Source organism: Myotis myotis, unplaced genomic scaffold, assembly GCF_014108235.1.
Source record: "Myotis myotis isolate mMyoMyo1 unplaced genomic scaffold, mMyoMyo1.p scaffold_m19_p_2, whole genome shotgun sequence".
Taxonomy (NCBI): domain Eukaryota; kingdom Metazoa; phylum Chordata; class Mammalia; order Chiroptera; family Vespertilionidae; genus Myotis; species Myotis myotis.
The window spans coordinates 8,689,037-8,970,713 of NW_023416324.1; the positions used below are offsets into that span (position 1 = coordinate 8,689,037).

At 54.5% G+C, this 281,677-nt stretch overlaps 2 protein-coding genes and 2 long non-coding RNA genes across 22 annotated transcripts; 3 read left to right on the forward strand and 1 right to left on the reverse strand.

The window, feature by feature from the left end:
- The first annotated feature begins 27,452 nt into the window (after positions 1 to 27,452).
- On the forward strand, positions 27,453 to 175,791 carry ARHGEF10L (Rho guanine nucleotide exchange factor 10 like). Of its 19 annotated transcripts, none has more exons than XM_036353074.1 (29): positions 27,453 to 27,982; positions 78,981 to 79,060; positions 83,713 to 83,898; positions 84,601 to 84,640; positions 98,921 to 99,012; positions 100,626 to 100,709; positions 105,589 to 105,761; positions 110,690 to 110,806; positions 113,630 to 113,738; positions 116,171 to 116,277; positions 117,693 to 117,770; positions 118,678 to 118,857; positions 119,821 to 119,937; positions 121,698 to 121,790; positions 122,581 to 122,754; positions 126,759 to 126,904; positions 129,024 to 129,038; positions 129,275 to 129,456; positions 132,144 to 132,259; positions 132,785 to 132,912; positions 133,604 to 133,704; positions 139,848 to 139,969; positions 142,331 to 142,417; positions 144,073 to 144,305; positions 144,892 to 145,046; positions 150,493 to 150,641; positions 165,335 to 165,509; positions 172,352 to 172,474; positions 173,756 to 175,791. In XM_036353074.1, exons 2-29 carry the CDS (start codon positions 79,024 to 79,026, stop codon positions 174,301 to 174,303), a joined length of 3,867 nt encoding a protein of 1,288 aa, XP_036208967.1. In that variant the 5' UTR covers positions 27,453 to 27,982; positions 78,981 to 79,023; the 3' UTR covers positions 174,304 to 175,791. The 19 variants fall into 19 exon arrangements, with proteins under 19 accessions (XP_036208967.1, XP_036208976.1, XP_036208973.1 ...); XM_036353080.1 differs by having other exon boundaries at positions 27,454 to 27,982; positions 105,592 to 105,761; XM_036353081.1 differs by having other exon boundaries at positions 27,454 to 27,982; positions 84,607 to 84,640.
- Positions 73,048 to 83,581, reverse strand: LOC118677732. The gene is made up of 2 exons (XR_004974486.1): positions 83,448 to 83,581; positions 73,048 to 74,357 (listed from the first exon to the last, which is right to left on the reverse strand). It is a non-coding gene; the product is annotated as an uncharacterized LOC118677732 (long non-coding RNA).
- Positions 175,792 to 179,349: 3,558 nt separating the features above from the next.
- Positions 179,350 to 185,865, forward strand: LOC118677669. Its single transcript, XR_004974466.1, has 3 exons — positions 179,350 to 182,928; positions 183,164 to 183,498; positions 184,591 to 185,865. It is a non-coding gene; the product is annotated as an uncharacterized LOC118677669 (long non-coding RNA).
- Positions 185,866 to 262,694: 76,829 nt separating this feature from the next.
- ACTL8 (actin like 8) lies at positions 262,695 to 267,024 on the forward strand. Its single transcript, XM_036351787.1, has 2 exons — positions 262,695 to 264,467; positions 265,923 to 267,024. The coding sequence occupies exons 1-2, from the start codon at positions 264,120 to 264,122 to the stop codon at positions 266,664 to 266,666; spliced, it is 1,092 nt and encodes a 363-aa protein (XP_036207680.1). The 5' UTR covers positions 262,695 to 264,119; the 3' UTR covers positions 266,667 to 267,024.
- The last annotated feature ends 14,653 nt before the right edge of the window (positions 267,025 to 281,677 follow it).

Consider the following 281,677-nt stretch of genomic DNA (forward strand, 5'->3'; position numbering starts at 1 on the left):
CTGGCCGCAGAGGAGGCTGGGCCGTGCGGATGGGAACCTGACTGCTGCCTGTCCTGTCCACTGGGCATGTGTGGAATCTAGTCCTTTCTGTGAGCATTAGGTTGCTCTGGAAAGTACCATTTTCTACCCGGAATCCAGTCCCCTCCTGTGAGGAATGAGAACAGTAAGACTCAGAGAAGGTGTCAGTGGAGGAGGACCACGTGCTGACTCCCCACCACGCTGCCAGGAGCCACTCTGACAACTTAGCCACTCGTTGCTTTCATCTTCTGGGTAGTTTCCATCATAATTATTACGCACACAATGTTCAAAAGAGTGCGTTCACTACCAAATTTTATTGAATTGCCCGAGTCTTGGGCGGGTTCCCCTTCCTTGCCTTGGGGGACGGAAGGAATGTGCCCGGACACAGCCTTCCGCACACCATCATTACTAACGCCCCGTTTCCAAACAGGGTGCAAGGGACCTCTGGGCAACCAGTCTGACAGGGAGAGGGTTCCCGCTGACTCACAGGCAAGCAGGAAGCATGGGTGGCTTCCAGAACCCATGCGGGCCCGTCCGAGGAGACTAACAGGAGCAGACGGGAGTGAGAGACAGTATGGGAGGGAGATGGAGAGCACAAACTCCGGAACTGGCCCGCCTGGGTTCAAGTCCCCGCTCTGTCCCTTGCTGTGTGGTCTTGGACAAGTTACACAGCTTCTCTGAGCCTCACTTCCCACCTCTGTGAGTAGCAATGACAATAGAACCTACCATGGCGCCTCACTCTGTGGCCTAAGTGAGCTAATCTTAGAAGGGCGCCTGGTATGCAGTACGTGCTATTGGGCGGCTATCATCCTAGCCCAGCCATGGGCAAACTACGGCCCACGGGCCAGATCCGGCCCGTTTGAAATGAATAAAACTAAAAAAAAAAAAAAAAAGACCGTACCCTTTTATGTAATGATGTTTACTTTGAATTTATATTAGTTCACACAAACACTCCATCCATGCTTTTGTTCCGGCCCTCCGGTCCAGTTTAAGAACCTATTGTGGCCCTCGAGTCAAAAAGTTTGCCCACCCCTGTCCTAGACCTTAGACCAGTGATGGCGAACCTTTTGAGCTCAGCGTGTCAGCATTTTGAAAACCCTAACTTAACTCTGGTGCCGTGTCACATATAGAAATTTTTTGATATTTGCAACCATAGTAAAACAAAGATTTACATTTTTGATATTTATTTTATATATTTAAATGCCATTTAACAAAGCAAAATCAACCAAAAAAATGAGTTCGCGTGTCACCTCTGACACGCGTGTCATAGGTTCACCATCACTGCCTTAGACAGTGGTTCTCAACCTTCTGGCCCTTTAAATACAGTTCCTCATGTTGTGACCCAACCATAAAATTATTTTCGTTGCTACTTCAGAACTGTAATGTTGCTACTGTTATGAATCATAATGTAAATATCTGATATGCAGGATGGTCTTAGGCGACCCCTGTGAAAGGGCCGTTTGACCGCCAAAGGGGTCGCGACCCACAGGTTGAGAACAGCTGCCTTAGGAGGACAGCCCATGGATCCATAGACCCGGCCAGAACCACAGCTCCGGCCGGACTCGCACCATGACCTTGGCCCAATTACTGCACTTCTCTGGACCTCATTTGTCTTGTGTGTAAAATCAGGGCATGATGGGGCGCACCTTACAGTGTTACCAGAAGGGGGCCTGGCCCTGGCAGGCTGGCCTAGAGCCAGCTAGCAGTGTGTGGGTTCGTGACTTCGTGCAGGAAAAATTTCACAATGTGAACCCACGTGACAAAGAGGGAACATTTATTAGAGCTGGAGACAGTGAAACAAGAAAAGGCTTAGCATAGAAGAAGCAACAGGAGAGCTGAGGCTGGGCTGCCCTAGCTCTCCGGGAAGTCAGAGAAAAGGGGGCCTTGGGAGCAGGTTCCGGGGTTAGACGGGATGAGCTGCTGCTGCCCACTGCTCCCCTGGTTGCAAGCCTCATGGGGTCCTTTAGGGTTTAGGACAGGGGTGGGCAAACTTTTTGACTCGAGGGCCACAATGGGTTCTTAAACTGGACCGGAGGGCCGGAACAAAAGCATGGATGGAGTGTTTGTGTGAACTAATATAAATTCAAAGTAAACATCATTACATAAAAGGGTACGGTCTTTTTTTTTTTTTTTTTTAGTTTTATTCATTTCCAACCGGCCTGCGGGCCGTAGTTTGCCCACGGCTGGTTTAGGAGGTGCACACCTGTGGGGGGAGGAGAGAGGGAAGAAGGGGAAGGGGATTGGCGGGCTGCTCCTCAGAGGGAGGCCTGAGCTGGGTCCTTGTCTTGAGGTTTTTCTCTCTTTCTTACAGGCGGGATCTCAGGGGAGGTCTCAGGGGAGGGTCTCAGCAGAACATTGATCAGTTTTCTGGGTGTGCTCCTCCAGGGTCGTGGTCTCCCCTGATTGGTCAGTGCTTCCTCGCAGCTGGTCCTGGTGTCAGCCACCTGGTTTTGCTGCTTTTCTGGGCCTGGAGCTGAAATACAACGGAGGCCTAGACATGACTTCTAAGGCTGTGACCGCCTGCATCTGCTGTAAATGGCTCTGTCAGCGTGTCCAGCTATGTGTTTCACTTTCCCCACTTGTCCTGGCTTACTGGCCTGGCTCAGTAGAAGTTTTATGAGGGGTCATGAACTTGAACCCAGAGCCTCAGGGGGTGCAGACGGAGCCCCTGAGAAAGAAGAACTTGCATTAGCTAAGACTCTCGCCCTTATATATTGTTGGAATCTTGTTGGGAGTGCTCAGGACAGAGAGAGCCAGTGAATGTCTCCGACAACATGGATGGGGAGGGGGTGACAGGTGAAAAGACCCAGGGTGAGGAGCCAGGATTAATCTCATGGTCTGAGTCTCAGGATGACCCTGGGCAGGGTCCCTCCCGCTTCCGGGGCCTCAGCTGCACCAAAGGTACAAAGAGGGGCGGAATCTCATCAGGGTCCTCTCGTGAGAGATTTCCTTGGAGGTGCTGGGCCTCAGCTCCCCTCCCCTTCCCCCCCTGCCTCACTTCAATCAAAGCACATAAAAATAATAATAGCAACATCTGCTGGGCGCTGACCACGGGCCAGGTACTTGACATCCATGCGGGTCTACCAGTACTTTGTTCCTTTTTCCTAAACTGTATTCCATGGTAAGGATGTGCCATCGCTTCTTCGACCATTCACCCAGTTCAAGGACATTTTGGTCCTTTCCAGTGCGTGGCCAGTGCAAATAAGGCCGCGGCGGACATTTGTGCACAGGGTTTTGTGCGGACATGTTTTTGTTTCTCTTGGATAAACGCCCAGGTGTGTAATTGCTGCGTCATAAGATAAGTGTATATTTAGTTTCTTAAGAGAAACTGTTTTCCCGCGTGGCGGTCCCACTCGTCATCCCCGCCAGCAGGGTGGGCGGTCGGTTTCTCCGCCTCCTCACCGGCATCTGCTGTGTCCCTGTCCTTGCTCTTAGCTGTTCTAATAGGGACGCAGTGAGTCTCCGAAGGGTCTTGATCTGCGTTTCCCCAGTGGTGTTGGATGTCTTTTCATGTGCTTATTTGCCATCTGTAATGCCTCCAACTCCTCATCAGTCAAGTCTCTTCATGTCTTTGGCCTGTTTTCTAATTGGATTTTTTTTTTTTACTGTTAAGTTGTGAGAGTTCTTTATACAGTTTCGATAGGAGTCCTTTGTAAGATCTGTGTGGTTTACAAATATTTTCTCCCAATCTGTAGCTTGTCTTTTCATCCCCTTAATGGACATTTCATAGAGCAAAATTTTCTAATTTTGATGAAGTCCAATTTATCCTTTTATGGATTCTGGTTTGGCCTCCTAGGACCTAGCCTGAGGTTCCAAAGACATTCTATCATTTTCTTCCAAAAGATTTAGAGTTTTACTTTTTTAAAAACATTTTTTTTTTTTTTAATTTTCGAGAAAGGGAGGAAGGGCTAGAAAGAGAGAGAGAGAGAAACATCGATTTGTAGTTCCATTTATTTATGCCTTCCTTGGTTGCCTCTTGTATATGCCCTGACCAGGGATCAAACCCACAGCCTTGGTGTAGGGGACGATGCTCTAACCAACTGAGGTTTCTTTTTTCAGTCTGAGACCCATTCCGAGTTAATTTTTATATTAACTTGGAATGGGTGTGAGGTTTAGGTCAAGGTTGTTTTCTGGCCTGTGGGTATCCAGTGGCCCCAGCGCCCTGTGTGAAAAGACTGTCCTACCTCTGTCGGGCATGGACTTACAATGCCGCTGGCAGGGACACGGCCCTGCAGGGAGGCAGCAACTTGGAAGAGGGGGTGGCATCAAGGGGGAGCACCGGCTAGGACTTGGAAGGGTGCTTTACGACGCCACATGTGAGTAGTGCCTTCACGTCCGGCTGGTGTGGCTCAGTGCTTGATCGTCGGCCCATGCACTGAGAGGTCACCAGTTTGATTCCTAGTTGGGGCACATGCCTGGGTGGCCGGCTCAATCCCTGGTGGTGGGCGTGCAGGAGACAGCCAATTGCTGTTTCTCTTTCTCTCTCTCCCTCTCCCTTTCTCTCTCTCTAAAAAATCAATTAAAAAAACACACATATTTAAATATTGCCTTCACCCTGGCTCTTGGATGCTGGGAGAGAATTTTAGTCTCTCAGACACCACCCCCGCCCCCTGCCCCATTCATGGGAAAGAAATTGCAGAGGTGTGGGGAACAGCCGCCGCACCCCCAAACACATGTAGATGTACCAGGGTTAGTCTCATGTCGGTAACCGCGCAGAGTCCCATTGGGGATGTCTCTCTCCATTCCCTGCCACCCCTGTCAGCGGCAATGAGGCCTGATGGCCGCTTGTCAAAATCTCTTGTTTTAGACCAGAAAAGGCAGCTACAAAGAACACTTGGGGAAGGTCTCTGCTCACATCATCATGATGCTTTAAACTTCGCCAAGCACCCGTGTCTACTCTCTTGGGCCTCACGGTTGCCTGGTGAGGGCATGGGTCACAGGCAACTAGTATACCCATTTTACAGTAGGGGAAACTGAGGCTCAGAAGGTCAAGTGGCTTGCCTTTTCACGTTTCTGCATCCTTCCGCTGGGCGAAAGCGCCCAAGAGGATAAAGCGGAGTTTTGATACCGGTCCTAGCACTTCTCTCTTTGGAACCAAAAGACAACGAGGAGGTTGTGATCAACGGCCCAAGAATCTCAGAAGAAAGAGAGGCACCGAGAGAGACCAAATTCAGCTGTCCCCGGACCCCTGCCAGGCAAGGAGGGAACGGTTAGCATCCCTCCTCCCCGCGAGGAGACGGACAGAGGTAGGATTCTGTGATGGTTCATTTGAAGTGTCAACTTGACTGGGCTAAGCAAAGGCTGCCTGGATGGATATCCGGGAAAACATTATTTCTGAGTGTATTTGTGAACATGTTTCAGGGAGGAGATTGGCATTTGAATGGATAGACCGAGGAGAGAGATCTGCCTTCACCCATGTGCGTGGGCAACATCCAAACCCTTGAGGCCCGAATAGAACAAAAGGGTGGAGGGAGGGTGACCGGCTCTCGCTGCCGGAGCTGCGACGTCATCTCCTCCCGCCCATGCTCAGCGGTTGTCGGCACTCCTGGTTCTCAGGCCTTGGGTTTGGACAGGAACGGTACCATCCTCCTTCCTGGGCCCTCATCTTGCAGACGGCAGCTCAGGGACTTCTCAGCCTCCCTCACCGTGAGAGCCAGTCCCGCACAATGCGTCTCTTGCTCTATAGCTCAGATGCCCTCTGGGTTCTGTTCTTTCTGGTTACCCTGGCTCATACACTCTGCACTCTATTTTCTGTCTCTGGACTTGGGGCTCTAAGGACCTCGCCTAAGTGTATGTGACGATGTTTCTGGAAAGTCTTTTTTAACTATGAGAACAATACAGAGGCCCACTTAAGGAAAAGTAGAAAGATAAAGAAAGGGGAACGAGAAAGAAAGACGTCCCGTGAGTGACCCCTCACTCTGTAGAACATTTTCCCATCGACAGCCCCACTTTCTGGGAGATATCAAGGTGAACTGTGCGTTTCACGGCAAGAGGCTCCAGCGAGCTGAAGCTGATGAAAATCGTGAACTTGGGGCCCTGGCTGGGTGGCTCAGTTGGTTGGAACATCGTCCGGATACGCCAAGGTTGCCCGTTCTATCTCTGGTTAGCGCACATACAAGAAGCAACCAATGAATGCCCAAGTGGGTGGGATAGCAAATTGATGTTTCTCTCTTTCAAATGAATCAATAAAACATTTAAAAAATACTTTTCGCCGTAGTCGGTTTGGCTCAGTGGATAGAGCGTCGGCCTGTGGACTGAGGGGTCCCGGGTTCGATTCCGGTCAAGGGCATGTGCGTTGGCTGCGGGCACATCCCCGGTGGGAGGTGTGCAGGAGGCGGCTGATCGATGTTTCTCTCTCATCGATGTTTCTGGCTCTCTGTCCCTCTCCCTTCCTCTCTGTAAAAAATCAATAAAATATATATTTAAAAAAAAATACTTTTCAAAAACCACGAGCTTGGGGTGGCCAGGACCCAGACTCTTACTGGACCTAACTGAGCAGACGGACAATGACAACCACGTCCAGGCCTCTCCAGAACGCTGCTTCCCCAGGCTCCGTCCTCACCACGCAACCTGTCCTCGCCCACGGCAAGGTCTTCCTTCATGTTTTAAAACCTAAACGCAACCAGTGCCCCTCTGGCTGTTTTTGTCTTGGTGTGTGACCTTTATGTGCAGATTGGGGAGCAGTTACTAAACCTCCCGTCCCCCTGGCTGCTGGGTCTGAGCCCTTGGAAAACAATTGAGATCCTGCCCAAGGCGGATTGAATGCTAGACACAGGCCTTTGCGGCCAGAAGGAAAGTTAGCAAACAAAGTGTGCTGTTTTGAGACATCATCATAACTAGAGCTGCCATTTCTTGTGCTTTTTCTAGGGAAGGTTGGGCACTTAAGACACATTATTGTATTCCTTCCTGGGATTTGGCATTGTTTCCGACAGAGGGAAGGCCAGAGAATAGCTTCAGCTCACACAGTTGGCCTGTGTAATGATTTATTATTATTATTGAAAGGGGGCAGCAATAGAATTTGGGGAGCCAGCTCATATTATAAGAATATTAATCACACTCTGTTCACTGTGACTGTTTTATTCTGGTTAAAGAAGGCTCTTCTTCCCTGGCTGGAGCTGACCTGGAAGTGCAGCCTTCTTCCCCATTTGGAGCTGCCCGTTATCATGGAAAGATGACCAACTTCAGAAACCAGAATCGCCAGCCCTTTGAAGGTCCCCAGCCCTTCTGCACACCTGCAGGCCTTTGCAGACCTCCAGCCTGCTCACCTGTTCACTGCCCACCTGGCACTCCCTTTGGCTACCTGCCCTGTAACCCCAACCCTCGCCTATCACTCAGCCCTTTGAAGACCCCTAGTCCTTTTGCATGTCTGTAAACTGCCCTTTGCCTAATTTTCCTTTGTGCTTTTGCCATATAAGCAGCTGGCTTATGGGGGATGCAGAGCAGATTTCTGTGGACAAGCTGCTGCTCTCCCATGCTGCCGGCTGTACTGGAATAAACGCTCATATACGATTCAACCCTGTCTCTGCTTATTTGGCTCGAGTAGTGACAGGCAGCACTGTCCCATTGTTTGGTAACATTATTATTACTACTACTAGTACTACTACTACTACTACTACTACTAGAAGCCTGGTGCACGAAATTCATGCACAGGTAGAGTCCCTAGGCCTGCTGGCGATCAGGGCTGATCAGGGCCTTCCGGCTGCCAGCCGGGGCCTCCCTTTTGGCTGCTGGCCAGGGCCTCCTTTCCCTGGCTGCTGTCTGGTGGCCGGGGCCTTCCTTCATTCTGTGCTGCCCCCTGGTGGTCATCACATGTCATAGCAAGTGATTGGTCTCCCAGTCGAACTCTCGTGGGGACAATTTGCATATTAGGCATATATATATTTATTTATTTTTATTTATTTATTAATTATTATTATTGCAGCTAGTATGTATAGAGTACTCACTAGGTGCTGGCAAAACTTTGCTTACTGAATATACGTAATTTTATAGAATTCCCATGATAATCCTATGAGGTGGGTGCTATTTTCATCATCCGGCCCGTCTTACAGCTGATGGGAATGAGAAACAGACAGTGGCTCTCTCTGAGCAGCGCAGCTGGTCCGTGGGGAGCGAGGCTTGCCCCAGGCCCTCCTCAGCACACGGGGTCACCTTTGGCTCACCCTGCCCCCAACCCGCTTCCTGGTTCCAAAGCCCTCCTCTTCGCAGCCACCCCGTACATGGACAAAACGAACAACTTCTCTATGTGCAGACTTGGGGTTTGAAATGATCCCCTCTGATCCCGGGCAGGGGTGTGGACCGGGCACTTTAGGATTCATCCTCTATGCCCGCAGACCATCCACTCTCCTGTTTGAAGGGCACAGGCCTGAAGGTTCTACCAGGGCCTGGCCTTTCCCCTGCCCAGGGCTGAGCTGTTCCCCGTGGCAAAGTCTGAGACATTGCGTATTCTCACTCCTTCACGGGGATTTGCATGTTTGGGGACAATCTGCTCAGCTTGGGAGGGGAAACCACACCCACAGGTGAATCTGAAGTCTGCTCTCTCCTGAAGAGAAGTTCCAGGTCTTTTTGGAAACAGCTTTTCCGACCTCCCAGGTCCCTCGGGCTAACAACCCCTTTGTTCTCCAGTCCCGATCTTAAAGGGCTCTTCCTCCCTCTTCCTCTTGGTTGGTTCAGACTCTTTTCACTGAGCTGTAATTTGCATGAAGGGAAACACCCGTTTCCACGTGCAGTTCACTTACCTGCACTTTGTCGTGTGCAACGGTGCCGGCCACACCCTCAGGCTGCTGAGCAGCCCCTTCCTTCCCTCACACTGCCTGGGCAAGGGCAACCCACCAGATGCCAGCTCAGAGCCCGGCCCAGGGCTGGGCGGCGGCCGTCCAGGGCCCAGAGCCAGGGACACCCAGCCTTAGCCTTCACAGAGCGGCTCCACTAAGGGCCGAGCAGGAGAGGGAACAGGTGATTGCCCTGGGTGGGGACCAGGTAATGAGAGGCTGGTGTGAGGTGCAGAAAAAGCCAGCAGAAGGCCTTCCCAGCTGTGGGGAGGCAGGTACTAGAGAGCTGGTGCAGCTGATTCAGAGAGTGCGTGTGCGTGCCTGCGTGCCCTGCCCTGGGACACCTGGGATTTACCGCCGAGGAGCAGCGTGAGGGGTAAAGAGTTCTCTTCATGGGGAGGGGGGCGGGGGGAACCCTGCCAGGCAGGGGAGGCTCCTTTGATGTATTTGTGACATTTGTTTTGCCCAAGGCCCAGATCAGGGAGACGGACCTCGCACATGATCACAAATGGGATAGGGGTGGCCCCATTTATAGATTTAATTTTGGGGGGCAGCTGGGAAGTGGAGATGGGGGGGAATGGAAGGGCAACATTGACAGGAAAGCACTGTGCAGAGGTAGCTGACGAGTGTTAATCTGACCTGGCTTTCCGGTAGACGCGGCCCTAGCGTTCCATTCTATCGAAGACCCTCCTCTGGGAGGGGCTCCTTTCACAAGTGTTTCATGACTGAATCAGACATTGTCCCTGGGCACTGGGGTACCGCAAGGACCAATCAGGACAAAGATCCTGCCCTCCCGGGGCTTCCATTCTCCCGAGGGGGCAGAGGGGAGACAGACTTAAGCAGGATAAAGACGGGAATTGATTCAGCTGGGGAAGGGGAGAGAATGCCACCTTGGCAGGTTTCCATGAGCACACGGCATGGGCTTGGGAGACCTCGCTGGGAAGGAGACATCTGGCTAGGGAGCCAGCTAGGAGACAGGAGGACACCTGGGGGCCAGGGGGGAACACTGAACCGAGGGAGAAGCAGGTGCAAAGGCCCCGAGGCAGGCTCATGCCTTGTGTCAGGGAGGGGAAACTTCCCCTTTTCCAACTCTTAGTTCGTCTGGCTGAAAAATCCAAATAACATAGGTCATATTAACAGGGAAAAATCAAGTTGTAACGCCTGCTCCTGGGGAGTTCACAGAAGCATGAAAATTCCAAAGACAGCAAGGTACAATGAGGGGCATAGGTCATTCAGGACTAAGGAGGGGGAAGCAAGGATTCACAGGGCGGGAGGAGTTATTGTTTAGCAAACAAATGGGCCATCATGAAACAATGGAACAAAGAGAGAACTGGGGTCAAACCTTGCCAGGTTCCTCCTTGTCCATCACACTTTGCCTTGTTCATATTTGAATGTAGTCGGCTCTGATGCTAGCTGCTTTCCTGGAGCAAATTCTCAGGTATAACCAAAGGGGAAGCTCAAAGGTCCTCCCGGAGCCTTCTGGACCCTGATAGTTTTCAGCAGGAAGGAATCTGTATTCTAGGCCAGGGTGGCACATCTTGGGGGCATTTGTCCTGACTGACACGAGGGTGTTGAGAGTCCACAGGCAAGGAGGCCAGTGTGGGGGGAGCAGAGGGAGGAGCGGGGTGAGGGGGGCAGGGTAGGTCACAGGCTGGACTAGGGCATTTTGGCCTGTTTTTTGTTTGTTTGCTCATTTAACATATCCCAGTGGGGATGGTGGGCAGGCAGTCGGTTCTCAGAGTCTGGAGTCAGGGAGAGGTCTGGCCGGAGACATACATAAGTCAGTCATCTGCTTTGGTGTAAACACACTATTCAAAACCTTGAAACTTCATAGGCTCTTAAAGGACCAGGATTTTGGTAATAGTGCCGGGAAGGCCCTCACAGCTTCACATTTCAGAATGAGGTCCAGAGAGGGGTGGGCACTGGCCCAAGGTCACACAGCCAGCTGATGGCAAAGTTAGGAATAAGATCTTGATATCAGACCACCCTGGACATCTGATGGGTTCCTCATCCCCAGCCCCACCCCTCCCACCCCCTCCCCGACCTGGGATGTCTGCTCACCCTGGCCTGCCTTCAGCAGGAATCCTGGTGGGTCGGGTGGATTAGCCAGAATCCTGCCTTATCCCTCTTATACTTTTACAACCACTGATCCTTGGCTATAAATTCCCCCTTTTTCCTGTCATATTCAGGGTTGAGCCCGAGGTCTCTCCCACTGCCACGCCCCACTGCAGCGGTCCTTACATGTATGGAACCGTCCCCCGAACGGCCTTCTTGTTCTTTAACCAGCGCTGTCCATCATTGTCTTTCACAGCTGAAGCCACATGGCAGGAGGGTGTCTGCGACCACAAGCATGAAGCAGGAGTGACCTCCCCCCGGTGGGACCTGGGACCTGGTGCTGTGCCGTGTCGGCAGCAGGGACACGTGAGTGACCCCGAGCATAGGTGGGCGGTGATGGGGGATGGCGCCACCCTCATGCCTGTGGATGCAAAGGGGCCACACGCTAACCTGACCAGCTCAGGCAAGGCCTGCGTGGCGGCCTTTCAAACTCAGAGAACTAAAGGAACCAGAGAGGATGGTGTGAAGTGACAACTTTTAAATTAAGAAGCGCTGTATGGTGGCTGGTCATACCGAGGCCGCATCTTCCCTGACAAAGGCCAGTCTGTACCTTAACGGGGCCTATTGTCCTTTTGCACCTGCGATAACATATCTTTGGAAGGTCCAAGCGATGTTCCTTTTCCCGGGCTCTTCAGAGCACAGGCAGCGAGCGCTCTGCGGAGACCACAGTCCCCTCATGGCTATTGAGTTCATTGTTGACAATCAAATCCTGCACCCACCTCCCTAATCTGTCACCAGTGGAGTTCATGGAACCCACTTACGTCTCCTCCTTTGATGGTCATGTATGAAACAAGGTGTAGCCCTGGCCGGTTTGGCTCAGTGGATAGAGCATCAGCCTGCGGACTGAAAGGTCCCGGGTTCGATTCCGGTCAAGGGCACATGCCCAGGTTGTGGCCTCAATTGCCAGTGGGGGGGGGGGGGGGGGGGCAGGAGGCAGCTAATCAATGATTCTCATCATTGATGCTTCTATCTCTCTCTCCCTCTCCCTTTCTCTCTGGTTAAGAAAATAATAAAAAAATTTAAAAAGTAAAAAACAAACAAACAAACAAAAAAACAATATGTAGCCCTAACCAGTTTGGCTCAGCGGATAGAGCGTCGGCCTACAGCGGTCAAGGGCACGTACCTTGGTTGCGGGCACATCTCCGGTAGGGGGTGTGCAGGAGGCAGCTGATTGATGTTTCTCTCACATCGATGTTTCTAACCCTCTATCCCTCTCCCTTCCTCTCTGTAAAAAAATCAATAAAATATATTAAAAAACAAACAAACAAACAAAAAACAAGGTGTCAAACCACCATTCTCTGGAGCCTTATCTCAGTACTTTGAGATTCTGCTTCCTGGCCATTGTCCACAGTTTGGCTCAAATAAACTCACAGAAATTCTTTACAGGTTTGAATGCTTCTTACGTTAAGTGCCTTGGAGATGACTCCTCTGTGGCCGGTGCTGAGGAGGATGTGCCGGTGGCTTCCCATCTGAAGGCCGGGCCTGGGAGAGAGGGCAGGGACTTTTGCCTTTCCTTGCGGATAAGGTTCCTTCCTTCCCCTCAGGACCGTTCTCTTTGCCAAAGAACTTTCCGCTCCACCCTGCTATCTTCCCTGGATCCGCAAACAGCCCTTAGCCACCGGCTTGTGCCGATGCAGGGTTTTCAGGCACCTCCGGGGCCAGGTGTGCCCGCCGTGGCTGCCCTGCGCCTGGAGGAAGGAGGCTCAGAGCATCCTGGCCTCCACCCACTAGATGCCAGCAGCAGCCCTCCCCCAGGCAGGGCAACCAAAATGCTCTGCAGACACAGCCAGATGTTCCCTGGGAGCAAAATTGCCCGACCCCTGCCCCCCTCCCCGAAGCTGAAAACCACTGAGTTGCTGGGAAGATTGTTTTCAGCTGTGGCAGCAGGAAAGGGGGGCGGGAGGGGGGCCCCTACAGGGCCAAGTGACCAGAACCAGATGCACGGCTTTGATCATTACACTGCAGCTCACTTTACCGCCACGTGTTTCGTATCTGGAGGGGCCCCGGAGACTGCTCTCTTCACCGTTATAAACTGCGGGGAGGTGGTGGGGGGAGGGCTCTGGGAACCCCCTGCTCCCTCCGTACAGTGAGAGGTGACGACGTGCAAGCGATGGCTTCGCTAATGGACTCTCCCATCCTGCGAAGGCAAGGGGAAGGAGGGCCAGTTTGGGATTTGGTCCTGGCCCAGCTCTCGATGGCTGTGTGACATCAGGCTCATCCCTGAACCTCTCTGGGTGGCGGTGGCGAGGATCCAAGACCCCGGGGCTGGGAGGTGCCCAGAGAGCATGTGGCCCGCCATGGGCCTGCCCCCTAAAAGCAAGTTCTCCATTTTCACTCCGAATGGGGATGCTGGGCAGGATGGCAGCACACGCCTCCTGACGGCCTCTGATGTGGAGCTCTGGAGAAACAAAACCAAGTTGAAGACCATCCACCAGGGGAGGGTCCCCCAGGGGTGGGTCCACCGGGGGTGGGTGTGCGGGCACCTTACCATCTGCTCATTCTGCTGTGCAAGCAGCGCCGGGAGCCAGGACGGGCCTGTGTCTAGAAGGACGACTTGGGGATGGGGGGGGGGGGTGTAGAAGGAAGCCCAGGGGATCACTTAGTGACTTCCTGTTTCCTGCTGGACGGGCTCCAGGGTTCTTAGAAAGTTCGATGTTCTCTTAAAGGTGTCTGGGGGGGGAGGGGACACACACACACACACACACACACACACACACACACGATGGCATTCAAACAAGGAGTCTGGACTGCTAAATCCCATGTACTTGTATTTTTCGTGCCAGCAAACCCCCCACCCTGCCCGCTGCAAACCCCAATAAGTCTCTATAATAAGGCCGGCATGGGGCGGGGGTGGGGGCATCGCACAGGTGTGCGGCTGGTGCAAGGACCCTAGAAGGAGTGGAAGAAGCTTTGAACAGTACTAAAGAGAGCATCGCAAACTAGAGCTCTCTGAACGTGACGAATATTGATTGATGAGAAAAGTGAGCCTGACCTGCCAAACGATTAGCTGTCCAGGGCCGATCTATTTGAGCCCCTTTCTTCTTCGGGTTCTGATTGCTGGTCCAATGTTTTGTTTGTTCTGGAAAGTCCTGGATTTGAAGATCTCAATGAGCCAGATCCTTCCCTTCCCATTTCCATTTCCTATCCCTTCCCTTCTCTTCCCTTCCCTTTCATCCCATCCCATCCCATCCCATCCCATCCCATCCCATCCCATCCCATCCCTTCCCTTTCTTCCCTTCCCTTCCCTTCCCTTCCCTTCCCTTCCCTTCCCTTCCCTTCCCTTTCTTCCCTTCCCTTCCCTTCCCTTCCCACCCCATCCCATCCCATCCCATGGTACTGATCTGCAAATCCCTCCCTCTAGTTAAGTGAAGCCGTAAATGAAGCTGCCCTCACCCAGTCAGTCTCTATGCAGATGAACCTTTAAATCAATTTCACTCGCAGGACACAACTTACATTAAAAAAATGTTTTTTATTTTTATTATTTTAAAATATATGTTATTTGTTGTTTTTTTTTTAAAATTGATTTTTAGAGAGAAAAAGGGAGAGGGGTAGAGAGATAGAAACACTGATGGGGATCGAGCGTGCAACCTGGACATATGCCCTGACCAGGAATGGGAATTGAACTGGCGACCTCTTGGTTCCTGGGTCAACACTCAACCACTGAGCCACGCCGGCTGAGCACGACTTACATTTCAATGTAAGAATTACCTGTGTTACTCTCAGTTTTCCACAATTTACAGTGTGAGTTAGTTTCAAGACAGTGAAAAGTGAAGCAGGCCAGCTAGTCAGAACTCCCGCCACTTCCCAAAGCCTCTCACAACTTCCCCTGCACCCCCCTTGCCTCTGCCTCCCCCTCCCCTCATGCAGCTCCAGCCACAGGCCTCCCTGCTGCCCCCTTGAGCGGTTAACCTGTCCTCAGAGCCTTGCCCTGCTGTCCCTGTGCCTGGAAAGCGCTGTCCCCAGGTATCCCGGCTCTTCAGAGCCCCGGTCTTGCTCAGGCCTCTGCTCAGAGGTGACCTGCAGGGAGCCCAGACAAAACAGCCCCTGCACGGGGAGGGCCAGGCGGAATCACATTATCTGTAGGACTGGAAGTGGGCTTCAGATATTTGTGGCACCCTGATATTTTAAGGACAAGGGAACCAGGGGTAAGAGAGGGAAGAGCCAGGGTCCAGGCAGAGGGGTGCAGGGTGAGGCCTGTGTTCCCAGAACCTGCTGCTGGGCTCAGTTCTCCTTACGTGACCCGTGACCCGGGGGCCAAGGCGCCTCACCTCCCGAATCTCAGTTCCTCATCTGGAGAAGGGAGGAGCTGCCTGCACTTGAGAGGATGTAGGCGAACTTCTGAGCATGTCTGCATGTTACCGGGAACCCACAAAACCGTGAAATAAGCCACGTGGCGTCTCAGTACTCGGACCACCAGCTCCCCGGAGCTCACCTGGGTTTTGAAGGGAATTAGAGGTGCGGCCGGGAACTGATGTTTTAAAGTCTGAATCCGAGAGCAGGACCCTCAGGACTTGCTTAGAACAGCGGTGCTCAGATTTCAGCCTCACCTGGGGTGGGGCTTGTTCGATAATCTGCATTTCTGACACGTTCCCATGTGACAAGATGCCACTCACTCTCCGGGCCCTCAACCCAGCAGGCGTTCTCCTTCACCTTCGCTGAGTCTACTGGAAGCTGTGGCTGCAGTTCCTACCTGATCAGTCCAGCTCCCTGTCCTTCCTCCACCCTCCTCCACCTGACCCGGGATTTCCTCTTCTGTCCGCATGCGCCTGAGCACAGGCGGTTCTTCTCACCCTGCCGGCCCCCACGAGCGCCTTCTCACTCTTTAAGGCCCAGCTCAGACAACATTCTTGGCTTTTCTTATCACAGGCAGGTGGCTCATGCCAATTGCCCTGGCCAACTCAATCTAAATTGTTTTAACCGCAGTGAATTTAACTCCTGAATCAGAATACCCACTGATCACTGCAGATCACTGTTGTGCCCAGATTTCAAGGTTCCCAGGACCCCCAGGGAGCCCGTCAGCCCGATGCAAAAGCAAAGAGTCCTTCATTTCGAACTAGTTCGGCTCCCCGACCACACTCACCGATGCAACGGTAGCCCAGTGGCGGAGAGAGTGAGGCCTGATGGGATTGTGGGTTTTATAGTAAGGGCAGGGGAGGGGACTGTGGGCCCCGCCAATTGGCCAGGCGCAAGTCAGGTCTTGTTACACAGGATGTGGTCATCTCTCTGGCGCCCACGTCCCTTGATTGTCATTGGTTAGTTTAAAGAAATCCTGGGCGTGGCCAGCAGGGGCCTGGGCTTCCGGGAAGAAGGCACTCTCCTGAGCACATGGCGGCCGCCCCAAAACTGGAGGACCCAGGGCAAGATGGAGGGCGCAGTCCTAGCCCCCCCCCAGGGCGAGCTGAGCCCAGGCTCCAGGGGCCAGTCCGGTTGCTGGGGGTCCAGCAGATCGACCAGTTCCAGCCCAGACAGGAAGTCCACGTCCTCCATCTCGTTCCCGGGAGCGCCTGCGATCGCCTCCTCCTCCATCTCCTTGGGCGAGGGCACGCGCCCCGCCCTGCCGCCGCTGCTGCCGCGTGGGTCCAGTCCGGGGTCGGCGGGCGGGTGGCAGCCTGCTCCGGGCTCCCGCCGTGGGCTGGGGAGTCGGTGCCCGAGGCCGCCAGCAGCGTGATCAGGCCCCGCGACGACTCGCCCTTTCAATCACCTCCTCCAGGAAGCCTTCCTGGACTCCCTAGGCTTGATCAGGAGTTTCTTCTGAGCCTTGCGCTTACCTGGCTCATAAATGGATCATTTCCTGTGAAGGGACTGTGCACATCAAGGCATCTCAGCATCCTGTCCTTTTGGTGTTATTTTTACTGTAGCCAGCAGAGGGCGCCTCAGCACCACAATTCTGCCCAACTGGGTTCTTTCGGAACTTCCTGTTCTCAGGAGGCCTGGGGCAAAGGTGAGGCTTCCCTCGTTCTTTCAGCACCAGGTCACCTGTGGTTAAGGGCGCAGCATTTGGGCCCAGGCGTTCCTAACTGGCCGATCTTGGCTTTGTGACTCGCCCATCGGACTCTCCATGTCTTCTTCTGTAAATTGGCTATAATGACGCCTCTTGGGAGTTTGTGTTTACTAAAATGTTCAAGTGAAGCGCTCAGCCAGCCAGGCTTGGGAGGAACACGTCCACCGCTGGCTGGGCGACCGGGGACTGGAGATTTCACCTCCCCGTGCCTCAGTTTCCTCATCTGTAAAGGGGCGATAACGTCACCTCCCCACCAGCTGTTGTGAAAATCGAGTTAATAAATATAAAGCACCAAGCACTGTGCGGGCGCATGGGCTGTGCTGTGTTGTCACTTCCCTTTATTGTTATAACTAAGGATGATGACACTGAGCCGGCTTCGATGTCCACCTGGCTGACCACGGGCCCAGAGTCAGGGCTGCTCCACCCTGCGTTCCTGGGCTCCCCCTGCTCCCCCAGAGCTATTGCTGCTGGTGGGGGTAGGGTCTGTCTCCTGACTTTTCTTGGTAAGGGCTGGTTGAGACCTTGGGCCTGAGCTGGGATGCCCGATGGCATCTGCAAACTTGGCTTCCTGGAACCCGGCTGCAGCTCAGGTCAGGAGTGGGAGTCCAGGGTGCTCCCAGAATGCCCCGGGCTCCCCCACAGAAGCTGAGACTGCCCTGGGCCCCAGAGGAGGCCCTGCTCTCTGAGGGGGAGGAGAGGCAGCAGGCAGCACCGGGGCTGGTGGCCATGTCAACATTAGAGCCAAACCCAGGGTCAGGGGTCAGGGGGTAGAGCTTGGACCACCAGTTTCTTCATCTCCATAATGGGGACACAAAGACCTGTCTCCCCTTCCCTCTCAGGGCAGGCTGGTAGAGCACCTCCACCCAGTGGAGTTAGATATGGGAAAAGCCCACAGTTGGGAGGCTGATGAGCTGGCTTTGAACCCCGAGTCTGCTTTCTCCCAGCTGTGTGACACTGGGCAAGAGACTGAACCTCTCTGAGCCTCAGTGTCCTCAGGGCGACACTGGGAGGACTGAACATGTCACACACATGTTGTGTGTTGTTGCTGCCTTACTGTTGTTATTAATGCTAGAAACCAAGTGGGCTTCATCTTCAGTGCAGTCATGCAAGATTATATTCCCCGGCCAGTTCCCTGACATCAGCGGTGGGCTTGACCTTGAGCTTCCTGTCGCTTGACGTTCCTGCCCCGGTTTCTGGGTGGAGAGGTGGAGCTGCTGTCCTCGGGAGGGGGGGTGCTGCTCCTCGGAACACCCACCAGGCGCTAGCCTTTACCTATGTGATTTCATTGATGCCTCAGAGCAACGGGGAGAGGTCGTCATCCCAATTTACCGGTAAGAAAACGGAGGCTCCAGGAGGTGGAGTGACTTGTTCAAGACCCACAGCTGCAAGATCGGGTGGCTGGGAGGCTGCCTCTGGGGTGGAGGAAGGGGCGTGAGAACCTGCACAGGCCCACCCTTGAAACCTCTGCAGAGCTGACAGTCGTGCTCAGTGTACACGCCAGGGGGCGCCACGCACAAGGCAGACCCCTCCTGCAGATCCCCGTCCAGGGCTGTCCCTCTGAGCGGCCGACTCCTGATTTCAGTGAGGACAGCACTGTAGCTGGTAATGACCGATTATGCCCATCACTGGCCTCCTGGGAACTGGGCCCCTCCAAGCCATCGGCTTCGGTGCCCCCTCCAACCTGCTTGCTTGTGCCTTGAGTGTGCCCCAGCTGTCTGTGCTGTCACTTGAACTCCCACGATGGCCCTGAGCTTGGCGGAAGACAGACACAACAGGAATCGAATAAATGCGTGGGCGGCCAGGCCAGGCCAGCGGATGTGAATAAGTTGTGCCTCTGAACTGCTCAGGGGGGTACCAGCCTTAGAATACTGTTTAAGGGCCTGAGCTGGAGAGGGAAGAGGCTCACACTCAATACCAAACGCGGGCAGCACTGGGGACGCGCGCTGTAGCTGGAGACCGGATGCCATAATGGTGAGCGATGGGCCTGTGTTCAAGTCCTGGCCCAACCACTGTGTCAGTGACAGAAATGGCCACCACACTTTGTTTCTCCCATGGTGGAGTCTGTTTTTTTTATAGCGTTTGATATAAAGCTGTTTTAAAAACAGTTTTTATTGATTTTAGAGAGAGGAAAAGGAGAGGGAGAGAGAGATAGAAACATCAATGATGAGAGAGAATCATCGATCAGCTGCCTCCTGAATGCCTCCTACTGGGGATCAAGCCCACAACCTAGGCATGTGCCCTGACTGGGAATCGAACTGTGACCTCCTGGTTCATGGGTTGACGCTCAACTCTTGAGCCACATGGGCTGGGCTGTGGGGTCTTTTTCCATTCCTTGCTTTGACCCCTGGAATGTGGTGCAAGTGAGGATTTGTGACCTCTAAGCCAGGATCCCACGTACACAGTCTCTCACTTGGACCATTGTAACTGTCATGTGACATGAGTTTGTGCTCAAGGGCCGGGGGCTGAGAGACCATGTGGAGGAAAGGGTCCCAAGCGAGGCCATCCCAGACCAGCTGGCTGAGGAGTAAGCCAAGCCCCAGCCAGAAGGACAGGTGACCATGGACTATGCTAGATGCTCATTGTTTTAAGCCGTTAAGTTTGGGGTTGCTGAATATGCAGAAATCATTTACCAATACAGCCACTTACACGATCACGGTCAAACTCTGTACCCTCTTTGACCCTCCATTTCTTGATCTGTGAGGTGGACATGACGACAGTCTGCGTCCCAGAGGAGTGACCCAAGGAGTAACTGAAACGCACATAAAGTACTTAGCACGGTGCCTGACGCGGAGAGGACCAGCGGGAACAGGCCCTATGGTCCCCGTCCTCATCCTGGAGGACGTGCTCCTGGTGGCCAGCAGGGGGCGCCCAACACCCCTTTGGGTCCACAGGTTAGGAGTGGGCAAGGGAGGGTGACACTCATGGCTTCTCTGGACATAAACATTCTATTCTAAGTTCTTCACATGAACATTCTTTTCTGAGTTCTTCAGAGGGTTATCTACAAGAGATATAGATATAGATATAAATGATAGAGAAATAGATATAGGTATAGGTGTAGATATAGATATAGGTATAGATATAGATATATAGAGGTATAGATATAGGTATAGATAGAGATATAGGTATAGATAGAGATAGAGACATAGGTGTAGATATAGATATAGATACAGATATAGATATAGGTATAGATATAGATATAGATACAGATATAGGTATAGGTATAGATATAGATATATAGAGGTATAGATATAGGTATAGATAGAGATATAGCTATAGATAGAGGTATAGATAGAGGTATAGATAGAGATATATAGATAGATATAGATATAGATATAGATATCGACGTATATCTCCAGGCATTGATGCAGAACTGAAAGATTCAGAAGTTTAAACTCAGACTTGTTAGAGTAAAGGAAATCTATTCCTCATGCTGCGTCCCGTTTGGTCTGAGCCAGTGTTGTCAGCTTGACCCTCAGACTCCACGGCCAGTCAGCTCAGCTGTACTGACTTCTTGTTTTCTGATAATCAGTCTGTGGAGGGGAACTTGGTGGCACCGTGGCCGGGGTGGAGCAAGCTGCCAGCAGAGGTCAGTCAGGTTCCCTTTCCCGCGGGGCGCTACCCGGCAAGGTCACGCTTCCCCATCTCTGGCACCGGACCCGCGTTCCCCCTCCCCCTTGTAAAACAATATAACCGGAGCCGCTTCAAAAGAGTCGGAGCTGCCAGCCCAGAGGAACTGCCATGCCCGTGTTACTCCTCAGACCTCAGGAGTGTTAGGACCGGGCACAGCAACACTTGCACTGAGCCTACAGCAGCATTGTGTCCAAACAGGTGCTTGTTATGAGCACAGGACTGGAAACTAAAGACCCTTTAGAACAGTGGTTCCCAACCTTGGCTGCACATTAGAGTCACCTGGGAATCTTTTTAAAATCCTGATTTCTGGGCCTCATCCTCCGGAAATTGTTTCTTTGTGACTAATGTTGGGGTCCCACCCCATAACAAAGAAACAATTTCCGGAGGATGAGGCCCAGAAATCAGGATTTTAAAAAGATTCCCAGGTGACTCTAATGTGCAGCCAAGGTTGAGAACCACTGCTTTAGACAGTGGTTCTCAACCTTCCTAATGCCGTGACCTTTTAATACAGTTCCTCATGTTGTGGTGACCCCCAATTTCATTGTTACAAATTGAACATAATTAAAGCATAGTGATTAATCACAAAAACAATATATAATTATATATGTGTTTTCCGATGGTCTTAGGGGACCCCTGTGAAAGGGTCGTTCGACCCCCAAAGGGGTCTCGACCCACAGGTTGAGAACCCTGCTTTAGAAGTAGCACCATCCCTATGGTTGCTTATCTGCACCCTTAGAATATTTTTCCCTCCCGTTTATGTCATTATTTGCCTTCTCTTTCTCATAAATCCTCCTGCCTTCACCTCCTAATCAGAACACGCTTTGTTCTTCTCTTCCCCTGGATAGCTATTGTTTTGGATCTCATGTAAATGTGTAGTTGCCACTCACTTTGGCCTTTTATTCTTAGGTTAACACCCTCAACTCAGGACAGTTGGTGTAACCAGGGCAGCTGAAATCCTGAACTCCGAGGGGAAAGTTTAATCTCTCCTATGCAATTTTCACGAATGGACTTGTCCTGGGAAAGATTTTAGTGGGTCTGTTTAAACGACAGATGAGAATTATTTGCCAGGAGCCTGGCCATCATTAATGTAAATGGGGTTTTCCTGGAACTCACTTTTGCTTTCTTAAATTTAACATTTGCTCACTCAATGTTAATTAAACCCCTACTATGTGCTGGGCACTGGGTTAAGCACTGAGGATGCTGCTGACGCAGGTGGGTAGGCTCCTGCCTTCCTGGAGTGTATTACACAGTTGAGGGCACAGATAAAATCCAAGCAAGCACTCAGATATTGCATAATTACAAATTGCGTAAATGCTTTGGAGGAAACAAATACATTTGCTTATTGGCTCAGCTGGTTGGGCATCATCCTGTGCACCGAAAGGTCGCCGGTTTGATTCCTGGTCAGGGCATCTCAGGTTGTGAGCTCAATCTCCAGTAGAGGGCGTGCAGGAGGCAGCTGATCTATGTGGTATATTGCTCTCACATTGATGTTTCTCTCCCTCTCCCCTCCCCCTCTCCCTCTCCTTCTCTTTCTCTCAAAACATTAATAAAAATATATACTAGTATATTTTTTAAAAAGCTTAAATGATACAAAGGTAAGTTTCAGCCTAGCCCATGGAATCTGAAGGTTTTTCTAGGATACTGTAATAAAAAATGATAATAACCACCCCCGGTCTCCTTAGATATTAATATGGATGCTAAGGCTATGTATGCAAATAAATGCCTTATATAAGCAAGCTCATTCACTCCTTACAGCAGCTCTCCGCTCTCAGAGTTGAGTGCCATTATCCCCATTTTACAGATGCTCACATAGGGGTCTAGGGGACAAGTGACTTGACCGAGGTCACATGGCTTGCTAATGACGCTGGATTCAAACTCTGGTTTGTTTGATCCGTCCCTGCTGTGATTACAGATCCTGTCCGTGCAGCACTGGCTGGGCTCACACTACACCACTTGTCTGGGTTTTGCTGTTAAGCTTCCTGGCTGAGAGAAAGCAAAAGAAGAGGAGTGGCTGGTGGGCGATGCCCCCACACCCGGGATTCAGGCTTCCCACCTGGGCTGGGAGAGGGGATGGGAGTGCTGTGAGGCTGAGGCTGGCCGTTGCTATTGTCAAGGTCTAGCCCAGAAGCTTGTCTCAAAGCAACGGGACCAAACGGTCTCTATCTCCAAGATGCACCGGCAGGCCCATCTGGGGAAGGACCGCTGGCCCCAACCTGGGGTGCAAATGCTGGGTGACGATGATGGGTTGGGGGGAGGAGCCCCAGCTCTGCAGCCACATCAACCAGCACTGTTCATACTCTCAACGCTGTAGGCAGGTGGCGTAGGAGTTTGGGAGCCAATCAGAGGCCCCCAAGCTCAGAATCTGGCCTCCTTGCTTCCAGTACCATTTGCCATGGGCTGCCCCAGTCCTGTCCTCCCTGTGGACAAGCGCCTGGGCCCTGGAATGGAAAGGACTGTGGGTGAGAAAGGGGCCACATACTACACCTGACAAGCTCAGGGGAGGGCTGCATGGAGGCCCCACACACTCAGAGACCTAAAGTAACCACAAAGGATGGTCGGAAATGATAGCTTCCTAACTACAGAGGGTCGTGGCGGGTCGTCAAGTCTAGTCCGGTGTCTTCCTTGACAAAGGTCAGTCTTTGCCTTAACTGAGTCTGCCTATGGTCTTCTTGCATCTAGGATAACAGACCTTTGAAATGTCAGAGGAATCCCCTTTCCCAGACCCCTCAGGCACAACCCCTGAACCAGGGCAGGAGACCACAGACCCCCTCATTGCTATCTTGTTGCCCAAATACCATCTCCATGTGTGGTAAATGTTAATTATTAACTATCCTGCACCCGCCAAGGTAAAAGAAGCCTGTATCTCTCCATTTTACTCTTCATCCAATCCCAGGGATTTCCGCCCCCCTTTGCTTTCTCCCACCTCCCTTATCTACCACTGTTGCAGAAGACGGAAGAAATCCCACGCACGCTTTCTAGAGAAAGGGAGGGACCCCGTTTATTAACACTAGTGACTAGTGGACTCCAGGGATAATTTCCAAATCAGAGTGAGTAACACACAGAGGGCTTCACTTTTTATAACCTTCTGGGGTCTTTGTCTTGCAGATATGGTTCCGCCCCCTTTTGTGGGCTTATAGGTAGGCCCCCAGGTGTTGGGGGTCCCCAGGCCATATCTGATTATCTGTCCTGGGGCCAGCGATAATGACCTTCGCCCTCCCCCTCCCAGGGCAGTGCATTGTTCACAGTTTTTATGGCCTGACATGCCTTGCAAGACGAGTTTCCTCCTCACCACTAGTGAATTTCATGTCACCCTCCTTCCGGGCCCTTTGATTATTATGCATAAAATAAACTGTAAAACTGCCCTTCTCAGAGCTTGAGATTTTGCTTCCGGCAATTGTCATCTGTTTGACTCAACTAAAGTCGTAAAAACTTTTTTGTATAGGATTGACTGTTTCTTACTTCGACAAGACCTAGATTCAAATGACAGTTCTCCCACTTTCTTGCTGTGTGAGTTTCCTCAAGTTACCTAAGTTTTCTGGGTCTCGGTTTCCTCATCTTTCAAATGGGCGTATTAAGATGTGCCTCTCTGTTTGGGAGATTCAGTGAAATCATTTACATAAAGTATGTCATCCAGTTCCTGGATGATCCTATAATCTTGGTTGATAAACAGAAAGTCAAATCTTTCCCTTCCAGGAACTTGGGCTGTCAGCAGCTTCTCCCCATTCAATGAGGAGTCCGCACAACAGGGCGTGACCCACTTAGATTCCTTCCCCGATTTGCGATTTGCTTCCAACCGAATAAGTGCTTTTCTGTGTAAGAGACTATTCTTTCTTCGAGGTAGTGACCCGTCGGGAGGCTCCTCCAGGAACATGGCTCTGGAAATATCTGCAGAGCCAGGGGCACAGCCTCGAATGAGCTCAGTGGAAACATTCTTGAGCATTGACCTATGAATCAGGAGGTCACAGGTTCAATTCCCGGTCAGGGCACATGCCCAGGTTGTGGGCTCGATTCCCAGGGGTGGTATGCAGGAGGCAGCCAGTCAATGAATCTCTCTCATCAGTGATGTTTCTCTCTCTCTCTTTCCTTCTCCCTTCCTCTCTGATATCCATAAAAATACCTCTAGGTTTCCCACCAGGAGGGCTACGGGTCTGAGTGAGGCAGTTTTATTAAAATAAATGTGCAGGGTGGTGCTATCACGGATCAGAATGAGGAATGGGGGGTTCTGGGGCACCGGGCCTTTCTGGGGGCTGACCTTGGGCAGAGGGGCATGCCCTCCCTTCCACAAAGGATAGTCCCAGATATCTCCTTGAGATCCTTTTATTGCAAGTAGAGAGTCCCGGGGACATAGTCTGGGGATCCGGGGTGCCTCAGACACCCACGGAGCTGCCTGGCCTCGTGAGGATCTGATGCCAGGAGCTGGCAAGGACTGGGAAACCCGGTCTCAATTCCCACAGTCTCTCTTTTAAATCGTGGTAAAATATACGTAACATAAAATCTATTATTGAAACCATCTCTAGGTGCACGGTCCAGGGGCATTAAGTACATTCCCTGCGTGTGCAGCCATCACCACTATCCATTTTCAGAATCTTTCTATCATTCCAAACAGACACTCTGCCCTGTGAAACAGTAACTCCCCCTCCAGCTCCGCGCGAGGCCCCGGTGACAACCATTCTACTCTCTGCCTCTAGAATTTGCCTCCAGGTACCTCACAGAGATGGATCCCATGGGGCTCTTGTGACGGGCTGATTGTACTTAGCGTAATGTTTTCAAAGTTCGTCCGTGCTGTAGGGTGTGTGACTGGTGGTGTTGGTGGCGAAATTGGACCTGGGTTCTTGAGTTCGGCAAAGAAAGAATTCAGAGCCAAGAACTTAAATCAGTGGTTCTCAACCCTTTAAATACAGTTCCTCATGTTGTGACCCAACCATAACATTATTTTCATTGCTACTTCATAACTGAAATGTTGCTACTGTGATGAATCGTCATGTAAATATCTGATATGCAGGATGGTCTTAGGCGACCCCTGTGAAAGGGTCGTTCGACCGCCAAAGGGGTCGCGACCCACAGGTTGAGAACCGCTGGCTTAAATGGTAAGAGAACGTTGCTTTGGAAAGTCGCAGAGGCAGCAGAAGTGAGCCGGTTGGGCTGCGTGGACTCAGAAAACGAGTTACAGAAGCAAAAGGAGGGCTGTGGCGCCCAGGAGAGGGAAAGGCCGGGGCCATGTGCGTTGGGGGCAGTGGGGCGGGGAGGGCAGGGCCCACGTGCTCCCAAGAGTGCCCAACAGTGGGGGGGAAAGACATGGCGGTGGGTTTATTCACTTTTTCCTGGACTCTTGGCTCCTCCTCAATACTCAGCCCCTCCCCTGCCTCCTGGCCTTGAGGGCAGGGAGAGAAGGGGCAAGAGAAGGCCCCCAGCGAGAGGAGAGGAAGGGCCGGAGGCCTCCATACCCTTCGGGAAGACAGGGTCTGGCCCCGGTTTCCCAGGGAAAAGACCTCGGCTGCCTCTGGCCCCTCCTGCGGCCCCACCATGACCCTGGTGCTGCTGCTCTGGGAGTGGAGGCCCAGGCCTCAGGGGCCCTTTGGGGTGGGGCCCTGGGGGTGAGGGCAGCCTCCCCCCTGGCCAGGAGGTCAAGGGCCTGGGAGGCGGGAGTGGAAGCGGCTCTCCTTTCAAGGCTCCCGAACCGGAACCAGGAAGTGTCCCTCCCAATTGGGCCGGGCCCTCTTAAAGGGAGAGCTCGCCCCGCTGTCACTCCTGCAGGTGGAGGGGCTGCTTCTCCTCCACCTGTTCCCACCTTCCAGGGGGGCCAGGACCCAGCCGGGAGCCTCCCGGACGGGGATGGGCTGCAGGTGCGTGTTGACTGCCCCGGGCTGCGGAGCTGTCAGCCCCACCGGGGCTTGCTAAGCCCTTGGTCCCTCGTGGAGCCAGAGGCTTGGGTTTCCATCAGCCCTTAATTCAAAATATCCACCGCCACAGACTCTCAGCGTGACCGCGGGTAAGTTCCTTCTCTCTCGGAGCCTCAGTTTCCCTCGCTGCAAAAAGGGGGAGACCTGGTGGTGAGGCTTGTGTGAGGTGCTGCATGGAGAGGTGTTTAGTGGCTAAGAGATTGCGAGAAACAGAGGCCGAGACTGGCATCATCACTGCCGTCCTCGGCGTCACGTGTCATCGCCAGGGACCAGCCCCCTTTCTCTGGAAGGCCAGGCAGCAAGCACTTTTGGCTTTTGCGGACCCTACAGCCTCTGTCATCACTCTGTTCTGCCCTTGTCTCTGCAAAGCAAGTGGATGTGGTTGTGTTTTCATAAAACTTTATTTACAAAAACAGGCGATGGGTTGGATGTGGCCCGAGGTTCGTAGCATGCCAACCCCTGATCCAGGACCTTGGCCTGATGGTCGGTTTCCTGTAGCAGAAAGCGAGCAGGACCCAGGCCAGGCCAGGCGTCGTAGGAGATGCAGGCATCCGTGTGTGGGTGTTGGAGGGCAGGGGCTCTACCACGGAGACCCCCATCCTGGGCCCTCAGGGGCGCACGGTCAGGGCAGAGTAAGTGTTTGAGGTTAAATGACTTGATCCTGATGTCCAGATACTTGTGCTCTTAGTTTTTAAAAACAAGTTCAGTTCTTGTTGTTGTTTTTAATGTTTTATTGATTTTTAGAGAGAGAGAAAAACATCAATGTGAGAGAGAAACATCAATCAGGTGCCTCCTGCACACGCCCTCCTGGGGATCGAGCCTGCAGCCCAGCACGTGCCCTGACCCAGAAAAGAACTGGCAACGTTTCGGCACACGGGACAACATCAAACCAGCTGACCACAGCTGCCTGAGCGAGATGCCTGTGCTCTTAATCAGCGCAGATGTTTGGCTAACATCTGGGGGCCACCGACACTGACACTAGGAAGGCACACAGGCCTGTCCCGAGTGCGCCATCTGCTTTCCTGAACAGGAGAGTCAGGGCCACGACTAGTGTCTATCGGGAGGAGCTGGGACTCCAGGCCCTTTTCCCACAGCCTCGTGCACTTCTCACCAGAGCTTGTCAGATTGGGTCTACTCCAGTGGAACAAGAGGGGAACAGGCTTGGAGAGGCGAGGCCATGCAGCTGGAAGGGGCAGGGATTCAAACCCGGAACTTTCCACTGTCAAAGGGTGTGCTTTTCCACCTTCTCCTGGTCCCGGTCCATGGCTGAACTTCCAACGCTCCCCTGTGCCCAGGCCCGGTGCCCCTTCCTGGGCCAGCGGGCAGCTGTCAGGGCTCAGCCTTTCTGCCTGCACCCCCCTTGCAGGTCCCCATCTTTATTCACACTAGCTCAGCTGGTCTAGCAGGTGAGTGACTCACCCACCTGTACACACAGCGCCACAGGGAGAGCTGGTGTGCGTCGCCTTCCTGCCTTGCCAGCTGCTGAGACAGCTGGGACCTTCCCTGCCAGTGGGGACCCCGCGGCTGGAATCGGACCACACAGAATCCAGGTCAGGTTTTGGGTTTTTAGACATCTCTGTTTCTCTCTGAGCTGGAGGAGGAGCCTTTGGCACTCACTGGGCATGGGGGTGGGTCTCTCCGTTGTTGACACCCTGGCCCAGGGACACCCTTCCCCTTCCCAGGCGGCGACGGGGCTGCCGCCTGGGGCTTCGGGGCGCCTTGTGCTGGGGTTTGTTGGAGGGAACTCTGCTGGGAGCCTCAGTAGATGTGACCCTGACCCTTGTGGCCACCTGTGGGGCAGGTCAAAGCAAAGTGGGGGTGAAGGATGCAGAGGGAGCCTCTCAGGGGTGTGTGTGGTGAGAGCTTCCCCCCACCCCCTTCTTAGGGTCACAGAGTTTGATGATTGCACTTGATATGGCCTCAAGAACACCTAGTTCAATGGCATCATTGTGCAGCTGGGAAAAGTGAGGCTTGGCATATGGGGGGTAACTCAAGGTCACACTGTGAATGGGTGACAGAGCGGGGCGGTGGGGGCGGGGAGCAAGAGGGGGCTGTGGCCTCCCCTCCCAGAGCTCCTGCCTCCTTCGTGCCTGCTCCTCTGTTCCTGCCCCCACCACCCTGGTAGCCCTCTTCCCATGTTGGGAAGGAGGAATGCAATGCCCACGATTCCACTGGCGCGACTTTATGGCCTCACACTCGGAAGCCTTTTAAAGGCACCAGGCAGTCCTGGCCCTGTGACTCTCCCACGTGGCTGTTCAGTGGAGGCTTGAGTGTCTGTGATGATGGCGAGCTCACGGCTGTTGGAGGCAGTGTTTCTTGTTTGTGCGGCCGATGTTTGGTGAATAGTATGCTTGCTGGATGCTTGCTTTGTGCCAGGCACTTTGCTAACAGAGCACTCATTTAATTCTCCCGGCACCCTGTGAGGTATTATTATGGTCACTAGAGGCCCAGTGCACAAAATTCGTGCACTGGAGGGGTGGGGGTCCCTCAGCCTGGCCTGCACCCTCTCCAATCCAGGACATCCCTCTCGCAATCCGGGACTGCTGGCTCCTAAACGCTTGCCTGCCTGCCTGCCTGATCACCCCTATTACCTCTGCCGGCCTGGTTGCCCCTAACCACCTCTGCCTGCCTGCCTGATTGCCCCTAACCACCTAGCCTCAGCCCGCACCCGGGACACAGGCTCCCCTCCTCTGGCTGGCCACAGGCACCTGGGACTGGGACGGGGGGCGGGGCAGCTTTGCCCGGCCCAGCTTTGTCAGGAAGGACGTCCAGAAGACATCTGGTCTAATTAGCATGTTACCCTTTTATTAGTATAGATTCTTGTTTCTAGCTGAGGAAACAGGCACAGAGAGGGTAAGCAACTTACTCAAGAATTCACAGCTCGAAAAGGAGAGCTGAGATTTGACACCAGACAAGTCTGGTTCTGGACTCTGACCACATCCTTAGCCCCCTCCTGTGACTGCTGCCAGGAGACAAGATTTACCAGGGCAGGGGTCCGGCTGGGCGTGGTGAGGCCGAGGTTGTAAAGGAGAACATTTATATATATATATATATATATATATATATATATATATATATATATATATATATATATATATTTTTTTTTTTTAAATATATTTTATTGATTTTTTACAGAGAGGAAGGGAGAGAGATAGAGAGTTAGAAACATCGATGAGAGAGAAACATCGATCAGCTGCCTCCTGCACATCCCCCACTGGGGAAGTGCCTGCAACCCAGGTACATGCCCTTGACCGGAATCGAACCTGGGACCTTTCAGTCCGCAGGCCGACGCTCTATCCGCTGAGCCAAACCGGCTTTGGCAACACTTATATTTCTATTTCTATTTTTATTTTTTTAAAAATATATTTTTGTTGATTTCAGGGAGGAAGGGAGAGGGAGAGAGAGATAGAAACATCAATGATGAGGGCGAATCATTGATTGTCTGTCTGCCTCCTGCATGCCCCACACTGGGGATCAAGCCCACCACCCGGGCATGTGCCCTGACTGGGATTTGAACCGTGATCTCCAGTTCATAGGGCGATGCTCAATCCCTGAGCCAGCCGGCCGGGTGTAAGGGAGACGTTTAGATGACTGTGTGTAACCTCTGGCCGGCCTCCCAGGGTGCTGGGGGCACAGATGTCACCTTTGAAGCGTTTCTCCTCTCACCTGCTCCAGCTCCGTGGCCGACCACGGCCTGCCTGACTTGCCCCCGGTGGCAGGTGCAGGACAAAGGGTCAATGACGTGCAGGGTGATCTGCGGTGAGGGACAGGAGGGGGCTTAACAGCAAGTAGCCCAGAAGGACAACCCCAGACACTGGCTTCAGGAGTTTCCAGGGACTCCAACCCGGCAAAGGAGGCAGGAGGTGTGGGTGGGCGCGGCCTAGGGAGCAGGAGGGGCTGGCCCTGAGCTCTTCTCCCATCATCACCTCCTGGAGCTGCCTCTGCGTCGCTACACCTCGCACCTGGCCTTGCCGGGCTGTGAAGGGGCCCTTGGCGGTAACAAGGGCAGTGCCTCAGCTCAAGGTGCTTCACTGTTTACAGAGCGTGTCTGTGGTCCTGATGGGCCTCACCCCGGCTGGGGAGCCGGCAGGGCAGGAGTTGTGATTCCATAGTAATGATCCTCGTAATTAAGGGAAGGAGGCTCAGAGAGGTGAGGTGACCTGCTTGAGGTCACACAGCTCAGAGATGGCAGGGAGTCAGGAGTCAGGCCCTCCCTCCCGGTTCCTAGGAGTGTGCCCCACACTCTGGGCCCTTTTTTTGGTGGCTTTTCCTCCGGGGGGTCCTGGCACCTCTGGGACGAAGTGTCTGAGGTGAGGGTGCCTTCCCAGCTTTCGGCCTCCCAATCAGCAGGGTCTCCTGAGGCACAGCTGGGGACCACCACCCATCTTCTGCCCCCAAGGGCTGAGGTCCTCTGAGAGTGTGCCCGCAGTCCTCCTGGCTGGGTCTCCTCAGAGAGTGAGACTTTGGGGTCTTCACAGGGGTGACCCCATTCCCATCCCTGCCCCCTAGAAGGTGGGAAGAGTCCCTGGTGTCTCCTTCGGGGGCCCGATTGTGTCCTGTCCTCTCCCTCTCCTGGTAATAATGACATGACAATGTCGCCTGGTAGCGCTGCTGCCATAACTCCATTGCTGTTTATTGGGCACTCGCTCCCTGAAGCTCCGAGCCAGGCATCCTGCGTGCCATCGCCCCTCTCGTCCTCCTGACAACCCCACTTCACAGGTGAGGAGGCTGAGGCTCAGAGAGGTGAGATCACGTGTCCAGGGTCACACAGCTGGTCAGTGGCACTGAAATAACCAGTCAGAAAGTTGAAAGCTGCCCAGCCGGCGTGACTCAGTGGTTGAGCAGTGATCTATGAGCCAGGAGGTCACGGTTCGATTCCTGGTCAGGGCACATGCCCGGGCTGTGGGCTCGGTCCCCAGTGTGGGGCATGCAGGAGGCAGCCGATCCATGATTCTCTTTCATCATTGATGTTTCTATCTCTCTCTCCCTCTCTCTTCCTCTCTGAAATCAATAAAAAATATATTAAAAAGAAAAAAAAAGAAAGTTGAAAGCTCACATCACCCAAAGTCACCATCCTAACCCAGATGCTGAGCTCATGGTGCAGCCAAGGCCAGGACCCAGCGTGGTGGGCTCTGGGTTTTAGGCCCTTCCCATTCAGTGCCTCGGGCTGGGCTGGGCTGGGCATCTGGTTGCTTCTAAGAGATGTGGATAGGCCACTCAGCCTGGGGACACGGGCTGTTCTCCCGAGGGCTGTGAATCACCGTCATGGCTGGAAGTTAGTATGAAGAGAGTTAACTCCCCAGGCAGCGTCTCCGGCCCCTCTGTGCCTGGGACGGCCTCGACAGTTAATCCCCACAGCCCTGGGGAGCTGGGAGCACAGGCTGGCTCTGGAGCAGGGGGCTGAGACCCAGAGAGGCGAGGTCCCAGGACCGGTAGGCGGGGAAGCAGGGACTTGAACCCGGTCTGTGTGTTCCCAGAAGTGAGTACCCTCCCACCGAGACCAGACAGGTCCCGGGGATGGGGGTCTCTCAGGGACCCAGGCTCGGAGCAGTGAGTGGGTCTGGGGACACCCACTCTTCGGATTCAAGGGCAGACTCATGGGAGCAAGTTCCCAGCAGCTCAGCAGGTCGGTGGAAGGCAGGGGGGGCACTGCCACCAAGTGAGCCCCTAGCTCCCCACTCAGGCCTCTTCCCACGTGGCCCTCCCCCACCCTTCCTTGTCTGGAGGACAGAGGCAGTCCTTGTTCTAAGGGGCCAGGAACTGGGGGTTCTCCTGGCCACAGGGGCCCAGCCCCTGCTCCTGCTCCAGTCAACCCACTCGGCGGACGCAGGGAGGCAACGGGTGACCCTTCTCCCTGGCTCTCCTGCTGAGCAGAGGCATAATGACATCTGATAACTGTTCATTGGATCTGATAGAAGGGGCTCTGGTGTCCTGGCTTGTCTGAGACAGGCTGGGGTGGAGGAGGAGACCCCGGGCTTCGAGCCAGGAGGCTGCCTCGATCTCATTCCATCCCTCACCCTGTGTGGCCCTGAGCAAATCCTTTGCCTTCCCCAGGCCTCAGTTTCCCCCTCTGTGAGAGGAGAAGGGGTGGCTTGGGTCATGGCTAAGGGCCTGTCCAGCTCTGAAAGTCTCTGAATTGCCCTCTGGGCTCGCCGCCACCTCCCCCGCCTTCCCGCTAAGCTGAGGAATGTGTGGGAGGCTGCGTTTGCTTCTGCTACATGGGAACTGGCGAAGGCTGGATTGGTCTCCATAAAAACTGCTCCGATTCTGCCTGGCCAATTTTGGGATAAACTCGGGATGCCCATGTTTGCCCAACTGCGGGGGAGAGCCGTCCTGGGGACTTTTCACCTCGCTGTCCGTGGAGAAAGCATGGCCTTTGGGGTCAGACTAGGGGTCAAACCCCAGCTCTGTCCCTTCTGACCATGTGAACTTGGGGGAATTAACTTGGTCTTGGTTATGTAACTGGAAAGGAAGATATTAATACCAAGCTCACTAAGGTGTGATGAAGGCTATGCATTAACCCTGCAGAGCACCTGGCCTGGCACATAGTAAGTGCTCAGAAAAAGGGCCGGTGCCATCCCAATCTCTCGCTTCTGGCAAATACTAGTAGGTAAGGCCTTTGGCTGTCAGGACGCCTCACCCACCGTCCAGGACCTCAATGCCATGTCCCTGCAGAGGAGCGGAGGTCTCCAGGTGGTAGGAATGATTCTGGGCTTTATAGTCTCTCCTCTTCCCCTTTAACACGGCGAAGCTGCCCCCATGTTGCAATGCCCGCTCTCCTGGGACCGCTGGGTTTCTTTGCCGCTGTGTCTTGCGGAAGCCCAGGGCTCTGCAGGGGTGAGTGGGGAGGAGGACAGCCTGCTTCACACTGATCTGACCTCAGATCTAGCTGGCGGGCTCAAGCTGATGATCAGAAATCACGAGGTATGGGACTTTGAGGATCAGCGTGAGATTTTTTATTTTTTTAGTTAAAAATTTGTTTTAATTTATTGATTGCGTTTAGAGAAAGGAAGGGAGAGGAGAAAGAGAGGGAGAAACATTGATTTGTTGTTCCACTTACTTATGCCTTTGCTGTTGATTCTTGCATGTGCCTTGATTGGGGATGGAACCTGTAACCTTGGCACACTGGGACGATGCTCTAACCCACTGAGCTATCTGGTCAGGGTCAAGCAGGAGATCTTTTAAATTAACTAGAGAACAAGCCACCTGAAGCTCAAGGCTCCTGGTGGCTGCTCCAGAATTCGCAGATGGTGCCCAGGGGATGGACTGGGCCTGGTCCCCAGGGCCTGGCACAGCTCTGTTCTTAGGCCCAGTCCTGGCAGCACAGGGCGGGGAATTTACTTGGGCATATTTTGTGGCTGCCCCCTAGTTCAGAGATGTGGTTGGGATGGAGCAGATGAAACTCACGGCAGAGGGGTGGCTTCTGGAAGGGGGAATGCTTGATGGGACTCCATGCTGCTTACTTTCAGCTGTCTCAAAGCCATCTCCCCCAGGGCGCTTCTTTTCCCCTCCCCTAGTAGTCAGCACACTCTCCTCTGCTTTCCCTGGAATCTTGGCCAGGGGATTTCCCAATTAGCAGAGAAACTGCTCCCAGCTTCCTCCTGCTTCACTGAGGGGGTGGGAGGTTGGGAGTACAGAAGGTATGTATTGTTTTCTAGTTCTTTTCCTCTTATTTTTCTATTGTATTTATCCATCCATCATCCATCCATCCATCCATTATCTATCCATCATTATCCATTATCCATCCATCATCCATCCATCCATCCATCCATCCATCCATCCATCATTATCCATTATCCATCCATCATCCATCCATTCATCCATCATCCATCCATCCATCATTATCCATTATCCATCCATCATCCATCCATCATCCATCCATTATCCATCCATCCATCCATCATTATCCATTATCCATCCATCATCCATCCATCCATCCATCCATCCATCCATCCATCATTATCCATTATCCATCCATCATCCATCCATCATCCATCCATCATCCATCCATCATTATCCATTATCCATCCATCATCCATCCATCCATCCATCCATCCATCCATCATTATCCATTATCCATCCATCATCCATCCATTCATCCATCATCCATCCATCCATCATTATCCATTATCCATCCATCATCCATCCATCATCCATCCATCCATCCATCATTATCCATTATCCATCCATCATCCATCCATCCATCCATCCATCCATCCATCCATCCATCATTATCCATTATCCATCCACCATCCATCCATTCATCCATCATCCATCCATCCATCCATTATCCATCCATCCACCCATGCATCCATCCATCCTTCCATCCATTCATTTGTGTGTCCATCCATCTGTCCAACCATCCATTCATCCAAAGGCTATAAGCTGCCTTTGTGGGGGCTGGTGTAGGCCACCTGGAAAGCTCCCAGAATCTGAGGGGAGTCAGGATACCAAGGGAGGCAGAGGTGGGGAACAGCCCCTGTGCTGGGGGAATGGAGTGTCTGCTGAACCCCACAGTGTGAAGGCTTGGGGAGACACAGTGAGGAATGTGTTGTTTACTTGCTGTGTGGCCTTAGGTAGGCTACTTACCTCTCTCTGCAAAAGGGGATCTTGAAAGCAGCCATTCTGTAGATTCTTGCAAGAAGACATGCATTCATGCATGACAAGCACGGGCCAGCGTGCTGTAAAGGCTCAGTGAAGGGGGGCTGTCATCAACGGCGGCTCAGTGAAGGGGGGCTGTCATCAACGGTGGCTCAGTGAAGGGGGGCTGTCATCAACGGTGGCTCAGTGAAGGGGGGCTGTCATCAACGGTGGCTCAGTGAAGGGGGGCTGTCATCAACGGCGGCCTTCAGAGGAGGAAGGGGTGAACCGGCTTTGGGAGTGTGAATGTGAGATGCGGTGAAGGACTGTGATTTCACCCGAGGGAAGGGGCTGGGGTCCTTTACACCCGTGCCTGATGCGCTCTCCCTTCAGAAGGGGCCCTCCCCACTCTCCCTCTGCTGGCACCTTGGGTAGGTCAACAGGACCATCTGGCGAAGGCGCTGAGGTCTCAGAAGATGCTTAGTTCCAGGAGAAAACCCAAGAAAATCACTGGGCTTTACCTCCTGAATTCCGCAGCAGGACTGAGTGTTCATAACCCGAGGCCACGTGGTATGGGGGAAGGAGCTGGGACTCGGGGTTTCAACCCCGCCTCCTCCACTCTCCTGCTGTGTGACCCTGGGCCAGCACCTAACCTCTCTGGGTCTGCTTCTTTATTCATAAACCAGGACAAAGGCCGCTTCCTTGCGGGGTGGCCTGTAGGCCGAGCACACTGTGGAACTCTGTAATCTGGAGTGATTTTGCAGGCTCCATGGAGGGTGAGGGAGTGGATGTTAATGAACGCTGGGGCTGGTCCAGAAACCCAGTCTATAAAGCTCCTGCCTGCAGCTTCTGGTGCATTGCTAATGGGAGTTTATGTGAAGGACAGGCGGGATAAGGGCCCATTGTTCCGAGTGGGGGACGGGCTTTATGGCTCTTAGAAAGCGTCTTTCATCTGAGAGATCAGGGAGCTTATGGAACCTTCCAACCCTGGGCGGTGAAACGGGAGGGGATGCTGAAGGTTTCTGGGGCTGGTGCCAGGCTGCAGGCATAGGCCAGGCCCTCCTGCTACAGCCACCGCAGTCCCAGGCTGGCAGCTCAGCACCTCCCATCCCCAGACCCGGGGCCTTCCCTCCTTGAGGCCTTCTGTTCAACCCCAGTCCCCAGCCTGGTCTGCTTGGCAAGGCTGGAGGCTTAGCCTGGCCCCCCAGGAGCCTTCCCCGCTCCCCACCGTCAGCAGCCAGTGCCACACTCTCTTCATCCTGATGGCAGCTTCCAGAACAAGTCTGCTGTCAGCTGACCAGCAGCTCTCATGCCCGGAGCTTCTCCTAGCAGCCCGAGCCTGGATACGGGCAGTAACCTGATGCCAGGAAGTGAAGACCTTGCCTCCTTGTCCTTTCTGGCTCCTTGGCCAGGCCCCAAGCAGAGAAACCCAGCCTCCCTCGGTTCACAGAGAGCTGCAAGCCTCTCTGCCTGCGTGTCCCATGGAGGCTGCAGACCCCCAAAGAGGAGGCCGCAGACCCCGAGGAGGAGGCTGGGTTCCTCCTGTGGATTGGGCTGGCGTACGGGGCTTGTGGGGTCTGTGTTTGCAGCTGCCTTTGGGGCCCCAGGCTGTGAAACCTCCCCTTTACAAACCCTTCGTATTTTCCATTTGGGGAGATACAGGAAGGCTGGAGCAGGATGTTCGGGGTTGCCTTAATTGGTCCCAGAATCCCTCCTCACCCTGCACAGAGCAGTAGCCACGGGCAGCGGGCACTACCTGAATATTAATGACCCGCTCCTCTCCTCACAGGAATAAAATCCACGCAGGTGAGTACAGGTAAAGGGTGGGGGCTCTCATAAGGACACAACAGGACACGCGGATGGACACTCAAGGCTAGGACAGGATGTCTTTGTGCCTCAGCTTCCTCCCGTAAAACCTGATAGCAGTACCTACTTTATGGGGGTTCTGTGAGGATTCAATGAGTCAATGGATGCACAGAGGTTAAACAGCACGTGTGGAGAGAGTGCATTCGAAGCGTTTGCCATCACTGCTGCGAATGCCTCCCAGGGCTGCGCGGTCTCCGCCTCCCTGTCTTTTTCTCCCACCTTACTCCGTACGCCTGCTTGCTTTCGTTCTTTTGTCTTTCCTCTGGCATTTCTGATCCCCCAGAACCTCAGCTTGAACTTGGCTGTGGTTCGTGGCAGCCTGGATGCTGGCCCCAGTCCTGTGTGAGGGTTCAGGCTCAGCGTCCATGGGCATTTGACCCACCCAGCCTCTCAGCTCTGCAATTCCAAGTTCCTGGAAGAAGCAAGCTGATTGGCTGTCAGGTGTTCACCCTGTTGTCCAATCAGCCGTGCTGGGGAGGAGTGGGCCACCGTGGCACGTGGGGTTGTACACATCCTGGCCGGAGGCTCCATCAGAAGAACCCTGCGTTGTGGTTTGGTGCTTTTCCCGTCAACCCACAGGGGCGGTCCCGCGTTTCTAAACGTCTGGGACAAGCTTTCGGAACGCTGCCTGGTGCTGGCACTTGGGGCCTGTTTGGCTCACAAATTACTAGCCCACTTAAAATTGGAAATAGTTATCAATATTAACAATCAGAAGGCCGGCTGGTGTGGCTCAGTGGTTGAGCGTCGGCCTATGAACCAGGAGGTCACGGTTGGATTCCCGGTCAGGGCACATGCCTGGGTTGCAGGCTCATTCCCCAGTAGGGGGCGTGCAGGAGGCAGCCGATGGATTATATTTCTCATCATTGATGTTTCTATTTCTCTCTCCCTTCCCCTCTCTGAAGTCAATAAGAAGACAGTTTTTAAAAAGGCAAGACTTAAACAAAAGGGGGGATTTCACTTAGAAATCTGGGTTTCTGGTTTGGGGGAAAGGGAAAGCTCTGGAGACATGGGGCATAGTGATGCTTTTATTAGGACTGGGTGGTGACTGCCCCCTTTCCAGGGGCATGAACTTTCCAGGCCTCCGGGGGGTCCCCTCTCCCTGTGGTGTCCCCAATCCTGAAATCTGTGTCAGTTGTCACACACATTCATCCTGCTTCCCACATGTTTACCCGCTACCTGGTCCCTTTGGCACTGGGGTGTGCCACCTTATTCATACCCTTCCACTTGTCCTGGGGATGGTAATAGCATGAAGAAAAAGAAAAATTATACAGCTCTTCAAAATTTTGAAATATGTATATGAACCCAGTTCTGTTCCAAATACTATCAAATATTATCTCATTTAATTCTCTAAACAACCGTATGAAGCAGGTATTACTTTCACCCACTGCTACTATACAGATGATAAACTGAGGCTCAGAGCATCAAACAACTTGTTCTAGATCACCACAGGCAGCTGGCTTTAGAAATAGCTTCAAACTTACAGAACAGTTGCCAGTAGGGCTTTTTCCTTCTGAGGCAACCACTGATGATGTTTCTTACCTCTGGACACTTTAGTGTGCATTTCCCACACACAAGGACAAGGTCCTACACCACCATGATGCAGCCATCAATACCAGGAAACTAGTGTCCCAATAAGGCCCTTTGTAGGAAAGGGTGGAGCTTCAGAACCGCCTGTGGCATTTAGCTGTTGCGTCTCTTCAGTTTCCTTCAACCTGGAGAAGTTCCTCAGTCTTTCCTTGGCTTCTGTGACCTTGGCCTTTCAGAAGACAATTAGAGGAATGTCCCTCAGGTTGGGTGTGTTTGACGTTTGCTCACAACTATGTGAGTTGTGCGTCTTGGGCGGGAGTAGCATGAAGTGAGGCTGTTGTGTTTCTCAGCCCATCACATCACGGGATTCGTGATGTCAAATATCCCACAACTGGTCCAACCTGGTTTGATCGCTTGGGTGAGGAGGTGTCTCCTGTAGAGTTGCTCTTTTCCCCTTATAATTAGAAAGCATTTTGTGGGGAAGTACTTTGAGGCTATGCAAATAGCCATTCCTAACTTTCCATTCATTCATTTATCTATTTCCATTCGTATGGACTCTTGGTTTGCTATTGTATTCAATGGAATATAAATCCGTACAATTACTATTTATTTGGATGCAAGTTCCCCGCAGTTTGGCTATTCAGAGCCTCTTTGAGCTGGTCTCTGTGTCCTTTTGCTATGTTCCCATCACTTCTTGAGCAATTTATTATTGTTTTAAATAGATTTTTATTGTTTTCAGAGAGGAAGAAAGAGGGAGGGAGAGAGAGGAACATCAATGATGAGAGAGAATCATTGATTGGCTGCCTCCTACACAACCCAGACTGGGGATCAAGCCTGCAACCCAGGCATATGCCCTGACTGGGAATCAAACCGTGACTTTCTGGTTCATAAGTTGATGCTCAACCACTGAGCTATGCTGGCTGGGCTTGAGCAATTTATTAATTTCTGGCACAATATGTTTCAGACTCAACCTATTTCCCCCCCAGAATCAGCCATTTCTCCAAGGTGTTCTGGTTCCTGTGAGTAGAGAATGATATTTTGAAACAATGATCTAGTTGCTAGGTGTGCTCATTGCTATTGGGATATTCCTGCTCCCAGGTCCTCTTGGTGGACAGAGCTATGAACTCATACCAGTACTTTCAACACCACAGGGTTCATTCTATCCTCTTCTTTTCCATATTAATAATTCCCTTCCTAACAGTGAGAATCCTGAGAGTTTGAACTCTTGACCATGACTGTACTAGATTGCCTCTCATAAATAGTAGTTATGACTATTTATGATAATATAGTATCAAATAGCATATTTATTTAATTTTGTCAGTGAGAAGTTGAAAAAAATCTCTGTTCGATGATACTGGATTGATCCTTCAAAATCTGTGAGTTCGAAGAGAGCAACAGGAGTATTGTTAACTACTTTACAGAGAGATGATTCTCTCATCATTGAGGTTTCTATCTCTCTCTCCCTCTCCTTTCCTCTCTGGGGAAAAAAAATGAAATGAAAGAGGTTGAGGGCTGTTCTCAGGGTCCTACAGGGAGCTCATGAGCAATCAGGCCCGGAGCCCTGTCCTGTGTCCATGTCCAGCCCACCGGACATGCGCTGTCCACCCGTCCCAGGGTTGTCTTGGGAAAACGTTGAGATTACATCCCCAAGAGAATGAATTGCTCAGACCGGCCTCTCCCCGACACCAAGGCCCATAAAATAGTAGCTCAGAAAAGTCAAGTTTCTCTCCCACCTGAGCCCCTGCAACCACCTCCAACTGTGACCTGTGCCTGGACCGTGGCTTGCTCCCTGCAGATGCAGGTCTTGGGTTGTAAGGAATCTGAGAGGCTTAGAAGGTTGCTCAGTGGCATCCCAGCCCCTTCCAAGTGCCCATCCTACTTACAGGGCCAGGAGGGTAGGCGAAGAGGGCTTCATCTTGGTTAGACAGAATGTATAATCAAGATGTGATCCAGCCCCTCTCAGATGAGAGCCTGCTCATGATGGCTTTGATGATACAGTAAGTGTGGAGGACTGACCGTTTCCTGCCCGCTTTCCGTTTGTACTGCCCGTGTGAGGGTGGCATCTGGGCCTAGGAAGTCCACTGCTCCATCCATCCACGTCCTTTTTGACTTCTTTGGACCCAGGCCAGTGGAAGGGGGCCGGGCTGGGAGGCAAGGCAGCAGCCCTGGGTTTCCATCTTTTTCTTTACTTTTTTTTTTTAAAATTTTTGGAAGGGAGAGAGAGATAGAAACATCAATGAGAGAGAACCATTGATCGGCTGCCTCCTGCATGCCCCACACTGGCGATGGAGCCCTGACCGGGAATCAACCCATGACCTCCTGGTTCATAGGTGGACGCTCAACCACTGAGCCACGCCGGCCGGGCCTGGGTTTCCATCTTGACTTTGCCACCAGCTCGCTAGGCAACCGTGGGCAAGTCACCTAGCCTCTCTGGCCAGTGGAAGCACCACCTGCACTGCCCCCCTCTTTCTCAGGTCGGCGGAGATAAGGGAGAGCAGAGCCCCAGTCCCACTCGGCGGTGCCATTCATGATGATGCTTGCACAGTAAATCCTGTCCTCACCAGAACCCTCAGGGAGTGGGAAATTCTGGTTCATGGAATGTTCCGGGACATGGAAATGTTCCCAGAAATTCTTTTTGTTCCTTTTGTGGCGATTGAAACCCATTAATTCATCTATTTAGCAAATATTTGTCTCCTGCCTATGCTCGACCAGGCTCTGTCCCAGGTGTTGGGGATTCCAGTGAGAATGACAGCCGAGTCCCAGCTCCCAGGATGCACAGACTGGGAGGAGACATGGGGCAAATACACCGCACAACACGGTAGGATGGGTACACTGATGCGGGGAGCACGGGACACGTGGGAGCCCCAGAGTCGACTCTGGGGCACTAGAAAAGAGATTCTTGAGAAGGTATCGTTTACATTGAGAGCAGCAAAAAGCAGGTGGCCACAGTGTCTGGGGGATGGCAGCAGAGGGAACAGTATGGGCAAAGGCCCAGCCAAACACCTTGCACATTCATTTGTGCTGTGGAGCATAAAATGTGAAGCTGGGGAGGCGAGCGAGAAGGGGTGTGTGTGTGTCAGGAGAGGGCAATGGTGAAGAGATCAAGAATGTAGGAGAGCGTGGTCAGTGTAGCTTAGTGGTTGAGCATCCACCTATGAACCAGGAGGTCATGGTTTGATTCCTGGTCAGGGCACATGCCAGGGTTGCAGGCTCGATCTCCAGTGTGGGGCGTGCAGGAGGCAGCTGATAGATGATTCTCTCTCATCATTGATGTCTCTATCTCTCTCTCCCTCTTCTTTCCTCTGGGGGGCGGGGGGAAGATTTAAAAAGAAAAGAAAAGAATGTTGGAGAATTTGGCCTGGCCTGAGGCCTGGGGCCAGCCTGGTAGGTTAGGGCTGCAGGCTTATTTATTCTCAAGTATGTGTTTCTTTCTCCTAAAAGTACAATGTAGAGTGGAAAGTGCAGTAAAAACACTAATTCACAGAGGAGAGGCCTCCAAGTCAGATGGGTTATACAGGGCTGGGAGGGACAGAGGCAAGCAGAGGGCATAGCTCTGGCAAGGAGCCAGGTTCCCTGGGGCCTGCAGAGGGTGACCACGTGGGAACGGGGGCCTGGCATCACCAGATCTTCAGATTTGTTAAGAGAAGCCAGCAATCTGGCTTTCTATGGGAAATCTCCTAACTGTTAAATGTTGGTAACTAATTAACAACAACACCACCACCACCACTATGGGTGAGGCAAAATGCTTCTGCAGCTCCATTGGTCTATGAGCTGGCGGGTTGCAACCCTGGATCCCGAGGGTTCTACTGCTAAGGGTTTGAGGGTGTCCACTGAAATCTATTTTGATTCTCTCATGATCCCAACCTGGGCTGGGCTCTGGGGGCCTGGGGGATGGCCCCTGTCCTCAAGCCTGGATCATAGCTGCCCTCAAACTGGAGAGATTTCAAATCAGGGAGCGAAGGCCATGTCGGGGGTGCCTCCTGGGCATGCTAGGGCTTCTGATGTTCCTGGGAGGGAGGGTGAGCCTCCTGCAACCAAAGAGGGGCGGCATTCAGCCTGGAGGGCTCAGGAGGGCTCAGGCCCAGGAGGAAAACTAGAAGGCCCGGGAGGGGGGTAGGAGCAGGTCTGCAAGGCTGCGAATGCAGGTTCAGAATATCTAAATTCTGGTGCAAGGTTCAATGAGCCCCGGTCACCCAATGGACATCTAGAGATGCCCTTGCTGCTTTGCTAGCATTCCAGAAACTTCCCTCTCTGCGGTCATAGCCACCGTTCATTCACCCCTGGAATGGAAGCTCCAGCAGGGCAAGGACCAAGCCTGGTTTGTTCACTGGTGTCTCCTGCGCCTAGAATGATGTCCGGAACGTAGTGAGTGCTCAACTAATACTTACTGGCCAATTACTATAAGCCCAGGGTTGCTGTAGGCCTGGGGCTTCCCACAGCGCCAATGAACAAGTCTTATGACAGGCTCGATGGGGCTTATGTTCTAGTGTGGCGCTGGACAATGAACAAACCAACCCATGAATAAGGTGGCTTCAGAGAGGGTGGCCCGAGGGTGGCTTGTCTCAGCACACTGCAGTGGCCTGTTTCTGTGTGTCTCCTCCTGGCCTCTGAGAACCGAGGGGGCAGGGCTGGGGTCTGCCTGGTTCCTTGTTTCATGCCTAGCCCCCAAGGCTGGTGCCTGACACATAGGGAGTAGTTTAAAAAATAATGTTTTTGCTGGCTGCATGAATGGACGAACACAGGCTGACAAAGATTCCAGCCCGCATACACCTGTGCCCTCTGGAGTCTATAGAATCCTTATTATCAACCCAGGAGTAATTGCTGATAAGCCTGAGTGTGAATTGCACTGTAAATTGAGAGGTAGCAGGGCAGTGTTTAATAACTCCGGGGATCATCTTAATTAATGGCCTGATAAGTCTAATTAATTGCATCATATCCGCAGGCCCTCTTTGGAATTCTGGGAGGGAGTAGCTAGCGATTTTGGCAGCTTTAGAGGCTGGAAGGAGGGAGGTGCTAGGATCTGCCTTCCACCACTTCCTTGCCGGGTGAGTTTGGGCAAGTTACAGCTGAGCCTCAGTTTCCTCATCAGGAAGATGGGGCCACATGCAGGGCTGTTGCCAGTTCGGTGAGACGTTCTCACTCAGCTTAGCAAACCCCTCATGCCTGCAGCCCCTGGGGTCAGGGCACTGAGGTGGAAGGCCACGGAGGGCTGGAGGGCTCTCGGCCAGCAGGCAGGGCGTCACAGGCCTGGGTTTTGCCCCCGGGGGCCAGCCCAGGCATCTCACCCTGCCGGGAGACACCTGGCAAACTCCTGAAAGTGCGGAAGGAGAAGCCGCAGCCCCGGGTGCGTGTGCGGGACTTGGGGGAATGGATGGTGTCTGGGGGCTTCTGGCGGGAGAAGCAGGGGAGTGGGAGGGGACACCGGGAGTGGAGGAGTGAGGGGTCCCCGTGGCCTCAGTTTCCCCGTGGTGCGCTGGGTCAGGTTGATCGGAGCAGGGCCAGCGGGAGGGCAGAAGCCGTCCCGCCACAGGGGGCTGGGGGCCCCCCTCTTCCCCGGCCCGTCCTCCGGGGGCGCCCGCGCAGGCAGGGGCGCGGCGGCGGCGGCCACCAGGGGTTAAGCGGTGACTTCAGCGGCTGCGGCCGGGCGGCGGGGCGGCGCCGAGCGCGGTGGCCGGGCCAGGCCGCTCCGAGGCGGCGCGCTCCCGGCGGGGCCATCGGCTCGGTGGCGGCGGCGGCCGGGCGGGGCGCGGGGCTGGGCCGGCCCGGCCATGGGCGCCCGCGGCGGCCGGAGGGCAGAGGCGCGGAGCCGGCCGCCGGCGCCTTTGTGAGCGGCGCGGACAACAAAGGCGCGGCCGCGGCCGGAGCGGGTGAGTGCGGCCCGCGGGCGGGGGCTGGGCGGGGGCCGCGGGCGCCGCCGGCCCGGGAGGGGCTCCGCGAGTGGGGGGTGTGGTCCCGGGTGACCCCAGGGCCGGGGCGCCCCCGTGCCAGGGTCGCGGAGAGCCCAGGGCCCCGTTGCCCTGCGTCCCGGCCCCTTGCGCGTCTTTGCTGCTGCGGGATCTTTGTGTGTCTCTGACTCTCCCAGCGCGAGTCTGGTGTCTTCCCTGGGGTCCCGGTGTGTCTGTGAGTGGGTGTATCTCGGTGCCTCTGGGTGTGAGGTCCACGCCGGCATCTTCCCCGTGGCCCTGGCGTGTGTGTGTGTGTGTGTGTGTGTGTGTCTCCGGGAGCCGGCGATCTCTGTCCGTGTCCCGGGAGCCTGTGTGTGGATGGGTCTCTGGGTGTGCGTTCCGGAGCCTGGGTCTGCTCTGTGTGGGGGTCACTACTTGGGTGGGTTGAGTGTGAGTGTGAATGTGTACCTTTCGAGTGTGAGTGTGCACCCCACTCCCCACGGGAGTCTGTGTCCCATCCTCTGCATGACTTCTGACCGGCTTCTGAGCATCAGTGTGTGTGTGTGTGTGTGTGTGTGTGTGTGTGTGTGTGTGACTCTGTGCCTCACTTTCCGTCCATGGACGGACCCTTCAGGTTCTGCTGTCACAGGCTTCACCTCCCCCTGCTGACCTTGGGGGTCCCTGGGACTGCATGAAGCCAGGGAATGCTCCTGGCGCCTCTGTGCTGGGCTAGCCTCTCTCAGCCTGGACGCTGGCCCAGGATGGAGCAGGGGCGGCTGCATGGAGGAGGGGGTGGGAGGAGAGGTGCCCTGGTCAGCGGGAAGGCCATGGCCATAGAACCGGGTGAGGCCTGGACACTCCTGAGGCAGGGCAGGGTGTTGGGGTGGGCCCTGCTGAGGATGAAGGTCAGCCAGTGCCCTGGCCCCCAGGGGTGTCTCTGAGAGGGGAGCCCAGGCCTGTTGTAGGAGAATGTGGGAGACATCCTCCTCCCTGTCCCAGGGTGGGGGACCCAGGCAGGGGTCAGGAACCTCTTTTAGCCTGGAGAGCACAGGACCCTGGCTCCCGCCACAGCAGGGAGGTGGTGGTGGGTAGGTGGCACTTCCCCCCACTTTAGAGCAGAGACCTTGCCTCAAAGTCCTTGGCCTTCCTGAGGGATTCATCCAGGGGAAGCCCCGCCCTGCCCGCCCGCCGAAGCACCATCTGCTCCTCCTCGGATGCTGGGGAGAGGGGACAGGTTGTGCACATTCATTAAAGTGCTCAGCCCTTCCCTGCAGCCCTGCCCGCATGGCCATCAGCTGCAGCATCCATCTGTCTATCCATCCAGCACTGTACCCTGCGGTGTCCAGTCCTCCGACACACAGACTAGAAAGGAGGGCCCCGTCTGGAACTCTCCAAGCTCCCTGAGACCGTGGGTGGGGGCTGTCCTGCCTCTTCCTCAGGCTCCAGGGTGACACTCAGAACCCTCCTCGTGCCTTGTGAGGCCTACGGTAGTGCTGGGCCTGATTCTCACTCTGCTCCCTCACGCTTGCCCTCCTGAGGTCCCTGCCCCTCCTCTCCCACCAAAGACCCTTCACCCTTGCTGTTCCCTCCATGGAAAGCTGGTCCCATCCTTCGCCTCTTCACTTCTCACCCGGGATCTCTTCCTCTCCGCCCGTCAGACAGGCTCACGGATCTTTGTTCACGATGCTGCTCCAGCCTCACTGTGGTGATGGTGGCTCTAGACCAGTGACGGCGAACCTTTTGAGCTCGGCGTGTCAGCATGTTGAAAAACCCTAACTTAACTCTGGTGCCGTGTCACATACAGAAATTTTTTGATATTTACAACCATAGTAAAACAAAGACTTATATTTTGGATATTTCTTTTATATATTTAAATGCCATTTAACAAAGAAAAATCAACCAAAACAATGAGTTTGCGTGTCACCTCTGACACGCGTGTCATAGGTTCGCCATCACTGCTCTACACCCTCAGGGGACTGTAAGCCTTAGAGAGCAAGGACCATGTCTGTCCTGGAACAGGCCTGACACACAGGAGGTGCTCGATAAATAGCTGCTGACTAAGTGCATGTCCAGTAATGAACGGTCCCTAAATTCTGCTCTTTCAAGTTTTAACTTGGGAGGCGTCTGGGGAGGGGGTGTAGCTGGTGGGCTCTTCGGTACCAGTACCAGGTTAGTGTAGGTGGAAAGCCTGCTGTTAACTAGATAAGTAGTAAATGAATTAACAGTTATTGGTAGTATCTGGTAAGTGCCAGGTGCTGGGCTAGCTGCTTCCCATGTGTGTTCCCTTAAATCGGGCAAGGGGCAGAGTGGCAAGCATATAATCTTAATCAGATAAGTTTAGAAAAGATAAAAGTGGGTGATGTGTCTATATGATAATAGTAACTTAGATTCATATCACCCTTTCAGGTCGAAATCTCTTTGTTTCTACAACAGCCCTGATAATTAGGCAGGGAAGATGGGTTCATACCCATTTTACAGATGAGAAAAATGAACCGCAGCCGAAGGTCATAGTTAGTCAGTGGAGGACTCACGGCTGGGTCTCCCCGACTGCCCAGTCCCTGCTGTTTTGTGAAGGCTTGTCTTCACCGCATTTGTGTCCTCCTCACCCGGCTGGACAGTGGTGAATGGGCCACTGTTCTTGCCCTCAAGGGGTTTGAAGTCCAGTAAAGAGAACCGGATTCATAAGCAGCAGAATGGGCCCAAGTTCTCCGTCCACCCCACTGTGCCACCTGGGCCCCAGCTCAGCCCCGTCCTGGCCGTGGGTCCCTGGAGAGTTCCTTGGTCTCTGTTTGTCTCGCTGGAGGCCCTCAGAGCCACCTTCCTTTGGGGCCCTGGTCCGAGAGAGCTCCCAGGAGTGGCTGTCCTTACAAGGCTGTGCTGGGCCCTGGGCAGTGGTGTGCTGGGGCCAGTTTGTACCAAAGCGTGAGAGCTGATCACTGTATTTGAGGAATTTTATGAGCCAGCTGTTAGACACAGCCTTTATAAAAAAAATTGTACGCCCATAAATTTACAGTTAAAAAGGGTTATACTAGCCCTAGCTGGTTTGGCTCAGTGGATAGAGCATTGGCTTGGTACTGAAGGGTCCTGGGCTCCATACCAGTCAAGGGCACATGCCCAGGTTTCGGGCTGGATCCCCAGTAGGGGTGTGTGCAGGAGGCAGTCCATCAGTGATTCTCTCTCATCATTGATGTTTCTATCTCTCTCTCCCTCTCTCTTCATCTCTGAAATCAATAAAAATATATTTTAAAAGTTATAATAGAAGCAAGGATAACTCAAAACACAGTACTTCTAATTACTTCACTATGACCTATGTGTTTATTTGTGTCTTTTATGCGTTTGTATTTATATTATACATACATGTTTTGGCATATATGATGGTGGTCCCATAGGATTATAATAGAAATGAAGGCTATGGTTCAGGGGGATTTTTCTCTGACGGGAGCAGTGTCTGGAGCTGGGCAGTAGGCTCCCTCTCACTCACAGCACCTCAATTCTGAGCGTACAGATTGCACCCCAGTCCCTCGGCCACTGACCTGTTTCCTCCCAGAGGAGCCCGTCCCCCAGCGCTGCATGTTCAGGGGGCGCTGCAGCCCCCAGGCCCGGCTGATGGGCTTCAGAGGACCCGGCTGTAGGTGCTCTGTTGAGGACCTAAGGTCCTGTACACGGACTCAGGCCCACGGGGGCACCTTAACCAGTATGAAGTGCCACATCCACTCCAGTGAGAGTTCCCTGTGGGACCAACCTGTCCCTGGACATTGGAAATATTGTCAGGTTGTAATAGTGTAAAGCAGAGATAGTTTTATTTCTTCTATCAGTTCAATACCAGAGAGAGCCTTTTATGCCAGATAGGGCCAGTGGAACCCAAAACAAATTTCCCAATTCAGGACTGAAACTGTAGGCAATGTGGCAATGGTATTTGTGTATCTAAACAGAACTACACTTTCTTCATGGTAACACCCTCTTTTTCCTGAACCACCACAAAGTTCCTTGATCTGACCACTGCTCCGACAGGCAATAGCCACCCACGTGGCCATGACAGTCCCTGTGTTCTTTACCCTTCCGTCCTGGTTTCTCATTCCTGCTGACCCTCAGGCCACCGTCACTCCCTCCTGACAGTCACTGTTACGGTGATCGGCGTCTCCCCCAGCCAGTTTCTCCTCGATATTCCCACCCAGCCCACATCCCTGCTCATGGGGCAGCGTTGACAGCTCTGTGTTCTCTGACCTTGTTGGAAGGAAGCGGGGGGAGGGCTTGTGGGACAGAGTGATAAAGTCTGCAGTGTGACCAGTAATGCCCAGGCCTTCCCACTCACTCACTGACTTCCCGGCATCTTCCAGTCCTGCAGGCTCCAGTCATGGTCAGTGCCCTGCACAGTTTTATCTCATACACTGTATTTTTACTGTACCTTTTCCTGTTTAGTTATGTTTAGATACACAAATACCATTGCTGCATGGCCTGCAGTATTCAGTACAGGAGCATGTACAGGCTTATAGCCTAGGAACAACAGGCTATCCCATGTAGCCTAGGTGTGTAGTTGCTTACACCATCTAGGTTTCTGTAATGCACTCTGATGTTCACACAAGGATGAAGCAGGCTACCGATGCATTTCTCAGAGCGTAGCCCGGTCGTTAAATGACACCTGACTGTATAATATACATGCTGGTGGCTACTGCACTTTTCTTCCCAACCGTGTGTTTGGTGGTGTCACCTTGGTAGCTTGAAATGGGCCGTAGTGGGACTATTTACACCACAGAAATTGGCAAACACTTTAAATCAGCCCTCACCCCCTAGTTAGCTGTTTAACATTTGAAGCTCACCGTGGGGATCCAGCAGCGAACAGCTCGGGCACAGCCCCTCCCTGGAGCAGGCATTCTGGTGCTGACCGCGCCAGGGCTGGTCCAGGGTCCTGACAGTGCAGAGCAAGAGGGGCAGCTGCTGGGCTGGGCCGGCTGGGGTGGCTGGGGTTGTAAATGGCCCACGAATGACCTCTCCCTTTGGGAACTGAGTTATTATGTTGCCATGCGCCAAGAAGAGGGGAAATGGGTTGAGGATAGGATGCTGTTAATTGCCAGCCTGCTTGGCCACTGATTGAATAACCACACTCAGGGGACCCAGGCATCAGGAGGGCAAAGCGGTGGTGATGTCCGAGGACACGGTGAACAAGTCAGCCAGCTCAGGGCTGGTGGAGGTGTGATGTCCAGGACCCAGGTGGCTGGAGCTGTCTGGGGGAGGCGTAGGCAACAGTGGGCATGGCCTCTCCCCATGGATTCAGGGGCAGCACAAGAGAGTAGAGCCAGACTGTTGAGTGGACATCTCTTCACAAGAGCGTTAGCTCTTGTCCGGTGTGTGTGAGCTCTGGTGGGGAGATGGACATGTGTGCAGTTACATTCATTGAGGTGTGAGAGCAGGAGAATGGGGGTGGGGACAGGGAAAGGGTCTGGATCGAAGGAACAGCATGTGCGAAGGCTCAGAGGCAAGAGCTGTTGGGAGTTCAGTCCAGCTCGAGTGTCAGAGCAAGTGCTGAACCTCCCTCAGGTCAGAGGGTACAGCATCATCTGGGTACCAGCCCAGGAGTCCTGCCACGCCTCGCCTGCTAGGGGCAGCGTGCTGTGTGGGCCAGCCCCTCCCCTGTACATCTTGTTATTCCCCAAGCTGCCTAATGTTCCAGCCCCGGCATCTGTGGCTGGTGGATTCTCAAAAATATTTCCATTTTAATATCAGACCAAACAAAAGAGAATTGGGAAGGTGAGCCTGCTGCCCCCCCTCCCCCAACCCCCAATAATACCAGAAAAGCCACAGATAAAAGTAACTGGAATTGAGGTTACCCAGTGTTTTTGGTTACGTCTGCCCTTCACTTAATAGGGAAGTTTGAGAGCTTATTTCTTTAAGGACAACTCATGTTCACTTTAAGTCTGTACGTGCCAGACCCTTTTGATGCATCAATTTCTTTAGTTCCCATACCGAGCCTGCAGTGGGGACTGTTGGCCCATCTTATAGACGAGGACACGGAGTCTGAGAGCTTGAGTGACTTTCCCAAGGTCACGGTGTTTGTCAGTGGCAGGATTCAAACTAGGCAGCGAGATCCTCCTCGAATCCTGTTTCCCTCCTTTACTCTAGTTTCCGTTTCCCTTTGAGGAGTGGGGGCGAGGGGATGCCCCCCGGTCTAGAATCCTACATACTCTGCCACTCTTTGTCTGAAACGGATGTGTGTTTTTTCACCCACTTAGCTGGGTTCACTGCCTTGTGGTTTAGGGTCAAGGCCTAGAATAGAACCCCAGTGCCCAAACGGGCCCCCAGGCCTGCCGTCCGGAAAGCGCTAATAATAATGGCGTGTATTTATGGAGATTGCTGAACTAATAGGTCTTATTTAGGGAGTGGCAGGCACGTTGGCAGGCACGGGGCTCGAGGGAGCTGCTCAGTCATCAGCCATCAGGGACGTGGGCTTGTCACCTCCATGTGTCCCCGAGGAGGCGGAGGCCCAGGTCAGTCATCTTGCTCGTCCAGGTCACGCACCTGTGAGGGGTGGAGGCGGCACGGGCCCACCTTGTTCTGTCTGCCCCAGAGCCCAGCTCCCAGCCCTGCATCCTAGGCCAGTGCCACCCTTTCCAGGACCGGGCCTGCCTGGGCCTTCGGTGTCCCCTGGCAGCAGTGGCCACATGCGGTGGGAAACGGGAGGACAGGTGACCACGTGGCCAGAAGCACAGGTGGTGTCTCCCTCTTGGTTAGAGCCTGGTGCTGAGCCTCCGGCCAAGGACTTCAGGGGTTCATCTTCCCACTCACCTGTCTGTCGAGAGGGTGGTCTTGGGCCAGTCTTTGCAGGGACCCTCTTAGACCAGGGCAGGGCAGGCGTTTTGAGGTGGCCCCAAAACGGGGTGCATAAGGCCCCAGGCGGGTGGCCTTCTGGGCCTGGCCCCTCCTGCTCTTTGAGAGCCTGGCCTCTGGGCCTCTATAGAAAGCCCCTTCCAGGCTGCCTGCTTGGTATGCGTCCCTGCCTCCGGCCATCAGGGCTCGAGGCTGACCGCTCTCATTACTTCCCTCTCTTCATAGTTTGAAGTGGGCAGACTTGGAGAGAGCTCTAAAAATGCGGGCTTATTATTCAATTTCACTAGAAAAACAATGGTTTAAATTAAGTAGAGGAATAACAGTCTCTGAAAATTGAAGAAAAATATTCCTGGACCAAGACATTGCCCAGGACCTTTGAATTTCTTTGAAAAATGAAGTGTTATTGTGCTTGAAGTTATGTATGTGTTACACGACCATTGAAGAAAACTTGGGAAATATAGACAGAAGGAAATTAAAATTGCTCCGTGTTCCACTACTCTAAGACCACCTCTCTCTACACGGTGGTGCATCTCATGCATTGATTTTTGGTGATAGATTTGCTCATTTGGTAAGTGTCTATTTCGGGTTTGCAAAGGGCCAGGCCTGTGTTGGGCTTGGCGGCTCGACGGGTGCCCCGCTCTCTGCTGGGCCTCTTTCTGTGTTGGACCTTAGGCAACTCACTTGGCCCCTGTGTTTCTCAGCTTCCTCATCTGTAAAAGGGGATAATACTAGTCGCTGTGTCCTGTGCTGTGTGGATTTGAGGAGCAAGTACAAGGAGGCTGCTCCGGACAGCGCCTGGCCCGTGGGCGAGCAGCATTGCCGCTGGCGTGATGTCGGTCAGCTGGTCGACCTTCACTAGCCTTGCCCTGTGGCTCTTACATGATGGCAGAGGAGACAACAACCAAAGCAATCGCTCAGATTACAGCGTAACTGCATGTCACTGATGAAAGAAGGTCCAACCTACAGAAAAGTTGCGTGAGCGTTTATTTGAGCCAGAATTTTGAGGAGTAGGATCACAACAGGTTGAGAAAATGCTCAGGAGAGTGGCAGTTTGGTAGTTCTTTCTGTGCATTTGGAATCAAAGGAGAGAGCGTGGGGAAGGTCGCGTGGAATCCATGGGTGGGGGGTTAGGGAGGTGGGAGGAAGCGAGGTGGGGAAATCGCTGGGATTGGATAAAAAGCAAAACGGAGAGACGCACACTTCTTTTTCGTTGGCGGGTGCAGGACAGTGCCCATTTACCACCGACAGCTCCCGGACAGCGTGCAGCAACGAGGTGACAGGAGGAGCTCGGTGGTCTTGTCTCTGGTGCCCGCGTGGGCCTCCCAGGGGCCTGGGAAGAAAAACGACTTTGACATTTTCAATGTGTGCTACCCTAGATGCGTAGGAACGTTGGGCCACATTCACTTCCGGTCAAGGTTGACCTTTGCCGAGGAAGCTGTAGGACTTCCCGCTCTGACCTGCCCGCTTAGGAATTTAGGATCGGCCCGTCCATCCTGCGTGGCTACTTTCGGTCACTGCGCTTGCCAGGCCTCCCCTGTGGCCCCTGAGCTTGTGGGCTCTGCTGTGCTGTCCCTTTCGTCCCTAGTGTCACGTAAGAAGTCCTGTAAGCAAACAGGCTGATGTGATGGGAATGCCTGGGCCTCCGGGCTGGATTCTAACTTGGGCGTTGTTAGCACATAGATGGAGCAGGTGCGGCCACCCCGAGGTTAGGGGAAGCAGGAGGAGGCCAGGGGGTGGTGCTGGGAGGAGGAAGGAGAGTGGGGCCCCTGGGAAGCCCACACGCGGTTCTGCTTCAGAAAGGAGCGAGTGGCTAGCAGGGCTGCAGGCCGGCGAGAGTTCAGGGAAGAGGAGACAGGAAAGGGGCCACTGGTTCAGGCCACTTGGAGGCAGTTTGGGCCTTTTTGTCAGAGCAGTTCTGGAGGGGTGATGGGGCTCCAGAGTGGGAAAGGATGAGGGGCCGGGAGGCGAGAAGGGAGAGAAGGACAGCGTGTGGGGACAGCTTCTGAGGTGCTGGGTGGTGAAGAGGGGCTGAGAAAAGGTGTTTCGGTTGGAGGTGAAGTGGGGGAGGGGGGCTGGGGGACCCAGGAGAAGGGTTTGTACGCATGGTCAAGACTCATGGGGCAGCTGCAGGAGCCGGATCTGTAGGCGAACGAGAGAGGAGGAGGTACCAGTGTGGTGATGCCGGGTGGGGGTTTATGGGAGTAGGGGTGCTTCTTGGGAAATGGAAGAATCGGGGTAGATTTGGATACACATGAGGGGGGTTGGGGACAGTCCCATTTGGTAGCCTCATGGTTCTCAGTGACACCTTGACCAAGAGAGGGGAGGGTCCAGCCCACCCCGGGAGAGGTTGTTGGCAGTCGCTATGAGAATGAGCAGAGGTTGCTGGGTCCCCAAACTGATGGAAGCGGGCGCTTCGTACCCTCCTTTTTAGAGAGGAGGGAATGGGATCAGAGAGGTCAGCGGTGTGTGCGAGATGGCACAGTGGGGCCCACAGTCTCCAGGCACCGGGCTGCCGGGTGTGGGGCCAGTGCTGGCGGATGCGACGAGCACCCGGGCCCTTTGGGAGCTTGGTGTCAGGAAAACTCAGTCCCTGCAGCGGATGCCACTTCAGCTGGGCCAGGCTGGATGGCTCTGGGCCCTGTGTCACCCCCACTTCCCACCTGTCAGATGTGAAGTGCAGGGAAGTCACCTTTACGCGCCAGGCGCTGGCCTGAGCACTCTGGGAGGACTGGCTCACGGCATCCGCATAAAAGTGCAGGTGCTGTTGCTGTCCTCACCTTCCAGGGCGGGGAGAGGCCACCCAGCCAGCACGGCCAGCTGCCAAAGGGGGCGAGGGCCCCACCCAGTTGGTCCAGTTACTGCTCCCACAGCATTCCTGTTGGCAGAGGGGGAGACCCATGCTCAGGGAGCAGCTGATTTGTTTTTGTTTGTCTGTCCTTGCATTCCTCTCTTCCCATCACATAATTATCTGGCACAGATTTCTTAGGGAGCCGGTACCAGCTAGGAGCCAGATATGAATAAATGTGTGTACCCTCTTTCTGCTGGGGAGGCAGACGGTACCCAGTGCAAAGATAGAGAGTGCCTAACCCAGGCATAGAAACAAGAAGCTTTCTAGGGGAGTGTCTGAGCAAGGCAGCCAAGCGGCAGTCAGTTCAGCGAGAGGGAAGCACTGCATGGCTGCAAAGGCTGGGGCCGGGGCGTGGGAGGTCCTGGTGAAGGGCTCTGAACATCTCACTCGGAGCTCTCACTTCATCTCGAGGACCATAGGAAGCTGGTCAAGTGTTTCCAGATATGGGCAGGGGCGGGGGGGCCAAGATCAGAACCTTTTGTCCTCGGGGGAGACAGGGTTGGAAGGGTCAGGAGACATCGGGGAGACCTTTAGATCATTCTGCAAACCCTGCTGCGTCCTTAGCGCTTCCTGAAATCTGCTCATTTCTCTTTTCTAAAAATATTCCTGAGACTCAGAGAGGTTAAGCAACTTGCCTGAGGTCACACAGCATAACAGGGCATCCGGGCTGGGACTGGTCCCTTGAATGAAACAACCAAAGTCTCAAGGGTGGAAGCAGGTGGAGAGTAACCCCAGCGAGAGACTCCGTGGGGGCTCAGGTGAACGTCACCGTCGCACCATCCGCAGGTCCTCGTGTGGTTTTAACTGTTGCCCTTTTGCATACTCAGAGACTCCCGGGAGGAGCTAGGCTGCTGCTGGAAAGGGGAGTTGGCCCTCCCTGGAGCCAGGGCCCCTGGGTTGTTTAAGCATTTGCTGGGCCTTGGCTTCCTCCCCAGTAAGTGATTGGAAAACTTCCGGGGGCTGGGCTAGGATTTGATCCTGGACATGGGTCATGTGAGGCTAGGGATGGCGTGGTCTTCGCTGGGGACGGCAGCTGTATTTTACAGACGCCAGGCAGAGGCCTCATTTTTGGGGGGCCAGGAGAGATGGGGAGCAGTTCCCAGAGACCTGCTCCTTAAGAGCCCCTTCACTTTGGGCAGCTGACTTGCCTCTCTGCAATCTTGGTTATCTCATCTGTGAAGTATGGATGAGATGAAATGTGATCCCAGAGAATTGAAAAAATAACCCGTGTTTACTGAGGGCTTAGAGTGTGCCAGGCACCACGTATTATTATTATCTTCTTTCAGTTCTCTGTGGCAATCTGTGAGCTGTGTATGGTTAATATCTCCATTTAACAGGCGTGGCAGCTGAGGGACAGAGAGGGTGATAATTTGCCCAAAGTCACACAGCTAGGAAATGGCAGAACTGGAACCCTGACCCATCTGAGGCCAGAGACCTCCCTTGAAACCCTTTGTTCAGCAGAGCCCTTCCTTGGTAAACTACCTGATAGGATCTTGGGGGGTTCCAGTGGTCAGCCCACCCCGCTTTGGGACAACTGGTTTAGTCCAACCCCTATAGTTTTATCACGAGCCTTGGCGCTCCAGTGGCCCTAAAGCCCATGTGGGGCAGACTCAGGATGAGAATTCCAGCCCTCTGACCCCCTGGCTCCTGCTCCCCCCGCCCCGCCGGGGTCTCAGGAAGAACACCACATTGGGAAGCAGGCACCTGAGTTCCGGTAAGGGAGGCAAAGGGACAGTGACTGGGAGAGCAAAGGCAGTGCTTAGTCCACCACTGGGCAGAGCTCAGCCCAGCCTGCAGCCTGGCCGAGCAGTACAGGCCTCAGCTGCTCACAGGAAGTGGACGCGGGACCAGGGAGAGGTTGTGGCTGGTGGGGAGAGAAAGAGAAGCTGAGGACAGGGCCATGAAGTCAGAGACTCATTTAGAGCTGGAAGAGCCTTCCGGGATCATCGAGGCCAAAGTCCTAACTTTATGCACGGGGACAGCTTCACCTGGAGAGGGGTGGTGACTTGCCCCAGGTCACACAGCCAATGGCAGCAGAACCAGGCGCAGAAGACCCGGGAAGCTGGGTCCTCAGCTTCACCTCTTGGCCACTTTCGTGAGCATGACTTCCTGCCCAGGCCCTGCTGCTGCGTGCCCTCGCTCCCTCCCATCAGAACAAGAACAACACCGATAAAAATAAATGAAATGGCCCAGCCGGCGTGGCTCAGTGGTTGAATGTCAACCTATGAGCCAGGAGGTCATGGTTCAGTCCCGGTTAGGAATCATGCCTGGGTTGTGGGCTCGATCCCCAGTGTAGGGTGTATAGGAGGTCACCGATCAGTGAGCCTCTGTCATCATTGATGTTTCTCTCTCTTTCCCTTCCTCTCTGAAATCAATAAAAAATATAAATAAAAAAAAGTATCTTTAAAAAATTAAAAATAAATGACAGGGATCATCTCACTGAGTACTAAGCACGTTAGTCTCCAGTACAGACTCGGGTCCCGCGTCCCCACTTCCTGGTCTATGACTTTGGGTGCATGACTCCTCTTTCATCTGCATCATGATTGAAGCAGATTCTGAAATTGCAGGACTCGACAGTGCCTTGAACACGCCTGATATTGTTAATCTCCATGATCAGAGCCACTCTGACTTCCTGGAACAGCAAGCCTGGCTGAGACATCCCGGGCTGACGGCCGCTGCCCTGCCGGAGGCTCTTCCCAGGGACCTTGACTCACCTGGGAGCAGGTGCGGAGAATGCGCGTAGGGGAGAGCCTCCCAGTGGGCCAGGGCAGCGGGGGCCGGGGGCGAGCCTGGGGCATGGCCATCAGGCTTCGAGCTTGGCTCTGGCACTCACTCTTTGATGACCTTGGGCAGGACACAGTCCTCCCTGGGCCGCGGTTTCCTCATCTGTAAGATGAGAAGCTGGGCCTCATGACTCGTTGGTTGCTTCAAGGCTCAGGCGCTGAGGAATGGGCACATTTGCTGCCTTGTGGCCTCTCACCTCGTTTGCTGGGTTTCTTGGAGTCATCCAAGCTGCCCCCACAGGAACTTTCCTCTCTCAGGAGGTGAGGTGTGCATGAAGGTGCCGGACACAGCAGGTGGCCTTAGCACCCCGGGGAACCCATGAGCCAGTCACTCCCATCCCCCCGGGTGCCAGGATGGCTTAGACAGCCTGTTGAGGGTGCAGATTCTTGGGGCCTCCCCCGAAGAGACTCTGAGTTTGTGGGTTGGGGTGGGACCTTAGAATCTACATTAAAAAAAAAATACTTCCTCTGCCCAGCCGGCGTGACTCAGTGGCTGAGCCTCGACCTATGAATCAGGAGGTCACGGTTCGATTCCCAGTCAGGGCTGCAGGCTTGATCCTCAGTAGGGAGTGTGCATGCAGGAGGCAGCTGATCAATGATTCTTTCTCATCATTGATGTTTCTATCTCTCTCTCCCTCTCTCTTCCTCTCTGAAATCAATAAAAAAATATATTTTTTAAAAAAGGCTTCCTCTCACTCAGGTGGTTCTGAAGTAAATAGTTCAAGGACCACACTCCAAAGAATGCTGCTAGACTCTTTTAACCTAAAAGAATTAGGAAAGTGGTGACCTGCCCGAGCTGGTGACCGCTCCATCCGGCCCTGTTCGGAGATGCCTTCATCTGTGGCCACAGCCTTCAGTAGCTGGGGACTCCTCTTCCCCACAGGCCAGGTGCCCAATCCCGGCCAATTACTGGAATTGCCAGAAAGCTTTTGAACAGAATACGCATTCTTGAGTTTCACCCTTACAGATTCTGAGCCAGCAGATCTCGACCGGGACCTAGAAATCTCCATGTTTAAAAAGCTCCCTAGGTCTTTTGTTCATTTGTCATTTATTCAACAAGTATTCATTGAGGCCTGCAGTGGCCCCAGCCCAGGGGAGGGCATTGAGGACGTAATTGTTAGGCCAGACGCAGTGCTGGGTAGTGTGTCACCTCGCTACAGCCTGTGAAGGAGACAGACAGTGATCACATAGGGATACTCGGCCAAGTTGGGGAAACGTATCTAGAAAAGAGTTGGGTCAGACTAAATACCTGGGACAAAGCTGGGATTCCCTGGCAGCTGAGCTCCAGTAAATTCCAGACTGAAATAGAACCTGGAGCCCAGTGGCCTCTGGTATTACTTATGGGATCCTATTATTTGTTCATTCATTTAGTCATTTATGTGTCCACCCACCCATCCATCCATCCCCTCATCCCCCTATCCACCCATTTATCTACCCACCCACCCACCTATCCATCCATCTATCCATCCATCCATCCATCCATCCACCCACCCACCCATCCACATACCTACCCACCCATCCACCCAATTCATCTATCAATCTATCCACCTACCCACCCAGCCATCCATCATCTCTTGAATCTCTACCATGTCCCGAGGACTGTACTGGGTACTGGAGAGACAGAAATGAAAGGCATTGTCCCTGTCCTCAAGGAACTCACAGTCTAGTGGGGGAGTCAGAGAACAAAGCAAATGATTCCAGTCCAGAGTGTTAGGTGCTCTGAGGGGTGAGTGGCTAGCTGTGGGCATCGTGGAAGACTTCCCTGAGGTCATCTTGTGTTAAGGCTCAAAATGTAGGTGTGAGCGTCCCAAGTAGACAAGGTGGGACTCAGTTTCCAGGCCGAGGAAGGCAGGTCATGTGACTGGGGCAGGTGGGGGCCCCTCTTCTGCTCCCAAAGCTCAGGCTCTGTCTTTTATTTTCCACTAGAGGTCCAGTGCATGAAATTCGTGCATGGGTAGGGTCCCTAGGCCTGGCCAGTGATCAGGGCTGATCTGTGGGGCACCCACCTTGGCTGGCCTGGTGCCACCTGCTTGCTGGCCGGCCACGTCTCCCGATTGCCCTGCCACGGGTGATTGCCTCCCTCTGTTGGAGGCAATTGGTGGGGCGATGGGGTGGGAAGAGGGCGCCTTGCTGGCACCCGCCTTGGCTGGCCTGGGGCCTGTGGGCTGGGGGCTGGGGGCAGCTCCTGCATTGAGCGTCTGCCACCAGTGCGTGTCATAGCAACTGGTCATTCCACTGGTTGTTCCACCGTTTGGTTGCTTTACATATTAGGCTTTTATTCTATAGCAGTGGTTCTCAATCTTCCTAATGCCGTAGCCCTTTAATACAGTTCCTCATGTTGTGGTGACCCCCAACCATAAAATTATTTTCTTTGCTACTTCATAACTGTAATTTTGCTACTGTTATGAATCGTAATGTAAGTATCTGATATGCAGGATGTATTTTCATAGTTACAAATTGAACATAATTAAAGCATAGTGATTAATCACAAAAACAATATGTCATTATATATGTTTTCCGATGGTCTTAGGCAACCCTTGTGAAAGGGTCATTCGACCCCCAAAGGGGTCGCGACCCACAGGTTGAGAACCGCTCTCTATAGGATGTTTGTCTCCCCATGAGGCCTGATCCATAGTATGTGCTCAGCAAACACTCATCATTGGTGAATGGGGAGTTGAGGATGATCTGTCAAAAAGAATGGCCTGTGGGCCACACTGAGGAGCTTCTGGCTCTGTGGGCCCTGGACAGTTAGTTGCAGGCGGGGAATGACACCATTACCCAGGCTCCCTCTGCTCAGCAGGGAGAACAGGGAGGGCGGACGAGGGTGCCTACCCAGCTCCTACCTTTCACAGCCTCCTGGGCCTTCAGCTCTTTTCTTGTGCGGGTAAGAGCCATTGTGTTCACGAAACCTTGGTAGGGCTCTCCTGCCCTGTGTGCGTGCATGGGCGGCGTGAGTGTGTGCATGTGAGTGTGTGCGTGTGTGTGTGTGTGTGTGTGTGTGTGTGGGGGAAATGAGGGGACAGAGTCATTTGGAGGGTGGGGTATATGCAGGGGTGGCCTCTGGAGCCAGGCTGCCTGGTTTTGATTCTCACTCTGCCTCTTGTCTGCTCTGTGCCCTGGGGCAAGTGTCTCAACCCCCCTGTGTTTCAGTTCAGTTTCTCAGCTTGTTGGGTAACAGCCTCGTCCTCATCCGGAAGGTTCTTGGACCAATAAAGACAGTCGTCATGTGTAAGCAGGTAGAGCCCTGCCTGGTATCAGGTAAACACCTGATAAACAGTGGCAGGAAAGTGGAGTGCTGAGGCAGGCTGTTTATTCATTAGCCTGGGAGCCAGGAGGCCTGCTTTGAATCCCCCTGTACCTCTGACTATTTAGAGACCTCGGCAGGCTGTCTCAGGCTCTAAGCTGAGGTTTCTCATCTGTGAAGCGGGGACCGACGCCCCAGGTAGTTGCTGGGAGGGCCACTGACTGGTGGTTCTCCTGCGTGGGGCTTATTATTGAAATCAGGAAACTCGGGTCTAAATAGCCCGAGTGAAACCTCCATTTGATGAGCGTGCGTGGCAGCCACCTCCACTGCCCACAGACGCTGGGGCTCAGCTCTTCGCCTGTGGGGCCTCGGCCTCCACCCTCCCATGTTCTCACTGGTTTCTGGGATCCTATGGAAATGGGTCATCAGATGAGTGGGGGTCGGGTCTTCAGAGCAGGTGCTATGGGGTGGAGGGTGACACTTAGTCTGCAGGGATATGGGGAAGGGACGGACCTCTCCCAGCCAGCCTGGGTCTGGGTGCCCTAGGGGACCAGGGTTTCTGACTCTTGTCCCAGATTCAGCACCACCTCCCACCTCATGTCCCTTCTGGGTTGGAAGTCTCAGGGCTGAGTGGCTCAGGCATGCCTGATGCCCCAGATGATTTGGGTCACAAGCAGGTAAATATTAACTCCACAAACCTAGCTCTGGATGCAGACCTGTTTGGGCTGGCTGCCTGGGGGGTTGCAGGTTCTGAGCCCCCTGCCCAGCTGATGCCCAGGGTGAGCAGGTGCCCTCCAGGGAAGAAAGGGTGCCTGCCTCAGGCCGGGTGATGGACGGCATTTAATCACCTTCGCTGTCTGTTGTTTAGCGGAGGAGGAGACCGAGGCGTGGAGAGGGCGGGAGGCCTGCTCAGGTCTGCACAGCTAACGGGGCGGACCTGGGGTTGACACCTGGAGGGTCTCGCTGCAAAGCCCATGCTCCCCGCCTTGGACTCCAGCCGCCTCCTCGCTGCTGTGAGGGCCACACCAGCATGCTCCGTGTGTCAGGTGCTGAGGTTTGCTTTCTGGCTCCTCTGAGCCTTGGTCTCAAATTCCTCTTGCAAAGTGGGTGCAGGCTGGTTTGGGGTCCCTGACAGGCAGGACCGGGCTAGGACACCCGAGAGCAATGAGGCAGGGAGCTGGGGAGCGGGCCCTGCTTGCGATGTGTGAGGCTCCCCTGGGGCCTGGGCTGGGGTTTGGGAGTAACCAGCTGGCCAACCAAGAAAGCCCGCGTTTGCAGACCACGGACGAGGCATCATGGAGACACGTAGGGCCTAGTCACAGTTTCTGTCCTCTGGGAGCTGACACATGAGCAGGAATGAGAACACAGGTTTGGGCACTTCAGGGCCTGGGTTTGAACCCTGCGTCGCATTAGCTGTGGGATCTTGGGCAGGCACCTTTGTCTGGCTCAGCCTGGGCGGCTCCCTTGGAAAGAGGAGTTAAACCCGTACTTCACAGGGTCAGTGCGGGGATGAAGTGACATGGCGCTCCCAGAGCTCCCAGGACATGGCAGGTGCTCAGTAAGTTGACTTTCTTCCCAGGCCCACAGATGACAGTCCTCAAAGGCTGGACTAGAAGGTCTGCAAGGTGAGTCAAGCTGCTTCCCGGTGATGCTGGCAGCCCAAGGGTAGAAGGAGTGACTCTGCTGGCATCTGGAGATGGGGCAAGGGGGTGCCAACTTCACCCGGGGGGAAGGGTGTGTATGTAAATGAGATGTGGGGTAAGTTTGGCTGGAGAGAGAGGGAGATGTTGGCTTTCACTTGGTCTTGCCCTCCCCGCTCTGTTGTCATAAGCAGGCGCCATCAGCACTCTGGGGGTGGAAGTGACTTGCCCAAAGCTGGTAGCATTGGTGGCAGAGCCAGGCTGACGCCCAGCCCGAGGCCAATCCGACCTTGCACCTCCAGCTACCTGTGGTAGGGCCCTAGGGCTGTCAGGCTCCGGCTGCTGTGGCCTGCCTGGAGCCAGCTGTGAACCCAATATTCTGGGGCACATGATACACAGGCTGGTCTTTCCTTCACCAACGCACTTTCTGTTTTTCTTTATTTACTTTTCCTTAAAAGGTCGCATGTGGAGCTCACCTCTCCTTTCTCAGGCCCTGGAGGGGCGGTGCCTTTTGCCCAGAAGCCTGTCCGGGGAGCGTCCTGTTAGCCAGCTGCTGGACTGCAGACGCTCGAGCATGGGGAGGTCAGAGAGAGGCCGAGTGCAAGCACTTGGAGTTGCACGGACCTGGTCCACAGCTGGGCCGGCTCACTCTAGCTGTGTGACCTTGGGCAAGTCACTTTACTTCTCTGAGCCTCAGTTTTCTTACTCAAGTCAATCCAACCAGCATTTATTGAAGACCTGTTAGATGCCAGGTTACGCGCTAGACATTTTTGTTGTTGTTGTTGTTAATCCTCACCTGAGGATATTTTCCCATTGATTTTTAGGGAGAGTGGAAAAGAGAGGGAAAGACAGAGAGAAATATCGATGAGAGAGAAACACATCGATTGGTTGCCTCCTGCACGAGCCCCAACCAGGGCCCGGGCTGGGGAGGAGCCTGCAACCAAGGTACACGCCCTTGACCGGAATCGAACCTGCGATCCTTTGGTCCGCAGGCCGACGCTCTATCCACTGAGCCAAACTGGCTAGGGCAGTGCTAGACATTTTGGGTAGACTCAGCCACTAGCCTCTGGGAATCTGGAGATTGAGTGGGGACCTGGATCTTCACCTTGAATTGTCGAGGAGCTTGTGAAATGACCCGTGAAACACCACACACGGCTCCTGGTTTTAACAGAAACGCAGAAACGATGGTGAGCGTTCGTGTTGTTCCCAGCCAGTGAGAGCCGGCGCTGGGGTTTCTTGCGAGTTACTGTCGCTTTGATGTCACTTGTTCACAGGAAAGAGCAGGGTCTACTTCTGGAGGGTCCGTAGGGACCATGTTGAATGTCCGTGGGCATCGCGATGTGAGTCAGAGCCCTGGTCGAGAGTGGAGGCTGCTACATTCCCCTGGGTGCCCTGACCTTGGCAAAGAGGAAGTGCAACCCAGGTGATGTCCTAGGGTCATCTACCCTGGGCACGTGGGGGACACCCAAGGGGTGTTTGCTGAGCTCATGAGAGGGACCATGGCAGCCTGGAATGGGCCCTAGTGGGGGTGCAATGGACACAGTGAGGGAAGGATAGCGGATGGGTGTCCTGTGCAGGAGGCGGGGCCTTGTCCCGAGAAACTCCAGAAGATGACACGAGGGCAAGGGTAGACCCTTCCTATGACTCTTTTGCTGAAGGAGGAATTCATACGAGAGTATGACGTGGGATAGTGACCCAAGCTTGGCGTGAGGTGGGGCATTTATGACATATCCACTCTGTGACAGGCACAGGGTAAGGCTCAGTAAGCCCGCTGGGGCCGGGAGCCTTTGCCCATGGTTCACTGATGTATCCCAAACACCTGGGACAGTATTTGGCTCAAGGGAGCGCTTGATCAGTATGGGCTGCATAAATGAGTGAGCGCATTACTTAATTGGGTTTTGGGAGTGTCATTGCGCCCAGTGTGCAGATGAGTAAGCTGAGGCTTAGAGAGGTGAAATCATGCATTTGCTCAAGCTCTGACCCACCCATCTGCTAGGATTAAGAAGGAGTTCTTGCTCTGGCCCACAGGTTGGGTGTCGGCCTTGCTACGATCCCTCCTTTGGAGAGTGACTGGTTGTGGGAAAATACAGCGACGGGGACAGTGCTGTGAATCACAGGTGATACTCTAGCCATTGGTTCCTGCTCCGATCAGGGGCACCCTTTTAAGGGGCCAGGTTAGGAGGGGATTTGATGCTGCTAGCAGTAAAGGGGGCCCTTCCGGTTTTGGTCTGACATCATGGTATCCTCAGTCACAGCACGGGGAGGGCCCTGGCTCAGCTCATGGCTGGCACGCAGCCATGCCCGCTCATGTCGGCTGTCCCTGCCCAGGTGCCTGCGCTAAGGTGGTGGCTGGAGGGCCCGAGTGAATCCCAGTTCACAGGGTCATGTTCCTGCCAGACCAGAATGCCCAGTGAGACTTACCGTGTTTACATTCGGCTGCTGCTGGAGCCCCGACACAGGGGCTGCTTGGCGAGGCTCTGTTGGGGGCAGTGCACCCAGAACTCTCCCTGGGGCCCAAGGAGCCAATGAGTACTTTGCAGGGAGCCTTTTCCCATTTTTCTCCTCCTGATGTGCCTCCCACTGGGGCCCTGACCCACCGGCTTGCCATGAGTGGGGTCCTTGTGGTCCCATCCCGAGCATTTCCCGGACACCACAGGAGCCCGGCTGGCTGCTGGCTGAAGATTGAAAACCCCAATCCTCTTGGGGTTTAGCCCTGCAGCCTCAGGGCCTGGGTTCAAATCCCACCTCTCCCTCTGTGGACACTGTGACCTTGAGCCACTTCCTTAACCTCTGTTGTCGTGTTTCCTAATCTGTAAAATGGGGATGACGATAGCTCCTCTCTCACAGGGTTGTTGCAAAGATTAAAATAATAAGATTAAAGGGCCTAGAATAGCTTCATGCACTTACAGGCAATTAGTAAGTTGAGGCTGACTTTGGCACTCACTCCCTGGTGGCCTTAGGCAACCGAGGAGCTGCTGCCTTTCTGTGTGCCTAGTGCCTGGGCTCTGGCTTCCATCCCTAGTTCTGTTTGTCCTGGTGAAGGAGCACCCGGGCCAGGTGTCTGGGGAGAGGGGAGCAGAGCAGCATGCGGGCCCCGGACGCCCCCGGAAGTCCCTGTCTACCTTCTCCTTGTCTCTGTCCTGCTCACGTGTTCTCACTGCTGCCGTGCGTGTCCTAGGCCTTGAAGAGAGGAGCTATTCATGTTGTGTCCATTGTTTCCAGGACTATTTTAAAAAAATATATTTTTGCCGAAACCGGTTTGGCTCAGCGGATAGAGCGTCGGCCTGCGGACTGAAAGGTCCCAGGTTCGATTCCGGTCAAGGGCATGTACCTGGGTTGCGGGCATATCCCCAGTGGGGGATGTGCAGGAGGCAGCTGATCGATGTTTCTCTCTCATCGATGTTTCTAACTCTCTATCTCTCTCCCTTCCTCTCTGTAAAAAATCAATAAAATATATTTAAAAATATATATATATATATTTGTATTGACTTTAGAGAGGAAGGGAGAGGGAGAGAGAGAGAGAGATACATCAACGATGAGAGAATCCTTGATTGGCTGCCTCCAGCATGCTCCCTACTGCGGCCGGAGCCTGCAACCTGGGCATGTGCCCTGATCGGGAATTGAACCGTGACCTCCTGGTTCATAGGTTGATGCTCAACCATTGAGCCACACAGGCTGGGCTGTTTCCAGGACTATTACCTGATGGATAGCCCTGCCCCCATCTAGGTTCAGGGCGCCTCCCAGGAGTGCTTGCAGGCCCCACAGTTCCCCCCACCCCGGAAGCACTACCTGCTGTTTATTGTTGCTCCCTGCTCCCTGCCCAGTTCTTCTCCTGCTAAACTATGAGGTCTGAGGGGCAGGGACCCATGAGTGAGTGTGGAGGGTTGAGCCATAAGCTAGGCTCAGGTCGGGGACAGAGAGGGACCTGGCCTCAGAGAGCTCACAGAATTAAAAAGCGGCCGCTTGGTGCCGGGAATGGCTCTGGGTGCTGGGGACAGGAGAGGCATACCACATGGTCCCTGCCTTGAAAGGCCTCAGTTTGCCCTCTTCCCCACCCCCTCTCGTTCTCCTTCCCCCCTTCTCCCACCTTCAGTATTCCATATGCTGGGCCGGGTGGTGCAGAGGCACAGAGAAGTGGGTCAGAGGTCCACAAATATCAGTGACTGTGGTATAATGCAGTCTTTTTAGAGACCCGTAGCCTGGTATTTCCCTGCTGTGGAAACCAGTGGTCATGACTTTGTCTTTGTGTCCCTGTGACTAATGACGGTAACACTACCCAGCGCTAACGAGCCAGTATCTGCGCTAGATCTCAGAGGACTTGACCAGATCCCTCGGAGTAAGGGTTCTGCACCTCGCACTGTTGACACTCGAGCCGGGTCATTCTTTGTGGTGGGGCCGTCCTGTGCCCTGTAGGGTGTTTGGCAGCATCCTTGGCCTCTACCCCCTGGATGCCACTAGCATTCCCTGCCTTTCCAGACGTGACAGCCAACATGTCTCCCAACATTGCCAAATGTCCCTGGGGTGCGGGGGATCAGATCGGCCCGGCCGAGAGCCACTGCCGTAGATGGACCAGCAAGACTCTCTGCCCAGGTCGAGATGGGAAGGAAATTTTGAAGTCGAATACTGCCTCCGGCCAAAACAAGCAAAAGAGGGAGACAGAGCCCACACCATCGTCCCTGGGTGCGTACATGACCTTGTTTGGCATGAAATGCAAACGTCCATCGGGAGGTGGGCGGGCCCTTGGAGGTTGGGCAGTGTGCGCCTTGGCCCGGCCACACAGAGGCAGGGCTCCTGGCAGAATTAACTGGACGGTCACCAGGTTTTCGTGTCCCTTGTTTTGTGTGGTTACAATGCAGATGAACACCTGGAGTCCAGAGGACCAGCACCGGTCCTGGGAGAGTTGAGTCAGTGTTCGGCTGTCCGTCTAAATGTCAGAGGAGCCCTGGCATGCTCCCTCCCTGCGTAGTGCGTATCTGGTTTGTAACGGAGTTGAGTTTATGTAATTGTTTAGCATCTGCCTCCCTGTGGGACTGTGGAATCCAGGAGGACAGAAACCAAGGCTGTCTTCCTGATCAGCAAATCCCCAGACCTTGCATACCGAAGCGCTCAATAAATGTGTGTGGACTGGTTAAGGGGTGGGGTTGGGTGGCAGAAGGATCCAGAGAGATGAAGACTGGCTTTTCTGCCCTCCCCTTGAATGCTGGTGAGCTCAAAGGGCCCCAGAATGAGGGAGAAGAGCCTGGAGACCTCAGTGTTAACATAGATGGTACGTGTCTGGGAGAAGTGAGCCCTGGTACTTGTGTCCTGGTTTGCATCCTAATGTGGAAGGAGATGGTGCCCCATCTTCTGACCAAGCCCTGGCCACAGGCCAGATCTTGCATGAGCCTGGCACAGGCTGAGTCTTGGCAGGGAGTGCAGGTGTCCAGCACTGAGCACTGGGCACCTGGTAGCTGTGCCGGCGGCCGCAAACAGGGAAGAGAACTGAGTCCCGCCCGCCTAGGCCTGCACTGTCTCTGCAGGTCCCTCAGATGCTCCTGATGTTGAGTGACAGCCCTGGGCGTGTGTGTGCATGTGTGTGTATGTGTGTGTGTATGTCTGTGTGTGTGGTCATTGTAACCTTGCTGCCTGGAGGGGATTTGTCCCTGAATTTAGCTAAACATATTGGAACGCCAGCAAGGAAATAGACGCGTGTGGTTTTTGCCACTCTCCCGGGCTGGTTGTCCAGCCAGCGTGCTTTCCATAAAGGGGGACCTCAGCAGCCAGCTCCGAGGTCCCCTCTGCTTGACTAAACGATTCAGGGGCTTGGACTGCCTCCCTGGCACCACGCACTGAGCTTTGGTCGTCGCTACGTTTTGCACCAGTTAAAGGAACTCGCTTTTTCTTTCTGGGTCCTCCCCTCCCCTGGAATCTTGACTTGAAAAGGGGTGAAGGCGGTGGAGGCTTTGGGGAACTCACACAGCTGAGTGTTAGCCTCCGGCCAGGTCAAGCTGGTGGCTGCCCCAGAGCCCATCGGTGGGTCCCCTGCCCTCGGAGGGACTGCTACGTTCTCCAGGCTTAATCCCCCTGGAGGCCAGGGAAGGCAGGGCTCTAGGATCACTCAGCGCCATCTGGGGCAGCGCCCTCCTTGTGGGCCAGGGCAGCTGTTCCGTTAGAACAGTGGTTCTCAACCTTCCTAATGCCGCGACCCTTTAATACAGTTCCTCATGTTGTGGTGACCCCCAACCATAAAATTATTTTTGTTGCTACTCCATAACTGTAATGTTGCTACTGTTATGAATCGTAATGTAAGTATCTGATATGCAGGATGTATTTTCATTGTTACAAATTGGACATAATTAAGGCATAGTGATTCATCACAAAGACAATATGTAGTTATATATGTGTTTTCCGATGGTCTTAGGCGACCCCTGTGAAAGGGTCGTTCACCCCCCAAAGGGGTTGCGTCCCACAGGTTGAGAACCGCTGCGTTAGAAAGAGGTGGTTGCTCATTCACTCATTCATTCAGCAAACATTTATCGAGCCCCTGCTGTGTTCTAGGCTCTCAGAGAGGCACTTTTTGTGACTCATCTCATCTAACCCGTATAACAACCCTATGAGGTAGGGATTCTTACAGCTCTTGTACCGAGGGGGAGCCAGGGATCAGAACAGCGAAGTAGCATCTTAGTGTCACAGGAAGTGGGGAGCTGGGACCCAACCTGGTTTGATCACAGGGCTCACTTTCCTAAAAACCATCCCCAGGGCGAGATGGTGGCAGAAAAGGGTACCCAGCATGCCACCCCCCGCCCCCTGGCAGGACTGGAGATTGCTGCAGAGCAGGAGCCACCCTGAGAGTGCAGTGGGCCCCCCATTTTCCACTGAACAAGTGGCCGCATTTCTGCAGTGGGATGTAGGCAGGGGTGGGCTCCCAGCTCACGGCACCCAGCACGGGTTCAGTGCCAAGAACAGAAAGAAGATGAGGGAGTTCAGGAATTCTTTCTAGTACCAGCGAGTGGGCAGCATCTAAGCTATCTGGTTCCAGGGTTGGTAAGCGCCAGTGAGCTTCTTGTTAAAGTTGATTATGAAGGCGGACCCGTGTTTGGGACTGGTTCCCCGTGGGGGTCCTGGTCCTGGGTGTGACTCCACCCCAGGACTGCCGGATTCAGGACCCATCCATTTCAGGGTTGCAACCACTCCTCCACTCTCTGCCCCCAGCACCTGCAGCCCAGGCTCCTCCTGTCCCACAGCCCCAGGCGGTGTCTTCTCAGAGGTGTGATGCTAATTGCCAGGGGGGAGTGGCCTGGATTCACTGGGGGAGGGAGAGGAACCCCTGCAGGGGAAAGAGGGGGGCAGACATCCATCTAATCAGGGATCTGCCTGTGATGAACTTGAGTTTGGATCATCTCTCTCCCTCTCAGTTTCCTCCTCTGTAATGGGGTTGACCCTGCCCTCTTGTGGGATGGTCCACCTGCTTGGGGGCTGGTGGGAAGACACCCATTTCTGTGCCTCCCTCCAGGTTTGGAGGACAGAGAGCAGCTGGATTCACACAACCTATTTCTCGGGGAGGGGTTTGAATAAGAGCTAGCTGCTTGGAGAGTTCAGCCAGAGCTGCTCTGCGCCTTGTGGGCGAGGCCTCTGGTCCCCTGGGGCTCCGTGCTGGGCTTGCCTTTCCCGAGACCTCAGACGCTGCCTGGCCAGCTTGCAGGGCCGTGGTCGGGCAGGCTGAGTTATCTTTAGCTCTGAGTTTTGCAAAGGCTGTTGCTTCCTGCCCAGAGCTGTCTTGTGGGACAAAGGGGTCCCCTCCTTGAGAGAGGCAGAAGGTGGGTCTGAAGAAAGTGTTCCAGGCCAGACTGGAGCCAGCGGGCTGTCTATGAAAGGAGGCCTGCTCCTCTCCATGGCCCACCAGCCCGGGCCTGAGCGCCCAGCCTGGACCCTGGGCAGCTGGACGTGTGGCAGGTCCCTCACCTGTCTGTGGCGGAGGGTGGCAGCCATTGGAGCTCTGGGGTTCTGCTCCCTTTCCCAGCCACATGCTTCTGACTCAGCAGAGCAAGAATGAGGTCTTTTTTGGGAGCCAGTTTTTTATGGTCCAAGTCCTTCCCCCACTCCCGTCCCCGCCTCCCCCCGCCCCCCCTGCCCCCCCCCCCCCGCCCTGCCCCTCCCTTCCCTCTCCTTCTGATCACACCCTGCCTTTGGCTCAGACCTCTCCCCATACTGGTTTTGGGGCACCGCCCCTTGCACAGCTTGGCAGTGAGTCTGTTTACTAAGCTCTCCTGGGAGGAGCCGTCCTGGCCACAGGCTGATTTCAGGCAGGAGGAGGCCCAGTCCCAGACCGAGATGCCCAACGGGCCTGGGCTGCCCTATCCCCTCCCCTGACGGTGGAGGCAGGACTGACCCAGACCAAGGGGTTCCTTCATCCACTTAGCAGGTGTGTGCTGAGGCCCAGTGTCTGCCAGGCCCTGATCCAGGGCTGTGGATAGAGCAACGGACAGAAATAATGATGCCCTGGCCTCCGTCGAGTCCATATTCTCGTAGGAGGAGGCTGTTATAAACAACTGAAGTGTACAGGTGCCCAGATGTATTAAATATTATGAAGACAGGGGAGTCGGGTCAGGGCAAGGAGCATGATGGGAAGGTGTGTGTGCTGTTTTAAAGAGGATGTTGGGGAAGCCTCTGACAGGGTGACCTTTGATCGGAGCCCAGAGGAGGCGAGGGAGCATCCAGGCAGAGGGAGCAGCACGTGCAAAGGCCCTGAGGCCGGAGCCTGTGTGGGGTGTTTGAGGAACTGCACGGTGGTTCTTGTGACTGGGGTAGAATAAGCTACGGGGGCAGAGGTAGGATCTGAGTCAGGAAGGTAGTGGGGGGTGGGGGTACACCATGTAGGGCCTTGTAGGCCAAGGTGGGGACTCTGTCTTCCACCCTGAATGAGCTGGGGAAGCATTTGAGGGTTTGAGCAGAGGAGTAACTTGGCTGCTGTGTTGAAAACAAAGTGGGAGCTAGAGACCAATCAAGGGGTAATTTTAATGGTCCCAATAGGAGCTGATGCCGGTCTGGACCAGGTGGTGGTGGGGGAGGGGTGGTGAGAAGTGGTCAGATTCGGGACATATTTGGAAGGGAGAGCCAACAGGTCTGCTGAGGGTAGGATGGAGGTGTGAGAGGAAGAGGGAGGCCAGGGTGAGTCTGAGGCTCTTAGTCTGAGTGCCTGGCACGCTGGAGCTGCCATCAGGTGAGCTGGGAGGACGAAGGAACAGGGGTGATGGGCAGCAGTTTGGATGGGTGGCAAGTTCAAGATGCGCAGTCGACCACGGGCAGACATGCTGAACAGGCTTGTTTCCAGGCAGAAGTCTGGAGTCCAAGGGAAACTCAGTTGAGTCATCATCTCGGAGATGGTCTTAAAAACCAGGGAGGAGGGGAGGTCGCCCAGGAAGGCACAGGCAGAGAGGGGGCGGGCTTGGGAGTGGCCAGCGAGCCAGGCAGCAGCCAGGCCAGCGTTTGGATGTCCTGAGGATGGGGTGGAGGAGAGGGAGCAGAGCCGGGGCTGGGCAGGAAGGAGAGCGGAGGGAGCGTATGGAGAAGGGCGCAGCCAAGTGGTGGGGAGGCTGAGGGGGGCTGAGCCATGTCCACTGCATTGGGCATCGTGAGGGTTGCTGGTGGCTCTGTTGCTGGTGGCTCTGGGGCGGCGGCTGGCAGAGCGGTGGGGAGAGCACCCAACCCGCCAGGTGCCCTTGCTGGAAACCCAGCTCCCTTGAGGCTCTCTGCCTTTGTCGGGGCCATTTCTGCAGCCTGGAGTGTCCATCCTGCCCCAGCACCTGCTCCGTTGAATTGCATGGAGTCAGACTCACCTTCGTGTCCTGGTCCCGCCTCACTGAGCTGCAGCTGGGAAAGAAGGGAGTGGAACCTGTTAGGTTAGGTGGCTCAGGAGGCGGCGCAAGAAATAGAGTCCAGTGAGTCAGAAAAGAAAGGAAAGGAAAAGGTTTATTCTGCGTCCCCGGGAGACCCACGTACCCCAAGGACAGGGCACGTGGATTCACGCCAACAGGGAGGGGGGCGCTTTTTTTATACTGCGGTTGGGTGAGGGGCGGGGACATGAGCTGAGGAATTCTCTGCTGCAGGGAATGGGCGGAATATTCAGGACGAAGTTCTTATCTGTGTGGGGGTATGTGAATTCAGGGAGAAGAAGCTGGTATCTGTGTCTGGCACCTTGATCTGTGAGAAATTCCAGGGGAAGTCCATTATCTTGTCATGTCTGCATGTATCCGATCCTGGGCTCTCTCCAACCTAACAGAACCCACCTCTCGGTTTGTTTCTCGCGTGGAAATGCTCTGCTGCTCGGATCACGTGGCACTGGATTGCCTGAGAGGTGGCTTCTGATGGGGAAACTGAGGCTCAGAAAGGTGAAGGGGTAGCGCAAAGGCCATATTGTCCCCTTCTGGCCTCCAAGTGTGTGTGTGCGCGCGCGGTGGGGCCCTATCACCTGGGACGCTCTGGCCATGAGGTCAGGACAGTTCAGCCATATTAGGAGACTTTTCACCTGGCCCTTCAGCCTGGCACCGCCTGTCTGGGCTGGTTAGCTGGGGACAAAGGGGTTAATGTGCCTGGGACTGTGAGGAGGAGAAAAGGCTGGGGGCCAGTCTGGTGGCAGCCCCTCTGGCCCCCCACTGCGGGGTCTTGAAGCTTCTGGCTGGTTCTGGTTTCCCAGGCAACAGCCCTTAGAGATGCCCTCTGCAGGGGTGTGGGGTGAGGTGTGGGTGGGCTCTTCTGCCCAGAGGCCTCCTCCTGGGGCTGCCCCCTCCTGTCCTGCCCGGGGATCACTGACCAGGGGCTCGCCTAGCCAAGAAAGTCAATGGAGGAAGGAGGGTGGGGTTCGGGGCTCCCTCCCTGGCGGGAACAGAGCCTCCATTGTCTGAGGCTTCAGCCATTGACCAAGCCTCACCCCTGCCCACTGCTCCTCTCAGAGCCTCCCTCCCCCTTCCCAGCGCGGGAAGCCCCTTGAGTGGCCTGGCGCCTAGAGGGCGAGGGCAGGAGCTGGCCCTCTTGTCTCTCTGGCATTCGGAGGCCCCTGCCATGGGGAGGGCCTGGAAGATGCTCACCCCCTTACCCATGTACGCACCCAGCACTTCTGTCCCAGGGGCCCGCCTGGCTGTCCCCACTCACAGCCCAGTGACGCCCCTCTCAGTGGCTGCATGGCCTCGAGAACGTCCTTCAGTTTCTCAGCTTCCTTTTCCTCATCTGCTGTGGGAATGAAGTTAGACAAAAACGGAAACGTTCAGCATGAGGCTGGTGCATGGCAGTGCTCAGAGCTCAGCCATTATCATTTCGCAGACGATCCTTTTGTGATCTCGGGGGTGATGAGGGTAAGGGCACCTTTCTGGCCACGGCTGACCTGGACTCAGTTGAGCAGTCCGCAGAATGGGACAACGCCGAGTGTACTCAAGGAAGGCAGGAACTCTGGGAAGGGAACTGACATTTATTAAGACGCTACCAGCTTTATTAGACATCATTTCATTTACATTTGCCTCTGACCAATGGGGACAGGACACACAGAGGGTGGAAAGCTTCCCGAGGGCCCTAGCTGGATTTTCTCGGTGGATAAAGTGTTGGCCTGTGGACTGAAGAGTCCTGGATTCAATTCCCGTCAAGGGCACGTGCACAGGTTGCAAGCTCGATCCCAGTAGGGGGTGTGTAGAAGTTGGCCAATCAGTGATTCTCTCTCATCATTGATTGTGAAAAGCCACGGCCAGCGGGTTCAAAGGCTTGGAGAAAGAGCTGATGCGCAAATTGACACACAAGACAAGAAAAATTAATTTTGAAATTATGGGGGGAAGCCAAGGAAAAGCTTAACTGTCGTAGTTAAGTTCCACTGAGTCTCCTTTCCCAGCTGCTTTTATTTACTAGAATACACAAGTGCCTTTTAGGAATGCAAACAGACACATCAATGGTAATGTTTAGTAAACAGTAAGATTATCAGGTTAGAGGGGAGTTTGCTTTAGGCCACTGAGTCAGCCCTAGGTAATGAAATGCAAATTCACCCTGTGAATATCAAAGGAGTCCAAACTCAGCCTTCTGGTGGACTTATCGCATTTATATTAATTACTGTTGATCTTGGTTTCCAGCAATTGATGTTTCTATCTCTCCCTCTTCCTTCCTCCATGAAACCAATAAAACAAAAACAAGAACTTTGCGAGGCCTTGCCCTGGAGAGCTGCAGATTGTCTGAAGTTGGGTCCTCGGACCCAGCCTGAGCCCTTCACGCCTCTCTTCCTGGGCGCTGAGTTCTGCTCATGCTCCTCTTGCCCTAGCTCCTCTGGTGTTTTCTTGGATCGGGCGCCTCATCTCTCCAGGGCCCCGGGAGCCACCTGCCCCCGACTTTGTGGCTGATGGCCACTTGTGCTGAGCCTGCGAGGGCAGAGTGTGAGTGTCCTGCCCCCCTGCAGACACTAGTTGTGGGCCCCACTTCCCACTGTCCCGCTGGCACCCTGCCTCTTCCTCTTGTCTTCCTGGACGGAGCGGAGGACACTGGGAGGTGGCGGCGGGGGCGGCGGCTGACGTTCTCAGCTGAACCTGGGCTCCTCTTTCCATTGGGCAGGAAGTCCCACCCCTGCAGCTGCCCCGGGCCCAGGGACGCCCCAGCCGCACGGACTCCACAGAGTAGGTCCCAAGCAGGGTGAGGTTCCCAGGCTCTTCGGTTCTTGGCCTCTGGCCTCAGTTCAGTGCAGCTCAGCAGCTGTTGTCTCGCACGTGGGCCAGGGCTCCAGACACTGAGATGAAAAAAGCGGTCACAGTCTAGCGAGGGAGGCAGTTATAATAGGGGCTGTATGTGTCCCAGGGTCACCTGAGCTCTTTGATAATAGCCTCTCCCTGGCCGCATCCCTGAACTACTGAATCTCAGGCCTGGGTCACATCTGTTTTTTTAAAAAGCTCCACCACCTGGCTTGAGAGCCACTGCCTGAGATGGATCTGGGGAGGACTCACAGAGGAAGAACTGGGTCTGGGTTTTGAAGGTTGAGTAGGAGTTTGCTTGCTGATTGTGAAAGAGAATTCTCCCTGGAGGGAGCAAATAGCCTGAGCAAAAGGCCCAGAGATGTGAGACAAGTTGGCATGGTCGCAGGCCTGACAGCTCTTCATTGAGGCTGGAGCAGAGTTCCCTGTAAGGCAGGGGTCAGCGGGTGGGAGCTGTTGAGGCAGGGGGGTAGGGTTGAAGGGTAGGTGGGAGCTGTTGAGGCCAGTGGCGGGGTCAGTGGGGAGGGTTGTGTGTCATCTAGGGCCTTGCTTAGGGCCTTGACTTTGTTCTGAAAAGCGATGAGGAAGAGGCAGAGGGTGGTCCCGGTAGTGAGCGTGATCGGCTGAGACATACCCTGCAGCTTGAGCTGGGGCTTCCACCCTGGCTCCCAGCATCTCATCCTGTCTGACTGTGGCCCTTCTGCGTCGTGTAACGGGAAAGGGCACCTTTTGGGGGTCTGCCTGCCCGGCCAGTATGGCAGCCATCTTTAAAGAGATGACCCCCCCCCCCCCCCAAGAGAAGAACTCTCCCCTATCACCCAAGCATGACGTTGTTATCGTCGTAAAGATAATGGTGGCCATTGTGCACAGAGAGCTTACTCTGTGGAATACCTTGCACACTCACACAGCCCTCATCCCATCCCCGTGGGAACTCTGCTTGGCAGGGACCAGTGAGAAAGGTGTTCACTGTCCTGCCGGCAAGTGCAGACTGGGATCTGAACTCAGATCTACAATAAATCTCATCTTTGTAACCACTGTGGCCTTGTCGCTGCCACCCATGACCTGGCTCCTTGCGTGTAGCAGCCCCTGGGATGGTCTGAGCAGGTGCAGGTTCCACTTTTAAGAGACAAAGCCCCGGGCCATCAGGGGCCTCGGGGAGGCCAAGGTCTCTGAGGAGACGAGGCAGAGCCCAGCCTGCAGGTGGCTCCGGCTGCCCCAGGCCACAGTCCCAGATCCCCACCGCTTGAAGCCCTGGGGTCTCGGGGTCCCTCTGTGAGCCCACCTCGGGTCCCTTACCCTCTTGGGGTATGGAGCCCAGACACAGAGTCCCATTTGCTGCCCCCCCAATTTTGGTGGTGACAGCTTTAAGGACAGGCATCTTGGCTCTGACCGAGTCTGCCCGGGGCTTTGTGATTGACCTCCGGTGTGCTGCTGGGAGTCCCGTGGGGCAGGTGGCCCCATTTACAGATGAGGACACTGAGGCTTAGCTCGCCTGCCCGCGAAGCTGAGATTCCAGCCTGGGCCCCGACTCCCAAGGCAGAGCTGCGGTCATCACCACCCGTGCCTGACAGCACAGACCAGTGGGTCCCAGGGCTTTACACGTTTTTACTTCTAACTTCCTCAATCACCCTTTGCGGTGGCTACTTTGTAATCTCCATTCTGCGGGTGAGTAAACTGAAGCCCAGAGATGGGGGTTAAGTAACGCATCCAAGGTGTCAGCTGCTGAATGGTGGGACCCACCCAGGTGGTAGCAGGTAGCCTGGACTCTCTCCTAACTGTTGCACCCTGAGGGTCTCTGGTGGTGACAATGGGCTGCTGTGAGCCATCCCTACTCCCTTGTCCATATCCTGTGAACTAAGGGTACCTGTGTGCACACAATGGTGGCCATAGGCCTATGGGCACGCATGTGTCCTTGCCCAAGACCTCACTGCCCGAGATTAGCTTATAGCCCTCCCCTCCCCCCACCTTAGATTCCAAAGTCCTGGGAGGCTGTATGGTTAAAGGAGTGACACCAGGTTTGGGGGGGCCATGCCCTCTGACTGATTCCTAGTGTTGTCACCTTGTTCCCTTGCGTCTGTGACCGGGAGCAACGCCTTACTCTTCCTAGCTTTGGTTTCCTTATTTGTAAATGGAACAATGCAAATAAAGCTCTGGCTTTATGGATGTTGCTGTCTCTCTTCCTTTTTGGGGGGTGGGGGGTGGGGGGTGGGAGCCCTGGGCTTGGAGTGGAGGGTGGGAATCAGCCCTGCAGGGTGAGGGGAGAGGGGAGGACAGCAGACTGTCTGGCCTGGAGGGATGATCCTGGGTTTCTGCATCATCAGAAAATTGTGTTGAAGGAGTGGTTTGCACACAGGCCTGCGCTAGGCACCTCCCTCCTTCCTCCTGTAAAATGGGTATCCGACTCCCTGCTCCTTCCTGAGCGGTTCTGAATGAGCCCACCGGGAGGAGGCAGCTGCAGGGGCACGCAGACATTTTAGTTCGCTTTCCCAAATCCTTTGCTGGGAACAACATTTTAGTCCTGAGAGTTTTTGTTAGGTTAGGTGGCTCAGGAGGCGGCGCAAGAAATAGAGTCCAGTGAATCAGAAAAGAAAGGAAAGGAAAAGGTTTATTCTGCGTCCCCGGGAGACCCACGTACCCCAAAGACAGGGCACGTGGATTCACGCCAACAGGGAGGGGGGCGCTTTTTTTATACTGCGGTTGGGTGAGGGGCGGGGACATGAGCTGAGGAATTCTCTGCTGCAGGGAATGGGCGGAATATTCAGGACGAAGTTCTCATCTGTGTGGGGGTATGTGAATTCAGGGAGAAGAAGCTGGTATCTGTGTCTGGCACCTTGATCTGTGAGAAATTCCAGGGGAAGTCCATTTTCTTGTCATGTCTGCATGTATCCGATCCTGGGCTTTCTCCGACCTAACAGTCTTCAGTCACACACTTAGTGGAGAGCAATTTGCATTCAATCAAAATTGACCCAGCAGGTCCGTTTCAAGGCGTTTGTCCTGGCTCACGCACCCCCTTACTCAAGGCGTTATGTAGGGAGGATGTTAGTTGCTGCATTGTTTATAACACCAAAGGCCTGGAAACAACTCCGTGTCTGTTGGTAGGGATTATGGTACATTGGTCAACAGCAGTACATTAAAAACAATATTATGCAGCCATTTTAAAAGCGAGCCATTTCTGTGTACTGTTCTGGAATAATCCCCAAGATTCTTAAGCAAAAAATGTGGTTGCGGCCCAGCGGGTCCGGTGTGCTTCCTCCTGTACAAAACAAGGCAGCTAGCCAGGCATGCCGGCTGGGTCACCTGTGGGGTAGTTCTGGAGGCTTCGTAGGGAACCATAACAGTGGTCACTCCTGGGGGATTAGGGTAACTGGGGTTGGGGGAGACTCACTTTTCATTGTGCACCCTGAGTTCGGATTCTGAGAGCACGGTGGTTACTTAAGGAGCGTAGACTCTGGGGCCCATGGCCCGGGTTCCAGCCCTGGCTCTGCCACTTACCAGCTGTGTGATCTTGGGCAACTTACTCAACTACTCTGGGCCTCATGTTCTCCTTTATAATGTGGATTCCGATCTGTCACCGTTATTTGTAAAGTGCGTAATGTCTGAGATAGAGTAGGCGCTACATGAATGTTTGCTGTTATTAATTCACTGCCATTTACGTGCGTTCTGTTCTTAGTCAGGAAGCCAGTTAATAGAAGCACCGGCTTTAGGGGTGGAAAGGAAAACAGACACGCAGCCAGCTTATGGTGGGGGCTGGGTAGACAGAAGGGCTGGTGCTGTCCCTCCGGGATGCCTCTCTCCTCCACCAGGAAGTCTAGAAGGACAGCCCCTCATTCCCAATCAGGGGTGCCGGTAGGGAGCGGGAGAACTCTTTCCCTCACTGCTCGGCAGGGACATCTGGCAGGTTTGCTCTAGGGTCCAGGGAGCCACCAGAGGCACTGGCTTCTGGGTGGCATGAGCCCCCAGTGTGAGGCCAGCAGAAACTGCTCCCTGCTCCCTGTTCCCCTGTTCCCTGCTCTGAGCATGTGGGATTCTGCCCCTGTCTTGCACCATCGGCCTCTCTGCACCCCTTTCCTTTCTTTATACCCACGTGCCATGGCTGGGTGGCCCCTTGCCGGCTGGCCAACCCCATTGGGCAGGACAGGGAGGGATAGAGAGCGAATGGCCTTCAGCGGGGCTCTAGGCAGGGGCTGGTGAGAGTGGCTGGGCTCCGGGAGCCTGTGGTTATTGGACAGCCAGGAGGCGGAGGTGTCCGGCCACCTCCCTGAGAGTTCAGGTGTGATAAACTCCTGGGACATGGGGGCTGAGCATGATCCTGGTTTCTGGGGCTGGAGCTTCATCCACAAGTCAAAAGGGGCAGGTGTAGTGTAGCTGGACCCGCCAGGCTCCTGAGGGTCCCTGGCATTGGTCAAAGCGAAGGCCAGTGGCGGCAGGGGCTTTCTGGGAAGATAGGGTTATGGTCCTGCAGCTGCTGGTTTTTCCGGGTTAATGATTTACGATGGTGGGGGCTGGGCCCTCTTGGGCTGTCCTGGGCTCCCGGGCTGCTGGGGAAGGAGTGTGAGAGCTGGCGGCTGCAGTGCACAGGTCCTGAGCCAGTGACCCCTCTCTGTTGCTGAAGCTTTGGCCTTGAACGTCATCTAATGAGACTTCTGGCCTTCTTTTCACAGGCGAGCGGCTGGGACGGTGCTGGTCTGAGCTGGACTTTGTCTGATGGCTTCCTCCAGTCCTCCTCCACAGGCTGCTGCAGGTACCGTACCCTGGGAGAGGGCCACCAGCTGGGGAGCAGGCTGACCCCGGGGGGTGCGAATCTGGCTTCACTGGCAGTTAGCTGTGTGCCCTTGGGCAGGTGACTTCACCTCTCTGCTTCAGTTTCCTTGTTGCAACAGGGAAAGAATAATTCCCTCCTCAGAGTGGGCTCCCAACAAGGGTCCCCTGGAGAGATGGGCAGAGCCCGTCTGGGATTGAAGTGTGCCAGGGGACGAAGCTTATGAATCGAGGGTGGAGCCCGAGGGTGGAGGGGACGGGCTGGGCCATCTCTCTCCATCTGTGAAGGTGCCAAGGTCGGGCCATCCAGTGGCAGAGCTTTCAGACTTGCTCCAAAAACAACAACAAAAAACCCCCACCTCCCAACAAAAGAATACTTATGTTAATACAATTATTTGTTGTTCACCTGAAATTCAATTCGACAGCCTGTGTTTTATCTGGCAACCCAGGCAGTGGGGCCTCAGACGCCGCAGGTGGAATTCAGGCCCCGCCTGGGAGGAGCTGGACCCAGGCTGGTTCACCCACTAGGCCCGGCGTCCTGTCCTCTTGTCCCCACTAGGGAGGCGGACAGCAGAGTGGTAACGAGGAGGGCTCTTTCTCAGCCTGACCCTGCCACTGCCCCGTCCTTGGTGGCTGGGTGTCTCTATGGCTCCCTTTCATCACCCATTGACTGGGGATAATAATGACACCCTCCCTATGGCGAGGCTTAAATATAGGTAAGGCTCTGGCGTGTGGTCATTGATCGCTCAATGAATGGAAGCTGTTACCACTGTGGGGCGCTGGCAGGATGCTGCATGCGCTGCGTGTGCCCTGCACAGAGCTGTGTTCTCTGGAGGGTGGGGCTCAGCAGGTGGACTCGCCTTCTCCACAGCACGAGTGGCTTTCTGGGCCCGGCCTCCTGGCCTCACTGGGGTTGGCTCTGCCGAGGACGGGGCGTGTCCAGGAGCATCAAAGGTGTATGTGGCTAGCTCTGGCCATGCCACCTGTCTAGATGGGCGGGAAGGGCTTCGTTCAGCTGTCAATTATCCAGGGATGGGCCTCCTGATTTTTCCTCCTGATAAGCAGTGAGGTCTGATTGCCTGGGACCCAGGAGCCTGGGAACAGCACTGGGAACAAGGGCATCTCCCGATTCATGGCCATGACTTTGGGTCCCAGGATGTGTCCACCCCGGCCTCTGCTGCCATGGTCACCTTCCCTCCTTTCTCTTACCTCCCAAGGGGCCCAGACACGGAGAGTGAGAACAAAATCATTTTATGATTAAATCTACTCAGTTCTATTCAAGAAATATTTGATGGGCATTTATTGTCCCAGGTCTATCTGATGTTGCTGGTGACTGTCTTCTGGTTGAGCCAGGCTCTTGGCCATTTTCTGACTCTGAGAGCTTTCTGGATTCAAATAAAATCCAGATTCCCGAAGCATCTCTTGTCGTCTCATAGCTCTTCATTCTTGCTCACGTGTTCAGCTCCACTGGGCCCCTCAATGTTCTCTGCACCTGCTCTGGGCGCAGCCTGGAACACCTCTGCCCACCCAATCCTGTTGGACCTTTGCTCACCCTTCAGTGCTCTGCATGGGGCAGCCTTTGCCCGAGGCCCCGGCTGGCATGGGCCCCTCTCCTCTCTTTCAGCGCCAGATCAGTCTCTGGGTTTTATGTTTCTCTCTTGTCTCCTCTGCCTGCCTCACCCCGCAGTGAGCGCCTTGGCACTGAGAGGTCCCATCTTCTGGGCTGGCGTGCACAGGTCATGGTCCAGCGGCTGCTGGGAACAGTTCACTGAAGGTGGGAATGACTGTGTGGATTGATGGCTAACTGAGGCCATTTGTACTGTCAAAGGGAGAAGGTGCAGAAATGGCCTGAGTCCCTGGACATGGTCTGGGCCTGGCCTGTGAGTGGGGAAGGCCTGCCCATCTCACCCAGGGGCAAGGACTGGGCTGTGACTCAGGGCAATAGTAGTAATAATAATAATAATAGTAATGATGGTGATGATGATGCAATGACAGTGATCATGAATAGAATCATCATAAGAATGGCTGCCATTCAGTGAGCATGTACCTGGCTCCAGGTGCTTTATATGCGTTAGTTCATTCATTCCATCCTCCCAACAACACGATAAGGTGGTTACAATTATTATCCTCATTTTACAGAGCAGGAAACTGCAGCTGGGCGGGTAGACTAACTTGACGCTCACACAGCCCGTGTGTGGGAGAGCTGGAGTCTGACCCAGATGGATTGAGACTGTATTCACTACAGTGATACCGGTCGGGTGCCAGGCATAAAGGGAATCCCTCCCCGCCATTGCCCTCCTAGCAGACTCCAGTGGGCAGGCACCCAGGGCGCTGAGCCCTCTTGGTCAGGATGGGCCTGTATCCCGGTGCCCAGAAGTGGTGGGCAGGGATTTTTAGTCATTTGTTTCCATATTTTTTAAACTTTTAAAACCACAACCCATAGATAAGACCACAGGAGTATATGTGTGTGTGTGTGAATTCAACAAATACTTATTATGTGCCTGCCATGTGCTTGGCACTGTGCCAGATGCTGGGGATTCAACAATGAGTGAAATAGGCAAGAATGCCTGCTCTCATAGAGGAGACGGACAGTGAGGGGAATGAAACTTGGAGCCTGTCACGTACTCACAGGGCCGCAGAGAAAAATGTGGCCCCATGAGGGAGGGAGCCCCAGTGTTCCCCTGGGCAGCTCTGGTCAGGGAGGTGCGTATAGTGAAGACCTGAAGGAGGTGAGAAGGAGAAGACCCCTGGGGAAGAGCATCTGGACCCTGGGCTAGAGATCAAAGGCCCGAGGCAGCAGCAAGTGTGGCTCAGTCACGGTGCAGCAAGGGGGCCAGTGTGGCTGCAGTGGACTGAGCGTGGCAGAGCAGTGGAAGGTTACACACACGCATACACGTATGCACACATATGCACACGCGCACACACACGCACAAAGGCATGCATACACATGCAGGCACACACACGAAATGGGATGCATACACACATTACCTGAAACTGAAACAGTTTGATATATCACATTAACGGAACAGAAGCGTAACAAACAACACCAAAAGTAATACTAACTGTGACTTTATGACTGTTACAAAATTTAAAAATATCTCAAATAGGCAGTCCATACACAAAACAGCATGCTGTCTGGGAAGCTCCTGGCTGCTTTTGTGACCCACCAGTGATTGGAGACCTGTCACTTGAAAACCATGGCCCGCTTCCCATGGGGGCCCCGCATTTCCTTTGTTAGCGCATCACCCGGGCCAGGTGGCTTCCAGGAGACAGCGGGGCTCAGTGGGAAGAGTGAGGGACGTGGGTAAAGCCAGATCTGCGTTCAGACAAGGCTCCCCACTTACTAGCCGTGTGGCTGCGGGCACTTTCGCTCTGGAAACCCCGTGGCCTTGTGTCACGCGATGGGGTGGTTGTGAGGCCTCAGTGGGGGCTCCACGGGGCACACTTAAGGCTCTCAGCTGAGTTTGTTTCTCCACACCTGCCAAGGAGCTCGTGCCCAGCGGAGTCCACCTGCCGCTGTTGGCTCATGGGGTCCCCAAAGCTCCAGGAGGGGCGGGGTCCCCAGCTCAGTGGCCTCCATCTGGTCATCATCCCGCAGAGGAAGTTGGGGAGGGAGGGTGAGCTCTGGGTTCTGCTGAGGAAAGGGCTTCTGGGATTTGATACATTCGCACCGAACACGTTCTGCTCTGGAGGCCCAGGTCGCTGTGGGGGAGGGGTTGGATTTTTCTGGTCAGAGAGACTGCTGGGATCCGATCTGTCCATCTGTCTGTCTGCTGGCCCACCCACCATCTCTGCTCCATCCACCTCCCTGCCCATTCATCCTCCAGCTGTGAGCACCCGTGGACCAGACTGTCCTGTCCTCAAGGATCTCAGGTGGGAGGGGCAGTGGTTACGACAACAGGAAGGGAGAAGCCACTGGGACGAAGCTGTGAGGTAACACAAATGCCAGGCACTATGCCAAGGCAGGAAAGAAGACGAAAGCGTCGCTGGTCGATCCACTGTGGGCTCCAACCTGCTATGAAAAGTGGAAAGTCGGCGCTGGGGCACAAGCAGAGTCCCAGGCTGAGCAGACGAGGCAAAGAGAACCTGCTCATCTTCGCCAGCACCTGCCCCGCCTTGAGCAAGCCTGAGATAGAGCACTAGCCTGGTCGCCCAAGACCGCTGTCCATCACTGCAGTGCAACGACACTGAATTGGGCACAGCGTGTGGACAATACTAGAGTGTGCGCACGGGCTGTCGCTGACCCAGGGGGTTCCGATATCACTGAAGGCGTGCCAGACAGACCGGTGAGAAGCAAATCGTGCAAAAATTTCCTTTAACGAAACTGGCCAGAGCCCGTTAATAAATAAATGAATAACCCCCTTACTTACCAAATAGGAAAACAGGAAACAAGACGATGAATAACTTGCCTTCAGGTACAGATGTGCACATGCTCTCCGTGGAAGCCTGCTCTCTGCCCCTCCATCCTCTCCCATCTGCTTAGAGTCCAACCCAACCACAGGCAACCTCAGGGGCACAGGAGCGTGGCTTTGCTCTGGTCTCTGGGAACTGTGCTCTCACCCATTTCCAGCCACCTCTCCCTTGGCCTAACCCCGAGACCCTGCCGCCCAGCTGGTAACTCCTCCTCCCTTCCAGGCGATCAGCTGGTTCCTGGAGGAGGCCTAGGCCCCTCCCCAGAGGCGGAGGACGACCCTGGAGAGCCCTTTGAGTTTGACGACAGTGACGATGACGAGGACACCAGTGCTGGCCTGGGCGTGCCAGGCGTTGCTCCAGAGGACACAGACGCCCCCCTGATCCATTTGGACGCGGCCCCTGTCACGGGTAAGGTGCTCTGGGAGCCTTGGGTTCCCCCATCCCCAGGCCTCTGGGCTGGGGTGGAGCTCCAGGCTCCCAGTCCTGCCTCTGGTTCCTCTGCTGTCCCCAGGAAGCAGGAAGGGAGAAGCCACTGGGAAGAAGCTGCATTCCGTGGCCTCCCCTGGGAACAAGCATTCCTAGCATTCCTGCAGCATCTGGTGCGCTTTGGCACAGAGTAAATGGAAGTGGCTGGCTCGGCTCTGCCTCTGAAGCCACCCCTCTCCCTGAAGCTTCTCCCAGGGAATCACACCAGCCAGAGGCTGCTCCTCCCAGAGAGCGGGTGGCCTGGAGGCGGGAAGGCCCTGATAAGGCTGGTGTTAAATGGCAGCTGCTGGGCTCTTGATTTTGTCATGGGGAGAGACTGGGAACTGGACTAGCAGGAACTTCCTGCAGCCTTGGGGACAAGGGACTCCTTGAGGAGCTGGGGGTGGGGGACAGGCCCGGAGTAGGCTCAGCCTCTGGTGCTGGTTGGAGTTGGGATGTGGGCCATGGGGTGGAGGTGGGGGTGGTGCAGGCAGGACAGGTAGGGGAGCTTGATGACTGAAGAGACTGGAAGAAGGAGGCGGGCACTGCAGGCGCCCAGGCTGGCCAGGCCCTGTCTCCTGCACCACGGGGTGTCCACCAGGCCGGCCCCGGCCTGACGGGCTCTCCTTCTGCTCTTCTCCGCAGACGCAGACCCAGACCCAGCGGCCTCCCCGCCCCAGACACAGTAAGTGAGCTTCCTTCCTTTTTTTTTTTTTTTTTTTTTTGTGGCTGGAAAAAGAGGGAGACTGGGCAGGTGGTGTGGGAAAGGGTGGGGCTGCAGCCAGGATGGCTCAGGTCAGGTCTTTGCTTGGGAGGAACGCAGTTCCAGATCCCCGAGCCCCAGGGAACAGGTCAGGCCCTAAAACTCATGTTACTCCAAGCCCTGGCTCGGCCCCTCCATAGCTAGCTGTGTGGCCTGAAGGAGTCATGTGAATTCTCCGAGTGTAAGTCTGTTCACGTGCAAAATGGAAATAGCAAGCCCTCACCCCATTGGGTCGCGGCTGAGAATTAGCCGACTGTCTGGTATCCAGGCCGTTGTCTTGGCCATCGCCGTTTGTTTTGCCAATACTGGTCTCATTCCTGTGGCTGTTGTCAGGGACTCTGTCCTCCAGCTGCGGGCCTGCCAGGGGCAGAGCAGCCTCATGGTTAAAAGCCTGGATTTGGGGGTGACTGTCTGGGTCTGACTCCGGCCCTGGCTGTGAGCCCTTGTGTAAGTCACAGTCCTCTGGGCTCTGGTTTTTTCATCTGTAAAATGGGCACTGCTTCCCTCTTAGAAGAGCATACTGTTCCGCAAGAGGCCCGGCAGCGCAGTGGGCACCTGGTCACGGCGGCTCCTTTTCCTCCCCTTCCCTCCGGGGTCTCGGGCAAGTCAGCTCTGAGTTACACAGCGCAGTTGCGGGTGGGGGCTGTGGAAGCGGAGGCCTCTCTCAGCCTCTCGGAGCTTCACTCACTGCGGCTTACTGCTGGGGTCATGGTGTGTAGGGGGTCCCCTTCTAAGGGAAGAGGGAGTGGGTTTTGGCCAGGGGCAGCTGCCCTGGTTGGGGGGAGGGATGGTTGAGAATCCCCTTTGTCTTCCAGGTGGGAGTGTGGGGGGCGGGGGGGAGGGTGACTAGTTCTCACGTAGGTGTGGCCTCGCTGGAGGCCTCAGAGATGCAGATGTGTCTCTGGGCCCCCAGAGCAAAAGACAGTCCTGGATTCAAATCTCTGTCAGCACAAGGTCTTGTATGTGCTCATTTGTCACAGGGGGAGTGGGCGGACCCTGTGTAATTAAGGCCTCAAGTGGGAGCTGGCTGCTCCTCCCTGATTAGGGGCCTGAAATGAATCAGCATTTCATCAGCTGGGGAGTTCTGGGGTGGCTGTGACCCCAGATGACAGCCCTCCAGGTGGGCTGGGAGCGAAGCTGCCTGGAAACTCAGTCTGGTGGGGGAGGCAGACACTTCGCAGTGGGACAGAGGAGGGTGCCCAGGGAACTGCGACCCTGGCCCGAGGGAAGCCAGGGGGGGATCTTGGCTGAGCAAGTGAGCGTGAATTCACTGGTGGGACAGGGAAGGCGGGAGGAGGGTCCACATGGAGGAAGCTCCTGGGCAGAGGCAGGGCTGTGAGCAGTGAGCATCTTGGTTCTTTCAGGCCACCCTCCCAGAGACCCCCCTTCCCGAGCTTGGGATCAGGAGCACAGCAGCCTGGCCCGCTTGCTCTTCATGTGCCCTGGAGGCCTGATCGTGTGCCTGGCTGGTGCCGGGTGCCCCACTGAGCTGACCCGGTGGTTCTCAGAGCTGCTGCCTAGTGCGTTGTTTTCCCCAGCCCACTGGTCAGGACAGCTGGGGTGCACCAGGCGTTTCTGAAAGACAGGCCCAGACCACCTGCCACTCGCAGCCCACCCCTTGCCCTGGAGCAGCCCCGCCCCCTTGCACACCATCTCCAGGAGGTGCCAGGGCCAGAGCTCTGGAGGTTCAGACCTCACTAGCGGGGTGGCTTCGGGCTGCCTGTGAACCTCGCTGAGCCCCAGTTTTCCCGTGAATAAGGTGGAAATAATAGTACCCACTTTAAGGCATCCTGAGGACTAAGTGAGACGGATTGTCGAAAGCATGAAATACACACGTTGTGTTTGCTTCTGTTCCCACCTCCTGTCCAGTTCGGATGATTCCGGCGCCGTGGGCCTGGAGGGGCAGAGAAGGTGTGTGCTCGGTGCCCTGGACTCCTGGGCTGGAGTCTCACCCACAATAGGCACGAATAAAGCTCACGCGTGGGTGCCCTTCTGGGGACTGACATTCATGGGACGTGAGACCCCGTGAGCACTGATCACAGTGGGCGTCGCGAGAGGCCTCCATCCCAGCCTCTTAACTGTGCAAATGGGGAGGCTGGGGGGGGGGGGGGCGGTTGCCCAAGATGCTGGCGGCCTCCTGACTCCTTGTTCAGTGCTCTCCACCCTTCTCCCAGCTTCATTTCCTCCCTTCCAGGCCTTCGTTTCCTTCTGTTCCAGCTCCTTCTCTGGGCAGTGATTTTCCATTTGGAGTCCTCTGGGAGGTGAATCCATCCAGACCGAGTTCCTCCTCCCTGTTACCCAAGAAAAAGGAAAAAAAAAAATCTTGGTGTTTGAAAAATGCTTCCCTGAAGGTAGTCACTAAGCAAACACAGCTTTGACAAAACAAATCTTAGCGTGCAGGACGTTTCACCTCCTGTTACTGCATTTCCTCCGAGGCCCCTGCCCCAGGTTTGGAAATGGCCTTGGGCTTTGCCTGGCTGCCCACCTGGCTTCCAGAGAAGCTCCTGGCAGTACAGTCAGAGGAACCGCCCAGGCCCGGACAGAGCCGCAGCCTCAAAGTGACCTCCTGCCCACCAGGGCCTCGGAGGCGGGAGACAGGTGCGTCCTCATCCCTGCTGCCCGGCTGGTGGCAGGAGCGTGGTGGGGAAAGTGCGGGCCTGGGAGCTCAGGCTCTAAGCCATCCAAGTCTTGGTCTGGGTCACTAGCAAGTGGCTTCCCGTCCCGAGCCTCACTTTCTTAATCAATAAAACGGGGATAATAAATCTACTTTCTTGCAGGGCTCTGTGAGGCAAACATAAGTTAATATTTATCCGGCGCTTCATCTGGCCGGCTTGTGCTGGCTGCTCCAAACGTATTTGCTGTTGTTATTCTGGGTCCTGGTTTAGATTTGGTTTTAGAGGGAGCTGGTTGGGCTCTGCCCCCTGGGAATCGGACAGACCTGGGTTTGATCTGGCTCTCCTCCCTCAGCTACCCCACCTCTAGGAGTCTGCACAGGGGAGGGAATGCGCCTGCCGGGCGGGCAGTTGCAAGGACAGGAGAGGCTGAGTGGGAATCCAGGCCCAGGGCTGATGGGTCTGGTCTGTCCCTGGCTTTGAGGCCCATGGACTTCCTGGTCCCTTGGCCTGCTTGGCTGGCTTGCCCAGAGGAGGAATGAGGCGTCTATGGGGTAAACAGAGCTGCTGGCATTGCTGGGGGTGTTACGCCGAGGTCAGTGGGGTGAGGTTTAGGGTTGGGCTACCCTGCTCAACCTTCCCAGGAGTGAGGGTGGCGGGGATTCTATCTGTCTTGCTGCTGTGTTAAAGCAAGCTTCCAAGTGCTCAGCTAACTGGTCGCACTTTTTCTTCCCTTAACAGGACGCATCTATTACCAGGTGGTAGTGGTAGTAGTAGTAGTAGTAATAATAATAATCATAGCAAATAATAACAGTGATAATAATGATCCTGTTTACTGTGTACCAGGCACTGAGCTAAACACCCAGGCCCATGTACTCCTCCCGGCTCTAGAAAGTGGACACTGTCATTGCCTGCATCACAGGTGGGGAAACAGGCTCAGGGAAGTTAGGTGGCTGAAGTTACATAGAGATAGCATGTGTTCATTCAGGGCAGTGACTAGAACCGGGGCCTCTCGCCTGGAGGCCAGGTGTTTGCCACCACACCACCCGCCAGGGATGCGCTGGGACTCCAGGTGCAAGCCCAGAGCCTCAGCCTTTGGCTCCTGGTGGGGGGTGCGGCTGGCTCCATATGAATGACCCAAATGTTTGTGTGTTTATTGGAGTAAGAACTTTGCCTGCGAACAGATGTCCTCTAGCTCTTGGGAGAGTCATTTCTGAGCAGTCGGATGTTCCAGGGGCCCCAGCTAGGGAGCCAAGCAGAGTGGGCTTAGTACTGCCAGGGAGTGATTCTGGGGGAGTCCCCTTCTCTGATAGGGGAGCAGAGTAAAAGCAGTCCTGCCCCTCTCGCCCACACTGAGGTCTTGTGATGATAGAGGGGTGAGGAAGTGTCCCCCACCTGCAGGCCAGCCCCACGGGGGCAGCTGGCTGCTGTGTCCTCATCCTCATGGCGTGGCATGGCGCCAGGCACAGACGCCGGCCGAGGACATCCCTGCCGAATGAATGGTGGGTACCGAGGGATAGAAGGATGGGCGAGTGGGGTCCGAAAGGTGACTTTCAGCGTCTCCATCCATGAAAACGAACAGGTCATGAGCAGCGTGGACATGGGATCTCTGAACCTGGGTTCTGACTCTGGCAGCCCACGCGGGCAGAGGCCAGCAGGGATGGGGCTGGGGGCGGTAGAGGGGCCCGAGGCCACACCCCCAGGTCCCCGATCCTGCTGATCTGAGGTGTCGGCTGCCACTTACCGAGGCTGCCTGCATGTGTGTCACCCCCTGGGCACTGCAGCCCTGGAGACAGGCCACGGATCACTTCCCTTGTGCAGATTAGGGGCCGAGGCTTAGAGAGCTGAGGTAGTTTCCCACGATCTGGTAGGGCTGGTGGATGGCAGGGCTGGAGCTCCATCTGCCCGACCTGCAGCCAGTGCGCTCACACCAGCCCGAGCTCTCGCTGGAGGAGCCGCGGGGGGGAGCCTCGGCCGAAAGAGCGGCCCTGGGCGCCCAGTGGTCGCCAGCTTCCTGTGTTCTCCTGGCTGCAGGCTGCACCTCGTACCCCTCACTCCGTGCACTGCCTGTGGACGCCGGCCTCTTGGCTTTTCCGGCCCCGTTACTGCCATCCCAGAGGGGCCCCTGCAGCCTCAGCATTTCCTGTTGGCTGAGGCCTTTGGCTCCCGGCCAGCTGTAGGGACTCACAGTGGCCCCCTGGAGCTACCAGCCCTGCCCCTTCCTGGGCTTATCCAGACAAGATGGGCCGTGCTGCCCACTGGCCAGCACCTCTCACGTGGACCTGGGTCCCGAGTGAGGCAGCGGGGCAGCTGGATTCCTGGACAGGCCCTGGAGACCATCCTCCCCAGGCGTGTCAGGTGCTGACAGGGTCAGGCCAAGCGGAGGCCAGGCTCAGGGAAGCAGCATTTGAACAGAATGGAATCAGGCCAGAGTGCCGTCTGCAGCCTGGCCTGTGCGCGGGGAGCAGGGGAAGCAGTGAGATGAGGCCTGAGTGGCCCCCAGCCCCTGAGGAAATTCTCCCTGGGGAGGTCAGTCGTGGAGGTATCACTCAAGGCTTCCCCAGTTGCTGCAGACCCAGCTGCAGTTGTTTGGAACCCTGGGCTTGGCCTTAAACTTGCCATTTCCCTAAATCGCAGGTATTCACAGCCTTTTGCGTCCTCCTGTCCTGCAGGGCCCATGTGGGCAGTGGAGTCCCTCCTGGGCGGGTTATGGGGCCCCCTTTTCCATCGAAGACCCTCTCTGGCCCCTCGCCCCTAAGGTGGAGAAGCTGTATTTGGGTGTTTTTCTGTTTCCCACCCTGGTTAAATGGGTTCCCGCATCGGAGCGATGGCCTTTGGATCACGGACCCTTTGAGGACCCAGTATAAAAGCCGCGCTGTCTCTCCCCTGAACAGGGCACACCCTTTGTGACACTGAGGGCTCTTTCAGGAATCTCGTGAGGCCCATGCCTGGGGTCCCTGTAGCAGTAGGACTCCGCCTTCTTCAGCTTTTATCCCCGGTGCCCAGCACAGCACAGTGCAATCCTAGTAGCTGGCATTTGCATGGGCTCTACAGTTCAGTAGCCATTCTACACACGTCTCCTTTTGGCTCTCATGACGGTGGTAGGCGGAGTAATGCGCCCCTCTCCCTCCTCAAAGAGGTCCATGGTCTAATCTCCGGAGCCTGTGAAATGGTATCTGACATGGCAAAGGGACTGTCCAGATGGGATTACGTTAAGGGTCTTGTGATGGGGAGGTTTTCCTGGATTGTCCTGGTTAACCCAATGGAATCCCAGAGTCCTTGTAAGAGGGAGGCCAGAGGTCAGAGCCAGAGAGAGACTCAGAGATGCCTTGCTCTTGGCTTTGAGGAGGGGGCCACAAGCCGAGGGCTCCAGGGGCTGGAAAAGGACAAGGGATGGATTCTGCCCTGGAGCCGCCAGAGGGAGCAGGGCATGGGCAATGCCTTGCTTTTCGTCTGGTGAAACCCACGTTGGACTTGGGACCTCCATGTCTATAGGATAATACATTCGTGTCCTTTAAGCCACTGAGCTTGTGGTGATTTGTCACAGCAGCCGTAGGAGACGAACACCACGGCCCTGGAAAGAGGGGATTATTAGGGGCCCGTTGTGCAGACCCAGAGAGGTCCAGGGGTGCTGGGCAGGCAGGTGGTAGCACTGCGCCCAACGCCTGAGGTCAGGGTCTCTGTTTGCTCTTTGTCTGCAGACCCTGCCCACCCAGGACCGTGCTGCGCTGTCCTGGACTATATTCTGCTGGCCGGTGTCCTCCCTGCCCTTGACCTCCAACCTCCATCCTTTCTGGTGCACATCTTAGCTGAGCACCTCGATGTGGCAGGCTCTGCAGCGACCCAGGCGGAAGGTCCCTGCCCTGGGGGCGGGGCCGGCATTCTGTGCAGGGCTAGTTATCTTCACGTGCCCGGGTGTGTGGCTGCATGTGATCAGCACTTACTATTCGCCAGGCCCTGTCCTGAGAGCGTTATCTGCCTTATCTCACGAATCCTCTCACAGGCTCTCACAGGCCCTGTCACAATCCCCGCTTTACATATGTGGACACAGGCGCAGAGAGGGCTGTCATCAGCCTGAGGTCCCGGGGCTGAGATGAGGCAGAGCCCGGGCGGCTTCCAGAACCAGTATTCCAGCCTTCTGCCCTGTGTCTCCCACAGAGATCAGGTTCGGGCCCCACCCGCCCTACATCTCAGCTCCGTGACCCAGGCAGGACCTTCTGCTGCCTCATCAGCGACGTTGTTCCCTCTCGGTGAAGTGGAACAGTAGGCCCGCCTGACGAAGCCTTTGGGAGGATGAGAAGAGATGTCAGAACAGATGCTCAGTCCGTGAGCTGCTCTTTTTCTAAAAAAAATATTTTTCCCTTTATTGATTTTTAGAGAGAGAGGAAGGGAGAGGGATAGAGAGATAGAAACATTGATGAGAGAGAGAAACATCATCGATTGGCTGCCTCCTGCATGCTCCCTACTGGGGATTGACCCCGCAACCCGGGCATGTGTCCTGACTGGGAATCGAACCAGTGACCTCTTGGTTCCTGGGTTGACGCTCAACCACTGAGCCACACCGGCTGGGAGAGCTGCTCTTTATCCCTGTCTCCAAAGGGTGCATGTCTGTCTTGGGCAGACTAAGGTAGAAGGGACCCACGTTGGCCAGTGCATTAGCTTAGATGTGTTTTCTCTCTTTTTTTTCTTACTAATGGTTATACATGTTTATTGTAGAAAAGTTGGAAAGTACAGAAAATGATAGACTAAAAGCAAGCTTTAATTCCGCACTGTGTGTTTCCGTCCAGCTGCGTTGCCCTGCGCATATATAAGTGTACATACATTTATTTATAGAACTGTGGTTTTATGACACATACTGTTTCATGGCTCTCTTCGTAGGCTAATTACAGAGCATGAGCATTTTCCCAGGGGAACCTGTGTTCATCTTCAAAACCCCACGTGGTCCTTGATAAGTTATTGCTGGGGGTGCAGTGCCTGTCCAAGCTCTGACCACCGAGCCGGGCCCCTCAATTTGTCAGGGGGAAGGTGTGTGCACACAGAGCAGGAGGCCAGGGCGGGTCCGGGGCAGCCTCCTGGGTTTCAGTGGTTCCCCGGGGGGCCTTGGTGCTCACTCCCCATTGGAGACGGTGTCAGGAATATCACATGAGGGGCCACTTTTAAGATTTCCCCTGGGGGCTCCTCACCACTCCTACTTATTGAGTCAGTGGATGTGTGACTGTGTGTGAGGTGACACAGGACGAGCAAACTGGGTCCTGGAACCTTCTGTGTGTGAGACGTGGCTGGCCCCAGAGTGAGGAGGGGACTGCATGCAGGGACCCTGTCACTGGAGGAGGGCGGGGTGCGGGGGCGATGGGAAGTGGCACACCAGGAGGGTTTCACGTGTGCCAGACCCTGTGCTAGGTGTTTTACATGCCTCCTTTATTTACTCCTTAGACCAGTGGTTGGCAAATTGCGGCTCGCGAGCCACTTGCGGCTCTTTGGCCCCTTGAGTGTGGCTCTTCCACAAAATACCGACTTCTGCGCATGGGCCACGAAGTTTCAATCGCACTGTACGTGCGCGCCTGCATGTGGTATTTTGTGGAAGAGCCACACTCAAGGGGCCAAAGAGCCGCATGTGGCTCACGAGCCGCAGTTTGCCCACCACTGCCTTAGACGAACCTTAAGAGGGAGGTACTGTTGCCCCATTTCACAGCTATGGAAACGGAGGCACAGAGAGGCACTTCCCCTGCCTTAGCTCATCTAATCCGCACAATAGGAGGTAGAATGGATTATTCGCTCTGTGCTACAGCAGCTCCCAGACACCCAGTGACTGTCCCTCTGTGCGGGGCCCAGTGGCAGAGCTGTGGTTTTATCCTGGTCTGTTTGCTCCAGAATGTTTTCTTCACACCTCAAGTCCCCGTTTTCGGCTCTGGCTGCACATTGGACCCAGCAATGCCTGGGCCCCTCTGGACCAGCGGGTCAGAACCGCCGGGGCAGGGGCCCAGGGAACTGCATTGGGCAGCTGTTTGAATCATCCCAGCAGATGATCTTTCAGGCCCCTCTCACTTTCACATGTTACAGGAACTAGAAAGTGGCCAGAGCTGAAAAGAAATCTGGCAGCGGGATTAGTCTGGGCTCAGCGTTTTTGCCTTTCTTTTGCGTGTCTTGGATTGAGGGATGGTGGGGAATGCCTAGAGGGGTGGCGATGCTCTGGGAGGCTCTGTCCCCGGCGGTCCTCGTCACAGCCCGCTGGGTGCTGCAGATTTGGTTTTGCTCGAGGCCTTATAAGGCAAAGGCTATTCTGGTCCTTTCCATTCGCCAAAGGTGGAATTCTTCTCCTTTCCTGTTAGTCCTACCTTGTCCTGGAAAAGGCCCTGGTGATGCTCTGTGTGTGGGGGCCCAGCTAGGAATCCTCAGACCGTTTGGTTTGGGGGCCTTCTCCTTGACCCCCGCATTTTGCAGACTCTGGGGAGGGACCTATGAAATCTGTTGTCATTGAGGTTCTCTGAGAACCTGGGGCCTGTGCCTGCAGCAGCGGGACCATTCTCAGCAGTAGGGCTTTAAAAAAAATTATTTTTTCCTTTATTGATTTCAGAGAGGAAGGGAGAGGGAAAGAGAGAAACATCAGTGATGAGAGAGAATCATCTATCGGCTGCCTCCTGCACGCCCCACACTGGGGATCGAGCCCGCAACCCGGGCATATGCCCTGACCGGGAATGGAACCATGACCTCCTGGTTCATAGGTCGATGCTCAACCACGGAGCCACGCTGGCTGGGTAGCAGTGGGGCTTCTTATCGTAAAATAGGCTGAAAGACATCGATCACCATTGAGTGTCCACTGTGCTGACGGAATGGGGCCACCAGGGCAGAGCAGGTCCCTGGTGTCATTGGGCACTCACCCCCCTCTTGTCTCAGGCTTGCTCCTGGAGAGAGAGGGGGCGGGCTCCGAAAGTGCCCCGAGCTCCGTGGTGGCCTTCTGGTGTACTCGACCAGTCTGGTCCATGAATTTGCACCTGGGAGAGGTCCTTTGTCTGTCCCCTGCTTCCTCTTCCCCCCTGAGCCTCTCCTTCTCGGATTCTCCCCATATGGATGCTCCTTTCCTTCATATCCGGTGGCAGGGTCCCCCTTGCATGGCTGCTGTCACCCCAGCCGGCCTTGTTCTCTACCTTGTTCTCTAGGCGCAGAGAGGCATCAGAGGTGCAGGGAGCTCAGATAAGGGTGAGGTAATTGGCCACTTATTGCCTTTTATGGCCCCTTTACTCTCTGGGGAATCCCCAGCAGGAGTGTTTGCTTACAGGGAGTAGACTTCCTTCCTGCCGGGCAGCAGCTGGGAGAGGCTGCCCCTGGGGTGGGTACAGGGTGGGCCAGTGGCTTTGGCAGGGAGGGAGGAGGCGCCCCAGGCTCATTTCTTGCCATGCCTCCTCTCCCCTTGCCTGCGAGGCCCCTTCCTCCGCATCTGCCCAGGGAATGTAAGCAGAGCTGGTGTCAGAGCAAGGCTTGCGGGCAGATCACAGCTCTGTCGCTTGCTGGCCAGGTGACCTGGAGCGAGATACTTGCCAATCTCGAACCTCACTTTCCTCATCTGTGAAATGGTCATAGTAAGACATATACTCACCCTCAAGCATTTGACATCTCCTGGCACAGAGTAGATACCAACAGAGTATAGGGGGTGGCCTCCCGCAAGCCTAGGAAGACCTGTCCACCCACAGGCACCGGCCTCTTCCCTCCCGTGGGGCTCCCAGGCTCTGCTTGCCTCAGCCATGGAGGCAGGTCCGTGTGTGGCAGCTCAGTGCTTTCCCGGCGTTAGCTCATTTAATGAGTGGGCAGGAGGGTGACTTCTCTGTGCTGTGTGACCCCCACTCCTCAGCCCAGAAGGCCAGGACCTGGGATGTCTGCTCAGTGGAAATGAGCCCAGATTAGCTTCTTTAATAGAGCAGGTGGCTTAGATCTGCATTGTATTGTATGGTGGCCACAAGCCACAGGTGGCTATTTCAAATTAAATTAAAGTTAAAAATTAAGTTCACCGTGTTTTTGATAATGTGCAACCAAGAGGCTTATGTTTTCAGCCCCACCTGGCTTTTGGGGTGTCATAAAGTATTTCCCAAGCCCTCCTAAAGCTGCCTAATCTCACCCCAAAATACACACCCATCCGCTTCCCTTTGATGCCACCTTTAGGGTTTACCCTGGGCCTTCTCAGCTCTTCTCTGGCTGAGCTGCACTGCCGCCTGGGAGCTGGGTGGTATGATTCATGTCCAGTATTTTTGTTGTAGCATCTTTGTCATAAGCACATAGCTAATTGGCCGTACGGCAATTTTGCCATAAAAGAGATAAAATCATGACAAATAAGAGGGTCATTAAAAATGAATAACAGAATTAAAAAGGCTACTGTGTGGCCTGGCTGGTGTGGTTCAGTGGGTGGGTGTCGTCCCGTGCACCAAAAGGTTGCACATGCCCAGGTTGTGGGCTTGATCTCCAGTAGGGAGTGTGCAGGAGGCAGCTGATTGATGTTCTGCTCTGACATTGATTTTTTTTTCTCTCTCTCTCTCCCCCTCCTCTCTCTCTGTCTAAAAATCAACAACAACAAAAAGTTACTGTGAAATACAAAATATTTGAATGCATTTAATATGTGTTTAGATTGATGGCAATCCTGTGCAAATGACTGATTTTATTTTGTGGATTGTACCTACGCACTTGTCTTCCTTCCATGGGAAACGTGGGTTCACCTTGCACCCTCAAAGAGAGGCCTCGGCCTCTCCCTCCTCCCAACGTACTGTGTTTCGAAATAAACAACCAACTCGCTGGTAAATCGTCATCTGGAAGAAATGCTGACTATTTTAAGATCACCCCGTTTAACTGTTTTCTCCACCAGTTTGTCAACGGAGAAATGAAGCCAGACTGACAACCAAGCTGATGACACAAAACAGCAACAAACCAAACTTACCCTTTTTTATGGCAATATTGCCTTCCGGCCACTTAGTTATGCGGTGAAAATGCTCGTGGCAAAATGTCTAGCATGGAAGTACCAGGAACCATGACGATTTCTTTTAGACGAAGACTGGAACTTGTGTTGTTGGCTCTGCTGAGCGCACTCTCTCTCCTTCCTTTTGAAAAAAAAAAAAAAAAAATGATGGCTAAATTGTCTAGCAAGGCCAGGTGACCTTAGGTCACAGCGAATCTGTGATGTCAGTGAATATTTACATGCAAGTTCTCACCTCCAAGAGGTCTGATTGAATAGCACAGACTGTGCAGGCAGGCAGCCTGGGCATTAGACCCAGGTCCCTGCGATGCACCCAGTGACGCTGGGTAAGTCCTTAGGTCTCGATGGGCCTCAGTTTCCCCATCTGTAGCACAAGGATGATACTATCTACCTCCTATGCCCTCTTGTGAAATGAGTGGCATCTGACAGGTGCATCGTCATGGTCACGAATTGTCACTGTTAGTGCATCCATGCAAACTTTCCAGCGGATCCTGCCAAACTCTCATGTTGACTCCGGCTGGAGCGGTTTGGTTCTGTCTGGGCATTTCGGAGCGGCTGGATCCAGCACCTTCAAAGACATCTCTTGTTTGAGCAGGTGGTGGCTCAGGGAAGCAGCTGGCAGGGATGGGGGCTCAGGCAGCTCCTTTCATTCTAGCACCCCTTCCTGGTGCTGGAATTCCCCTCTTGGCACTGACTTCCTGCTGGGGTAAAGTCTTACCCCAGGACCGTGTCCCTCACCTCAGGGCAACACTGCTGACTTCTGGCAGTGAGCTTTGAGCTGAGACTAGCTTCTCCAACAGGTGACTTAGACCTGCGTTGTCCTATGCAGTGGCCACTAGCCACACAGAGCGACTGAAAATAAAATTAAACTCCTTGGTCACATTAGTGCCACCAGCCACATCCCCAGTGCTCAGTAGCCACGTGAGGCTCACGGGACAGCACGGACTAGAGCATCTCCATTCTCCCAGCTGTCCGGGCTCTGTTATCTGAGACGCAGTCTTAAGAGCCCAGCTTTGGGCCCCGGCAAGCGGGCTCCCCGGTCTGGCTCTGCCCCTCATGGGCAGCATGATCTTGGGCAGGTTCCTCCGCCTGCTGCCTGCAGAGCTGGGAGGGAGAAGGCAAAGGGCCACTCCAAGGAGGTGTTGCTCATTCTCCGCCCTCCTCCTCCTTGGACTGTCCTGGCCTTCATCTCCCCACCTGGCCTCGACTGAGGGCTGAGGGCTCAGGTACCGAGAAATTCGAGTCAATTCTTGGCAACAGTAGCTGCTGTCTTGGACAGTTGGAGGCCTCTCCCTTCTGGAATGGCAGATGTGGACTTTGTCTTTTGAGCAAACACACACACACACACACACACACACACACACACACACCCCACAAACAACTTTCACCTGGAATGGTTCCAGACTTACAGGAAAGCTGTAATGGTAGCGCCTGGAGCTCTGTTGTACACCCCTCACCCTGTTTTCTCGTTGCTAACTTCCTAGGTGACGGCGGGACCTTTGTCAAAACCACAGAACCATTCCCTAAACTCCAGACTTGATCCGAGTTCTGCCCATCTTTCTATTCGTGTCCTTTCTCTGTCCCAGGGTCCCATCCAGGGTCCCAGGTTGCATGTAGTTGTTGCCCGGCCTGCGCTGGTCTGGGACAGTTTCTCAGTCTTCTCTTGGTTTTTATGATCCCCACAGCCTTGAGGAGTGACGGGCAGGCATTCTGTGGAATGTCCCTCTGTCTGGGTCTGTCTGGCATTTTTCTCATGATTGGACTGGGGTTATGGGTTAGGGCAGTGATGGCGAACCTTTTGAGCTCAGCGTGTCAGCCTTTTGAAAAACCCTAACTTAACTCTGGTGCCGTGTCACATATAGAAATTTTTTGATCTTTGCAACCATAGTAAAACAAAGACTTATATTTTTGATATTTATTTTATATATTTAAATGCCATTTAACAAAGAAAAATCAACCAAAAAAATGAGTTCGCGTGTCACCTCTGACACGCGTGTCATAGGTTCACCACCACTGGGTTAGGGTAAGAAGACTGCAGAGGCAGGCGCCCTTCTCGTGTTGTGCCACATCATGCCAGGGGCCCACGATGTCCGAGGGACGGCACTGCGGACGGTCACGTGCTCACTTGGTTTGGGTTGGCTCTGCTGCTTCCCCACCCTTTCCCTTTGCGTGTCTGCTCCCGGGAAGCCAGTGTCTGAGCACAACCTGTCCTCAGCTCTGTCTCTCAGGTGTGGTTTGTGAACCTTTGCAAGTCCTTCTTTCTCCCAGGAGGTGGTCCCCAGCCCTGGCCTCCAGCTCCAGGTGGGAGAACAATGGGGAGAGGGAGGTTCCCCCTGAGCCTTTGCTGGAGGGAAGACGGGTGCCCATCCTGGGGAGCACTGTGATCTTCATGCCCTTAAAGCCGCAGGCTGCCTTCTAAAGATGAGGAAGGGCCTGGTTCCAACCCTCCAAAGCCTCCAGACTGATGGCCGTGGGGGCCAGAGGCTCCTGTCGTCAGCCCGCCCTGCCCCTCATGTACCTGCTGTTCTGGTGAGGGGCTGCTGGAGGCTTCCAGAGCCAGCTTTCTCTGTCTCTCCTGCCATCAGCTCTGTCCCCTGCCCTCCCGGCTCACTGGCACTCTGTCTCGGCCTGCAGGGTGGCGGCTGTGGTGAGCAATGGAGATGCTGTGGACACAGCTTTGTCCGGGGTCCGGCGCTCCAGCTGGAAGCGGAAGAGTTCCCGTCGAAGTAAGTCCCCCACCCCCCAACTTGGGTCTTAGCCATTGGGGGGTGGTTCCAGGAAAACCTGAGAGCTGATGGCGGGGGGGAGGGAGGCTGTGTGAGCTGAGAGGTCGTCCTCCCTGGCGGGGCTGCTGTGGGCTGGGCTGCCGTGGGCTGGGTGGCAGTTCTGGGGTGGCCTGGACACTGTCCACACTTGACAGTTGCCCCCGTTTGCCCCGAGAGCCACGGCCCAGGCGTGAACCACACATTCAGCCGTTCATTGGCTCCTCCCGTACTTCCGAAGCAGTTGGTGGGTGTCCCCCGTGACCAGGACGAGGTGGCTCTGGGAGCAGAGCCAGACACACAGGCAGGCAGCTCCCACAAAGAGGGCGGGTGGCAGAGTGGGGACAACCCATGCGCCCCAGAGGCAGAGAGCCAGGGAGTCAGGGGCCAGGGGTCGGGGTCAGGGAAAGAGTGTCCAGGCGGCTTGTGCAGGAGCCCGAGGGAGCAGCCAGCCTCGGGGTGATGGATGGAGTGCTGCATCGGAGGGGTACCGGGCGGGGTGAGGCTGCCACCTCCCCGCCTCCTCCTGGGCCTCAGGGGCCACACTTTTTCGAAGGCAACAGGGAGCCAGGAGAGGCTGGTGATGCAGCCACATTGCATTTCAGTCCATCCCTGTGGGGTGGGGGTGTAGCTTCGGAGACAGGAGACAGGGTGGGGTGGGCTGGACCAGTGAGGAGGCTGGCGGAGAGGGAGGCGAAGGCCAGAGCTAGGGACCTGGACAGAGGTGGCCAGGTCTGAAGCCACTGGGAGGCAGAGTCTGTGGGAGGAAGGCAAGGAGGTCAGGTCGAGGCTCTGACAGGCTCTGGGGCCCCCGGGGCAGCTGGAGGCATTGCAGTTAGGATGGCGAGACTTCAGAGGTCCCAGACCTTCCCAGAGGGCTGTGGGGCGAGGCCAGGCTCCCATCAGGGCTGGGGACTGGCATTCAAAACCCTAAAGAGGGCAGAGAGTGGGCACAATTTTGGGGAAAGACCTCACTAGATTTTGCATCTATTGGGCTACTGTCATGGGCGGGGGCACGCCCTGCCCTGCTCATAGACCTCCCAGTGACCTGTTCCGGGATTAAGCTCTGTCTCATTTGTGCTCATTTGCTGAAATCTTCACCAATCAGGACTCTGCGGGCTGGGTTTTGGGGGGCTCTTCTCAATCCCCCGCTCCAAGTCCATCCCCCGCCCCCTATTTCCACTTCTCACAAGGGCTGGTTGGCCCTCCCCTGCCCCTGGGTGGGAGGTGGCTCCTTCTGGGGTAGCGCTGGGGGCCTGGGCCACTGAAAATGTGCCCTGGGCACTGGGTCTGCTCCCTGCTCCCTGCTCCCTGCTCCCTGCAGGTGCCCTGAGCCAGGTGGGTAGGCCTGTGGGTGGCAGGGAGGCCGTGGGGTCTGGGAGGGGTGGAGGCGGAGAGAAGGGGCGGAACAGTGTCCTCTGAGAGTGGCGGGCAGGGGCTCCCCAGGGCCCAGGCTGCCCGATGCTGATGCTGGCGGGGAGCTGCCAGCTGGTGCAGCTGATGTCAGTCTGGCAGCCGCCTCCGCCTGGGCCGCCACAGCCTTCCTTGTGCTCTCTCCTCTCCTTCTTCACGCCCAGTCGACCGGTTCACTTTCCCCGCCCTGGATGAAGATGTGATTTACGACGACGTCCCGTGTGAGAACCTGGATGCCCGTCAGCCCGGTAGGGCCCCTTTCATGCTTCTCTGGGGCTGCGGTGGGAGGGGCTGGGACTGGGGACCGTCTGTCTTCTTCCATTTCCTTCCCTCCTCACCCAGCCAATTGCCCCTCCTTCCTGCTTTTAAAAACCGCTGGAGTCATCCAGGGAGAGTGGGAGATGGCTGAGGGTGGGGCCGGGCTGGGGCGGGGCAGGGGTTAGGGCCTCATGGCTGGGGAGGCTCTGGCTGAAGGGACTCAGGACAGTGATTTCACCTCTCCAAGCCTCGATTCCTCCCTCAGGAAAATGGGTGATAGTCTGGGCTGGCAGGGACAGTGACAGCTTGTTAAGCTGAATGGTGAAGCGGAGAAAGCTGAAAAGCCTGTGCCCTGCTCTGCGGTGAGGCCCTCTGTGGGCCTGGAGGGCAGGGAGACTGTGGCCTCAGACAGTGGAGGTGGGGGGCGGTGGGGGAGATGGGGGGGTGAGTCCTGCTGGAGCTGGGCCCAACTTTCTCACCCGGGGGAGGGGTATTTATTATCACCATCTTTGCTTGAACACATTAGGCCAGCGACTCACCCGTTTGTCTCTGGTACTCTGCTTTGAGACTTTGATTTGGGCATATTATGTCCTCATTCTACAAAGATATTGCAGAGGCAGGGCTGGGATTTGAACCTTGGTCATTCTGACTCCAAGCTCAGTGCTCTGTCCCCTCCCCCAGGAGGACTTGGGCACTGTCTGATGCCAGATGAAGCACAATTGCTCTCACTGTTCAATCAACCCCACGAGGTCGGCAGGGCCAGGCTTATGGCTCCAGTTGAGTTGCGTCAGAGAGGTTAAGCCACCAGCCCCAGATCACACAGCCAGGATTTTCTGGACATCTGCCTGACTCTTGCCTTTTCTTTTTTAAATTTTTATTTATTGATTTTTTTTTTTCTTTTTGGAGAGAGAGAGAAAGGGAGAGACACAGAGAAACATCAATTCGCTCTTCCACTTGTTTATGCATTCATTGGTTGATTCTTTTTTTTAAATATATATTTTATTGATGTTTTACAGAGAGGAAGGGAGAGGGCTAGAGAGCTAGAAACATTGATGAGAGAGAAACATCGATCAGCTGCCTCCTGCACAGCCCCTACTGGGAATGTGCCCACAACCAAGGTACATGCCCTTGACCGGAATCGAACCTGGGACCCTTCAGTCCTCAGGCTGACGCTCTATCCACTGATCCAAACCGTTTAGGGCGCATTGGTTGATTCTTGTATGTGCCCTGACCAGGAATCAAACCCGCAACCTTGGCATATTGGGACGACGCTCTACAACTGAGCTACCCAACCAGGGCCTTGCTTTTACTTTTTTTTTTCTTTTTTTTAAAAAAATATATTTTTATTGACTTCAGAGAGGAAGGGAGAGGGAAAGAGAGATAGAGACATCAGTGATGACAGAGAATCATTGACCGGCTGCCTCCTGCACACCCCCCACTGGGGATCTAGCCCACAACCCGGGCGTGTGCCCTGACCAGGAATCGAACCGTGACCTCCAGGTTACAGGTCGACTCTCAACCACTGAGCCTGTCCGGCGGGGCTGACTCTTGCTTTTTCCACTACCCCATTCTGCCTGCTTTCAGGGGCTCCCCATGCCGGGGAAACACAGCCCCTGCTTTTGAGGAGCTCCTAGTCTGATAGGGGTGGCCTTCACCATCCTTGGGCTGTGCAGTCCAACGGGAGAGACACACAGACACGACAAGACCTGAGGGCCCCCAGAGCCACCCCCCTGACTCCTGTTCCAGCCACAGGGACAAATGGGCCAACAACAGGCATCCCTTTGCAAGCCCAGGAGGTGCTTACCACCCCTGCTTGTAACTCATTTGGATCCAGGAGAGGTGGGGACGGGCCGCAATGTGTAGGGAGGCAGTGGGGTCTTGTAGGAAGGTCCCAACCCAGGGGATCTGAGAGGACTAAGGCCCTTGTTTAACCTCTTTGGGCTGTTTTCCCACCTGAATCTAATCAAGCAATGAATTACTTGGTCCCTAGTCTGCACCCCCCCCCCCCACCCCCCACACACACACCTTCCAGCACTATGGTGTCCCCAGGGCAGGGGAAATGGCTTGTCCCTAGTTTTTCCCGAGGTGGTTAAGAGTATGTGTCAGACAATCTGCCTTTGAATCCCAGCTCTGAGCCTGCAGGGTGAGGACCCCCCACCCCCAGGTCCCCACCTGCAGGGCTTGGGAGGACTGAGTGAGAAAAGGCTGTGGCCACCTCACTAGGTCTGCTGCTCAGGGATGCTGCTGTGTTAGTATAAGACCGGTGTGGACTCATGTGGGCTCAGCGGGCCCTGGGAGAGGAGGTTATCGGCCGAGGCGCAGGCCACCCACGCTAGTGGACACTCAGCCCTGGGCTCCAGTCTCGGCTCTGCCATTGATTAGGGCACAGGGGTCGGGGCCTTTGGGCAGACATATTTTATTTATATGTTTCTTCCTACAAAATCAGAATGTCATCCTGACCTCGCAGGACTCTGGGGAGGGTCACACCAGAGGACTTCTCTTCATCTCTCTGGGCCTCAGTCGATGCATCTGTTAATTTGGGGCAATAAAGCGAGGTGCTTGGGCTGTGGTGAGGATGCCGGTAGAGAATGACATGGAGTGCCCAGCGGGTGGTGGTGAATGCTGTGGAAAGGGGCTGTGATCTTGAGCACCAGTGAAGTCTGAGGCCCCAGGAAGCAGAGGGCGGGGACCAGGGACCAGAACTGCTGTGAGGCCCCTGAGGCTGAGGGTTTGGCACAGGCCCAGGAATCTGGTGGCACGGTGCCCACTGGGGAGCACTTCTAGATGAGCCCAGCATGGCGGGGCTTCCATGAAAAGGGGTGAATGGATGGAGCCCGGCCTGGGAGTCTGCAGCCCCTCCCTTGCCTGACCTTGGGCCAGTCATCTGGCTAATGGAGGGGTGATGACTTGCCACCTGCCGACCTGCAGGGCTTCTGGGAAAATCCACTGAGACGGACACGTAGATGTGGGCGGGGCGGGGAGCTGGTGGCCCTTGGAAGGTGGCGGGGTGGGGAGACATCTGGCATGCCACCCTGGTTCTTCCTCAGGGGCAGCCCCAAGCATTGGTGGGGCCCGCACTGCAGTAATAGGACCATCAAGCCAGCCTCGTAAAGGTCACTGTAAAGGTCACCGCCTAGTCACCAGCTGCTCCACTCCCTGGAAACATTAGTCACTATTATCTTTTGCTTAAAAATAACCTCATGCTCCCTCCTGATCCTGGGGCCTGAGTTTCCAGCTAAGCCTCAGTGTGCCCGCTTTGTTCTTTGGCTGCCAATCTTCCAGACCCCCGCCCCCCGCTTTCCCGAGGGGTGCAGGTGCGGCTCGGGGTCAGTGCGATGACACCAAGCCCACCTACAGCCCCCACCGGGAAGGATCGCTGCTCTCCGCTGGAGCTTTACGTACGTTGTATTCACCCCGCCTTCCGCTGATCACCATCCCATTTTGCAGGGAGGTCTCCCAAGACCCACGCCCCCCGTCCCCCCCTCCCTTCCCAGCACATGTGCTTTCTGAGCAGATTTAAAACCCCTTCCCAATGCCTCATTTTCTCCGTGTTGACAGCAGCCTTTTGATCTGCGGGCATTTTTGGAGCCTGGCCTCGCTTTTGTGAGGTTTGCAGTTCAGGTCTGCGGGTAACTGACCGGGAAGTGAAGCCGAAGAGCTCCCAGTGGCGGAGCTGGGCTGTGCGGGGACCGTGTTCCAGTCCCAGCACAGCCTGGGAGCGCATCTCACACCCACTTGACAGAGACCCCAAGAGAGCCCAGGCCCTGGTGGCACCTGTCTCTCCAGGCTAGTGGACTCTCAGGTCTTTGTCCCCAGGTTTTCGGTTCAAGGCATTTCCTGTGGGGCCTTGGAGAAAAGGGACCGCTCCTGGACACTGGAGCAGGTGCGCCCCCTACTGGCCCATGCTGCACCGCTGTGGGAAAGAGGCTTGGCCTGAAGGGTCCTGGCGCACCGAACGCTGGCCCATCTCCGTGTGCTCCCAGGATGCCGAGGCCAGAGCTGAGAGCCCGAGTCAGGGCTTGCTCCTCCATCTTCTCTTTTCTTTTTCTTTCTTTCTTTTTTTTAATCCTCACCCAAGGATATTTTCCCATTGAATTTTAGGGAGAGTGGAAGAGAGAGGGAAAGACAGAGAGAAATATCGATGTGAGAGAAACACATCAATTGGTTGCCTCCTGCATGAGCCCCGACCAGAGCCTGGGCTGGGGAGGAGCTTGCAACCGAGGTACGAGCCCTTGACTGGAATCGAACCCGGGACCCCTCAGTCCTCAGGCCGACGCTTTATCCACTGAGCCAAATCGGCTAGGGCCGTCTTCTCCTTTCTATTAAAAAATGCCTAGGAGGCGCTGGATGAGCACTCAGACCCCAGGAAAGTAATGCTGACAACGACAGGAAGTCAGTGAGCCTGTTGGGTGCCTGACACGTTTCTTGCGCTTTTTTACACCTTCCCGTGTCCGCCTCACTTTACCGGGTGGCTGCTGTGTTGTCATCACCTCTGTTCTATGGACAAGGAAGTGGAGGTGGAGCTCCAGGGCCAATCGACATGCACCTATGCCAGGGGTGGGCAAACTTTTTGACTCGAGGGCCACCATGGGTTCTTAAACTGGACCGGAGGCCGGAACAAAAGCATGGATGGAGTGTTTGTGTGAACTAATATAAATTCAAAGTAAACATCATTACATAAAAGGGTACGGTCTTTTTTTTTTTTTTTTTTCAGTTTTATTCATTTCAAACGGGCCGGATCCGGCCCGCGGACCATAGTTTGCCCACGGCTGACCTATACCCACCCCCACCTACGCATCTGGGTTCAGAAATGGGGTTCTGGTGAACTTGGCCTTGGGGCCTCTGCTCACCAGCCTGTCCCTTGGCCAGCAGGGGCGGAGAGGAGCCTGCTGTACGAGGATGTGCGCCAGGACGGGGCGCCCAGGGAGGCCGAGGACCTAGGCTGGAGCTCCAGCGAGTTTGAGAGCTACAGCGAGGACTCCGGGGAGGAGGCCAAGCCGGAGGCAGAGCCCGCCAGGCACCGAGTGTCCTTCCAGCCCAAGGTGAGCCTACGGCGGCGTCTCTCACCCCGGCCAGGGCACTGGGACCCCCTTGGGGAGGGGACGATGCGGGTGGCGAGAGCCAGGCCTGAGACTCACAGCTAAACAGTGATTCCCAGGAATGTGTGAGGGAGGAAGTGGCCCAGGAGCCCTGAACCAGAAGCTGACCTGTTTGGTTGTGGAGAGCCCTGACCCTGGGGTGGGCGTGGCTCATCCCTGCACAGGTGCTCTGCCACCCCGTGTCCATGGCAGATCCTGGCATGGACCATGTTGCTCCTGGGCTCAGATCTGGCTTCAGAATCCCCAGCACGGTGCTCCAGGCAGCCCGGCCAGCGGATCAGAGTGGGCACTTGGAGCAATCATTGTGCTCTGCCTGCCCCACACTGGTCTGTGTAGTCAGGCCCACCCAGGCCTCCGCCTGGCGAGGGGAGCCATCAGGGGCTGCTGTGGCCAAGACAGAGCTGCCTGGGCGGCTCCTTCCCTCGGCCTTTCCAAGTGCCACCCATGCATTGGTTCCTTCTGGTGTTCTGCTGGAATGGGGTGCATCCTGCTGATCTCGGGAGGGAGCCAGAGGCCGAGAGCAGGGTGGACTGCCTGCTCCTCCTCTCCTGCGACAGTCTCACTGCTCCCATTCATTCTACAGATGCTCCCAGAAGGCAGGCTCTAGCCATGCTGAGATTTGGGATTTAGTGGGAGCAGCTTCTTACTCACTGACCAGAGGTGACTGGGTCCCTCTCAGGATCCTTCGGAAAAGACACAAACAGGCAGGCGAGCTCAGCCTGGAGGCGGGGCAGGGACAAGGCAGAGGGTCCCAGACCTGGGCTGGGGTTGTGGGGGCCTCCAAGTCTTTCCTAGTGCCTCCTGCCCCTTTCTAAGTGTGGGGATCCCCGCAGACAAGAAGGCTCCCCCAAGTCCTCAGGAAGCCTGGAGTGAGCAGGTCTCGCCTGGTCTTGTGGCTGGGCCTCCGTGGGCTGGGCCGTGGAAAGTGGCCTTGACATGCTGCTAGCAAGAAAGTTAGGCATCTGTGACACCTACTGTGTGCTTAGGCCACATCTTAGCGTGTGGGCTGGGGTACACAGGACCAGGAAGACCCACCCTGGCTCCGGGAACCTTTGTGGTCTAGGAGGAGATCCCGAATATGAGATAATTTGTCAGGAATGAAGACAAAATGCCGTTCTGTAACCGTGAGCCCTTGCACCCATGGTGCCTGCCTGACACGGTGGGATCTGCTGGGGTTGGTCGGAGGGGGCCCAGGAGAGAGGAGCTGGGAGCTGGGGTGCAGCAGCTGGGGAAGATGGAGAGGTGGCTTAGACCAAAGGGGTGGTCCGGCAAAAGCCAGAAATAGGTCGTTCCTGCTTGTGTCCTCAGAAGGGGCAGCGTGCACCACTTAAGAGAGAAAGGGGGCTTTCCTTATGAAGCCACCATGGCCCCTGGGCAGCCTCTCTGTAGGAGGGCAGGATGGGCACATCTCAGCCGGCCCTGGGTTGTGGGAGCAAGTGGACTTGTTGCCTAGGCCAGCCCTTGCCCTCAGCCTCTGGCTGCCCCTCCTCATCCCCCATAGCCATGTCCCCAGCCCCTGCCTTCTTGCTGGGGCCTGGGAGGGTACGATAGGCACCTCTCAGAGGACAGAGACATGGGGATGCTGAGTTGGGGCATCCATGGGGATCCTGCATGGGCATCAGGATCACGTGGTAGCTGGTTGAATTCGCAGATGCCAGGGCCTCACCTGCTCAGGGTGTGGGTGTGGCAGGGCAAGCTGCCTTTTAACCAGCATTCTGCCCCCAGAGGGTGCCAGGGACCAGGGACCACTCAGAGTGCTGGGCTGGCCCTCCCCGGGGCCTGACCCTAGGGGCGGGGTCTCTGGCTGCTGCCATGAGCTCAGGCCCCTCATACCCTGAGTCTGGGGCTTTGGACTCTTCCTCAGCAGACAATGTTCCTGGAATTTCTAACCACGGGGACCTTTTCTCTGGCCATGGGCCAAGGCCCTCCTGCTGCCTGAACAGCAGGCTCCCAGGACAGGGGGCTGACGAGGGGTCCTTCCTTTAGCACCCATCTCTGCCAGGGACCCCCGACCCCTGCCTGCGGTGCTCTGCCCTCCTGTGCTTCTTGGACGCACCTGCTCCCGAGCCTGGCGCTGCAGTGGCTGCATGCTTCGGGGCCACTGCTGCTTGGCCGTGTGGTGTGGCTGCGGGGCGCTGGGCAGCAGAGATCTGGGGAAGTGTTGTGTCCTGTCCTTGGAGACCAGAGGGGCCTGGCACCCTGCCCTGCTGCCAGAAAACTAGTGGACTTCCTCTTTCTCATGTCTCGAGAGGCCGCTCTCGACGGGTGGATTTTTGCCAAAGGAAGTGAACGAAGGGTGTGCACAGGGACCTCCTTGGAAGCTGCCGACCCAGGTGTAAGCAGGAGCCTGGTCCTCTTACGCTAACAGTACCTGCTGGCTGCCTCCCAGGGCCAGTGGCAGTTACTAATTTTTTTCCAGCTGTGGAGTGGGCTGCTTGAACTTTTCCACTTTCTGATTGTGACCTCTTCATACCGAGGTCACTGTGATCCAGTGGGTCAGGGGACGGGGCAGAAAAGCCAGCTCTGACCTGCTCGGATCTGGCCAGTTCCGCAGGAGACTCCCGATCCTGGGTCTTCTGACCCTTAGAGAATCGAGGGCATCAGGCGGCCCCCGTGGCCTTTGTGGCTTTATTGCAGTGGTTCTCAACCTTCTGGCCCTTTAAATATAGTTCCTCATGTTGTGACCCAACCATAAAATCATTTTCGTTGCTACTTCATAACTGTCATGTTGCTACTGTTATGAATCGTAATGTAAGTATCTGATATGCAGGATGGTCTTAGGCGACCCCTGTGAAAGGGTCCTTCGACGGCCAAAGGGGTCGCAGCCCACAGGTTGAGAACCACTGCTTTATTGTGTTAATCTTATTTGCAGATGGAACAGAACTCGGTACATACACCAGACCCCTCAGTTTCTGGGGAGTCTGAGTAACTCACAGGCGGATCCCTGTCTGGTTACGTCTTTGTATACCAATCCTGAACCTTTGCCGGCGTGGTGCAGCTCACCAAGCAGTTTCCTTTAGTTTTCCTAACACCCTAGAGTGGTCGGTGTTATGGGCATGAAGAGTCTCATTTTGTTCATCAGAGAACCTACGAGACCGAAGCTCAGAGAGATTAGATGACGTGGTCAGGGTCACACAGCCAGTAAGTGGTAGAGCCACACTCAACACATACAATTTGAAAGAAAATATTTCATCCCACCATCCATCTATCCATCTATCCATCCCACCATCCATCTATCCATCTATCCATCTATCCATCCATCCATCCATCCATCCATCCATCCAGCTATTCAACAGATGGTGAGCACTTATTCGAATAAGAGAGTGTGATGATCGCTTCCATTTTCTGAGGAATCACTAAGCTCTCGATATATTGGATCTATCATCTATGTGATCTCCTCAGCCGCTCTGTGAAGTGGTTATGATCATGGCCCGTTTGCCTGTGGGGAAGCTGGAAGGCAGGTGGGGAGACTTTCCAGCGAGTAAGCGGGGCTGGTGATGTGAGTGCAGGCTCGCCTGCCTTCAGAGCTCAGACTCGATCTCCCTGCGTGTCCGCTGCTCTAAAGGACACTCTCTTGGTCTTCTGTGTACTTGACCAAATATCACCTTTGCTTATACACTTCATGCATTTGGATGTCTATCTGACCATCTGTCCATCCATCCATCTTCCCAGAGAGTATGTAAGCAGTTACGCATCCATCCTTCCATTCAGTCCTCCCTCCCTCCCTCCCTCCATCTCTCCCTCCCTCCCCCCTCCCTCCTTCCCTCCCTCCATCTCTCCCTCTCTCCCTCCCTCCATCTCTCCCTCCCTCCCTCCATCTCTCCCTCCCTCCCTCCATCTCTCCCTCCCTCCCTCCCCCTCCCCTCCCTCCCTCCCTCCTTCCCTCCCTCCCTCCCTCCTTCCCTCTCTTCCTCCCTCTACTTACCCACCCCTTCCCCCAGTGGTGTGCTAGAGTCAGCTTGGCCTTGCTCACAAGAACCCAAGAACCAATTATATGTGTCTCTTTCCAAGTTTACATTCAGTGATTCAGGTTGGTAGCTTGAAATGGGTTAGGAGGGAGCATTTACACCACGGAAATGCTACAAAGCAGAGCTCTTTTGCCTGGAGAACTGGTTGTTAATGTTTATCAGCACAGCACTGTCTATCATCCATCAGTCCAGTCATCCTTTTATTTTTCCATTCATCTATTCATCCCTCCATCCTTTTGCCCTGCTATACAGTCACCTAACTAATTTTATCCATTTGCTCACCTATCCATTTATCTCTCCATCCATTCATTCATCCATCCATCTATCTCTCCATGAGCCTGTCCGTCTACCCATCTGCCTGTCTGTTTTGCATCCATCTGTCCAACCATCCCTCCATCCACTCACCCATCTTTCTGTGCATCTTCCTACTCATCCACGTATCCCCTTGCCCACCTGTTCCGCCCATCCATCTACCTGCCATCCACCCATCCATCCATCTCACAAAGTTGCCAAGAACCTCTTATGCCACAAGCCCCCCGGGATGGGGAGATGACAAAGACACAGTCCTTGTCCTCCCAGCGTTGCTCCCCTTCCCCGAGAGGTGCCTGGGCTACCCCCCTGCCACCTCTCCTCCCCAGCAGCGGGGTTTCCTGCTGCAGAGACCGGCCCTGGCTGCCTGACACAGGGGGTGGGGCGATGCTGGAGCCGGTCCAGGCAGGAGGCTGGCCGGACTGCTGCTGGGCCCTGGTCAAGCCCAGCCCCCAAGTCCCGCCTGCTTCGAGTTGTCCATCCGCCACCTTACCTGAGTCTCCTTTTTCCTCTGTTGTCCCTGTTTTGTCTCCGCCCTGTCCCGCCTGCTCCTCTCACCTGCTCTCCTTCTGCCTGGCCGCTTGGGGGCTCCAGCTTTCTCCAGACCTGACTAGGCTAAAGGAGAGATACGCCAGGACTAAGAGAGACATCTTGGCTTTAAGAGTTGGGGGGAGAGACATGCAGGAGCTGAAGCACAAGTACGATTGTAAGGTATTGTTTGTCTGTCCCTCCCGAGTCCTGGGCCGCAGAGGGTGGGCCGAGCCCTGGGCTGCCCCCGAGACCCAGAACTGGCCGCGGGACGCACCTGTGCAGGAGCTGGTTGGCGCCTTAGCAGGCCTGTTTCTCCCCACCCCCAAGCGAAGCCTCACCGGTCTACAGGAGTTCCTGGGTGGGTTCTCAAACTTAGGGCCTTTGGAATCACCCGGGGAGCTTTGAAACATGCAGATTTCTGAGCCCCCCCATCCCCCAAAGACTCTGAGCCTGTAGGTCCGGACCAAGGCCCTGCAGTCCGCATATTTAATAACCATTGGGGGGGGGGGGCAGTTGTGTTACATAGACATCCTCCCCATCCTGTGCAGAGAGATTCAGGGGACCTGTTTCTCAGATGGGACTTAGATTGCTGGATAATGATGCTGCTGACAGCAGTAGCTTCCATTCATTGAGCAACTACCATGTGCTATGGGTTTTGAAGGCCCGAAGGCCTGGGTTTGAATCCCCGTCCCACCACTTTCTCTCTGTGTGATCCTGGGCAGGTCTCTTGACCTCTCTGACCTCGGTTTCCTTGCCTGAGAAATGGGGACATTAGCAGTACCAGCCCCTCGGGCGGATGTAAGGATGAGCTCAGGCATGTTGGGTGCTCGGTGCTGCACTCAGCACACCGGGCGCTCAGTGGACGGTGGCAGTATGACTGTGTGCCCGACTGTTCTGTCCCCAGGGCACCCTGCAGGCAGGGGGTCACTGCTGTCATTGAGCGTTAGTGAGGACGGCGAGGGTCACACCAGGGTCAGCAGCGGAGCTGGGCTTCACACCTGGGTTCGTGCGGGTCAAAGCCTGCACTCTCCAGCCTGTGGCACTGTCCCCCTCGAACCCAAGGCCTCCCCAGGGAGAGGAGAAGAGACACTCTGCAATGTGCAGGCCCTTTTACAGGTGCCCCGAGGCGCCTGGCACCTGGGGTCGGGCAGGTTTAACTTCCCGGGAAGCCGAGGCCAGAGAGGAGCAGGGAGCATGTGGAGGACAAGAGGCCCAGACCAGTGCTTTTCCTGGTGCGGCCTCTGCACCGTGAGGGTGGGTGGGGGTGGCAGGCTGACTCAGGGACACCTCTGGGGTGCTCACCTGCCCTTTTACTGCCCAGGAAAATGCCAGCAGAGAGGCTGCAGGGGGTTCCCCCAAAGACCACGTGGGGAGTTCCTAGGACAGCCCTGCACATGGCGCTCTACCAGGCCGGGAACTGGGCTCCAGACAGAGGTTTCCTATCTGGGGGGCAGGGTGACCCCCTCAGGGGAGGATGAGCGTTTTCGTGCAGTTTGGGGTCGACATCTGTCCCTCTTGTTAGTCCTCACAGGTGTTTATGACCCTGCCCAAAAGGCCAAGCCCTGCTATCCTCACATTGTCCATGTAGAGGGGAGGAAGGGCTGGGACGTCCCTTCCCCACCCACGGCTGGTTGTTTCTAGAAAGTTGGCCTTGTTCCTGAAAAGCGCCACCCTGCCCCCAGCCTCAGCCCCCACTGGTTTACAGCAAGCCTTCCTCTCCCAGACCCCCACGGAGCGCCCGCCCCTTCTGCTGGGGCCCCAGGGGGTGTTCGGAGGAAGGAGGTCCTGAGAGCAGAGACCAGGCCCCCCCTCGCCCCATGAGTGCCCCCCAGCTGCAGCAGAGGCTCAGGAAGGAGAGGGTGTTCCTAGGCAGGCACTGTCCATGATGACAGCCATGGGGTTATTTAAATTCAAATGAATGAAAATGAAATATAACCTGGAGTTTGGGTCCTCAGTCACATCAGCCACTTTTCCAGTGTCCGCAAGTTACGTGGGGTTAGTGGCTGCCGCGCTGGCAGCACAGAGAGGAGGCATGTCCATCCCTCTAGAAGCTTCTCTCAGTGGCGCCGGCTGTGTGTCGGGGAAGATGCCAGGGCTGGGCTGGGTGTGGAGGGGATGAAAGAATGAGTTAGGGGACAGCAGCTCTGTTTGCAGGCCAGGGCTCCCCCAGCACCCAGGGTGCCCGCTTCCCCTCCTGGGCACGCCTCCTCCTGTGCCCGCATTCTGCTTAGCTTGCTGCGCTGTTGCCCCAGGCCCTCCCCGCAGAGGGGAAGCTGCGCCCTGCTCTGTGGCAACGTCAGCCTTCTCCCCTTTCCTGGACAGTGGCTCAGTAAGAAACCTGGCTGTTTGGGGGCACGGGACGGGGTTCCTCCCTCGGGTTCCGCAGATGGGATGGAGGTGTGTGCTCCCCTCCTTGGGGTGGCCCCTTAAGTAACCTGGTGTTGTGCAGCTTGCTTTTCGGTCCAGCGTGCTTCCCCAGACCTGCCCGCGTGGTCCTCATGGCCCTGGTGAGTCTCAGCGAGAGCCTGAGGCTCACTGAGGTTAAGCTGCGTCCAGAGTCACGTTGCTGGGTGTGGTGGAGTTGGGACTTGCAGCCAGGCTGGGACCCCAGGCCTCGAGCCTTCCCCCACGCGACACCTCCCCTCGATTTGATGGGAGTAGGTGCTGTATAATTTGTCCCAAAGGGGAAAAATGGAGTTAGGACCTCCCCTTGCCCCAAAAGAGGGTTCCCCTAGGGAGATCCTCCTTCTCATCCTGTCCCAGGAGGTCTCAAGCGGTCTCGGGGCGCCCTGCCCCACTGTCCCTCTTGGGCTCTGCTGCCACCTCCCTGGGAGGGCACGGGCCCCGGGGTCTTGATGTTTGTCGTCCTGGCCTGGAGGCCTGGAGGCCTGGAGGCCTGGAGGCCTGGAGGCCTGGAGGCCTGGGAGGAGCTGGTGGCCCTTGGTGGCCAGCGGCCCAGGGCCTCCCTCCGCTTCTCTGATGAGCGCCTCTGCCTTTGCCCAGATGACCCAGTTCATGAAGGCCGCCAGGAGCGGGACCAAGGACGGGCTGGAGAAGACGAGGATCGCCGTCCTGCGCAAAGTGTCCTTCCTGCACAGGAAAGACGTCCTCGGTGAGGCCCATGGGCCGGCCTGGGGAGGGTTGGTGCCCAGCCCTGTGGCAGCAGGGCCTGGTGGGCGAGGTCACTGGTGTCTGGGCTCCTCTGGCGGTGGGTCTTGGGGACTGAACCCCAAGTGTCAGGCCGCTGTCCCAGCCTATTTCCTATTTCTCTTGGAGGCGTGGCCTTCTCTTCCAGGGGAGGTGGGGCCTCTCCCTTTAGCGTCCCTGCCCTTGCTCTTGCCCTTGCTCTTGCCCTGGGCCTTCTGTGCTGCCTAGCTCACCTGGCCTCGCCTTTGAGTTCTGTTGTTCATTCCTTCCTTTATCAGCCACCCATCTCCCCACCAGCCAGCATTTAGTGAACACCTACTAAGTGCCGCGCCCCGGGCTGGGTGCAGGGGCACCGCGATGCATAGAACAGCATTTCCTCCAGGAGCTCCTGGTGCAGCAGGGGAGACAGGCCTGTAGACAGGAAATGACAGGCAGCATGGCGGCATGGTGGGGTGCCATGGCGCGGGGTGGGGAAAACGGGCATGGAATGTGGGGTTGAAGGTCAGGGAAGGGCTGAGAGCAGGAGAGGGAGACCCAGGTCGGTCAGCAGGGGGTAGGGGAGGGGAACGGGTGCTCCGGGCGCAGAAGGGAGCCCGTGCAAAGGCCGGGAGGCGGGGACGTAGGCGATGTCCCAGAAATGATTTTCGTGAGAATTCACGTTTATCGAGTATTTGTTGCGTGCCAGGCGCTCATAAGAGCTTCACAGCTCCTCACTGAATCCTAATAAACACCAGGCAGCTACAGAGGCTGTCCTGTTCCCGTTCAGAGAGGAGGGAGCAGGCGCAGCCTGCTTCAGTGACTTGCCTGGGGACACACAGGCACAGAAGGGATGGAGGAGGCTCCTTCCTCTGGCTGGAGTGAGGGTGGGGGGAGAGAGCGGGGCCAGGTCAGGTGTGTAGGCCAGGGAGACCGGAGGCTCTGCGCCCTCTTTTATTTCACCCTCTCTGTGCCTCAGTTTGCTCACCCGGGCAATGGGCTAGGATGGCATCTGTCTCAGGGGGCTGTGGTAAGGATGACCAAGGCAGTGCATGGAAAGGGCCTGGCTTAGCCCCCAGTTCCTGTTTGGCAGGTGTTATTGTCAGTGTGTTTGTGGAAGGGGCCGGGGGTGGCGGCACTAAGTGGGGTGTCTGGTGTCTGGTGCCAGGACCGAATCTCTCTGTCCTGGGTTCAGATCCCAGCTCTGCTGCCTCCTGGCCATGTGACGCTGCACAGTTAATCCCAACAGTGCATGCGCGGATGTAGCACTAACCCTGTGAGGGTGCCCTGGCCCCCGGTGTGGAAGGGGACAGGCCCGAACGCAGTGGAGTGCCCGGGAGAAAGAGCAGGGTGGACAGGCGCGCTGGCTGGGAGCAGTTCCTGGTCAGTCTCCCCACCCCCAGGCCAGCCAGGCGGCCAGCGGGCTCTCCCCGGGCCCTCCCCACCAGGCCCAGAGCCTTTCCTAAAGTGACCCTCCCACCAGAGGCGTTATTAATAGCTGTGGCAGAGCTCGAATCACCGGCCAAGAATGTTACCCAGCGCTGCATGGGGGAAGAGGAAGCCGCAGGGCCGGAGGCTGGGGTGGGTGCGGAGTGATCGCCCGGGTGCTATGTGGGCCGGGAAGGAGGGCCTTCACCACCCCCACCCCCACGCTGTGGTTCGTTGTCCCTCCTCCTCCTCCTCTTCCGTCTCCTGCTCAGGTAAGGGCCTACCTGAGTGTCCCTGCTCCCTTGGCCCCGGGAGTCACTGCCACTTCTTTCTTCCCAGCTTCCCCGGGGCGCCCACTTCCTGCTGCCCACAGCTGCTGCCATGGTGTGTCAGAGCCCTGAGCAGCCAGGGTCCCGTCTCCCGTGTCCACTTCTCTCTCGTAGGGGCCAGACTCCAAGGCCAGACCCTTGCCCTCCGCCAGCCTCCCCTTCTCTCTGCCTGAGCCTGCCTCCCCTGCCCTCCATTGGGACCCACGCCCACTCGTGCCCACGGTGCCCTGAGGACACCAGCTGAACTTTTCTCCTTTGGCGTTTTTGCATATTTTTTTGAAAGATGAAAACACAAAGCCAAATAGCTCGTTCTTTGGGGGTCTTCCTTCTCCCTTTCCGGCGTCCAGAAGAAAACTATTTTTAGTGCCTGGTGATGGGCTCCCAGGCGGCCAGGCCTTGCCAGGCCAGAAGCGGGCGGGTCTGAGTAGGGACAGGGACGCTGGCGAATGGATGCTGCTGTTTCCTCCCTCGCTCATGGTTATTTAGGGACAGGCTATTGCAGGGGATTGTGGCCGAGGATGCGGCCACTGGGCTCTGACCCTGTGTGGCCCCAGGCGCCACTCAGCCCCCAGGACCCCGGGCCAGGGTGGTTCCCGGCTCCTGGAGCCTGAGCAGGGTGTGTTGTCCTGGCCTTACTGTGTCACCAACCTGTCTGCCTTTCCAGGTGACTCGGAGGATGAGGACATGGGGCTCCTGGAGGTCAGCGTCACGGACATCAAGCCCCCAGCCCCGGAGCTGGGCCCCATGCCCGATGGCCTGAGCCCTCAGCAGGTCTGTGGGAGGAGCGGAGGGTGGGAGTCTTCAGGGGAAGGAATGTTGGGGTCCCAGCTTATTACCTGGGGCCACAAGATCTGCATCTTGAAGGGGAAGTGATGGTCCGGGGCTCTTGGCTGAACCCCGGCTGGGGCCTCTTGGGTTCTCTTCCCAACCAGCTGCACAGACTTCCCAAACTGGGCCCCGAGGGTCCCACGCTGTGGTCCCTGGCGGTGGGTCCCCCCCCCCCCCCTCCCAATCTGGAGCCTTGCTTCCCACGCCCACAGCAACCAGAGTGGCTCCGACTTACCTGTTTCAAATGAAAGTGTTGTTTGACGAAAGGGACTAAATTTAAAAAGGGCTGAGACGCACTGAACTAATCCGCTCCGAGAGGACTGAGCGAGGTGTCCAGTCCCACCCTCCGTCCACCTGTCGTCAGGATGGGGTCTCAGAGTCACACGGGCTTCCCCTCCGAGCCGGCTCCTCGGCCGTGTCTTCCTTCTCCCAGTGTCACGCCGAGCCGGGCGGCTTTGCTGGGGGACCTGGGCGGTCAGATCGATTCCCTCCCCATCTGGGTTTTCCCAGCCACGGACCAGCGTGAGAGACCTGCTTCCCTCTGGTTGTGAGGACACCAGGCAAGACGTGTGAGGGGCCCCAAGCTCAGTGAAGGGGATCTGTCACCTTTTTGGGTGGCAGAGAACCCGGATGTCCGGCCTCTTAAAATCAGGGAGATGGGGCCGCACCTCTCGTCTTGGGAGGCCATCCGCCTGCTTCCTTCATTTCTGTTACCCTGGCCCCTGAACACATTGGGAAGGTGACCCCGCTCCCCTGCCCCCATGCAGGGAGCCACTGTCCGAGCGGGTGGAGCCGGCGAGATCCCAGGCTTCAGCTTGTAGCCCAGGGCTTCCCTTCCTGGTGTTGGCTGGTCTCTGACCGGGAGGCTGTAATTTCCTGGGTCAGGCAAGACGAGTTACTCTAGGCCGGTGGCTTTCAACCAGGTGATTTTGTGCCAGGTGATCTGGCAAGGTCTGCTTGTCACAACTGGGAGATGCTACTGCAGTCTAGGGGGTAAGGGCCAGGGATGCTGCTAGGCATCTTACAGTGCACAGGACGGTCCACACAATCACCTGGTCTTAAATGTCAATGCGGTTGAGAACTCTGCCCTGGGAACAGCTTGGGCACCTGGGGGTCGTCCAGGGCCCCCGCCCCATTCTGCAGACTGGGGAGCACGGGTGTTTCTCTGGAGTGGGCAGGGGCCCTGGAAGGAAATGCCGGGCCTCCAGGCCCATTGGTTCAGGGAGGGATGGGTTCCTTAGTTGTCAGCTCCTCTGGGCACTGGGGCTCCTTTTCCCGTCACCTGGGTTCTGCGCACAGTAGGTGCTGCTCTGTGCCATGGTTGGTGCAGGCGCTGACCGAGCTCTCGGCCCGAGCAGGTGGTCCGGAGGCACATCCTGGGCTCCATTGTGCAGAGCGAAGGCAGCTACGTGGAGTCTTTGAAACGGGTCCTCCAGGTACGACTCTGGGGCCCCTGGGAGGGGGGGGGGGGCCTCAGGGACACCTGGCAGGGAGTGTAAGGGGAGGGGGCCAAAGGCCAGAACTTTTGTGGGGACAGCGGACCTCCAAATGGGAGACATTAAGAATTCTGGATGCCTTGGTGTTCATGGGGGGGCCTGCGTTTTCTGAAATAAAGTTGGGGTTCTGTGGAATGAGGGCTGTTCTGGAGAGTCCAGGGCACGGGGTCCTTTTCCTGCCTGAAAGGGACTGTGTCTTCCTCGCCCGCCTCTCTGGGAGCCCCTGGGACAGGGCCGTGCCTTCCCATTGGCCTGGAGCCCCCAAGTCGGGGAGTAGGAGGCAGCCTCTCTCGCCATCAGATGCCCAGGGATTGCTAGATGGTCATGTGACTTGGTCCAGGTGTATCCACCTGGTCTGTCGTTTGCATTCCTGAAGCGGTGAATCTGCTGGGGTGTTGTGGGCTCTCGGAGTGAGGCCAACAGGGAAGGGTGTTGTCAGGGTGGGAGCCACACAGGGGAGCCTGGTCCCCGGACCTCAGGCAGGTGGAGATGAAGATGAAAACGCCTGTGTGTCTGACAAAGCTGGGGGACAGGGGGGCTCCCCGGGACATCATTGCCTCCGCTCCTTCAGACAGACTGGCTCAGGCTCGGCAGAGCTCTACAGGGCCAGCCTGGCCTTGCGGGCTGACACCACGGAGCTCCTCCCAGCCCAGCTTAACACAGACGTCATGGGGTGGGCTGTGGGTGGGCACAGGGGGGCCGGGAGGCTTACATCATGGAGATCCTCCTAGAAGACAGGCGAGGGGGGAGGAGGGAGGGATACCTGCTCCCCCGACAGGAAGGCCCAGCCTGGCCCGCCGAGTTCTCGTTGGCCTTGGCCGGCTCACCCCGCCCGCCCGCCCCGCAGGATTACCGCAACCCGCTGGTGGAGATGGAGCCCAAGGCGCTGAGCCTCCGCAAGTGCCAGGTGGTGTTCTTCCGCGTGAAGGAGATCCTGCACTGCCACTCCATGTTCCAGATCGCCCTGTCCTCCCGCGTGGCCGAGTGGGACGCCTCCGAGAAGATCGGGGACCTCTTCGTGGCTTCGGTAGGTGTCCCCAGACTCTCTCCCTGGCCCCCCACCCAGGGGAGACCACAGCCTGCCTGGCCCTGTGGTCATGTGGGCCAGCCTCCTGCCTCTGCCTGCTCCCCTGTCCGAGTCAGTGGGGTCACAGGGTGGCGGGGCCCGAATCTGCCCTGTGGTCCAAGCCAGGGGTCGGCCTGGCACCTTCCAGTGCCCGGTGTGGCCTTGGAGATGGCTGCCGGCGTGGTGCTGGGGATCTCCAGGGGACCGGCCGCTGTGGGCAGCCACCGGGGGTCTGAAGGTCCCCTGCCGGGCACTCCGGGTGACCAGTTGGCGATGCTTAAACAGAACACGCCTTGGCCCCCAGAGGGTGTCCCAGGGCGTCGGGGCCTCCTCAGCATGGGTCACACTCCAGAGACCTGGCCTGGCCTCCGCTTGGCTTGGCCATGTCCGGCAGCTCTAGGGCCCTCTCAGACCCAGGTCCCCTCTGTGAAGTGAGGGGTGTGTCAGAAGCCCCTGGGCCCCAGAGAGACTCTTGGAGCTAAGGAGGGTGAAGTCAGTGGAACCCCACTCTGATCTGTCTTACATATTTGGGTTCTTCTAAAAGAGAAAGGATTGCTTAAAACCTGAGTGCTCAGCAGATCTGACACCTTGTCAGTGTGTCCCAGGAGTATGGAGTCAGGAGCAGCCCCTGGGGGGGCGAAGGGCCAGGGGGATTTTATTTTCTGGGGGTGCCACACCTTCACCGGTGGGCGGGGCTGCCGTGCTAGGGCAGGAGGAGCACCAGGCTGTCCTTGTCCCCGCCTCTTCCTCCCTGCGACCTCGGGTCTCCTGGCCTCTCTGAGCCCGGTCTCCTCCCCTCCCTGGGGTGACAGGTGTCCTGACCTCAGACTAGCTGAGATCCTCCAGGCGTCGTCAGAGCAGTTGAGGTGGCAGTGAGGGTGGGCGGGGTGTGACCCTCCCGTGCCACTCCCATGCCCGTTCCAGTTCTCCAAGTCCATGGTGCTCGACGTGTACAGCGACTACGTGAACAACTTCACCAACGCCATGTCCATCATCAAGAAGGCCTGTCTCACCAAGCCCGCCTTCCTCGAGTTCCTCAAGGTGGGCCTGGCGGTGGTCCGCAGCCCCCTCAACGGGTGCTGGCGGCGGTGGGGCGGGAGGGCTTCTCAGGAGGGGGGACTTTGGCCCAGCTTCAGGGAGCATGTCACTTTGGGGGGGACACCTCTTTCCTTTGGGGCTCCCACAGTCCCTTGGGAAGACAGGGGTTCCTCCTGCCCCCCAGCAGGAGGGATAGGATGAGTGACAGTTAGCCTCTTGGGATCCTGGCTTTGCCAGGCAGAAGGGGAGGCCTGTGACCTCTTGGGGATGGGTGAGATGATGGTGGGGAGACCCAGCAGTGCCGGGGCCTGCACCTCTGGCGGGCTGGGCAGGGTGCCTCCAGGTAGAGCTCAGGGTGTCGCTGGGCTGTCCCTTTTCTTATTTAAAAAAATAGATTTTTATTAATTTCAGAGAGGAAGGGAGAGGGAGAGAGAGATAGAAACATCAATGATGAGAGAGGCTCATTGATCGGGCGCCCCCTGTAGACCTCCTACCGGGGACGGAGCCCACAGCCTGGGCATGTGCCCTGACCAGGAATCGAACCACAATCCCTTCCTTATTTGTAAAAGGGTGAGGAGAATTTCTCAAAGGGGGTCTTGGGGTTCATGTGGCAGATTAAGGTAAAAGGACCAAAGGCCTCATGTAGCTGTGGCCAGGCTCCCCCAGATTTCTTTGGGGGCTTAGTCAGGCGAGTCAGATGGAGGCCCTACCTGCAGGGAGCATGCTGCCAGGTGGAGGGTGCAGGTGAGCCAGAGCCAGGCCTCAGCTGAGGAACCCAATGCCCTGGTCCAAGAGGGCGTCTGCCATGGGTCCTGGGGGTACGATGGGATTATAACAGGTGGAGATGGATGAGGGGTGTAACAGGTGCAGGGTGGGGGCAAAGGTCAGAGGCAGGAGGATGGCGTCAGGTGAGCGCGTCTGGGTGGATCCCGGGAGCACTGCTGCTGGGAGTCCCGGGAGAGGAGGCCCAGAGGCAGCTGTGTTGAGTGTGGGCGGCCCTGGACCTGCGGGACAGTGTGTTTCAGACAGTGGGAGCTGCTGCGGGGCTTTGGGCCGGGGCAGAGGGACCTGGGGCAGTGGAGAGGCTGTGGCAGCAGCCTGGGTTACCAGGGACGAGGGCCAGGATCTAGGCGACAGGTGTGTGGATGGAGTGGTGGGAACAGATGCAAGAGAGAGGACAGTAAGACCCCCGTGCCCCCCCCTCATCCTGGCCAGGCCCGGCTGCTTTCGTTTCAGTGGTTCTCAACCTTCCGGCCCTTTAAATACAGTTCCTCATGTTGTGACCCAACCATAAAATTATTTTCGTTGCTACTTCATAACTGTCATGTTGCTACTGTTATGAATCGTCATGTAAATATCTGATATGCAGGATGGTCTTAGGCGACCCCTGTGAAAGGGTCGTTCGACTGCCAAAGGGGTCGTGACCCACAGGTTGAGAACCGCTGGTTTAAGTGGAGGGAATGGCTGTCTCGGCTACTGTGGAGGTACGACCACTGCAATAACTGCTGAACTTCCCAGTTATGCTGTTAGTCCAGAGACCTTAACATGACCGCTCTAGCTTCTCCAGGCTGAGGGGCTGTGTGGGGACCCGTGGTGGCCGGGAGCCGCGGGACCAGAGACCCCCCTGGCTCTTCTCTCAGGCCCGAGGCTGAGCAGAGTCCTGGGCCCGGGGAGAGGAGCCCATCCCGGGCGGCGTCTGCAGCCGGGGGCGCGGGGGCCTCGCTGCAGAGGGTCAGCGAATGACTGCACCTCGTCTCCAACAGCGGCGGCAGGTGTGTAGCCCCGACCGCGTCACGCTCTACGGGCTGATGGTGAAGCCCATCCAGAGGTTCCCGCAGTTCATCCTCCTGCTTCAGGTACCACCCGGGGCTCTGCAGCCCCCTGCCTGCATGGTGCGCCCCTGGTGGGTGGGGGCTCTCATCTGTCCTCTGCAGTCCCTGCATCCGCTGTGGCCTGTGGCGGGGCTTCTCCCCTCCCCCGCCCGCCTGGCCCCTCCTACTTCACTCCTGGAGTGGAGCCGATCAGATTGGGAGCGTATTTCCCATCTCTCCATGTGGAATGCTGAGTGGCTGGTGGTGGGTGAGCCCAGGATTCTGGAAGGAAATGAAGGCATGCGGAACCCAGGACCTATGGGCTCTGGGCAGGGAGGAGATGCTCAGGGAATGAGCTGACCTGGGCCACTTCAGGCTTCACAGGAAGCAAGAGGCCCCCTCCCCACATGTTCCTGCCCCACCCCATGCCCAGGGCCCGAGACCTTGGGGCATCTCTGTCACGGGTGAGCCTGGGCCCAGCTGGGAAGGAGGCTGCCAGCCAAGGGCCCAGCAGCGTTCTCCTTTCTGTCCTCAGAGCTGCCAGCTGGGGAGTGGCTGTCAGCATCGGTGAATCAGGGATGGGTCCACATGCTTGTTATTTTTTCATTCATTCGCTGTTCCTTGAGCCATGTTCTATGCCAAGTCCCACCTGTCCTGGCTGCAAACTGAGCCTTTCAGACCGGTCTCCAGGGTCTCCATAGGGGTGTGGAGGCTGAGGGTTTGACCCCAGCCAGGGGGGTCTGCAGGGGTGTGGAGGCTGAGGCTCTGACTCCAGCCGGGGTGGGGGGGTCTGCTAGGGTGGGGTTCTTATCCCTGGCTCTCTCCGCCCTGGCAGGACATGCTGAAGAACACCCCTAGGGGCCACCCGGACAGGCTCTCGCTGCAGCTGGCCCTCACGGAGCTGGAGACGCTGGCCGAGAAGCTCAACGAGCAGAAGCGGCTCGCTGACCAGGTGGCCGAGATCCAGCAGCTGACCAAGAGCGTCAGCGACCGCAGCAGCCTCAACAAGGTGAGTGCGGGGGGGGGGGGGGGGGCGCCCCACCTGCGAGCATGCCCTCACCTGTTCTGCAGCCTTGGTCACCTCTCTGCCGCCTGCCTCGTGGCCACCACCAGGTGGCAGTGTTCTCGGAGGGAGGGGCTGCCTGGCTTCTCTCTGTGCCCACAGACCTTACCTGGAGGATTAGTCTCACTGGACCCCCACATTCATTACTGTTTGTGTTACTTTAGGATAAAAGCTCATTTTGTTCATTCATGGAATTGCCGGTAAAGATATGGGAAATGGTAGCCTAACACTGTGCTTGAGCAAGTGGGCTCTGGAGTCAGAGTTCGGGGTTTGGATCCTGATGTTGCTACTGGCGTTCCCTGTGTGGCCTCAGGGGAATCACACAACCTCTCTGAACCTCACTTGCTCCCACTGAAAGGAGAATTCAAAGCTGCCTGACCCCCAGGGGCAAATGAGGGAGTCAGAAAAACAGCAGGCCCAGAGCCCTTAATACAAAGGACTTAATACAAATAACATTATCAGTGTTTTTTTTAAAGAAGAAGAAAGATGAAAAGTCCATGCTAGGTCTTGGGGTTGTAACTTAGGAATATTCTACCCCTCCCTCCCCTCCAAAATCTTGAAGAACTTTCAAATAAGCCTGTAGAGGCCCCTGTTTTCAAAATACAAAGCCAGCCCGGCCAGTGTGGGTCAGGAGGTCACGGTTCGATTCCTGGTCAGGGCACATGCCCGGGTTGTGGGCTTGATCCCCAGTAGGGGCCGTGCAGGAGGCAGCCAATCAATGATGTTTCTCATCACTGATGTTTCTACCTCTCTCTCCCTCTCCCTTCCTCGCTGAAATCAATAAAAACATATAAAAATACAAAGCCAGTACCAAAAAAGTCACGTCCTAGAGCCACCTGTTGGTAGACGTCAGTCCTCTGTGTCCGAGTGGCATGCGACCTCAGCTGCCTGCAAGACCCCAGACCTGCACCCCAGCCTTCACCTTCCTTCACTTACCGGAGGGTAGAAGTTGGCCCAGATGGTTCAGGGTGAGGCGACCCCGCCCCAGGGCACAGTAGCGGGAACGCGGGTCGTTCTTTGGGGAAGTGACTTTGTGCTGGGTCATGGGGAGATGTCCAGATCTTTTTTGGGGAAAACTGGGAGCCTTCTGGCTCTGTGGGCCCGAAAGCAGAACTAAGGCCAGTGACTAAGGCCAGTGAGATTTCAGCCACATGGTGAATGTCCTAATAGTACGGGAAGGGTTGTCGGAAAACAGCCTTTTCCAGGTGGACCGCGACCTTACAGTATATAGTACTCTCTAACCCACATTGCCATTTTTTAAAATATCTTTAGCACAGCTTGAGTAACCGGGCTGGGACAAGACAACCTGCAGGGTCCCTTGCAATTCTAAGCGTCAAGGGTCCTACATCTGGAGACTCTCCCACCAAATTTAGGCATGTGTTTTTGGACCCACACAGTAGTTAAAAAAAAAAAAAAATGGAATTAGTTGCCAACATTTGAAAATGGAGAGCTATCCCATAAAATTCAGACTTGAGGGTCTTCCTGAAGGATTGGAAGAGCTAGGAAACCTGTTGGTGTTGGGCAAGGAACTTCCTACATGGTAACAGTCACCTGAGCTGGGGCTTCCCACTCCCCTCAGCCCCTCCCCACGTCTTCCCAGTGAGGTTCCCTGCTGGCCCCACAGGCATCTGGGTTTGCTTCACCTATTCCAGGAAGAAAGAGATGGGGGAAAAAGATGGGTAGAAGACAGAGCCTCCTCCTGGGGGGACGTCCCCATCCATGATTGATCAAGGCGGGCATGAAGGCTGGGCGTCATCCCCTGCCCGCTCCCTGCCTCTAGGCAGGACACCCTATGGTAGCTAGTAACACCCAAGCCTTCTATCTTGGGATGTCTCTTGAGAAAAAGACTTCAGCCCATCCGTGGCCACCTGCGCTGGTATTTAATGGGCTTTGCCCTTTGGAGTATCTTCTTCTGTCCTCTGCTTTAGCTCCTTTTCTGTAACCGGCAGGGTTTTTCTTGCCTCTGCTCACACACCTGTGCAGCTGCCCTGGGAAGAGATTATCGGGAAAAGGAAGCCCTTTGCTGTAGCAGTTACTCTGGGAAGAGCCATCTCTTCTATTCTGCTCTGTCCCCCAGGGGGACCCGGGCAGTAAGGAGTGGTGGTCATTGGCTGGAGGTCAGGGAAACCTGTTGGCGTTGGGCAAGGAACTGTAGGCTCTGAGTCTGGTTCTCCACCTGTCATGTAGGGGGTGTCTTGCTAGGTGTGGATGTTGTGAAGAGTGTGGTGGCGGCCGCCGTGCCTTCCCCCTGCCAGGGCCCCCTTGGGCAATCTCAGCTGGACCAGTGGCTTTCCCCTGCTCCATCACCCAGGGGAAAGCGGAAATGAAACTGGGTGGGCCGCAAACGGAACTGTGCGGCTGTTTCATAATGTGCCTGCTCGGGACCCTCTGGGGGACGCTTGTGCAATATCTGGGTTTTCTTTTTAACTCTGCCTAAGGGCAGGGGGTTGGTTGCCAGAAGCCCAGGGGACTTTCCTCTTCCACGTTTTGGGTCACAGCACACTTGGCAGTCTCCCACGGGGCCCGCTGTCTTCAGGGTCCCAGGCCTGTCTCCTGAGCGGGGGTCAGCTTGTTGGTAGAAGCAGTGGGAGGAGCTCGGCCTCAGCAGTTATGGGGGGAACCCGAGGAACCTCGAATCTTTTCCTTGTGTTCGGGGCAGCGGGTTCTCCGCTGACTCCGATGGCCCAGCCCCGAGCTGGAGGGACCGAGCACTCGGCCTGACTCCATCCACACTGAGTCTCGGAGGTGCCTTCACCTCTGGGATCTCCGTTTCCTCCTCTGGGGATGGGCATGGCCTCGGGACTGCTGCGCAGATGAAGCGAGAAGCGGAATGCTTAGTGCCGAGCACCGTGGCCGGCGCACAGTGGGGTTTCGTACTGTTTGTTTGGACTTCTCTGTGGACAGACACACATGGGTTTTTGGAGATTGACAGGCATTCTTTCAAGGAGAGGTTTGGGGGGGGCTCTGCCCGTCCCCTCAGGAGGGTGGGGAGAATAACTGTTGCCCTTGGAGTTATGGGTTTTGGGAACGAATTTTGCTGAACGCCTCCCCACTCCCCAATATTCCTATTAATAAAAAGATGTTTTCCCAGGGGGTCCCAGTGCTGGAGGGGGTTCTTGGTGTCCAGGCTGCGGAGAGGCCTGGGGCTTGAAGGTCCTTGGCCACCTCAGAGGGTCGCCTTGTTGACCAGCAGACCTTCCCTGCCCTGTTGGGAGCCCTTCCAAGAGGTGAGAGTGGCCGAGGTTCAACAGGTCAGGGTGCAGGGACCTGACCGACTTCCAGGCCCGGGGTCTCCCTGCGTGAGGCCACACCCCTTCCTGGTGAGCTCAGTCACGACAGCAGCAGCGGGGACAGCTGCCATCTTTGCCATGTCAGCTTCGTGGGTGCACCCCGGAACTGTCACAGGGCCAGGGCGCAGAAGGGCCCGTGCTGGGTTTAATGCGCTGCTATTGCCGTCTTGTAATTCGTAGTAACTTTTGAACGAGGGGCACATTTCCATCTTGCTCTGGGCTTGGGAAGTTACGTAGCCACGTCTGCTCGTGCGTTACCTTGGTGACCTGAGCGGTGGAGTTTGTTGCCCCACTTGACAGCTGAGGTGTGGGCAGGTGAAATGATCCTCCCGATGGCTTCCCAGCTGGTGCTTGGGGAGCCAGGGCTGGGGGTCCTGGTGGTGCTGGTTAGGCGGGGTTGCCAGAGGGACGGGCTGCAATGGCTGGCTCACCTGAGAGGGATGCTGGCTGCTGGGCAGGGTGGGTGGTCAGAGGACCCAGCCTGTGGCCCTCCCCAGGGCCTCCTGTTACCTGGAGGTGGAGGGCGAGGCCCTGCCTTCTCTGCCTCTCCCAGCCTCGGTCTCCGTTTGGCCGGAGAGCTCTGGGTCTTTGGCACGGTGATAGCTGTGTAACAGCCTGCGTGCTTCTTGGTGTTGACCTTGCTCTGTCCCCCTCCACCAGCTGTTGACCTCGGGCCAGAGGCAGCTGCTCCTCTGTGAGACGCTGACGGAGACGGTGTACGGTGACCGCGGGCAGCTGATCAAGTCCAAGGAGCGCAGGGTCTTCCTGCTCAACGACATGCTGGTCTGCGCCAACATCAACTTCAAGTAAGCGGTTGGGGGACTTTGGGGACCTGTTCCTGTCCTCGGCCAGCCTCTCTGTGACAGTATCCCTCGGCCAACCCCTCTGTGACAGGGTCCCTCGGCCGGCCCCTCTGTGACAGGGTCCCTCGGCCGGCCCCTCTGTGACAGGGTCCTCGGCCGGCTCCTCTGTGACAGTATCCCTCGGCCGGCCCCTCTGTGACAGGGTCCCTCGGCCGGCCCCTCTGTGACAGGGTCCCTCGGCCGACCCCTCTGTGACAGGGTCCTCGGCCGGCCCCTCTGTGACAGTGTCCCTCGGCCAGCCCCTCTGTGACAGGGTCCCTCGGCCGGCCCCTCTGTGACAGGGTCCCTCGGCCGGCCCCTCTGTGACAGGGTCCCTCGGCCGGCCCCTCTGTGACAGGGTCCCTCGGCCGGCCCCTCTGTGACAGGGTCCCTCGGCCGGCCCCTCTGTGACAGGGTCCCTCGGCCGGCCCCTCTGTGACAGGGTCCCTCGGCCGGCCCCTCTGTGACAGGGTCCCTCGGCCGACCCCTCTGTGACAGGGTCCCTCGGCCGACCCCTCTGTGACAGGGTCCCTCGGCCGGCCCCTCTGTGACAGGGCCCGGGGAGTTCAGCTTAGGTCTCTGATACCCCGGCTTCCTCTCCCATCCCTCCTGACCTGCTCTGTTCCTGGTCCCGGAGCCAGGAAGCACCTGGCGAGGTCACGGGGACCCGGCCTTTGGGAGACAGCTGCCCATTGCACAGTGTGGTCGGTTCTGGTCACTGAACAGCCTCCTGAGTTTTGACCACTTTGAAATTCATGAGATCCTTCCTGTGTCCAGCTGCTCTACTTCCCATGGCTCTTCCTCCCACTGGACCTCAGTGTTTCTCACACGAGCCTGGGCAGTCCCCCCACTGCCCAGAGCATCTTCTTCCGCAGGGGCCTGGGGTGCTGCTCCGGGGTCAGAGGTTGTAGAAATGCCCAGGGCCGGCTGCCAGGCTGTGCCCGGAGGGGCTGGAGCCCTGGATGGCGTGAGGGTGATTCTTTAGACTAGAATCTGCAGACTTGTGGCCCATGGGTTGCATTAGGCCTTCAGGAATCTTTTGTTTGGTTCACATAAGCCATTCGCCCAAAGTTAGAGACAATTGTTTTTCTTGAAAATGTGAAGATCCCACATGGCTCAGGGCACACGGGCCGGGTGCTGGTCACGTGTCTCCTCTACTGCTGGTCCGCTCACCTGTGTCCCTTGCTTGGCCTTGTAGGCGGCAGGGATGATGACCCTGAACCAAAGGAACTACAGCTGGACCTCCCCAGCCGGGCTCCTCTCTGCTTGTGGAGGAAAAACTCTGCTCCCAGTGTTTAACGCACTTTAAAAACATCCCAGACACACAGTGTGGCCACAATAGCTAGGACCCCCGAGGGAAAGCAGCCACCGTAGTGGAATCCCAGCCTGACTCTCCCAGCCCTGCCTGGAACCCCCATAGGGTCAGCATGCCCACGGAGCCTGGCTTGATGTCACACCCGGGGTCGGCGGTGCACCTGCCCGTGACCCTAGCCAGGGTCATGGAGCAGAGTTGGGGATTGTCCATGGTTGCAGATTCCATGCCTAGAAGGGGAGCAAGCAGGGCTGTTTGGGGACTTGGGCACTATTAACCCTTCAGATATTGACTGAGCCCTTACTTTGTGCCAGTCCACAGGTAGGGAACTCGGGCAAGGAGGCCTGTGTCCCAGAGCAGAGCGGCAGTCAGCTTATGGCTGGGCTGACTCCCTCCCGCACGCCCGCTCTCCCACACTCTAATTTTTAAGTCCCGTTGATGTCCTAGGTACCATTCTGACCAACACCCTCTCTGCCTACCTGGCATGATGCGAAAATGAGATGGGGATGCTAGGGGCCCACTTTGGGGGATCAGTCTGGGTGATTTGGGGTGAGTCCTGTGACCTGTCTGAGCATCAGTGTCCTCGTCCAGAATAATAAAGGCTTCCTAAGGGCTGTTGTGGGACTAGGAGACTGGAGGCCAGTGGCTGGCCCCGGAAGCAGGCCCTCCATGGGGTCCGCTTTGCCCACGCCTGGCCGGCCCTCAGCAGTCATTCCCTGTAGAAGTCACTTGGTAACAGTAACCATCTTCCCTCCTTGTTTCTTTCCTCAGGCCTGCCAACCACAGGTAGGGCTTTGGGGGCTTTGGGGGCACATGATTCTGGATCTGGGGCTGGGGACTGGGCGCCTGATGCTTTTGCCTCAGCGACGGCTCCCTGCCCTGCCCGGCTTGGTTTTGGCCTGAGGTGTTGTGCTGGGTGGTGAGGTGCCTGGCTGAGCTGATGTGCTGAGAAGGGGCATCTGGGCTGGCCCGGGGCTGGGGCGCTGCTGGCTCTCCAGGCCTCCGTCTCCCTGTCCCTGCAGGGGCCAGCTGGAGATCAGCAGCCTGGTGCCCCTGGGGCCCAAGTACGTGGTGAAGTGGAACACGGCACTGCCCCAGGTGCAGGTGGTGGAGGTGGGCCAGGAGGGCGGCTCCTACGACAAGGATAACGTGCTCATCCAGCACGCCGGCGCCAAGAAGGCCTCTGCCTCGGGCCAGGCTCAGAGTGAGTACCGCCCGCTGCTGCCCGGGAGCACCTACTCAGGCTCCAGGGCCCATCCGGGGGCCCCCAGGCCGCTGGGCCACTGGGCCCAGAGCTCTTGCTGGTTTACAGCCCCACAAACCCACATCCACACCCCAACCTCTGTGAGTACACGCACATCCCACAGCCGCACCTGCACACACTGGACTCCCGGCCCTGCCCACTCCAGCCCCACGTGTCCTTGCACACACACGTGTGCATACACATGCCTGCACAGGCAATGACTTTGTCAGAAAGCTTGACTGCCAGTCCCGTCTAGGCATTGCCTGCCTCCCTGTGATGTGGGCAGGTGTCACCTCCTCTCTGTGCCTCAGTTTGCCCCTCTGGATAGCCAGGGTCTCAGGTGACACTAATCCTGCCCCTACACCCTCAGGGACCAGGTCAGGACTTACTGGCCCTGCTGGGTCCTCCTTCCCCTGTCCTGACCATCCCGCAGGCTTGTTTCTGTCTACTTGCCTTTACTCATCGAGCTCAGGTAGCCCTTCCTCAGGAAGCCTCTTTAAATTCCTCGGGACTGGACCAGCAGGTTCCGCCCCCAGACCCCCACCCTCCCCATGCTCTCAAGGCCGGTGCATTGGCTGCCCGGAGCTGGTTCCAGGGGCTGTTAACAGCCGTTTGCTGAATGAATGAAGGGTGCTGAACCGCAGAGCCAGCAGGAAGGAGCACTGAGCCGGCAGCACCTTCCACGGGCTGGGAGGGCGCTTGGCTGCACTCCCTTCCCCCACCGGCCGGGCTCGGCTCAGGCTCTGGGCTCTGTCCATTGCCTGACCCTGGAGGTTGCCTCATGGGGCTGTTGCCGATTCTGGAAACAGGGCGATTGCATCATTTACTCTCGCCCTTAGAGGGCTGGCCGGACAGCTGCGCCCACGTCCAGATGCTGCGTTTCTTCCCCCTGGTCTGGGAGGCGGGCAGGGCTGCCTGTGCAGCAACCCCTGGGAGGGGCTCCGGAGCCACCTGCAGCCCCAGATCTCCTCCCCTTCTCACCCCTCGACTGTGCCCTCACTCTGGGACCTCCTTCAAACACTGTGCTGTCTGTGCTTCGTTCCTGAGATGACAGTCATATGCTGCCAGACCCCCTTTAAGGGGAAAAGGAAATTCTCGTTGAACCCCAGTTGGCCGTGAATGATTTTTTATTATGTTGTTATTCAAATGTGTGCAAATATAAGACTAGGTATAATTGACGCCTTATGCTCAGACCCCTTGAACAACCATAAAACCAAAACAAAAATCACAAATGAGATAAAAATGAAGCTACAAAACCATAAAATTCAAATGAACAGCATTAATGTCATGGGATGGGTGATGTTGTTTTGCTGGCACCAAATTGCTCACAATATGGATGTGGCCTCCTACGGGGCGGGTTCTTCGGAGCTCTTTGCACCCACGACACAGGGTGCCTTATGGTGACCCGCATTCCCGCCCGCGTACCTGTCGGGGTCCCCGCAGAGCCCATCTCGCCCTTTGTTTGGTATGAGCCATCACTTCCCTCCCCTGGCCACCTCCCTGCTCCATGGTGACCATTCAGTTCGCCCTGCTCAGTACCAAGGTCCATGAGCGCCCGGACTCCATGCAGCGGAACATGGCTTTGAAGTCATCATCTCCAGGTGACTCAGGATGTGCATCTGAATTTTAGATAATCATCTAAATGACAACCCCAAATAATGCCCCTCCTGGGATTCCGTGGATCTCAGCTTGAGAAACTCCGGCCTAGAGAATACAGCCCAAGTTCCCTAGCATGGCATTGAAGGACTTCCCCACCTGTCCCTGCAGGTCCCTCCTGCTCCATCACTTGCTGTCCATCTCTCAAGCCCCCGCACTCCATTTGTGTCATCAGTAGAGATCTGGGCATCCTTCCCCCGCCTCCTCCCCCCATCACTGTCTCATTGCTCTGATACCATTCTCCTTAGTACCTCCCATCATCTGTGGTTGTAACCGACTGCTTCCCCATCTTCCCCTTCCCCCAGGTCATGCACTCCATAAGAGTGGGGACCCTGTCTTGTTCACACCTGTCCCTCTAACACAGCGGTTCTCAACCTGTGGGTCGCGACCCCTTTGGCGGTCAAACAACCCTTTCACAGGGGTCGCTTGAGACCATCCTGCATATCAGATATTTACATTACGATTCATAACAGTAGCAACATTACAGTTATGAAGTAGCAACGAAAATAATTTTATGGTTGGGGGTCACAACATGAGGAACTGTATTTAAAGGGCCAGAAGGTTGAGAACCACTGCTCAAATACCTGGAATAGAACCTGGCACATAGTAGGTCCTCAGCATGCTTTTGAACAACTTGCTGTTCACAGGCCTCCTCAAGCCACAGTGCCTTTGCACATGCTGTTCTACTTCTTAGCAGTGCACGCCACTCTCTTGGCCCCATGAGGGCTCCTTTCTTTTCAGGCATAATTGGTTCTGTCTTCTGGTCGCCTGTGACCCTTTGTAGAGATAGAGTGGGCCCCACCTCACAGGTGCTGGACTTTGCCTGTGTTGGACCTGTGCTCCCCAGTAGATAAGAGTCTGGTAATGTTTCTTTCTGTCTCTCTGCTGCCATATCCCCAGGGCGACAGCTCTTCTTTTCTGCAGTGAGTGGACACTTGGGTTCTCATTGGTGTCTTCTGACTCCTGAGCTGACTCGGTCTCTCTCTGCCCAGGTAAGGTGTACTTCGGTCCCCCGCGACTCTTCCAGGAGCTGCAGGACCTGCAGAAGGACCTGGCTGTGGTGGAGCAGATCACCCTCCTCATCAGCACGCTGCACGGCACCTACCAGGTACGCAGCGCTGGCCTGGCCTGCGGGGCTCCGGCTCCTCCCTCGGGGCAGCCCCAGACTCAGCAGGCAGAGTGGGGGCTCTCCTCCTGGCCCAGTCCCCTGACGAGGCTGTGGCTCTGAGTTCCCCCAACCAGCAGGAGTGGCTATGCCCCCTGTCGCTACCTAGAAGTCTGGTGTGTGGCCTCTGGTTCAAGTTGAAGCTCTGGTTCAGGTTGAGGGGGACCTGGCTGTCTGGTATTTTTTGTTGTTGTTTTCTGTATGGTGGCTAGTCAGTCTTGTAGCCCCTTCCTGGCGTTGCCCTAGGCTGGAAAGGAAGCTGCTAGGAGGGTGTGCCACTCTCAAAACAGGAGTGCCAGGTGGGGTCTGAACCAAGGGCCGGGCAGCCTGCCCGCAGCCCAGAGCCCAGGGGAGCTGGCCTCCTGCTTGTCTTCTCTCCCCTGGGGCGTCCCAGGTGCTGAGGATCTGGTGTGGCTTTTGGGGAGCTAGTGGGCTGTGTGGGGACTTCATTGGCCTCCTCCGCCCTAGAACCTGAACATGACTGTGGCTCAAGACTGGTGCCTGGCCCTGCAGAGGCTGATGCGGGTGAAGGAGGAGGAGATCCAATCGGCCAACAAGTGCCGCCTCCGGCTCCTGCTTCCCGGGAAACCCGACAAGTGAGAGGCGGAGGGGCCGGCAGTGAAGTGGGGTATTCAAAGGGGGCCCCTGGAGCTGGTCCGTTTGCTAGTATTGCTGTGATGGGAGGGGGTGTGCATGCACCGTGGCCATGCCCAACCCCGAGGGGCCCCTGATGCTCCAAGGTGGGATGCCAGTGTGGTGACAACTGACCTCCGGCTGCCTCTGGCCTGGCCATAACCCCATTCATTCACGTGTCCATTTGGCAAACAGTTACCAGGCAACTGCCCTTTGCCAAGTGCTGTTGCCCTGAGGATACGGCACCAGAAATATAGAGAGAAACACTGCCGAGGCTCCCGGAGCCGGTGTCTGATAAGGCCCGTGGAAAGCTGACCAGGTGGAGCCCGGGCAGGGCCTCTCGCCTCTTAGCCGACAGCCGGCCAGGCACCTCTGGCTTTCTGGGTGCCCACGCTGAGGCACCTGGACTGGGCTGCAGTGTGGCCTGGCCGCTCTCGGGGAGGGGCCTTCTTTCTGGGGCCATGGTGGGTGGAGGGACCCCTCCCCTAGGGGACCGAGGCTTTGCTGGGCAGGCCACCGGCCTCCCTGGCCACACTTGGCTGCTCTGAACAGACCTTTCTCCCAGGCATGGGGTGAGGGAAGAGCTGGGTGCTGGCCCCGGGGGAGCCAGGCCCTTGCTCTGAGCACTCACACTCCTCGCCCTTCTCACCGAAGGTCTGGCCGTCCCATCAGCTTCATGGTGGTCTTCATCACCCCCAACCCCCTGAGCAAGATCTCCTGGGTCAACAGGTTGCACCTGGCCAAGATTGGACTCCGTGAGTAAGGCCCCAAAGAGAGCACCTTAGGGGGCAGGGGTGGGAGAGGGGAGGTTTGGGAGTGTATGTATGTGTGCGTGGCGGGCGCCCAGGCTCATGGGGGAAGGAGGCTCCTGAGCTGGGGGGGAGGTGGGGCAGCTGGAGCAAGGGTTCTGAGTCTTGAGCCTGCTCAGTGACCTTGGACAAGTCACTTCCTCTCTAAGCCTCAGTTTCCCCGTCTATAAAACAGTGGGAATCGACAGATGGTAAATTAGTGGTTGTCAGGGACCTGGGAGGAGGGGGATTGGAGAGGGACTGCTAAGGGTTTTTTTGTTTTGTTTTGTTTTTTGTTTTGGTGGGAGTGATAAAAAATACTCTCAATTTTGGGGTGATGGTTGCCCAACTCTTAATATGCTAGAAACCAGTGAAGTGTACACTTTCAAAGGGTGGGTTTTATGGTAGCCGGATTATATCTTAACAAAGCTGTTATCCAAAAGTGAGGCAGGTTAGACTGAACGGGTTTTCTACACGGGCCTCTTTATGATTCGTTTCTCCTGCGCACCCTGATAAAATACAGATAACGATGGACACCTGCATCCACAGAGCGCTTCCTGTGAGCGAGCGTTTTCCTAAGCATTTTGCTCACCGCCTTCGCTTCACATGCGCAGTCACCCTAAGCGGCAGGCCTGTTTGAGCCCCTTTTCCCAGGCGAGGGCTCGGAGGCCCGCGCGGTGCTGTGACTTGCCTGAGCTCATACAGCAGGAGGGGCGGGCCCTGGGCAGCCGCTCCTGTCCATCCCGCTTCCTCCACTTGGCGAGTTTCTGTCTGCCAAACCACACTCATTAAGTTATAATTACTTTATTTGTGTTTTTTGTAAATTGACAAAAGGCCCGGGTCCTTGCCGATCAGAGCTATTATTCCTCGTGATGTACCGGAATTCTCGTTTGCTGGTTCCAGCCAATAGCGGTGATTGCTTTTTTGGTTTCTGCTGTGATCTTTTCTAGATAAGTATATATTTCCCAATAGGTTCTGCAACATTTCCGGAAAGGGGTCAGGACTTTCGTCAATGGCTTTCGTCAATGAAACAACGATCTATGGAGTCTCCACAGTAATTTTAGGCAGAGGGGGAAAGAGCAGTGATAGAAACAGAAAGATCCCTACCCTCAAGGAACTCACGATTGATGAGGGGCAGGCAGACTTTACACGGGAGCACACCATCAGGGAGGGGGGTGTGCTGTGAGGGTACAGAGCTGGGTGACCTGACTGGCACCAAGCCTGGGCTTGGGAGTGCTGTCACGGAGGACATCTGAGGAGGTGACATCTGAAGCCATGCAGAGCTTCAGGAAAAATGGTTCAGACTTGAGAACAGCAAGTGCAAAGGTCCTGAGGTAGCCAGAGCTGGGGAATTGGGCAGGTGGAGGCTGGGCAGGTTTTCCAGAAAGCCAGGGCAAGGTGTATGGAACTTGATGGGGAGTATTTGTTGTAGCACTGAGAGCCGGACAGTGGCATGGCCCGGGTTCTATTTAAGCGAATCATTCTGGCGCTGTGCAGAGGGCACGTGGAGGTCGGGAGGGCATGGGAGGAGGCTGTGGCTTTGGAGGAGGAGCCAGGATCAGAGGCATCTGCTCACCAGTCCCTTCTAGAACCTGGTGCTGATAGTGCACAGGCCTCTGTTGGGTGTGTCTTCGTGACCAGGAGGGTGGAGGAAGGATTGTAAGCAGAGGCTGTTCCTGGCCCTGGCGGAGGACTGTGGGAATTCTGGCCCAAGGAAAGGCTAAGCTGGCCCTGCCCCTGCCCGCTCAGGCCACACCCCCGCTGGTGCTGCAGTTGTGTCTTGGGCAGATGCCTACGCCCGCCCTGTTCCTGCACCTGCTCTAGAGCAGGTGAATCTGTTGGAACCCCAGATGCTTTGCAGGGCGGGGCTTGGCGTTGGCGGGGAGGAGCTGACTGAAGCAGCCCAGCCACCCTGACTGCGCAGTTTCACTGCAGCAAAAAGTTTTAATAGAACGAGAGTCATTTCAAATCTTATTTGAGTGCCTGGGTTCCCCTGGGGCTTGAATAATTTGTGCATTTTATTTTCCCAGTTTGTTTTTTTATCTGCAGTGCCTGGTGGGGAGGGGAAAATAACATGAGCCCATTAAAATATGTTTAACAAATTTATTCACAAAGGATGTTATTCCTTTAAAGTCTCCCCCCCCCCCCCCCCCCCCAGTATCTTCCTCTCACCCTGACTGCACGGGGGCATATCTCATGGGGCATATGTCACAGGCTTGGCCCGGGGCCCCTCCCTCGCTGCCTCTGCCTCGGTTGGCATTCCAGCCCTCAGCCCTCCCAGTAACACCACTGCTCCCCCTTGCGATGGGTCCATTGTGGAGGTCTGAGCACAGCCCAGGTATGTGCCAGGAGTGCTGTAACCCTCGTGTCCTTTAACCCTCAACCTGAGGTGGGGAGCTGGCCGAGCCCTCACTGGAAGTGGGTCTGCCCTCCAGGAGGGGGCCGAGGTGGCTGTGGGCATGACTTGGGTGTTACCCAGCTGGGTGACCGTGGCCGCTCGCCTGGATCCCAGGGGAGGGGTGTTTGGGGAGGACGCGTGGTGATGTCCTGCCAGCCCCCCGTCTGTGCCGGGAGCTGTGAGAGGGAGGGAGGGAAGGCAGTCGGCTGTTTGCGGGGCGGTGACGGAGGCACGGCGCTGGGTCTGAGCAGGGTTTGCCAGGCAGTCGGTGGTGCTGTGGGGGAGCCGTGGGCCGGGCCCTTAAGCGCAGGACTAGGCAATACTCTCCACCTCAAGGACGATGGCCAGAATGGGCACTCTTTCCTGGGTGCCTGGGGTACGCCAGGCGTTATATCCATTCCTCCCAGTGCTCACAGCAGCTGCAGACGGTTGGAATGATTCCCCCATTTTCCAGATGAGACAACAGCCTCTGAGGGCTAAGTGTCCGGCTCAGCGTGGCGCTGAGTGAGGCTGAGTCGGGATCTGCCAGGAGAGCCAGCCTCCCGCAGCCTGTGGGGCTGTTCTGCGGGCTCGCAGATTGGGGGGGGGGGGGCGGCAGGGGCACGGCCCCCAGCCCTGAGCTGCTCCGGCTGCCCATGGGCGCTCTTCGGTGCTGTGGGCGCTGCAGAGCTGGGCGCCAAACAAGTCCCCCACTTAACGTCACTTGGAAATCGCAGCTTTGACGTCGGTGCCAGTCCTTCATGTCACTTATCCCAGGTGGGCCTTCCATTTTCAGCAGCAACAGCTTCTAATTCGGCCTCAGCCGCGCCGGTTTTGTGACAGGGACAATGGCAGCGGCAGATGGGAAGCGGCAACTCCATTTTCCTTTAACGCTCCCAGGCGCGGGCCGGGGCGGCACCATCTGGAAGGAGAAGGTCAGATCATTAAGAAATATATACACTAACCAATTGCCTCGATGGGCTGTGCCGGGGGGAGGGGAGGGGAGTGGAGCTCAGGGGGATGCGTGATTGGGGCGAGTTATGTTCCAGGACTGAGCTCTGGGAAGCCTCCCGCGAGGAGTGGGGCTTGGGGGTGCTGCGGGGCTCCCGTCTGGCCGAGGGGAGGGTCTGCGTGACTGTAAGCTCCTTGAGAGTAGGGGCACGCTCAGATCTCGCCGTCTTCATTCCCGCCAAGAAAGTGGGTGCTGCCCCCAGCGGGTGGGCTGTCTCGGCGAACACCCCACGTGGTGGGCGCTGTGTGAAGGGCCCCCTGGCTTCGTTCCCGGGCTCTGGGCCCTGCCTTTGCCTTCCCCGGCCTCTGTTGCTCAGGGTAGAATGGGGATGGAAACACTGACGCTCCTGGTGGCCAGGAGGATGAAAGGAGACAGCGTGAAGTGTGGTGCACGCAGTCCTGCTATGCTGATGCCCGCCCTGTGCCCTAGTTGTCTCTTCCTTGGCAGCCCCGCCTCCTCCGTGGAAGGAACCAGGTTTGATGGGGCGTTGTCTCCGGGGCCCAGTAGGGCAGAGGGCCGTGTAGGGAGTGAGCTCACCGCCTCTGCTGCTTGAGGGAGTGGGTGCGCCGGGCGGGAGAGCGGGTGGGGCAGGCGCTGATCGTGCCTGACATTTGCAAGCGTCTCTGACGTCTGCAGGAACATCCGCACCTGCCACCGTGTCCCAGCTCTCGCCGTGACCGACACTCAGGCGCCGCCTTCCTCTGGGGCAGTGGCATTCTCTCAAAAGCCACTTCGTGAGGCATGATTGACGTACAACAGGCTGTGCGTGTCGGATGCACACGACTTGATGAGTTTGGAGATTAGTATGTGCCCGTGAGCCCATCCCACAGTCTATGCCACATAACAAATCCATCCCCAAACCCCCTCCTGCCCGCTTAGCTGTTATTCTTTGTGATAAGAACAATTCGTGTAAGATCCTCTGAGCACATCTTTAAGCACATCATACGGAGTTGCTAGCTGTAGGCGCCATGCTGCACAGACGACCTGGGACTTAGCTTGTGTAACCCAGACGCCGTGCCCTTCACTGATGTCCCGTTTCCCCTCCCCGACGGCACGGCACTTCTCCAGGGCTTGCTCTGTGCCGGGGGTGGGGGTGGAGGTGGGGCAGGGGGAAGGCTGTGCCTCCTCCTCATTGTCCAGCGTCACCATGTCAAGGGTCAGTAATGCTCATGGCTGTCAGTAGGAGGCTAGATGCTAGAAGAATGCCTGGTTTAGTGCAAAGAACCTGGGCTTTGGATCAGACAGTCCTTGGTCCCCATCTGGGCTCGGCCATGTAGGCATGCCTGTGACCTGGTCAGCATAACCCCCGAGTGCCTGTCTCACCATCCGTGAAGTGAAAATCATTATCTGACTGTGCTCGGTCCGTGTGAAAACAAGGCCAGGGGACACGCGCATGGCACTCAGTGTGTGCCTGATGCGTGGACACACAGTAGGGTGTCCTAGCCGTACCGTGCCCCTGCTGTCCAGGTCCCGGGAAGGCAGTCGTCATATGGAGTGTCGCCATGTGGAGCGTAAGGATGGGGTCCTTAGCAGGGAGGACTCTTTGGAAGAAATGGAGGTTTGCTCACCCACTCACTTGCTCACTCCTTTCATTCATTCTTTCAACCCATGTTTGCTGAGCACTAATTGTGCAGGCAGTGTGCTGAGTTACAGGGAGACAGTGACGAAGGATATACCCTGGATCTGGCTGCCCTGAACTTACATTCTAGAGACATGGGAAGGGCGACAATGAGGTCTGCAGAGGACACAGGATGGCCCTAGGCCACAGGGAAGGGAGGGGAGACGGATTATAAACAAGAAAGTAGACACGGTGATTTGAGATTGTGGTGAAGGCTATACGAGAAGTCTGATAGGGTCTTTAGAGTCAGGGGCTTTCCCCCTGAGAGAAGGAAGCCACAGTAGCCAGGGTGGTCATGGAGGACTTCTTGGAGGCGGCGGCATGTGAGGGAGCCCTGAACCATGTGAAGGAACCACTGGTACAATGGATGATCTTGAGCGCAGAGGTCTCCAAATGTGAGTCAAGGGTCTGGGCTTGGGTTTGGGTGTCTGTACTTGTAACAGGTCCCGGGGGCTTCTATGCCCAGCTTGCCTGGGGGACCTGGCGGTTTCAGGGTAGCTTTGAAGGCAGGCAGAGTAAGAGTCTTCCCCAGCACCACCGTCATCACCGTCAGGTGTACACGCAGCTGAACTTACATCGTCATCACAATCAGAAATCATCTTGTCTGCTTGCTGGTCTCGGATCCTCTCCCCTCTCTGAAGCTAAGGGCTAGGCAGCTGGGCCTGGACTGAGTCCAGCATCTTAGCACTTCCTGAACCCCTTTCCATGTTTTATTTCACTGGATGCTCACAACAGCCGCAGGACGAAGGCATTTTCATCGTCCCTGTTGTATAGGTGGAGAAATCGAGGCTCAGGGAGTTGGGGTGATTTGCACAAGGTTGCTAAGCAAGAGGCCGGTCAAGTGGGGGACTCAAACCTTAGGTGTCTGGGCTCCTTGCTGGGGACCCACGGCCATGACCACAGAGTGGGGCCAGATTTCATCTCAGATGGGCAGGAGTGGGGCTGGGAGTCAGGGGGGTGAGCGAGTGGCGGGGTCTGCCTAGGCCGCCGTGCAGGCCGGACCTCTGGGGCCTGCGGGGGCTCCCTGGGCTCCAGGACTGCTCACAGCCTGCTTGGTTCTCACACTCTGACCTGCTTCGCCCACCTCCTTCCTTTTGCTGTAGGAGAGGAGAACCAGCCAGGCTGGCGATGTCCGGACGAGGACAAGAAGAGCAAAGCCCCGTTCTGGTGCCCAACGCTGGCCTGCTGCATCCCCGCCTTCTCCTCGCGGGGCCTCAGCCTGCAGGTGAGAGGGGCAGCTCTGGCTCACCTTCTCCTGGGGGAACCAGCGTTTCCAGGCTGTGCCCACAGCAGGAGAGGCCCCGGCTCCAGACCCAGCGCCTCAGCTTTTTCCCGATGGAGTTGGTTGAGCCTTTTTACTGCTCTGGGCGTCAGCTGTCCTACCCACAATGTGGGGGTAGATGCCCTCCGTGGGTCAAGTGAACGGAAAATTCCATTATTTTGAGCTAACAAATAGCAGTGATCTCATCCGTCGATGGCCTGACTCCAGCCCAGAAGATAGGCCGGAATATGCCCGCGCGGCTGTGCCAGGCTTTGTGGATTGGTCCCTTGTGGGCTGGAGCCAGGCAGGAGCCGGGGCTTTGGTGTGGGCGGGGCCTGAGGGGACGACAACACACCATTCATAGCCATCACGCCTTCCATTCGTCAAGCACCTACTGTGCTCCCCCGTCACTGCTCGTCCGTCACTCTCTTGTTTTACTGTTTTTGAGACCCCGATAAGTAGGTGCTTCTAGATCTATTTCACAGGGAAGGCCCACCTGGGGCTCAGACAGATGGCTTTCTAAAATTGACACAGCCGATAAGGATGGGTCCAGGAATGAGAACCTCGTTCTATCTGGTTCCGACACCTGTGGTCTTCACCTCCTCTGGTCACCTGTCCTTTTTCTGGAGCAACTGCTGCCCATCGTCCTCTCAGGGAGATGAGGTCATCTGAGCTCTGGGGAGGGGAGCTCAAGCTTGGACCCGGGCCCAGGTAAATAAGTCCCAGGAGCTAAGTGGCTAGGACTGCAGATTGGGGTGCTAAGTAGCTGAAAGAACATAGCCGTGAGATGCCAGTTTATTCATTCATTCCTTCATCCATCCATCCATCCATTCATTCGTCCAAGCTGCCTATCATTTTTGAGGACCTACTGTGTGCTGGGCCCTGTCCTAGCCACTGGGAATCATAGCGGTGATCAAAACATGCAACATACCCTCATATAGCGTTCAATCTAGAGAGAGAGAGGAAAAGCCCTGGCAAACAAAGGGAAATAGGAGAGATGTGTGTGTGAAAGAAAATAAATCAGATCTAATAGATACAGAGATGGTGCCAACAGAGAGGGCCTCTCGGAGGAGGTGGCATTAAACTGTGACCCGGATGGCAAGAAGGTTGCAACCTGGTGAGGGCCCAGGAGAAGAATATTCCAAATAGCCAGAGCAGCACAGAGGCCCACCCCAGGCGCCCCAGGCAAGGCAGCACGGCTGCAGCCCAGGAGTCAGGAGGAGAGGCTGGGCTATGAGTGTGAGCGTATCGAGGCCTCCGGCTTGGCCTCTGGGTAGAACTCAACCAAGAGGGGCCCTGCACCGGAGCAAAACTGAATTCCAGCCCTGACGCTCCCACTGACCTGCTCTGTGACCTGGAGCCAGTCATGTCCCCCTCCCCCTTCCCCTTCCCCGAACTTCACGGTTACTGACTCCTAAATGAGGGGCTGGAGGGGGTGACCTCTTTGGTCCCCTCACCTATGGCCATTAGGTATTTTGTTAGAATGTTCCAGCAGGGCTGGTGCTGGCCAGGGCCTTCAGCACCAGCAGAGGGCAGCACCTGCCCGGCAAAGGGTCCAGCCGCCGCCGCATTCCTCAGAGGGGCAAAGCCAAGCCCTTGAAAGGGCCAGGCCACCTCCTTCCATTGCCGTCCTGGCCAGAGGGCCAGACCGGCAGGATCTAGCTCAGGAAACAGGCCCCAGAGACCCACCTGGCATGGATTTGGGGGAAGAAGTTGCAGGAGAAACAAGTCGCTGGTGGCTCTTGGTGACAGCCCGTCACAGACAGAGCCACCGGCCTCTGCCGGCAGTCCACACAAGCTACCCAGCCCTGTGTCCTGGGGGCTCGCCTGCAGATTGGTTCTGATGATCTGGGGGTCCCTGAGCTGTTTCTCTGGAGGCGTGCAGGAAGGCGGAGGGGGAGGTGGCACAGTTCAGGCCCTGCCCCTCACCTTCCCTGTGGCCTAGGGCCATCCTGTGTCCTCTGCAGACCGCATTGTCCCCATCTGTAAAGTAAAGGGAGTGGGGTGGGGGTTAGTGGTGTTCAACGAAGCTTAAATGGGAGCTGGTCAGTTGGAAAAGTCCTTGGGGTCCCAGAGTATCATCCAGGCCCCTTCCAGCCAGAGTTCTAGGGGACTGATGGTCAAATGTGGGTGCATAGGAACTTCCCGGAGATCCTGGAAACCTCCCCCTCTCCTGGCCCGTCCTCAGGGATCCTCACTGGGAATCTGCAGGTTTAACGACCCCTGACCCCTGCAGGTGGTTCACACGGAAGGTTCGATAGCCAGACGCTGGCCTCTCAGGCACCTCGACACTTAACCCTGCACGTGTCACCTCTGTCTCCGCAGCTTGGGGCTCTGGTCCACAGTCCTGTCAGCTCTCCCCTGCTGGGCTTCTCGGCGGTCAGCACTTCCCTTCCACAGGGCTACCTCTGGGTGAGTACCCCCTGTCCACAGCCAGGAGCTCTGGCCTCAGGACAGGAACAGGGAGAGGAGCCCCTGGGAGGGGTGCGGGAGAAAGCCACCTGCCTGCTGGCCCATTTTGTACACTTTACCCGGCAAGTTCTAATGGGACCCTGTCCCAGGCTCTGGGCTTGGAGTTGGCAGGTGCCAGCCACCTCACCAGGGACAACAGAAAACTAGGGACAAATCAGTGAGCATGACTCTTGCACAGGCCACAGGCCATGCAGGAAATGAGCGGGAGCGGTGCCGTGTGCCTGGGTGACAGGTCTTCACCGGGGTCAGGAAGCAGGGCTGCTTACTGCCCATCTCTCAGAGATCCCGGCCCAGTTTTCTGCTCTCGGGACTCCTGGCAAAGCTCCCATGGATTCAAATAGGTGACCTCCCCATGCTTCTTATAGTGCAGATTGTGCCTCCCATAGACACTCTTCTGAGGGCAATTTGTTCTTCACTGTTTCTCTAGCACGTGGTATTTCCATCCATCCATCCATCCATCCATCCATCCATCCATCCATCCATCCATGTTTCCATGTATCCATCCATCCATCCATCCATCCATCCATCCATCCATCCATGTTTCCATGTATCCATCCATCCATCCATGTTTCCATGTATCCATCCATCCATGTTTCCATGTATCCATCCATCCATCCATCCATCCATCCATCCATCCATCCATCCATGTTTCCATGTATCCATCCATCCATCCATCCATCCATCCATCCATCCATCCATGTTTCCATGTTTCCATGTATCCATCCATCCATCCATCCATCCATCCACCTACCCATCCACCCATTCATCCATGTCTCCATTCATCCATCCATCCATCCATCCATCCATCCATCCATCCATCCATCCATCCATGTCTCCACCTATCCATCCACCCATTATCCATTCATCCATTCATGTGTCCATCCATCCATTATCCATTCATCCATCCATCCTTCCATCTATTCATCCATCCTTCCATCCATGTATCCATCCATCCATCCATCCATTCATCTATCCCTCCATCCACTCAGCAAGTATACTGGTATACCATGTGCTAGACCAGGGGTGGGCAAACTCTTGGACTCGAGGGCCACAATGGGTTCTTAAACTGGACCGGAGGGCCGGAACAAAAGCATGGATGGAGTGTTTGTGTGAACTAATATAAATTCAAAGTAAACATCATTAAATAAAAGGGTACGGTCTTTTTTTTTTTTTTTTAGTTTTATTCATTTCAAACGGGCCGGATCTGGCCCGCGGGCCGTAGTTTGCCCACGGCTGTGCTAGACACTAAAGTAAAACAGAGAACAGGAAGATAGGACATTTTAAAGGGGCAGAGTGTATGTTCACTCTTTGTTGGTTGAAATTTAGCCTAAAAACAAGGAGATGGAAAGCTGACTGGGCAACTAGTCCACCTTAGCTCCTTAGTGGGTTTCCTTTGCGCCCTGAATCGAACTCGCTGCCTTGGAGGCTGGGGACGAGTGACCTCCGGTGACAGCAGGCTGCAGGCGGAGGAGGGGCCTCTCCTCTCAGTTATCAGCGGCAAGCCAAAGTTTGGGACAGGTCTCCGGGAGGGCAGAGCGAAGCTCCGCCTCTGCTCTCACCATTCTCCCTGACAGCTTCTTTGGTCTCTGCCCCAGGTTGGGGGAGGCCAGGAGGGCGCAGGAGGCCAGGTCGAGATCTTTTCCCTGAACCGGCCCTCACCCCGCACGGTCAAGTCCTTCCCGCTGGCGGCCCCCGTGCTCTGCATGGAGTACATTCCTGAGCCGGAGGAGGGGGAGAATGGAGATGGAGACAAAGATGAGGGCCACACGGCTGCTGACCCCTCGGCTGCCGTGCATCCGACCATCTGCCTGGGGCTCCAGGATGGCAGGTGAGGGGCCTGGGGAGGAGGGCAGGACTGCGTGGTGCCTGGAGGCTGTTTTGGGGTCCATCAGGTAGAGGTGGCTTGGCTGGATTCACACTCAGGTCTGTGACCCTGAAAACTCAGGTCAGCACCTTGTTAATCCTCACATGAGTATACTTTTTTCCCCATTGATTTTTAGAGAGAGTGGAAGGAAGGGAGGAGGGAGCGAGTGAGAGAAACATGGATGTGAGAGAGACACATCGATCAGTTGCCTCCTACATACACCCTGACCTGGGCCAGGATCAGACCTGCAACCCAGGTACACGCCCTTGACTGGGAATCAAACCCAGACCCTTTGGTCCGAGGGCCGATGTTCTAACCACTGAGCAAAAACGACCAGGGATCAGCACCTTTATTGTGCTGCTTCTGGAGCCCCCTCGCCCCCTTAGCCCCCGAGTCTTCCACAAGACAGAGGCCGGGGAGGACCCCATCCTAAAAGGCCACCCGTGGAAAATCTGAGCTCCCCTTTGGTGGAACGAAGGCCTGGTCCCACAGAGGGGGCCCTGGAGGGCATATGGGGGGCTGAGTGAGTCACCTGGGCCTCTCCCCGCAGCATCCTGGTCTACAGCAGCGTGGACACGGGCACCCAGTGCCTGGCGACCTGCAGGAGCCCAGGCCTGCAGCCTGTGCTCTGCCTGCGACACAGCCCCTTCCACCTGTTTGCCGGCCTGCAGGACGGGACCCTCGCCGCCTACCCTCGGACCAGCGGTGAGGACGTGGGGCTGGGAACCATTGGGGACCCTGTGCCAGACGGTTGTGGGAGGCAGGCCAAGGTGGTGGCTCAGCAACGAACCAGGCCATCTCAGAGGTGGGGGGATCAGAGATCCTTGATCCCCATCGGGGTCCCCACAGGAATGGGGTGCTCACTCCTGCACAAGTAGCTCCGCCCATTGGAGGGAGTCTCTAGTGGCTAAGAGCAGGGACTCTGGGCTTGCACAGACCTGGCTTCCGGGCCAGGCTCTGCCCTGATGCCAGCTGTGTCCATCGGTGAGCAGCTTCTCCTCCTCCCGCCTGTCTCCTCGTCTCTAAAATGGCAATAATGGCAAAACCCACCATTTACGGGTCCTGGCAGGTCAAACAACCCCCTGAAGGCAAAGCAAAGTGCAGGGCCTGGCCCAGGGATGCCAGTGGAGGCCAGCGTTTGAGTCTCTGATTTCATTGAGCCGTGGACGGCCCCGATTCTGACGCTGGAGGGCAGGGCTCACGGTGTGAGCGGCTGTGTTCCAGAAACACGGTGAAGTGCTTGATGTTGGCCATTATCTTAATTGTCTCCACAGCCCTTGAGAATTGCCTCCTCTGTACAGACCCAGTGCTGAGACTGGGGGGGGGGGGGGGGGGGGGGGGGGAGGCGCGATGCGCTGGAGCACAGCCACATGGTGCTGGGGTCCCCGGTCCCCTGTGGCTTGTTCAGCTCCTAGTTGGATGATGACAAGAGCCGGGGGTGTGGGGTGGGGAGAGGGTAGCTGTCCCCGGTGCTCCCCAGAGGGCTGATGAGTCCTGTGGCTGCCCAGCCCTTCCTCCCACTCCCTCCCAGGAGCCTGTAATTGCTGCGTCATCACAGCCTGTTGCAGGGTTATAAACGGATATTTGTACTGAGCTTTTTTTTTTTTTTTTTTTTTTGCCACTTGGCACTGTGTTGGTATTTTTAATTAGCTTTTGATAAGGCATTTATAGTTTTTAATTAAAGGGGGAAGAGGGAGGGAAAAAATTCTTCGTACCATCGGAGCGTGCCTGTGAATGCAAATATGGGCACAGATCTTCAGGGAGTAGACTAGGGGTTCTGGAGGGACTCCACCCTGCAGCCCCACCGAATACTGTGAGCCACGCTGGTCCCACTCTGGCCTCCTGGCCCCAGTTTGGGCCGCCTTTGGCTCTTCCCTTCCTGGTTCCTGACTCATCAGTTTGGGCGCCCCGGTTGGGAGGAGGGAAGGGGGTGGTGTGTGAGTTTGCTCATAGACCCCATAAACTGAGGGGTTTAAACACTGTAAATTCACTGACTCATGGTTCTGGAGTTGAGAAGTCCAGGCTCAGGGTGCTGTCAGGGCCGCGCTGCCTAGGAAGATGCTGAAGAAGGAGCTGTCCCGGCCTGACCCCAGCTCGGACCCCAGCTCGGTGGTCCCTGGCCGCGGCAGCTTGCCTCCCTTCTTCACACAATGTTCTCCTGAGTGCGTGTCTGTATCCATGTTTCGCTTTTATAATAACACCCGTCACCTTGGATCAGGGCCCCCCCCTCTTCCAGGGTGACCTCATTTTAACTAATTATATCTGCAAACAGCCCCATCTCCAAATAAGGTCACAGGCTGAGGTCCTGGGAGTTAGAACTCCCCATGAATTTTTGGGGACACAATTCAACCCAGTGGGGGTTTGGGCTCTAACCACTGGCCTTCGGCCTGGGGCTGGGACTGGCCATTTGTCAGAGCCAGAAGGGCCATTGGGCACCATTGAACCCCCGCCCCCGCCACTTCCCAGAGTCTCAGGGGTGAGCTGAGACCTGAACCCTAATGTCTTCCGTCCAGGCCTCGAGCCCTCTCCAGACTCAGGGGGCCTTGGCTTCTCCTAGCAGAGCTGGCAGCGGCTGGCCTGGAGGAGAAGGCTGAGATACCTTTCCCCCTTGCAAACATTTGTGCACCAGATATTTACTGAGCACCGACTATGCACCATGGGTACAGCGGCCAGCAAGGCAGGTGTGACCCTGCCCTCGCAGGGTTTGCAGAGGGAGAGAGAATTAGTTCGGTGAACAAGCAGGGAGCTTACACTTCCATGTCGCCTCTCACCTGGGCTGCCTGTGGCTGGGACTGGGACCATCCGGCTTATCCATGACTGAGCTGTGGGACCTCCTCCAGACTCACCAGGGCCTTGGATACCCCTCAGACACCCCGACTCCATCCCAGCCCAAGCCGGAGCACAGACCTGGAGCCCCGTGCCTGCAGAACCCACCGCTGGCGCCCCCTGGTGGCCGGGAGGGTCAAGGGCTGTGAAAGTTCCAGACCCTTATCCAGGGCTTGGAGTTGGTATAGGATGAGAAGTTACTGTCCTGCCCGGGTTTGGCTGAGACCACGACTGGATAAAACTGGCATTCCTGGCCCACGCTTTGACTCCTTGCAAGAGGGCAGGAGCAGAAATGTGGGATTTGGCCGAGTCCTGGAGGACCTGTGGGGCCAGCAGCTGAGAAGGGACTGAGGAACCCAAGGCCACCAGGTCACTGACTGGCGAAACCGAGGTCCAGAGCAGTGTGGCCATGGAAGTCATTCATTCACCTGTTCATTTATTCACTCAGGAAATATGTATTCCGTGCTCTGAGGTGCCAGGCACTGAGCAGGACCCAGGACTCAGAGAGGAGCCAGATGGCCACTGTCCCTGGCCGGTCCCGTGTTTGAGTAGAGCTACCCGGATCCCTTCTGTCTGCCTCATCTCTGAGCAGGCCCAGGCCTGGGGGCAGGTGTGGGAAAGTCCCTGGTTAGATGCTGGGGCTGTGGGCCGGGTCACCTCCTGCAGGAGGGGCGCGGGGACGGGCTGGGGAGTTAGGCTGCCTGGGGTTGAGACCCAGCTGTGACTTTGTCCCTGTTACTTCGCCTCTTGGAGCCTTAGTTTCCTCACCTGTAAAATGGGGAAGAAGACTGCCCCCCGCACAGGCTGGCTGTGGAGGCCAGGTGGGATCAGCCACACAAGTAGCCTGGTGCTTGTTACCCCCATCTGAATGGTTGTCACCGCCCTTATTACTGACCAGGCGCGGGCGACCCTTGGGGCCCCTCTCAGTCTCAATGACTTTTACCCAGTGTCCTGCCTTCAGCTCCAGCTGGATCGGGACCTCCAAGGGCCTTCATCCCCCTTCGCCTGGCAGCATGAGAGCTGGTGAGGGGCCCAGACGAATGGGCGGTCACGCAGGGGGTGGGTGTGTGCGTGTGTGTATGAGTGCACATGTGGGTTCTGTAACATGTATGTATGCACCTAAAGCCTGGAGGGCAAGGAAGGGATTGAAGGTGGGCCCCCTCCTCCCCCCCTGGCTGCAGGCTGCAGGGAGCTTGCCCTGCACAGAGCTCACAATGATTGCATTTAAAGTCTTAGAACTGTGGCCATGAGGGCTGGGAAGAACCAGATAGGTCAGAGTTCTGTCCCTCGGGTGCAGATGGGAGAGCTGAGTCCAAGCAAGGGGCGGCCTCTGGCTCAGGGTCCCACTGTGGGGACTCCTGTCCAGGGTCCTTTTGATATGGTTCCTGCAGAAGCCCAGCAAGTGGCAGTATGGTCAGAGCCCCTGTGACCCTCAGGGGTAGCAGAACCTGGCTCCGACCTCAGGCAGCCCCGGCCACGCTGTTCCTTGCAGGGTAGAGGTTGCAAGGGTTTTGGTGCCCACTGAGCAGAGCCCCATTTCCTAGTTTTCAGGGTGTGGTCCCAGTATTCTCAACTGCTTACTGGGAAGGAGGTCGCAGTGGAGGGAACTCCAGCTTCTGGCTATACTATAAGCACTACTTACCCATGGCCACTGGGGGGCGCTCAAAGCCTAGCATTTTGTGGCTCTGGTGTTCTGGTGGGGCTCAGTGTGCCCGGCTGCCTGTGGTCACTCACTCCTCCTTGACCCCAGGTACGGCCCCAGTGCCCTGTGGAAGCTCTTGGAACCTGAGAGGGCAGCGGGTGGGGGCAGGGGAGGGGTCAAGGTCAGCTGAGTTTCAGCCCTGCTTGGCCTGTCACCCCTTGGGTGGCTTCGGGCAAGTTCTCAGCTCCCTGGCCTCCATTGTCACATTAGTCAAATGGAGTCAACACCTGTTTCCACAGACTGTTATGTTGTGGCAAATGACACCAAACAGTATGGGCTAATGAGCGCCCTGTACTCTCGAGCTGTGTGATTCGGGCTGGCTATTTAAACTCCGTGTCTCCGCCTCCTCAGTTGTAAAACAGGGATGGAAATAGAATGCACAGGCTGGGAGTTAGGAAAACAATTCGTGAAAACAGTGCCTGGCGTGCGGATATGTAACGGCATGGATCAACAGCTGTCGTCGCTCCTTGCTGTGTGCCAACCCTGAGCTAAATGCTCTGCACGTTCTATTTAGTCCTGTAGTATCAGCGAGGTGTAGGCCTGGTCATCATGCCCATTTTACAGATGAGGAAACTGAGGCTCAGAGAGGTGAAGTCACCTGTCTTAGTTCATGCAGAAGTTCAGAGGCCACAGTCAGGATTCTGGCCCTACTTGCTTCCCATGTGCTCATACACATGGGCTGGAAAGACCTGGTAGTGTGTTGGGTGGGGAGGGCTCCCTATTCCCCGGCTCGCAGGTGAGCTGGGAGTCTGACAGGTTTAAGTAGGACAGAAGGGAGAGAGGCAAACCTGCTTTACAGGTGGTATAAAGCCTGGGGTGTGATAGTCTGTCCTCTTCCTGCCACACTGCAGGCAGTGGCTCTCACCATGTACCCTGGTGGTCCCTCCAGCTCTACCGACAGCTGTGCCCCATCCTGTCACCAGCAGCTGGCTCGGAGGAAGGGTCTATGATGGGGCTGCTTTCAGGGTCCCGTGGAGGGAGTGTGGCGTGGCTGGGCACTGGCAAGCTAGCAGCAGGCTCCATCCTGCCCCCCCAGGCCCAGCTACTGCTGTCTGTCTTTCCGGGGTATGCCCCCTTCCTCCCCTCTTTCCCACCTGGCATCCTGACAAGACAGGACAGCCACTGGGGTTCTGTGTGACTTAAGGGAAAAACCCATCATAGCCAGCAGGGCTTGTGTGCCAGGGAAATTCTTGGCCCGTTCTTGGGTGAGCGAGCATCCTGGGTGGGCAGGGAGAGCCTTGTTCAGGGCCAGGCCAGCTCCCTTGGTTAGTTCCATCTGCAGGGTGGTGGACTGGGCACTGATTTCTTCTCGGGACTTCCTCCTTCCACACCTGGGGCTGTGGCATCTCTGGAGGAGAAAGGTCATCAGAGATTTGGTAAAGGTGGTAGAGTGCCTTATGGTAGCCGAGCAGATCAGCGAGAAGGCTGAATGAACAGGAGGTTGAGGAAGAGGAGTCCGGCCCCCATGGGAAGGGTCATAAATGCAGGCCAATGGGAACAGCCACCATCCCCCACAGAACCGGGTGAGAGGGTTTGTGGAGCCAGGCTGGGCCCCCGCTGCAGGCTGTGGTTCCCCGGACTGAGGAGCCCTGAGCCTTGACCTGCGTCTTCTTCTCCTCCCAGGAGATGTGCCCTGGGACCTGGAGAGCCCTCCCGTGCGCCTGACAGTGGGGCCAGGGCCCATCCGCACGCTGCTGAGCCTGGAGGACGCCGTGTGGGCCAGCTGTGGGCCTCGGGTCACGGTCCTGGACGCCACCAGCTTGCAGACTCAGGTACTGGCCTTTCCTCGTGGCTCGTGGCCCCTGCCCACGGGGCCATCAGCTGGGCACACCCTTGCTGACCCTCTGACCACGCTGGCACGGCTCTCAGCTCCTATCTGTGTCTCAGGGATCGGTTTGTCAGGAAGCAGGGGGGACCCACAATCCCTGCTGGGCCCTGCCCAGGGCTGCCGTGAAGGGAAGGGTCCTGACTACACTGGGCCATGATCTGCATCCTGAGTTGTGGCTCTTGCTGCCAGTGGAGGTGCCTGTTCTCGCTCTGGTGCCCGGGACCCAGCTGTGCTGAGGGGATGGCCAGTGTGGGCACAGCCATCCTGGAGGCCGGAGGCAGAATGGGAACTGAGAGGTATTTCTGGAAGGATCTTCCCAGGAAGGGTCCATCGGACCAGGAAGCCCCAGGCCTGAGGGGGCAGAGAAGTTGGCTGTGGATTGTTGGGGAGGGGTATGGGCAGCAGGGCCTGAGGGTCTGGGGAAAGCTGGGTGCCACTCGGCCCCTCCCAGGGCCACAGGCTTTTTGGAGGGGGTAGAAGTGGGAGGCACCCCTCCCTGTCCTAGCTGTGCCCCACTCGGGTCTGCTGGGCATCCCTCCATCGAGGGTTGTGGTTTGCCAGCACCTGCTTCAGATGGGACCCTGGCTCTGCCCTGCCAATCTGTCAGCCCTTGGACAAGGCACCGAGCCTTCCTGGGCCTCAGTCACTTCATCTGTAAAATGGGGTGATGGTGTAGAGCTACCTAAGGAGTGCGTGAGAGTGTTTATGTAAAGGGACTGTTTCACACAGTGCCTGACACAAAGCAAGTGTCGGATGAACACTAGTTATCACTGTACTTGTTTGCCGAACTGAAATCCTCGTTGCCACATTATGTGGCTTAAGTGGAAAATCACGCTGCTTCCTGCGAGTCCGCGCTGGTGGGCGTGGGTCCGCCATCCTCTCCCTTCACTGCCAGGAATGCTTCCTCCTGCTGACAGCTGCCTCGGCACGGGAGACAGATGGACCAAGGGAAGCAGAGGGGCCTGGGCCGGGCCCTGCCCACATCTCGTCCGATTCTGACCCTCACCAGCCACGGTGCTGTCCTGCCCAGGCCCTGCACCTCAGCTCTGCCCTGCCGCCCCTGTCGCCAGGTGGCCACCAGGCTGCAGCTCGAGGTTGGGGTGATTTAAGGCTAGTTCTGGGTCCGCTACTCTTAGAAAGGGATCAGTATGGCCTTTCGCCTGCTTTGCACACCATGGAGGGTGTCGGAAAGTGCTGGGTGGGGGAGGCGGATGGAGGAGTGGGTGGGGAGGGAGGCTTCCCAGCGGGGCCAGCGGGAGCACGCGCCTGGTCTGCAGCCAGGGAAATGGCAAAGTTTGTGTGGGCAGCTCGCCTTCAGCACACACGATCCTCGGGCACAGTAACGAGGTGATGGCCGTGCATGTTTAATACAGCCGCGCTCCGCTGCTGCTTGCAATAGAGAGGGAGCCAGCTCGGAAAACAGCTTGGTCTGGGGCTGCTAATGGCCTCCCCATCTGCATGGCTGCTCCACCTTGGTCTGGGCTCCACGTTCCTCTCATCTCGTCTTGGTGCCTCGCACGGCCAGCCAGGCTCGGAGGAGGGGGCTGGAGATGGCGCTGCTGTCTGGGCTGCCGTGGCCTCGCACGGGTGCCGAGGATTCAGCACCTGCAGGAAAGGGCCCTTGTGTGAGCTTTTCAGCCAAACGCCTCACTTTAGAGAGAGGGCATCGCTTACCAGCCCACCCTTCCTCTCCCTCCCTCCCCCCCTGCCCCTCAGGCTCCAGAAAACCCGCTCTGGGGATTTGAGATACTTAATGCTGTTCAGGGCTCCAAGCCCAGAGGAGTATATTGTTGACCAAGGCTGTGGCTCTGGCCCAAATTCCAAAGCATAAGGGGGTTCACCTAAGGCAGTGGTTCTCAACCTTCTGGCCCTTTAAATACAGTTCCTCATGTTGTGACCCAACCATAAAATTATTTTCGTTGCTACTTCATAACTGTAATGTTGCTACTATTATGAATCGTCATGTAAATATCTGATATGCAGGATGGCCTTAGGCGACCCCTGTGAAAGGGTCGTTCAACGGCCAAAGGGGTCGCGACCCACAGGTTGAGAACCGCTGATCTAGGGAGTGTGCCAACTCTAAGGAGTCTCCCTGGCTTCTCTCATCCCCAGGGGGTAATAGCAGCCAACACATACTGGGAACTTAATGTGGACCATCTACGGGTTTCAGGACTTTGCATAAATTAACTTCATCACCAAATCCCTCTCTGAGATTAGTACTCTTATTACTCCCACTTTACAGACGAGGAGACAGAGGCACAGAGAGGTTAAGTGGCTGGCCCAAGGTCACACAGCTAGAGGGAGGCTGAGCTGGGATCTGAGCGCAGGCCCCCCACACCCGAGTCTGCTCTTGACCTTTGTGCCGGCCGCCCTGGAAGGCTAAAGGCTCCGTCTCCTTTGGGCTGCACTGCCCCCTGCAGTTTCTGTCCCATCCTACGTGCCCTCTCGGGAGCTCTCATTTGTTCACACACCTGCTTTTTCCACCAACACGTCTTTGGGGCCCAGGATTGCTCACGTAGCTCACGTGGCAGGTGCACCGGAAAGGGTCATGGAGGACAGACAGGTGGTGTCCTGCCTTCCTGGCCCTCATGGAGGGTGCTGGATGGATGGACATGAGGAAGACCCAGTGTCGGCTCCCCAGGAGCTCAGGGTCAGCCAGTAGGAGGCCCATTTGGAACCATGGGAGGGGGTGCCAGACGCAGCCAGAGGAGGGACGGGAGCAGGGAAGTTCTAGGGGGGTGGAATCCCTGAGGAGGCTGGGCTCTGAGGGGTGAAGGGAGAGAGGAGGCGGGAGGATGCTCTAGGCAGAGAGAGCTCCATGAGCCAAGGCCAAGCCAAAGACAACCCGGTATGTGTGGGCCCCGGGGTGGTGTGGACGGCTCCCCGGGAGGCTTCCAAGATGGGCCGCCCGGGCTGTCTCCATTAGGCCCACTTGGCCCCTGCTGGCTGCCCCTGACCTTGCCGAGCCCGTCCCCCAGGGAGCAGCGCCCGCAGTCTGGCTCAGGGTGTGCCGCTTGTTCAGCTCCTTGATCCCAGTGGCGGCAGCAGCGAGGCTGTTAAACAGTAATGCAGCTCGCCAGGCCTGTGTCAACACTGCATCCCCGCGTTCCTTATCTCCATCGGCGGCCACCTTCAGAGTCTGATCCCGTTGTCTGGAGTTCATTTTACCGATCGCTGGAGCGGACAACCAGCGGAGGGATGATGGTTGCATCTCAATTTAAAAAAAACTTATTGGGGACAGGCGGAGAGGAGGCCTGCGGTGTGCGGGGTGTGCTCTGCGAGTGGGGGCGATCTGGGCGCCGGGCAAGGCTTGCTCCCCGACACGGCGCGGGCTGGGGTCTCCGTCTCCCCTGCTCGTAGGAGGTGGCAGTGGCGGCAGGGATGGGGGGTGGAGATGGGGCTGGGTTCTATGTGATTGTCGCGGCGGAGACCAGCTGGGCCCATGTTGTAGATGGGGAGGTGAGCCAGAAGGCAGGCCTTCCACCTGTAGTCGGTGGCCCTGCTCCCCAGCCACGCTGACCCCTTGTTGGCCTCTGAACATATCAAGCTCCTTCCCACCACCAGGCCTCTGCCTCTGCTGTTCCCCTGCCTGAAACACCATTCCCTCAGCTTCCCTAGGGCAGCTCCTCCTCCTCACGCCGATCTCAGCTCAGCCGCCACCTCCTGGGTGGGACCCGCCCTGATGGCTCCATTGGCGTCTCCTCTGTCTGTCACAGTCTTGACACAGTTCCTGCCTTTACTGTCATCAGAGCGTTGACCATGGTCTGAAATTACCTGCTGACCAGGGTCCGTCGGCCCTTGCTGGGCTGTCCATGGAAGAGCACAGGGCCTGGCCTGTCTGGTTTGCTGGGTCCGTGGGCTGGGCCCCGCCCCGCCTCTCGGCCAGTAATGGTGGGAGAAGGTGGGGATGCCCTGCCTGTGTGGGGCAGGCCCCAGGGGGGCTGGTGGGAGTGTGCTGTGACACCGTGACCATTCCTTCTGGGTGGAAGGTTGACAATGGGTGGGAGGAGGCTCAGGGCGCCGGTGTGCTGGGGAAGTGTCCTGGAAGGACGTGTGCCTTCCAGGAAGCGGGACAGAGGGGCCACACCTGGAGAAGGCGGAAGGAATCTGGTAAAGGGCTGGTCAGAGGGTCTTGTGCCCAGGAGGGTGGGTCCTGCTCGGGGCAGGTGGGACATATGTGGGCGGGACAACCGGGTCACCCAGAGGTCTCTGTCTGACCTGCCAGCCTTGAGACGCTTCCGTGGCAGTCCCTTTCCCAGAGCCCCCTCGGGGCTCCTGGTCCTGCCTGGGAGGGGCCGGAACACAGGCAAGTTGTGCCTGTGTTTGGGGACCAGGCCTGGCTCCCGCCCACAGGGTTGCGGTGAGGGGTAATAGGGGCAACCCTCTCCCAGAAGACCCCGGCTCCCCCACCCTCGGAGAAGCCTGTGCAGACCAACCCCCTCCACATACCCTGGCTCCCCACCCTGGCAGGACATGCCTGGCGCATAGTAGGTGCTCACTGAGGGGCTGTGAAGGACAGAGGGCTTTTACCTTAGGGAAATGGGTTCTGCCTGGGGGAGCGTGTGTGTGTGTGTGTGTGTGTGTGTGTGTAAGGGGTGGGGGGGTGTCCGCTAAGTGTGGAAGGGAGATGTGGGCAGAGCAGGGGTCTGAGGGCTTGATTTGAACCGCTTTCCGGGCTGGCGGACACATGCCTCCCAGTGGCTCCCGGGCACAGATACCTGCTGTCACTAGATGAGAAACTCCTCCGGGTTCCTGGGCACTAGCAGCCCTCAGACTTCCCCCTGCCCACCCCCAGGTACACGCCTTCCCCACCCTTAATTTTCACGTTTAGTGCCCAAACTTAGTTTGCATGTATTAGCTGTTGTAAATCTATCATAACAGTGAGGCGCAGCATGAATAATGCATCACGGGGCTGTATTAGTTTTCTGTCTCCTATCTTATTTATGACACGAAACGGGTGGGAATTTGCAAAAGCGAAACTCAGGCGCAAGGCTTCTTGGGTAATGGTATGCAGATTGACACGAGGGCGGAAAGATCCGCTAAGTCCTTCTTGCGGGCCCCGCCTTCGGGCCGGCAGGGGCTGGGGATCGGGTCGCCTCCCTCCACGGAGTCCTCCCAGTGCAGCAGTCCTGCCTTAATTTTTTCCCATTTTGGTGTGTGTCGCATTGTTATTGCTGACATCCTGTTCTTTTTTCTTTTTCTTTTTTTTCAAATTACAAGTTGGCAGGTGAGACTTGAGAAATCGATTTTTCTAAAGGTTGCGGAGACTTCCCTGGAGGCTCTGACAGTAACAAGTTCCAGGGGGGTGCGTGGCTTCCAGCAGCATGAAGAACTGAGGTTAGATGCTCAGAAGAACTTCCTTTCAGGAGGCTTGTGAAGGGCAGGGCGTGGGGGTGGATTTGGGGGTCCTGGGGGCGTCGGGGGCTCAGGACTGTGGTTGCCGACTCTGCTCCTGAGTCCGGGGTGTCTCGGGGCACGTCTTGAGGGGCTGGGCTGGCTAAGGGCAGGGCTCCGGCCCCTTCTCTCCTCATCCGGAAGAGCTCAGGCCTTCTATCCAATATTAGGACCCCCAGCCCCAGGCCCGGAAGACTTACGTTGATGAGAGGATTTCGTGGTTGGAAAAAACCACGTGGTTTGAAGCTGTGGGCTCAGGAACAAGTTCTGTAAAGCCACAGAGGAGAGAAGGGAGGCGGCAGGGGAAGGCCGATGGGAGGGGACATTGGGCAGAGACTAGGGGGTCAGGGGGTGGCCACTGGAGGTGAGTGTGGGGCAGACGATGGCAGCAGGTGTCAGCCCTCTTCCCTCTTGGCGCCCTGGCTGTCAGGGTCTGTCTGTCCTTCCCTCCACCTGGCTCCTCCACGTCCTCCCACCTCTGCATGGTTGCACTCCCTCTGAGCGCTGCTGCTAGTGATCGGAGAGGACAGACACCAAGGGAGCAGCCGTCCAGCCCCTGGACTGGGCGGGGACACATGGGGCCAGGGACAGACCTACCGGGTGCCGGGCCCTGTGCTGGGCCCTCACGTACAGTGGAGGCTGAGATTGCGAGCCAGAGCCGGGCTGCAGGTGTAGTCACCATCTAATGAGGTCACGCAGGTAGAGGTTTAGCCGTCCGGTGCTGAGTGCTCACTCAAGCCCTTAGGTGCTGCCAGCTCAGGCCCGCAGCCGGGCCGGGGGAGGGTCTGCCTGGCGGGACCCTCCTGGAGAGGCATTCCTGCCTTCCTCGGCTGCCTGGTCCAAGCTCAGCTCGGATGGTGGTCATTGTGGGCTTGGGAGCTGGGCTGGCTAGCTTCAGCTCCTGGCTTGACCACTGAGTGCCTCAGTTTCCCCACCTGTAAAATGGGATAATTACAGAACATACTCCAGGCTAAACTTGATATATGTAGAGCACAGAGTGTAAGTAGTGCTCTGATGACCAGAGGCAAAGGGCCCAGGCAGGGTCTACAGGTGCAACTCGGTCTGCTCTTGGAGCTGGGAAGCAAATAGAGTGCAGAGCAGCCATAGCCAGACATCTGTAATTAAGTTCTGAGGCCTGGCTGCTGGGGATCCTTCCAGATCAAAGCTCCCATCAAACCCTGCTTCAGAACTGTCCAGCTGCCTCTTCCCTGCCTCTTCCAGGCCCTGGCTCTTCCAGCCCGTGGCCCAGGGGTAGGCACTGCCAGCACTTTCAGTCCCTGTACCAGGTCCCTGTCCTCATGGACCTGCCCCTCTGGGGTGGGTGTGGTGGTGGGGGTCACACCTTGGCAGAGACCACCCCCAGGGAGTTAACCCTTATTGAAACACTCCTCTCAGAGGCTGTTCCAAGCCCTTGGCAAGTAGCAACTCCTGTAATCCTTACAGCAGCCCTTTGCACCAGTTCTCTTATCACCCCCAATTGAAAGCAGAGGAAACTGAGGCAGGAAGTGGTGGAGCTGGACTTGGACCTGACAGGCTGGCTCTGAGCCCCTGGCCTCACGGCCTGTCCTGAGTAGGAAACAGCTGACAAGATAATCTCAGGCCACAGTGAGTGTCATGCGGAGGGCGAGCCAGGCACACAGCTCCGCCTCCTCTGTCCAGGCTGGTTCACTCGGTTCTGAGCCTCGCTCCCTCCCCGGATCAGAGGCTCAGGGGTCCCACCTCCTGGTGGGGGTTGCAGGACACCGTGAGGTGAGCTGAGCTGCGTGACTGCAGCCCGGGCATGCACAGGTGCCGGAGGTGCACGTCCCGTCTCCACTGCTCGGCCTCTATAGGTCCCTGCGACGGCTGGGCCAGGGGCGGGCGCCAGGCACCTGCTTGTACAGGGCCAGGCGGGAGTGGCTGCCGGGGCACGGTCATGCAAAGGTCTGCCCTCAGGTGTCCATGGAGAGGAACCGCTGCGCTAGCTCGCATAATTGAAGAAAACAAAAGGAAATTAAATAGCACTAATGAGGAGAATATCGAGTCCACGTTCTTTTATTTTCCGCTTCCCCCAGAACAGCCAGATGCGCCGGAGGATTTAATTTGTTTTGTTTTTAAAGGCAAAATGTCAGTGCGGCCGCAGCCCGATAGCCTCCCAGCCGTGGCGCTCTCTGTGCCTCGGCCTGGGCTGTGGTTGGGGTGGCAGGGGTCAACCCCAAACTCTGTGCCCACCCTCTTATGTGCTTTGTGACAAGTAGGCCTTAGCGCCAGAAAGTTTAACTTTTGGGTGCCGGTTGGCCATCTTTCTAGAAAAATGCAGCAAAGACACCAAACTTTGCACCATCAGTTCCAAAGTGGGTTGCTAAAAGTTTGGGACTGGCTCTCAGTCCTGAAGCTGATGGGGCTGTCTGCCCCTCTGTCCCTTCTAGGTTTCCGTGGGGGCCCCGAGCTAGGAGAGCCCAGCGTCCGGTGAAGTCTCTTGTTAGTTAGGAATGGCCTCATCCCCACTTTACAGATGAGCACACTGAGACCCAGGGACGTTAACTGACTGCTGGTGAGAGGTGGGGTGGATGCCTCAGTCAGAAAGCGCCTGGAATGCCCTGGCTGGTTTGGCTCAGTGGATAGAGCGTTGGCCTGTGGACTGAAGGGTCCCAGGTTCGATTCTGGTCAAGGGCACATGCCCGGGTTGTGGACTTGATCCCCAGTAGGGGGCGTGCAGGAGGCAGCCAATCAATGATTCTCTCTCATCATTGATGTTTCTCTCCCTCTCCCTTCTTCTCTGATGTCAATAAAAATGTATTTAAAAAAAAAGAAGAAGAAATGCGCCTGGAAGGGCAGCTCTGCTTGGAGCGTGTGGTTGCTCGGCCTAGACCGGGTCGGATTCTGACGGCAGAGTGTCTAGGCGTCGGCCGAGGCTCATGTGTGTGTGCGGGGCTCGGAGATTGCGTGTGGGCTTTGGAGTCCCAGGAGGGTGACCAACCGCCCCGGTTTGCCCAGGATGAGGAGCTCGATGTCTCGTGCTACAGCGGGGACCTCCCTGGGCAAACTGGACAAGTGGGTCACCCTGAGCTGGAATCCTGGGTTCCCCCGTTTCCTAAGCACTGTGACTCAGTGACCATTACTCAGCTGGAGTGTGACCTCCGGCTGACAGAGTGACTCTGCACCACGGCTTCTAGAAGCTTCGGTGTCCTGCCTGTTAGATGAGGATGGAATGGTGTTGCCGGGTGTTAGGTGGAGGCAGAGTTTCTGAGGTTCTATGGCTGGTCTCCGGCCCAGGATGGGCCTCCCAGGCCAGCAGGGGTGGTGACTGAGCAGGGAGTGGGGGGCCGGAGCCCCTTCGCACTGCACCCCGCCAGGGTGCTGGGCCTGAAGGTGCTGGGGAGATCACTGAGCTTGGGTCCACGCCCAGCTCCACCCCTGCCCGTGGGTCACCCGGCTCATCCCGTCCCCTTTCTGGGCCCGTTCCTCTTCTCTCATAAGGGTCTCCGTGAGGATGGGACACTGCGGCCTGGGAAAAGCCTGGCGCATAGTGGGAGCCCAACCAACAGAGCTGCCAGCCCCCGGCCTTGGCCCCAGCACTCCTGGCCCCCGAAAGCCCCAGCGTTCCTTCCCGGCTCCTTGGCATCATCTTAGCTCTAATGACTTTGGATTCTGAGCTGCTCACCTGGGAATTTCTAAAAACCAAGCACAGAGCGTCACCTGGAGGCACATAAATATTGCACGACTGGAGGTTGGGCTGTGTCAGCACTATTTGGGGCCGTGTCACTCACCGAAGCCCTCTGTGCAGTCCTGTGGGGGGCTGCCGTGAGGCTGCAGGGACAGGGCGAAGGGGACAGGGCACCGTGAGCGGGTGCAGGAAACCTGGTTTCTTCCCAGCGCCCCGACCGGCTCCTGACTGCAGCCAGCGTGCAGGGAGCACCCAGTGTGCAGCCCTGGCCCTGGAGCCTCCCAGCACCATGGACAGAGAGAGGAGACCCAGCTCCCGGGCCAGGGACAAGCTGGGAGCCAGCGGCAGGCCCAGGCCTCCCCTCCGGCGGCCCGCTTTTAATTTTTTAAATAAATGCTTCTCCCTACTCAACTTTTTATTTAAAAAAGTTAAAACTACCAGAAAGTTGAAAGAATAGTACAGTGAGCACGCATATATTCATCTAGTAAGCCATTTAACATTTTGTCATAATTCCTAACCCCACAATTATGCATATAAAGCCCCCCCCTTTTGGGGTAAACCATTTAAAAGTCAGTTGTAGGCATCATCACCCTCCATGTGCAAATACTTCAGCAAGGCTCTCCTAGGTGACTTCAGTAGCATTTAACGTACCCAGAAATTTGACATCAATGTACTGTCCACATGCACATTTTCACCAGAGTATCCTCTGTAGCTCCTCCCCAGCCCCACCCAGGATCCAGCAAGGGCTGCATGTTGCCTTTGGTTGTCATGTCTCTTTAGTCTCCCTTTGATCAGGAATAATCCCTTTAAGCGCGCGTGTGTGCGTGTGTGCGTGTGTGTGTGTGTGTGTGTGTGTGTGTGTATCCATGATATGGACTTTTTTGAGACGTCCAAGCCAGTGTCTTCTAAAAAGTCCCATCATCTGGAATTGCCCAGTTGTTTCCTCGTGACGAGATTTGCGTGGCCAGATGCTTGGCCAGATGTGACTTCCTGTCACATCACCCAAGGAGGCGGGACAACAGGCTGGCCCCCTTCTTGATCGCTGGGTCCAGGTGGGATCGCTGGGTCCAGGTGGGTTCGCCAGGTCTCCCCATCATAAAGGTACCAGATTCCCTTTGTAATGTAAGGTTTCCTGCAGGTGATCCTTGGAGAATTTGTGGATATATTGTTCCTTAGCAACACCCTCCCCTTTAATTACCACTACCACTACCGCTACCGCTACCAATTCCTAGGGTCATTTTAAAGCCCCCACTCCTGGGCCCCCAATACCTCTAGGGGTTAGAGGAGGCATCCAGAGGTGAGAAATAGGAAGCCAAGGCCTGAGTTGGGGGGCCAGGTGGGCAGTGTATCTCCTGGCCCTGGGGGGGAGGAAAGGAGAGGCCCCCACTTTGATGGAGATGCGCCCCTGCCCTTGTTGAGGTGACAGCCTCCCCTGCAATTTCTGAGCTCCTTTCTGGGCAAGTGAGCACCCCAGCTGCGTGGCTTGTCAGCCCGAGCCCAGTGGGCAGCGAGGGCTGGGCCTCACTGCCGCCTACACCCACGGGATGCTGCCCTCCGCTTCCTCAGCCCTCCTCAGGCACATGATGCCAGCGTGCTACTGCTCCTGCCCTGCGTGCCCTGGCTTAGGGAGGGGTCCAGGGGAGCCCAGAGACAGCGGAGGAGCGAGGGGCTGGGGCTGCTGTGCTGTGGTTCAATGTACCTTTGCCCTGCCCCCACCCGCCTTACCACTGGGTTGGCGGGTTGCGCAGGCCTCGTGCAAAGCCCGTTGGGCCTGGAGACAGACTTGTGAGGCCTCTGGAGAAATGAGCCTGGATTTCATCACTGACTTCTCTTTTAATTCGGTTCTGACAGCAGCAGGGCCGGCTGGCTGCAGATTCGGGGGCAGCTTTCCGTGGTCCCAGGCCTCTCGGTTTCAGCGCGGGCTGGCTTTCTCGGAGGCAGGGAACGCTCCCTTTTCTGCAGGAGCCGGGCAGGAGCCTCGCTGCACACGTGTGAGCACGCACCCGCCTTCCTGATGGTGCATACGTTTTTGTGCACAAGTGTGTGCGAGCTGCCTTGTGCACAAGTGTGTGCGCGCTGCCTTTGGAAAAGCCTGGACGGAGCACCTGCTCCCCATCCGCCTGTCCACCTCCTCACCGAGGGCGGCGGCCTGGGAAGTCAGGTTGGGCCTCAGGGTCTCATCGGCGAGGTCTCGCCGGGCCTCTCCCAGCAAGGCCCCGGGGAGGGCCCTGTCTGAGCAGGCGCTCGGCCTGCGTGCGGGCTTTCAGGAAAGTTGTCGCCGGCACAGGCTCTTCTGGAGGGTAACACCCCCTCCACCAGGGTTTCCCGGAAGGAGGCACCTCTCAAGAAGAGAGAGCTGTGCAGGCGGGCGGAAAAGGGGAAGGGATTAAGCAACACAAAACAACCCCAAACCTCACACACAGACAACAGTGTGGTGGTGGCCAGAGGGAGGGGGTGGGAGGAGGTAGAAGCGGGTAAAGGGCTAAGTGGTGATGGGAGGAGGCTTGGCTTGGGGTGGTGAGCACAGTGCAGTGTACAGATGATGTTTTATAGAATTGTACACCCGAAACCTGTGTAATTTTATGAACCAATGTCACCCCACTAGATTCAATAAAAAGGTTAAAAAAAAGAGGAAAACAAAAGAGAACTGGAAGCTAGGGTTGCCAGGACTATGGGCAGCAGGCTTGGGGTGAAAGGACAGAGAAATGGAAATTCACCCCCCTGCCCTGGCATTGCATGGTCTGGACTTGGCTTGGTGGAGGCTGTGAGGGGTTCAGCCTCCCTAAATTCCAGAGGCTCCCTGGCTGAGTCTCCCGCACTTGGGCCTTCACTGGGGTGGGGTGCTGAGGAAAGAGGGACAGAGAACCCCCACCCCCCGGGAGCCCCTAGTCTGAGCCGCCGGTCTGAGGGAGGAAATAGCTCCCTGTCCTCTCCTCGCTCCTGGGGAGCCCCCACTTTGATGGAGATGCGCCCCTGCCCTTGGTGAACTTCCTGTCTGAGAGGGAGCTATCGCTGCTGCTCTCAGGGTCCCCCAGTAAGGGGTGAGCCTCAGAACCCTGCCTCCTGAGAGCACCCCATTTCCCCCAGCTGGGACGCAGAGCTCAGCCATCAGGGGCTGGCTTAGAAAAAGCAATTTTGTTGGCCATCTCAAAGTCTTGCCCTTCTGGGTCCTGCATTTGGATCAGGAATGAGATCAGGAATGAGCTTCGAGTTGATTGCCTTGGAGGATCCCTTAACCCCCACCGGCTTCTTTGTCTCCATGGGAAACCTCTTGGTGATTTGAGACAGTATGGAGTTGGGTTGAGGCTCTGGCCAGAGTGACTCTGCAGCAAAACAAGCCAAGTCGTGTTACTGCCGCCTCCTATTCACCAAGTTCGCACGAGGCCTGGAATTCCAGGCTCCTGCCACACACAGCTGATGAGCTGAGCCCCTTTCCAAGGTAAACCCGATCATGTCACTTACCAGCTCAGCTCCCTCCAGCACTTACAATCAAACTCTTCACTGGATTTTAAGGTGGCCCTGCCCACCTCTCCCACCCTTCCCACCTCTGTCTTAGCACTGTGCTCCCCACACTGACCACCTTTCTGTTTCTCAAACATGGCAAGTTCATTCCTGCCCCAGGGCCTTTGCACCTCCTGTTCCCTCTGCCTGGAATGCTCTCCCCACCTTCACCCCATTATCCCAGGGCTGATTCCTTCACGTTTTTAATGTCTCTGATTAAATGCCTCCTAGAGAGACCTCCTCTGGCCACCCCAACCTTAATGGCTCCCAACATTTTTTCCTGTGCAGCGGTTTTAATTATTTGGAGTCATCTTTATCTGTTTATTTGTTTCACTGGTCTCTGCACTGGGAACACACACTTCGTGAGAGCCCCTGGGTGATCTCATTCATCATTACCTTCCCAGCACCTAGACCCATGCCAAGCACATATTAGGAGCTCAAAAACATCTGTTGAATGAATGAGACCATATCAGGAACTGGGCCTGCACCGAGCTCCCCCTCACCCAGGTCCCTGTAACCTCATGACAACTTCCACTTACAGATGGGAAACTGAGGCCCAGGCCTGTGCAGTTACTGAGGAAATGAGCTCTAATAGCAGGTCTGGTAGCAAATCCATGTTCTGTCCAACATCTTCCTGCAGTTTCGGGTTTCTGTGCTCTTTACAGAGGAAAGGGAAGGAGGAAACTCACGAGGCCCTGCCCATGGGGCGTTCAGGTTTCTCCTCGCCTGCACGTCTTCCTCCCTCTTTTTTTTTTTTTTTTTTTTTTTTGCACTTGCTGCTCTACCATTCACATTTTTCTATGTTCTTTACACAGCCTGTGTAAACGATTTTGAGTGGGTGTGGACAGTCCACCGAGTGGATGCACCGGAGTTACCTGACTGTCCCCAATGGCTGGGTGGGCACTTAGGCTGTTTCCAGTCTCTGTGCTGCAGTTGTCTGCATTGGAGCAACATCTGGATGTTGTAGATGAAGCTCAAGGGTCTGTCCGTTCACTCTGTGACCAAATGTGACTGTGTGCTGGCCCCTGTGCCGAGCAGGGGGCACTGATGGGCCTGAGGCTCAGTGTCTGCCCTTGGAGATCATAGTCCGGGGTGGGAGGCGCTGAGCAGACACAGGGTGGCGTAGGTGTCACGGGGCTGGAGAGTGGAGAACCCCGTGCAGAAGGTGGTCCGGTGCAAGGGCGGTCGGGGGTGCCTCATGGAAGAGGGGCATCACCCCGAAGGGGAGTCTTCAGGTGCTGAAAGGAGGGCGCTGGGTGATGCACACAGCACATAGGTCACCATGAGGGCGGAGGCATGGCCGTGTGGCTCCTTCTGAGTGTCCTTCCCGCCCAGGCTCGGGTCGGCCTGGAGTGGAGGGAGCCTGTCGGCAGAGCTGAGGCAGAGGTGGGCGGAGTGCCGAGTTAAAGAACTTTGTCCTGCGGTGGATGGAACTCTGACTGTCTTCTCTCTTTAAAAAAGAGGTTTTCTTTAAAAGACCAAAATTATACATACACCTATTAAAAAAATCAAATAGCATAGAATGGCTCATCCCCAGGCCCCTTCCGGGGAGAAAGTGCTTGTCACCTGTTTCTGTTTTCAATTCACCTGCGTGACTGTGACTTGTCTGCCCTGCTGGTTCCTGACTTACCGATTTTGGACGTTCTGTGTTGCCTCCCACTGTAAAAGGTGAGGATTTGGCTCACAGCACCCACCTCTCTTCCCAGGAGTTGTGTTGGTTGCCTTTGTAACTTTAGATAATATGTAAGCGGCTGCCTCCTTCCATTGACTTTAGTTCTTTCTCTCCTGTCACGGTGGCGTGCTAGAGCCGGGGCCTGTCAGCTCCTAAGAGCCTGGTGTGTGTGACTTTCTCCCTGCTCCTTGTTCAGTGATGTCGTGTGGGTAGCTTGAGATTGGCCCTGTTGGAAGTATTTACACCAGGGGAATTGGCATACATGACACACCAGGGTACCTCTGCCTGTTAAACAATTACCAACATGCCACTGCTGGGCTCCTGGGGTTTCCTTCCGGCCTCAGCTGGTTCAGGCAGAGGCCGGAGTAGCTTGGCCCCCAGGTGTTTGGCTGGCCCAGCACCAACACCGCCACTCTGTCCGCAGCAAAGCTTCGAGGCGCACCAGGATGAGGCCGTGAGCGTGACGCACATGGTGAAGGCGGGCAGCGGGGTCTGGATGGCCTTCTCCTCCGGTTCCTCCATCCGCCTCTTCCACACGGAGACGCTGGAGCACCTGCAAGAGATCAACATCGCCACCAGGACCACCTTCCTCCTGCCAGGTGAGGCTGCGGGGGCCTCGTCCCGGGCCTGTGGAGGGAGGGCGCTGACAGTAGCCGCCGGCTGAGGTGCATCCTGCCAGCCCATCTCATTAACCTTGTGGGAGCCTTAGGTCGGCCTTGAAACGGGGCCTCCAAGGCGGGCAGTGGAGGGTTTAGAATTCGAGCCCGGGACTGTCCTTTTAAAGCCCTGCTCGCTGTCACCACGTGCCCCCTCAGCCTGCAGCACGGGGGGCGCGGGCTCGCAGGAAGGGAGGCTCTGAGCTCAGTGGACTCTCCCACGCCAGGCAGCTGCTAAAAAGCCACTCTGGGTGGGAACCAGGCCTGTCTACACCTGCCACTCCTCAGGTTGACAGGAAACCAACTCTGCCTCGAATCACCTTCAGGATGAGGTGCAGGGGAAGAGCGAGGGCCAAGCAAGGGGCTCTTTTCTTAGAGGTTTTTCTAAGAAAGGCAGCTGTCCCTTTTAGTTCCCTGGCCAGGCTGGGAGCGGGGGTTGGACAGCATCCCCGGGGCCTGTGCCTCCTCCTGCAGAACTGTTGCTGAGACGTGATGGCGAGGATTAAGGCTGGAGCGCACCTCACCCCTGCCCCGTATCTGTCTGAGGCTTTGGCGGAATTGGCTCTAGGCATCTCCCTTACCATCTGCTGCCCATGCTGCCGCCCAGACCCCCGCAGGCTGTGCTGGGAGAGCAGGGCGGCCACCTGCTCAGGGCCCGTTCCCGCCCACAGCTGGCCTTAGAGCAGACCACAGAGCCAGCTGCACAGCCCGCCTTGCCTCCCTGCTTGGCCCCGCTTCCACCAGACAGGCCGACTGACCCAACCACTGCAGGCTGGGCTGGTCTTAGCAGCTGGGGAGCTGCAGGGCCCTGGGGCCAGGGGCAGAGCAGGCATGGCAGGCTGAGGGCAGATGGGCCACAGCGTCGCTAAAAGCAGCTGAGCCGGGAGACTGGCCTCCCGTGTGTGAGGCTGGGCCAAGGGCGGGCACGCTGGCCAGCACTTGGGGGCCGTGGGAGCCTGTCTCACCCCAGAGGCCTGGTTCCTGACCCCACGTGGCGCGCCTGGAAATCACCCTGGCCCCTGCTTCCTCCCAGCTCGTTGAGACTGTCCCTGACTTGTGGCCACAGGGGATCTTGTACCAACAACAAGATCAACAACAAACAGCGATAGAATGTAATTAACTACCACCCCGCCATGAGCCCTACCGTGGGCGAGGTCCCAGGCGCTTGACCCACAGGGTCTCACTTCATCTTAACCCCGCGAGGTGGGGGTTGTCCCCGCTGTACAGATGCAGAAACTGAGGTTTGCTCAGCAGGTCAGGAGGCCGGTCTGTGGCCATGCCGCCCGCCAGGGGCAGGACTGGGGTCGCAAGAGGTCAGACTCCCTTCAGAGTCCCACTGTGTGTAAGGGGGGAAGGGATGACTTTAGAGGGCCCAGAGTCCTGGCTCAATCACGTTTGGGTCTTGGGCAGGTCTCTGCCTCCCGGAACCTCTGGTCCCTCTGTGGGACTGGAGGTGGCTCCGGGCTCCTGGTAAATGCCATTAGTGCGGGAAGGCACCTTGCCCAAGTCTGGGGTGTAGTGGGTATACCAGGGGAAGAAATGCCCCCTAACATGTTCCCTGGGGTGTGGGAGGAGCCTGCGGGGCCCGTGTTATGGGTCTTTCTCTTTTGCAGCTTTATTTTTTTTTTTTGTATTTCATAGGATTTAGCCATTCTACACAGTAAATCCATTTAGCTATGATAGATGTGTCTCTGTATCACAAAATATTTCCCCATTCACGCTGATAGCTAAATTATTTCAAGTTAGTGGGATAAGGGGAAAGTCGCACAATCTCTGGGCCTTTCCGATCTTGTCAAGCTCATCTGTGGGAGTGGGGAGAGCGAGAGGAAGCGTCACGGTTACCGGGGCCCAGAGGTGGATTTGTGGGCAGATCGGCTGCAGGTGGAAAAAGTCCAGCTCCCAGCGGGGCAGCTGACTCACTGTGGACGTTCAAAACACAGGCCCACGCCCCCTGGCTGACTGGTTCTTTGCACTTACCCCTTAGAGAAGGGAGAGCGTTCGTCATCGGGATGATTATTTCAGGGCCAGGTAAACCGAGGCCCAGGAGGTTAATCGACTGGCCCAAGGTCACGCTGCTGATGAGGCCGGAGCCGGGCGCGAATCGCAGCTCCCTCACAGACTTACTGCGCAGTCCCCCTTGCTAGGCCTCCGTTTCCCCATCTGTACAGTGAGGGGCCGAGATTTGAGTCAGAGCTTGACCATGCCGTGTAGGACAGGCCAGAACCTAGAGTCGGGCAGGCCCTGCTGGGATCCTGGCTCTGCCACTTTGCAGCCCGGTGACTGGGAGTGGGTGGGGAACCTCTCTCCTCCTTGGGCCCTGCCTCTCAGGGAGGCGTGGGCCTGAGACGGTGCAGCCTCTGGCTTGAGTAAGTCGCTGTTCACCGTCATCAGCTCCATCATGCCTTCTCGGCCATCCCCATCCCTGGTCACACCGGCTACTGTGGGCCATGCGTCTCCCAAGGGGCTCCTTGCTCACCCCCACCCGCCGAGTCCATGCCCTTCCCTCCTCATCAGCTACATCAGAGCAGACAGAGCCACCCCTACGCTTGCCGGACCTCTTTGGGGCTGGGCCCTGGGCACATCCGGGATGGAGGCTGAGGTTCCTGGGTACAGGGCTTCCCGAAGGTGACTGTCCTGGGCCTTCTCCCTCCGGCTTGACCGTTCCTACACCACACCGAGAGCCCCCACGCCCGAAGGCCCCCACACCCGAGGGATGCTGGGCTGGAGCTAGCATGGGGCAGAGGGCAGCTTCAAATCCACCCACCTTGTGCCTCGGCTAAAGAACAACAGAGCGGGACTCTTACTTTCTTTATTAGAAATATTTAGAAAGTATTTTTTCTTCGCCCACACCAGCAAATGAAATAATTGCATAATTAGTAATAAATTTGTTCCTCCTTTAAGCGTGGATTTCTTTAAGGGGACGTAAAATATTTATCACGCTTCCTTCCCCCGACCCCTGCCTTCCACTCGGCACCCGACTGGTATTAATGCATTTTTGAGCCTAAACTCCCTCCTCCTCTTAACTAGACAGGTCATTAATAAAACGTTCTCCGAGAGCCCGAGCTTTTTAAAGTTGCATATCTCCAGATAGATGGCTCGGGCGAGCTGCGCGCTGCTGCATTAAGTCTCTGTGATAAAATATTTATCCACCATTAGGATTTTTTTCTCTCGGACTGTTTGTGAGGTGCCTTGCTCTTTCCCTCGAGGCGGAGGGGGAGGAGGAAGGGCCGAGGAATGAGGTCTGATGATGAAGTCATTTCTCAATTCCGGCATCTCTTTGGGTTTCTCGCTGCCTTCCTTTGGGTTTCGGATATGGGGGTGGGGGGTGGGGTGGGGGTGGGCGGGAGGATGCAGGGGCATCAGGAAATGGTCTCCTTCTGGTCTTCAGGCTCCCGGGGCTCCGGAACAGGAGGTGAGGTGCTAGAAAAAATTTGCCACTGTTTCCGCGCTTGGCTTTATTGTTTTTGTGGGTTTATGGCTCTGGTGGAGCTGGTCGGAAGAGTCTAGGTCCTTTTAATAATTATAGCTGTTTTCCTAATAGCCCGCCTTTATTGATTGTGTACTAGGGCTAAGAGCTGTGCTCAACCTTGTATATATATTATCTCTATATGTGCTGTATATGTATATGCATATTTCTAATAACCATAAAATTGAGCTAGGTAGGTTTGTAATATTCATTGATCAATGAAAGTGACTTGTTAATTCTCACAGTTAGTCATTGACATCAGCACCCATGTCCTTTTCCACTTTCCTATATTTTTCATTCATTCATTCATTCATTCACCCATTTACTCACGGATACTTGTTGAGTGTCTGCCATGGGCCGTGTACTGGGAATGGACCTTGAGCACAGATAAGCCTCTGCTCTCATGAAGCTTACAGTTGGGACAGCGAACAGCAAATAAGGAAGGGGAAGAAGAGGGTGGTTATAGACCTTGGCCGGGGCCAGGAGGGAAGACGGCTGGTGATGAGAGGGAGCTCGTAGCCTGAGCCTGTTGCTCTGACTTCCCGGGGCCAGGAACACCCAGTAGGGCCGCAGGTGTCCTAGTAGTTGACGCAGGAGGAGGCAGAGTCCCGGCCCACGGACCCGCAGATGCTGTGTGTGAAATAAATAGTGCCTGCCGTCAAGTGATGAACTGGCTTTTCTTCGGTGTGGTTTGCATTTCCACGTTGAATCAATACTATGAATATGGCTTTTTGAGTTTGCATCACATCGCCAGACTCATATATCTCCCTGCCTGCTGACAGCTCCATTTGGCTGTCTAACGTGCATCTCAAGCGACACATCCAGCGGAGAACTTGGACTTCCACCCCAAGCCCGCTCCTCCCCCATCTCAGTCGGTGTCACTGCCATGTACCCGGCTGCACGAGACAAAACCGTCTGAGTTGCCCTTGATTCCTCCCCTTTCTCTCCTCCCACTCGGGTCAGTCAGCGGGTCTGTTGTTCTGCTTCAAAACAGATCTCAGACCTGTTGGCTTCTCATTTTCTTCCTGCCACCATTGCGTCTCTGTCCCCATCTTACGCCCTTCTTCCCTCACTGCTAAACGCTCCTCTAAAATCAGGCCTGTCCCTCACCGGTTAGACCTTCTGGTAGCGTCTCATCGCGCTCAGAATGAGCAGTCACAGTCCTTACCCCGACTCGTCCACTCTCCTGACCTCCTTCTGCTCATCTCGAGTTTGCCCTGGTCTCCGAGCTGCACTGGCTTCAGTCTGTTCCACCGACCTGCGAAGCTCATTCTTGTCACAGGGCCTTTGCACGTGCTGTCTCCCAGGCTTTGGCTCAGGTCTTGACGTGGCTGCCTTCTCCTTGTCATCCTGATCTTGCATCCTCACCCCTGCCTCCCCATCCTTCCTGGAAGCAGATGGAGGTATGAAATCCCAGGATCCCCCTCCCCTGCTCCATCACCCCATTGGAATCCTCTGTTAGTGTTTGTGTTCCTCGTTTATGTTTTCACTTCCCATGTTCCCTTTCCAGGGCTGCGCTGATACGGTAGCCACATTTAAAATTAAATGGAATGAAAAATTCAACCCTCAGCCCCACTAGCCGCATTTTAAGGGCTCAGTAGTCACGTGGTTAGTGGCTATATAATTGGGCATTCTGGTAGAGAACATTAGCATCATGCCAGAAAGTTCTAGAATGTTTGCTCCTCAAGAGCAGAACGCTGTGTGTGGTTCCTGCTGTGCCTCCCACGCCGAGGGCGGAATCCCGCACACCACAGGTGCTGGGAATATCCCAGGGTTCCAGTGAATGGATGAGTGACGGTCTGGCACGCTGGGTTAGACAAGGCTGTGGGGACCCCAAGATGGAAACCCTTCTTCTGGGGTGACTGGAGCCCCAGCATTCTCCTCCGAGACGGTTTGCTCTGCAGAGGAGGCCCCTACCCCTCCTCGTATGGACCTGAGGCAATTTGTGCAAGAGCAGAGAGGCATTGGGAGTGCTGGGCTGTAATAGGCAGGGGCTTGAGTGCGGCTCCCGACCCTGCACTCACCAGCTGGGAGAACTCTGGACCTTGACATTCCCTTCTGGGAAATGGGCATAGCATCTGCGCCTTCAGGCCTCTCAGTGGTTGCAAGGCTTACGTCAGACGAGAGCAAACACGAGCACTGCCGACGCTCCAAAGCAGTTTTCTCAAAGTGCGGTCCCTGGACCAGCAGCATCCTGCCACCAAGGACCTTGCTAGAAATGCCGTTTGGGGCCTCACCTCGAGGGGGTCGGCCCCCGGTTGTGAGCCCTCCTGTGGTGCCGACGGCAGGCCCAGGTTGAGGACCACCGCTCTCAGCAGCATCTCACACATCACGTGGCGTTGTGATTGCCGAGATGCATGGTGTGAGTTAGAATTTCCTTTAGGGGAGAATCAGCCCCTCTCAGCGGGGCAGGAGGATCTGGGCAAGAAGCGGGCCAGCCCTCGGGGAAGCCAGGCGTCTGCTCTGGGCTTCTCCTTCACGCCCATTCTCACTGACCCAACTGTTGGCAATGGAACAGCAACTACTGTCATGGCCGACAGCACCGTCTGTGCACACCATGTTTCATCCTCGGGACAAGGCTGTGAAACGTCATTGCCTGCCCTGCTCTCGGCACTGGCTCTGCAGCCCACAGTCTTCCTCCCCGTGAAGGGCAGTGGGACCCTCCCTGCCATCGCTGTGTGCTAAAAGGAAGAGACAGCACCCAGGGGATAGCCAACAAGAGCTAATCTGGGCCGACATCAGAAACATGCTCGTCCCTGGCGCGGAGCTGTCCTTTGCACTGTCGGGCCCAGGGACTGCAGGGCGGAAGGGCCCACATGGGCAACGTGTCAAGCCTGGGCTGAAAAGCTAGGGGCTGCAACAGGTTTTCAGTTTGCTTTGCTTCTCGTATCCACCCTGGCCCCTCCCACGCATCCCGTCTGCACCAACCTCCTCTTCACCTCAAACCTGCTCCCTCCCAGGACCCCCTGGCTTCACTCCCAGGCGGCTGGCGGTGACCCTGGTGTGGGCCCCCGGGCCTGCCCCGTGTGCCAGAGCACCCAGCCCCTGTATGCGGGAGCTCACAGGGGCCTGCACCGTGCTCTGTGACATTCCCTCATTGCGTCCTTGCAGCAGCCCCAGGTTACACGGGAGGAAGCTGAGGCTGGGGGAGGGAGCACGCAGCCTCCCACGCCCCAGCTCTTACCCACACCCCGTCCAGCTTCTTGCTTGTCTCCCCGGAGGAGCCCGGGTGATACCCTTCCCTCAGTTTGAGGTGGCTCCCAGAACCCACTGCTGCCCCCAGGGAGCGTGCTGCTCACACTGGCCTCTCTCTCTGCAGGCCAGAAGCACGTGTGTGTCACCAGCCTCCTGATCTGCCAGGGTCTGCTCTGGGTGGGCACCGACCAGGGTGTCATCGTCCTGCTGCCTGTGCCTCGGCTGGAAGGCATCCCCAAGATCACAGGTGAGGTTCTGGGAAAGTCTTGTCGGGGCCCAGGGGTCAGCTGCAGATGGAGGGGCCTGGGGGCATGGTGTTCATGCCCAGATGTTTGTGGGGTGTCTGTTCTCCAGTTTTCTCTGCCATCGCAGGCTGCACTGTGGTACAATGCAATCAAATCACCTCAGCCCCATAGTCTCCCGCTTTCTTTCTGAGCCTCAGTCCCCCATTCTGGCAAATGGGCACAGTCGTGCATATTGGCCAGGTGGTTTGAAGACTGGCTGAGACACCTGACTGATGGCAGACGCTCTGCCAGGCCCATTCTGCTCCCTCCCCACAGCAGCTCCAAAACATCCAGGCTCCAGAGATAGAAATAACTGCGGGCTCCTTGGGGTGAGGGCTGTGTACAAATGTGTGTGCGTGGATTAGAGGAAGGCCTGCCCTGATGTGAGGCAGCAGGGCCCAGGAGGACAAGTGGGTCAGGGAGGACCCAGAGCTCTGGGCCGCTCTGTGCCTCCTCCCTGGGAGCAGGGGTGAGTGGGAGGGAGGAGCCCCGAGGGAGACCAGCCCCACCAGATCTCAAGCTCTCTGCTAAAGAAACACCCTAAATTCTGAGATTTCCTGCTTGCATCATAGAGATCATATTGTTCATCCTGGGCTGGGTCCTGGGGTTGCAGGGATATACCGGGCAGAGACCCTGCCCCTAAGGCAGTGGTCGGCAAACTGCGGCTCGCGAGCCACATGCGGCTCTTTGGCCCCTTGAGTGTGGCCATGAAGTTTCAATCGCGCTGTACGTGCGTGCCCGCACGTGGTATTTTGTGGAAGGGCCACACTCCAGGGGCCACCGTGTGCCGGCCACTGCCCCAAGGAGTGATGGTTTGGTGGGGCGGCTGTAGTCCAGGGTGGCAGGTGCTAAGTGGGGCGCCCAGGGACTGTGGGCACAGAGACAGGAGTGATGAGCTCTCCGTGGTGATTTCCAGAAGGATGTGCTGTGGAGGAGCTCGAGCTGGGCTTCCAAGGATGTTATAGAATCAGGTGGGTGGGAAAGGTTCTCTAGGTGGACGCAATGGCTGGGGCAAAGGCCCTGAGCCGTGCGGGTGGCTCAGGCAGGGAGCTGCAGGCGCTTTCACACTGAGGGTCCCCCGGTGCTTTATAAGGTCACTCCTGTCCTCCTGCTTCACCCAAGAAGGTAGCCTGGAGCATAGAACCCCCCCCCCCCAACTCCACAATCAATTCTCCCAGAGATGTGTGGGTGCCTTGCTTAAAGCTCTGGACCTTTGGCCCCTTCTCTCCGCCCCACGTCTGCAGGGAAAGGCATGGTCTCCCTCAACGGTCACTGCGGGCCTGTGACCTTCCTGGCCGTGGCCACCAGCATCTTGGCCCTGGACATCCTACGGAGTGACCAGGAGGAGGCCGAGGGCCCCAGGGCCGAGGAGGACAAGCCGGACGGGCAGGCTCCTGAGCCAGCGCCCGCGCCCTCCGGCCACGTGGGCCGGGAGCTGACCCGCAAGAAGGGCATTCTCCTGCAGTACCGGCTGCGCTCCACGGCCCACCTCCCGGGCCCGCTGCTCTCTGTGCGGGAACCCGCGCCCGCCGATGGCTCCGCCCTGGAGCACAGCGAGGAGGACGGCTCCATCTACGAGATGGCCGACGACCCTGACGTCTGGGTGCGCAGTCGGCCCTGCGCCCGCGATGCCCACCGCAAGGAGATCTGCTCCGTGGCCATCATCTCCGGCGGGCAGGGCTACCGGAACTTCGGCAGCGCCTCCGCCTCCGGTGTGGGCGGGAGGCCGGCCTCCTGCGGGGAGACGGACAGCACCCTCCTCATTTGGCAGGTGCCGTTGTTGACGCTATAGCCCCCACCCAGGGAGCACAGCTGCAGCCGTGCCCGACTCTCGGCCTGCGTGGGATCTTCAGCCAGCCAGGGCCCCCGGGAATGTGGGTGGAATCGCCTTCCAGGGACCTGCCCAGGGCTGTGTGGAGGGGCCTGGGTCTCTAATAACGACCCAGGTGGAGGGCCCTGGGTCTCTAGTAACTACCCAGACGGAAGGGCCTGGGTCTGTAGTTACTACCCCAGGGGGACGGGCCTGGGTCTCTAGTAATGACCCAGGTGGACGGGCCTGGGTCTCTAATAACTACCCAGGTGGACGGGCCTGGGTCTCTAATAACTACCCAGACGGAAGGGCCTGGGTCTCTAGTAACTACCCTAGGTGGACGGGTCTGGGTCTCTAATTACTACCCTAGGTGGAGGGGTCTGGGTCTCTAGTTACTACCCCAGGTGGACAGGCCTGGGTCTCTAGTAACTACCCTAGGTGGACGGGCCTGGGTCTCTAGTAACTACCCTAGGTGGAGGGGTCTGGCTCTCTAGTAACTACCCTAGGTGGACAGGCCTGGGTCTCTAGTAACTACCCTAGGTGGAGGGGTCTGGGTCTCTAGTTACTACCCCTGGTGGACAGGCCTGGGTCTCTAGTAACTACCCTAGGTGGAGGGGTCTAGGTCTCTAGTTACTACCCTAGGTGGACAGGCCTGGGTCTCTAGTAACTACCCAGGGAGACAGGCCTGGGTCTCTGGTTACTACCCATATGGACAGGTTGGGTCTCTAGGAACCACCCAGGTGGACAGGCTGGGTCTCTAACACCCACCCATGTGGACAGGCCTGGTCTCTAGTTGCTATCAGAGGCGGAGGGGCCTGGGTCTCTAGTTGCTATCCGAGGGGACGGGCTGGGTCTCTAGTTACTACCCAGGTGGACAGGTTGGGTCTCTAGGAACCACCCATGTGGACAGGCTGGGTCTCTAGGAACCACCCATGTGGACAGGCTGGGTCTCTAACACCCACCCATGTGGACAGGCTGGGTCTCTAACACCCACCCATGTGGACAGGCTGGGTCTCTAACACCCACCCATGTGGACAGGCTGGGTCTCTAGGAACCACCCATGTGGACAGGCTGGGTCTCTAGGAACCACCCAGGGGGACGGGCTGGGTCTCTAGTAACTGTCCTGGCTGAGCAGAGGAAAACCTCTTCCTTTTAAAACAAGATAAAATTTAGAGTTTGGGGGAGGGGCTTGGGTTTGTGGAGAGGGAAGAATCCTCTGAGGAAATGGCCTTTTTTAAAAAACAAAACACAAAACCTCACAACTGCCTGACAAGCCCAGCGCCTCTTGTCCGGAGGCGGCCCGCGCCCCTCCTGGGAGGGCGTGAGCGTGTGCGTGTATGAGAGCGTGTGGGCTGGTGTGTGAATATATATAAATACGTATATATGGTGTATATTATCTGTGTATAAATAAAGTCTGTACATATTGGCGCTCTGGGAGATGCTGGAATAAAAGGCGAGAATAACACCGGTGCTTGGATTGAGGGGTTTTTCTTTTTGAGATGGGACACGGGGAGAGACCGAGCAGCTGCCTCTGGGTGGGGAGTGTCCGGGAGCCGGAGTGCCGCCGCCCTCGGCAGGAGTGGCCCAGGCCCGGCACCCGAAGACCTGCCACGAGAGCAGCCCCAGGACTGTGCCGTTCCGTGTGGTCGCTGTTGGTCACCGATGGCTACTTAATTTTTAAAATTAATTACAACTAACTTAAATGACAAATTCAGTTTCTCATCCCATTAGCTTGCAGAGCCCCACAGGTGAGTGCCGGCTGTCGGACAAGGAGGTGGACAGGCCTGGGTGTCTCGTATCCTTTTCCACCATTCTGGAAAGCTCCCTTCTACTCGAGAAGGGGCTCTTGGGAGCTTCTTTTCTGAATATCTATAATCATAAAAGGGTAATATGCTAATTAGACCAGACATCCTTCCAGATGTCCTTCCTTCCAGACAAAGTCGCAGCGGGCAGGGGCCGAGGCAGAGGTGGCAGAGGCCCCTGGCCGTGGTGGTGGTGGTGGGCAGGGGCCGGAGCCAAGGCCCTTGCATGAATTTCGTGCACTGGGCCTCTAATCTACACACACACACACACAAACACACACACACACACACACACACACACACATAGCTGATATGCAAAGTGCCCCCTCGGGAGTTCGACCAGGAGACCTGGAGTCCGATCGCTTGCTATGACATGTGCTGACCACCAGGGGGTGGCGTGGAATGAAGGAAGGCCCCGGCTGGCAGCTGGCAGCCAGGAAGGAAGGCCTCAGTGGGCAGCTGGAAGGCCCCAATCAGAGCTGATCGCTGGCCAGGCCTAGGGACCCTACCCATGCACAAATTTCGTGCATCAGGCCTCTAGTGTTTTGATAAAAAGGCTGGGCCCCAGCTCTGGAGGGTATGGAAGCAGGACACCTTGGCTCTGCCAACCTGGGAAGGAAGGAAGCTGGGGCTTCACCACATGGAAGGTGGGGTCTAGGTCAGGGGTGGGCAAACTTTTTGACTAGAGGGCCACAATGGGTTCTTAAACTGGACCGGAGGGCCGGAACAAAAGCATGGATGGAGTGTTTGTGTGAACTAATATAAATTCAAAGTAAACATCATTACATAAAAGGGTACGGTCTTTTTTTTTTTTTTTAGTTTTATTCAGCCGTAGTTTGCCCATGGCTGGTCTAGGTTGTTGCTATGGGCAACAGAGCAAGGCAAGGATGGGGCTGAGGTCCCTGAGTCTGAGGGAAGATGGAATGAGTTCTGGTGGTGGGAGCAGAGCCCAGGCTATGGGGGAATTGGCAGGTGGGACTGCCCAGGGTCCTGGATTCCTTCTGGCTCGATCTCCATCCTTATATTCCTAGAGCTGCCTGCACAGAAAAAAACAAAACCCAAACACCCCGCCCAAAAGGGAAGTGTTTCCTCCACCTTCCCACCCAGCCATCTGTCATCTGTCCGAGAGTCTGTCCAGCCACCCACCCGTCTGTTCTCTCTTCCACACTCACCAAGAGCGGCAGCCCCAGGACAAGGGAGAAGGAAAGCAGGGCCCAGTGGAGATGGGAGGCACACCTCTCACCTGGACCCTCCGAGAAGCTCGAAGCTCTGGGAACCCAGTGCAAAGAGCCAGCACGGAGAGGATGTTTCCACCGGGTCCTCACCAGCCGGTGGGGCCGCACTCCCGGAGGAGCCAGTCTCACATCCACATCGTTCAGAAGCCCCTTGAGCTTCTGCTGGATTCAGGCACCGTGTTGGCTGCTGGGGCTGTGGAGGTGAGCAAGGCAGTGGCATCCCTGCCCCTAGGAAGTGCATGGTTAGAGGGCAGGGCAGGCATAGGTGCCAGCGGGGTATGGGCTTGGGGTCGGGGAGGGTGTGCCGAGAAAGGGGGAGGGCCTCTGTCAGGGGGCGGCCTATGGAAGACGGGGTGTGTAGCGTGTCGTGGTTGGCGCGATTGCCAGAAGGCCAGGAGGGGATGGGGGAGCTGTGTATGCAGGAACCATGGCCGTGGGCCCTGACCAACGACATTCCGTTGCAGCTGAACCCATCTTCTCTGGGCCTCAGTTTCCCAACTTGTATGGAAGGGAGACTCACTACTGTCCTTCCCACCTCCACTGGGAGAGGGGTGTCCTCTTTAAGTACGAGTGGGACAAAGTGTGCTGCCCTGCAGGGTGGGGCTCCCATGGGTGCCTTTATCCCGTTTGTCAAAGGACGGTCAAGACTTCTCCTAGGACAGTGACGAGTGAGTCGAGGCCGCTTGGGACGGTGAGCGAGCCTGAAGTCTAGGATCCGGCAGGCCTGCGTTCAAGGACAGCCCCACTGAAGACCTGCCATGTGGCTCCCAGCCTCGGTTTCCTCATCCCTAAAACGGGGACCACGACCGACACTTGCACGATGGCTGTGGACCAGTGGTGACAAGCCCACGGAACGGGCCTGGAGCAGTCCTCCGGTGGCGGCAGCGGCGGCGGCGTTGTGATTATTCCTGACGTCACCACAGCCGCCTGGCTGCGCACTCTCGGAGGCAGACTGCTTTTGCTAAGACATCCCCCCGTTTGCACAGGAGTTGGCGTCTGAGAGCTCTGTGGGTCTGTTAGATCCTGGATCTGTGGATCTAATGGGCTGGTGACATCCATCACCGAGACAATGAGGACTTTGCTACTCTAGTGAAATGATCAAATCAGGCAACACTCATTTCTGAGTCTCTGACAACAGCAAGGGAGGATGGGGGTGTCGGAAACGACTTCAAGACGTGCGGCAGATGAGCCTTGCATCGGAGAGGGGCCCTCGCTTTAGATGCTGATCAGAGTAACAATAACCATGGCACTTGGGCCTGCCAGCTCACTTCACCCCCTCGGCCACTCTTGCCTCATTCTGCAGGCAAGGGACCTGAGGCTCAGGGAGGGTAAGTAAATGTCTGAGGAAGCGTCAGGGCCAAGACCGAGGTCTGTCTGCCACCACAGCCAGACTTTTAGCCACCAGGTGACTCCCCCTCCAAAAGCAAATCATCCCACTAGACAACTGAACACCTTTGCTGGCCTGACATGAGGCTCAAGTCACTGGGGATATAACGTTGTCCCTGTGCTCCTCGCGAGACCCACAGTCCAGCAAGCAGGATGCTGCTGCCAGGGAGATGCAACCAAGGAAGGCTTCCTGGAGTCAGTGAGTTGTGGTGCACAAATGGGGGCTTTGGAGTGATGCAGATTTGGGTCTGAATCTTGGCTCTATCACGTATTTCCTGTGTGGCCTGAGCCATGCAGTAATCTGTGCTGCCATGGCCTCCGCTGAATAAATGGTCCATGACACCTTCCTTGCGGGGTGGCCGTGAGCACCCAGGAGGTGTTAGGAGTTTGCTGTTACTATTACTGCTACGGCCCCTCATCCTGCTGCTATTCCTATCGGCATCATTTCAGTGAATTCTCAAAATTAACCGGAACGTGGAGGCTGCGAGGATGCAGTAACCTGGGAGGGTGACGAGGACAGGGTGGGGGGTCTGCAGTTCTGGGGAGGTCTGGTTCTAGAAGGGACTTGGCTGGAGGTGGGGGTTGGGATTGTGTTCTGGCCCAAGCTGTCTTGATCTGTTTTTAAACCTGAGTCTAGGAGGAGAAGCCAGCTGGCTCTCTCTGTAGCCAGAACCATGACAGCCTCCTGGGCACAGGTCTCCGGCCCTGTCAGAGGGGAGCCAGCCCTCCTGCCACCAGCATGTTTTGTGTGACCCTGTGAAAGCCCAGGACACGCACAGAGTAGCCCAGGCACTGCCTGTTCTGTGGGCATGACCTAGCCTCCAAAGCCTGCTTTCTCGTGGGCATGTGTGTCCATGAGGGGCGTGTTCACATGGGGATGGAGTGTGAGCTTCAGCCACCGAACATGGGGATGCGAACAGCACTGACCCAACCGGTCCGGTGGGGGAGACAGAGCCACCCACGGGGAACATTCCCCGTGTGATGGGAGAGGTCCTTGCTCTCAGGAAGCTCCCAGGCTGATGGAGGACTCAAGCCCCTCTCACCTGGTTGGACGGGGAAGCTGCCAGTCTGATGGGGCGGCATGGCTCTGCCCCTGCCTGATGGGGGGGACCTAGCCTAACGCTCAGGCTCACTCACCTGCCCATTGGATGGGGAAGATACAGTTTCTGCCGGGGAGGAGACCCGAGCCTGACGGTGGAGACCCCCGGAGTGAAGTGGGGGATAAATCCTTGGCTCTCAGGGCGCTCCCTGTCTGACAGGGGAGATGGGGCCCTCAACGTGAAGAGACTTCATAATAAGACACACGACAGAAACTTTTAAACGATGCAGACCTATTTCCAGCGCTGCCGAACTACTCCAAACTCCTCATTTACACTTTCCTGGAACCTGCAAATAGCAAGAATGTGTAAATTGAGGAAAATTAATATAATTACCGGAGCTATTTCTTGTCATCTCTTCACGTCAACAGAAGCCACAAACCTTTCCTGGTGAGAAGCGGGTGGTTATGGGCTCTGTCCCCGATGAGACAGCTGGCTCCTTCTCTGCAGGGAGCAGATTCCGACGGGTGCCCCGTGAGCTCTGGAAGCCGGCCTGCCCGACAGATGGGCCGGGCTGCGTGGTGGAGAGGGCGCCTGGGCCCTGAGTCAGGAGACGTGGCTCGAGGTTTGGCACCAGCCTGAAGGTGACCCACAGGTCCCGAAGCCTCTGTGAACCCCAGTCTTGCCCAACACTAGTCCAAACGTGCTGAAGTCTTGCTGGGTCCAGGGACTGTCTGTGCTTAGAGCATTGTGTCCCCGACCGCCATGAACTGTCACACCCATCCCCAGAGGAAGTTCTGTTATCCCCACTTTACAGATGAGGACATTGGGGCTCAGGGAGGCGAAGTCACTTGCTCAGTGTCACACAGCACAGAAGTCGCCAGGGCTGTGGGTCTCAACACTCCTCCCCCTTCCTTGGCCCATTTCCCGGCCCCGGCCCCTCCACTCTGCTGCCCAAGGGCCCTGTGTGAGAACAGGTGCCCAAACAAACCACAGAATGTTTGCAAGCCGTGAGCATCGGTCTCCTCTTCTGGAACTTGGGGATATTAACAGCATCGACTGCCTGGGCTATTTTGAGGATGAAATGAGTTAATTTATGTTAAATAGTTAGAGCCGTTCCTGGCCCATAGGGAGCCCTCATTAACTTGATTATCATCTCGTGCTCCTCGGTAGAGCGTTAAATGCCCCTGGCACCTGCTCAGAGAGGGATAGCTGAGCTCCCCCAGTGTGCGTTCACAGCGGTTTGCGCAGAACCTCTAACAGTTCTGCTGGCTGAGGACTCACCACGCCGGTGTCGCTCACCAAGGATTTGGGGAAATAAAGGCAAAGTGCAGGAAACACCATTGTGACGAATAGGCATCCATCCCATTGCGAGCTGTTAGTTGGATCCAGAAATAGATGGTGTAAATGTGCAGAAAACAGGGTTTGAGCAAGCATATCCTGGAGTAGGTTTCATTCATTCATTGTTCACTCATTCATCATTCATTCATTCACTCACACACTCATTCTTCCGTGCATTCATTATTCATTCACTCATTCCTTCATGCATTCATTCACTCATTCACGCATTCATCTGTTCAGTGCCTACTGCTGGTTGCTCTGTGCCAGTTTAGGGCAGGGCAGTAGAGCCAGGGCAGCCAATGAGTACACACTCCCTCTGCATTCATGGAGCAGAGCCCCCAGCCTCATGGGCAACAGGTTTGAAAACAGAAGCTTCACAAGCCCAACATGTAGGGATGAGAACATTGGCTTGGGGGTCTCACAGATGTGGGACCTGCTGGGGCTACATGGGGGGAAGGGCCTCAGGACCATCCTTTTCCAGGCCCATCTCGGGGGAAGGGAGACCCACCATGAAGCTGGACTCTAAACCCAGGGCTTGGATTCCAGGGATGGGGGTGCTGTGGCCGGGGAGGCCAGCTCCATGCCAGAGATCTGAGTTCTGGTCAGCCTGAATCTGACTCTGACAGGCAGACATGATCTTTCCTCCTGTTATTTCTGCTGAACTAGGTGACCAGGCCTTTTCCTTTGGCAAATCCAGGGACATGCATTTTCATGCTGTTTTGCATAAATCAGGAAACTTATTTGCATCCATTTGCATGTTTTGCTGGATGTGAGGTTTGAGAGGCCCAAATTTAATTTGTGTAAAATGAAGTAAGGGTGTTGATTTCACCCCCTCTCTGCTGGCCTGAACCCCACAGGCCATGAAGGAGCTCAGAGGCGCTGGTGGTCGCCATTGGATGGCTACACCAGGGAAGGACTCTGGGGCCAGCTCTCCCCGTGCTGCTCAGGGCTGAGGGGGAAGGAGAACCATTGGGCAACTGGGTACAGATGAAACCACAGGGCAGGGTGTCCTCAGTGTCCCATCACAGACTTTGGAACAGGTATAGACAGGGGGAGTGGTGTACATGGTTCTAGCTAGGCTCTTTATACATGACTAGAGGCCTGGAACACGAAATTCATGCACAGGTTCCTAGGCCTAGCCTGCAACCAGGGCCATCTTCCCTGGCTGCTGGCAGCCAATCCACCCCCTGCCACCACCCACCTGGGTTCCCAGTTTGCCATTGGGCAATCAGAGCCTGACGGCCGGGGGGAGGGGCCAAGAGGTCAGCAGTTCCTGCCTGCTCGCTGGTGCCACCCCTACCGCAGGTGGTCCTCTGTGTGTGGGATAATCGGTGGGGCAGGGGCCTTGGTCTGGTGCCGCCTGCATCCCCCGCCACCTACCCCTGGGTCCCCATTCACCATCGGGCGATTGGAGCCTGCCGGCCCAGGAAAGGGACCGAGAGGTGGTCGGTGCACCTCATAGTGTCATCGAGCAGTTGTTCTGGTCGTTCTGCCATTATGGTCACTAGGCTTTTATTATATAGAATAGTCCATTTCACCGTAGAGTCTTATGAGGTGGGTTATTAACTCCATTTTAGAGATGAGAAAACTGAGGCACAGGAGCTGAAGTGACCCATCCAAGGCCACATGACTGGTCTTTAGAGACCCTGGACTCAACACATGCCAATTTGGTTCTGGACCTTTCTGCCCTGATTAGAGAGCAGAGAAGCCCTCTCTTCTTTCCCTGTGTTTTGCTGGACTACCTCATGAAGAAGGAACCTTGGCAGCACCCATGCCTCCAGAATGGCCTGGTCTCCATGACAACAGGTACACAGCCCTGTAGCAGGCCAATCCCAGGGAGGGCTGGAGGGGTGGCTTCCTTGAGGGAAGGAACCTCAGCCCCAGCCCCTGGCATATGCCTGGCACTGAGCAGGGCTCTGTGAGTACTTCCTGAGTTCACTCAGATGAATAGACAGCAGGTGGCACAGCCCTCCCTGGATGAAGATTCTCAGTCACCTCCCCCCATTGAGAAGTGGTGTCCTTTCTCATCCTTTTGAATCAGAGTTGGTCTTGAATGAGTTTGACAATGAGCTATGTCGGAAGGGACACTGCGCCAGTTCTGGGCCTGGTGGCTTCCGCTTTCATGCTCGTGGGAGCTCTGTGTTGGCATGTGAGAAGTCCAGCTACCCTGATGGAGGGATGGTAGAGACAGAGGCATGGCGACAGGGAGGACCTGGGAGAGAGTCCCAGCCCTGGGTGTGCGCACATGCACCCATCATCTTGGACACTGCTGCCTGGTCAAGTCGCCAGAGGACTCCAGATGATGCCACAGCCAGCAGAAGAACCACCCAACTGAACCCGGTGAACCCACAGAATCACGAGAGAGCGTAACAAAGGGTGTGTTTTAAGATGCTCATTTGGGGGGTGGTTTGTGACATATAACCCCAAGCCTCCTCCTCTTCCAGTGGTAAAAGTACCCTCTGGGATGCCCCCTCGCCTGCTTTCCGGTGGGGGTGCCCATCATAATAATACCTTGTTCCTTCAGTCACAGGAGCAGGTGTGGGACCCAGGCCTGGTCAGGATAACATTTCACCTCCTGGCAAAAGCGAATCAGTGGTTGACCATTGACCTATGAACCAGAAAGTCATGGTTCAGTTCCTGGTCTGGGCACACGCCTGGGTTGCAGGCTCCATCCCTAGTGTGGGGCGTGCAGGAGGCAGCGGATCCATGATTCTCTCTCATCATTGATATTTCTCTCCCTCTCCCTTCCTCTCTGAAACCATGTGACCCAAGATGAACCAATCAGAGCCCTTCCCTGGGCTCTCTGTATTGATGCTGGGCGAGAGAAGCTCTGTTTCTCCTGGGGTTGCTGAACTGGGACAATGTAAACCCGAGAGCTGCCTGTGGTCACGTTCCCCACCCTGTCCCCACGTCAGCTCAGGATGCAGCAATCCCAGCCGCGGTGGCAGAGAAGGAGGCCATGGCAGGGACGAGAGGTGGTGTGGTGACACCTTTGGGTTCTTGGAGGCTCTGGGCCAGCTCTCCCTCTGGACTTCCCAGGTTCACGAGCCGATAAATGTTTGTCCCCCCCCCCCCCTTTAAGCTGGCTGACACACACCACACTGGCTCCATTTCTTTGTCTTATCAAACTTAGAAAGAGCTGCGCTCTTCCGTCCTAGAGGCTCGGTTCTCCAGGGAAAGAAGCGCTGTCCCCGCTTCGTCTGAGGCCCTGCCGGATGCTTTGCCCCCTTCCCTGCCTTCACAGGAGGCGGCTCCTGGTCATTTGCAGGGTGGGAGCAGGTCGCAGGCCCAGTGGCGGGGCCACCCATCATCTCTCCTCTCTCCATGTGGCAGCTCAGTTCCGGGCAGAGCGAGGAGGAGACCGGGCGGGGCAGAGAAGGAGAAGCAAGGGAATCCCATTAATTTTCCCGGCCCTAAATCAATTAAGTGGGAGCCTCCGATGACTCTGATCTGATTTTTCATTTTCAGGATTACAATTATCAGCCGATATTTCTGGCAGCTCAAGCTTGAAATGGGACAGCACAGCGGAGGCTGTCAGAAAGGGAAGGGTACCCGATTACACCAATTATCTAATTGTTTGCTAATGAGACACCCAGCGCATCTCCGTGTTTACAGTGAGGGACAGAAAAGCTCCGCACCGTCATTGTTCTTCTGCTTTGCTGATGGGCACGTGCCCAGCTCGGGGTTTTACATCCCAAGGAGAACTTCCATTCTCAGGACCCTTCATCCCTGGATACCACTGGAACCCCCGCCATCTGTCCTTGGGCCTTCTGCCTGCTCTCGGAGGTAACGGAGTGCAGGGGACCCCGGTGTGCTCGGCCCCCGTGGGGGTGACGCTGTGCGGGTTGCAGGATGCATGGTGAGAAACGTGTCACCCCCAAACCAAAGAGCAAGTGGAATGAATTGGGCCGAAAGGTGTTCTGAGTCAGAAACCTCTCTTGCAGACGGGGAAAGAGGCTCAGAGAGGGCGTGAGTTGGCTAAGGTGCCACAAGAGGGTGCGGCAGAGCTGAACCTGAACCCCAGGTCTCCTGATTCCTGATGTAATAGTCTTTCCACCCACTGCCTTCAGCCTGTGTGAACTCGGGCTGCTTAAGTCTCCTGTGCAGCTGACTGGACTGGGAAGCAGATCTGGACCAGAATCGTGGGAGGTGTCCAGGCCCTGGAGCACCCCATTTACCTGCAGGCTCATGCGGGGCAGCGGCCCTTCCTCAGCACGAGGTGTGGTGGGCAGGGCTTTGCTCTCGGGTCAGAAGAACCAGCAGTGTGACCTTTACCAAATTCTTTAACCCTTTGAGCCTCAAAGGGAACAGAAGGCCCAAAATGAGGGAGGACTCATGAAAATCAGTATTTAAATGGTTTATTCAAAGAACCATTTTCCCAAGGACACACAAGGTCAGAGTGTGTATGTGTGCGTGTGTGTGTGTGTGTGTGTGTGTGTGTGAGACTTCCATCATTTTATGTTAGTAATAAAAATAGCTGCTGTTTACTGAGGCCCCGTTATATATTCCAGGCATGTGTCAAATACTTTACATGTATTATCTCATTTAATCAGTGCTATGAGGCAGGAATGCCACCCCCATTTTATGGCTGAGGAAACTGAGGCTCTCAGAGATCAGAGGGTTTAACTCCCATGGCACATGGCAAGGCCAGGATGGAGACCCAGCAAATTTCCAAAGACCTGTGTCAATCCTCAGCTGAGGATATTTTCCTCCCATTGATTTTTAGAGAGAGTGGAAGAAGGGAGGGGGCGGGGACAGAGAGAGAAACATTGATGTGAGAGAGACACATTGATTGGTTGCCTCCCACATGTGCCCGGCCAGGGCTGGAAATTGGGCCTGCAACCAAGGTACATACGTGCCCTTGACCGGAATCGAACCCTCGACCCTTCAGTCCAAGGGCTGATGCTCTAACCACATAGAAAAACTGGCCAGGGCTCCAGAGACCTTTAGAAACAAGATGGGTCCCCTGGGTCCTTTGGTCTCCAGAGGATGAACTGCATGGAGGGGCAGGGAGGACAGGGGAGGGACCGTGTGTCTGAGAGGTGCTGTCCACAAGCCCTGTCACCCCTCACCAGATCCTGATTTGTAGAGCTCAGGCCTCGGGGCAGCTGCTCTCAAAAACACGGTCAGCTTTGCTCTGCTGAACTTCATTAGCTTTATCAAATTAATTTACGCAAGCCAGTGTGGCCACCTAATTAAGATGTTTCCCAGGGCCCTGTGCTGGCTGCTTAATGAGGCAGGAGCGGCTGGACTCAGGTTCAGAGTGCCCTGGGGTGAGGAGGGGAGGAGGGTGAGAGCGTGACCTGACTGCTCTGGGTCCCGCTCGGCCACGGTCCAGGCTGCGAGTGACCAGCGCCCGCCGCTTCCTCCATCTGCCTGCCCTGGGGCCCGCTCGGCCAGCCGGGCTTCCTGGGGAGGCGGTGTGCTGTGGCCGCAGTGCCTGGGTTTCTGTAGTTAATTTTGTAAGTGACACAGATAAGACTTTCTGTTGTGCCTGATAATGGCTCAGCCCTGCGGCAGAATGCCCTCAATTTGGTTAATGAACTTTTCTTCTTTCTGTAAATGAGATTGTTGAGATGGGAGGGGAGGATAGGCGAGGCGCCAGCTAGGAGGCTATGGCAGCGTGCCAGGTGAGCTGGGGGCTGTCTCCCGGGGAGCAGGGTGGAGTGATGGGAGAGCTGCTCCTTAGGCGTGATGGCTGGGGGCCAGGGAGCATCAGGGAGCCTCCTTGTTTCTGGTTTGGGGAACTGGACTGATAGTGGTCGGTCCCGACAATTCACTCATTCATTCATTCATTCATTCATTTTCATTCATTCATTCATTCATTCATTCAATACACACACAATCACACACATACACATATTGCTCATTTACAAGCCAAGCCCTGGGTTCTAGGTACTGGGGATAAAGCCACAAACAAAACAGATCAATTCCCTGTCCTCTCTGAGCCAACAGTCTAGTAAGATTTAGTCTTAAACTCATAAGAGTTTGTAAATTGTCGCCTCTGCCTCTGTCAGCCTCGGAGAAGGAGAGAGAGGGTCTGGCCCCACCCCTCGCTGCTTCCACATCCTGAGAAACTCGGCTGCTCCGGGCCTTCCCTGGCTCAGCTCCTCAGAGCCTCAGGCCCAGCGGGGAGGTGCCCGCTCCCCTCTTTGCAGTGGAGGGTCAGACTCTGGGAGTCACCCAGAGGAAGCAGGGAGGTGGGGGCAGACGGGCTCTGACATCTATGCTGCTGACAGGCATGCTGTGGTCCTCTCTGAGCCTCGGTGTCCTTATCCACACAGTGGGTGTCCTGAGTCTCTCGGGCCTGCTGAAGCCTTGCAGAGGGGCCAGGATTTCCTGTCTCAGGCCTTGGGGACAGATGTGGAAACCAGATGCTGGCTGCTTTAGGGCAGGCAGCCTGGGCGGCACCTGTGCGGGAGAGGGAAGGAAGGAGGTACTGCCTGCCCGGGTCTCTGGTTCTGCCTGGGGACTCTGGGATGCGCCTGGGGCTGGGAAACAGCACAGGCTCCAGGTCCAATGGGCGTTCACACCCCAGTGGCGGGGCCTCGGGTGAGCTGCTCCACTTCACTGAGCCTCAGTTTCTCCAATGCCCCTGCTCAACCCCCAGCCCTGTTGGGATGCCTGTTTCTGGTGTATGTGGGGAGGGAACCTCCCCAACCCTCCATTTAGGTCCTTTCCACGTCCTTCCAGGCCCTTTCAGGCCATAGCCGCTGCCCTTTCTGTGTGTTCCCAGCCTGCCTGGGAGTTGGGGGCTCTTGCTGGCTCTGAGTGAGCAGCCTTGAGGGGAGGCAGTGGGCACAAGTTCCTCCATCCTGTTCACCTCCCCAGGACCCAGAGCCCCTGAACCCCTGACCCAGCAGCTCTGCGTCTCAGGGTCTCCCATCTGCCTGAGCCCCCTCCCCACTGACCCTCTTGGCCATCCGCTCTTCCCAAGCGCAGCGCAGTCTGCTCTGGGACCCGTCGCCATCCCTTTACCCCTGGAGTGTGTCACAGGCTCCTGAGGGCCTCTCGCCACCACCAACGCCAACTCTGGACCTGTGCAGGGGTCAGATCTGAGGTCCGACGTGGGCTCCACGCTGCCAGTGTGGCCCGGGGGCCTTCAGTTCAGCCTCCCCATCGGCGGGGCAGGCTCAGTGTCCTCACCCGCCCAGTGTGGGGTATGGCAAGGCCCCCCTGGTAGGTGCCATGTTTCTTAGACATGGTGGTTCTTATGCTGGATTGGCTTCTGCCTCGATGAGGGATGTGCCTGTGTCCTGCAGAGGGCGGATGGGTGAGCCACGTGTCCCAGGAGCTTGCTACCAGGCTCAAGGAGGCACAATGCAACAGGAAACCAGCAGCGGAGTGGTAATTCAGATGGTTGCGATAGACGAGGCAACACAAACTCCTACTCCCAAGGAGCTCGCTCTGCAGCCTGGGAGACAGGTGATAACCAAACTGTAACACAACAGTTAATAAATAATAATGATACTGTGTTATGGGCCGGGGACTGTAAAGTGCTTTACATGGATTTTATCTTAATTCTCGGGAAACCTCGAGGAAGCAGACATTGTCCTCCTCAGAGAGGGGCAGCTGCTTGCTCTCAGGGTCCCGCAGCAGAGCTCAGAGGTGGCTATGGTTTTACAGCAGGTGGTTCTGTCCTATGCCGCTGGGCACAAGGCTGCGGCCTCCTGAGCGACCTCTATGTGCCAAACCGGGCACTGTCCCTGCGATAATAACGGTCTTCAGTACTGCCATCAGGGTTGCAAGTGACAGAAAACCCAGCTCCAACAAGTTTAAGTAATGAAGGGAATTCTGTTTACATAACTAAACAGGAGGTTGGGCCTGCTTCAGGCAAGGATTGATCCAGCTCTAGGCCCTGATTGGCATGGACAGATGCATTTGCCCTTTCTCCACCGCTTGGCTCCACTCCCTCAGTGTGGCACCATTCACAGCAGGCCTGCCCCTCCTGCCTGCAGGTTCCTACTAGCAGCTTCTCCTTCGAAGCTGCCAGTCAATGAGGGTCCACTTCACCCAACAGCTCAATCTACTAGTGAGTCCCAGAATTTGGCCTGCGGTTGGCCAGACTTGGGTCATGTGCCCATTCCCGAACCAATCACTGTGGCCAGGGAAATGGAAGACACTGATTGGTCTAAGCCAGGCAAGCCCTCCCATGATCAAATCACATGGCCAGGAAATTTAGGGCAGGGAGGGAGGAAGAGATGAAAGGAGGATGCCAAGGAAGCAAACTACAAATAAATATCCTCTACTCCCCTCCTACAAGAGAGATGTTATTCTCCCCATTTACTGGATGAGACCACTGAGGGTCAGAGCAGCCACAAGACAGGATGGTGCTCTCTGATGGGGGAGGAGGTGTTCCAGAGAGGAGAGCCAGCTCGCCATTTGGATGTCTCACATCAGAGATCGTGTGCGCACACACATGCTTAACAAGGTCCTTGTCATCCTCACTCTTCCGACTTTCCCTAAGCTCAGCATAGCACCTCGCTCTACTAACCAGAGAATGCAAGTGCAAACTGGGAGACTAATTTTTTTTCAATCACATCGGCAGCGGTGGGCAGTTGCTGAGTGCTGGGGAGCGTGGAGGCTCTTCATCCTTGGCTGGTGGAGGGGAGGTGGGTATGAGCTGGAAGAGCGCTCCGGGATTGCCTGAAGAGCTTGGCGCAGGCAGGAGCCTTGGTCTCCCATGACTTTCGCTTCCCGGAATTCCTCTTACATGTTGGGAGTTGGGGACCATTCAAGGATGATACGGAAAGTTGTCCACGGCTGTGTTACTTGCAGCCTGGTCGCCTGGGAACACCGTGACCTTGGTTTTTCACCCGCATTTGTCTTTGGCACACATCTCAGTCTACCAAGGGCAGCGCTTATGGCTGGTCTTGCGTGGTTGTTTGTTCTTGATCCATTTAGTCACTGCCTGTGCCCCCGCAGGCTCTCCCAGCCCCGCGGCTTTGTGTGTGGGAACACTGCCTCTGGAAGCAGATACCTGGCGAACAGCAAGCACAGGCCCCCTCTGCCTGGACCCTGCAGGCGGACAGTTCTCCTGCTCTTATTCTGTGTCGATGCAGGACACGTGGGGTCCCCCGCCCCTCTGTCTGAGATCCCCACACTTTTATGGAGGTTCCACCACTGTCTAAGTGCCTTCTTGCCCTCTCTGACGCCCTTGTGCTTCGCCAGGGCATTCCTTAGCTGGTCTGGGTGGGGACCCTTGCTTTTCTATCCTCCTGCGTCCTCCTATATCAGTGATGGCGAACCTTTTGAGCTCGGCGTGTCAGCATTTTGAAAAACCTTAACTTAACTCTGGTGCCGTGTCACATATAGATATTTTTTGATATTTGCAACCATAGTAAAACAAAGACTTGTATTTTTGATATTTATTTTATATATTTAAATGCTGTTTAACAAAGAAAAATCAACCAAAAAAATGAATTCGCATGCCACCTCTGATACACGTGTCATAGGTTCGCCATCACTGTCCTACATCTTCTGTCTTATGTCAGAAGTCATGACACACAGTTGTCTGGATGGGCTGAGGGGTGAGGGTGAGGGTGGGGGCTGGTGTGTGAAGGAGGACTCTGAGGGGAGCCTTGCTTAGAACCCCAAATAAGTGCTGATATTGGGAGAGGGAGGAGGAGGTCAAGGGCGGGGGGAAGGGGAGGAGACACCTGTAACACTTTCAACAATAAAGATAAATAAATAAAAAAGGACACGTGGAAACGAAAAATAAAAAAAGAACTGCCGATATTTATTGAACACTTACTATGTGCCAGACCCTATTGTAACTGATCTGCATGTATTAGCTCATTTATTTGACTTAACACCTACTTTGATGGTTGAGGAAACACGCTCAGCTAAGGGAAGTCATGTACCTAAAATCACACAGTGGGAAAGGGTTAGGATGGGGCTTTGACCCCAGGCAGTCCAATTCTAGAATCCCTGCTCCCAACCATTCCTCCTACAGCCAGCAGGGGCTGGGAGGGGTGTTGGTGGTGGTGGTGGTGGTGGTGGGGGGGGGGTTGGAGGGTGAGTTGGATTGAGCCCTCAGGGCCAATCAAGGGGAGAAAGAAGTTCAGGACCAGGCCCCCTTCCCCTCTCCCTGCTGCCACGAACCACCCACCCCCTGGAAAGGGCTGTGCCCCCACTGGGATGTGCATGGGCTAGTGCCTTCCTGTGGTGGCTAAATATTGGACTTCCTCCTCTTGTTGAATCAGCGTGTGAGCCACCCTTACAGGCTCCCAGTTGTTGCTGGATTTTACAGGGGAGCCTTGGAGGCTAGGCCCTTTCATGGGGACCCGGAATGCAGCCTCCTCCCACCCTCACGCCCAACCCTTCTGTCTGAGCTGGGGGTGCAGGCCGAAGAACCTACTGGGTGCTCTCTCTGCCCACTCTCTCACTGCACTTCACATCCGCCCTGTGTTACCATTCGCCTTTTACTATTGAGGAGGCTCAGAGAGGTGAAGTCACTCACCCCAGGTAACACAGCCAGTGAGGGGACAGCTTGGCTTACACTCATCCCACTCCTTCAGGGATGCAATAGGAGACGTGGTCCCCACCTTTAAGTTCTAGACCTGACAGGGCCCTCTGGGGAGCAGGGCCAGGTCTGGCATGGTAGATGGGAAGGGACAGAGGCCCCATGAGCTCCAGGACACAGAACCTGAGTGCTGTTGTCTGATGCCTCCAGGATAACTTCCTGCAGGGGTTCTCTTAAAGGAGCTGTGTGGGTGAGAAGGCACGGGGCATGGCCTTTGGGTGATGGGCTCTGGGATCGCACAAGCTCTGCCGGATGGGGGCTGCATACCTCTTAGTCCTAACCACCCCCACTCAGATAGCCTTCAATCTCATCTCCCACCCTTCCCATCCTAACTCCCTTAGATGCCCAGAATGGTCTTCGTGGTTCATCTCTTCCAGGCTTTCAACAGATTCCTTGAAAACTGCAAAACCCTCTGTTGAAATGACAAGTTGCTGAAATGATTCTCAGCGCATCAAGCAGACAAAAGGGGGTCTGGTCTGGTGGCAGCTCTGGCCAGAGCTCCACTTCCTTCCCTCCCTTTTCAAAATACCCCTGAGGCCATTCCAGGGAACCCCACAGTGCCAAGGAATACACTTTGAAAACCTTGTCCAGACCCTGCCTTGAGCAGACAGGGCGAAGGAGGCCTGGAGGGGCTGCCCTACTTGCTCAAGGTCACTGGGGGAGTCAGGGGCAGAGTCAAGGCCTGGGCTGCCTGGCATCCGAGGCGTGTGTCCCCCGTGTCCTCTGCACTGGGGGGCCTCCCTGGAGCCTCGCAGAGCTGCACTATGCAAATGCCATGCGCCCCGGTGCCTTTGCTCACGGTGCGGAGACAGGTGCTTCCAATTCCTTATCACGGCAGCGGGGATTGTCACTCCCGGCCTTCCCCACGCCTGCTCTCCAGCCTGAGATAAGGCACATTATCTGTCTCAGAGTCTGGAGCTCCAGGAGCCGGAGACGTAATAAATGATGCTTGCTGATCAGCACTGTGTTCGGCTAAATCTCCTTGAAGAAAAGACACAGAAATAGCTCAGCAGGCCCCAAGTGCCCAAGGTCTGGATTCCCCTGGAGATGTGGGGACCAGGTGATTCGAGGCCTTGGCAGACACCTAGCTTTACGGGGACCCTTCTCAGTGGGAGCCCATAGGGAGGTCTCCAACTCCCCATTCGCCGGGTTACTAGCAGGGGAGACGAATGGCCAGGGTCCAGCAGCCTCCACCTGGTTGTGTGAGCTTAAGTCTCTGCTCCTCTCTGGGCCTCAGTTTCCCTATCTGTACCATGAGCCATTGGCTTGGATAATCTCTAGAGCCTTAGTAGCCTCCGTCAGCTGAACCCCAAGCTGCCCTGGGCCCCCCTGACACAGGCAAAGCTTGTGGGCTACCCCTCGTCTGCACTCCCGGGACCAACTGCACGCTGCAGCCTTCCCTCCGCCTCCCTGGCTTCCACCTGCCCCCCCCCCCCCCCAGCCTCCCCACACACACACTCCCCGTCCTGGAGGCCCGACTCCAAAGGGAGCCTGTCCTTTGTCAGCAGAGCTGCTTCGCTCAGCAAAGGGGCTTTCTTCTTTGTGAGCAGGACTTCCCACCGCGTCAGCGGAAACTCCTGGCTGGGGAAGAAACGGCTCCTTCCTGCAGTGGGAGCCTTCGGGGAGCCCAGACTCTGAGATAAGGGACATTGGAGCGTCAGGGCTGGAGCAGCGGTCAGCGAGGTGAGCCTGCTGGTGTAGCTCAGTGGTTAAAGGCATGGACTTTGGAGTCAAACGGACCTGGCCTTGAATTCTGGCTCTGCCACTGACCTTCTGTGTGACCTTGGGCTAGTTGCGTAATTGTCAAGTGACTCAGTTTCTCTAACTGGATTATGGGGGCTAATAAGAGCGTCTAATTAAATCATAGGAATGGTTCACAAGATAAGTGATAACCGGGATAAAATATCCGGCACACCTGCCTGGCCCGTGGTAAAGACTCCATTCTGACACACTGATTGCCTCATGACCCACATTCGCAGTCATTCTCATACCTGTGTCCTTTACAATGGCCTTGTACCTCTGACCTTGCATGTGCTCTCACCCAACAGGCAGAGCCCATTTCCGCATCCCTTGTGGGGGGTCCGGCGCTGTGACTTGCTTTGGCCAAGTGGGAACGTGCTGGAAGCGATGCTGTGCCAGCTGCAAGTGGAGGCCTTGTGCATTCCCACGTGTTTGCTCTTGAACCTTTGCCTTGGCCATGAGAGCTTGCCCAGGTTGCTCCAGGAGGACAGGGGACACAGCCAGGGGAGCCCAGTTGCCCCAGTTAGTCAGCTAACAGCCAGCCAACCCCCAGACACAGGAGCCCAGCTCAAAGCAGAGCCACTGAACTGATCTGAGACTCATGGCCCAAGTAAACGCTCATTGTTTTCAGCCACTGAGTCTGGGATGGTTTGGCACGTGGCATTGTTATGGCACTAGATCATGGACACAGGTATCTGTGCTACCGCGTGTGGCCTCAAGGGAGGCACATCTGTCTGAACTGTGCATTCCTATTTGCTAGGTGGATGTTTGTTGCGACATCTGTGGCTTAGATACTGGAGCGAGACTGGGGCTGGAGACCTAGCTCCACCACTTTCTTTTTTAAAACCTTTAAAATTTATTTTATTTATTCATTTTTGTCATCCCCCCTCCCCATAACCATCACTTTCTTAATGCCTAACCTCGAAATAGCACCGGACCTGTCTGAGCCTCATGTTCTTCGCTTGTTGGGTAATAAAACCATCTCAAAAGGGCTGATGTGAAGATGAGAAGTTCTTATTTCAATGGCTGAGTCCAGCTTGGCACATAGTAGGGACATGTTTCAGTTATCTATTGCTACACAACACACACACACACACACACACACACACACACACACACACACAACAACAACAACAACTGAGGGGTTTAAAAGGACAACTGTTTACGATTTCTCTCGATTCTGTGAGTTGGTGGGTGGTTTTCCTGCTGCACCTGTTCTCAGGAGGGTGACTGGGCGGGGCCCCTTCCTGGGAAGTGGGGCTTCTCGGTGCCCAGACTGGGCGAGTCCCAGCCACACTGAGGCGGGCAGGTTACTCCTGTTGTCCGGTCACTCCTGCAGCGGCGTTGCTGTGGGCCTGGCTGGGCTGGGCAGCCAGGACGGCTTCCCTTACAGTTGACAGTGGGCTGGCTGTGTGTCGGGAGCTCCACTAGGGTTCTCTGCCGTGGCTTCGAGGTTCTGCTCCACAGCCTGGCCTTGCTTACAGTTGGGGAGTCTCCAGGCAGCATTCCTTCCAAGAGGGGGTGCCAACGAGCAAGCATCTTTAGAGCTTCCGCTTGCTCATGCTTGGTCATGCTTGGTCATGCTTGGTCATGCTTGCTCACGTCTCACTGGCCAAAGTGAACTGCCTGGCCTCCCGCAGAGTCAGTGGAGAAGCGGCCTCTACTAGGGCAGAAATACCAGGAGGTGGGGTCACTGGTCTTCCACAGGCTTCTTAGGCGGTTTGGGTTGTTGCCATGATTCTTATCGATATAATGAAAGGCCTGGATTGATGGTCTCTGAGGTCCCTCCCTCCCAGCTCCTCTATGCTGTGATCCAGGAGGATGAATGACTCGCCCAGGGCCACACAGGGAGGTGGGGGGCAGAAGCAGATAAATCATGAAACTCCCATAAACAGCACTATTGATAAAACAATCAGTAATCGAGAAACAACAGAAACATAAAACATTATACATCTGAGCATTTGTTAAGAGTTTTAAACGTGGAAGGATCGTGGCAGTGACCAGCCTTCAGGGCCGGCATCATCACAGACAGTGAAGGGTCGGGAAGTGTCAGAGGGGCCCAGGGCAACGGGGATGACTGTCACAAAGACCCTGGACCCCTTCCCACGACTGTGCAGAGTCCTTGCTGGAGGAGCTGTGTTTTCAAATCAAGAGTGAGGGTGTGTTTTCAAATTGAGCCTCAGAGAGGTCAAGCCACTTACCCAAGGCTGCACAGCTGGGGCATGGACGAGCAAGCCTGTCTAGTTGCCACTAGAACCAGCCTGTCTAGTTTCAAAGTCCAAGGTGCACTTTTGGAGCCAAGCTGAAGCCAAGTCCCTTACTGGCTGTGGGACTTTGGACCAGGACCCTACCATCTCTGGGCCTCAGTTTCCCCAGATAGCTATAAGGATGAAATGAGAATATGCCCATTGAACCCTGAGCCCGGTGCCTGATCCCAGGAAGCCCTCTGCAATGCCCACTGGTGTCCTGCACTGAAGCTCCGTGATCCTGTCTGGCAGTGGTGGCAGGGACAGGATGACAGATGACATCTTCGGCCTCTTTCGCACAGAATTCTCCCCCACGGCTCAGTAAAGGGGTGCACATGTGTCTCCCCACCCCTGCAGCCCCCGCACTAGTGGATGATCAAAAGGAAACATGAGCAAAACCTATCTGTTGGCCAGAGGTGCCTGCTGCTGAATTATTCCTGGGAGGGGCCCCACGTCCCCTGGCAGGGTGACCTCTATTAATGTTCAAAAGCCGTGTATTGGGATGCAGCGTGCCTCTCCGGTCTCTTTAAAGAACCTGCTGTTAAGTTTCAAAGACCCAGGCCGGGCGTAAGGAGTGTCTGGGAGCGCAATTCCTGGGGGAGGAATATTCCATCAAACGCCTGTGATGAATGGGACTCGCACCACCGTAGACACTCACATCCGCTGAGCGGCCCAGCGCGGAGACTTCACTCGCCAGGATAAAAGGCGACTCGTTCCAAACGGAATGCCTGAGCAGACACCGGTGCCCGTGTGCACGTCTGCCTCCCTGTCCTCTGCTGCAGCCCTGGTCTCCATCCCAACCCCTGGGCAGAGCCGGTCTGGGTTTCAGGAGGGCCAGCTCCTTGCCAAGAAGCAGAACCAATCGCAGGTACCCAGGGGCTTCTGTGTGCCCAGGATGTGTGGGTGCTTTGCATAGCTGTCTCGTTGCATGCCCACCATGTGCGGCCAGGTGGGAGTGATTAAGCTCATTCTGCAGAGAATGTGAAGCCCAGAGGGGTTGGTATACTTCTCTAAAGTCACACAGCCCAGTAAGCGCGGAGCCAGGAACTTGACTCCAAAACGGTTCTCTTTGCACTGCCCAGCATGCTGGCACTGGATGAGCTCTTAAAGGCAAGCAGTAGCAACCCTGGCATTTATTTTATAGGAGGGACACTGAGGCCCCGCGGTGAGCAGTGACTTGCCCAAGGCCACACAGCCAATTCGGCAGAGAGGGATTTTCTAGTCATCAGCAGAGAGAGGAAGTTCAGCTCCTGGCCTGTAGTTGGCACTTGCTAGATTTAAGTTCTTTTCCTTCTTTTTTCTCGCCCGCGGCCAAGGGAAGGAGGGGCGTTACAGTGATGAGAACTGAAGGGGACTCAGCGAGGTGGAGTGAGTCCCGGGTCACACAGCATCCTGGGGAGCATCCGGGTTGTGCTGTCCCCCGTTGGCACACCCAAGTCCTTTCAACTCTGACCTTAGGCCTGCAGATGCAGGCTCAGGTGTGGAGCTGTCCTGGGGGTCAAGGGCAGCCTTCTGTACTTAGCATTCCCAGCAGAATGCATGCAGCTTCCAGAGACCAGACCTTGCAGAGTCCTCTTCTATCTCACCTGCTCTCCCATCCATGCCCCACCCCAGGCAGAAGGGCTAGAACAGACTCTCTAAGAGCCTTTAATGCTTCCTCATAGCTCACAGGCTAACAAGGGTCCCTCTTCCCCCTTGCCCTTGCTCTGAGCAGGAAGGCTGCCAGTCCCTGCCGTACACCAGCTCTCTCCCGCCTCCTGCCCTTTCTCCTGCTGTTCCCTCTGACTGGAACACGTTTCCCTTGCCCCCCACCTAATGCCTCCTCTGGAGCTCAGCAGAGGGTGCCTCCGCCCTGGCATTTAGCCTGGTGCGTGCCCCTCTCCTGGGCTGGCTTCTCTTGGAGTGCCCATCACCTGAGCAGTGATGCCCTACTCCAAGTCTGTTTCCCAGACTGGACTGTGCCCATTCACCGCAGTAGCTCCAGCACCTGGCACACAGTAGGTGCTGTGTAGACACTAGTGTAACTGAATGGAGTTTGTGACCTGCCTTCCCCCAACCTGCAGCTGTCCATGGGATGCGGGCATGGCTGTGTGTGCATGTTGCATATGTGCGCATGTGTGTGCGTCTCTGTGTGTGTGTGCATCTGTGTGTGTGTGTGCATGTGTGTGTTTTCATGCACGTTGGATCCCAGCTCTCCTTTGAAAAAGGCCCAGGATTCATGGTTCTGGCCTGAGGGTCCTGAACTCTGAGTCTGGCTGCAGGGAGTTGCCCATGGGGCCTGGCCAGGGTCAGGCCTGGTCCCCACGGCCTCCGTTCATCACACCTCTGAGCTCCCCATCCACCCCTAACGCTTTCCAGCATTGATGTTCTTCCTTGGCCTGGCCAGGGGCCAGATTGATTCCTGCCTTAAAGGCACCAGCCTCCCTTCAGAGCCATCAAAGGGCATTTTGTGGAGGTGGTTATTTAAGAACACAGCACCTTTCATTTTGTTCTTGGCTCAGAAGCAGTGCGGGCTCTCTCTCCATGGACCGTGGGCGCAGGGCACGGGCTGTGCTCCGTGCTCCGTGCTCCGTGCTCCGTGCTCCGTGCTCCATGCTCCGTGCTCCGTGCTCCGTGCTCCGTGCGGATTATCTCATTTAATCTCTCAGTAACCATTTGAGGCAGGTTATTGTGATCCCCCTTCAGATGCAGACACGGAAGCTCAGGCTGGTGTGGTATCGCGCCTGGGGGGTAGGGCCGAGACTGGAACCTCGTTTACTGGATGCTGGGTTCACATGCATAACAGGGACCTACCCTAGCTCTGGTGAAACCCTGCCTGGCAGCCCCTGCCCATGCCCATGCCCACCCCGTGTCCAGGGTTATCCTGCTGCTGGCAGCATCCGGCAGCCTCCACCCAGACTCCAGTCCTCGGGGGAGGTCCCCCTCTCCCGTCCCTCCCGCAGCCTCCCACCCGCTTGATTGCAATTAAGGATGAGAACCACTGAATAGGGCCCTACTGGTGAATTAATAACCTGATCTCGCCCCAGCCAACGCTGGGCTGCTGCACAGCTCGGGGGGCGGGGGTGGTGCTGCTCTGCCAGGCTGCAGGTGGCTCTGAGATTCTCCTCCTTGGACAAGAGGACACAGTGAGGTCGCATCTGCGGCTGCCTCCTGTCACTGCCGGGGTTGTTCCCAAAGCCTGGTCCTTCTTCCCCGCTGTCCCCTGAGTTGCTGGTCTGAGATCCCGGGCTGCGCTTGGGTGGTGGTGGGGCGTGCTGGCAAGGGCCACTGCCAGGCTGTGAGCGCCCCCTGCAGAGACAGGCCTGGCGGGGCCTGGCGCAGCACACGCTAGTGAGCAAAGGGCAGAATGGAACTGCGCAGGGCCCTCTGCTGCTGGTTCCTTCTCCTCCTACCCGAGGTGGCAACGAAGGTCTGCCTCAGGGGGTGGGGAAACCGTGCCGTTGCGAAGGGAGCCAGATTTTAGCCAGGGTGCTGGAGGGAGAGACACATGTAAATCCTGTCACCTGGGCTCAAACCTCGCATGTTCTTCCAGGCGGCTCGATGCAAAGTCAGACGGACCTCATGGGGCCCCAGCTCTGCCACTCGAAGCTGGTGTCTTTGGATGTGGGGTCTGACTTTTTGAGCCCATTTCCTCCTTCTGAGCCATGAACTACAACACCCCCATCTTCCCCAATCTCAGGGAAGCGGAGTGGAAAGACGGGAAGGGGTCCCCCAGGACGCAGAGAGAACTATCCACTGGGAGAGATGCTGCCCAGCATCCCAAGGTGGCCAGGGGCCTGGCTGTGCCTGAGGGATGGAGAAGGGCCAGCAGTGGAGACAGGGAGAGGGAGAAGCAGGAGTCTAAGACCGTGAATAAAAAGAGAGACGCACACAACCAAAGAAGGAGCAGAACATGGCAGAGACCTGAGACAGACAGGCTCTCAGGCCCACCACCATGGGTCAGGCGCTGGGGAGACCTGCTCTCATCTTTGCTGGAGGCAGGAGGAGGGACCGGGTGACCCCACCTAATGGACCTCTCTCCTCTGCCCACGACCCCATCCTTTCGAAGAACATATTCCAAGCCCGGAGCTCCACGACTCCTTGGGCACCTTGAGTGGTTTCTTCCCCTCTGCCACTCAGTGGTTAAGGGCATGGACAGTAGAGGGGTACTGCTGCCAGGGCCATGCAGAGCAGTTGGTAGCGGCCTCAGGACTGGTTGGGGCAGCCACACTAGTTCATCTCTGACACATCCATTCAGCGAACCTTTATTGTCTCTCTATGGTGTTCAGGCACCGAGGTAGAGAGAGAAATTAATCACATTCCATACCCTCAGGAGTCAAGTGAATAACATTCAAAGTGCCATCCATCTACCCTCTATTCTCTCATCATTCATGCATCCCTTTGTCTATCCATCCACTCATCCGATGAATAGTGAATACCTACCAGGTCACAGACACATAGGCCATCCCTGCCCTCAAAGTCACCTCTGAGTGCGGAACACAGACACGTAAATGGACAATGTAGGGGCTCTGAGCTTTGAGCTCTGGCCAGATTCTGGGCCTGGGCACCCAGACCTCTTCTTGGACTGATTTGTTGGTGGGTTAGGTGGGCTGTGCTGGGGCAGTCATGGTGCCCTCGGCCCAGGCCTGGGTCAGGGGTGGGGTGGGGCTGCCAGGATCCATTCGGAGGGGCCTGTGGTCCTGACATGCTAAGCAGGCTCCCAGAGCTGGGAGAAATAGTTTCAAGGGTTGGGGGTGCAGCCCAGAGCCTGCTGTAAAGTGCGCCCCTTAATACCTTGATGATGTCGTGCATAAGAATGCTAGCCGCCTGCCACAGGGAAGGGGAGGAAATCCATTTCCAAGCTGGGAAATTATTGAATATTTAGGACCCAGAGCAGATCGTTTGGAAGGGAAATGAATTTCTGCGGCTTCCTCTGGGCAAGATAAATCAGCCCAGATGCTCTTGTATTTTCATTTACCCCCGAGGAGGGTCTGGGTGGGTGTTTATGCAGCGTTAGCATAATCGTTCTTCCAGAAGTGGGAACAATTGCTCCCCGAGCCACCAGCTCCCTCTGAATGCTGGCGCGGTGGACCCCACTGCTCAGCCCCTGCAGCTCTGGGCCCTGGTGCCCAGGAAGGGGAGGCGGGGCATCGATCCACAGCGCCATTTCCCTCCCGATGGTTGTTGTTTTGCTGGCTCATGGGGTGTTGAGCAAGATCCAAGTCTCAGCCAGTAACAATGCGAGACCCAACCAAGAGCTCCGGGCTGGGCCAAGGGTCTGAGCTATGAGTCAGGAGGACTGGAGCTGCTGGATTTAAGAGAAACTTAAGGAAGGACTCCCCCTGTGTTTGTGGTATTGCTCTCCCTAGGCGATAGGTCAGAACAAGGAGCCCCTCATCTGTGGGGACAGAGGAGGGGATGGATGAACAGCCTGAACCCTGAATGACCTAGGATTCGGTCATGCCCAGAGGACCAACCTGTTCATGTATTAGAGACTCCTGCCTTGGCCCTGGACGCTGACTCATTTTTCCTTCACAAAGTTATGCTCTTACCGACCAGGCCAAAGTGCTTTTTGTGAGGAGCCAAAGAGTACGTATTTTCATTTTGGCTGGCCATACCATTCCTGCCACAACCACGGAACTCTAAGGTTAAGGGTAAAGGGGCTTTAGACAATATGTAAATGACGGGTGTGTCCGTGTTCAATAAAGCTTTATTTGATAAAAGCAGGTGGTGGGCCGGATTTAGCCCCTGTCACTGCTCACAGACTCCTATTCTAGATCTTGTTATCAAATGGAGACTGAGCCAGGGCTTACTGGCTTTGGTCTGTTTTAGAAAAAAACTCTATTTTTTTTTCCTGATTAGAAAAATAATGTTTTCTTATAGTGAAAAATTAAAATAATATAGAAATGGAAAGCCATTGGTAACCCCCTCCCTCCTCAAAGAACCGCTGTGCACAGTGTGTATTTATTTTGGTCCTCACACTGTATCTTTTTAAAGGTCATCTTTCACAGACGGTGCTTACGGAGGCGATTAGATTCCGAGTCCCAAGGTTGAGTTGGGTTGAAAAGAAAACTGGAGGTGGCCGCTGGGAAGTTGAGCCCAGGGTGAGAGGAGAGGGAATGTGGACTTTTCTTTCCTGGGACTGTTCCCGGCAGGGAGCTGCTGGCTGCCTTTGGCAATGATGTCTGCTGTGTGCTGAGCTGAGGGGGGAGAGCGGTGGGTGAGGAGGTGGGGAAGAGGGCCAGGCAGCTCCTCCCGCCCGTGGGGGGTCAGACCTCCCTGGGAAAACATGCTGAACCCCGATGGGGGTGTTCTTGGCAGCGGGAGAGGAACGGGAGCTACACAGGTTCCAGTGGTCTGGCTGCCCCGTGGTCTCCCAGCTCGGGCACTGGGGCTGATAACCCTGCCCCTCTCTGGAGAAGCCGTAGAGTGCTGGGGGCAGGTGTCCTCCCCCCTCCTTCACCTTGATTACAAATGCAGGAAAACAGTGGGGAAAGCGGGTGCAAAGAAGGAGAGAGAATTCTAGAGATGACAAAGGGCTCCCGTGGTGCCCCCCACCCCGTGGTCCCATGCTCTGTGGGAGTGGGGGGATCGAGAGCCTGACTCTCCGTGGGTCCTAACACCATCTTTGTCCTGAAACAGGATCCCAAATCCCCAGACAGGTGCTTTTCTTTAGCCTCAGTTCCACGGAGGAGAAAATGTCCTTTCCCAACGACCACAGGATGGAGAGGAAGGAAGGGGAGCGAAATGCCACCTGGGCCAGCTCTGCGTCTCCATGGCAGCGGCGAGAGGCTGGGTGGGCGCTGCCCCTGCCAAGGCCAGACTCATGGCCACCAATCCCTGATGCTGCCGGCACACACCTTGGCCCTCACCCCCTCATTTCCGGTCGTGGGCATTCTAGGGTCACGCTCAGGTCTGAGCCAGGCACAGGAAATGCCCAGTGCGCCACAGTTTTCTGTGGCAGGCGGAATAGCCGGGTAGAACAGGTTCAGAGAGCATTCAGGTCTGCGTTCAAGTCCCAGCTTTGTCACTTCCTCATCATAGACAAGTTTTGCCCCCTTGGACCTCAGTTTTCTCATCTGTAAAATGGGCATGTTAGCACCCTACAGATCACATGAGGTGATCCACGTAAAGTGCCTGCCCCCATGACAGCTACGGGAGTGATCTTTTATCCCTTCAGTAAAATGCAAGCAGGGACATTGACATAATTGGTACTAAATCTCAGGCTGATAGGAGGTCTGGAGAAAACTCTGTGAGCAGTCCAGCCTTTTATTTTATTTTATATTATTTTATATTATTTTATTTTATTTTATTTTTTTACCCTAGAATTTTACCCTTGATTCTCAATGACTGAGTGGGACAGCAAACTCCTGGGGCAAGAACCTTGACCATCTTGTTCATGGCGATATTTCAGATGCCTGGCCAGCTCCTGGTGACAAAGAAGGTTTTCTCCCACGGACAGGGTAAGAGGCAGAAGAGCTGAGCCGTGACCCCAAGTCCCCGCCTCCCCTCTGGCCTCTCCTTCCCTGCAGGCCCCAGAGCCGATGGCCCAGTTTCCACGCCACCGTATTACACCACAAATTAATTTCAGGTTGGCTGGATTTAATTTGGTTCCCGAGTTAAAAAAAGAAGGTGTAATTAAAAAACAATAACAACAATGGAACAGAAGTTCAGCTATCATGGATGATTTTTCACAGAAGCTGATGACTGGGAAACTGGTGCAGCCCTGCCAGGCTCTGGAGGCTGCGGGGGAGGGAGCAGGCTGGGTGGGTCCCGCCTCCCAGACTGTGCGTGCAGTGCAATTCCAGGAGGGACCCTGAGACTGGGGTCTGCCCCCCATCCCCATGCTCCCCCACTCCTAGGACAGACCTTGCACCCCTCACAGCCAGGCTGACCTTTGTCCTTCTTTGTCTTCTGCGATTCGAATCTCCTGTCAGCATTCTGCAGCCTTGTGCTGTGTGCTCCCTCTAGGACCCGCTGCACACCCTTACCCTCCCCCCCACCCGCACCTCTTCTCACCTATACCCCCACCTCCCTAGGGGTGCACAGAGCCAGCAAAGTGGAGCTCAAGGGTCTGAAGAGCATGGGCTCCAGCCCTCCGTGATAGTTCATGACCACGGCTGGCCGTTCCTGTGCACCTACTATGTGCCTCTACCTCCTACTCCTCATGGCGCTGTGAACTGGGTACTGTGATGTCCCCATTTTTACAGACGGAGAAACTGAGGCTTGGAGAGATGAAGTGTCTTATCCAAGGATAACAGCCAGGAGGGGGTTAAGATGGGTAAGGCTGTGCTAAACACTGCGCTTGCAACAGCCGGGAAAACAAACAGGTAAGGGCTCTGGTTTCAAGGCGTTCACAGTCAGGGCAGACCCTGAACCAGGCTGACTGGCTGGCTGAGTGGATAAGTGGATGGGCGGATGGGTGGATGGGTGGGTGGATGGAAAGACTAATAAATGAGTAGATGGATAGATGAACAAATGGATGGATGGATGGATGGACAGAGAGATGGATAAATGGACAGAAACCCAAATTCAGAGATAGAGAGAAAAACAAGTAAAGAAGAGGGGTAGAGAACAGACCCCAACGACAGTGGACCCGTTGTCCTTGATTTGATGGGTGACCAGGGAGTGGTCTCGCTTGCTGTGTGTCCTCAGTGACTCATTTAACCGCTGTGAGCATAGTGACGCCATTTGTGAAATGAGGGCTCGAATGCCACAGTCTCTACAGCCCACTGGGCTCCAATATTTTCTGATTCCTGTCTATAAACCCCACAGGGTAAGACCCCCATTTATCCGACTTGCTGACATTTTCTAAGAGCAGCGATGAGAAGCTGGCAGCTGAGAGTGAGACACAGGTATCTTTTGTTTATGCCCATAAATATGATTTTTTTTCTTAATTAGCAGCTAGCATTAAAACAAAACACCAGGGTACTTTTTAATTTCACTTGGAAAACGGAAAGGTTGGGCAACATGAGTTGTCACTCTGGCATAGTAGTGAAGCGCCCAGCTTTGTACCCAGCGCTGACATTTTCTAGCTGTGAGATTTTGGGGGAAGTTGCTTCAACTCTTTGAACCTCAGTTTCCTTACCTTTAAAATGGGGACGATAATGGTACTCACCCCAGAGGGTCATTGCGGGGATTAAATAAAGTAATCCATGTAGAGACTTAGAATAGCTCCTGGAACTCAGTGAGGGGTGTGAAGTGCTGGCTTTTATTACCATTATCCCTCTACCCCATGTATGTTAGTCTGCTCAGGGCTGTTATAACAAAATTAGAGGCCCAGTGCACAGATTCATGCACAGGGGGGTGGGGGTAGCCTTAGCCTGGCCTGTGCCCAGTTGTTCAGTTGTAATGGTCGCTTAAGCTTTTATATATATAGATACCACAGACTGGAGGCCTTAAACACCAGACATTTATTTTCTCATGGTTCTGGAGCTGGAAGTCCAAGATCAAGGTGCCAGCAGGGTTGGTTTCTCCTAAGGCCTCTCCACTTGGCTTGCCAACAGCCACCTTCTTGCCATGTCATAGCAGGGGCTTTTCTCTCTGCACGTGCATCCCTGGTGCCCCTCTCTCTCCTTGGAAGGACACCAGTCCTATTACATTAGGGCTCCACCCCCATGACCTCATTTAATCCTGATGACCTTCAAACCCTCTCCAAACACCGTCCCATGGGGGTTAGGTTTTCCGTGTTTGAGTTCAGGCAGTAACACCGGGTGGTAGCAATCCGCCGAGGTGAGTCACGGCTGCTCTCACAGGACAGGATTTTCCCCCTGTTTATGACAGTCCCCACTAAGGTGACCACCCTTCAGGGTTTCCTCAGGACAGAGGGGGTCTCTGGGATGCCAGACTTCCAGTTTTAAAAGGAGGCAACCCCGGATGAGCCGGGCACTCTAGTCCCAATCACAGCCAGCTTCCTTCATTTATTTCACCTGCCCAGCCCCTGGGTTTTGACCTTGGGTTGGAGTGACCTCTGGACCAGGAAGGCTGATGGGAGATGGGAAATGTGTGCTCCTAGTGTTTCTGGAACCGGGCGAACGGCTTGGCTGAGGGAGGGAGAGCATGTAGCGTGGGGGACTCTGTGAGAGCCCCAGCTGCCCAGGGTTAAACCCACCCGGAGAAAAATCACCCAGCAAACACCCAGGGAGGGAAGGAGCAAGAGCATTACCATGATTAATGTTATTTCAAAGACATAATTTCCCCCTCTTTCAGAAATGTTTGTGTGTCGCTGTGCTGCGTGCTGTCGCTTGATTCTGAATGTCCTTCCCCGGGAGTAATTTGGAACGAGGTCACTGCTCACCAGGGAGGCTGCGTAGCCTCTGATCTACCCACAAATAGCCCTGCGAGGCTGAGGGGCGTGAGCCGCAGGAGGCAGCCCGCAGGAGGCGGCGAGGGCACCAGGCCTGATGGTGGTGGTGAGGGTGCCAGGCCTGATGCTTTCAGGGCTGAGGCCTTGCTGGCTGCAACCACACCTTCTCCAGGGGCAGACAGAGTGCAAACCCAAGAGGCGGGAGTGGCAGGGGCCTGGGGTGAGGATCAAGACCTTTATTCTCAGCCAGCAAAGGGTCTGAGTCTCAGCTTCTTCACCTGCAAAATAGAGACAGGAATGTTACTCCCGCCTGGCTGGAGATTCTTAAAAAAAAATTTTTTTTAATTGATTTCAGACAGGAAGGGAGAAAGATAGAAACGTCAATGATGAGAGAGAATCATTGATTGGTTGCCGCTTGCACACCCCGACTGGGGATCAGCCCCACAACCCTGGCATGTGCCCTTCCTGGGAACTGAACCATGACCTTCTGGTTCATAGGTCCATACTCAACCACTGAGCCACGCTGGCTGGGCAAGTTGTGTAATCTCTTGATTCTGAGAAGTCTGAGCACCTCTCAGACTCAACTGTGCAGGCCAGTCCCCTAGGGTCGGGGAGAAACAGACTTCGCTTTAGTAAAAAGTGCTTAGGTGACGTCAATGTGCCATATTTGAAATGGCAAAGCTTGTGAAGGTGAAATGAAATGTAAGTTTTCAGCATCGTAGGAAGTGCTCAAAGCACATAGTACTTGTCATCATCACCATCACTACTGTCATCATCATCATCAAAACCACCACCACCACCATCATCATCATCTTTATTTCATCCTTATAATTTATGACTGGCATCATCATCATCATCATCATCATCATCATCATCATCATCTTATAGAGAAGACATACAGTTAAAGGATAGATGTTGGAGTTGGACAGTCCGGCATGGAAGTCTCTATTCCATCACTTGCTGGTTGGGTGACCTCGGGCAGGTCACTTCATCTCTCTGAGTCTCAGTTTAGTCATCTGTAAAATGGGGTGTGATAGCCAGTTTCCAAGATGGCTTCCTGGTATTTACACCCTTTGTCAGTCTCATCTCTCCTTATACTGGGCTTGTGCTGTGTGATCAATATAATATGGCAGAGGAAATGGTATTCACTTCCAACCCAAGGAGGCTGGGTTATGAAAGATTCAGCGGCTTCTGTCTTTGGTCTCTCTCTCTCTCTCTCTCTCTCTCTCCCTCATCACTCAGTCTATGGGAAACCAGCTGTCATGTCCTGAAGTCACTCAAGCAGCCTGTGGAGAGTCCTATGTGTCTAGGAACTGAGATCTCTGTCCAACAGCCAGTGAGGACCTGAGGCCTATTAACGGCCACGTGGATGAACTTGGACGTGGATTCTCCCGCTCCAGTCGGGCCGTGAGGTGAGACCGCAGCCCTCACCATCAGCCTGACTGCAACCTCATGGGAGGCCCAGGGTGATCCTGCTAAGCCACTGCCAGATCCCTGACCCTCCAAAGCTGAATGAGATAATAAATGTCATTTAAGCTGCTAAGTTTGGGGGAAATGTGGTACCAGTAGGGGTAAGTAACACCTGGGGCTAATAATATCTACCTTGTTGTGAGGAGGAAATTCACGAAAGCACTTTGGTAGTTCAGGATGCACGTTGAAGGCTGCACGAAACGAAACTGCACGGTGACAGCATAACTCAGCGGTTCTCAACCTGTGGGTCGCGACTCCTTTGGGGGTCAAACGACCCTTTCACAGGGGTCGCCTAAGACCATCGGAAAACACGTATATAATTACATATTGTATTTGTGATTAATCACTATGCTTTAATTATGTTCAATTTGTAACAATGAAATTGGGGGTCACCACAACATGAGGAACTGTATTAAAGGGTCGCAGCATTAGAAAGGTTGAGAACCACTGGCATAACTAATAATGTCATTGACAACCCCAGGGTTCACAGTGAGGGTGCGACAGGGCGATGACCCTGCTTCCCAGGTGCCCAGTTTTAACCATTTTTAAAAATCCTCACTGGAGGGTATTTTCACATCGATTTTTAGGGAGAGTGGATGAGAGAGAGAAAGACAGAGAGAAATATAGATGTGAGAGAAACACATCGACTGGTTGCCTCCTACACAAGACCCGACCAGGGCCCCGGGCCGAGGAGGAGCCCGCAACCTTGGTACGTGCCCTTGACTGGAATTGAACCCGGGACCCTTCAGTCAGCAGGCCGACGCTCTATCCACTGAGCCCAACTGGCGAGGGCAGTTTTAACCATTTGTGCCTCCTCAGTCTTCCTGACCTTGGTGGGCACCGGAGGCTTCACCAGAAAGGACATGGCAGGGTAGGGTGTGGAGGGCAGGGCATGTGACGCTGGTGCTGACAGTCACTGGGCCCCTGGGACAGGGAGCAGCCACAGTGTGTCCTGAGGAGTGGAGGGCTGAGGCACAGGATTGGTGTGTGTATGTGTGTACGTATATGTGTCTGTATTTGCATGCATGTGCGTGTATGTGTGCACATGTGTGTTCATGCATGTGCACACATGGGCATGTAGGTAATCTCTGAAGACCCTTCAGCCCCAGATTATCTGATTATCTGATTCGCTGTTTGTTTCTGGGCCTGCACTCCGTGAAAGACTCAGAAAAGCCATGGAACAAAGGGAAAATTAATGAGCAGGGGCTGAGGAGGCCAGAAACCTGGGTATCTCTGAGGCCATGGAGAGAGAAGCTCAAGAGAAGGTCCCCTGGGGCTTGTCTCCCTGGCCATGAGGGTGCCTTGGGCAGAGAGATTAGAGAGGGGCAGAGTGGGAGGTAAGCCCCTGGGCCTCCAGCCCCAGCATTCCAGGCAGCACGGGGCTCTCTGCTCCCGGGTCATCTGCTCCAAGGTCCTGGGCTGCTGGAATTAGATTCATTGTTCTTGGGGGGGGCTGTCTGTGGCCTCTCCCAGGATCTCAGATGGGTCTGTGATACAAACCATGGAGTCTTCTTAGGTGTTATTCATGGTAGAGACAAGAGAGATGGAGGCACAGAGAGGTTAAGGGACCTGCCTCAGGTCACACTGCAGGCTATGGCAACGTCAGGGCTGGAATCCAGGCCTCCTTGCTGAATACTCTGTCCCAGAGTGGGGCCTGCAGTGGGTGTCCTGGGACACTGGGGTCCAGAGGGCTCCTGTGCAGGGGCCCCTCTGGCTGGTAGATTTCCTGCGTGGGGGCTGGCCCATCCCTGCCCCCTGATTGGACCAGATGGGCAGCCCTGTTAACCCTGCCTCCCCCACCTTGGCTTTTCACAGGAATAACTGGGGCAGAAAATTCTGGGGAAGCACATAGTCTGCCAAGTGTGGGCCTGGCACGAGCCCAGGCACCTGGATGCCAGGCGGGTTGGAGATGGATTGGTGAAGGGGGTCCCTGGGGAGCTGAATTGCTGGGAGCAACTTGGCCACTGCTTCCCCTGGATCCTGCCAGATCTTCTGTGCCAAGGATGCCTCCTCCCGCCAGATCCTTCTGCCATGTGCCAGGAGCATCTGGAAGAGATTTTTCTGGCTGGTTCTGGGTGCAGAAATGGGTCACAGGGGTCTCAGTCACGTACACAGTCACAAACATCTACCCAGGAAAGGGGAGCAGGTGTCTGGAGCGCCTACTCATGCAAGGCCCTGAGTGAGGACCCCACACATTGTCTGCCTCACTTCTCATCACTCCTGTGATGCAGATGAGGAAATGGAGACTTGGGAACTCTAGGTGACTCCCAAGGTCACCCAACTTTTAAGTGGCAGAGCTGGGATTTGAATCCAGGTCTGTCTGATTCCAAAGCCTGCCTTTTCCCCATCTCTGAGTACCTCTATGAGTGCCCTCTAAACCCAGGTATTAATCTAGATTCTGAAGACATAGATAGAGGTTAGCAAGGTTAGCGCGCTATGGGCCTTGCCTTCAAAGCACTCATAGTTTTTTTAAAAAAAATATATTTTATTGATTTTTTACAGAGAGGAAGGGAGAGAGATAGAGAGTTCGAAACATCGATGAGAGAGAAACATCGATCAGCTGCCTCCTGCACACCTCCTGCTGGGGATGTGCCTGCAACCCAGGTACATGCCCTTGACCGGAATCGAACCTGGGACCTTTCAGTCCGAAGGTGGATGCTCTATCCACTGAGCCAAACCGGTTAGGGCAAAGAAGCACTCATAGTTTAGTGAGTGTATTAGCTATTGTTATTATGCTAAGGCTGAGTAACAAATAGCCCCCAGTGGCTTATAACTATAAGCAATTATTCCTCTTGCTCACAGTGGGTCGGCTGGGGTGGCTGTGCAGCAGGCTGCAGGTTGGGTCCAGGCCCTGTTTTCCTGGTTGGGCAGAAACATACATGTCCTAAGGCCACATCTCGGAACCGGTGCACTGTCCGACTGCTTGCATTCCAAGGCAAGTTACATGGCCACGCCCACCGTCGGTGGCGCGAGGACATTTTCTTCGCCCACTCTAGTCATTGCAAAGTCACACGGAAAAGGCATGAATGTCTAACTCCCTAACAGGGAGGCAGGAAGAATAGGGAACACTAATCCAATTACCTGCAGCACGAGAGACAGGCCTGTGATGATAACATTGTAGTGCGTTTGATCAAATCTAAGAAACCATCAATTGTAAGACACACCATTAATCTATGTGCCACTAAGAAAGAAAAGCAGCTGCCAACTAAAGTATGACACGGTGCTGTCTTAGCTCATCGTATTTTTATTCTTACTGAAAGAGCTGTTTGATACTTGCTTAGTGACAATGATAGGAGCCGTTTTGACCAGGTTGCTCATGTTTAGGCAGTGACAACCGTGTCGCAACTGCCACTGTCCAAGGAGCTTGTGGGATGCCATCGATTGGAAGACACGTTCTGATTCCAGAGATGTTAAAATGTGTGTGTCTTAGTATTGATGACATCCACTTTTTAATTGATGGTGAGCCCTTGCTCTGAGGTGGACACTGTGCTAAACATTCTATGTGGATAATAAGCTCACTTTTCCCTCGTGGCGACGCAAGGGGACAATATTATTATCCCCATTTTAGAGATGAGTAGAGAGAGGCTCACAGTGATCAGTGGTCTTGCCCAAGACCCACAGTTGGCAAGTGGAAGAGCTGGTATTTGAAACTAGGACAGTCAGACTCCAGAGACAAAGTGGTTAAGCGTGTGGATACTTTGAAAAACTGCACCTCGGTGGCCTCATTGGTAAAATGGGGGTGCTAGAAGCAACTGCTGCAAAGGTTGCTGGGAATACTGGAGTTTTGAAAACAGTGTCGGGCATAGAGCACTCAGGCTGGTCCTTCTGGTAGTACCAGAGACTTTTTGCCTCTCTGGAACTAACATCAGTGCAATAAAAGTAGTGACTGAACTAAGAGCAGAGGGTTATGGGAGCCCAGAAAAGCCGGCCAATAACTTAGTGATTTTCAGCAACTGTGATAAGTTTGATGTGAGAAAAGCAAAAAAGAGTGTGTGATTCATGCATGCATTTATTTATTCAAAAACATTTATTTACCGCCCTGGCCAGTGTGGCTCAGTTGGTTGGGTGTCATCATGCATCAGGTTGCTGGTTGATTCCCAGTTGGTGCACATGCCAAGGTTTCAGGCTTGAGTATGGGGGAGGGAGCGATAAATGTTTCTCTCTCATATCGATGTTCCTCTTTCTCTCTCCCTTCCTCTCGCTCTAAAAATCAATAAAAACATTTTAAGAATATTTCTTTACGTACTGTGTGCAGGCAGTACAGAGTGACTAGATTTAAAACCCAAACTTACACGATGACATTTAAAAATTGAGATGTAATTCATCTACAACAAAATGCACAGATCTTAAATGTTCAGTTTGAAGGTTTTTTTTTTGTTTGTTTGTTTTTTTAAATCCTCACCCAAGGATATTTTTCCATTGGTTTTTAGAGAGTGGAAGAGAGAGGGAAAAGTAGAAACATCGATGTGAGAGAAACACATCGACTGGTTGCCTCCTTCACGAACCCTGACCAGGGAGGAGCCTACAACTGTGGTTCGTGCCCTTGACTGGAATCAAACCCAGGCCCCTTCGGCCTGCAGGCTGACACTCTATCCACTGAGCCATACCAGCCAGGGCAGTTGGAAGGATTTCTAGAAATGCATACACCTGCCTTACCACCAGCCCAATCACAATAGAGACCGTTTCCATTACTCCCAGCTCCGCATTGACCCTTCTTGCCTGCTGGGTGAAAATGGATCTGGGCCCTTTAAGTTTTCCCCGGGCGAGCGGGCCGGCTAGGCGTCGCCAGCAGAGGGCGCTGTGCAGCCCACGCTGCGGGGAAGCCCGGCTTCCTGGCCGCCATGTGCTCAGTGCCGGCTCCCGCAGTGCGGGGGGCAGTAGTGCAGGGGGGTCAGTGGTGCCAAAAGCTTCCTCAGCACCCTTTGCAGGCAGTTTGCAGGGGTCCCCTAGTGAGACACCTTCTGGGAGCAGCTTTGGCTGGATCCCCCCGGGGAGACTCCTGGTAAGTTCCGCAGGTTGGATTTCTAGCAAGTTCTGCTGGTTCGGCACCAGGCCGGCGTTTGGCCGCGCAGTGAGCCGCAGCCATGCCTACGGCAAGGTCTGGACAGATGTCAGCCCCGGAGGCTGTGTGTGCGTGTGTGTGGGGAGGGGTTTTCCTTGGGGTTGTCTTCAGCCTGCGTGGGGACCCCTCCCTGGGGACTTTCCCTCAGCCTGATGGGGGTGTCTTTTTGGGGGATCTACTTTAGCCCTGGGGTGTGTGTGTGTGTGGGGAGGGGTTCTTTGGGCCTCTCTCTATCTCAGCCCTTGAATAGGGGGCGCTGGTCCTTGGGAGTCCTGCCTCCTCCTTGGGGGGCTTTTTCTTGGGGTCTTTATTTCACTTCTGGGGGGACCCACCCTTTGGGGGGACCTACCAAACCCCCCAGGAACCCTTCCCTGGGGACCCTCTCTTTGCCCTGGGGGGAGGGGATTCTTAGGGGCTCTCTAGGCTCTGCGGTTATCAGCTCAGAGTTCTTCACAGGAAACTGTAAAAACAATTACTGTGTGGTTTCTTTTTCTTGTTTATTTATTTATCAGTTTTAGAGCGAGAGCGAGAGAGAAACAACAACCTGTTCCACTCATTTATGCATTTACTGCTTGCTTCTTGTATGTACCCTGACCGGGGATCAAAACCACCTTGCCCTGGCCGGTGTGGCTCAGTGGCTAGAGCGTCGGCGTGCAGACTGAAGGGTCCTGGGTTCAATTCCGGTCAAGGGCACAGGCCCAGGTTGCGGACTTGATCCCAGCGTGGGCTGTGCAGAAGGCAGCCGATCAATGATTCTCTCTTCTCATTGATATTTTTATCTCTCTCTCTCCGTCTCGCTCCCTCTCTGAAATAAATAAAAATATATTTAAAAAAAAACCCCCCAAAAACCACAGTACGACCTTGGTGTATCAGGATGATGATCTACCCAGCTGAGCTCCCCAGCCAGGGCCTGGTTTCCTTTTCTTAAAAAAAAAAAAATGTGTTTATTGATTTTTCGAGAGAGAGGAAGGAAGAGGGAGAGAGAACAGCCATGTGAGAGCGGAACATCAGGTGGCTGCCTCCTGCACTCCCCCCACCGGGGATCGGCCCGAAACCTTTCGGCGCACGGGAGGGCGCCCAGCCAACCGAGACACAGCAGCCACGGCTGGTTCCTTTTTCTTCGTGGGACCCAGACCGATCCTGGATTGCTGTCAGGAGTGGTGCTAGGAGATGGGCCTGCCGCCGTAGGATTCGTGGCTGGTTTCCTCGGGCTTTGGGCTTGAGCGTGGTGCCGAGCACCTTGGGAAACGAGATGCTAGCAACCTGAGACATGCAGCGGCCTCACGATTAATTGAACTGTCACCGCGGTTGATCGAGATGAAGTGCCACGAAGGCACCTCCCCTGGGAGCCGGAGTGAGGCTGCACCTGCCGGGGAGTGAGGACTGTGGGCCGGGCTGCATTCTCTCAGGGCCTCTCCGCCTTTACCGAGCGGACGCGGCCAGGGCAGGCCCGTCACTCCTACTCAGGTCTGAGAGCCAGGGAGCCTCCAGGACAGCCCTTCACGGCGGCATTTCTTACAGCCGCAGGGCTGACAATGCTGAAAAGCAGACGCCAAATTTAATTTTGTTTTTTAACCAGCAGTCGTGCTGGTTGCTGAATTACAACTCCAGTTGCGTTTACATCTTGACCGATTTCTCGTGTGAAAACTAGGGCATTAATTGGGAACGGAAGGGGGCCTGAAACGTGGAGTCGGGGGGGGGGGGGGGTTGGACCCGGATGAAATGCTCTTAAACCCCAGGTGACTCTGAGCCTCCCTTGTCAGCGGTGGTAGCTTGTCATCCAGTGTCCGAGGAGACTGTTCTCTCTGTTAAAAAACACACACAACAACCCGTTATAACCTCGGCAGGAGCAGGTGCCCTGAGAGGGGAGACCCATTCTTCTCAAGACTCACCGCGACCACCCCTGTCATCACCAGCACTAACTAGGATCAAATCTCAGGTTGCTCCCTGGTTACAGGGACACACCAGAAATCTTGCAAGACTTTGCTAATCTATATCAACCTGGGAACATAGGTGAGAGTGGGTGCCGAGCTGGCAGGAAATAACCCTAGATTGGGCTGAATTCATCGTGCGGATGCATGAAGAGACATCCTGGATTTGGTTATTAGCGTGTGCAGCTGGACGCGGCTCTAGCAGCTTCCTTGATCGATTGTCTAGAATTTGGACCCATCCATGGTTAATGCGGTTGCAATGGTTTGAGATGGAGGAGGGACTCCGGAGGCTGGGGGAGACAGGATGGTCGGACTGGATTGTGGCGTGCAGTCCGCACACTGCTGCTCCCGCAGCGATGTTCCACAAGAAGAAGGGGCAAGCATCACCCCTGAAATGCTCTGTGGCTGCTCTCTTGTTGGTGGGATGTAAAGCAGAGGCTGCCTCCACTGAGGGGGGCTCCCTGATTGCAGTGGGGCTAAGAACATCCCAGAGGAGCAGAGACCTGGGGCTCGTACCTCCCTGCCAAGGACAAAGGAGGCACATCTACCGTCAGGCAGCAGGGACGCAGAGGCAATCAGAAAGCCGTGGCCATAGGGACTTAGAGGACGGCGAATGGATCACAGTGTCCCGGGAATGAAATAAGCGGGCAGCCCACAGGAGTATTGCTCCATCTATATAACATAATAACTTCTGGGCCTGCTAGTCAAAACCTGACTTGTATCACCACTAGATAGAGCCTTGGTCTCTCCTTCGGTTTGCAGACCTAAGTCAATTCCCAGACCCAGGAGCCCTTGGGAGGCCAGGTACCGGCGAAGAAGGAGCCTGCATCATTGCTGCAATAATTACCATAATCCTTCGTCCATGCCTCCCCCAAAGGGACCTGTGGCCATTTACCAGAGTGACTGTGCACTGGGGAAAAGGAAATACCCCCAGGTGGTTCTGGGATTTCTGACACTGGCCCTGAATAAGCACAAATCCCTAGGGACCCACAATGCCACTGGCCCATATGTCACAGTGAGGACTTGAGCTAGTCAGGCGATAGAAAGGGTCCCAGCTCCAGTCTGACTCACAGCCGCCCAGCGGGTGCATGAACCCACCCTGACATTATTTCCCCAGTTCTGGAATGAATAATTAGAATATGCACACTTAGCAGCTAACCCTTTTCTTCTCTCTCTTTTCATTTTTACTTTATATGCAAATGTTTGGAAGTTAACTTTACAATTTAATATTTAGGTGACAGACTAGTCTGTGGAACTGTGACTGCATCCGAGGGTTAATAAATACAGTCAGCGATGCCTTGTGGGACGGTTGGTTTCATGAAGGAAAGGGTGAGAACTTTTGTAGGAATGATAGCTCTGGGTTCTTGGGTAGAAATACAGAGCTGTGTGGTTGTACAGGAGTTCAATTATGTGATCAGGGCTCCTGGGAAGCTGGGTTGTCAAAGGGATGGAGTTGCTGGCTATTGCTGATGGCCTCTCGGCTCCACATTCACCCTTCTTGCCTGCTGGGTGAAAATGGATCTGGGCCCTTTAAATTTTCCGCAGTTCAGCTGGCCCGCTCCGCTCCGGCAGAGGGCGCTGTGCAGCCCGCGCGGCAGGGAGGCCCCCCACTTCCTGCTGCCTTGTGCTCACAGGCTCCTGCCGCGCGCGGGGTGGTCCTTGGCACCCAGCGGCTCCCTCAGCACCCCGTTTGCAGGCCGTTTTGTAGTGGGGTGTGCCTGGTGAGACACCCGTGAGCAGCTCTGGTGGGATCCTCCAGGGCCGATTTCTGGTAAGTCCCACAGGTGCAATTTCTAGCGAGTTCCGCCTGTTTGGCACCAGACCGGCGTTTGGCCGCGCAGGGAGCCCCGGCCATGCCGACCACGTCTGGAGGTCACCCTGGAGGGCGTGCGTGGGTGGGGGCTCTACCTCAGCCTGGGGTCCGGGGGCTTCCTGGGGGCCCTATTGAGCCCGCACTGGGGGCACCTGCTCCTCGGGGCCTGCCTGTCCGCCTGGGAGGCTCTTCCTGGAGCGGCGATTTTCCGCCGGCGTGGGCTGCTGCAGGAGCCCCCAGAGGCCGCGCGATGCCCGGCTGTGCGGTCGGGGCCCTGACCCCTTTCCTTCAGGTTGTCCGATAAAAAATGACAACGGCCACCACAACGATGGCCTTCCGGTGCGAACGAATCAAAATTATTATTTGGTCAGATTTGCAAAACAGATTTTTTTGGTGTGCCACTGAATTTGAGCAACTCGGCTGCGTGTGCCCAGAGACGGAAAAGGTTGAGAATCACTGCACTAGGTTCTCTGCTTCTTCCTAACCAGCCCCTCGTTAGTTCTCCTTCCTAACCAGCCCCTCGTTAGTTCTCCTTCCTAACCAGTCCCTTGTTAGTTCTACTTCTAACCAGTCCCTTGTTAATTCTACTCCTTTCTAACCAGCCCTTTGTTAGTTCTCCTTCTTTCTAACCAGCCCCTTGTTAGTTCTACTTCTTTCTAACCAGTCCCTTGTTAGTTCTGCTTCTAACCAGTCCCTTGTTCGCTCTACTCCTTTCTAACCAGTCCCTTGTTAATTCTACTTCTTCTTAACCAGTCCCTTGTTAATTCTACTTCTTTCTAACCAGCCCTTTGTTAGTTCTCCTTCTTTCTAACCAGTCCCTTGTTAGTTCTCCTTCTTCCTAACCAGCCCCTCGTTAGTTCTCCTTCCTAACCAGTCCCTTGTTAGTTCTCCTTCCTAACCAGTCCATTGTTAATTCTACTTCTTTCTAACCAGCCCCTTGTTACTTCTACTTCTTTCTAACCAGTCCCTTGTTAATTCTACTTCTTCCTAACCAGCCCCTCGTTAGTTCTCCTTCCTAACCAGTCCCTTGTTAGTTCTCCTTCCTAACCAGTCCATTGTTAATTCTACTTCTTTCTAACCAGTCCCTTGTTAGTTCTACTTCTTCCTAATCAGTCCATTGTTAATTCTACTTCTTCCTAATCAGTCCCTTGTTAATTCTACTTCTTTCTAACCAGCCCCTTGTTAGTTCTACTTCTTTCTAACCAGCCCCTTGTTAGTTCTCCTTCCTAACCAGTCCATTGTTAATTCTACTTCTTTCTAACCAGCCCCTTGTTACTTCTACTTCTTTCTAACCAATCCCTTGTTAGTTCTACTTCTTCCTAACCAGTCCCTTGTTAATTCTACTTCTTTCTAACCACTCCCTTGTTAATTCTACTTCTTTCTAACCAGCCCCTTGTTAGTTCTACTTCTTTCTAACCAGTCCCTTGTTAATTCTACTTCATTCTAACCAGCCCCTTGTTAGTTCTACTTCTTTCTAACCAGTCCCTTGTTAGTTCTACTCCTTTCTAACCAGCCCCTTGTTACTTCTACTTCTTTCTAACCAGTCCCTTGTTAATTCTACTTCTTTCTAACCAGCCCCTTGTTAGTTCTACTTCTTTCTAACCAGCCCCTTGTTACTTCTACTTCTTTCTAACCAGCCCCTTGTTACTTCTACTTCTTTCTAACCAGTCCCTTGTTAATTCTACTTCTTTCTAACCAGTCCCTTGTTAATTCTACTTCTTTCTAACCAGTCCCTTGTTAATTCTACTTCTTTCTAACCAGCCCCTTGTTAGTTCTACTTCTTTCTAACCAGTCCCTTGTTAATTCTACTTCTTTCTAACCAGTCCCTTGTTCGCTCTACTCCTTTCTAACCAGTCCCTTGTTAATTCTACTTCTTTCTAACCAGCCCTTTGTTAGTTCTCCTTCTTTCTAACCAGTCCCTTGTTAATTCTACTTCTTTCTAACCAGCCCCTTGTTAGTTCTACTTCTTTCTAACCAGTCCCTTGTTAGTTCTCCTTCCTAACCAGTCCCTTGTTATTTCTACTTCTTTCTAACCAGTCCCTTGTTAATTCTACTTCTTTCTAACCAGCCCCTTGTTAGTTCTACTTCTTTCTAACCAGTCCCTTGTTAGTTCTCCTTCCTAACCAGTCCCTTGTTAATTCTACTTCTTTCTAACCAGCCCTTTGTTAGTTCTCCTTCTTTCTAACCAGTCCCTTGTTAATTCTACTTCTTTCTAACCAGCCCCTTGTTAGTTCTACTTCTAACCAGTCCCTTGTTCGCTCTACTCCTTTCTAACCAGTCCCTTGTTAATTCTACTTCTTCTTAACCAGTCCCTTGTTAATTCTACTTCTTTCTAACCGGCCCTTTGTTAGTTCTCCTTCTTTCTAACCAGTCCCTTGTTAGTTCTACTTCTATCTAACCAGTCCCTTGTTATTTCTACTCCTTTCTAACCAGCCCCTTGTTACTTCTACTTCTTTCTAACTAGTCCCTTGTTAATTCTACTTCTTTCTAACCAGCCCCTTGTTAGTTCTACTTCTTTCTAACCAGTCCCTTGTTAGTTCTACTTCTAACCAGTCCCTTGTTCGCTCTACTCCTTTCTAACCAGTCCCTTGTTAATTCTACTTCTTCTTAACCAGTCCCTTGTTAATTCTACTTCTTTCTAACCAGCCCTTTGTTAGTTCTCCTTCTTTCTAACCAGTCCCTTGTTAGTTCTACTTCTATCTAACCAGTCCCTTGTTATTTCTACTCCTTTCTAACCAGTCCCTTGTTAATTCTACTTCTTTCTAACCAGCCCTTTGTTAGTTCTACTTCTTTCTAACCAGTCCCTTGTTAGTTCTACTTCTAACCAGTCCCTTGTTACTTCTACTTCTTTCTAACCAGTCCCTTGTTAGTTCTACTTCTAACCAGTCCCTTGTTACTTCTACTTCTTTCTAACCAATCCCTTGTTAATTCTACTTCTTTCTAACCAGCCCTTTGTTAGTTCTCCTTCTTTCTAACCAGTCCCTTGTTAATTCTACTTCTTTCTAACCAGCCCCTTGTTAGTTCTACTTCTAACCAGTCCCTTGTTCGCTCTACTCCTTTCTAACCAGTCCCTTGTTAATTCTACTTCTTCTTAACCAGCCCCTTGTTAATTCTACTTCTTTCTAACCGGCCCTTTGTTAGTTCTCCTTCTTTCTAACCAGTCCCTTGTTAGTTCTACTTCTATCTAACCAGTCCCTTGTTATTTCTACTCCTTTCTAACCAGCCCCTTGTTACTTCTACTTCTTTCTAACTAGTCCCTTGTTAGTTCTACTTCTTTCTAACCAGCCCCTTGTTAGTTCTACTTCTAACCAGTCCCTTGTTCGCTCTACTCCTTTCTAACCAGTCCCTTGTTAATTCTACTTCTTCTTAACCAGTCCCTTGTTAGTTCTACTTCTTTCTAACCAGTCCCTTGTTAATTCTACTTCTTTCTAACCAGCCCCTTGTTAGTTCTACTTCTAACCAGTCCCTTGTTCGCTCTACTCCTTTCTAACCAGTCCCTTGTTAATTCTACTTCTTCTTAACCAGCCCCTTGTTAATTCTACTTCTTTCTAACCGGACCATTGTTAGTTCTCCTTCTTTCTAACCAGTCCCTTGTTAGTTCTACTTCTATCTAACCAGTCCCTTGTTATTTCTACTCCTTTCTAACCAGCCCCTTGTTACTTCTACTTCTTTCTAACTAGTCCCTTGTTAATTCTACTTCTTTCTAACCAGCCCCTTGTTAGTTCTACTTCTTTCTAACCAGCCCCTTGTTAGTTCTACTTCTAACCAGTCCCTTGTTCGCTCTACTCCTTTCTAACCAGTCCCTTGTTAATTCTACTTCTTCTTAACCAGTCCCTTGTTAATTCTACTTCTTTCTAACCAGCCCTTTGTTAGTTCTCCTTCTTTCTAACCAGTCCCTTGTTAGTTCTACTTCTATCTAACCAGTCCCTTGTTATTTCTACTCCTTTCTAACCAGTCCCTTGTTAATTCTACTTCTTTCTAACCAGCCCTTTGTTAGTTCTACTTCTTTCTAACCAGTCCCTTGTTAGTTCTACTTCTAACCAGTCCCTTGTTACTTCTACTTCTTTCTAACCAGTCCCTTGTTAGTTCTACTTCTAACCAGTCCCTTGTTACTTCTACTTCTTTCTAACCAATCCCTTGTTAATTCTACTTCTTTCTAACCAGCCCTTTGTTAGTTCTCCTTCTTTCTAACCAGTCCCTTGTTAATTCTACTTCTTTCTAACCAGCCCCTTGTTAGTTCTACTTCTAACCAGTCCCTTGTTCGCTCTACTCCTTTCTAACCAGTCCCTTGTTAATTCTACTTCTTCTTAACCAGCCCCTTGTTAATTCTACTTCTTTCTAACCGGCCCTTTGTTAGTTCTCCTTCTTTCTAACCAGTCCCTTGTTAGTTCTACTTCTATCTAACCAGTCCCTTGTTATTTCTACTCCTTTCTAACCAGCCCCTTGTTACTTCTACTTCTTTCTAACTAGTCCCTTGTTAGTTCTACTTCTTTCTAACCAGCCTCTTGTTAGTTCTATTTCTAACCAGTCCCTTGTTCGCTCTACTCCTTTCTAACCAGTCCCTTGTTCGCTCTACTCCTTTCTAACCAGTCCCTTGTTAATTCTACTTCTTTCTAACCAGCCCTTTGTTAGTTCTCCTTCTTTCTAACCAGTCCCTTGTTAGTTCTACTTCTATCTAACCAGTCCCTTGTTATTTCTACTCCTTTCTAACCAGTCCCTTGTTAATTCTACTTCTTTCTAACCAGCCCTTTGTTAGTTCTACTTCTTTCTAACCAGTCCCTTGTTAGTTCTACTTCTAACCAGTCCCTTGTTACTTCTACTTCTTTCTAACCAGTCCCTTGTTAGTTCTACTTCTAACCAGTCCCTTGTTACTTCTACTTCTTTCTAACCAATCCCTTGTTAATTCTACTTCTTTCTAACCAGCCCTTTGTTAGTTCTCCTTCTTTCTAACCAGTCCCTTCTTAATTCTACTCCTTTCTAACCAGTCCCTTGTTAATTCTACTCCTTTCTAACCAATCCCTTGTTAGTTCTACTTCTAACCAGTCCCTTGTTCGCTCTACTCCTTTCTAACCAGTCCCTTTTTAGTTCTACTTCTTCCTAACCAGTCCCTTGTTAGTTTTACTCCTTTCTAACCAGTCCCTTGTTAGTTCTACTTCTTTCTAACCAGTCCCTTGTTAGTTCTACTTCTATCTAACCAGTCCCTTGTTATTTCTACTCCTTTCTAACCAATCCCTTGTTCGCTCTACTCCTTTCTAACCAGTCCCTTGTTATTTCTACTTCTTTCTAACCAGCCCCTTGTTAATTCTACTCCTTTCTAACCAGTCCCTTGTTATTTCTACTTCTTTCTAACCAGCCCCTTGTTAATTCTACTCCTTTTTAACCAGTCCCTTGTTAGTTCTACTTCTTTCTAACCAGTCCCTTGTTAGTTCTCCTTCCTAACCAGTCCCTTGTTAATTCTACTTCTTTCTAACCAGCCCTTTGTTAGTTCTCCTTCTTTCTAACCAGTCCCTTGTTAATTCTACTTCTTTCTAACCAGCCCCTTGTTACTTCTACTTCTTTCTAACCAGTCCCTTGTTATTTCTACTTCTAACCAGTCCCTTGTTACTTCTACTTCTTTCTAACCAATCCCTTGTTAATTCTACTTCTTTCTAACCAGCCCTTTGTTAGTTCTCCTTCTTTCTAACGAGTCCCTTGTTAATTCTACTTCTTTCTAACCAGCCCCTTGTTAGTTCTACTTCTAACCCAGTCCCTTGTTCGCTCTACTCCTTTCTAACCAGTCCCTTGTTAATTCTACTTCTTCTTAACCAGCCCCTTGTTAATTCTACTTCTTTCTAACCGGCCCTTTGTTAGTTCTCCTTCTTTCTAACCAGTCCCTTGTTAGTTCTACTTCTATCTAACCAGTCCCTTGTTATTTCTACTCCTTTCTAACCAGTCCCTTGTTAATTCTACTTCTTTCTAACCAGCCCTTTGTTAGTTCTACTTCTTTCTAACCAGTCCCTTGTTAGTTCTACTTCTAACCAGTCCCTTGTTACTTCTACTTCTTTCTAACCAGTCCCTTGTTAGTTCTACTTCTAACCAGTCCCTTGTTACTTCTACTTCTTTCTAACCAATCCCTTGTTAATTCTACTTCTTTCTAACCAGCCCTTTGTTAGTTCTCCTTCTTTCTAACCAGTCCCTTCTTAATTCTACTCCTTTCTAACCAATCCCTTGTTAGTTCTACTTCTAACCAATCCCTTGTTAGTTCTACTTCTAACCAGTCCCTTGTTCGCTCTACTCCTTTCTAACCAGTCCCTTGTTAGTTCTACTTCTTCCTAACCAGTCCCTTGTTAGTTTTACTCCTTTCTAACCAGTCCCTTGTTAGTTCTACTTCTTTCTAACCAGTCCCTTGTTAGTTCTACTTCTATCTAACCAGTCCCTTGTTATTTCTACTCCTTTCTAACCAGTCCCTTGTTCGCTCTACTCCTTTCTAACCAGTCCCTTGTTATTTCTACTTCTTTCTAACCAGCCCCTTGTTAATTCTACTCCTTTCTAACCAGTCCCTTGTTATTTCTACTTCTTTCTAACCAGCCCCTTGTTAATTCTACTCCTTTTTAACCAGTCCCTTGTTAGTTCTACTTCTTTCTAACCAGCCCCTTGTTAATTCTACTCCTTTCTAACCAGTCCCTTGTTAGTTCTACTTCTTCCTAACCAGTCCCTTGTTAGTTTTACTTCTTTCTAACCAGCCCCTTGTTAATTCTACTTCTAACAAGCCCCTTGTTAATTCTGCTTCTTTCTAACCAGTCCCTTGTTATTTCTACTCCTTTCTAACCAGTTCCTTGTTACTTCTACTTCTTTCTAACCAGTCCCTTGTCTTTCTAACCAGTCCCTTGTTACTTCTACTTTCTAACCAGTCCCTTGTTAATTCTACTTCTTTCTAACCAGTCCCTTGTTAATTCTACTTCTTTCTAACCAGTCCCTTGTTAGTTCTACTTCTTTCTAACCAGTCCCTTGTTAATTCTACTTCTTTCTAACCAGTCCCTTGTTACTTCTACTTCATTCTAACCAGTCCCTTGTTCTACTTCTTTCTAATCAGTCCCTTGTTAATTCTACTTCTTCCTAACTTGTTACTTCTACTTCTTTCTAGCCAGTCCCTTGTCTTTCTACCATTTCCTTTCTAGCCAGTCTCCTGTTATCGTTAATAATTCTTTATGTGAAACTTCTCCTCTCAAACCACTGGGTGGTTCCTTCCCCCGACTGGTTGCAAAGGGGTTCACGGTGAACGTACAGGCCATAGCGTGTTTATCCATTTGCATGTCGATAGCTCCACTTTGGGTGTGTTAGGAATCCTCTGCTGTGACATTTCAGATGAAGAGGCCTTGGTGTGTGCCATCATTTTATGTGTCTTGGATAGGTAGTTCGGTGGGCTTCCTTTGTGCAGGCCTGGCTAAGGGGTTTTGACGTGTCTAGGGGTGCTGAGGAGCTCCTGGGAGTTTCGTGGGTCTGTTTTTATGGGAGGGATGGGACTCCAAGTGGGCCTTTAAGGGTTGCTTGGCCTCTGTCAGTGGGAGCGGGGACACCAGCTTGCATTGCCCCAGGCGAGAGTGGCAGCCTGGCCTGGTGACTCCGGGTGTGTGACTTCGCTCCACCAGCTATTTCTGAATCTGTGAAATGGGAGTGTTCACGGGTGTCCATAGGATTATCGACAGGACCAAAGAGGAAGATGCCCGAGGGGAACATGGCCTGGGCTGGCTCAGAGCGGGTACAAGCAAGGTGCACCCAGCCTGCTGTCATGATGAGGTGTTTAAGCCAAGTGTCTTGGTGTCTCCCTGGCACCGGCCATTACGTGTCCAGAGGGGTGGGAAGGGCCTCTCGCCCTGCCCTCTGGGCCCGGGAAAGGTGGGGCACAGCTGCCCCTTGTTGCCTGGCGCCTTCCCACAGCGTGTGCCTTCTCTCTGAGGAGTGGGCCCTCGAGCGGGCCTTGAGTTCTGGGCTCCATGCCTGGCCCCCTGACAGCCACCTCCGCGGCCCTGAGCCGCCGCACCCCAGCCCGTCCAACGGCTACGATTAGTCAAGTACAATTTCCATCTGTTGAGGAATGGAGGAGCTATTACTGGCTATAAACCCGATCAGAGGAGAAGGGTGGATGTGAGGGGGTCGGTGCCTCTGACTGTGCGCAGTGGTGAGTTTTAGAGAAGGTGCACGTGTCCTCATGGGGTGGGCCAGATCCCCAGCGCTGCCTGGGCCTGAGGCGGCTGGGCTGGTGGGGGCGGGTCCTTCACTGCAGAGGGAGGAAGAAGGGGGGCTGCTGTGCTCAAACCTTGGGAGTCACTGTGGCCCTCAGAAAGGTCCTGGGTGCCAAGGGCCTAGTGCCTGGCACGCTCGCTGCAGGTGCTGAATGAATGCATGTTTCCGCCTTCCCTGTTCCTTCCCTCCCTTGCCCTGGGGACCCAGCCAGGCTCCTGGACAGAGGCGGCCGTCTCCCTGGGCCAGGTTCTCGCTGTCGCGGACTCTGTGTGACCCGTCCACGCTGAGCCTTTGTACCTTCATCTTTAAAATGGGCCAGTTCATTACCATGCGCCCATCCACAGGGACGCAGGCCATCACCCTTCTTGCTTCCTTCTTAGCAGCTGTGAATGTTTGTTGCGAGTTCCCCATCATCTCTGCTCCCTGGAGTGTCGCCTCCGAGGAGAGCCTCTGCCTCCTGGCGGGCAGAACCCGGGGAGGGCAGAGCCAGCTGCTCCAGCTTTTGACACCGGTGTTCCCAGCCACTAGGCTTTCCTGCCTCTTGGCTCGATGTGAGTTCCTTAAATGACATTCGTGTCATTTCCTGGGGATCCTGATGTAAGGTGGAGGTTCCTCCTGGAGCATCCCTCCCCCCAGCCCCCAACACCCAACGCCCAGGGAGTGAAATCTCACCCCAGGTTTTAGATCAGCTGAAGTTCATGCAGCCCGCCCGCCCGCGGGTAATTACTGTAATTTCCCTGCAGAAGGCTCGGCCTGGGGGGGGGGGGGGCGCGAATATTGTGACGGAAGTGCAAGAAGCCTGCCCTTGTAATTGAGGCTTGGAGAGCGAACTGGTGCTCAGCGCCTGTGCTGGAAGCGTCACCTTTGAACTCTGGCTTTGGGACTCTGTGGCTCTGCAAATACAATAATGACTCGTGGGTGGGATGCGTTGGTGCGCCGTTCCCCCAAGGTTGTGCACCCATCCCTGGTCCCATTTAGAGCCTCTTGGCAGCCCCCTGAGCCGGGAGGGGTGCTGGACGCTGACTTGATCGGGCAGAGAAGTTCTGTGTTTCCCAAAATTGGTCCTTAGAAATCTCTCCTGCCGCCTTTCCTCGCCCGGCTGACTCCTGAGCATCCTCCCCTCGTGGCTAGGCCTCCCTGCACTCTGGTGGGGTGAGCTTGGCTTCTTTTATGCCCATGGCCCCTGGTGCTGCTCCTCTGTACCCACTCAGCTGGGTTGTCCATCAGCCCCTTGGCACGTGGCAAACCTTGGCTCCTTGGGTGTTGAATGAAGGTCTGTGCACACGTAGGTACTAACATTTTATTTTTGGCATCTACGGAAATACCTGCTTTGTGTATAATCTGTTCAATTCCATCTCGCTGTTACATTTATTTATTTACTTGTTTATTTTTAAGCAAGAGGCACCACCTGGTTTGGCTTCTGGGCTCGCTTGGGTTCCATCAGCTGACACGGGGAAGAACGAAGCTTCGTTACTTAAGCAGTTGTCAGCTTGGCTTTTCCCAATGGCACGAGGTTCTCGGCCTCGCGGGCCACACGGGAGGGGTGCTACGCGTCCGACAGGACTGGGTGTCTGTGGGTTTGGCTCTGGGAGGGGGTGAGTGGGTGTGAGCAGGTCTGTGATTCTGTGATGGGGCTAGAGAATCAGGCAGGGCTTCTTGCAAAAAACAGGCTCTGGCCAATTTCCACAGAAAAGGAGTGGCTCAGCCTGACATCCCCCTGAATGACTGGCCTGGAAAAGTCCAGGACCCCCCCCCCCCCCCCCCCGGGATCCCACCAGGATGGCTGAGCCCAGCCAGCTTTTAAGGATCTTGCAGGACAGAATTCCGTGTCCTGGGAGAGAGGGGATCGAATTGATGGGGCTTCGGCCATGTGACCAGTCCTGGCTTGGTGGAGATTAGGGCCTCGTGATCAAATAGTCCTGCCGAGACTGAACTTGGGAGGGGAGGATCATTTCTAGAAAGGAATTTGGGGGTGCTGGTACCAAAGGAAGAGGGGATGGGCACTTAGCTGCTACAAACACCTCATGTCCCCTAAAAGGATGTCCACGAGGTGTGAGCTGTGCCCTGGGCCTTCGGGATGCTAAGGGCGGGTGATATCAGCTACAGAATGTTAGCGAGCAGGACCGAATTCCTCTGAGCAAGCGAAGGAGCTGAGTCCAGAGTGGACAGAGGTTCCTGGGCCTGGGGGAGGTTGTGGGAACTCGGGCTGGGCGTGGAGGGCTGGGTGGTCTTGAATAGGAGGGGAGGGTGGGAACGGTGCTCAGAGTGAGGCTCACCGTTTGGGCAAAGTCACGGAGGCTGGGACGTGCCTGCTGGGCTTCGTGGAGGTGGAGAGACCAGCTGGCGCTTCACTGGTAGGGAGCGGGGCGTGCAGCCAGAGCTGCAGGCGGGAGACCTCAGCGAACAGGTGGAGGAGTGTGACTGTCTGGCTGGGGTGGAGCGGTGCCGGCTGGAAGCTGAGTTCGAGGAGTAATAGAACACATTGCTTGGATGGAGCATCTACTGTGTGCCTGACAGTCTATGAAGGGCTTCACTGTGACCTTATTAACCTGCGCAGCAATCCTACCCCATAGTGCTGCTACCATCCTACTACACAGATGAAGAGATGGGGCTCAGAGAGGTTAAGTGACTTGGCTAAGGCCACCCAGTGAGCAAATAGCAGAGAGGGGATTTGAACCCAGGTCTGGCCGACATTCTCCACTCATCTCTGTTACAGAATCATCAGCTGTGAAGTCAGGGGCAGCCAGCTGATCTGTCCTGAGCATTTGCCCCATGCTCTCTCCTCCAGCCTTTTCTTCCCTCGGTATTCCTAGACTGCATTGAGCAGGGCCGTGGGTGGGCAGGGGAGGCGGAGAGCAGGGGGTTTGGAGAGGTTCCGAGGAGACAGACTTCCTCCTTGTCCCTGCAGAGCTTTCCCCCCTCCCTCCTTCCTCCCTGCAAAGAGCTGGAACAAAGCTGGCAAAATCGGTGTCAGCAGAAAAATCTAATTTTCACCTTAGACACGTTTGCAGCTGACAGATAACCCAGCCTCTAGACTTTCCTTTCGGGCAGGGCTGAGCTAAGTCCTGCCCTGGACGTTGGGAGAGCAGCTCTGTCATGTTCACAGTCATGTTTTCGGCAGATATTTCTCCTCTATAGGCCTCAGTGTTTCCACCAGTGAAGTGGGGGCGGTGGCACTTGGGATTGGGTGTCACAAATTCAGATGCCTCCAGGAGGCCTCCGGGAATGACAGGGGTGTGAAATGGACCAGGTGCAGGAGAGAAGAGGGCGTGGGGATGGAGGGCCCGGCAGGCATGTCCCCGGCCTCTGGGGGTATCCCCTGGTCAGGGCCCACCAGCTGCTGCTCTGCAAGGCTGCCATGGCCAGACCTTTGGATTGTGTTCAAGAAAAGCCAGACACATTGATTGCACTATAAAATAGTTCAGATTTTAAATGTTAGCCATCTATTTAGAAACTAGAGGCCCAGTGCACAAAATTCGTGCACTGGTGGGGCCCCTAGGCCTGGCTGGTGATCAGGGCCAATCAGCTTTCCTGCCTCCCTGCCTCCTCCTTCCCTCGCCATCTGCGTCCGCTGCCCCCACCTGGTTCCCCATCCCAGCCTGATCCCTGGCCCTGATTGGGCAATTGGGACCTGATGGCCAGGGGGAGGGATTGGGGGAGGGGCCTGGGAGGTTGGCCACTGGCCCTGAGGAGGGAGCTGGCCCTTAGCCCCCCTGAGAAAGAGGCCACATCTGCTGCCACCCACCCCCAGTTCCCTGTCCCAGCCCGGGGCCCTGGCCCCAATCAGGCAATTGGAGCCTGCCAGCCGGGGTGGAGGGGGGGGGGTGCGGGGGGGCAGGGGAGGGGGAGGAGGGAGACCAGAAGGTTGGCTGGCAGGTACCATTGGCAATCGGGGCCTACAGGCTGGGGGCAGCTCCTGTGTTGAGCATCTGCCCCCTGGTGGCCAGTGTGTGTCATAACAACCAGTTCTTCCAGTCATTCCATGAGACCGATTGCTTAGGCTTTTATATATATAGATTTTTAGAAAGATTGTATAGGCCAATAAAGCAGCTTCGTGGGCTTTGCCTGGACTGGGGTGCAATGCCTGGACTAGATTATTTGGATTTCTTCCAGCCAGATGAGATACCGCTACATCTAATATGCAAATAAATAAAAGTCAGATATTTGCCTTCTAGATATGGTCCATTGATTTGTATCTATTGAGCTCTACGGTTTCTGATGTGCATCTAAGCTCAGCATTAATAATGGGCAGAAACCTCTCTGAGAAACTTTGGTCACAGATTAGTCGTGTACCTGTACCTCTGCCTCCAGGTTCCTCCAGACTCTAATGTCTATCTTGCAGCCTTCCTGCTGCAGGCATAGCTTGGCCTCGTTTCTATGGTAACCGAGCATGCAACCTTCTCCCCTCATTGTTGGGTGTTCAGAGAGAGAAAAACTGGGAGGGTGGCCTTGAGATTTCTATAAGCTGGACAGCAGTCCCGGGGACTTCGACTTTCCAGCTCTGCAAGATTGTGGACGGGGCAGGTTTATTCGGAGCCAGCGGGCAGCCCAAGAGGGAAATTTATTGGCTCTCGTATATTTTTTAGAGAGCTCTGGCTAGAGCTACTGACTTTATCACATCTGCTGCTGTTTCCAGTCGGGAGGGTGCTGTGGATCGATTTCTATAGTGTCCAGAGAGCAATGGGTTTATAGGTCCTTTTAAAGGTGGGACAGTAGGGTTAGAAGAGGATCTGGGGGTCACAGTGGCCAGGGAGCTGACTAGGTACGCTGGTTATTCCCACCAGGTACCGTGAAGCCAAGAGGGCCTATTAGCAGGGGAGGCAGGCGGCTCCCTGGGGCTGAGGTGTGGTAACTGTCAGCCCTGGGCTCTGACAGGAAGAACAGGGGTGTGGGCAAGACACAGGCATTGGAGTCTCCGCCTGGTTTCCAGTCCTGGCTCCACCTCTGTGAGGCTGTGGGACATGGGCGATTTCCTTAACATCTCTGAGCTCCGGCTTGGTTGTCCGTAAAATGAAGATTATGGTAGCCACCTCCTCGCAGATTATTGTGAGGATTGAGATGATCATGTAAAGCAGGTAGAAGTCCACAAACGCTTTCTGCTAAGGACCAGAGAGTTCGCATGTTAGGCGTTGTGTGCCGTAGCGTCTCTGCCAAACACCTCAACTCCTCTGTCGTAACTTGAAAGCAGCCAGGGACAGTATGTAAATGATAGCTGGGGCTGTGTTCTAATAAAACTTTATTTAATTATAGACATAGGAATTTGAACTTTCATGTGTCACAAAAAGTCTCCTTTTTCTGATTTTTTCCCCCACAAACCATTTAAAAAGGCATAAATGGTCCTTGGCTTGCAGACCGTATAGAAACAGGCAGTGAACTGGATTCGGCCCACGGGCCACAGTGTGGTGACGCCTGATGTAGAATGATGCCTATTTCGTGTTGGTTAAATGTTTAACATTGCCTCTATCTTCATCCTCATTCTTTTCATCCTAGGAGGGTGGGTTGGGCCGAGGGAGGGAGGGTGCGTAATAACTGCTATCGGAAGGGAAAATGGGCCTTTGTCCTGTTACCCCAGATAGGGCCGGCCTCCGGCACTGGCGGGCAGAATGGGCAGGAGATGGATTTTGGCTCCGAGGCCTCTGGCAGCTAAAGCTGGAACAGACCGCCGTGGGCGTAGTGAGCGCCTGTCACTAGAAGCGCTCACGCAGAGGCCAGAGGCCCTGCCACCTGCCGTGACAGAGGCTGGCTCCCTGGATAATGGGCGCTGGGGTTCCTGCAGCTGGGGGCGGCTGGGGGAAGGGGCCGGCATGAGTATTAGGAGGTTGAGGGGCTGCTATGCTCCCTCCTGTGTGATCCTCCAGCCACACTGCCCTTGCCTCGCACGGGTTCATGTGCAGGAAGAACAGCCCCCTCCGCTGTCACGCCACAGGTGTGAGCCTCAAAATCACCGTGCAACGCAATGAAAACCCAGGATTTATGGGGAAATGGGGTTGGGGCGCAACAGTCAAGCTCTCTGTCAGCGACACATAAAAAAAGAGGAATGAAATAAAATGGTAGTGGAGCTTTATTCATGGTTAATGGTTAAGAAATACATAAAAGGACCATCTTTGTTTTAGTATTTATCTGGGAGAGAAACCTGAAGTTCGCTTGTGGGAGTGTGTGCCCGCTCTCCCTGCTGGCTGCCCGCCCAGTTCCCACACCTGCCACTCTGTGTGCAAAGGGGCGGAACCAAAGACAGAGAAAGAGAGAAAAGACAGGAGGACGGGGAGGAAGAATACAACAGAGGCTGGGGGGACTAGCGGGAGGGCGTGAGTTTGCCCTGCAAGGTGGCGGAAGGAAGGCGATGGGGCCCCAGGTGGACAGATGGACGGATGGAGCCCCAGGTGTGGATGGGCGGGCCTCGCTGGCCCTGGGAGGTGTGTGTGTCGTGCATTCCTAGTGGCTCCGGTGTGGTGTTCTGGTACCAAGTCTTTCTCATGGTTGAATTCCTCCATAACACGAAATCCACGCGCTGCTGGGATTGTCCCCTGGTGTACTGACTGCGCTGGAACAGAGCAGGCACTAGAGCAGGATTCAACGGTCACGAGTTCTGAGAGGTGGGAGGGTCTCTTCACCGGCCTGCCTGTGGGGTTCGCCTCACCCAGAAGATGGGCGTGTACTCGACATTCAGGGCCCACGATGGCCTCCTGAACTTGGGTGAGGTCGGCCCTCCCCTGAAGTCTGCCCCCTCGCTGACTCCAACAGCTGGGCTTTGGGACCTCGAGGTCTCTAATAAATCTCACTCACCCATTTTGGGGGAGAGAGCAACAGGGAGGGGTCAGGGCTCTGAGCCCACAGACTCGCAAAGAAGCGCTCACGTGGAATATTGCTTAACCTGGGAGAGGGGCCAGGAGGGGTGCGAGTGGGGGGGGTCCCTCTAGAGCGAGAGGAGAGCGGGAGTGGTGGCCATGCGTCCCCAGCTCCCTGGACCCTTTGCCCTTTGGCCAAAGAGTCCCCGACGCTGCGGCAGAACTACGAGGGCCGAGGGGCCTTTGGCCGGTCAGACCCAGGAGACCTAAGACTGCCTTTCTTTGCAGCAGAACCCACTGTGGGGCTGCATGTGGGTTATGAGGTCATGTGAGTGGCTCCTCCTCGGAGCAAAGGGGGGTGGGGGGAGAGGAAGGGATTGCCCGGGATTTATTAGTCTAATTACATTTTCCTAATGCGGTTGACTCCCGCTCACAGCAGTGCGCTTATCAAAGCCACAATCACACCAGTGTTATTGGAGTTTTAATAAGAGTCAATTGGTTATTGTCCTTGCTGTGTCGGACCCTGTAGACGTAATTCCTGAAGCCCCTTGGGGAGGCAGGGAGCTTGCTTTCTTTGCGGGAATATTATTTACATGAATAGCCAGGATTAGGAGAAGCGGAGATATTCTTTGTTCAGGCAGCTCGCAGCCGCCAGCTGAGCGCCCACCAGTGCCCCTCTGAAGTCAGGGGCTCCCCGCCCACTGCACCACGCGGTGTGAAATGAGAGGACACGGGTAACGCCAGTGAAACAAGAAGGCGCGGGAAGCCCTTTCTTAGCTCCTAGCAGGTGTTAATGAATGCCGGCTGTTTCAGAAATGGCCGGATAAAGGGGCTGTGGTAGCTCAACCCCACCCCGTGTAGATATTTCTGGTGCTTTAGAGTCCAGCAGTTTCACATCTGGAGTGAGCTTTTCTGCCTTCCGTTGGCTGTGTGACTTGGGCGCCATTCTTGACCTCTCTGTGCCCAGACTTCCCTGTCTGTAAAAGGAGATGATCAGGGGAGCTCCCTCCTCGGGTACGGAGAGGGGACTGAAGGAGGGCATCCATGCAGTGTGTCGGACAGTGCTTGGCCCGCGGTGGGCAGATGCTGGTTATTGTGAGGATTTCCAAGCTTCCGTTTTCTACTGTATAAAATGGGGAGCTGGTGCTGCCTTTTCAGGGTCACCGAGGATGTGGTGGGACTGTGTTTGTGTTTATCGGGAGCTGTCAGAGATGGTGGCCTCGCTGTCGTGGTCTCTCAGACTCACAATGACCCTAGAAGCATTTCTTCACTCGACAAGGACAGTCAGGAGTGTACGCTGCAGACAGACCGGCAGGAGTTAAAGTCTGGGCTTCTCTTGTCCTCAGCGCTGGGAGTCGCTGTCATCATCTGCACCATGGAGATGCTGAGGCACGGGGGTGGGGGGTGGGGGTGTCACTGGCAGGGACAGGATTTGCATTCCTTTAGCCTCTTCTTCCCAACCCAGAATTGTGGCCTGTACCTGAGGGCCACAGGGAGCCACAGAAGACTTGAGAGCTGTGGGCAGCAGCTTGTGGTGGGGGCAGCGCAGACAGAGGTCCCGTCCTCGCAGCCTGCAGCCTGCCCTCCGCTGGCTCTGGCGAGAGCGGTCCCCTCTGAGGGGCACTGCTGGGACCTGGAAGATGGTGAAGATCCTGGACTGGAACCAGCTCCCGCGCAGCCGCTCTGGGGCCTGCGGTGCCTGGAGCAGGCAGCGAGGATTCTGTGTTGGCGCCCAACTCGCCTGGCTCCTGTGGGGCCTCCTGTTCCCTGCAGGTGCTGGGGCAGCTCCAGGACTTGGGCGGGAGGCTCCCTGCGGCCTCCCGGGAGCGTGTGGTCAGCTGCTTTCTCGCAGTCCCGTCTCTCCAGACAGGGCTCGGCCTCCCTTCCTGCCGCCCCCTTCCCTGTCCCTGCGCATGCCCCCAGTGGCCTCATTTCCCCTCGCAGGCAGAGCGAGTGCCATCTGCACGCTTGGCAGCCTCGCGCACGTTCTCTCGCCCAACTCGGTGGTAAGGGTTTTAAAGGAGACAGCTTTTAGCACCGATCCCCGGGACGACCTCACTTCTTACAGCTGGCCATCCAGGGGACACTCTCGGTCCCTGTTGTTCAGCCAGCGAGTCACCTACCCACAGCGGAACGTCCCACCTCCTGGAGAAGGCAGAGAATGTGCTGGTTGTGCTGCGTCCGAACTTCCAGGAGGTCCCAGAGTCCACGTCCTCGTCCTCGAGGATCCGCTTAGCCCAGTGGCTCTCAACCTTCTGGCCCTTTAAATACAGTTCCTCATGTTGTGACCCAACCATAAAATTATTTTCGTTGCTGCTTCGTCACTGTCATGTTGCTACTGTTACGAATCGTCATGTAAATGTCTGATATGCAGGATGGTCTTAGGCGACCCCTGTGAAAGTGTCGTTCGACCGCCAAAGGGTCGCGACCCACAGGCTGAGAACCGCTGGCTTAGCCCCTCCAGAGGGCTCCCTGGTTGTGTACATCACAGAAATGCCACCTGCCCCCGCCAGTGCCTTCTGGCACCCAGCATCTCGATTGGCGGAGTGCCAGTTGAAACTCTTCATCCCAGGGCCCCCGGCCCGCGCTATGCCTACTTCTCAGTGTGTCCTGCTTCTTTCACTCGTGCCACTCGGTAAATGCGTGCCCAGGGGCGGAAGGTGGCCCTCGTGCCTGAGGTCCGGGCGGTGATGGCAGGCGTGGGAAGTGGCTTCCCTCTGGTGCAGCAGCCCTGATGGCTGGAGGACAGGGCGGAGAGTCCCAGCTGTGCTTCCCTCCGTGGGAAGGAAGCCGGTGATTGATTAGTGATGCCTGCCGTGGCCGTGAGGGAGCAGAGTGGGGGTGTGTGTGCTAGAGCGTGCCATTGGGCTGGGCCCTTTCCCCTCGCCTTTTCGTGCCTCGTCAGCCCCTGTGCTCTGGAAGCTGGCCTCGTGCGGAGTGGTTGGCTGCTTTGAGGGCTGCATGGGAGGCAGGTTAGTGCCAGCTGGTTTGGGAAGCAGCTGGGAATGGCTCTATCTTGAGACACGTGCTTCTCCAAGGCTGGTGCTTTTCCAGCAAGCCATGTGGTGCCCCCTAGGATGAGGTGAGCTGGGCACCTCTGGGGTGAATAGGGAGGGTGTTTCCAGGCACCAATTCTTCTAGCCTCGATGCGAAGGCTTGTCCTTTCCTCAGGGGAGTCTTACTGGGCACTCGGACTGCAAGGCTGAAGCCTGCCCCAGCCATGCCCCAGAATGCCTTTCAGGCCCCTGGGGGCGAGGGGCGAGGAGCAGGGGATGGGGCGGAGCACGGGACTAGGGTCTCCTCCAGAACCCATGGAGGGGCCCAGGCTCAGCTGTTCCCACTGAGTCCCTGGGCCTGCCTTCCCTTCCTTCCTGCTAAAAACTCAAACAAACTGATGCCCATCTAGCTGAAAGGGTATTGTTAGGCACGGCCAGTTAGGAATCCCAGGACCCTGGGGTCCCAAGAAGCAGAGCAGTGAAAGAAAGAACAGCATGCTTGGGTTCCAGTCTGCGTTCTAGCCACAGAGCTGCAGAGCTGTGCTGTGGATTTGCTGTGTGGCTTTAGGCAAGTTGCTTTCCCCCTCTGTGCCCATCTTTCTTCACTTATAATGAAGGGGGATGACTAGAGGTCTAAGAGCCTTCTCTGTTCTCACTGAGGAAATGGGCTGTCCTGAGTACAGCTGCGTGTTGGGTGTTGAGGCCCAGCGGTGGTGGTGCACCCCTACATAGATCCGCAAAGCCTCCCATGTCATCATAGAGGGGAGAACTGGGGTACAGAGAGGGCTGGGCCAGCAGCAGGCCCAGGTCTCCATTGTGCCACTGCCCTTTCCTCCTTGTGGCTCTGGCCCTGGACCCTGGAGTCCTGCTATCTGATCCTGCCGTGCCATGCAGGCAGGGGTGGGGGTGGTGTCCCCGGGACTCTGGTGACATTATTTTAAGACCTTGGAAAGCAAATTAGAATTTCAAACCAGTCAGCCCTTTTGAAAGCAGACCGGGGGTGTGTTAGCAGTAATTTAATTTTTACTTTGTTTTATGAATAGGATGTGGGAGGTGAGAGGAGGGTGTGAATTGTGGCGAGGGTGCTGGCTTCAGAGCCCGGGTTGATGGAATCAGGAACGTTGGAGAAGAGCAGGGGTGGGGATGCCAGGAGGCTGACCAGAGAGCTGCAGGGAGTGTCCAGGGGGCTCTGGCTTGCAGACCCTGATTTGGGACTATCGGCTCATACCAAAGAGGGTCTGTACCAGGGGCCTCCAGGCTCCAGGGCTGGGGTCTGCATCAGCATCTCTGGGGCGCCCTAACGAATTCACAAACTTGCTGACTTAAAACAACAGAAGGTTATTCTCTCACATTCTGGAGCCCTGAAGTCTGAAATAAGAACAGCCATACTGAACTCAAGGTGTCAGCAGGCCCACAACCCCTCCAAAGGCTACGGGGAGGGTCTTTCTCGCCTTTTAGCTTCGGGAGCTCCCAGCGTTCCTTGGCTTGTGGCAGCATCTCTCCACTGTCCGCCTCGGTCCTCGCATGGCCCGCTTCCCCTGTGTCCCTGCGTCTCCCCCTCTTCTTACAAGGACACCAGGAACTTACGAGTCATTGGATTTAGGGCCCAGCCGAAATCTGGGATGATTTCATCTCACGATCCTTAACTGATTACGTCTACAAAGAGCCTATTTCCAAACAGGGTCCTCTTCTGAGTTCTGGTTGGACCTGAATTTTAGGGCGACACTCTTCAACCTACTACATGGGTGACTTCAGGAGGGTGCAACCCCCCCTAAACCCATCCTAAGCCTCAGTGTGGACATTGCCCCCAGGAGGACATGTAGCTCCCTTTGAGCTGCCAGAGGCCCTGAGATATGTGACCAGCACTCTTCCGGGGCACATCTCTGGCAGGGGGGACTAGGGCAGAGGTCACGGGAAACACAGGTGGGGCATCTGTACAATGCACCACGGATGGAGGAGCCGGACGGAGCAAAGAGGAGACGGGCGCAGGTGTGCTCTGGAGGGCCTGGGATGCTGGGTCCTACCGCTCAGGTGTTTAAGAATATGAATTTTTCAGATTCTTCCCCCCCAAAATGTACATGTGCCTCCCCCACCACTAAGCCATCCCTGGGCCCTTAGAGACCCTGGTTAGGACCCCACCAGATGGCGCAGACGGCTCAAGTTGGATCGGGCCATTAGGAGGCCAGGCTGGAGAGTGTGGCATCCGCTTCTGGCTTTGAGGATGGCAAGTGGTGACATGGGTGACCGTGCCCCTGCTTTTCAAAGCAAGATTACTTCCTTCGCCTTTTTTTTGGTTAAGCTGTATAACGCGCTGTCTGTTCTTGGCAGGAAAAAATGAGGCAACGGTGATGAGCAAAGGGAGGAAAATTCCCTTGAGGTTACTGCCCACTGACAACCACGTGCCGTGAGGCCTCTGGCCTTCTGAACCTTGTTCTCCATATTTTATTTGACACAGAAGGGTTGATATTATATCTAAGAGTGAAGCTCACATTTTTGCCTGAAGTAGTGAATGTGAAGAAAGGCTCACAAAGCATCGTCATTGACTGAGTGGGATTCTGTTGTCTGGATGCATCAGAAATTAACCAATCTTCTGTTTGGGGACAAATTGCCCTGTTTCCTTCCTTCTTTTTTCCAAAATATATTTTTGTTGATTTCAGAGAGGAAGGGAGAGGGAGAGAGAGAGATAGAAACATCAGTGACAAGAGAGAATCATTGATTGGCTGCCTTCTGCACACCCCTCACTGGGGATCGAGCCTGCAACCCAGGCATGTGCCCTGACTGGGCATCTAACCATGGCCTCTTGGTTCATAGCTCAACCCTCAACCACTGAGCAACACTGGCCAGACTCCTTCCTTCTTGATAAACAATTCAGTAGTGAACATCCTTGCAGTTTGTTTTGTCTGTCTGCTTCTGTAGGGGAAGGAGGTTGTACACCCTACGCCATAAAGCTGTAATGCACCCATTCCCATCCTTTATCTGACCCCGGATCTGTGTGTAGGGCCTGAAGAAGGCTGGGGCAGGCAGAGCACTTCCTGTGACCCAAGCTGGGTCCCCGTCTTGGGTCTGTGCCTGACATCTCTCTGTGAAGGTGGTGCTTGTTATTTAAAACATCCTATATAATAAAAGGCTAATATGCAAATTGACCAAATGGTGGAATGACTGGTCGCTATGATGTGCACTGACCACCAGGGGGCAGATGCTCAATGTAGGAGCTGCCCCCTGGTGGTCAGTGCACTCCCACAGGGGCAGTGCCGCTCAGCCAGAAGCTGGGCTCACATCTGATGAGCGTAGCAGCAGTGGCGGTAGCCTCTCCCGCCTCCGCGCGGCAGTCGGACATCCCCTGAGGGCTCCCGGACTGCAAGAAGGCGCAGGCTGGGCTGAGGGACACTGCCCCCCCCCCCTGCACAAATTTCATGCACCGGGCCTCTGGTTCCTTATATAATGCTTGTGTCCTGGACTGAGTTGGCGTGGATAGAGGAAGAGGAGTCCCCTTCCCACTGCCCTTTGGCTCTCTGGTATTTGCAACTCTGGTCCCTGGTATGTCCAGGAAATGAGGCCATGATCTCTTGTGAGGTGTGAGGTATCCAGCAGGCAGGGCAGTGCCATTCCGATGTCATCTCAAGACCTCCTCTGCAGACAGATGTTCAGGTACAGGAGTGACGTCCTGTTTCCTGGGTGACGCATCACTCGGGCCCTGCTGGCCTGGAGTTCCGGGGTGAGAACAAGCTATGGGCTTAGGCTGGTACGAAGGGGCGGTCCTGGCCAGTCGGCTAGAAGCCTTTGAATTGCTCATCACTGGGAGCTTGGGGTTTCCCAGGGAGCCCCGTCACCCTCTGGGCCTAAACAGAGTCCGCCTTCCATCCTGCCTCTCTGTGCAGATCTGTCAAGTGGATCACCCATTTCAGGCCTCCGTTGTCTTGTCTCTGATGTGAGAAGACGGCCCCTTCCTTACAAGCCTCGTAGGGATGGTAGAAAGCTAGTGCCATTCATTCCTGTGGGCCGTGTGCTTGCAAGAACGATTTGTAATAACCTGTTTCCCAGGAGCTGTTACTGTTCAGAAATGGAGCTCATTCTTTTTGTTGCCACTTTTTCTTGCGAGCAGCATAGACCGTGAGGAGAGAGATTCAGTGCTTGCTCCCTGCCAAGTGCTGTACATGCATGAAGCCATTTTCTCCTCTTGTGCTTCCCATTTTACAGATGGAGAAGACTGAGGCCCAGCGAGGCAGCATGGGGTGGAGGAGGGGTTAAGAGTGTGGCTGTGGAGTTAGATGAGATACAGCACGTCTTGGTGCCCAGCAGCTCCCGTTTGAATGCTCGTTGTGCCCCTTGCTGGTTGTGTGACCTTTGAACCTCTGTTCTCACATCGTAAAGGGAAGTAGCGCCTGTGCTGGGTGGGTCTGTCAGTACCACTTCAGCACCCGGATCTGCGTGCTCAGCCACGCCCGGCGCTGCGTGTTCAGTGTGTGCTGACAGACACGTGGCCATCGCTTTCACCGGGAAGGTGTCGATCTCCAGCCTGCTACTGGTTCAGAGGAGAGGACTTGCACTGTCCCTTTCTGTTCCAGGGACAACAAGGTTGTTACAGAGATGCTTGAGAGTTCAAATGTCCGCTGCTCCCTTCATCTCCTCGCCCCTTCCTGGTCCCTCCGGGCCTTGGGTCTCCATCCCCTGCTGTGACGGATGCTTGCAGGGTCCTTTGCCGAAACTCACCACCGCCCCGAACAGCAGCTACCTTGTTTATGTCTGTCATTCTTCATCCTAGTGGTCATTTCTAACAGTGCATAGTATATTTTTCTCAGGTTTCCCTTTTATTTCTGAATTTGATGAGTGTGTGTAACAAATGACACAGATTCGGAGGTGGAAAACAACACACGGGTGTCATCTCACAGTTTCTTTGGGCCAGGAGCTCGGGCACGACTTAGTGGGGTCCTCTGCTCAGGGCCTGACAAGGCTGCAGTCACAGCGTGGACCGGGCTGTGTTCTCACGTGGAGGCTCGATTGGGGAAGGATCACTTCCAATCTCATTCAGGCTGGTTGCATGACCGTGGGCCCCAGCTCTTTTCTGCTGTTGGCTGGGGCTGCCCTCGGGTCGTGCAGGCCACCCTCGGACTCTTCCATGTGGCCCCTCCAGGCACAGTTCACAGCACGGCACTTGCTTCTTCTAGGCCAGCAGGAGAGCGTCTCTCACATTCTCCTGTGAAGACTGAGTCTTAGGTGATAAAACAGGAGCGACAGCCATCACCTTCCCAGCATCCTCTTGGTTAGCAGATAGCCACAGGTCCCACCCACATGCAAGGGGAGGGGATGATGCAATAATGTGGTTCATTGGTCACCCCTGCAGGTCTGGCTGCCACAGTGAGCTTCATAAGCTTATTACAATTGTGTAAAATAAGAATAATTAGCTCAAAGCCCTTCACCCAGAGTAAAGAACGTATTATCCTTTTTGGCTATCAGATCTGTAGTTTGCTTTGTAGTTCCAGACTGTGTCCTGGAGAGTTAAGGATGCCAGATAAATAAGGTATTTAGCTGCTTCTTCAGAATCTAAGTGTTTTTCTTGTCTGAACTGTTTGAAGTGATAGGAAGAGTGAGGAAAATAGGGGTGGAAGCAAGCATGAGCCCAAGAGGGATAAAGGAGGGAAGGGAATTTCTTAGCACATGTAAATGCCTTTTTATAGACAATTTTCTCTAAATGCATAAATGGTACATGATGCACGTTAGTGCAATTTTCCTTTGTTTTACCTGTGCCCTAACCCTCCTTTAGTGACATCATGCCCCCTTACATCCACCCTGAAACCGTGGTGATGATCTAGGATAGATCTTTTCATGTTTCTCCATGTTCTTATAACCTCACACAGACATGCATTAATGTTTTTACATCTGAATCATCACCACTCAACAAGCCCCATGAAACCCTTCTACACTGATGGCTATAGTGCTAGTGTACTCTTTTTGACGACTGCATAATATTCCAGAGTGTGGATGTCCTGTAATTTCACCGACCATTCCCCTATTGATGTCATTCATTTCCTGTTTCTTTTCTTAGTAAGAAACATGAAGATAACCCTCCATGCATGCACACATCTGTAGGCACATCCATATAATTGATCTCTCTGGGGTATACTTCCAGCTGTCGAATTGCTGGGTCACAAGGTTGGCGTACCTTTAATTTTCATAGCGGTTGCCACTTGATTTCCCCAGAGGCTGCAGCTGTCACCCCAGTAATTGGAGAGCCATCTTCCCCCCAGTATCCCGCCAGCAGCCTTGCGATTGGTCTTGTTAATTTTGACCAGGCTGAGAGGTATAAAGTGATATCTCACTGTTACTTTTAATTTGCATTTCACCAGCTAGCAGCGAGTCTTAGCAGCTTTTCATCCGTTTGGCCATTTGGACACTCTCACCTGCCAATGGCCCCTGCGAATCCTCTGCTTATTTCTCCATAGGGCCGATGGTCCCCTTCTTGTCAGCTTGTCAGCTCTGCAGAGGGTAGGTTTTAACCCTCTATTAGCCTATGCATAGCAGTGATTTTGCCAGCGATGCTGAGCTGTCTGTTAACTTTGTTGATGTGTGTGTGTGTGTGTGTGTGTGTATTTGTGCCGTGCAAACGTCCTGAAGTGTTATATAGGCAGATACCTGCCTTTTCTCCCGTGGCTTCTGGGTCTCCAGTGTTGGTTGAGAAGACTTCCTCACCCACACATGTTTGCTTTCTTTTCACATCAACGGTTCAGTGTAATAAACATCTGCCAAGTGTTTGATTTGTGCCAGACCCTGGGCCACACGCCACCAACATGGGATTAATAAGAGGTGGTCCTATCCTCAAGGGGCTCAGTGTCACATGGGTAATTACAGCCCATATGACGGAGCGCTGGTGGCTAGGGCCCGGGGGAGGGGGGAGGGGGCGCTGCTCTCTGAGCACAGACACCCAGTCAGAATATAGAGGTGCCAAGGCCCGATGCCCCCAGCACAGACAGGTGGGGCCGGGGTGGCCCAAGCCCCCAGGGAAGTCACCACCTGCCATGGGTGGCCTCACCCATTCCCCCATACAGCAGTCATTTCTCTGAGGGCCCATGGTGTGAGGCTGCCTCAGCTGATGCTTTAGGGATGGTGGCTGAGGTAGCCAGGCGAGGAAGGAGGTTGGGAGGGGGTAGCAGGAGGAAGGAACCATGGGAGGTGTGGAAGAAGGGCTTGTCCTACTGGGGAGCCCTGACTGGGACACAGGAAGAGGTAGGAGGGTGGGGAGGTGTGTCACCGGCCTGCAGGTCAGATGCAAAACAGAAAGAGACCGAGAGCTAATGCCCACCACCAGGAGATGTGACGGGGAGAGAGTTGGGCTGGTGGGCTTGGGAACTTGAACCCTCTCTGACGCATCTGAGTGGGAGGGCCGCGCCTGCCTCGGCCGTCTCTGGGGCTGCAGCTGCTCTTGATCTGTGGTCACCAAAGTGGGCTGTGTGGCTCCCGGGAGAGCGAGAAAGCGCCACGGAGTGCAGCAGGCAGAATTAGAACTTCATTTCTATTTATGTCCTCATCTCCTCTAAAGGTGTATTTTTATGTCTGTTTAATGATGTACATAAAATTAGGAAGGCAGTGCATGCTGCTGATCATAAACAAATGCATGCTGGGACGTGTGCACAATCCAGAGTGCGGGGACCATTGATCTTAGTGGGCTGAACTGCTTCGGCTCCCAGCCACCCTGAGAGCCAGGGGACCCGGGTCATGGGAGGGAGGGACAGACATTTGCATGGGTGGGGTGGGGCCCTGGGAGAGTGATTACGGGGAAGGAAGTAACTTCGCCCAGGTTCCTAGGAAGGCTGGCTGTGTCTCATATATTACCTCCATGGAAAGGTCCCCTTCCACTCCCTCCTGCATTTTATTTCAGCCTCTTTTTTTTTCCTTTAGAAAATATCTTGCAATTTATAGTTACTTTAATTGTTTTGCCTATTTCTCCTCTAGACTGTAAGCTCCCTGAGAGTAAGGACTGAATGTCTCAGTCTTTGGAGTATCCCCAGGGCCCAGCACAGTGCCCAGTGCATAGTTGGCTCTCATATCTGCCTACAGCACAGTGACTGGATGGGTTAGCCCATATCAGGTGTGTTCCATGCCTATGAAGGTAGACATCACCATCTCCATTTTGTAGGTGAGAAACTCGGTTTCAGAGAGGCTGAGTAATTTGCTCTAGGTCACACAGCTGTTTGGGTACGGGAGTGGGAGGAAGGGGACTAACATATCCTGAGTGCCTACCAGGTGTCTGGCTCTCACTGTACCTCGATGCTACCCCATCGATGATGAAGAGCCCTGTTCACAGGAGAGTAAACTGAGCCTCAGAGATGGGAAGTGACTTGCCCGAGGCCACTCAGCCAGGCAGCAGAGGAGCTGGGATTTGAACCCAGGTCTGTTTGGGTCCCAAGCACGTTTTCATCCTTCCATCTCGACAGTGATCCCCTTGTTCTGAGTTAACTCAGGAGCCTGATGGTGACTCTGAGGTCCAAAGGGGGCATGTAGGGGCACATACTAAATGGCGGGCACCCTGGCACACACCCCGTGGGCAGGCAGTGGCGAGGTGGCTGGATGGGGCTGCCCTGGTGGTGGGTGCTGGTCCACACGGACTGGCCCCCAAAGCCGGCTGATTTGCCTGCCTGACAAGGTGGGTGATGTTTTATGCATGGCGCCTAATTTTGCCCCGGCAGTCTCTGGCTATATTTAACACCATTAATCATTATTGTTGGCTCCCAGGGGATGGATCCCTGATTAGTGTCAGGAACACATCACAGAAGGAATGGAGAGGCAAGAAAATAAGAGCTCACTCCCAAGCCTGTTTCTCCAAACTGGAGAGGAGGCGAGACGCGTGTTCGCAGCGCCCTTCCCTCCGCCATCTGTGCGGCTCGCCACGCACGCTTTCTAGGGCTGGACTCCCGCCCCTTTGCTGCTGGGCTGCAGCCAGGGCCTGCCACCCCAAGGAACCCCTCTGGGTGCCTCAGGACCCCCTCTTCTCTGCTTCAGAGCCGTGTGCAGCTCAGCCAACAGAGGACAGCTGCCTCAGTCGGAGCTCAAGAAAGGGCGGACCCAACACCTATTAGGCTCCTGCTGTAGGCAGATGTCCCCACCTGGTGCCTTACCTTCCTCATCCTCATCACCCTAACTCTCCTAGAGGCGACATTGTTTTTATCTATGTATATAAAAGCCTAAGTGACCAGTCGACTGGTTGACTGGTTGACCACTCTACTGCTTGACCATTCGCTTTGACGTGCACTGACCACCAGGGGGCAGATGCTCAATGCAGGAGCTGTCCCCTGGTGGTCAGTGTGCTCCCACAGCAGGAGCACTGCTCAGCTGACCAGGATGACTGGGGCCGGGATGAGCAGGAGCGGCTCCTCTCTGGATCCCCACGGGCCACGCCAAGGGACCTCACCGGTGCACGAATCTGTCTACCGGGCCTCTAGTGTTTATATATTTTATTGATTTCAGAGAGGGAGCAAGAGGGATAGAGAGATAGAAACATCAGTGATGAGAGAGAAACATGGATCGGCTGCCTCTTGCAACCCTCTATTGGGGATTAAGCCGCCACTCGGGCATGTGCTCTGACCGGGAATTGAACCATGACCTCCTGGTTCATAGGTTGATTGTGTTTCCTTCTTTGCTTTGGCTGCTAGGGAGCTCAGTCAGATTGCTGCAAGTATATGGGCCTTCCTGGTCTCATCTTGTTTATCATGCTCTTCTCTTTGCTGTAATTTTTTCCCCACTTCACTGTGTCTGAATCGAAGTTGTATACCATTTTCTAAATTTCTATAGGAGGCTCTGATTGTCACAAATGGATTTTGCCCTCGGAGGGGAAGTCGAGGGCAATGCAGAGATCCTAAGAGAGTTGCTCTTCCAGACGGTGTCTAGTCCCGCCCCCTCGGAGCAGAGCGTCTCTGGAAATTAGTCCGTTCTCATGCGCGTGCGTGCGTGCGTGCGTGCGTTAATAATGCTAGACATTCCCTCTAACCCAGTGGTTCTCAACCTTCCTCATGCTGTGACCCTTTAATACAGTTCCTCATGTTGTGGTGACCCCCAACCATAAAATTATTTTCGTTGCTACTTCCTAACTGTAATGTTGCTACTGTTATGAATCGTCATGTAAATATCTGATATGCAGGATGTATTTTCATTGTTACGAATTGAACATAATTAAAGCATAGTGATTAATCACAAAAACAATATGTAATTATATATGTGTTTTCCGATGGTCTTAGGCGACCCCTGTGAAAGGGTCGTTCGACCCCCAAAGGGGTCTCGACCCACAGGTTGAGAACCACTGCTCTAACCCTTTGAAATCTGAGGCAGTAGGACAATTTGCTGATAAAGTTCACAAAAGGAGGATTACCTGGTAGGTCCCGGTATCAGTGGAGGATTAATGTAGGACAAATGCAATATTGGATTAATGCAGGAAAAACCCCAAATAAGAGGCTCAGACCATGGAGACGTTGATTTTGCTCTCGCATTCAGGTAGTTTAGAGGTGGGTCCGTCCTGGCGTGGCCCGGGGCCCCACAGTGTCGGGACCCAGTCTTCCTTTCTCTCTGTTTGTGCTGTGGAATAGCTTCCGTTCTCCAGTCACTCATGTCCCCGGATGGTTACTGTCTGTTCCAGCCAGCAGAGGGAGGTCCTGGGAAGGCACTTTCTCCCAGTAAGGACGCTTCCTATGCGTTGCACATAGAGCCCCTTCCCCCTTTGATAGCGTGCAGGTGATGAGCTGACACAAAAGCCTACCAAAAACCCTACATATTTTACATGGATGCACACGTACCTCAGGACAGACAACAAGCACGTGTGTTCCCGCGGGGAGGGTATAGGAGCAGAAACTGGGGACAAAAAGTTTGTAGAGTGAGACCAGAGAGGGGCCTGAACTTGCCTCACCTGGGGGGAGGGGCAGGGGGACAAAAGTGGAAGAATTCAAAAATAAAAATCGAGTTTGGGCATTTAGCAAGCATGGGGAATGAGTCCAAGGCGGGGAGAGAAAGCCTTCCTTCCGTGCAAACTTGGGGCTCCTCCAAACCCATCCCCCGCCCCCCCAACACTCACCACCTTGCAGGGCTTCTGTGAGGATGAACTAAGGATGCGGTACAAGAGAACAGGTGTTGCACAAATGCAAATTCCCTTCTATTTTTAGTTTCCCTTCCCTCTGGGACTTGGGGCTAAGGGAAGGCCTTGGGAGCAGTGGAGGAGGAGCACTCTTGGAGAGGGAGTGCGGCTCACGCCAGGACCCAGGGCGCTGGGTCAGCAGATGCCCGTGGCTGCAATCGGTGAGGCCATAAAACTGAAACCGAAAAGCAGGGCTGGTCCGGTCCTTTGTCGATCACTAGAGGTTAGATATGTATAGAAATGGGGTGGGGACCCGATGACCGGGGAGAACCTCACCTGCTCTTTGATCCCCAAGCACGGCAGTGATTGTCTTACCTACACGTGCCTCCTACAGTGGGGCCTTGACTTACGAGTGTCCCGACTAACGAGTTTTTCGAGATACGAGCTGTCTCTCGGCCGATTTTTTGCTTTGAGTTGCGAGCTAAAATTCGGGTTACGAGCCAGCGTCAGATACCCCACTGCTAGTTGGCGCAGCGAACGTCACAGTGACCGCCACAACATCAGCCCAGCATAACGTGTCTCACTCGTTCTGAAGATGAGCTTGGGCAATTCCAAGCCTGTCTGCCCACCAAGGACATTGGCAAGGGGGGCAGCATCTCATTCCCCCGACACCCTCGTCCTGCCAGAGCTGAACCCCCAGGAACCCCTCTGGGGCCTTTAAAAGCTGAGCAGGCGGCTGGCTCTGCTGTGTGACGGCCGCTGGGAAGGCCGCTGTCCTCAGCTTCTCACCAGGTTGCGTGGTGGTGAGGTCAGCAGTGGGGTGGCCTTCATCAGCCCAGCCCTGCCTTCCCTCCGTCTCAGCCTCAGTTATGCCGTGAAGATGTTGTTGGCCCCCAGGGGATGCCAGCAGCCGTTTTTCTTGCTGTAGCTCCGGGCGTGGCCCAGGCCCTCAGGTCACTGCACAAACACGGGCTGCCCTCGAGGTGTCGGGAACCAGAGCACAGTGGGTCAGGCGCGGTGCCCCGAGGGGCTCACCCTGTGGTGGAGCCGGGCAGAGCCTGTGCAGCCTGGTGGGGTCCGAGAGGGCAGGGGACCCTGGCGTCCTGGGCAGCATGTGGAGGGGTGCTGGCTCTCAGAGGAAGACTAACGGCTCACCTAGTAGGTGCTTTAGCTAGCAGGAGGGAGGAGGAGGGAGAGACTGAGCGATTGAGATTGATTTCAAAGGCCCGTCGAGTTTTCTCCGAATCCTGGTTTCAGGATTCCTTCGCCTGAGTCGTGCCCTCATTTCTACCCGGAAGAGTGAGACTCTTGCGATTGCCTTGGATTCATTCCCCATGCCTGTCCAATGCCCAGACTCGCTTTTTATTTTTTTGAATTCTTCCGTTTTTGTTTCCCCCCCCCCCCCCCACCAAGTGAGGCAGGTTCACGTCATTCTACCATTTGTCCAGGCCAGCCCCTCTCTGGTCTCACTCTTTACAAACCTTCATTCCCAGTTTCTGCTCCTATACCCTCCCCGTGGGAACACGTGCTTGTTGTCTGTCTTGAGGTATGTGTGCATCCATGTAAATACGTAGGGTTTTTTTGTAGGCTTTTGTGTTAGCTCATCACCTGCATACTATTGAAGAGCTCCTTTTATATCTTAACCGTTTGTACTCAACACTATTTTTTTTAGAGAAAGGGTGCAAGGGAGCGTGGGAGGAAAGAAGAGAGAGAGGGGAGGGGGGAGAGAGAGAGAGAGAGAGAGAGAGGAACATCGATGTGAGAGAGACATCGATTGTTTGCCTCCTGCACATACCCTGACCAGGGCTGCGGATCAAACCTGCAACCCAGGTACTCACCCGTGACTGCACCCTTGACCGGGAACCAAACTGGCAACCTTTGGGTGCACGGGTCGACCCCGGAGCCACCCCCGCCAGGGCTTCCCTTCCCTTTATAGTTGTACTTGGAAGAATTTAGGACTTGAGCCCATCTGGATGCCAGACTGTGTTCTCGGTGTGGCCAGCAGGCGGTTTTATTTTTCTGCACACTGCGAATCAGTTCCAGCCCCTGCCCCTCACCCCCCACCTCCCTCCCTTTCTCCTCCCGTTTCAGGAACCACCCTTATCACGCTTCCACTTTCCACACATGGAGGGTCTATGTGTGGGCTCTCTCCCCCCTTCCATTCGCGTGTCTGTCTTTATCTGGGCATCACAGCTGTTTTTATTGCGGTAGCTCTGGGACATCTGTTAATCCCCCAGAGGCCTGAGGCTCTTGCTTTTCAAGATTGGTGGGCCTTTTCTTCTTCCCGATAATTTTAGGATTAGTGGATCAAATTCTTTAAAAGCCCCGCTATAATTTTTATTGAAATTCATTATAATTTCCTTGGGGAGTTAACATATTAACAATGTTAACGTGACATTTAGGTTTTCTTCCCCCTCCCCCCCCATCATTTAATAATGTAATGTATTCCCCCGTACAAGTCTAATAGTTTATATACTTTAATTGATAATATGAATGGTACCTCAATTTCTGTTATATTTCTGGTGGGTTATTGCCAGTGTAGAAGAATGCTCCATTTTTAAGTGGATGGTTCTGAACGTGTTCAGATTCTGTTGGATTTTTTTCTATAAATGCCGACATTATCTTCCATGTAGCTGGTGATGGTTTTCTCTCTCTTCTCCCCGTGATTTGATATTTTATTGCTTCTTGTCCTGCTGCCTGTGCAGGGGCCTCCAGGGCGATGTTGAATCGCAGCGCGTGACAAGCTCCCTTGCTTGGTTCCGAGTCTTGAAAAAAGTTTAAGCTTCTTGGCTAAGGATGACATTTGCTGTAGGTTTTACTACATAGAGTTGATCCAGTTAAGGAAATTCTCTTCAATTTCTTGTTTGAGTTAAAACAAAAAAAAGGATGTTAAATTTTATCAAATGCTTTTGTCAACCCCTTGGAATGATTGTTGTACTTCTGTGCTAAATCCTGCTCTGTCGAAGAGTACTTACCAAGTTCTGTCTACATGCCAGGCTGTGTCACAGGAGCTTTATAAATATTAACTCACCCGGTCCTTGCGGCGGTTCTGTGAGCTCCGCACTGTTTATCATCCCCTTCTTAGATGAGGCAGCATAGGCACAGGGAGGCTAAGGAATTTGCCCAGAGTCACACAGCTTGTCAGGCCGAATTTGCAGGGCCAAGGGAAGTGTATAAATGGATACTTAATACACCAATATTCAAAGTTATAAGACGCGCTAACACACTGTTAAATAAAATACATTCTTTCCTCTTATCTGAGAAATAGACCGTGATAAAGATCAACTTTACAAGATATCAAGATAGCCGAATTTAATTATGATTGCACATTTTGGTATTCTGTTGACAAGTCTGATGAGTAATCAGGTTAAACATAATCCGTAAATGATATGTTTATCCCATAAAACTTGCTTTCCTTATCGCCAATTCAATAAATAACTAAATTTTGTTACAATCACATGTTCTATTAATAGTGATATAATAAAAGATTAACAAAGAAATCATAATTAGGTTAGAAGTATACAAAATTAAACTTTTATCAACCATCAGTTAAATTAATGTTAAAAATAATTTCTTAAGTTATCCAAGTTTTTTCTTTAAATTTCAAAATGAGCTGCCAACATTAAAAGGACAAATATGACTCAATACGGTTTTTAAATTCAAAATTCTTTAAAGCTTACATTTATTTACTCTTTGAAAATGTAATTCTGGCATTCACTGCCCATGTAGCTACCAATAGAAATAGTTGGAATCAGATTTTCACCCTCGTTACATCTAGATCTAGGCACGTACAGGTCTAAGAGTCATACGAATTGTTCAGGGTTCACCGTGTCCCGGAGCTGCCCTGTGCGGCTGCTGGGGACATAGTTCTAAACCAGCTCATTCACGTCTCTCCCACATCCCCCCGACTGGGGCAGGGAGGGAAGCCAGGAAGCCGATGGCCACATGACCAACCGGGGAAGGCTACTTCAGGCTACGGGAACCTGTGGCACGAGAGCTGCGAGGAGCACGGACAAGCGGATAGTGTGTCTTTCTCTTGCCAAAGTGCTTCTGCTGCTGCTCACGTCCTCCCTGGACTCCAAGCCGTGTCCTCCGGCGTCTGCCGCACAGACAACACACTCCCACGGCACCTGGATGGAGCATTTCTCGGGAGACTGGCCGTGCTGGTCGGGAGAGTGGATGCTGGTCGGGGGGTTGTGTTGTGTTGGCGCGGAGTGACAAGGATGTGTGCGTGCTGTGTGTGCGCCCGTGCTTACTGTAGGTGGCCCCGGGCCGCGTCCCTCTGACCTGAGTGTAAGGAAGTCACAGCAGCGAGTCAGGAGAGGATGAATCGGGACTTGAACCCAGGCCGACTCAAGTCCTTGCTCTTAACCATGACACGGCACTGCCCCTCAGCCACATTGCTTTACATCGACTCTTACACTGGGTGCGCTGGTCTCTGTTTTGGATTTTGGCAAATACGTTCATAAGTAAAATCGGCCTACGATCGCCTTTGCTTATACTACGCTTGTTCGATTGTGGTACAGTGGGGCCTTGACTTACGAGTTTAATTCGTTCCGTGACGGAGCTCGTAACTCATATTACTCGTATGTCAAATCAAAAAGTGAACGGGTGAGACACGTGATGCTGGGCTGATGTTGTGGCGTCCACTGTGACGTTCGCTGCGCCAACTAGCGGTGGGTATCTGAAGCTGGCTCGTAACCTGAATTTTAGCTCGCAACTCAAAGCAAAAAATTGGCCGAGAGAGAGAGACGGCTCATATCTCAAAAAACTCGTTAGTCGGGACACTCGTAAGACAAGGCCCCACTGTACTTTTCCTTTTTTCCTACTTTCTACAAGTGGGGGATAGTCAACTAGGTAGGACTCACCCATGCAGCCATCTGGGGTCTGGCCCTTTGGGTGGGCTTATCTTTGATTATAATTTTAATTTAATGGTTTGGTCTGCTCCATTTGCCTGTTTCTTCTTTTACCAATGTTGACATTTTATATTTCTCTGGGAACTCTTGTCGGGTTTCAAATTTGGGACCTAATCACAGGAGGTGGGGGCGGCGTGGGGGGGGGGAAAGGACGCCATGCTGTCCTCCGGCTGTCTGTCCCCTGTGGGCGGTGTCTGGCCATCTTCTCCTCCGGGCGGCCCAGCCACCGTCCAGCCAGTTTCCTGGTGGCTTCTCCTAGTTTGCAGCATCCGCGTCCATCTTTCTTTTACGGCCGCAGCAGGACGGGATCGGGAGAGGGCGGCTCGCGTTGGCCTGGGAGCCCTAGATCGGCAGCCCTGTTCGTTCTCAGTCTTGTCAGGCCCGTGCTTAGTTATTATCTCATGTGGAAGCTGCTAGTGACTGAAGTGTGAAGAGATTTCACAGCGCGTCGAGGCCCTGCAGGGAAGAGTCTTTCAAACGGTTAGTGATGTCTGTCAGCGATGATGTCTGCAGGGGGGGGGGGGGGGGTGGTGGCGGAGGGGAGCAGTGTGTGCTGCACCTGTTGTTCCGAAATTAAGTCGTCAGTTCAGCTAAGAGTATAAGCTTAAAGCTTTGCCAAATTCTAGCAATATGTCATTGGGCAATTTATTTTTTTCTGAGCCTCAGTTTTCTTATCTGTAAACTGGAAAATTGGATATACCTCAAAGGGTACTTGTAAGGCCTAAGAATGCGGTGCCAGTTGGGCATCTAACCTACCCAAATTGACTTAGGCAAAACGAGGAAATAGATCCACTTGAAGAGCTGAACACCTTCAGGAGCAGTTTGATCCAGCAGCTCATGATGTCGCACTCCAGTCCTGTTTCTCTGGGACATTCTTGGCTCTGCCCTTCTCATGGGGCTGCTTTCTCCTCGGGCTGTAGTCATGTCACAGTTAGGGCTGTGGCCATTTCAGATCTGACATCCACGTGCTAAGCAAGAGAAAATGGTTCTTCGAGGGCCTCCTGTGACCAGGAAGAAAAGGGTTCTTTACCAGAAGCGTGGAGTTCATGTTTCCTCATCTCAATCAGCTTAAATTAGGCCACATGTTCCTCCCTGAATCAGACACTGTGGTCGGAGCATTGCGATAAGCCTAGTCACTCCTGAGCTGAGAGTTGAGTAAGTGTCATTGGGGCCACAGAACATGGGGGAAGGGCAACCCAAAGCGGGATCTGGGTGCTGTTGACCGGGGAGGGCGGCAGGGTACGGGAGGCAACAAAGGCTGTCCTTGATGTGGACAACTGCCTCTCACTGGTCTTACTGTTTCTGACTCTGCCCATCATCCGTCCTCACCTGAAAGGGACATGCCCCTCTAGAAACATTCAATGGCACCATCTCTCTAGGGCAGTGGTTCTCAACCTTCCCAATGCCGCAACCCTTTAATACAGTTCCTCATGTTGTGGTGACCCCCCAATTTCATTGTTACAAATTGAACATAATGAAAGCATAGTGATTAATCACAAAAACAACATGTAATTATATATGTGTTTTCCGATGGTCATAGACGACCCATGTGAAAGAGTCGTTCGACCCCCAAAGGGGTCTGGACCCACAGGTTGAGAACCGCTGCTCTAGTGGGTAGATGTGGAGTCTTTATGATGTTCTGATAAGGCCTGAGATGCTCTGCATCCTGTGCTCCCCACTGATGCCTCCCTCCGCCCCCCACAAAGAAACACTCCTCTGGGTCACTCCCTTCCAGCCACTGGGTACACTCACACCCCAGGACCTTTGCACATGCTGAGGCCTCTGCCTGAAACTCTCTTCCCCAGAAATTTATATGCTTTATGTCCTAACTTCTTGTTGGTCTTGGTCAAATGGCACCTCCTCAGAGAGAGGCCTTTTCTGCTCAGTCCAACTAAAATAGGATTTCCTTCCCCCACAATGTTTTTATCCCTGTACCTTGCTTTATTTTCTTTTGTAGCCAGTGTTTTATAAAACAAACATGTTTTCAACCACTTGCCCTCCACCCCCACCCCTCAATGCACTAATGACAGGTCCACAGTTGTCTTGTTCATAGCTGCATCTGCAGAGCCTAGCACACTGCCTGACACTTAGTAAGTGGCCAATACATATTTGTTGAAGGTTGTAGCTTAAAGTCTGCCAGCACCTCCGGAAAGCCCAGCGAGGGCTCCCCTGCTCTCCCTTGCCTTCCTGCCCTTGTCCCAGTGCAGAAGGTTCCAGCAACCACATGTCACCAGCCCTGATGACCTGTGACGTGTGGCTTGGACGTTGGTGTGTCCACTCTGATGCTTGGGGGCAGCTGGTTAAAGGTGTGGCTTCCCCCTTCCTTGTCCTCCTCGCTCTCGGCTGCCAGGATCTTATTAGCCCTATTTACACGGCCGGGGTGTCGAGCGATTAATTTTTAATGGCTTGGTTTATTGCATGTTTGAACGGTTTATTGAGTAATTCCCACATTTAAGTGATTAATTCCCCAGAGTTCAGAACGACTGGTTAGTTTTACATTAATCAGGGTTTCTGAATGCCAAGAGACAATCAATCAATCCTTCCTGCCAGGGAGAGTAATGTTAAAATACCTCAAGGTCCGCTGAGGTTAAGAAAAGGAGTAATTAAAGTCCTGTCTTCCCTTGATGCAGATTTGATGTCTCTCTGTCTCTCTCTCTCTAATTCTGCCTCCCAGCCCCTTCCGTAATAAAGGCACTTCCTGAACCCAGATGGTGTTTGGAATGATCATCTCCGCCTCTGTCCTTGGACGGCCCTGTAATGAGGTGCAGCCCGTCTGCCCTGGGAAGTGGGGTCTCAGGGAGGGGACTCGGAAGCCCAGGGGCCTGTGGCAGAGTCCCTGGCTTCTGTCCTGCCCAGGTGGGTTCCTGATTTGCAGAGAAGCTGGGCCATGGTTTGCTGTGGGATAAAATGCCTACTTTCACCCGAGACGAAGCTCAGTCTCCCCTGCAGGCGACATGGGGAGGGTGTTTGGGATGAGGGCTGGTCAGCTTTGAGCAGGAAGGACACGTGAGCTGATTTTGCTTTTGCATCTGTATGAGTCTCCTAATGCTGCTGTGACAACGGACCACAAACCTTGTGCTTAAAACAACACAGAGTTGTTATCTTACGGTTCTGGACCCAGAAGCACAAAATGAACCTCACTGGGCTGACGTCGAGGTGCTGTCAGGGCTGTGTGCCCTTTGGAGGCTCCAGGGAGGGACCCATTTCTTTGCCTTCCCCAGCTTCTAGGCCAGTGATGGCGAACCTTTTGAGCTCGGCGTGTCAACATTTTGAAAAACCCTAACTTAACTCTGGAACCACAGTAAAACAAAGATTTATATTTTTGGTATTTATTTTATATATTTAAATGCCATTTAACAAAGAAAAATCAACCAAAAAAATGAGTTCGCGTGTCACCTCTGACACGCGTGTCATAGGTTCGCCATCACTGTTCTAGGCCAACCACATCCCTTGGCTGGTGGCCCCTCCTGCATCTGCACAGTCATCAGTGTTGTTGCATCTTCGGTCTTTGATTCTGACCTTCTGCCTCCTCGTCCACATTTCAAGGATCCTTGTGATGCCACTGGGCTCACCCGCATGACCCAGGCCCGGGGATTAGCAACCTCACTTCCCTTTTGCCAGGTAACCTAACACGTTCCTGGTTGCGGGATCGGGAAGCAGACTGCCTTTGTGCTGTGCTGAGAGGATGAGAGGCAAAGTGGCTGCCTGATCAGAGGCACGGCCTCTGCAGCCAGAGAATCAGTTTAAATCCTGGCCCAGCCCCTCAATAGCTGTGGGCAGCTGTGCCTCAGTTTCCTGACATCTACAACCAGCGATGATGCCTGCCTCCCGGAGAGGCCGTGCTGGTGAAATGCAGACGGAAGAGCCGGCGTGGCACCTGGATGGGAGGAAGCAGCTTGGTGTCGTCAGCAGCAATAAAGTGCCGATGCTCATGAACTGGGATGACAACCAGAATGGCGTGACCTCCCTCATAGGAATTCACTGAGAACGGAGATCAAAGTGCTGAGTCAGGGGAAGGCTCCTTGCAAAATGTTTACAACCACAGAGTGATTCACAGGGGCCCCAGGTGGGGACTCACTGGACAAACCCAGGAGTGTCCCGTGGGTACAAACACTGCGCACACCTCGAGGGGGAATGACAGTGGGGAGGGAGAGAAGACCCCAGACAGACAGTTAGCAGGAGCCAACGGCAGCGAGAGGCTCCACAGCCTGCGAGCTAACGCGTTACGGTTCCTTCAGATGACATTGCTAGTCCACAGCGCATCCATGAAAGGTAGTTATTCTCCTCTGAAAACGGAGGCTTAGAGAACTGACTAACCTAAGGCCACGTGGTTAAACTGGGAGCTTGGGCTCTGGAACCCACAGGCCTGAGTTTGAATCCCGATGGCCCTGCTGACGGGCTGTCTTAGAGCCCATTCTCTAAGCTTGGATCGCGCCGTCCATCCACCGGAATTGGTGCTGTCCGCTTGCCATTGGGCTGTGGTGCAGATTCAATGAGACAATATGTGGAAAGCACCTGTCCCAGTGCCTGGCACATGGCAAACACTCAGTAGGTGCTTTTCGTGGTGGTCCATGGAGGAAGGAGCTCCCCACCAGGAGTTATCTGGTGGTAGAAGCTCCCTGGAGGAAAGCTTGGTTTGGGTCTTAAAGACCTGAAACCTTTCATGGAAGGAGCTTCAGGCAGCAGAGAGATGGAGAAGACACATTTCTAGCTTCACGTGCGTGGAGAGGAGAGAAAGGTGAGGCTAGTCGGGCTGGAGCCTGGCGCCTACCCATGCCAAGCTGGGATGAGACTTTATTTTGTTTGCAGTGGGAGCTGGTGAAGGGTTTTGAGCAGGAACATCACCAGCAGCCTACGGAAGAAACGAATATTTTAGGGACACAGGCATGGAATCCATATGGAACCATCACGCTGCCAGCAAGCCAATGCGTGTTCAAAAATTTATTCATTCAACACGAATTGATTTAACAAAACTCTGCCAGTTGTGTGATGGGAATGCGGAAGCAAAAGACAAACACTTGTCCACCTTGGAACCCGCACTCCGGCCCTTGGAGGGAGGGAGACAAGAAGCCGGGAAACGCACACCATGATGATGATAATAATGAAAGTAGTTGCTGTGATAGGGGCTGGGGGCCCAGGGGGTGGCCAGGGAAGGCTTCTCTTAAGGGGTGACACTGGAGCTGAGACTGGGAGGATGACAGAGGGTAAAGCGATGCCAGGTCCCTAGGAAGGAAGGAGTAGGCTGTGGTCCAGGAACAGGAAGGTCAGTGGGGCTGGAAGCCCTTGCTTGACCTTGGGGAGAGGGCAGGCGATTCTGGAGAAGTCAGGAAAGATAATTGTGTAGAATTCAGGTTTAACTGTGATTTGCTCTGATTTTATTCAACTCTTTTCTCTGCTGGATTATTTCCCTCAGCACAAAACCTTCACATATTATTTCTCATCTTAAAAAAAAAAACCCTCCCCTTCTGGGCTCCCATATCTCTTCACATCGTTGGTTGTATTTCTTTGCTTCCTTTCATAGCAGAACTCGTCCACATTGTTCATATAGACTCGCTGTCTCCCATTTGTCTGCTCCCACCTTTTCTTTTAAAAACCTTTTAATTTTAAGAACTGTTCATACTTAGAGAAGGTGCAAACACAGTTCCCCCCACTCTCCTATACCAGTGGCTATTCTCTTTGGCCACCTTTGCTTTGAGGCTTTGTCTATACGGACATACTGGTTTTTTTTCTGATCTCCTTGAAAGTAAATTGCATGACATTTTACCTGTAAATACTTATTCAAAGATATTCTCTTTCAAATCCACAATGTGGTGATCAAATGCAGGAAATGTAACATTGAAAATATAACCCATATTCAAATTTCACCAGTCGTTCCCGAAATGTTCTTTTAAAAAATTCACTTAAAATTTTGTATGCAGTGTGATGCACTCTTTCTGATGTGTCGTTCCAAGTTCTGACAAATGCTTACAATCTTGTAATCACTATTATAATCAAGATATAACACAGCTCCATCACCAGTCCTCAGTCCTTCCCACCACCCCCCAGCCTTGGCAACCACTGATCTGTTTTCTGTCCTCAGCGTTCTGCCTTTACCAGAGTGTCATAGAAATGGGAGCACACATATGCAGGTCTGGCTTCTTTCACTTAGCACACTGACTTTGGAACGCATTCATGTTATTGCTTGTTTCAGTAGTTTTTCCTGAGTAGTATACTGTCGGATGGATGGACCACAGTTTGTCCATTCATCATTTGAACATTTAGGCTGTTGCCAGCTTGGGGCAATTAATTGGTATAAAGTGATTTTTACATTGGTGGAAAGGCTTTTGTGTGAATATAAGTTTTTTTTAAAAAATATATTTTATTGATTTTCCACAGAGAGGAAGGGAGAGAGATAGAGAGAAACATCGATGAGAGAGAAACATCGACCAGCTGCCTCCTGCACATCCCCTACTGGGGACGTGCCCGCAACCCAGGTACATGCCCTTGACCGGAATCGAACCTGGGACCTTTCAGTCCATAGGTCGACGCTCTATCCACTGAGCCAAACCGGTTTCAGCGCGAATATAAGTTTTTATTTCTCTTAAGGAGAGCATTGCTGGGTTGAATGGTAAATGTATATTTAACTGTCTAAGACACTTCTAAGCTGTTTTCCTGATCACACCCTTTTCGGTTCCCATCAGTAGCATATGAGAGTGCCAGTTCATTCACACCTTCTCAGCTGTTGCCTTTGTCCTTTTTCTTTCTTTTAAAATTTTTTTTAGCCTTTCTAATGGGTATGTGGTAGTATCCTACTATGGTTTTACTTTGTATTTCCCTAATGACGAATGATATGTAAGCATCTTGTCATGTGCTAATTTACCATTTTTCTAGCTTCTTTGATGAAGCGTCCAAATCCTTTGCTCATTTTTAACGTGTTTGCTTTCTTATTGATTTTTGATAGTTCTTTATATGTTCCTAATACAAGCCTATATCAGAAATGTGGTTTGCAAATATTTTCTACCTACCAGTTTGTGGCATGTCTTTTTCATTCCCATAATAGTGTCTTTCAAAGAGCAAAAGTTTTTAAATTTGATGAAGTCCAGTATATACACTTTCCCTTTTATGGCTTGTACTTCGAATATTGTCCCTGAGAACACTTAGATCTTCTTGGGTAAGACCACAAAGATTTTCTCTTACATTTTCTCCTGTAAGTCATGCAGGGTTTTGTCTTGTGATTATAGTTTACAGGATCCATTTGCAGTTATTTTTTTGTGTAAGAGGGGAGGAATGGGTTGCGGTTCATTTGTGTATTTTTTTCCCCCCACAGAGATGGTTAAAATCCCCCCCCCACCCCCGGCACCATTTGTTGAAAAGACTCTCCTTCATCACAGAAATGCCTTTGCAGCTCTGTCAGACTCAGTTGGCTTCGTTTGTCTGAGCGTGTACCTGGGTCCTGCTCTCCTCTCTGGTCAATGTGGCTATCCTTTCACTCAATACCACATTGTCTTGATTACTGGAAGTGTATAGTGGGCCTTGAAATCAGGTTGTGTGAGTCTTTTTAAAAAATATATATTTTATTGATTTTTTACAGAGAGGAAGGGAGAGGGATAGAGAGTTAGAAACATCAATCAGCTGCCTCCTGCACATCCCCCACTGGGGATGTGCCCGCAACCGAGGTACATGGCTTTGACCGGAATCAAACCCGGGACCCTTGAGTCCGCAGGCCGACGCTCTATCCACTGAGCCAAACCAGTCAGGGCAGGTTGTGTGAGTCTTTCAACTTGGTTCTTTTTTCAAAATTATTTTGGCTGTTCTAATTCCTTTGCCTTCCTATAAAAATTTTAGAATCATCTTGATACTAAAAGAAAATTCCTTTGTTTGGGATTAAACATATACATCAATTTAGGGAGAATTAACATCTCAATGATATTGAATCTTGTAATCCATGAACACAGTGTAACTATTTACTTAGATATCCTTTGATTTCATTAATCCAAAGTTGTAGGTTTTAACGTATTTTATAACATATTTTGTTAGATTTATACAAAAGCATTTTATGTTTTTTGATGTTACTATGAATGGCACTGCTTTTAAAATTTTGATTTCCAGCTGTTTATTGTTAGTATATAAAATAGAATTGATTTTGCCCAGCCAGACTGGCTAAGTTCATTGAGTACCATCTTGTGCACCAAAAGTTTGCCAGTTTAATTCTCAGTCGGGGCACATTACTGGGTTGTGGGTTTGATCCCAGGTTGGGGCACGTAGGAGAGGCAGCTGATAGATGTTTCTCTCTCACATTGATGTCTCTTTCTTCCTCCAAGCATGTCTTCAGGTGAGGATTAAATAAATAAATAAAATTTAAAATTGGTTTTTAAAATGTTGAACTTGTATCATGTGAGTTGGCCAAGCTCACTTACTAGTTCTAGGATCTTTTTTTTGTATGTTCTTTGGGATTTCCTATTTAGACAATGGTCTCTCCTGCAAGTAGGAATGGTTTTATTTCTTCCTGGCCAATTTCTGTGCCCTTTATTTCTTTTTCTCGCCTTATCGAATTGGCTGGGACTTTCAGTTAATTGTTGAAAGGTGAGAGGTGACCTGCTTATCTTGCTCCTAATCTTAGCGGGAGAGCTCTCAGTCCTTCACCATTAGGCATGATCTTATCTGTGGGTTTTTTGTTTTTTTTTTGTAGATGCCCTTTATCAGGTTAAAGGAATTCCCTTCTATTCCTAGTTATTGAGAATTTTTATTGTAATTACACATTGAATTTTGTCCAGTGCTTTCTTTTCATCTATCGAGATGGTCACATGGTTTTGAATTACATTGGTTTGAAAATGTTTAGCTGCTGGGGTCCAACCCCAGCAGGTCCAGGGGTCCCCAAAGGTGTGGACGGAGTCGGCGAAGAAGGAATGGCACAGAGACAGCGTTCAGTTGATCAGCAGTCTAGCCAGGATCTCTAGCCAAGTTCTGGTCAGGATCTCCAGCGAAGTTCTGGTTAGGATCTCCAGCCAGGTTCTGTGTCCATGTTCTCTTGCTAAGTTCTCCAGCCAGGTTCTGTCACCAGGTTCTAGTCAGGTTCTCTTGCCATGTTCTATCCAGGTTCTGTAGCCAGGTTCTGTCTCTAGGTTCTTCAGCCAGGTTCTCTCGCTAGGTTCTGACTCTAGGTTCTGTGGCCAGTTTCTGTCCAGGATCTTTTGCCATGTTCTCTCGCTAGGTTCTGTCTCTAGGTTCTGTGTAGGTTCTGTGTCTAGGTTCTGTCTCCTGTTGTCTTGTTACATCTGTATTTATACCAGTTGATTCCAATCCTATCAATCTCTATTACAAAGGTTAGGGCGTTTCTTATCTCCATTCCAGGGAGTAAAGATTATGTAGCTTAAGCGTGATTGTTCGTAGTTAAAGTGATTAATTACCCGCCTGGCACTTAGTTGAGGTGTTTTATTCCCTCCCTAACTTCAGGGGAAAATCCCTACCTGGGGAAACAACCTTTCTCAAAGAGGTGACCTTGGTTATAACACATAATGCCAAGAAGGTGAGCAAACATATTAAGAACAGTATGCCATATATGCCAGGTCCCTTGAAACAGCAAGGATGGACCGGCTCCCGGCATTTAGCTAGCCTTACATTTCTGGGATAAGTACCACTTAATTGATGTAGTTTATCGTTTTTTGGTTTTAATCCTCACCCAAGGACATATTTACTGATTTGAGAGAGAGTTCGGGAAGGAGGAGAGAGAGAGATAGACAGACAGACAGACAGACATTGTTGTGAGGAAGCGGCATTGATCAGTTACCTCCCATACTTGCCCTGACCGGGGATTGAATCCACAACCTAAGTATGTGGTCTGACCAGGAATGGAACCCGCAACCTTTTGGTATGATGCTCCAACCAACTGAACCACACTATCCTTTTTATATATTGCTGAGTTTGCTATGACTTTATTGGTAATTTTTTATATCTATGTTCATGAGAGATTTTGGTTTATAGTTTTCTTTTGTGGTAGTACCTTTGATTTTGGGATCAAGGTAATGCTGTCCTCACAGCATGAGTTGGGGTGTCCCCTCCTCTTCCTCTTTCTGGAAGGGATTGGGAACGATCAGTGTCATTTCTTCCTGGGATGTTTGGTAGAGTTCACCAGTGATGCTATTTGGGCCTGAAGTTTTCTATGTTGGAAAGTTTTTAACTAAAAATTCAATCTTTTAATAGTTACAGAGTTACTCAGGTTACATATTTCTTCTTGAGTGAAGTTGGGTAGATTATGTCTTTGAAGGAATTTGTCCATTTCACCTAAGTTGTCAAATCAATAGGCAAAAAGTTGTTCATAATATTTTCTTGTTATTCTGTTCATGTCTGTAGAGCCAAAGTAATGTCACCTCATTCCTGAAATCAATCCTTTGTGCCTCGTGTCTTTTTTTCTTAGTCCGCCTAGAGGTTTATCAATTTATCGATCTTCTCCAAGAACCAGCTTTTGGTTTTATTGACTTTTCTCTGTTGGTTTCGTTTCCAGTTTCATTTATTTTGTTCCTTATTATTTTCAGCCTCTGTTTGTTTTGGGTTTAATGTGTTCTTTTTCTACTTTCTTAAGGTGGAAGCTTAAGTTGTTGACTTGAAACCTTCTTTTTCTAATACAAACCCTTAATGCTATAAATTCCCTCTGAGCACTGCTTTAGCTGCATCTCACAAATTTTGACAGGTTGAATTTTTATTTTCATTCAGTTCAAATTATTTGCTAATCGTTTTCTTTGAGCCATGCGCGACTTGCATTAATTTCTAAATATTTGGGGATTTCCCCAGCTCTCTGCTTTTGATTTCTAGCTTAACTCCTTTAGGTGCAGAGAACATGTTTTATTTGATTTTAATTCTAAATTTGTCTAGATTTGTGTTGTGGCTTATCATGTGGCTTGTTTTGTGAGCATTTCATGTGTTTTGGGAATCAATGTGTATTCTGTTGTTTGATGAAGTGTTCTATAAATATCAGTTAGAAAATTGGCAAAGGTATGGAATTTCTGAACAACCAGCTTGACTCATCTACCTTTTTCTATCGATTTCTGAAAAATGAATTGAAGCCTACAGGTATGGTGGCGTTCACTATTTCTGCAGAAAGGGTTTTGAGTATCTGTTAGATGCATATGTATTTAGGACTGTTCTGTCCTTTTGGTCATTCACCCTTTTATCATTATTCAATGTCCGTCTTTACTCCCGGTAACTGTCCTTGTTCTGGAATCTACTTTGTCTCATGTACAGATAGCTGCTCCAGCTTCCATTGGATCCATTTTGGCATGGGGTATCTCCCCCGCCCCCGCCCCCCCCCTTTTACTTTCAACCGCTCTTTATTTTATTTAAAGTGGGTTTCTTCTACTGGTAGACAGCCCGTAGCCAGGTCTTTCTATTGTTATTCCAGTCCAACAGTCTCTGCCTTCCAGTTGCTGTGTCTTGGGTCATTTTATTTTAATGTGATTGTTGATATGGTTGGATATAGGTCTACTACTGTTGCCTCCCCTATTTCTTCTGTTGTTTCTCTGGTCCATCTTTCCTGCCACTTGTTAGATTATTTGAAGATTGTTTAGTATTCCATTTTAGTTAATCTACTGGATAAACATTGTTCTTTCTGGTAATTTTTTTTTTTTTTATCCAGGATCAGAAGACGTACATTGTGTTGGTGGCCAGGCCCTTCACTTTTGAGCCTTCCTTACATTGTTTTGTGCCTACAGATGTCCTTGGGGAGTAGGGGCCAGTCTGGCAGAGGCTACCGGGGAATTCTGTGTTGCCAAATCCAATGGATAGTCCTCTGTCTTCCATCTTAATTTCACAGCACAATTGATTTCTCTCTTCTGTTTTTAAAAACATTTTTGAACGTGTCTGTGTTTCTTTTTCTTTTTAAAAAAACCTTTCTTTTTTCTTTTTTGTTGTTGTTAATCCTCACCTAAGGATATTTTTTGAATTGATTTTTTTTAGAGAAAGTAGGGGGGTGGGGGGTGGGGGAGAGAGAGAGAGAGAGTCAAAGAGAGACACACACAGAGAGAAACATTGAATCTGGCTCCTCTCAGCTTAATGCATCGAGATTTGCTCACGTTATTGGTTCTTGAGTCCTTTTTATTTGCTGAGTCTTGTGCTGTTGAGTGGAGATTTGCTCATCTGCTCCGCAGCTGAAGCATTTTAGGTTGTTTCTAGTTTCTGGTGACCAAGAATAAAGCTGCTCTGCACATGTGCATCACGATTTTTGTGTGGATGTAAGTTTTCAGCCAAACTGTTTCCCAGTGGCTGTGCCCCTTCCCACCCCCAGGGTCTGAGGGTTCCAGTCCTGCCACCTCCTCGTCAGCACTTGGCACAGCCGGTCTTGAACTCCAGCTGTTCTCGTCGGTGTGTGCGAGTGTCTCGTCGTGGTTTTAATTTTCATTTTCCTAACAGCTGGTGACGGCGAGCATCTGTCACGTGTTTGCCATCACATGTCTTCTTTTCTGAAGTGTGTAAGCCTCTTGCCCATTTAAAAAAAGTGGAGTTGTTTTTCTTCTTACTGGGTTTTGGGAGTTCTTTGTGCTTTTTGGACACAAGATCTTTATGAGATACATGATTTGTGCATATTTCCTCCTAGTCCATGGCTCATCTTTTTCTTCTCTTCACAGTGTCTTTTGAAGAGCAAAAGGCCTCAGACTTGATGAACTCCAATCCATCAACTTGTTCTCTTCTATATCCAGCTATTGATGTTACATCTAAGGAAACTTTACCTCCCCTAAAGTCATAATGATTTTCTCTGGTTCTTTTTTAAAAAAAAGGGTGATAGTTTTAAGTTTTACAAACGGTCCGTTTTGACTTAATTATTTATAAGGTGTGAGGTATTCCGTTCCTTAAAGTTCTTTTTTTTGCATTTAGCTATCCAGCTATTCCCACTCATGGTTGTAAGACTGTTCTTCCTTCGTCGCCTTGTTTAGCACCCTGTCAAAGACCGAAGACCTGCGTGGGCCAGTTTCTCCCCCATTTATGTCCCCGATACTGGAGTTTCACAGGAAGCCTGGAAATCAGGAAGTGACCACACCTACTTTTCAGCACAGAGATTATTATCCTCCCCACGTTACATATATGGGGAAACTGACCACAATCAGAGTTACATGCCTCACTCACAGCCTCCCTTATAAGTTAGCCACTCAGCTCACACTCCAAACCCACATCTTCTCCTGCCTCGCCCAACGCTCAGAGTCTGATTTGGGTTCAACTCTCAGGTCTGCTTTTCTTGGTTGTGTGGCCCTGGGAAAGCAACTGTAACCCTTCTGTGCCTCAGTTTCCCCATCGGTAAAGTGAGTGTAACAGCGGTACCTGCTTTAGAGATTAAATTCAGAACGTACAGAATTGCTGCTATTTGACCATTTCTGACGGATACAAATGGCAACGTTACCCAGTTCGACCTAATAGGCCAAATGATCCTCCTAGTACTAGAGAGAGGGCGGGTACTTCAGAGATGGTAGCTAGAGCTGGCGTTGCTGTCACCATTGGCGTTGTCACGGTTACCACGGCTCCTGCTGCTGTTGCGGCTACACCATTACCGCGGAGGGCGGTGGCCCCTCAGGCTGCTGGTTAGTGTTCTGTGTGTCCTCAGACCAGGCAGCCAACCACCACCAAGCACTCCCTGGGGGACACACTTGTTGCCGACTCTGCAGAGAGTCATAGGGCCCCACCTCCGCTCCCGTGGAGCCCAGTGCCCGCCTGGTGTCACTGCTCCGTGTTCTCAGATGGCCCGGGGGCGCCTTGTCGCATGATGGGAGTTTGGGGAAGAACCTTCCAGGCACAGGCGGCAGCTGGCACAACGGCTTGGACGCGGGAACGGACAGGCTTCGGGGAGCCTGAGGCTTGACGCTGGGTGGAGAGTGGGAAGCGGCCCACGGTGGCCAGAATGGGCTCACAGGGAACCCCCGCCCTTTCCCTCCGCAGGTGGCCTGCCTTTGCCAAACACCCTTCAGAAGAGCCCTCCCAGCCCTTCCTCGGCCATGACCGAGCAAACCATCGTCATCGACCACGGGTCTGGCTACATGAAGTCCGGCTTCTCCGGCTGGAACGAGCCGCAGTTGGTCTTACCAAGCATCGTGAACTACAGGCCGTGCAGGGAGAACCCCGGCCCCAGCTCCGCCCGGCGGCGCTTGGGTCTGGGCATCGACCTTCTCCACCCTGACACCTTTAGCTACCCCATCCAGCGGGGCCGCGTCCTCAACTGGGAGGGCGTGGAGCAGATCTGGTCCTTTGTCCTGCAGAAGCACAGACTGATACACGAGGACACCCCCGTATTGGTCACAGAGTCCCCCCTGAAGGACCCTATGGAGCGAAAGAAGACCCTGGAGGTAAGGCCTTCTCGGGGCTGCTCTCCCCAGGGAGCGGGGAGCAGCAGCACTTCGTGTTTGGACAGGATTGGCCATCAGGGGCTCTTTCTTTCTTTCTTTCAATATATTTTATTGATTTTTTACAGAGAGGAAGGGAGAGAGATAGAGAGCTAGAAACTTCGATGAGAGAGAAACATCGATCAGCTGCCTCCTACACACCTCCCACTGGGGATGTGCCCGCAACCCAGGTACATGCCCTTGACCGGAATCGAACCTGGGACCTTTCAGTCCGCAGGCCGATGCTCTATCCATTGAGCCAAACCAGTTGCGGCTTTTCTTTCTTAATCATTTGCCCCACGAGTGTTTTCAGAGATCTCACGTGGGCCCGGCATTAGGCCTCAGGGACTTGTGGGAAGCTCTTCCCACAGAGGGAAAGACAGGGCAGGAAAAATGCTCTAGAAGGGGCATGACTGGGAGACACTGGGCATTCGGTCATGTTCACAGATGAGATTCTGGCCCTCGAGGAGCTTACCTTCTGGGGGAGGACTTGACCATGAAGACGTTAACCAAAAAGAATTCCAGAGAGTGATCGGTTCTAGAAGCAAATTAAAGTGTGGTGAGAGCGGACTGGTGAGGATCGGGGGACCCCCTTTGAAGAGAGTGATCAGGGAGGGCTTCTCTGAGGAGGAGGTTTCAACTAGTGAGGCGAATGGGGCGGGGGTGGGAGATTGGCAAGATGGAGACAGAAAGGTGAGGTTGGCAGGGGCCGGCGCTGGCAGGCTTGGTAGGCTACGGGAAGCGCTTGCATTCTACTTTAAATCCAGGGCTGACAAACTACCGCTGGCGGGCCAAATCTGGCCCAGCATCTGTTTTGATAAATAAAGTTTTACCGGCACGTGCCCATGCCCACTCATTTACATATCATCTATGGCTGCTTTTATTACAGCAGCAGAGTTGAGTAGTTGCATCAGAGACTGTGGATCCCATAAAATATTTACGACGGTAGGTTTGCTAGATAAAATACACGCTACCTAGTTAGATGGGAATCTCAGATAAACAATGAAGGATGCTTCAGTGTAACAAAGTATGCCCCAAATATTGCACACGACATGCTTATACTGAATCATTCTTTGTTGTTTATCTGAAATTCAAATTGGACTGGGCAGCCTACATTTTTATTTGCTATATCCGGCAACCCATCTGGCCATTTACAGAAGACGCTTGCCGACCCCTGCTCTCGGTGGACAGGAAGCTCCTGAGTTTTCAGTGGGGGAGTCACGGTACCACAGCGGGAGCTCCAGGGTCCCTGGGCCCGGCGTGCTGGGGGCAGCCGCCAGCCGCTGGAGGACAGACGTCTGTGTGCTGACTTCATTTTTGAGAGCTGGGCGTAGCCCGGTGCTGCATAAAACAGAAGTGGGTCCGAGCCCTGCGTTCAAGGAAAAGACGGCGTGTGTCTTGTCTCCTCCCCCCTTGCAGATTATGTTTGAGTTACTGGATGTCCCGGCCCTGCTCCTGGCCGACCAGATGGAGATGTCCCTGTACGCCACGGGCTTCCTGACGGGCATGGTGGTCGATTCCGGCTGCGGCCTGACCCGAGTCCAGCCTTTCCACTTGGGCCGCCCCATATGGCCCACCGGGAAGCTGATGGAGTTCGGCGGCCAGGATCTCTCCGACTATCTCGTCAAGAGCCTCTTCAAGGAAGACAGCAAGGTGAACAAGCTGTTTCAGCTGCAAACAGTTGACGCCATTAAGATGACCAAATGCTATGTGCCGCAGAACCTGGTGGAGGCGCTGGACTACCGCCAGAACCTGCCCACTGGCTACGATGATAGTAACACCTACGTGCTCCCGGACGGCACCTCCGTGGAGCTGACCCCCATGCAGCGGCTGGCCCCCGAGATGTTCTTCAGCCCGCAGGTGTTCGACCAGGAGAGGTCCAGCATCTCCCAGGCGGTGCTGGATTCCATCAACGCCTGCGACACCGCCCTGCAGCCCCAGCTCATGTCGCACGTGATCGCCTGTGGGGGGAACACCCTCTACCCGGGCTTCACCCGGCGCCTGTTCCTGGAGCTGGCCCCGCATTATCCCTCCTGCACGGATGCCTCCGTGTGGAGTCACAGCAAGAGAAACTTTAGCGTCTGGCTGGGAGCGTCTGTTGTGGCTCATCTGTCTACTTACAAGTCTGAGTGGATGACCAGGAAGGAGTACGATGAGAAATAGGAGCTGTGGCCTGTTGGCTTGCCCGGGGTGGTGGTGGAGGGGGGTGACCCGGCTTTCATCAGATGGGCACTGGTGGATTAATTTCAGTGAAAGGGACTGGGCCGGGGTGGGGTTAGCTGGCATTGGAATTCTGAGCTCATGGGGGATGTTTTAAAGTTCTGGGGTTTTATCTTGTTTCAAAAATGGGATCCAACCCATGGGAGGACAAGGTGTCATCCTGCGAAGCCCCCCAGGGGCAGTTTCTCCAGGGGTGGGCTGTGACTAGGATGGGAGCGGTCAGCTGCCATCTCCATGATAGCCACTTATTGTTCACTGGCGTCTCCTTGGGTTGTCCATTCTTCTAGTTGAGTAGGTTTTAACTGGGGCAAGAGAGAAATATTTTGTAGTTTGTGGGGGGGCGGGAGGGTGAGGCTGGGGAGAGTTGAAGTTTCTAACCCTCCACACTCGGGCCAGGAGGAGCGAGTGCCCTCGGTCTTGTTTTATAAATGCAAATAAACCACTTGTTTGGAACCAGTCGTAGCTTCTGTGATGAATGGGCGTTATGTGGGCAGTTCGGTAGGGAGACCTAGGGAGTATGAGTCTATGAGAACCAGGGTGGGGCCAGGGCAGCTGTTGGGGAGCTCGGGGCCTGTGGACAGTGGTTACTCCTGAGCAGAATGGGCAGAAGCCTGGAGCCTCTCGTTCTTCCTCTGCCATGTTCTTTCTCTCCACCCCAGATGGAGTGGAGTGAAAATGCTACGTGCCGCAGAATTATTATCTGGCACACCCCTTCAGGAGGCCCTCCAAGGCTGCATGACTGGGTGGGACCACACCCCTTCACCAATCTACACTGCACTGGGAGATGAGGGAGAGTACTGTGTTCAGCCACTGAGATGTGGGGGTTGCTTGTTACAGCAGCTGTCTTGCTTACTCTGACTAATACAGAGAAAGGAGCCACAATGTGCTATTTGTTTAACAAATATTTTTTCTGGTAAGTGGTGAAAGTGGGGTTCAGATCCAGTCTGGGCCTCAACTACTGTGTTGTCCGGTTGCTTCTACAAGGGGCTCTTGGATCCAGTGTTGGGGACTGGGATAGAGTAACGTGGGTGGAGGACTGAGGCCCAAGGAACCCTGATGTTGCAGGGACAGGGGGAGGAATTTGAAAGCCAGAGACCAGCTCACCTTGTCTTTGACATGCGGACTAGATTCTCTTGGCCACAAATTTATCCCCAAACCTGAGCCGGCAGCGGTCCCCAGAAAATCAGTAAGTATATCCTTGGGTAAGAATTTATTTTTAAAAAAGAAAGCAACAGGAGGCACATGGATGTTGGCTGAGCTGACCCACCACACCTGTCCCGTGGTAGCGGAGAGGTTTGAACCTAGCTCCATCCATATTTAAGTCCATATTGTCACCTACAGTGCTAGACCCCTCCCCAGTGTTCTGGACCCTGTTGGGTCTGTTGGCCTGAGAGACGAAACACGTGATTTTTCTGCGCTCTAGTGAAAGCTGCTTTTGGGTGGCAAGCAGGTGTTGATATACAGAGCCGTAATCTTTGTGCTCAAGCCGGTTTATTTGTGTACTCCCGAGCTTTAAACGGCAGAAGCGGGGAAGCACAGAAATGGGTATGAGGGAGCCGAGGGAGCTGGGCAAGGGGTATTTTTTTTTCTCCTTATTTAGCTCTGGGCAACTGTCATCAGAACTCTCTTTCTCATTTCATTCTGAATGTAACATTTAACCTTTCAGTCCAAGCATCAAATCTGGCTTCCTGGTGTATAATTACGAACTTTTCTTCGCTTTCTCTCCCTCCTTCCCTACGCTGAAAGCTTTTAAAACTCTCTCACTGGGTATCATCTCTCTCCTTCCACTCTCCAATTAAATTAAAAATAGCAGCTCCATGGGGCTGTGCGGGGCCATCAACCTAAGGCGGAACTTCTGGCACGCCTGGCCTGGCAGCTGCTCAGAGCTGGGGGAAGCTTTTCCTCCACGAGGGGTCTGCGGCTGCCTGCCAGGGTCAGCCAGGTGCAGGGGGTGGGAGGCAGGGTCTTGGCAGCTGGGGATGGAGGGTTGGGTGGGGCTGACAGGGGGGACAAATGGAAGGGCTCTTAGCTAGGCCATTCCCAGTCCTGCCAGTTTCTGTTGCCAAGGTGGGGGCTTGCCACCCTTGTCTTTGGATTTGGGTTGGCTTTGGATGAAATGGACAATGAAATGGACAATGGCTGGGACTGAAGCAGATTGTCTGGATAAACATGCTTGCTGTGCTGCTTTCTGGCTCTGTTGCCTTGGGGGAGGCTACTTAACCTCCTGTGCCTCAGTTTTCCCATCTGTAAAATGGGCCTAACAAGATGCCCACCTCATGGTGGGTTTGATGATTACCATATGGCTTTGGTGAGCTAACATATATAAAACACTTAGCAAGTACCAGATACCTAAGGGTTCGCTATTATTATTTCTGCATACATCAGCCTCCGTTGAACAAGTTCTTAGCAAAAACCTGGCTCTTCTGTTTATTTTTACCTCTCACATGCAGATAGGTACTAGTGATTCAAAATGAATAAAACATAAAGTGCTAGCTTACCGTCCAGGACGAAGCACTGCAGGGCAATTTCTTTCCTTGTCTGAGTGATGGGTCCGAAGCACATTCTGTATGCAGAGCTAGCCCAGGGATGGAGAGTGTCTGGCTACAGGAGAGGTGGTCAGCCAGGAGTCTTCCTTAGGAAATGATCCCTGAATGACCCAGGCCAGAGCACCAGGACTTCGCACATGCTGTTCCTTTTCTTTGAAATGCTTGTCCTTGCCACCAGCCCCACAGCTGCTTTTAACAACCCGGTATGGGGGTGTTAAATAGACGGGACATTTAGAATGGCTGGAGAGTGAGGGCAGTAGGGAGAGAGGACAGATGAAGGTGGAGGTAAGTAGGGCCAGTTCTGGAAGGACATTGAGTGTCATGCCAAGAAGTGAAGACTTCATCCTGAAGGTGATGGCGAGGCCTCTCGGAATTGTAAGGACAGTCATGACATCACTTGAAGAATTGGAACTCTGGGTGTAGCTTGGAGAACGGCCCAGAGAGGGACCAGGCCAGAGCAATAACATAAATCATGGAAACATGCATTCCATTAGACTCCAGGCTAAACATTCTGCATTGCCCGGGACCTTGTGCCTCTCTGATGCCTTAGACTGGAGATTTGGTGTTGGTGATACTGGGGGTTGTGGTGGGTTTGAGAGAAAAACATCTTCCTTTCTATCATCTAGCAGCTGTCTAGCAGTTTTAGATCACTTGGCCTGGGTGGTGGCAGGAGAGGAAGCTGGGGATGCGGGACTTGGGGAGAGGGATGGCCAAGTGAGAGAGTGAAATGACTTGGTGGCGAGGGCAAGTCCTGTGCTGCCCGGGCTGGGAGTCTGTGCTCTTCCTTTCAGCACTGCAAATCCCGGACAGCTCCCGGGTTTCTCACTTCTTCAGCCCCGAGCATGGCCACCTGTCCCAGGAAGCCCATCCTGCCGAGAAAGGAGGAGCCGTGGCTGACAGGAAAGAGTTCTGGTGCCAGAATCAGACACCTGGGGGCTTGGACTCTGCTCCCCACTTGGCATGCTGTGTTGCATGGGGCAAAGACCCGCCCCTTTCTGGTTCTCTGTCCTCATCTGCAAAGTGTTCATTAATCGTACCGACCTCCCGACCTCCCACGGCTGCTATGGGGCTTAAAGTCACTTATCCATGCAATGAATACTATTAGGCCCCTACTCTGTGCTGAGCCCTTTTCTAGGCTCTGTTACATTGAAGCATGTTTATAAAGTTGCTTAGCACCGTGTCTGCCACATAATAGGTGCTCAATAAGGGTTAATATTCTCCCGGAGCCACTCTTTTGCAACAAGCCAGGATTAAAGACTCGAGCAATCAACCACACAGAGACTCACAAAGCACAGCCCCAAAGCTTTCACATGCTTCCTGCAAAGATTCCTTTTCATCCTGCTCTTTTGATGAACTTTTCCACTAAGGTCTCAGCCTCTTGCTATACGAGTGCTCTCAGGGGCCTTTGGTGTTTTAAAAGGGCCCTAAAAACAGAGTGTGAGAGGTGCGTCTGACTCTTTAATTAAGACAGAGTTCACTGGACTTGCCCACATTCAGGCCACTTCTCCTGATGTTCCAGAGAGAGACCGAAGCTGGACCCAGAAGGATGACCTTGGGGGAAGACAGACTCATTAGACAAGCGTTCCTGAATCCTGCTGGGGGTGCGGTGCTGCCCGGGACTCAGAGGACAGACCCGAGTCCCGCAGCCCAGATTCGATGAGGAATGGACTTGACCCCAGGAAGGTAGGGAGACAGCCCGGCCACCTCCCATGTATTGTGGGCTCATCATCTTTGTCCAGATCTCTGGGCCAGCAACCCAGGTTTCTGGAGGGTCCCAGGGAGCCCTGTGCACTGTTCCCGCTGGAGACATTCATCAGGGGGAGGGGGTTGGCTGTAATCCGTGCTTAATTTCTCCAGGGCCTCCATTATAAATTCTATAACTCTCCCAGTCAAAACATGACTAATTCCGAGGACGGCTGCCCCCACCTGAGAGTAGAAAGCCCTGTGCATTTTTTGCTGCCTTTTATCACCACTAATAAAGGCTTGGCAGTTGGAATTGAGCTGCCGTGGGTGGTTTTTTTGGGCATGTGGATTTCTCCCCTTCCCCCCACAGGGCTGCCATAGAATAAATGCTTGCTTGCTGGGCTGGTTTTCTACCAGATTTGTAATATTCCCGGCCTGAAAAGCCGTGGGTTTGGGGGAATTTTGCAGGGAAGGGGCCATGGAATTCAGGGTTAATTGGGCCTTTGATGATTCTGACTAGGGTGGGACTCTGTGTGGTTTATGAGGAAAAGAATGGGTTTGTTGAAAGCAAGTGGACCAAAATTGCAGGTGCGATGTTTAGCCTGCTGACAGGAGTGGGATTGAGGGCGCATTCCCCAGTGTAACTGTCGTTGGGAGAGTGGGCAGTGCAGGCAATGAATCTATGTGTTAATCGCTACTCCCCCCCCCCACTAGCTGTGCAACACTAGGCAATTTACTTAGCCTTTCTGAGCCTCAGTTTCCCCAGCAAAATGGTGCTGAGAAGCCTTCAGCCTGTCAGTACTGTAGGGTTTTGTGCGAGTGTGCACATAGCAAAGGGCCTGGCCCTTCAGGAGGCCCTCCAAGGCTGGGGGGGAAATGCCCTATGGTCTCGTGATTTTATCTACCACCTTAGTCATTCCATATTCATTAAAAATGTTCCCTGAGGGCCTTGCTAAAAGTATTAGTCTATTGTCTTTGGAATAAACAAGCAATTTGGCTTTCATCTCTAAAAATAGTGCCTGTTTCCAAACGCCTGGCCCTCCACCTGGAGTTAAGTGCCGGAAGCCGGTCCATCCTTGCTGCTTGACAGTCGCTACAGGGAAGAAACATCTACACAGCATATGTTTCAAGGGACCTGGCGTATATGGTATACTGTTCTTAATATGTTTGCTCACCTTCTTGGCGCTATGTGTTTTAACCAATGTCTCCTCTCCGAGAAAGGTTGTTTCCCCAGGTAGGGATTTTTCCCTGAAGTTAGAGAGGGAATAAAACCCCTTAACTAAGTGCCAGGCGAGTAGTTAATCAGTTTAACTACGAAAAATCACGCTTAAGCTACATAATCTTTACTCCCTGGAATGGAGATAAGAAACGCCTTAACCTTTGGAATAGAAATTGACAGGATTGGAATCAACTGGTATAAATACAGATGTAACAAGACAACAAGACTTGGCTGGAGATCCTGGCTAGAGATCCTGGCTAGGCTGCTGATCAACTGAACGCTGTGTCTGTGTCATTCCTTCTTCGCCGACTCCATCCACACCTTTGGGGACCCCTGGACCTGCTGGGGTTCGACTTCAGCAGTTAAGGAGGTCTCACTCCAGGTAAGAATGGGGGTCCTGTGGTGGCTTTGCCGTGGGGAGTCAGTGGGGGACATGGGTGAAGGGGGTGGGTGTGGAGGGCTGGGCCTGCCTCAGAGGAGAAGGGGGGTGGTGGTGGCAGTAGGTCTGCATGATGAGCCTGGGAGGGACTGTCCAGGGAATGGGACCTGGTCAGCAAGGAATTGTAGGGGCTGAAGGAACAGTTATGGAGACCTGAGTTCCAGTCTCTTTCTAGCTGTGTGGCCGCAGGATGATTATGTAGTATCTCCGAGCTTCAAACTCCTCATCTGTAAAATGGGACTATTGCTAGTACCTGTCCCATGGTGTGTAGGGGGTTACACAGGATGCTTAGCACAGTTCCCGGCACTTAATCGATGCCCAATGAAAGTTGGCTGCTATTATTGTTGTGATTGTGGTAATTATTATTAATCTTTTCCACTGGCCTGTTGGGGGGATTGTTGGCATCGACAGCCACAGTTGCTCTGGGGCTACTGGCCTCGCTGGAGGCTGAGTTTGCTGTAGTGTAGAAGGATCTTGCCAGGTGTCGATGGACCCCTGGGGAAGGCCGGATGCCCCAAGAGTTGCCCAGCACATCTCGGACCCGGCTCAGCAGAGCTGGCCTCTCTTCTCTGGCACACACCTGCCCTGAGGTGGTTAACAGTTTCAATGTGGAAAGAAATTCCCTTCTTCTAGTTTCCAATGGATTAGAGTCAAAGAGAGGATGGTGCCTGGCCAGCGTGGCTCAGTGGTTGAGCATCAACTTATGAATCAGGTCATGGTTTGATTCCTGGTCAAGGTTTCAGGCTTGATCCCCAGTGGGGGAGGGGGGGCGTGCAGGAGGCAGCAGATCAATGATTCTCATCACTGATGTTTCTGTCTCTTTCTCCCTCTCCCTTCCTCTCTGAAATCAATAAAAATACATGTTAAAAATAGAGAGGCTTGGCCGGTTTGGCTCAGTGGATAGAGTGTTGGCCTATGGACTGAAGGGTCCCGGGTTTGATCCCAGTCAAGGGCACATGCCCATGTTGTGGGCTTGATCCCCAAAGGGGGCGTGCAGGAGGAAGCTGATCAATGATTCTCTCTCATGTTTGATGTTTCTATCTCTTTCTCCCTCTCCCTTATTCTCTGAAATCAATAAAAATATAAAGAGAGAGAGAGAGAGAGAGAGAGAGAGAGAGAGAAAGAGAATGTCAATGTCAGCCAAGAATGCCTCTCAACAAAGCTGTTGACCTGGTGGCCAAGACCTTGAAAGTCAGATTCACCTTGGATAAGCCAGAGTGGCAATAAATAATCCTCCTGGCTTCAAAATATATCCAGCAATAGCCACATCTCACCCACTCTACAGCTACCACTGCAGACGGTCAGCTCTCACCTGGGTTCCTGCAAGGAACTCCCACCTGCCCACGGGCTTCAGCTTTGCCTCCCATGCAATTTATTCTCAATGCCGGTGCTGGCCCGTTAAAGGTGATGTCACATGACACGTTGCTTAGAAAAGCCCCTCATCTCACTCAGAGTAAAAGCTGAAGTCCCCAGTGTGTCCTATAAGGCCCTGCTCGGGGCTCCTGCCAACTCTGACCTCTCCTCTCCCTCCCTCACCGCCTTCCCGCCCCAATGGCCTCCCAGGGGTCCCCCATGGTACCAGGTGTGCTTGCGTCCAGGCCTTTGCCCTTGCTGTTCCCTCTGCCCAGAGCACCTTCCCCAGACCTCTGCTGGCTCACTCCCTTGATTCTTTGACTCTGCTCAAGTGCCACCTACTAGAGAGGACTTCCCGGACCCCACACCCCACGTTAAAAATGAACAGCCCACACCTCCTCTCTTCTCTCTCGCTGCTTCACTTTTTAAAATATCAGCTTGTCTCTCCACTGGGATGGAAGCTCCATGAAGAGAAGACTTTGTGTTGTTCACTGCTGGGTCCCAGGTGCCTAGTACGGTGCCAGCATGTAGTGCCTCTTCCACCATTGTTTGTTGAATGAATGAAGGATTGAATCTTCCTTCCCTGGGAGCACTGTAATTTACAGAGAAGGGCCAGCCAGCGCTCCCTTCTCTCCTGAGGACCGAGCAGAAGTGTATGGCTCCAGCAGCCGGCAGGACGCATGTAGATGAGCTGCCTGCAGAAGTTTCTGGCATTGAGTGAGTGTGTTGGCATGGCCTTGTGAGCGCATTGATCGAACTGGCTTTCTTGGAGGTTTGAGAGCCTCTCACCGGCAGGATTATGCATTAGGGAGCTGCCTGGTAGAACTGCCTGCCGTGGGCAGGTGGGCCTGATTGGAGAGGTGACGAAGAAGGCCAGAGAGGTGACAGAGTACACTCAAGGTCGCCCACGGATCAGTAGCAGAACAAGGTCCAAATCGGGTTTCCTTATTGGACAACCCTTGCTTCCATTTATTGAGCACCTACTCTGTGTGGGGCAGTGGAGATTCACAGATGAATGGCTCCTGTCCACGAGGGGCTCACCATCAATCTTCCCATCTCAGATCCCACTTTTTAAGGCTCACACCCTTCCTCCAAAATGCTGGAATGTCCCAAACACAACCTCCGTCTAAATGCCTCCACCGCCTTCCTCCACCTCACGTGCCTTCTACTGGTCCATCTCTCTCCCTTCCTCTTCAGTCTGGCTCCAAACACCAATCCCCTGCCCAGCTCAATCTCATTAGGTCCCAAATCTGGGTTCACCGTGAGCCTCGGTGCTCTCATTCATCAGCGAGGATGGGGAGACACACCCCGCCATCACTGGGGAGACATAATGAGCGGTGCCCATCACAGCGCCGGCCTGTTGGAAACACCAGTGCAACGCTTGCAGAGAGGCGGTAAAGGCATGCCCTCTGGGGTCAGGGAGCCCGGGTTCGAATCCTGACTGTCGCCCTCCAGCACTGCGACCTGGGACAGGCCACTTGATCTTTCTCTGCCTCATCTGCAAACTGGAGCTAAGCCTGCCTGATGGGGCTGTGGGAAGCCCAAAGCACGTGCGCCTTCTTGGAATAAACATGTTGTCTCACTTTTTCTATTTATAGAAACAGGGTGGAGCCCGGCCAGTTTGGCTCAGTGATTGAGCATCCATCTGTGAACCAGGAGTCAGGCTTCGATTCCTGGTCAGGCACATGCCCGGATACCGGCTGGATCCCCACTTCTCTCTCATAATTGATATTTCTATCTCTCCCTCTCCCTTCCTCTCTGAAATCAATAAAAATATATTAAGAAAAGAATAAAGGGTAGAATGCCGTGGAAGGGAATAGGAGAGGCAACGTCTCTTCCGGCTCTCTCTTTGACAGATGGGGAAACTGAGGCCCAGAGAGGCGGAGCAGAGGCGCGTGTTGCTGACTCCCGGGCCTGCCTCTCTCCTCAGTGCCCCTGTCACCGTCCCTCTTCTGCCCTCCAGGCCGAGTGGCACAGCAGGGGCCCTGTGACGGCATCCGGCCTGCCTCCTGTCGCTGACACGCCACTGTGATCTTCACGCGGGAGGAGAGTCAGACTCGTTCCATGAAGCCCCGTTCTTTCCCCCCAAATGAGAAAAAATGCCTGCAATACGCCTTGTGCCGCAACCACCCCTAATCTGCAAACCCTGTAATTCTCTGAAAGAGAGGAGAGGGGGAAATGCCTACGCAGTCTGGCCGACTCCGGGGCCAAGATTTAGTGACGGGAGCGGTAGCGAGGTCTCGCATTACTGAGCCTTCATTACTTTTACAAAATATGTTCCGGTGGTTCACCCGCAGCTGTAAAGCGCCGTCGTAAATAATTAAACTCCACTTGTCAAGGGGACCGAGAGGGGGCTGGTGAGAGCACAACACCGTGCAGGGAGCCTGGGCAGGGAGATGGGGGTCTGGGGCCCCAGGGGCTCTAACCTCTGTGACCTTGGCCAGCCACATCCCCTCCCGGGGCCTCAGCTTCCCCAGGTGCAGAGGAGGAGGTCGGAGAAGCTGGTCGCCAAGGTCCCCACCAGCTCTCAGTCTGCAATGAGCTCCTGTGAGCGTGCGTTTTGGGGAGGACGGTTCTAGGCCTCCCCATATTCCTTGCTTCTATGCCGCCTTCGATATACCCAGGTTCCAAGCGCTCTGTCATACCCTGGGGACACGGAAGGGCACGACACAGGCAGCCTCAGCTCTAGACCCTCACAGTTCAGGGGAGAAAACCACCAGGAAACTGCGCATGACACTAGGGAAGCCCAGGGCCCTGTGGCAGCTGCTGGTCCGGGAAGGCTTCTTGGAGGAGGTGCTGTTGGGCCTACTTTGGGAGGAAGGGTAGGGGTTAGACAAGGCCAGACATTAAGGCAGAAGAAACGGTGTGTGCCAAGATGCAGAGAAGAGCCCAGAGTTAGAAGGCTGGCTGGCAGTTCCATCAAGAATGGAAGGTGAGCTTGGCCGGCATGGCTCAGTGGTTGAGCATTGACCAATGAACCTGAAGGTCATGGTTTGATCCTCGGTCAGGGCACATGCCCAGGTTGCGGGCTCAACCCCCAGTGTGGGGTGTGCAGGAGGCAGCCGAATAATGATCCTCTCTCATCACTGATGTTTCTATCTCTCTCCCCCTCTCCCTTCTTCTCTGAAATCAATAAAAATATATATACTTTTTTTTTTAAAGAATGGGAAGTGACCCAGGAGGTGGGTGGGGGATGGGAATGAATCTGGGGCCCCGAGTGCCTGGCTGAGGAGTGTGCCTTCGTCTCCAGGTGATGGAGCTCCCACGGTTCTGGGCCTCAGCCTGTGGCATCCAACCTGGGCAAAGAGGCGTGGAGTTTAGGAACGTTCGCCCCTTACCCTGGCCCGCTACGCCCCTTAGTCTTCCTTCCTGGAACTTGGTAGAGTGTCTGAGTCAAACGCCACAGCCTGGGGGCTCAGGCAACACCCCTCTTTATCCTCTCACAGCTCTGGAGGCTGGAAGTCCAAGATCAAGGTGTTAGCAGGTGGCTTTCCTCTGAGGCCTCTCTCAGTGGCTTGCAGGTGGCGCCTTCTCCCTGTCCTCACCTGGTCCTTCCTCTGTGCCTGCCCCTGGTGTCTCTGTGTGTCCTAATCTCCTCTTCTTATAAGGACATCAGTCAGATTGGATTAAGCCCCTCCCCCCGCCTACAGGACCTGGTGTTAGCTTAGTCCCCCCACCCGCAGGTCCCTTGGCTCCTCATGGGGTCCTCCACCTTGGTCGTTCGTCTCTAGCTGCTTTGTAGTTATTACGTTTGATCAAATGATTGAATCGATACCCCTCCCTGGGGAACTGATCTTTAGGCCACATCACAATGGGCATTCCCTTTCGCTTAGATCACATTCCATTTGCTAAGACTATGATCTCTCCCCTCCGGACTTTCCCAGAATCCAGACCCGCCCAGAGAGCTCCCCACCGAGAAAGGCCCACTCAGCGGCCTTTAAAACCTCTGACTCCCCACCCCTGGGTCCTGTGGCCATTTCAGAGCTGAGCCCATCTGGTTTGCTGATGATCTCATAGCAGAATCCCTCACCACTTTGGCCTCATGCGCTCCTCCTTTGGCAACCCTCACATTGATGAGGTCTCGCGTCACTGTTGTGCCCCCACTGCCCAAGCTCCCAGGGAACGCATATTGAGCTCTCCAAGTGGTCTTGCTGCTAACCCCCTCCCTGGGCTTGAGGGAAGGGCAAGCAGCCCCCCCTTCTCTCTTAGTAGAAGGGTCTCTCAGAATTCCATCAGCCCCCCCTCCCAAACTCCCTTCTTCATCTCCAGCCCCTTCTCTGTCTTTCTAATCCCTTTTAAGCATGATAACCTAAAAGCTATAATCCTCATCACCTCTTTTGCAAATCCTGTTTGGGGGCGGAGCAGTCTCACACCTCACCTTGGCATACAGGCGAGGTTGGAATCTATTGTCTTTGAGCCTCATCCAAGATTGAGACCAAAATTGTTCCATTTTAACATCCAGTTGCTCAAACATACTGCAAGCAGCCCCACCTCAGGACCTTTGCACATGCTGCTCCCTCTTCTTCTGACTAAATACGTGTCCCCAGATTCCGGCTTACCTGAGGCCTCGGATAATGACCTCGGCTATGTCACCTTGTCATGTACTTTCCACCCCCCAGCTAGTTGCACTATCAACTCATCCTGCTCTTTCCCCCTCTATGGACGACCTACCAAGACCTGAGGTGACTTTCGTTTGCTTGTTTATTGGCTGTCTGCACTCCCACACTCTTCCACTGACCTTAGCACATCAGCTCCTCCACACTAGGTCTGCTTTGTTCACTGTTACCCAGGGACAGGGTGCCTGGCACAGAGCTGATCCTCGGTAAGAATGCCTTGGCTGACCTTCCCAGGCCCTCTGATCAATCAGTGCAAAGGGGCCCACTGTGGAGCTTGTAGGATAGATCGAGGCATTGGGACAAGGTGTGCCACTCACTGGTCAGAGCGGCATGAGCCGCCTGCTCGGCCTCCCCTGGGTCCTCTGCTACACTGAGGAGCTGAGTGTGGAACCCAGATGCTCTGACCCCAACTGGGAACTTGAGGGCCAGGGGAGGTGGCTGTGAATGCCGAAACAGGAAGAAGCAGGGTGGTGACTTGGGCAGGTGCCAGTGAATTGCTGACCACTCTCCTGCCCAGGTAGAGACCACACAGGGGCCCTGAGATGGCCTAGGAGTGAGCGGAGGCTCAGGTGAAAGGGGGGGTGGTCGGGGTGTGTGTGTGTATGTCAGGGGGAACAAGCGGAACCTCACCCAGGGAGAACCAGCTGCCTCTGTAGGCTGGGCTACAGGGGAGACTGATCAGACCAGAGATGGGATAGCAGGGAGGGAGGTGGTGCAGACAGACCCTGGGGCTGGTGGGAGGTGGGGCAGAGGGAGCTGGTCTAGACACAGAAGAAGGGGCTGGAGACATATTTCCTTAGGGGCCAGGGCCCTGGTCTCCACTTCCCTTGGCTGGCTAGGCTCCAACCTTGTGGAGGATGGTGGCCTAGTGAGTGACCTGGGACACACTCAGAACCCAGCCTTGAACTCAGACATTTCCCTTTGTCCTAATCTTAATGAGACCAACACTTTAAATGAGGCCATTTATAGGGTGGGGGGTGGGGCAGCTCCGCAGCTGTTCATTGAGCAGCTACTGTGTGCGAGGTGCTGCATCAGCCACCACCTTGCAGGGCGGTGGGGGGAGGTGCCTGCAGACACTCCCAGGCACAAATGCAGCCCTGCCGGAGCACAGGCCACCTGATGTGCCTGGCAGTCAGTGCTCCTGGAGTGACCTTCAGCCAGCAGGGGCAGGGACGGTGGGCCTCCGTCATAACTGACCTATACCCGAATTCTTGTCTTTGAGGGGAACTAGGAAAGATGGCTGGGAGAAAGGAGAAGAGATTCCCCAAGAAGCAGGATTTAGAAGAGCCCTCACTGACCCCACATCCAGGGCTTGGCCCCCCTCAGGGGCTGAGTGGTTAACACCATGTGTATTAAAGGGGAGAGAGTCTAGTCAGTCGGAGGGCAGCAGGCCCAGCAGCTGTGGGATGAGAGTGGGAGGGCCGCCCAGCAAGAGCCCTGCAGGTGGGGATGTGGAGTTAAAAGCCCGATTGCGGGGGAAGAGCCTGGAGCCCGGCCCGGCCCAGTCCTCCCGGCACAGATGCTGCAATTAGAGGATTGGGCAGAGTCTGCAGAGATGACGCTACTTGAGGAAGGGAAGCGGTTCTGTGGGGGGCCTTTCTGGAGCCTGAAAGCAGTCAGCAGTGTGTAATGCCTCCAAGTAAATTGTATATTTAAGTGCGTAGGGTGCGGATGCAGCAGGTGCCTGCTTACATGTGCAAATTAGGGAGATGTGGGGTCCTAGTATCTGGAGCACCTGCTGGGTGGGGAAGGGTCTCAGCCCTTGGGGAAGGTGGGGACAGATGGCATTCCCTATACGACCTGAGGCGAGACAGGGTCTGCCCCTTGCCCTCCCCTGAGATGGTGGTGCCTGACCCCAAAGACCAAGTCAGGGTGGCAGGATCAAGGGCTGGTGTTTCATGCCCGCCCCCTGCTCCCCAGCAGGGGAGCACCTCCCAAATCTTCTGGGGGCTCTGGCTCATCACTAACCCCACCTCCCCAGGGAACAGCAGGATCCCCAAGCATTTGTGGGACTCCAGGAGGGCAGGGGCCCCATCTGGCTTCTTCACCAGGTATCCAGCTGGCGCTCAATAAGTGTGAGTTGAATGAATACACTAGGAGAAGGGGAGCAGTAAGGCCTAGCTGACTCGGGCTGTCATGCGAGCTCCCTGGCCATTTGGGGACATGTTATTTAAATGTTCGACCCCCGGGTTTCCTTTCTTTGTATTTGGAATGGAGAGGATAGTGCTCACGTAGGGGATTTTGAAGGAGATTCACGAGGTGGTGCCCATAGGCTACTGGGCCAGTCCTCGACACATAGTAGGTCTTCAGGAGATGGTAGGTCCTGTGTCCCCTTGATTCTGTTAGCCCTGCTTCGACCATATAGCCTCTGGGTCAGGGTGGTGGTCCGGTCACAGTCTGGCCCTCGGGGACCACAGCGTGGGGTCAGGTGCTCTCTTTATGGGCTAGGCTCCTTCCGGCACCCTAACCCCCACCCCCAACTCCTAGGTCAGGTTCAGGCTCCACCTGCAGGTGGAGGAGGCAGGAGCCCAACTGCAGAGGAGTGAGGAGCCGGTCCCAGTCCCCAGGCCTGCTGCCTGTTAGAAACAGGCAGGGATGTGGGGGAGAAATTCGAAGACCTCCCACTCTTGTCCCTTTCACGGATGCAAACATGTCATTCTCTCCCAGAGCCTGGGGTGGACAGGAGAGAGGACGGGTGCAGGGACCTTCATGAAGCGGACTCCCTGTGGAAATGCAGATCTCCTCCTCTGAGCTTAACCCATTGTACGCCAGAAGCGTCTGTAGACACAAGCGGTGGACCTCCCCCCCACACCACCTGCATCTAAAAAAAAAAATGTTTCCCTACGTGGCAGTCCTGACCAACTTTAAAGTCATTTTTTGTGTGAAAATTTTCAGCTGAAAACATTCAAGAACACCCGAATTGTAATATATTTATTTTTATAATGTTCATTGCAAATCGGTTTTTTTAAATTAAATTCAAAATATTGTGGCGTTTGGGGATGGTTTCCGTTTTGGACGCATGACAGTTAACTGGTTAAAAGCATTTTCTGGACAGTCTAGCTGAAAAGCAGCCTCCCCCAGTTGTGCTTGCCATATCT

What these genes read in the sequence shown, in the direction of transcription:
- ARHGEF10L (XM_036353074.1), top strand. Translation starts at nt 79,024, where the DNA reads ATGGCTTCCTCCAGTCCTCCTCCACAGGCTGCTGCAG. An exon ending in GCACAGGAAAGACGTCCTCG is followed by an intron (nt 113,739 to 116,170) that starts GTGAGGCCCATG and finishes CTGCCTTTCCAG; the next exon opens with GTGACTCGGAGGATGAGGAC. An exon ending in AGGCATCCCCAAGATCACAG is followed by an intron (nt 172,475 to 173,755) that starts GTGAGGTTCTGG and finishes CCACGTCTGCAG; the next exon opens with GGAAAGGCATGGTCTCCCTC.
- ACTL8 (XM_036351787.1), top strand. Translation starts at nt 264,120, where the DNA reads ATGACCGAGCAAACCATCGTCATCGACCACGGGTCTGGCTACATGAAG. An exon ending in AGCGAAAGAAGACCCTGGAG is followed by an intron (nt 264,468 to 265,922) that starts GTAAGGCCTTCT and finishes CCCCCCTTGCAG; the next exon opens with ATTATGTTTGAGTTACTGGA.